Genomic DNA, 207,145 nt, shown 5'->3' with positions numbered 1-207,145 from the left:
GGCAATAGGTTCTATGCTCTTGTGAACTTTGTGGATATCTCACTATTTGTAACAGGTAAGACTGCAAATTCTAGGTGCTCAGAGGAAGCAGAGGGGAGCCACATCTTTTCACCCGTCCCCTTATTCATGCACACTCTTTGCACCTAGATGTGGCATTAGCTGTTTCAAACATAGACTAATTTTATTTATTTATTTTATTTTATTTTATTTTTTTAATTTTTTGTATTTTTCTGAAGCTGGAAACAGGGAGAGACAGTCAGACAGACTCCCACATGCGCCCGACCGGGATCCACCCTGCACGCCCACCAGGGGCAACGCTCTGCCCACCAGGGGGCGATGCTCTGCCCCTCTGGGGCGTAGCTTTGCTGCGACCAGAGCCACTCTAGCGCCTGGGGCAGAGGCCAAGGAGCCATCCCCAGCGCCCGGGCCATCTTTGCTCCAATGGAGCCTTGGCTGCGGGAGGGGAAGAGAGAGACAGAGAGGAAGGGGGGGGGGGTGGAGAAGCAGATGGGCGCTTCTCCTGTGTGCCCTGGTTGGGAATCGAACCCGGGTCCCCCACACACCAGGCCGACGCTCTACCGCTGAGCCAACCGGCCAGGGCCTATTTATTTATTTTTTTACAGAGACAGAGAGAGAGTCAGAGAGAGGGATAGATAGGGACAGACAGACAGGAACGGAGAGAGATGAGAAGCATCAATCATCAGTTTCTCGTTGCAACACCTTAGTTGTTCATTGATTGCTTTCTCATATGTACCTTGACCGCGGGCCTTCAGCAGACCGAGTAACCCCTTGCTCGAGCCAGCGACCTTGGATCCAAGCTGGTGAGCTTTGCTCAAACCAGATGAGCCCGCGCTCAAGCTGGCGACCTAGAGGTCTCAAAGCTGGTTCCTCTGCATCCCAGTCCAACACTCTATCCACTGCGCCACTGCGTTCTTAAATGTGAACCAGACTATAAGATCTGGCCTAGCTCAGAAGACAAGCACGATGAAGATGAAAAAGTGTTCACTCGAGGCCCTGGCCGATTGGCTCAGTGGTAGAGTGTCGGCCTGGCATGCAGGAGTCCCGGGTTCGATTCCTGGCCAGGGCGCACAGGAGAAGCGCCCATCTGCTTCTCCACCCCTCCCCCCCCTTCCTCTCTGTCTCTCTCTTCCCCTCCCGCAGCCAAGGCTCCATTGGAGCAAAGATGGCCCGGGCACTGGGGATGGCTCTGTGGCCTCTGCCTCAGGTGCTAGAGTGGCTCTGGTCGTGACAGAGCCATGCCCCGATGGGCAGAGCATCGTCCCCTGGTGGGCGTGCCAGGTGGATCCTGGTCGGGCGCATGTGGGAGTCTGACTGCCTCCCCGTTTCCAGCTTCAGAAAAATACAAAAAAAAAAATCATACACTGTTATAAAATACTGTAGTATTAGACGTGTCCGTACACATAGTTACCCGTTAAAAAAAAAAAAAGTGTTCACTCAGTCTATCAACAAGGAGGTCACAGGTGGCCTTGGAAGGAACAGTTTCAGAGGAGCAGCAGCTGCCAGATTAGAGTAGAGGTGAGAAAATAGAAAGAACTCTTTTAAGTCATCTGATTGTCAAAGGGAACAGAGGAAGGATGTAGTAGCTGAAAGTGGATGTGGGGTCAAGGGAGAATTTTTAAGGATAGGAGAGATTTAAATGATGATGGGAAGGAGCTGATACAGAGCGAGCAGTTGAAGATGAACAGAAGTGTGATTATCAATTTTATAAAGTCCTCCAAGAAGGTGAAAGGTAGAGTGGTCAACCATCTCACTTTGCCCAGCTGGGAATAAGGGGTTTAACAGAATGTGGGACTTTTAGTTTTAAAACCTGCGACAGTCCTGGGCAAACAAGGATAATAGATGCTGATGAAAGGGCATGGACGCAGAGCACAGTGCCAGGCTGGACCCTGGAAGGCAAAAGAGGAGGAAAGGAGGGGCACAGATGCAGGGAAGTTTGTGTATTTTATGGTGGAAGTTGATGGAATCTCCTCCTTTTAGCTTCTGACTTCTCTAGGATGTAGGAGATATGATCACCCTTTGGACAGTTAGCTTCACACTCCATCTGCTGCTTTTGTTGCTGGGCCAAAACATAATAGGTACTCAATAAAATTGGCTAAAGGAATCAATAAATGCATGAGACTGGGGATAGATGGTGTAGGTTGGGTACTCTTAAGAGCAAACTCTGAAAGAGGGATCAGTGTGCTGGAAGTTTATTGGAGAATGCTCTTAGAATTAATCCCTGTAACAGAAGAGGAAAGGAAGCAGTATTGCCCATAACTTGGAGGTAGGATCTCAGAAGCTGGGAAGATTCTTCAGAGTTGTCTTGAGTTTAAACCCCTATGTTAATCAGTCATTGGGAACAGGCTGCCTGAGAAAAGGGCAGGACCTTGGGCAAGGCAGCTCACATCAGCAGAGGCAATCCCTGGAGGAGGCTGGTAGCTGAGAGCCATCTGCTGGCAGCACTCCCAACAGCTGGAAGACTAGATCCTCAGTCCTGGAAAAGACCTGGGCAGTGTATCACAGCATGCATCACTGGAGGCAGAAGTTTATGGAGAGTGGGAGAAGTCTGAAATAGCTACTATAATAACAGTAGAATGGTTATTATGTAGCAGGCACATGTTAGGTAGAATAAGCCATTGTCCTGCTTGGAGGAAGCTCTCAGTATGGCCTTGGAGACAGGCAGATGGATGACTGCTGGGGGAGTCTAGGAAGGCTTCCTGGAAGAGCAGGCAAAGGACCTGGGCTTTGAATAAATGAGCAGGCATTCTGCAGGCAGCTGAAGTTAGCCCAGGCCTAGCAGACCCATCTCTGGCTCTGGACAGGCAAGGAGAGGTCTGTACTCCTGGCTTAGGCAGTTGTCCTAGTCCAGGCTGGAGCTCCTCACTCAGGGAACAAAGGAGTCTGTGCCCTGGGTACTTGAGAAGGAACCCTTGAACTTGTTCTTCACCACCTGGGAAAAGGCAGAATCCCCACCCCTACACAAGTTTCCCAGGCAGCAGGCCTTGTAGAAAGAGGTGTTTGGTGACTTAGGGGAGGAAAGACTGCTCTGGTTGGGAGGGAATAAAATTCAGCCCTTCCCCTACTCTAGGGAATGGCCAGTCAAGAGGGCTGTTTCCAGAAAGAATAAGCCATGTGATCTTGGATAAGTTAATTCTCTTCTTTGTATCTCAGTTTTCTCATAAAAAATGGGTGTGACAATAGTAATTACTTTGTGGGATCATTGTGAGGTTTAAATGGAATAGTACATGGTACATAAGCTACTGTTATAGCTTGGCTGTTGATACGGAGGTGAGAGCACATGTTGTTCCTCCAGCTCCAGCATTCCGTTGGACAAGAGAACAGAAACGCTCCAGCTGTCAGGGTTCTACCATCCACTGCATCCCCAAAGGGACAGTTTCAGCAACAACATGGGGGGAGCGGAGTTGGAGGAGTGCTCACTCAGGTTTTGAAGGGATATATGCTGGTTGTAAAACCTTTCCAAACATTATAAAAGTAAAAAATGTAAGCTTCCATTTAGTCCAGCTCCCCCAGGAGTAACTCCTCTTAACAGTGTGGGAAGCCTTCTCTGCCCCTCCAATAGCACCATGTCCTGGATGTATCTGTATGATCCCTGCGGGTCTCTTGAAGCTCTGGGTGGTTTCTTATTCATCTCTGGATCTCCACACCAAGCTAGAGCCTAGTGTGCTGGAGGTGTCCAATAGCATTGAAGCGAAGCGGAGCAAGTATAAACGGGAACCAATGGGTGGGCCAGGACCTCGGGAGCATCTCTGTGCTCTCACTCAAATTGGAGGCCACCGGGCAGAAGGGAGGGGAAATCCACATTAGAGACTGGACTCAGGGCACTCCATTCTCAATACTTAGCTCCACACCCTGGGTACCCCACGCCAACCCCTAGTGCCCCACACCCACTTTGGGGTTACCAGGCTGGGTGAACAGCCAGGAGTCTCCATCCTCTTTGATGATCATTATCACCACCATCCCAGGCATTGATGTGCAGCCAAAAGAATTTTAAATCATGGCATTCGGGAGAACCAGGTTGTAATAATGAAAACGCATTCGCGCTTTGCTTCATAACTTACAAACAGGTTCTTACTCACTGCCTCACAGCAGCATTTAAGTAAATATTTTTACTTCCTAGCCCCATTTTATAGATGGGGAAACTGAGGTGCAGATAGTTGAAGTATCTTTTTCTGAAACACTAAGCATGGCCAGGACCTAAGTCCAGTGCTTCTGCCTTTATTTGCTGCATGTCTAGTGGGTCCTGCTACCCTGAACCAACTTGAGAAAATTCGGGCTGCCCTCTGGGTCTCAGTTTTTTCAGCTGTGTAATGGGAGTTGCCCTTCTGTAGCTTTGATTCTCAGTTTTGGTGGCTGGGGCAAATGGGTACAATTGGAAAATATGAGGGGCGGGTAGCCCTCTGGCCTTTTTCCTCCAGCCCTCAGCTGCCACCCCTTTGTAACCTGGCCATCCCTCCCAGTCCCGAACATGTGTAAGCTTTTCACTTTCACTTTATTATCACCTCATTTGTAGGATTTTAAGGTTTGTTACCTGGAAGGGAGTGAGGAGCTGACACTTCCAGCTCCACTTTTGAGATATACCTTCATTGCTTGTGAAAATAACCTTATTAACAGCATCTAACCTGCTACAGCTTATGGGGGTAACCAGATAAATAGATGCAGAAGGAACCAGGGCAGGGAAAACAGCACTGCCGGCTGGGGTCCTGCAGCGTCTGGACCCCTTTGATTTTCTCCCAGCCCTAGGCAATCCTGGAGCTGTTGTCCAGGTCAGTAGAACGTAGGTGAGGCCCAGAGTAGCCTTGAGCAATTGGCCCCTTTCTCTGGGTCCTCGTTTCCTGCCTCCTCCTCCTCTGGTGCCCAGAGATCCTCCTAGAAACAGCTCCCATGCCTTCGCAGCTCCCCTGTCTCCGGACGCTTGTCCAGGATTGATTCTCTGGGCAGCTCCCCCTCTGAGCAGTAAATGAAATATCGGTTACCAGGAGTGAGGCAGGAGGCAATTAACCCCTAGACCTCTCCATGGTAGATGTGTTTGTAGCAAGCTAGAGCAGGGAGAGCTGAGCACACCTGCCTGGCTTTCCTGCAAAGTCATCCAATTAGGGCAGTCCCCAGCAGTGGGCTTCCACACCCTTCTGGTCCCCATGACCCGAGAAACCAGAGCAGTACCAGTCCCTAGGGCTGGCAACTGCCTGGGCACAGGATGGCCTGCCATTCCTTATGTGAATGAGCTCCGGGGGCACCTCCATCCTCACACCTCCTGGCAGGGACATTATTCTTTAACTAATCACACATCTTCCTAAAATGAAGGCAGCCTGGGAAGGCTTCTTCCTTCCCTCTTCCAGAGTGGAACTGCCATTCCGGCCGTCCAACCTCCTTTCGACCCCGCAGCCAACCCTGTGCTCTGGAATGTTTCGGTGCCAGAAAAGCCCCTAACTGAGGAGAGGTGACACATGTCCTGCTTTCAGGGAACTTCTGATCGGAGAGGGAGACACAGCTCCCATGCTCAGAGAGCTCCTAGTTGGTTTAGGAGACAGGGTCTGTCCTTTGAGGAACTCACAGTCCCAGGGTCTGGTCTCAAAAATTCCTAGTTTATAGAAAAAGTGCAATGTCTACCCTTAGAGCCACTGAGAGAGGAGCTACTGTCTCTGCATCCAGGAAGCCCCCTAACCCCCAGTCTCAGTGGAGATACTCACTTTGCCCTCAGCTCACTCTAAACACTGTCTTTAAGGACCCCCAAACCGATGGAGGAGACATGGATCTTGCCTTCAGGAAGCTTTATATTCTGATTGGGGAAACACAGTTCTTGACCTTGGATGTCCCACGTCTGAGGGAAAAAAAAACAACTTTGCCCGTGGGAAGGCCCTGTCTGATGGGGAGGACACTTCCCCAACAGGGTCACTTATAACTGAGATGCTGCCCTACTGACAAGCAGCTGACAACTGGCACTGCTGGACACTCCTGGTACCCCGCAAAGAAAGAGACAGTCCTTGGCTTCAGTCCAGTCCCACTTGTGCCACAAACTTGCAACATGATCATAGGCAGTCATGAATTTTCTTCAGACTATGATTTCCTCATCTGCAAAATGGAGACTTCAGGCCCTTCTCCCAAAATGACATGTGGATCATCCAGTCACAAGAAAGAAAACAAAGTCAGCCAGCCAGCCACTCCCTACAGAAATCCCTACAGAAATGATTAACATGCTTTTTGTTGTAGTGGAGGTCCTAGACCAGTCCCTGTGGACTCTGGGCAGTAGTAGGCTGTCCCCATGTGTGGTAGCTGGATAATTCTGGGTCAAAGTGTCCATTAAAAAAAAATCACAGGGGTCTGTAGGCAGCAATGGGGGTAGGGGGGTAGCACTGTCTAATCTAATCACTCTTCCCTAGGTAGCACTCATTCCAGCCAGATCTGCCAGGGGTTTTATTGGGTTTGTGAGGACCTGCAGATTTCAATCTCCAGACCCCACAGGGAAGGAACAAGTATTAAGCTAATTTTATTAAATGGCCACAGCTGGCAGTAGGGGGAAGCAGGGGAGAGAAGGGAGGATAAAGAAAGTCATTCAAGTCTGCCAGCCATGACAATGGACCATACATGGGGCCTGACTGGAAGGGAGGCCACCCCTCCTTCCTGTCTCTCCAGCTGAGCCAGCAGGATGGGGGGTGGGGGAGGCCAGATGGGACCTTTCCCTCAATGTAGAGCCTTGGGATTCTCCAAAAGGCCTACCCCATGGCTGCTGCTCAGGGCAAATGCTCATAAATAAACCAAGCTTCTGCAGGGCAGGAGTGGAGAAAGTGGCAGGGCTGAACGTGACGGGGAGGGAGGCTGAGCTGTCTTAATGCCATCCTTCCTCAGTTTTGCTCTGGAGATCCCAGATCTTTATGAAATAGGTTGTACCAGGTAAGAGCACGGCCTTTGGTTCAAATACTGGCATTTGACTCTTCCTAGCTTTGCAAACTTGGCAAATTATTTAACTTCTCCAAACCTTAGTTTCCTCATCATTTGAGATAAAATAACAGTATCCATAAAAGGGCATGGGAGCATTTCCTACCAGTCCACCCCACCACTACCAACACACACACACACACTCCATGAGATTTTTATACAGTCCCTCTATGAGTGGGTGCTCCCTAAATATTAGCTGTTATTGTTTATGAATGCCTTAATTGTGTGACTGTCATGGCCCCAGTTACAGGCAGTGGCAGGTCAAAGAGACTTAGTATATTGTCTCCAAGGAACAGGGCTTCTTGGACTCAGGTGCAATCATAGAACTTAGTGATTGTGTCACAATAAGCAGGCTATTTAACCTTGCTGGAAGAACTAAATCTACTCATCCAACTTCCCAGGGCTCTTGGGAAACTTGTGATGACATACCTGAAAGCATTTTTTGCAAACTTTAAAGTGATGTATAAATAATGAAAACTATGTTTATTGAGCACATCCATTATATCTCTAGTTCCCAGTCAAGTGAGGTAGGTCACCTACATTTTTAGATGAGAAAACTGAGGCCCAGAGGTGAAGTGGTTGGGCCAAGGTCAACCAACTTTTAGTGCAAAGGCTGTCCTTAACCCAGAACTGAGTCAGAGAAGAATGACTTGCCCAGGTTAACATATGGTGGCACTGGATGAGAGCTTGCACCTCCAGTTTAAGCTTGCTGTGCCCTGGGAATACTGATGTCATTTTCAAGGATGAAATGGAACTTATCCACCACGGAGGATGATGATATAACTGAGCAGCTCCCCATTCCAGTTGCCCAACCAAGTCCAATTGGGCTATGGTGGGCACTGGGCCCCTTGGCCCACTTCTTCCTGAGCAACTCTAACTCTGGCACCTGGCTTCCCCCAGATCCACCGGCAGCTTCCAGCAGACCCCTTCCTAGTCTGAGGAGGGGCAGGATCATGGTCCCCTTCTGCAACTTCTCCCCAGGGCACAGACCAAAATCCAGAGGGTGGAACTGTTTTTATTAGCTTTGGTCAGACGGGACATGACTGGGGGTCAGGCTTTGGGGGTGCTGTTATGCTATCCAGACCCCATCCCACCCCTTTGCCAGGCGGTGTCACCCTGCAGCCAGGAGCAGGACGGCAATGCATCTGAGCTCGAGAAGCGACTCTTCCAGACTGGGACCCAGGCTTGGGCAGGCAGGCGGGAAGGGTGGGCAATAAACAGTCCTATTGTACAAATATACAGTGCGGGACGGGGTGGGGCGGAGCGGGCGGTCAACATTGTCTGCCTCTCCAGGACTAGGACGGGGCGCGACTGGCCGAGCCCGGGTTGTAGTGAAGACGGGCCGGGGCGTCTTAGCCGGGGAGGGCCGGCAGCGGCAGCAGGCTCGGCAGCGAAGAGGTGGGTGGGGGGACGGGTCATTCTCTGCCCGGCAGGACGGAGAGCCCTGAGGGTGTTCAGGGATGCGGGGAACTCAATCAGAGTAGATGATGAAGCCGGAGAACGTGCTGTATTTGTTGCTGTTGCCGCCATGCGCTTTGCCTCCATCGAGCTTGATGAAGACCTCATCGCCCGCGTCCAGGTGCAGGATCACGCTGTTGCTGGCGTAGTCATAGTTCTGGTCTGCGTCCTGGGCAATGGCGCTGGCCCGCACCTAAGGGAGGTTGGAGGTGGGGGAGTAGGGGTGTGTGCAAGAGGGTAGGGGGGGAGGAGGGAGAGAAGCGGGTCATACACGTAGGGCGGGGAACTGTCAGATGTAAGGCAGTTACAGCCTTAAAAGCCCCGCCTCCAGCCCCATCAGGGCTCTCAGCCTGCTTCTCTCCCATCCTCCCTACCCCCCTTTCCAATCATAATATGTGTTTTAGGTGGGTCTGAATTGGGAGTCAAGGTGGAGTCTGCTTCCTTAACTTGTCCAGGTCTTACCACCTGGCCTGCTGAGAACTTCAACAATGCCCCCAGAATGGCCCAGCCTGGAACTCCCTCCTTGCAGAGAGGACTTCCCTGAACCCTCAAGGACAGAGAGCCACCTCTCTCATCATTTCTTCCTCTCTGCTTTAATTGTAATAATGACTACTTATTTTTCAGTTACATCCACCTGTTCTCATATCAGAAGGACACAGGGTACCCCTGGGCCCCAGAGGTCAGGGAACTAGATCAATGCCAGGTTGCTGGTAAGCAACCACTCCAGTACCAGGACCTGATGTTTGGACTCCTTGTCTGAAGTGTATTCTGAAGTCTGTCATCCCGGAGCGGTGAGATGGAAGGACTGGTAATTATTTCCCCTTCCAAAGCTCAGATTGGACCTGCACACTGGCCTCCAAGGAGCTGTAGCCATACCCGTGACTATTACCTCACTCAGAGAGGATTTCTGACTCTTGTCTTAGCCCACGGTGGCAGAAAGGAAGTGGGTGGGAAGAAGGGAGCCCTTATATCCTTCTGTGATCCTCAGTCTGATCTGATATCCTTGCTGGTCCTTGTTTTGATGGAGGAATAGGTAGGACAACCAGGCAAGAAAATACCAGCATAGTGTTTGAGGGCGGCCCCCGTCACTTTTGCTGACTCTGATTGTAATCATAAGATATTGAGGGTGGGTGGTGGTGGACAAATTCCCTCTAGGCATTCCTCCTCCACAGCCGAGGTGATGGCAAGGCCTGAACCACAGGACCTGGACACCTCCTGGATAACCTGGGTGGTGAATGGGAAGAGAGGAGCCATCTCCAAGGTGCTGGCTTGTGTTGGAGGGAGGCTACAGTGAGTGGGGTTCACGCAGCCAGGCTCCTCAAGAGCCCCACTCCATGCCTCTGCTTTTCTGAAAGCAGCTCCCCCAGGGCTAACGGGGCTGGACCAACCCAAAGCAGAGGAGCCCATCGTTCTGGGCCAGAAACTGGGCTGCAGGTCGGCTGTGCCAAAGCTGGGAGGACCCAACATATTTGCATGCAGACTGCCATTTAAAGCTCAGATCCTTCCAGCCATCTTCTCTCTCCCCAGTCTTTTCTTCCCCAACCTGGGAAGGAACTGTTTGGGGCACTTAGCTGGGAAAACTCATTGTCCACTGAAAGGTTGGAGGAAATCAAATGAGGGGGGAGACTTTGTTTGTTAAGAAGCTGGTTTCTCTGTTTAGAAAATAGATGAGAAGATCCTGCCTCACCACTGCCATCTTTATAAAAGCCTTTTGATGGTGAAGAAAAAAATGTTTAATCTTGTTGGGGCTTTGAGCTAGTAAAAAAGAGCTCAAAGCAAGCAGCCAACTTTTGTATTGTTCCCTGGGCCTTAATCCTGATAGTATTTATTATTACACATGCATTTCATTATCTTTGTTAATAAATTACTACTAATAACAATTATTTTTATTACCCAGATTAATTTAGCCTTAACTCATTTAAACAGTGCTTGTTAATAGCAAAATTCATTAGAATACAGTCATCTGTCATCAGGAATCTCCTGGTGATGTGACAGGCATCAGAACTGTTATGCTTATGTTTATTATTTATTCATCACCATGATTGTTGCTGTGATTATCCTAATTATCCAAGGAGGCAGGGAGATTTTATGCCCTTCCGTGCTTAGATGGCGAGGGATCCAGGAACGGAACCCAGGGGTCCCGATTCTCTGTCCAAGACTAGAAAGAGTTGAGGCATCTAGTTCCTCTTGGGGGCCAAAGGAAAGTCTGGGGAATTGAGGTTACCATAGAATCAGGAAAGCAAGCCTGGGACTTGTCAAGAGGGGGTGCCATAGAATCACCACTTCACAGGTTGCCAGGAAGGGAAACTGAGGCAGTGGTCTGTCCAGCGGCGTGGAAGGAGTGGGGAGAAACCAGAAAATGTGCCCTTGCCCCCAGGTCAATGCTGGGGTCTTGGATGTATAGGTGTGCCTTCCATAGGCAGCTAGCCTCACCTGCAGGGGACATACTTTTACTGGGTCCCTGCTGTGCCAGACACCGTGTTATCTGAAAGCCAGTACAGGCCAGGGAGGATAGCTGGAGGCCCTTCTCTCACCAGTAGGCAAGAGGCATATCTCCAGTTAGGTCTTTATATCACAGTTCTCAATTAATAGCCCAGCACCTCTCACCTCACTCAGACTCCTATGTAAGCCCATGCTCATTTATAATATTCACCTTCCCATAGGCCCCAGCCTGTCCCCGCACAGCCCTCTCTCCTCCTCTCCTCCAGCCCAATTTATCAATTTCATATTCTCCTTGACCCATCTGAAATGTGGATCTTAGAGACAGCTTCAGGGAGCTCATCTCACCCAGGGTACCAGCCACAGCCTAGGGCCCCTTCCTCAGGCTCCTCATGTCCCCGTGTGCTAATGACCAGAGCTTGGTGCCATTACGCTGTGCAGTAGTGACCTGGAGTTAGCCCTGGTGAGAAGGGCCAGTGAGGTTAGGACAAGGAAGACAGGGGGCCTCAGCACCAGGTAGAAAGGTGGTGACTCCCCTCCTCCCCATCTTGCCCAGGGAAGAGCCAGGACTCAGATGCAGCCCTACCTTCCTGAAGAAATTCTGGAAGCCTCTCAGCAGTCAGGAAGCCAGGAAGAAAAGCACAGAGCCCATGGTTGCCCCTGGTCTTGAAGGCAAGGGAAGTGCAAGCTCCCCTCTTCTGTTCCCATCCATCCTAGACCCATCATTTTTTCCTCTGCTCACTTGAATATCCTCTGAGGCAGCTGTTCCCTACACTTGACCTTTTTATTTTCTCTCTAGCCATTTCCCTTCACCTTGGGGTACCAGGTTCACCATCCTCTCTCCCAACCAGGTTGGTCTGAGCCAGGGCAGGTTCTACTGAATCACTCCCTCTAGCCAACACATTTGTGGACAGGGACTGCCAGGTGGGCTCCCAGTGCTCCTCTAATGCCATACCAGTAATTGCCAAGGCATATTATTGTGTGGTTACTACTGTCTCCCCTACACAGACTATGAAGTCCCGGAGGGCTAGCAGGTTGAATCCCTGGAAACAAGTCACAAACCTGGCTCCTCATTGGGGTTCAAAACTCCTATGTGGAATGATTAGTGAGATTAAATGAGTCTCTTGGATAATCTGGAAGGAGAGGTCACCAAGGGTGTCGGGGAAGGGGACATCTGCCCCACTATTTGTCTTGTTTTTTGGAGGGGGAGGAGGGAATGGTCAGGATAACTGTAAAAATGCTGGGTCTTTGAAACTCCTAGTCAAAGCCACTTCCTTTATTCTACTAGCCTGTGATCCCACCTCATTGTCAGGCTCTGCCAATGAGCTGCCCCAGCTGGAGCGGAAAAAAGAGGCTTTTGAGTCGGTTTCAGCTCCCAGTGACTGAAGCAAGTGCACCTACCCCAAGCATACACCATCTTTGGGGCCTCCTCTTGCCTTATCTTGGGGCCCCTGCTGCAATCTCCTGAGGTGGTTCAGGGTCTAGGTCCTACTGGTGGACCTAGGCTCTCCAGGCAAGCTGAGACCCCAGCTCTCTGAAATTTCAGCTTGGGCAGCCCAAACTTTCTTTGGGAAAGGAAGAAATTCCATTGACATGCCCCTGGCCAGTTGGCTCAGTGGTAGAGCGTCGGCCTGGCATGCAGGAGTCCTGAGTTTGATTCCTGGCCAGGGCACACAGGAGAAGCGCCCATCTGCTTCTCCACCCCTCCCCCTCTCCTTCCTCTCTGTCTCTCTCTTCCCCTCCCGCAGCCAAGGCTCCATTGGAGCAAAGTTGGCCAGGGCGCTGAGGATGACTCTGTGGCCTCTGCCTCATGTGCTAGAATGGCTCTGGTTGTGGCAGAGTGACGCCGCGGATGGGCAGAGCATCGCCCCTTGTTGGGCATGCTGGGTAGATCCCAGTTGGGCGCATGCGGGAGTCTGTCTGACTGTCTCCCCATTTCCAACTTCAGAAAAATACAAAAAAATATATAGATTAAAAAAAAAAAAGAAATTCCATTGACAAAGGTGACATTGCTGCATCCCTTATTGGTGATTAATAAAAGGAATCGTGGAGCTGTTTGCAGAATGAGCCCTCAAAGGATACTGGGGCCCCCCTTTAGGTCAGGAACCAAGGACAAAGAGGAGAGACAATGGGAAGCCTAATAAACATAAGTGCAAGAGAGACACCCAAAGAATAGAGAAGATGAGATGGGGTTAAACCTGGAGAAGGACAGAAACCCAGGAAGGGACAGGTAGGTCTGGTAGACACAGAGAGAGGCACAAGAGACAGAGATAGAAGAAAGAGGCAGGGGAGAGGTAGAAACCAGAGAGAGAAGCAGGCAGTGGGTAGAAAGGGTGGGGGTGGGGTAACTACTTATAAGCACTTGGTCGCCAGCTTTTTGCCGACTCCCACTGCCAGCCCAGAGTCTACCTCAGGACAGTGCTCTAGTGGGAGGGGTTCCAACAGAGTCTTAGGCCTCAGTCACAGGAGATTCCTTCCCAACTCCCACTAGCCTAGCTTTAGTTCTGGCCTGAGCAGGTCCACTTCTTCCCCCCAAATGTTTGGCCTGATCATCTCCAAGGACCCCAGGCCACTGGGAAGGGTAGGGGTATCAAAAGGGAAGGGAGTTGGGCAAAACTGTTGCCCTGGGGCAGGGTTAGGTCAAGACTGGTCCTGGGCAGCAGTTCCAAGAAAAGCACCATGCACTGCAGGTGCCTGTACCGAAAACCCTGTGTGCTTGACTCCTGCCTGCTCTGGATGGGGCCAGGGAACGAAGAGGATTCTCCCACGCTCCAGGAGTCAGGAGTTGCAGCTGGGAGACCAAGAAGGAGAGTTTCCACCTCTTTGCCCGTCTCAGGAGGAAAAACTCACCGCCCCCCTCAATACCCTCAGGCTACCTTCTTGCATCGGTAGCTCTAACACAGTGCCAAGCTCGCAGTCCTGGATTTTACAAAGGGTGTCAGATCGGCCCAGTGGTCCCTTCCCAAGGGCAAGAGGATGTACTGCAGCGAAGGCTTTGCGCGTCAGGCTCCCTTCGCTTTAGTGCCCAAAACATCTACAGCTCGCTTTCCCGGCTTGCGCGCGAAGCCGTGCACCTGAGAGCCCGCAGGCGCCGAGGCTGCATTTTCCCACCCTGCCCGCCCTTACTCTCCCATTGGTGTCAACCAGACTCCCAGATCTCAGATGCCGCTTCCCAAGGGCCAAGCCCCCAAGGGCCAGTCCGCGCCCGGGAGCCAGGCACTCTCACTAGTGTGATTTATCTTCCACATTTCCATGCCACGGGTGCCCAGCAGCGTCCGCCTTGGAGTTGGCGCCCAGGAATTGAGGAGTTAGAGGAACCAGCCAGCCCCGACCGTCCCCCGCATGCGAGGTCTTAAGCCCGGCCGCTGTAGGATTTTCACCTGGGCTCGGAGCCGGTAACCAGATGCCCCGGGCGCCTTGTGTCCCCTGCCCCAGGCCAACCCTGTGCCCCCGCCGGGCCCACCTGGCCGTTCTTGCAGAGGTCAGCCCACATACTGGTGCCGTCGCCGCCGCGCATGAGGACGTGGTAGGTGAAAAAGTAGGTGCCGGGAATGTTGCACGTAAACTTGCCGCTGGTCGCGTCGTAGTTGTTGCCTAGGTTGGTGACCACGTCATCGAACTTGAGCACTTCGTAACCCTCGTGAGGGTTCTTGAGGCCAGCGTAGAAGGCCACTCGCGGCACAGTGGTGTATGTGGCGGTGCTGATGGCGCCGCTGCCCCCCGCGCCCGGCAACCCAGGAGGGCCGGTCCTACCCGGCTCACCTTTCTCCCCGGGCGGCCCTACCGGGCCCGGAGGACCTGGGTCCCCCGGAGGACCGGGGGGCCCAGGCTTGCCGGTGCGGCCCGGCTTCCCCTGGGGGCCCTGCACCAGCGTGGAGGGCGGGGGCGCGCCGCTCTGCTCGCTCACGGCGTCGCCGCCGTCGGGCCGCGCGCCGGCGCCGGGGCCCCGCGCGGGGTAGGGGTCGCACACCATGCGGCAGGTGCCCAGCATCTCATAGTGGCCGTCCGGGCCGCCCGAGCTCACCAGCACGGGGATGAGCACCACCAGCACCAGCAGCATCACCACTCCTGCGGCGGCTGCCAGCAGTGTCTTCCGGCCGGCGCGGAGCCTGGGGAGCGCCGGGCCACCCGGCCGCGCCGTCGGGGCAATGGTGCCGGCGGGTGGGGGGCGCGGGCGAGGAGCCCGCGCTCAAGGGCGGTCCCGCGGGGCTGCGGGCATCGGGCAGGACCCGGGGCGCCGCGCTGCGCTGGATGCGCTGCCGAGCCCAGCCGCCGGGTCCTGCCTCGCGCCTCCCTCCCGCTGCGCGGCTGGACTGAACGCCGCGGCCGCAGCCTCCAGCCTCACTCCTCCCGCCTCCTAGCTTTGGGGCCAACGCCCCCTCTGCCCCGCCCCGCTCCACCCGCTCGCTCTACTCAGCGCCCGCGATGGGTGGGGCTGAAGCCGAGACCGTCGCCTAATTGGGCCGGGGGCGGTAAGGCTCCGCCCATCTAGAGGGGCGGGGCAGGAGGACGGTACTGTGGAGGGGAGGATAAGAGCCTGGAGAGTCTGAGGGAGTGAGATGAGGAGAGGGCGAGAGTCTGAGAAGAGGTTCCCGTAGGGAAGGGGAGAGTAAAGACCAAAGAGCGAATGGAAGAGAGGGCCACCGGAAGAATTAGGGAGAGCCAAGGGGGACTGGGACTGGAACTAGGACTGGGACTGGGACTGGGAGAGGAGACGCCTCGAGGGTCGGTTACGAGGAAAACCGAGAGAGACAGAAAGAGACGAGAGGGGCCACGGTCCTCAGAGGGCGTGGGGGGCACCCCGGTCTGCAGGGGGGGGAACTATGAGGGGAGGACGGAGCAGGAAACAGGGACAAGAAAGAGGATTAAAAGAGAAAGGCAAAAGGAGAATGGGGAGAAGGCCATCCCGCATTCAGAACTCGAAGACTATCCATCCGGGAGATCCGAAGAGATTGTACACCTGTCAGGGTACCCAGAAGGATCCTAAGTACTGAGAGCAGCTGCCTCTCCTTTATTCTGGCTCTTGGCTGTTCCAGGACCTGCCTTCCCCTGGGAGAGGCAGAATCTTCTATCTATTTCTCCTCTCTGACCCTTCCTCACCGGGCTCCAGGCCAGACTAGGCTGCTTTATTCTGGGGGGAGGGGCACCTCCATCTTCCTCTGATCATTTTTTCCAACCTCTAAGAGGAAAGGTTGAGCTCACCCAGTCCCTCTGCTCCTCCTCCCTACCCCAGCCTTCTCAGCAGCCCCCTAATTCTTCTCCCCATCAAGTTGTATGAGACAATCCTCATCCTCAAGTGCAGTAAAGTGTTTAGGTTGCATAAACTGAAATGTGTCTGCTTCCATAAAAATATTTGTCACATTATCTGAGGCCCAGCTCTTGCTGCTCCCCCGCACCTCTTCCACCCTCCTCTAGCCCATCATGCAGGGCTCTACCGTTTTGGAGGTCTCTGGCCACTGCTGAAGGATAACCTTTCTGCCTCTCTTTTCTCCTGAGTGATCCTCTCACAGTTCACACTCTTTCCCTACTGACCTGTCACTGGATCCTTACGATGCTCTGGCTTTCTCTACTCAAGGTTGAGATTGCTTAACTCCACCCAGAGGTGTGTGGATAAAAGGAACAGCAGGTATCAAGTGGGGAGCTGTAAGAGAAGACCTACCAAGCACTGATGACTGGTCCCAGAGTGACACCCAGGGCCAAGGAGGGAGCTAAAACAACTCAACAGATAGTGTGTATTCAGGCCTTACTGTGTGTGCCACCCCTGTGTTGACTGCTTTAGATATGTGGTCACACTTGATCCTCACACCAATCCATAGAGGAAAAACCCATCATTATTCTCATTTTACAGAAGCTCTGGCAAGTTAAGGGTTTTTTTTGTTTTTTGGGGGGGTTTTTTGGGTATTTTTCTGAAGTTGGAAACTGGGAGGCAGACAGACTCCCCCATGCGCCTGACTGGGATCTACCTGGCATGCCCACCAGGGGACGATGCTCTGCCCATCTGGGGCGTTGCTCTGTTGCGGCCAGAGCCATTCTAGCGCCTGAGGCAGAGGCCATGGAGCCATCCTCAGTGCCGGGGCCAACTTTGCTCCAATGGAGCCCTGGCTGCAGGAGGGCAAGAGAGAGACAGAGAGGAAGGAGAGGGGAAGGGGTGGAGAAGCAGATGGGCACTTCTCCTGTGTGCCCTGGCCAGGAATCGAACCCGGGACTCCTGCACGCCAGGCCGACGCTCTACCACTGAGCCAACCGGCCAGGGCCAAGTTAAGGGATTTGCCCAAAGTCACACAACTAATAAGCGGCAGAGAGTCGTGATTCAAACCCGCAGCCTGGCTCCACGTCTTCCAACCTCCACGCTATTAGGTCTCAAGGTGCTGTTCACTGCCCAATGGGAGGAAGGTGTCAAGTGCAGGGGGAGGGGCGCTCCAGGCAGCTAGCGCTCCCCAAGGTTAGGAAGAGTAGTCCTCAGCTCTCGGCTGTCAGTCTGGCCTGTTCCCCACCACGGTCTCCCCCAGTATGACTCTCCGAAGGGCGACAGGACTGGTGACCCAAGGGACAAGTGCGCGGTCATTACTGTATGATTTGTATACCCCGCACTCCCTCCCCCTCAGTTCTCCCACAAACGGGTCCCTCCTCCTTGATGCCTTTATTCCCAGAACTCGCCTGGGAAACTGCGGCTGGCCGCGGGAGGCCGAGGAGGGGCGGGAGCACCCACAGCCCACGCTCGGGGGGCGTCCAAGGCGGCCCGCCCCCCGCCCCGAAAGAACGCCTGCTCCCCAGGCGCCGTGTGGCGTCTCTGTCAGCTCAGCCGGATTCTCCCCGCTTCGCTGGAGTGGAAAATAACGGCTTCAAACTTTGCAGAGAGGAGCTAGTGCCAGCACTTTAATTAACAGCCATCTTGGCCTGTAAGCCTGGGCCACCAGCCCGCGTCTCCCCCAAGCTCGCCAGGCCCCGGCCCCGCCCCGCCCGGGTCTGGAAGGAGGTGAACACCTGCCGCGGCGTCAGGAGTCCCTTTCCGAGGGACAAGAGGGCTTGGCTGATGGGGGTGGATGCTGCTTTGGTGGGGAGCCTCTCCTCAGCTTAATACCTGAGGACCCCCAGCACTTGCATCCTACCCATCCATCCAAAATTCTCTAAGCCTGGCAGTTCAAGATTCTGGAATTAAAGATCTGCGTGCCAGTCCAGCCTGGTGATTTTAGGCTAACCTGCAGCGCCTCAAGTGTCCTAGTCGGGCAAAAGGGTTGTGAGGATTAAATGAGATATAACGAATGGAAAGTCTGCGCTCAGTATCTGATCCTTGTAATAATGTACTTAGTAAATGGTGGCTGAGAAAATTATTTCACCTCAAGGCTAAGAAGGCCTTTCCACCAACACAAGCCTTGGCTCTCCTGGTCCCAAGTCTACTGTGCTTGGCACTAGCAGAGGAAGACAATGGCCTACGCTTCCAGGTTCAGAGACAGGGCTAGATGATGAGGAAGGAATCCTGGAGTTCTGGCTCCCAAGCCTTTTTCTCAACCACTTGCCAAGATCAGGAATCCAGGTTTTCAGAAAGGGGAAGAGGCGAGCTGGGGGAGAAGGGAAGGCAGCACTAACTGCAGCTGGGAGGCACCAGTGCTGGAGGCTAAAGCTCCAGCTTCGCTTTACCCCTCCTGAGTGAGAGCTCCCTCACTCCTACAGCCCCATCATTCCAGGGGTAGAGAGAGGTTGCTGGTCATTTCAGTGGTGTGTGGAAGGTGCAAAAAAAGTGGGTAAGGTCTGCATTTATGCATGGCTGACTTTAGGAAACTGGGTGGCTGTTCTGTGGTATTTTGGGGTTCTTTGAATGAATGAGAGTGGGTGTGAATATATTAGAGACTGTATTTGTGTTAGTGTGTGTCTGGGTTTGTGAGTGATGGAAGAGGCTGTTGTACCCTGACTCATCAGCTGGCAAATCTGCATTCATTTGTTCAATTCGTACAAATTTACTGAAAACACCTAGCAAGTCAATGCCAGGTGGTAGTGGTGGTGTGTCCAGAAATAAGTTAGATGTAAACAGTATCCCTGAGGAACTCACTCTTTGGCAGGGACCACAGGAAGAAAGACATCATGAAAGCTATGATAATTATTGCAGCTAATATTTTTTGAGCACTTACTAAGTGCTCAAAGGAACTTGATCTAATCACTTTATGTGAATTATCTCATTTAAATTTAACAAATTATTAGCATGGACTCAAAACTATTACATGGCTTATGTCATTTAATATCAACAACCCTATGAGGGAGGTACTCTTATTTTCTCATATAGCTGAGGAAAATAAGTCTTGGGTAGAGGTTCATACAGGTGTTATGAAGCACATGTGGAAAACTCCCTGCTCAAAGGACTCCAGGAAGATGTCACAGGAGGTGTTATTTTTCCATCAATTTAGCCATTCATTCAACAAACCCATAGTAAGTGACTGTCCACCATACTTCTATCATCACAGGACACAGTAGTGATCATGGAAAATCTTCTGACCTCATGTGGTTTACAGTGTAAGGCGGGGGCCTGGACAATTAAACAAGCTACTGCTATCTAGATTGACAAGTAAGCTGCCTGGAAATGTGTGGGGTGCTGTAGAAGCATGTGCTGTGTTAACTAAATTGGTCTGGAGGCAAGGAATTATGGGAAGCTTCCTGGAAGAGGTGATATTTAATTTAAACCCTGATGAGAGGATGGCCACCAGAGGTGGAGGAGAGAGGGAGGGAGGGAAGATTATTTCAGGCAGAGGGAACAGCATGTGCTAAGGACAAGATTGCAATGCCTTATAGGCTGTGACAAGGAATGTATAATTTATCCTAAAGGCAATTCGAAACTACTGAAGGATGTTGAGTGAGTGATATAATCAGATTTTTCAGATTATAAAGATCACTTTGGCTACTGTGGAGAGCAGGGATTAAAATAGAGTAAGTGTGTCTTAAGGAGATTCGGCACAGGAGGCAGTTGCAGTGGTCTAGGTGAGAGCTGCCAGTGTCTCAATCTGGATGGGATGAGGGTGAGGTGGGGACTTCCGGGTTGCTGGAGAGATCTTGAAATACTTATAAAATGAATTAAAGATGAATGAATGTTGTTGCTCTTACCTGGGTACTGATATGTGTCAGATATTTTATGTACTCTATTATTTTTAATCCCCACTGAAAGTCTGAGGAATAAGCATTATCATCTCCACGTTGAAGATGAGAATTCTGAGGCTCAGAGAAGTTAAGTAACTTGCCCAGATCACACAGATGGTAAGAGGGAGAATCGGGATTAAATATCTGGTCTGTTGAGCCTAAATTGGGGCTCTTTACCACTCAGCCCAGCAGGCACATACCCAATGGGGAAAGCAAAGAAAGACATTCTAGGGAGAAAAGTCAGCTTGGGTCAAGGCCCAGTAGTAAAAAAGCATCTTTGGGGTTTTTGGTTGAAGACACTGGTCTATAACCCTAGCTTGGGCAGGATGGGGAGCTGGACACCAAGAGGCAGAGCCCAGCTCTCGAGACCCAATTAGGTCACCAGCTTACCATGTGTGCTTGGGGAAGTCTTATCACACTTAAGGGATTCTATTTCTTTTTCTGGGCTGGAGAATTGTCCAGGGCAGCTCTGAAAGGCTGTGATTTCATGTAAAGAAAACTCCATTGACATCCTTTAAAATATTTTAAATCCCTCATGACATTTAAACTCAGACACTTTCAGATCCTCCATGGGAAAAGCCTCCACAATTTCAGCCTCTTTTTGGGCAGGGGCATCTGGACAGAGTGGCAGTTGTGTTGTGATTTGGCATGGGGAGGGGCGCCAGGACACACCTCAGTGAGCTGAACCAGGCTGGGACTCAGAACTCCTGAGTCTGGCCATTTCTCAGAGGTTGGTGAGGGCCCTTCTTCAGGAGCCCCTCCCCCAATCTTATATCCTAAGGAGGAGAGTGGGATTAAGGGGACAGAGCAAGTACTCAGGTCATAAGCAGGTTTTTTCATGCTCCCTCCCCAGAGAACCCTGGACCTTTTGCCTGGGAGGGGGGTCCAGTGTGATGCCTACTTCTGGGTCTTTTCCTCCCTACCTCCTCTGACCTGCAGTTGTCTGCCACCCAGCCCACATCCAGCTCCAAGAGGCAGCTCCATAGAGGCCCCTGCTGTGGGAAGGGAGACCTCTTTGAAGGGGCTTTCTCCCCTCAGCTAAGCCTGCGTCTCTCAGCTGCATGTATAAGTAATGAGGCTCTGCAGTCCCAACAGGAACCAATATAATGGCGGGTGCGCGGGGTCAGCCTGTGAGACAGATATCGGGACGCGGGAGTGACAGGCGGTGCAATTATGCTGAGCCTCCTGCAAAGGCGCAAAGAGAAAGTCCCGCCTGGCCAGCACGGTCGCTTGCTCTGCACCCCCCTCCCACAGGCCTTGACTGTTCCAATCTCCGGCTCCCAACCCCAACTCCCAGGTAAGGTGGGGGAGGGCAGGGAGGCAGGAGGAGAAGCCAGGAGAGGGCAGTGGAAGAGGGACTGGGGCTGGTGGGCAGGAGCCACTTTTCCTGGGTCTGGGGGAATGCCATCTTCCCTTCCTGTCTGAGGTCTGAGGATGAGGCAGAAGAGAGAAAGCTCCCCCCCCCCCCATGACTGAGGAAGGCTTTTTTCTTTCTTAGAAGCCCTGTTATTTCCAGGGAAAAAAAAAACTTTCCTTGCATTCCCACCCCAGGAGACCTACAGCTTAGGGTCTGGAAAGGTCCGTCCCTTTTTTGACAAACAGGAAAACTGAGGCTCAGAGAGGTCAAATGGCTTGTCCCAGGTCATAAGCCTATCTTTTCAGGACCCCATTGGGGGTCAGGGGCGAGGGGAGGAGGAGCTGATTGCCTGCCCCTGTGCTGAGTGGTCTCCACAGACTCCCTGAGGTGGTAGTGGAGGGCAGGGCTCAGGCAGGGCTCACAGCCCCGTGTGGGGGTTGGAGCCCTGGCTGCAGCACCATCCTGGGAGAGCTTGACCAGGGTTGTGAGCGGCCCAGCCCCTCCTCCCCAACCCCCCTCTGAGCCCTTTATCTCCATACACTTGAGGACAGGAGTGACCGAGAAACGATCTCTGTGGTGACAGAGCCAGTAGAGCAGTGGTGTTTAGTAAGTGTTCATTAAACCGAACTCCTGAACAGGCCCAGCTTCACGGCTGTGTGACCTGTGCAGTGGCAAATGTCCCACACTCGGAAAGGATCACTTTAATACTCTGCTGTCATGGCCTTGAAATTCTTAACATTTTTTGAACAAAGGACGTTGCACTTTCATTTCCCACTGGACCCTGTAAATAATGAAGCTGCTTTGTTCTTTGAAGGGCTTTCTTGGTCCTTCCCCGCCCCAACCTCATCCCAAGATGCCCCAAGTGGAAGGGAACACAGAGCTAGTGGAAGCTGGTGTTTAATGGGCTTCTTCAGGGTTTCCGTCCTACAATGGCTGACTGTGTATGTATGGGGTTGGGAGAACTTGGCTGCTCCTTCCTGTCAGCCTCGATCTCATCCACAGGCCTGCACTTTGCCTGTCTGTCCGTCTGTGTGCTTATCACTGACCCGGGCCAGGAGTGTGTATGCAGGAGGGTGCCAGGCCACAGGACTCCTGGTCCCAGCTGCAGTGCCCTATCGCTGGGAAGATGTGGCCCCTCTGCGCACTCCCACCCCCTTCCCTGCTGGGGCAGGAGGGGCTGGCGTAGGGGTGGGGTCGAAGGCTTAATTAGCAATCCCAGCCGGGCAGCAGGGGGTGGGCTGACTTTTCCCGCTATAGATCTGGTCTCCGGGAGAGGCACTAGCCGGCTGGCTTAGGCTTTGGCTGGGCTATTTTAGGAATATTCTTAACTCTTCCTGCGCCACCGCATCACCGGACCTCTCTTCCCGAGCACATGCCAGCTTCAGCCTGTCCTTCTCCCAGGCCCTCCTCCCAGCCCCTGCTCTTCCTTTCTGGCCGCTGAGAAGGTCACAGTTTTCTCCGGAATGGGGCCAGATGTCTTTCACCAAGGACCATCTAAGTCCTCTGAGCCACCTTTTCGGTGCTGCCCTGTGCCCCGTCCTGTCAGAGCTCTGGACTAAGGAGATTGGCAGATTTTGAGCATTGACCGAGCCCCTTCTTCTCACCTGATGAAATTGGAATAGTTAGCCCCTACACTTCCCAGTGAAAACAGCTGGTCTGGGCCCCCAGGAGGAGATAGAAAGCCACAGTTCTGGCTGCACCCTCTGGCAGAGCAGCAGCCCCTGCCTGCTTGACTCTGGTGCCCTATTAAGGTGTCCACACAAGCAGCCAGAGCCCCATAATGTCATGGGGTTCCCACTCCCTAATTTTTTCTCCCACTCCAATGTCTGGCAATAGACAATCTAGGTCAAGATAGAGCCGATACCTGGGCAAGGCCACGGGGAGTCCCACTGGGGGCTGGGAGGGTCCAGCACGAACAAATTCGAGATCATGGAAGAGTCTCAGCTCACTTGGTGTCAGGGACTCCTGTGTCTGTTCTTGGCCTCCCTGAGCTGGGAGGTCCAGGACACCCAGCACCTTGGTGCCAGCCCTCAGGCACATGCCTTCTGGAAGCAAGAGCCGGAGCTGCCCCCAAGTGCTACTGGGATACTTGACTTGAAGATCCAGGCATATGGCCAATGACTCCACACAAATGCCCCAATGCTGGTGGTGTGCCTGACACAGAGCTGGACACTAGATACAGAGGATCAATAATCGATAGTTAATCTCTGTCTGAGAAGGTTCACCAGGGTGGCCCTACAGGTCCCACCTAGCTCCCCCTTCTCCTAGGTTCCCACAACCAGCCCAACTTCAGAAGTGACAGAGCTGGCTGGGAGTGGAGGGTGGAGCCAGATGAAAAGGCTTTAGTTTCCCCCAGGGGCTACAGAGGGGGGCTGTAGTGATGTTGTGATGGGGTCACTGAGCAAGGAGTCCTATAGCCTCTACATTGCAAAGACCCAGATGGATTTAGCAAGGTGTCCTGGGAAAGATTCTGAGTTCAGAAAGACAGTACTTTCTAGGGACTCAGGGAGAATTCTTGTGTCTTTTAAAAAGTAAGAAGACCCTCCCTTTACCCCTATTTGAGAGACGTGAACAGGAGGCAGAGGGTTGGCTGTGAAGGGGGCCTCCTCCCCATCAGGTAGAGATGGTGCAGGCTTCCTGACGCAGAGGCACAGATGACGAGATTTCTGGCCTTACAGTTTCTATGAGGACATAAGACAGACTAACCTTTGGCAAAAGTAGGAGCTGAACCCAGGAGTCCTGGCCGCCTGCCTTCCCAGTGCAGCCCCACATCTCCCTCCTCCGTGTTCCCTCCCCATCAGCGTTGAAGCTGGGAGCCCCAGCTGGCAGAGGATGTCTTTCTCTTCGGCAGCTGGGATTTGTAAATATTTATAGGAACATGGAACAGATCAGTGGCTGACAGGCCCAAGGAGCAGGCAGGGCCCTGCCCAACTCAGTAGCTTCACTCTCCCTTCCCTCCACCCTGACCTGATTTGAGGGAGCCCAGGATGACAGAGATGGGGGTAATCAAGCAGGGCACGGGGCTGGCAGCCTCCACATTCAGAAACACAAGCTCAAAGGATGCGTGTGTCCATCTGCTCTGCTTCCACACTGAGCTGCTCACATCCTTCCACCCTCAACCACCTCACCCGCGTGCTCACACCCACTGCCACACTGACCCCGCCCTCACACACATCCTTTCAGCACTCATGTACATTCGCTGTCACACTCACGTGTGTATACACACATTTCTAACTTCCACATCCACAACAATGTTCACTCTCATGCTCACATCTTTGTACACATACCAGCACACTCACAAATCCTTTGGAGTCCCAGATCCCATCCACTCCCCGCAGGCCTTCATCACAGGTCCTGGGAGGGAACCTCTTCCTGTTCTCTGTCTGAGGTGGTGTGTGTGCGTGTGTGCGTGTGCGTGCGTGCGTGTGTGTGTGCGCGTGCGTGTGTGCGTGCGTGTGTGTGTGCGTGCGAGTGTGTGTGCGAGTGTGTGTGTGTGTGTGTGTTAGGGAGAAGGAGGGAGTAAACCTTGAGGTCAGGGGTAAGGAAAAGGAGAGAGGAAGGAGTGGATAGAGGTATGAACCAAGAGCCATTCAGGGCTGATATCAGCCCAGAAAGAAAGCAAGGCAGAGACAAAGGCAAGCCAAGGAAATGGAGAGTGACAAGAGTCAAGGCAGATGGAGCAGGAGCTGGGGACAGAGGCCCCTCCCAATGAGGAACTGTCACATTGCTGCTTCAGTGGCCTGTGAGACCAGCAGCACACATCCCCAGCTGGAGCCTCTCCCCTCTGGATCTTGTCACTGTGGCTTTGCTTTGCTGCTTGGGCAGCCGGGAGTGGTGACAAGCTGGGAAGACAGTGCCCAGGGCAGCTGAGTGGAAGACAGTGCCCAAGGCAGCTGGCTGTGCCACTCTGGCCCGGCTGCTAACTCACCCATCAGTGCCCATCTCGTCACCCAGAGGAGCCCAGATGAGACCAGTGACCAGTCTGTTTGCCCTTACCTCACAGTCACAGCAGGGAGAGAGAGGCAACTGAGCCACCCTCCCTGAAAGGTGGGGAGTGGTAACCAGACCTTGCCCAGACCCCTGGCCTCTGGAGCTGGGCTTGCAAACCATGGGTTAACTCTTTGCTCTCGGACACCCAGGACCCATCAGACATGAAGCAGAACCAGTGCATGAGGCAGGGCTTGAAGAGGGGGTTGGAGAAGAAAGCCACTCTGAAAAACAAAATAGGTTTTGACATAAGCGTTTTATTACATCTGTGTTACTATGCACAAAAACGATGTCCCCACACCCTGTATTTCTGGATGCTGTGTTAAATAATCGTCCTTCTTGCCTGGGATCTGTCTCCGGGTATTCGTTCTGGGCGTCAATCAGTCAGTTTGTGCTCTGCAATTTGGGAACAACCATTTCTGTAAAATCAGAGAGGCAAACAAATAATAATAATAAAAATAAGCAGGGAAAATTGAATTGACTGCTGTATTCCTGGCTTTTTTTTTTAATTGTCGGTGCAGCTTTCCACCCATGTCCAGATTGATTCATGTTTTCACAGGTTCATTCATGTATTTACTCAACAACCATTACTCAGCCAGGTGCCAGGCCCTGTGCTGCATCCCAGGAACCAGTGCAAAAGCCAGACAAGGTTCTTATTGCACAGTGTTTAGACAGAAGAAGACAAACAAATGCACAACAAAGCATGATGCTCCCAGGGGACCAGGAAAGCACTCTCCGGGTCCCTTGCCTGGGGACCTAGATGTCCTGCTCTTCCAGCTGAATACTCCATAATGACACAGAATCCCTCTCTCATCTCAGGATCAACATTTCCTCCCCCACCCCCCCATCGCTGCCCTCCTAGGCAACCAGGCCATCTGAGAATGCAGGAAAGAGTGCGAATGTGTAACTGAAATCTCAGTTTGGACACTCACTGGCTGGTGACCTCAGGCAAATCATTTATTTCTCCAACTTGTAATTTCCTTCTCTGTTAACATGCAGAAACTAATACCCGTCACGGCAAAACCATCGGCATCAGATGAGCTTAAGTATATAAACATGGTGCCAGGCGTGTAGTAGGACCTCAACTCATACTAGCCCTTTCCCTGCCCCTTTGCCAGTGGTACGCACTAAATCTCTGCTCCGCCGCAGCATGAGGAAGCGTGGGGGAAATTTGCAGGTGCACCCAGCATTCTATACATCATGAATCTGTGCTCACGTTGTCCTCCCCAAAAGCCTGGTTTTGCTCTGTGGGGAGTGGTTTATTTGGGGGGAGGAAGGGGGAGAGGTCTGACTTTGTCTCCAGGACCAGCTGAACATTACGGAGAAACATTTTCTTTCTTCACCATTTTTCCTGTGGCTCTCAAGTTTAAAAAATTATTATTGTGTGTGTGGTGGTTGTGAAATAGGTGGTGGTGACAGTGATAATAGTGGTGGCAATGGAGGTGATGGTGGAGGTGGTGATGGAGGTGTGGTGAGATGATGGTGGTGGTGGTGGTTATGGTGGAGGGAGGATGGTATTGGCAGAAATGGAGGTGGCGATGATGGTGGTAGTGATTCATTCCAGCCCCCTATGCTCAGCTTCTCCACTGAGGGCCTACTATATGACGGGCCCTGTGTGCACACTTTATCTCCACAGCAATTCACAAAGATTACTGTTTCCTTTGGCTGATAAGGACAGTGAGGCCAGATATAACAAGTGACCTGGCTGCCGGCTCAAGCTAGTAAGACATGGAGAGGTACTTAAACTCTGAGTCCTTTGACTCCTCACCCCATGTTCCTGCTCCACATCATCATGAGGCCACCGCACTTCAGAGGGGAGATGGAGAACTAGGGAGGTTAATGATGCACTGAAGGTCATGCGGCAGCTGAAGCAGAGCCTGGCTGTTTGCTGGGCACTTCTGGGTCTCAGCAGCCTTCAGTCTCAGCGTGGTGGTCTGGGTGTCACTGAGGAGGATGCCAGTGCGCTACCCCTCACAGCCTGATAGAGACCCAGAGCCTAGACCGCCTCAGGCCCCTGGCAGCCTCTGTATCTGCTGTCCTCCTGACCCTGTACACTGTCAACTCGAGTCTCCTCCTCCAGCCTCAGAGTGAGAGTGACAGACGCCCAGCTGCTGCCTGAACCATTATTCTCGACATCCCCTCCCCCAGATCTGACCGTGAGCCTCATTTGGCCTGTGCCCCCAGCTGCAACTGCTCTGACTGGCACTGAGGAGGAGGGATAGGGGCTGGCACCCTCTGCCCTCATCCCTGTCCTAACTCTGAGGTAGGGAGCATGGGAATCCGCGCATCTTGCTCTCTTCATCCTTTTCTGGTCTTGGACTTGAGTCTCTTCCTCAAAACAATGATTAGCTTCACCTTAACCCCCCACCCCCACCCCAGGAGTTCATGGAAAAGGGAAGAGGAGAAAAAAATTGTGTCCAGGCTGCACATTGTCTACAGACTTCTCCCCCCAGGAAGACTTCTCTACTCATCTCACAGTTCCACTCTCTCTGATCATCCTTTCTTTCTTTTCTCTTTCTTTCTTTCTCTCTCTTTTTCATTTTCTTTTTTTTTGGTATTATTCTGAAGTGAGAAGCAGGGAGGCAGAGAGACACACTCCTGCATGTGCCCGACTGGGATCCACCCAGCATGCCTGCTAGGGGGTGATGCTCTGCCCATCTGAGGCATTGCTCTGTTGCAACCGGATCCATTCTAGCTCTTGAGGTGGAGGCCATGGAGCCATCCTCAGTGCCCAGGCCAACTTTGCTCCAATGGAGCCTTGACTGCAGGAGGGGAAGAGAGAGATAGAAAGAAAAGAGAGGTGGAAGGGTGGAGAAGCAGATGGGTGCTTCTCCCGTGTGCCATGACCGGGAATTGAACCTGGGACTTCCACATGCCAGGCTGACACTCTACCACTGAGCCAACCAGCCAGGGCCTGACCATCCTTTCAATCTTAATACATGTGTCTAAGTCTCAGTCATGGTGATGATGACGGAGAAGGTGGTGAAGGTGGTGAGGTGGTAGTGGTGATGGGGCTGATGGAGGTGATGGAGATGGTGATGGAGGTGATGGAGGTGATGGGGGTGGTGATGGTGGTGATGCTGGTGGTGGAGGTGATGGAGATAGTGGAGGTGGTGGAGCTGGTGATGGAAGGTGGTGATGGTGGCGATGGAGGTGATGGAGGTGGTGATGGTGGTGATGGAGGTGATGGAGGTGATGGAGGTGGTGATGGTGGTGATGGAGGTGATGGAGGTGATGGAGGTGGTAGATGTGGTGGAGGTGGTGATGGAAGTGATGGAGGTGATGGGGGTGGTGATGGTGGTGGTGGAGGTGATGGTTGTGGTGGAGGTGGTAGAGCTGGTGTGGAAGGTGGTGGTGGTGATGGGGTTGATGGAGGTGGTAGAGATGGTGATGGTGGTGAAGGTGGCAATGGTAGTGGTAATAGAAATTGTAGTGATAGTAGCAACAGTGGTGGAGGTGGTCCAGGTAATAGTAACGGTAGTAAAGGTAGAGTCATGGAGGTGGTGGTGACATTGGTGATGGTGGAGATGGTAGTGATGGTGGTGAGAATGGTATTTCTTGGACAGAGTAAGGTAGGGCCTCCTGGAGGGAAGGAGGTTGACTGGTCACAACCTTCTTTTACATCTCCTCCTACCTCTTTAATAATAGCTACTATTTATTGTCACCCATAAAACAAGTGCAGACTCAGTACTTTATATGTAATAATTCATTTAACTCTCCCAACAATCTTATGAGTTGGTACTAATATTTTAGAGATGAGACAGCTGAGGCACAGAGAGGTTCAGTTACTTGCCCAAGGTCACACAGCTAGCAAATAACAGAGGCTAGACTCAAGCACGTTCTCACACCAGAATCTTAACTCCTGCCCTCTACTTCTGCCACTTGAGCAGAGCTCCACACATGGAGGAGAGCTGTCTGGTAAGGTTGTGTGTGTGTGGTTGTGTGTGCACGCATGTGTAAGGTGTCTTTAGGGGACTCCACTATCGTGGGGTTTCCAGGGTCAAGCCATGCTGTTCTGACTACCTTCCTGCCTCCACCTCTCTCAGGAGCTCTGACAAGGGAGATGAGAATCATGGATGTGGGGAAGGGGCTAGATTCCACCAGGTGGCAGTCACAGCATTGAGGGGTGTGGGGGCGCTCTGCTTGACCCATGCAGGGCACGCACCCCAGCTCCTGGCTAGGGCTCCTGCCCTTGGGAGTTCCATACTGCCAGCCTCCCTCCCTCCCAGGATCTCATTATATCCCTAAGAGAAACTGACAGCCTCAATATCTTACTTTGCAAATATAGTTTATTCCTTCAATAAAGCCGCCTGCGCAGGGGAATGTTTAAGCTCCGCTCTCCCCCGAGAGCCTCATTTGAATTTCTAAAGTCTTTAGTTGGCTCCTCCAATGGGGCAGCTGGGTAATGAAAACGCAGCCGCTTAGAGTAGGGGATTCATTTCCTGTCCGGTGTGATGTCCGCTGCCAGTGCCAGGGGGCCGCCCTATGGAAAGAAGAGCCACTGGCTACCTGGATGCTGGGAGGAGGGGGCAGGGAGGTCTCGGCTCGGGCCTGGGCGCCCAGGGGCACCTGGACAGCGTCCCTTAGCCCAGGCGCTCCCTCGGAGACCCAGCCCACAAATCCCTGGGGGGAAGGACTCTTCCCTGGTTGAACCCCTCACTCTAGGGCAGCCCCTATCACGGGCCCCCATGGGAGTCTCTAATTAAAGGACTGGCACGCCCCTCGGGGACTCATTAAGCCCGCTGTGCAGGGAACATTTAATCATTGCTCAGAGCATCGATTGGAAAATCAATTTCTTTGTCTCTCCGCACGCGGCGCTGGAGAAGTAGGGGGGAGCTCTGACCTCCTTCTGCTGCCATGTAAAGTGCTGCACATTTAATCAGGGAACAGAAATCAATTAGCCACTTACGAGGTTGGCTTTAGTTACCGAGTCGGCAGGGCCCGCGCCCCAGCTCAGCTGTTGACAGAAGCGAATCTCTTCACACCCGCCTGGCAGGCCGCTCCCAGGCATCCCACCAGCTCTCCGGGGGTCCCCTGGCCACCATGAGCACCTGTCATCTAGGCAGACCCCCTGAGAACCGCAGTGAAGTCCTGGGAAGGTTCCCCAAACCCCAAGCATCCTTGGATGACCCTCTTCCCCATGAACCCAGACTGAGAAGTCACATGGAAATTCAACCGAGGCCCCTTCAAACTTCAGCTCTGCTTCCTGCTGATTTCTGTGAGTTCTGGGAGGTTTCTTAACCACAAAATGGGAACAATAATAGTACCTGCCTCACCAAAGGGGAGTGAAAATTCAGTGACAACATCTAAAATGAAAGAGTTGAAGCTTAAGGAAAAGAACTTGACACTCACACCAGTGAGGTGACCCTTCCAGGGGCTCTAGCCACTTGCTCCTCCTCCCTTCAGGAAAGGGACCGTGGGCACAGTGCCCTTCTCACTTCTCTGACTTTCCCATCACCTCCTGGGTGCTTGACTCTGAGTCATCTCTACACCCATTCTCCCCCTCCCATCTGTGCACCCCTATGCAGACATGCATTCTGGCTGCTCCCTCACCTGTGAGGATGTGCCCTCTTACCCCACACCCACCCCGCACAGCTCCGGGGGTACAAGCTTTCTGGTGACGTCTCACGCCCAGAGTTATACACACCCAATTACACAGAGTTGTACACAGTCCGCATGCCCCATTACACACAGCTTCGCGGAGTTTCTCCCACGGTCACAGTCGCAGGGCTCCTGGTCCTCCCAAGCACTTGCACACCCTGCCTTCTTATCCACACACAGGCGCCCCCACTGCTGCTGGCACATGCAAACACCCTTGCCTGGTGTCACACGCACAGACTTACCCAGGCTCACCCAAGGCCCCCCACCCTATAGAGTTGCATACTGGTGGCACATGCACTTCCACGCACACACTCGCGCACACACACCCGTTCCATAATAATATTAGACATGCCATTTCTTTTGCGTGACAGTTCCAGTGGAGATGCTCAGAGCTGTCACTTGGATGAAAAATAATGCATAATCCTCATCTTCCTTCCTCCCCTTCCCTTTCTTTCTTCCCTGTTTAATGAGCTCCTAAAAATATTCCTTGCTGTCTCGCCAAGGCTGTGGGCTAAGCGTGAGTCAAGCCTCCCCCCCCCCATCCCGGTTCCTTTCCTCAGCCCCTGAGTTGCCCCAGGAGGAAGGGTCACAGCCAGTCTCAGGGCTTGGCCATGCCAGGTAAGGCAAAAGGCTCTCTCCCAGGCCTTTGAGGATCTCTGCCTCCTGCTCCTCTCCTGTGCTGGCTAGCCCACCTGAGCTGGGGATGACAGAGGTAGGTGAGACACCAGCAGGAGCAGCAGGAAAGGCAGAAGCCCTTCTCAGGTTCCTGACTACCCTCGGCAACCCCCTTCTCATCTCCTGATCAGTTTCACAGGAATCACCCCATCCATCATCCCTCCCGCCTAAAGAGGGAGTTAGTCAAAGTCCCTTCTTCACTTCCTTGCACACCTGCTTCATTCTTTTCTTCTTCTTGTCCTTATTTATTTATTTATTAAGAAGAAGGGAGATAGTGAGACAGACTCCCACATGTGCCCACCAGGAGTTTCCTGGCAGCCCCCTTCTGGAGCTGATGCTCAAATCAACTGAGCTATCCTCAGTACCCGGGCTGATGCTAGGATCAGTCAAGCCATGGCTGCGGGAGGGAAAGAGGGAGAGAAGGGGAAGTGCAGGAGAGAAGCAGATGGTCACTTCTCCTGTGTGCCCTGACTGGGAATTGAATCCAGTCAGGGCACACACCGGGCCAACACTCTATCCACTGAGCAACCGGCCAGGGCCACATCTGCTCCGTTCTGCCTCTCAGAATTCAGAGAAGGAGGAAAGACCTCCCCGAACCTCCCAGCTTTTACTAACACCTCAGCCTGGCTCTGCTGGGAAAACTGCAATGGTCACAGCTTCCTCCAATTCATCCTTCAAGCCCCAGATTAAAGTGACCTCCTCCCTGAAGCCCTCCAAATTCACACAGAAGTAGCTTTTTGTTTGCTGTACATGTTGACACACTTTAATAATATTAAATTTACTGAGGAGAGGCAATCACATGTGCCCAGTGGGACCTTTGTCTCTCTGTGGAACTCTCCAACCTGTGTTTTGTTTTCCTTATTTACAAGTGTCACTTCTACCTATCTGAGCTGTCTCAGTCTGGGAACCCAGCTTGCCTCCTTGAATGAACAGATGGATAGACAGTGATACAGAGGGAAGAGCTCAGGGTCATGAATCAGGGGCCTGAATGTTCACCAGTTTCTGTGATATTCACTGCGACTTTGGGAAAGCTGAAAGCCCTTTCTGGGCTCCAGTTTCCCCCATCTGTAAAATGGGAGAGCTGGGCCAAGTGGTGTCTGAAGTCTGTTGCAGCTCCCTTCCGCAATCTTTTTTCTTCCATTCTCCACAGTGTCAGATAGAATAAACCCATTTCTAGCCTTTGATGGCCCACCCTGCTGTGTGCAAGGGGCTGGAGAACTGTGATGAACATGGCTCAGAGCTCTCAGAGCTCTAACAGCTTTATTTTCTCAACCTTTCCTCTTCCTCCCTTCCTCCCATATCTATTTCTTTGCTCCAGTCTCCTTAACGCCTCTTCCGTGTCTTCCTTTCATTCTCTGTCCCTTCTCTTCATTTTCCTGGCTTACCTCCTACCCGCGTCTTACCCGTTAGTAGCTCAGAGCAAGTGCCCTCCCACCTTTCTTCTTCAATCTTCCCTCCCCCCACCCCATCTGCTTCAGGAGCCCCCCTCCCCATGGGCTTCCCCATCTCCTCCCAGCAGTTCCAGTCCCGAAAGGTTAAGCTAATAGCAGCTCCTTTCCCATCAGCTGCTCATGTTTGCTCTACATAATTGCAGGAAAGGGGGCTGGGAGGGGAGGCCTACTGAATGATAGTGAGTGTAAAGGGAGGAGCCGCGCAGCCTTGTCTCTGGAAGGTGGGCTGGGGGGAGGAGGCACAGAAACGGGATGATAGGCTGTGTGGGATCTGACCATATGGGACAAGAATTGGGCAGAAGGCCCAGATGTGGCAGAGATGCCCAGAGAAGGGGTAATGGGGTCCGAGAAGAGCTGTCAGAGACATTCCTACACCTGGGAAAAAAATAATAATAATAGCCACAAGTAACATTCACCAAGCATGCAGTGTGTGCCCAGCGCTGTACTGCATCCTTTACTGGCTTTATTTCATGACCTTCACAACAGTCCCAGGATACAGGTTTAGCTCTTGTGCACATTTTACAGAAAAGTGAGGCTCCAGGAGGTTAAATTATTGCCTGAGGTCACACATTGTCCAATGGCAGAGCCTCAAACAGAGTCTCCTCTTATTCATGTTTTCTGCTCAGAGACCAGTACTTGCAAAGCCCTGGGAGGCTATTAGGTCCAAATCACACATTGCCCAGAGGGACACAGGGAAAGGGACTTGTCCAAAGTCATAGAGCAAGTTACTGCCACAACTGGGCTGAGGATTCAGGTCTGATGCAGAGGGCTGTGCTCGCTCTCTTAGCCTCAGTCCCCTTGGAGGCTTTCATGGGCTGTTTGAGTGAGGGGTGACAAGGTGGACAAGACAGGACTCCAAGTGGACGCTATGGAGCTGATGGGTATGTGTTCACAGTGCAGGGGAACGCCACTGCTCTGCCAGGGAGTGGCAGCTCTGGCCTCCTGCTGGTGTGAGTGTCTTCAATAATTCATCAGGGACAAAGCGGAGCCTGGGGAAGCAGGAAGGTAGGGTAGGGAATGTCACAGCCAGTGGCAGTGAATTTAGGACAGCACCAAAAAGTTAGAGATAAGAAGTCAGCATGTTTAGGTCCTAAGGCCAAGCCTGTTCAGCTGCAGACTTGGGGCCATGCTGGCCTCCACATTCCTGCCCCCCTCTCAGGTCTGGGGCACTGGATGCCAACTCCAGTCACAATACCCTGCCTCCTCTTTCTCTCCCAAAGGATGGATACTCTTGAGAAAGGCACTGTTTTCCCCTTTAGATGTGGGGGTTCCCCAAGGCAGAGACTGTCATCAGACTGGGGCTCCCAGGCCAGAGACTGAGTCTCTTCCATCAGATTACCTGCCCTCCTGCCTCTGCCCCTGTGATCTCATGGTCACAGCAGCTCTAACATTGGCTCTATCCTGAGCCATCCCTGGCCCCACCTCACAGCAGTGAGTAATACTGTCCCTGGTTTCTGCCTGGTACCCACCAGCCTTTCTTAGCAGTGACCTGCTAGTATGGATGCAGCTCTGCCCTAGTTGGCACTCTCCCTTCTGCCTGGACCCTTAGCAGAGGTCAGTACTATAATCGTTCCCCATTCCCTTCATGGTAAACATCCATGTGTCCCAGGCTGGTTATGGCCATTTCCCACCATTCACAGCACTAATGGGAACCCTGATGGCAATAGAGGGGTTCGTGAGAGGGGTTGACTCAGAGGCCATCTCTCTTGAGAGGGCAGTTTTCAAAATTCTGCTTGGGACACTTCCAATCCAGGGTATTCAGTATCTCTGGAAGTAGGGAAGTTCTCTCTTGTGGGAAATGACCTGCTTTCTGGAGAAACCACCCTCACTGGAAGCCAAAATTCATCTTCTGTGACTGTCTCATGGCAACCTGATGCTCTCTGCACATTTGTCTGCAAGTCTGAAGCGTGCCCAGAGCTAGCGTGCTCCAACCAAGAGCTGTAGCCCACAGCCTATTCTGGGTCCCCCAACACCCACATCTGCAGCTCCCTGAGTGCCCGGGAGCATGCCCTCACCTCTCATCGGCACTGGAAGGGCTGCTTGAAGGGCTAGGTGAGCAGATGATCACATTTGTATTCTGAGTGGCCACACTGGATCATGACTATCTTCGTGAGAACCCCATTCTCTCCCCCAGCTCCATCTTTCACAACTCCGAGCAGCCATCAATAATGGGAATCGATTGATCAATGAGCATCCTGGCCTTGTGGCTCACAGCCTCTGTGGAGCTTTGCTGCATCCCTAAGCACTTCAGCTCCCTGCCCACTCCATGCCCCAGGCCCCATGCATCATTTCTAGGGACCTGGCCCTACCTTCCATCTGCCACCATCTCAAAAGACCAAGTGCCAGCACAGCTTTGCTTTGACTGAGCAAGGAGGGCAGCCTGGGGCTAGAGGAAGTCCTGGGGCAGGGAACCAAAGACTGGTTCTGCGCTCGGAACTGCTGCAGTCTTAGCAGGCACCGAGCAGAATGGGAGAAGGGGTGCTATGCCTCCAGGGTATGGGAACTGATCCGCTTTATTCCAGCCTTCAAACACTGACTACTCAGCATCTTCCTCTTAGCACTTACTAGACAAGTAACCACCGCCAGCAATACTGATTACCCATCAGTCCAGCTCCAACCTCCCAACACTGATGGCCCGTGCCCAACAAACTATCAAAAGTCAACCATCTATCACTGACCAGAAACTCTCATAGCCCAATATCAATATCTTAATACATTTTCTCAATACCGGTCACCATTATTACCAACATCTCTACCTCTGCATAAAGTAATGACCCTCAGTACAGATCTCCCCAAGCTGACCACCCCAAATTAACCACCCCACACCACTCTTCATTGGTCATTTAAAATTCTACCCAACAAAGACCTCTCACCCCCCACTGCTTCAGCTGTCTGCTGGTCACAGCTGGACTGCCCTGACCCTGACTGGGAACTAATCTGAACTTCCGCCAGCTCCTGGGACTTTTCTGGTCAGCCAATGTGAGAGCTATCAGTTCTCCAGTCTCATTTCTGTCCATCTAACCAGGCCCTAGGGACCCTTCCCAGCTGACACTGACCGACTGGATGGAGTTTGGTTGGGGAGGGTCTCCCTCACTGTCCTAAGGTTGTCCTCAGAAAAGTCTGGCTGCTGCTTGCTGGACGCCTCCACCACCTCCAAGCCCACTGCCACGCCAGGTGTTAGCTGCTGGCAGTGACAGTTGTGAAAGGTCATGGCTTTGGGCTGGGCTGATCTCAGAGAAGTCCCAAGATTGCCGCCTTTGATGCGAGCAGTTGGTGTAAAGCGGTGCCTGTCTCTACCCAATCCCCTCCAAGAGCCAGGGTTCCAGGTAAAGGAGTCAAGGAAAGGCTCTGAGACGGGGCAGAGGGTAGGATGGACTGGGTCTAGGGGCTGAATGTCAGGAGATTACTCTGTTCCCGGAAGCTCTGGCCCAGCCCTGGCCTGAAATGCAGGAGGCTGTCTGTCCATTCTCATTCTTTGTGGAGCCCATACAGGGACCTGCTATGCCAACTGTGATCTCTTGCCTGCTGCCAACCTTGGAGCCAGGTCCCAGGAGACCCCATATCCCAGGAGGGAAACTGGCTCCTGGATTTGACTCTTCTACGTGTGTCCATGATTAGTTTTCCCCATAATTCCAATAAAGAGGCTCAGCACCTCTCCCAGGAATGTTGCTGCCCCACAGGGGGATCTCTGGGCTTCTCCCTTCCTCTCCTGGGCACTGCCACAGGCAGCCTGTAACTTGCCCTGAGCTGAAACAAGGCCAAGCTTATTGGCAGTGACTTCTGGTTTCTGGACCCCTTTTCTGCTCTCTAGCCTCTCCTCGGGGATCCAAGGAGAGAATCACCATCTTTGCCAGGTGGTGGAGGGGAGGACCCTCACACCAGGGCATGAAGGGAAGCTGAGCGCAGGAGCTGGGAAACCGCCCAGGGCTCACTGGCTGCGGACAGAAGACAGATTGGGGGGAGCATTAGGGCGTTGGGAGATAACTGGAGATGTAGGAGGCAGACTAGAAGTTGAGGTACCTGTTATCCCTTTGACCTGCCACCTCTAGATGACAGGGTAGAGGCTCTTAGAGTAATGCAAAGATTGCCCTCCATCACTAGAACTTTCTGAGCTGGTGAGAAGGAGACAAGATGCTGCCCTTAGTCTGAGCCTGGCCAGGCAACAACCGTGTACCGTGCTGTCCGCTGTGGACAGGGGGATAATAGGGATGGTTAAGAAGTGACTCCTGAGGGCCGGGCCCTACTGTCTGATGGGAGAGATGGGATTCTCACTCAAGAAACCACAGGACATCTGGAGCATTCACTGAGCCTCCACGTGTAGACACACGTGCACACACGTGCACACACACTCACACATGCACTCAAAGGAGATGGTGAGAGTGAGGTTGCTGTACGGGACAGACCACAGGAGAGGCAGGAGTTAGTCTGAAGCTTCAGAATTTCACAGGATGTGGTTTCATGGAGAGGAAATGGAGAAGGAATTCCAGGCAGAGGGAACAGCCTGTGCAAAGACATGGATGGGGGAATGTGGGGATGTCAAAACATGCGGACTGCAAGGAGTCTAGAGTTCAGGCAGGGTGGAGAAAAAGTGGTAGAGGGGGTTAGGGACCTCCAGAGGGCTCTTTCAAGCATAAAGGTTATGTTCTGATCTCCAAATCTGAGTATATAATGTGATTGGTTGTGCGCTTAAGGGCCTGATGGTGCAGGACGTTTGAAATCTGGGTCACCTTGGAAAAGCAGATATTTTGGGTAGGGGAAACTTCTCCTCTTGTGTTTTTTCCCACCACTACCCCAGTTACAGGTCATATCAGTTAGATTCTGGGGTCATCTTCCAGGAATTTGCATCCCAAGGGGCAGATGGATCGAGGGTACCACTTTCCCAGGACCTCAGTCTAGGCCCCGGTACTCCTGAGGCACAGCAGCCCTGGTGTCCTGCCTTCTGATTTTTGCCCCCTGCCCTAAGCTCTAGTTAAAACCCAACCCCATTCCTACTGGTCCCAAGGCTCCCCCTAACAGGACAGAAATCAATGTGCAATTTACTGCTATTTGTAGATATCTTTTCCCAGCTGGCTCCCCAATACCAGTGGGTCCTGACCAAGTTTGGTCCTGCCTCTGTCCTCAGTCAGACGAACTGGCGCTCTGCCCAGCCACGTGCAGCCTGGTGCTGAGTACCTGGCGGTGGGAAAGGGGGAATATATGTCCCAGCCCAGAAACCCCTGCAAGGGCCGGGGCTGGTCCTCTACCTGGGCAAACTCCTGAGAATCTAGAGGAAAAAAGGACAAAGCAAAGCATTGGCCCAGGAATCTATCATCTATCTATCTATCTATCATCTATCTATCTATCTATCTATCTATCTATCTATCTATCTATCATCTATCATCTATCTATCATCTATCATCTATCTATCATCTATCTATCTATTATCTATCTATCTATCTATCTATCTATCTATCTATCTTATCTGTCATCTATCTATCTATCTATCTATATCATTTTTTAGAGAGAGGAAAATGGAGAAAGGGAGAGAGAGATGAGAACATTGATCTGTTCCTGTATGTGCCCTGACCGGGAGGTGAACTGACAACCTCTGCACTTCCAGGTGATGGTCTGACCAGGGCATCTATATATTTAAGAAAGCTCTCCAAAGGATTCAAAGGGGTCTGGTGCAAATATTGTTTGGAAATTTGCAGCATTAGCTGCTGTCAGCCTTCCTTCCACTTGCTAGCTGTGTGGCCTTATTCTCTTTCTCTGAGCCTTACCACCCTCATCTGTAAAATGAGGGTAATGATAGCTTTGGCCTCCTACGGTTGTCCAGAGGATTAACAGAGAAAATGCAGGTATGGGGCTTAACTCAAAGCCTAGCACTGAATAGGCACTCAATAAATGATTGATGATCACAGTAAGTGAGACTAAGGGTCTGAGCACCAGCACACTGGCCTTCTTTGGGGGTCCCTGGGTGGGCAAGCCTAGTATCTGCTTCAGAGCACAGTGACCATGCCCACTGCTCTCCGGAGGCCCATTACCTGCCTCCTGGCTGGCAGGTGAGAGAGGCTTCTCAGGAGGATGTGCAGGGGTGGGTGGGCTTGACCCCTAGGAGTGGAGGAAAATGAAAGTTTAACTCCCAAGGGTTTCTGACCTCCCAGTCAGGATGCCGCTTGAGGAAGCTGTAAGATGCTTTCCACTAGAGGGGTCTAGGAGGCGCCCCAGCCAGAGCTTAGACACCCCCAGGTGGTCAGTTCCTCCTGTTACCAGGAAAGCCCAGAGAGGCTGGGGTGGTAGGGGTGGGGAGGGGGACAATAAGGCAGAGGACAGCTGGATGCTTCCTTCTGGTGGGGACAGGTAATCAGTTTTAGAATCACAGCCCTATCTCTTCCTCAAAGAGGCTCGAGATTCCCACTGCTCACCTACCACTTGACAGACACAGAGCATAAAAAGTTCCAGGTGTGGATTTCAGCTCAGCTTACCTGGGTTTCTTTTTTTCAACTTTATTTTATTTTATTATTATTATTATTTACAGAGACAGAGAGAGAGAGTCAGAGAGAGGAACAGATAGGGACAGACAGGCGGGAACAAAGAGAGTTGAGAAGCATCAATCATCAGTTTTTCATTGTGACACCTTAGTTGTTCATTGATTGCTTTCTCATATGTACTTTGACCGTGGGGCTCCAGCAGACCGAGTAACCCCTCGTTCAAGCCAGCGACCTTGGGTCCAAGCTGGTGAGCTTTGCTCAAACCAGATGAGCCCGCGCTCAAACTGGCGACCTCGAGGTCTCTAACCTGGGTCCTCCGCATCCCAGTTTGACGCTCTATCCACTGCGCCACCGCCCAGTCAGGCTTTTTCAACTTTATTGAAGTATATTTTCCATACAATAAAATGCACACATTTTAAGTGTTCAGTTTGCTGAGTTCTGACAAATTTATACACACACGTAACTCAGGATACAGAACATTTTCATCATCCCCAAAGCTCCCTTGTGCCCCTTTCCAGTCGATCCCCACCCTTTCCCCAGCCGCAGGCAACCACTGCTCTGCCTTTTGTCACTATAGATTAGATTCGTCTGTTCTAGGGTTTCATATAAATGGAATTATGTAATATGTACTCTTGGTGTCTGGCTGCTCTTCACTTTTCATAAAGTGATTAATCCATATTGTTGTTTTGTCGGTTTACAAATTTATTGCTGAGTAGGATCCCATTGTATGACTGGATGACAGTTTGGCTGCCTGTTGATGGACATTTGTGTTGATTTCCGGTTTGGGCTGTTGTGAATAAAGCTGCTATGAATATGTGTGTACAAGTCTTTGTGTGAACATATGTCTTCATTTTCTTCGGTAAATAGCTAAGAGTAAAATGACTGGATCCTCTGGTAATTATATGTTTAATTGATAAACTATTTTCTAGAGTAATTGTGTCATTGCATACTTCTACTATCAGTACAGGAGCGTTCTAGTTGCTCCCCAGCCTCACCAACACTTAGTGTGGTCAGTCTTTTAATGAGAGTATAGTGGTAGTGGTTGTGGTTTTAATTCGCATTTCCATGATAATGGATAATGCTGAGTACCTTTTGCATGTGTATAATGGCCATTCTTTATCTTCTTTTGACCTTTTTTTTTTTTTTTTTTTTTACAGGGACAGAGAGAGAGTCAGAGAGAGGGATAGATAGGGACAGACAGACAGGAATGGAGAGAGATGAGAAGCATCAATCATTAGTTTTTCGTTGCGACAACTTAGTTGTTCATTGATTGCTTTCTCATATGTGCCTTGACCGCGGGCCTTCAGCAGACCAAGTAGCCCCTTGCTCAAGCCAGCGACCTTGGATCCAAGCTGGTGAGCTTTTTTGCTCAAGCCAGATGAGCCCGCGCTCAAGCTGGCAACCTCGGGGTCTCAAACCTGGGTTCTCTGCATCCCAGTCCGATGCTCTATCCACTGCGCCACCACCTGGTCAGGTTTCTTTTGACCATTTTTTAAAAATTAATTTTAATGGGGTGATATTGTTCTTTTGAGCATTTTAAAGATAGATTGGCTTATCGAGTTTTAAGAGTTCACTGGATACAAGTCCTTTGTCAGATATAGGTACAGCAAATAGTTTCTCCAGGCTGTAACTTGCCTTGCGACGTAGTTTCTTAGCTGTCTAAATCTTGATTCTGCTACTTCCATGTGTGCAATCTTGAGCAAGTTACTTAGCCTTTCTGATTCTTAGTTTCCTCCTCAGTAAAATGGGGATAATAGGAAATACCACACAGAAGTGTCGTGACATTTAACTCAGTTTGTGTAGGTAAAGTGCATGAACCCAGCGGAGGTCCCCAACTCATGGTAGACAGCACTGCTGTTATCCTCAGCAGTCACTGGCCCCTCCTCCACCTCTCCTGGATCCGGCCCTGATGGAATCATCTGGATCCTGAGGTCCGTGGGCAGCCAAGGCAGGGGCATGGGGCAGGGTGACTAGGATCATCATTCCATGTAAAGCTGGGCCTCTATCCATCCTGGCTGTTGGCCAGACACACAGATTCGGGGACTACAGGGATTGGACCCAGGGCTCCACCATCCTGAAGCTTCAGAGGGAAGAAAAGTGTCTCTGGGAAACCACAGCTCCTACCTGTGGACCTATAAGGCCAGTAGCCAGGGCCACCATCACAGCCGCCTGGCCCGTGCAGGTTCTCATTAGATTTGGACAGACGGTAATGAAACAATGGAGCCAAGAACTGGTGGGCCATTAGCTTTAATCCTAGCTTCACCCGGCGGGCAAGAAATACACACACTGGGCTCCAAAACCCACTCATTCAGTGCTCACAAAACTACTGACTTATCCGAGTTTCCTAGCATCAAGGTTTCTACCTCACCAGTCTTATTTAACTCTGTTCCCCATCTCCTTCTCTCTGCACAAACTCTGCACTAACTGGCTTCTCCTTCAGCACTCCACCATCTCGGCTGCCTCTCCTATCCTGGCCTTACTCTGCTCTCCTACAGCTTGGGCTCTTCCTAAAACATAATCACTCTTCTCCCAGAACAACGTGATCTCTCTTCCTTTTAAAACCTTTTGGCGCGGAAGCCCTCCCCAACACATATTTAACATAATCACGCCCATCCCAAGCAATCACCTGGGCAATGGGCTTCTAATTGGGCAGCGCCATCTTTAACAAAGTGAGCATAATATATTTTATCTGCCCAACAGGACCCGTAATTGTTCATTACATCCACAGTCCCTTAGTCTCATAATCTATGCAAGCAAACACATGCAATCCCATCACACTCCTCCTAGCACCTGCACAAACTCAGGCATTATACCAAAAGCAAAACATAGTGATCACCTCCTCCCAACCCCCATTGCCACTGATCAGGAGTGGCAGGCTCACTGGCCAGATCATATATAATTCAGAGATTTGGCCCAAAATAGTTCTATTCAGGCCCAGCCTCCTGGATAGGGGAGGAGGAGGAACAAGAGCGGCACAGGGAGTGGGGACAGTGACCTCAGCCCTGGTAAAGACCCTAGAGTCTGCCTCTTGCTCCAGGTGCCTGGGCAGAGTCTGCAGAGAGGAGGAGCCTGAAGAGCCCCCTTGAAGGGCTCCCTTCCCAAGTTGAGGGGCCCCCTTTTTCCTTTCCCCACTCGCATCCCTACATTCTCCAACCTGGAAAGACAGGGTCCCTGGGGGACAGCTGGGACAGCAATCTGGTAAGCGGCATTGCCCTACTAGGCCACCTACTCCTGCTGGGGCCTGAAACCCCCCTGCATGTCTCTGGCTCCCTGACACTTCCCCAGGGCCCAGGGTCAGAGGGACACCGCTCAGTTCTCAGGCATGTTTGTCCCAGGCCTCCTGTCCTCAACTCACCAATCAATCAGTTAAGTCCACAAATATTTACTGAGCACTCGCCCTGGCAAGGCTGGGTCCTAGGACATCAGAGGGCACCCGGGCTGTGTGGAGAGGCTCACAACTTGCTGAAGAGCCAGGACATTCACAGAAAGGACAAGGACCAGTCCAGGGAGGGATAGGCTGCAGGGGTCAGGGACGGGGGCTACAGGAAGGCTTCCAGCTGAAAACCTGCCTTAATCTGGGCCTGCCTAGATGGAGGGTGTTATTTGGAGAGAGGGCAGGCAGGAGGGAGTGGTGTGAGTTGGGTGAGGGGCTGGAAGGGGCAGGGCCATCTTGGTGTTAATAAGACTGGCTGATGAAAGTGGGGGTCATGTGAGGATGTCACAGGGCTGGCTGGCTGTGTCCTTCACCCTTCCATAGTTAACAAGGACAGGACTGCTCCATATTCAATCCCCTGGGGGTTCCCCCAAGATTCTGTCCCATGGTGTTTACTACTTTGCCTTGGAGTCAGCCTGCTTGGGTTCAAATTCCGACATCGCTACTTCTTGCCCCATGACCTTGGTAAGTGACTTAACTATACCTGTTTCCTCATCTGTTAAGTGGGAGTGATAACAGTCACTACCACATTGCCTTGTTGAAAGACATATAAGAAATGCACACACCCGCCTGCCCTGTGGTGGTGCAGTGGGTAAAGCGTAGACCTGGAATGCTGAGTCACCTGTTCAAAACCCTGGGTTTGCCGGATCAAGGCACATATGGGAGTTGATGCTTCTTGCTCCCCACCTTCTCTTTCTCTTTAGAGAAGATAAAATGAGTAAATAAAGTCTTTAAGAAAAAGAAGAAGAAATGCGCACGGTCCTTAGCCTTGCAGCCATCCTGACGGTCTCATCTCCCATGTTCTCCCCACCTACACACAGAGAGAAGCAGATGTACAGAGTGTATTCAGGACCCCGGTAACTGGTGGGAGAAAATGCTACTGTCCAAGGGTAAAGAGCTGGTGCTATCACATGGAAAACAAGAGGCCTTCACCTGACCGGTGGTGGCGCAGTGGATAGAGTGTCGACCTGGGATGCTGAGGTCTCAAGTTTGAAACCTTAAGGTCGTTGATTTGAGTGCGGGTCGCCAGCTTGAGTGTGGGATCGTTGAAATGATCCATGGTTGCTGGATAGAGCCCAAAGGTCTCTTGAAGCCCAAGGTCACTGACTTGAAACCCAAGGTCTCTGGCTTGAGCAAGGGGTCACTGCCTCAGCTGGAGCCCCCTGGTCAAAGCACATATGAGAAAGCAATCAATGAACAACTGAGGTGTGCTGCAACTGTGAGTTGATGCTCATCTTTCTCTCTTCCTGTCTTTGTCTCTCTCTCTCTCTCTCTCTCTCTCATGTGTGCACGCATGTGCGCATGCTAAAAGAAAGAAAGAAAGAGAGAGAGAGAGAGAGAGGAAGGAGGGAGGGAAGGAAGGAAGGAAGGAAGGAAGGAAGGAAGGAAGGAAGGAAGGAAGGAAGGAAGGAAGGAAGGGAAACAAGAGGGCCTCCTGGCAGAGGAAGCCTTTGAAGTACAATTTGATTTGAGGTACCTGACTCTAGAACACCTAGAAGCAAAGGAGACTAGTTAGTGAGCCCAGTGGTACAGGGGCTGTGTTATGTGGAATACATACTCCCCATGATGCCATGGGGGTCCCAGGGACTTTGATTTTGCTTTGCTGTGTTTTCTCCCTGAACAAGCAGCGGCTGGATTGCGTTGACCCTAAGTTCTGGTGGTTCCCTTCCTCCTTTTTGCCTGAGTCTCCATCCATCTCTTTGGGCCTCTGGCTCAGTCTCGCCATCATTCTGCTTCCACATCTCTCAGTCTCACTCGTTTCGTCTTTCTGTGAGTCTCACCCACCCTCCCTCCCCTCTTCCAAGTCTTTCTCAAGCTCTGATTCCATTTTCCCTATCTCTCCTTCGCTCTCCAAGGACCTCCATAAAACTCCACACTCTCTTCCTGGGACTGGGGGCACCTGGGGAGGGGAAGGGGGACCCCTGCCTCTGCGGGGCCCACACCAGGCAAGCCATATCGATCAGGGCTTTCTTCAGGGGGAAGGAGACATCAATGACTCTGCTACAAGCCTCACCAGCACTGCTAATATTAGCCCAGAAAGGCAGCTCACTGATGGATTAGGCAAAATTAAGAATTCAAATTCTGTAATTTGAATTGGAGGGCCCTGCTTGCTGACAGCTAATATTTCCCCAGAAATTAATGAGTGAAGGAGGGATGGCAGCACTGGTTTTCTTCTTTGACAATATAATTTCCCCATGATCTGTGCCTTTGAAACCCCCATTTGCAAGCAGGCACTTGTCTGAGGGCCGGAGGGTCCAGTTTGTCTCAGATCTCATTCCCAGATCCTCGTAGATCCCAGAAATTCTCAGCCTCTGGTCTCCTGCTGCCCGACAGAGCCCTGGGCTCTTGCCTGCTGGTGTTCCAGCTCAGGGAGAGGCGAGATGAGGCTGGGAAAGACAGGCTGTGCGGCACAGGCAAACAGTGCTTTCTGCCACCCCTGACTGTGTGCGGCCCCTGGCAAGCATCTGACCCTATCATCTCATGACTCTTTTCTCTAAAATGGAGATAATTGGCCCTGGCCAGTTGGCTCAACGGTAGAGCGTCGGCCTGGCGTGCAGGAGTCCCGGGTTCGATTCCTGGCCAGGGCACACAGGAGAAGCGCCCATCTGCTTCTCCCCCTCTCCCCCTCTCCTTCCTCTCTGTCTCTCTCTTCCCCTCCTGCAGCCAAGGCTCCATCGGAGCAAAGTTGGCCTGGGCGCTGAGGATGACTCTGTGGCTTCTGTCTCAGGCGCTAGAATGGCTCTGGTCGCAACAGAGCGATGCCCCGATGGGCAGAGCATCGCCCCCTGGTGGGTGTGCCGGGTGGATCCCGGTCGGGCGCATGCGGGAGTCTGTCTGACTGCCTCCCCATTTCTGGCTTCAGAAAAATACAAAAAAAACCCCAAAACAAACAATAAAATGGAGATAATAATCTACCCCCCTCAGGTGTGTTGTGAGGTGCAAACGGTGGTCACCTTCTTTCTCTCTCCCTCCCCGCCTCTTCTCCCTGTGTACCTCTGCTGTGTGGTCCTTCAGAATGCCTGCAACCTCCCCATGGCCAACCCACGCCCAGACCTCTTTCCTGCAAGAAGTCCGCTGGGGCTTTGTCCTGTTGAGATTGATAGCTCCTGAGTCTCCAGGGCCTCATCTCTTCACCATCTTTTCTGCCAAGTCTCAAAGATCCAGTTTATCCCAGGTAAGGGGTGTCCTGTCTCCCAGACCCAATTGTCAGCTTCCCAAGGCCACACTGGCCCTGTTCCTAGCACCTAGTAGGTGCTCAATAACTAGTGAATAAATTTAATCAACACCTTTTATTTCCTTTGTGCCTACCTCACTGTCCCTCCAACCATGCCCACCAAGAACCCGATAAATGCTCGCTGAAGACTGGCAGCTGGAGTCTGCCAGGGCCTGGCCAGTTCCCTCTGTGGTCCCGGTGCCCGTGTTGGTGGGAAGATGCAGTGGGTACACTTCCTGCTGTGGGTAGGTCCCTAGAGCACATGCTCCAAAATGGCAGCTTTTGAGCAATTTTCTAACAAGTTTTGGCACGGGGTTTGTTAGGATGACAGGGAAGTGTTCAGAGAGAGCCTGGGAAGGCCAGAGGTGGGCCTTTCACTGTCCTTCCTCTTGATCCCTCAGCCTTTGGGACACACCTGCCCTGCCCTCTTGCCTCAGTCCTGGGCTCACCCCCTCTGCCGGGCACCTGGCTGAGCTCTGGCTCATGGATGCGGAGAGACACCCTCAGCTGTCGGGGCAGACAGGCCCCGCAGGGCTCGGAGCCCACAGGTCCCCACAGGACTGGTAGTCGGCGTTGGGCCTCTCCAGCCTCATGAGAGCCAGGGCACACCCAGGGCTCACGGGGAATCAGCAGACACGGCTTCCTTCCTTCAACGCTGGGAGGGGCCGTGGGGGTTACCTAGGACCAGCTCTCTCTCTCTTTTTTTTTTTTTTTTTTTTTTTGTATTTTTGTATTTTTCTGAAGCTGGAAACGGGGAGAGACAGTCAGACAGACTCCCGCATGCGCCCGACTGGGATCCACCCGGCACGCCCACCAGGGGCGACGCTCTGCCCACCAGGGGGCGATGCTCTGCCCCTCCGGGGTGTTGCTCTGCCTCGACCAGAGCCACTCTAGTGCCTGGGGCAGAGGCCAAGGAGCCATCCCCAGCGCCCGGGCCATCTTTGCTCCAATGGAGCCTTGGCTGCGGGAGGGGAAGAGAGAGACAGAGAGGAAGGAGGGGGGCGGGTGGAGAAGCAAATGGGCGCTTCTCCTATGTGCCCTGGCCGGGAATCGAACTCGGGTCCCCCGCACACCAGGCCGACGCTCTACCGCTGAGCCAACCGGCCAGGGCTCTCTTTTTGACAATTGAGGAAACTGAGGCTTTGAAAGATTAGTATGCAGTCAAATCTCAACAATTGTTTCTAAAAGAGAGAGAGCTGGCAAGGTAATTCCCAGAGCAGGTAACACCAAATCCCTCTAGAAGGCTCTGGAGGATTCTGGAAAATCAGATGTTCTTTGCAATTCTGCTTTCTCAGGCTAGTGTTTGAGCAAAGGTTTCCTCCCAGGTGGGCTGGGGCTGGAGGCAGAGAAGGGCGATTGGCAGAAAAACAGTTTTTTAGTGACTGAGAGCTGCTTTGGGCAGGAAACATGGCTACCAGAATGCTGTCCCCGCCATCCCTCTTCCCCACCCTGCTTGCCTGGGAAGCCACCCCAATCAATTTTGCTTCTCCTGCTGAGGCTCCCTCAGATCCAGGCTGAGTACCGGGGAGGGGGCGGGGGGAGCTGCTGGGAAGCATCCACCGCCCTTCAAGGCGCAGGGGCTAGCGGGCTTCTGCCTGACATTCCCATGCTGCTCCCGCAGCCCAAGGGCCTCTGATGCCCAAATCACCATTTCCCAGATTCAATTAAAACGGTGTTTGGAGCAAGGCTGAAATAATCACATAATCATTTTCTCCAGTAAAGTTACTAGCTGGAGCTCGATTTGAAAGCCGGGCTGGAAATTGAATCTGAGGAGCAGTGATAGCAAAGGGGCTGGAATGGTGGGAGCTCTTTGCGGGGATCAGAGGTTCGTGGCTGTGACCGTCCCTCCCACTACAGGCCGTGAGGGTGTCACAGCCCCCACTGCTACTGCCCATCGCCAACTCACACGCGTCCTCGGGTCACAGATGTCTCTTGGGGCTGCTGGGCTCCCAGACCACGGGATACAACAGGTCCAGAGCCCTTGTCATCACTTTCTCAATTCACAGGCTTACCTAGGGAGGCCAGGTACCCGAAGTCACCCAGAGGGGTTAAGCCAAGCTACCACTCCAGCTAGGCCTTAACTCTCCAACCAGAGTCTGACTCCACCCCATGTTTCTCATCTCCTATGTAGGAAGCCCCAGTACCCGCAGCTACACTTCTCCTGTCCTGTGCACCCCCTATCTCCCATGGTTCCATGGGTGGGTCCCCCCACATTCTCTGCAGAGACGAAGGGAAGGGCTTACCTGTTTATTTTCTGGTCCAATGGCCCATGCGTGCATTGGAACCCTATGTCCCCACCACTGAGATGCCCATACTGGGCTGCTTTGTCCTTTGCAGTGTTTTTCCTCCCAGCACTGGACTGGGGATCAGAACATCTGCCGCTTATGGTGGCTCACTCATTTCTTCCCTCTTCCCTTCCTTCAGAAAAATAGTCACCATGTCCTTATTTCATGGGAGGCCCTGAGCAGGGTGTCGGGGGTCGTGGGAACAGACAGAGCAGCAGCTGCCCGCAGGTCCTCGGGACAGATAGGAATAAGGTAGCGACTGTAACACTAGGATAGAAGGCCTTCACCTGCAGCTGAGGTGTCAGAGGCTTCCTGGCTGAAGTGAGCTCCAAGCCGGGGCCTCAGAGCTGAAGGGGAGTGTGTTTTCTCATGATGAACTTGAAGGCGAGGAAGCAAGACACAACCAGGTGTGACCTTGGGTGAGCTGAGGTCTCAGTGTCCTCATCTCTAGAACGAACTCCCTGCTCTGTTTGCCTCATGAATGTATATATTTTGTGAGATGGAAAATTCCATTCAACTGAGTATTGTTGTTAACGAAGGGCATTTGTCCTCTGCCCCAGACAAGGGGACAGAATCTGAGAGAGGGTTGAGTTGATGGTCAGAGTTGGTGGGGGAGGCTGGAGGTGGGAGGAACAGGAATTTGGGGTTTGCTCTGTGAGCCCCCATTGTTCCGTGGGATTGAGAACCAGCCACCTGGGATGGGGAATGCGTGACCACAGGACTGAGAGTTAAGGGGCTGAGAGAAACTATGGGGTTGGCAGCTGCTGGCAGGGCTAAGCCTGGCCCCTATGGTCGATGTCCAGCTTCCACGTGACAGTGCCTCTGGGCCTTGGGCACTCCAGGCCCTGAGGGTCAAGGTGAGATTCTGAGGGGATCTAGTCCCCTCCCTGCACCTTTCAGCCAATCAATACCTGCTCTGCCTCCCTGTCTTCAGCAAGGTTGGTGCTAGATGTGCCATTCTCGAACTGACTGGCTGGCCAAGAGAGCGACCCTCTCTCAACCCTACAGCACTCCCCTCCTCCCAAGAGGGCTCGAGGGGAGACCTAGCCACAGGCAAGCTTTGTGCCTCCTTTACCAGTGGCCCCAACCACGGGGCATCCTGCCCCCTGGGCCCTCCTAAGGCCATGCCTGTGGCCCCAGTGCCCTTCCTGGCACAGCTGGCCTGGTCAGCAGCTGCAGGGGTGAGTCACATCTCTCATTAGAGCTTAATTAATCAATTGAGTTAATCAGACAGCTGGGATGTGCTGTGGTTGCAGATGGGGGCGGGAGAGAGAGAGCCAGAGAAGAAGGGCTGGGTCGACCGGGGCTGCCAGGGCCAAGGTTGGCGGCAGAGGTTGGTGGACGGGCCAAGTCCACACCTGAGGTCTCTGGGAAGGAGGATGAATGAGCTCAGCAGAGGCCCCTGATTGGCCACTGTGAAAGTGCCCTTTGCTGGGTGCCAGAGACAGAGCCCGGGGAAGGAGAAAGCAGAACCTCTCCCACCCTTGGCTTCCTCTCTCATTTCTTATCTGGTCCTGTGTGTCTCTGTAAGCTGTTTGAAGTCTTTATTTAAATGGAGTGGGAAAAAGAAAGAAAAATAAATAAAAGACATACCAAAAAGGTAGGTCCTCACATTCCCAACGAGTCCAGTGATGGAGGAGATCAGATGTCTCCTGGGACTGAAGACAGACATCCACTCAGAGATAGAGAGACACTCATTTCTTTAGCTGAACGGCTCAGGCCCTAGACATCTGGATGGGGTACGGGGAGGGGCCAGAAGGCCCAGAGCCAAGGTTGGGCGGGAGTCCAGCAAGAATATTGGGAGGAGGGGAGCACTGGAGCAGAGTTTATGTTGTGATTTGCAAAATGTTGTTTCATCTGGTTTTTTTCCCTCACATCCAACCTTGGAATTACCTTGGAGGTGGGGGTGGGGGACAAACAGAATAGGAAGTGTGATGGCGGGAAATGGATTCAGAGAGGACTCATGGACACCTCCTACAAGCCCTGCCCCTCAAGGGCTTACAGTTTCCACAGAGTGACAAACTAGATGCAGTCATGGGTGACCCAGGATCTGAGGCTGTGAGTGGTAAGGGTCCAAGGCCTGAAACCTGCAAGGGACTATGGGAGTTGGATTCGAGGAGGGCAGGCATTTCTGATAAGGCTGTGAGAGGCTTCGGAGAAGAGGTGCAGGTGAGCCAGGCCTTGCAGATGGGTGGGATTGTAGTAAGTGGACGTGGGCATGGTGAGGAAGGACGCTGCAGGAGGAGGAAAGTACCTGGGCAGAGGCAGGGAGGGGGGACTGCAAACGGCACGGTTAGTCAGTCCCGCAGGTTGGGCTGGAAACAAGGTTCCCGTTTGTGTCTGGAAGATAGGGCGTTATGGCACAGGGCCCTTTGAATACCAAGCCGAGGAGTCTGACACTGAATTTGGTAGGCACAGGCTGCAAATGTCTAACGGGGAAGAGCGGGCTTAAAGCAGTTTGGAGAGAGGATGGGTGTAGAGGCAGTTCTGTGCAGGATGGAACCAGGATGGAAGAAACCTGAATTAGAGAGAGAGAGAGAGAGAGAGAGAGAGAGAGACATATATATGTGTTATGTGTATATGTATTTGTGAGTATATATGAGTGTGTGCATTTGTGAGTTTGTGTGTGTCTAGAGCAGTGGTTCTTACTCTTTAAGGAGTCAATGATACCACTAATCCTTGACAAAAGCTTAGACACTTAGCTTAGAAAAATGCAAATACTCAATGGGGACGATGCCTTCAACAATGGCGGACAGGAGGCGTGTTCACAGATCTTCCTGAAGCCCATTTGCTGGACCTCCTAGGGCTTAGATCTCCTAAAATCCCAGCTCTCCTCCTTATTTGAAGAGTCTACGAAAGCTATAACTGAGGGCTCACATAGCTCTCAGGACCCAGTAGGTATGCAGAGGGCACGTGGTCCTGGGCATGGCACCCTTTCGCATACCCTTCCCCTGGCAGGACAGTTCTGCAGCCAGAACAGGGAGGAATGGTGGGTAACGAGCTGGGACCACTTGGGCACGGGAGCAGCCAGCCCAGGCGTGAGAGCTCCAGGATACAAGGCCCCTTCCCTGGCTCCCAGTATCAGCAGAAAATGTCAGCCTGGAACCAGGAGGGCTGCCTCCCTGTCAGCACTGAGCACCTTCTGCCTTGCTCAGAAATAGCCCTATTTACTCGTTACCACAAATCCTAGTGCTGAGAGCAGCTGAGGAGCAGGACCTAGGTGTCCTGGCTCCAAACCAGGCAGCTCCATGGAAGCCATTTCTGGGTTTTCTGAGTGGCTCCTGGAGAATCACACCCTTCCTGGCCTGGGACCCTACCTCTCCCTGCAGCTGAAGCCGGCCTCTCCCAGTGGTAGGATGGCTCCTGCAGACCCTGAGAACATGCCCGGCAGTAGCCACCAAGGAAGGGGTGGCGTTAGAAGAAGCTTTCCCGCCCTCCCTCCCTCCTCTCCCTCTTACTCAAACATTCTCACAGATTCCAAAGCACACATTCTTTGTGTAAGAAACCTCTCTGCTGCTGCTGAAGATCACACTGAGGATCATGGCCGGCCGTCCCCTGTTTGATAGACAGTGGAGCTCAGAGAGGGGCCTTGCCTCAGATCCCGCAGCCAGAAAGCAGAGGCATCAGAAATGAAAAGAATTTCCAAGTCCAGCTAATAGGATCTTTGCTCTACTCTAGGCTGCTCTAAGTGCCAGGGGTACCAGAAAGGAAAGCTCAGAGTCCACTCCAGGTCCTGCCCAGGAGAACTAGGGACCTTCAATGGGCCTACTGAAGGAAGACCACTACCCCCAGTCTGCCTCCCTGTGGGGCATTGTGGGCCCCTTCCATCCATAAAATTCACCCCACACACAAAGGGATACCCTGCCTCCCATTCCATAGGGATGCACGTTGCCCTTGACCTTCAAAGGCCCCTCCCTGCTATCAGAGGCAGAAGCCCCTCATCCTGTGGGCTTCTTATTCTAGATCTCTGCTGGTCCAATATGGTAGCCACTCACCACACGTGGCGACTGAGCACTTAGAATGTGGCTAGTGCCACATATTAAAATGATATTTTAAATATGTTGATTAAATTAAAAAATATAATTTAAATTTATTTCCTGCTTTTTAATACTTTTTATTTTAAAAATTTTATGTGTATTCACTTCCATTTCCTTATTCATAACACTTAAAACTTTCAGAGGTACAAAAGTAACATTTAGAAATTATATGCTTGGCCGTGGCCGATTAGCTCAGTGGTAGGGCATCAGCCTGGCATGTGGATGTCCCAGGTTTGATTCCCAGTCAGGGCACACAGGAGAAGCACCCATCTGCTTCTCCACCACCCCCTTCTCTCTCTCCTCCTCTTGCAGCCATGGCTCAATTGAAGCAAGTTGGCCCCGGGGCAGTGAGGATGGCTCCATGGCCTCCACCTCAGGTGCTTAGAAGAGTTCAGTTGCTCAGCAACGGAGCAATGCCTCAGATGGGCAGAGCATTGCCCCCTAGTGGGCTTGCTGGGTGGATCAGGAGTCTGTCTCTCTGACTCCCCTCCTCTCACTGAATAAAAAAAAAAAGAAAGAAAATAAAAATTATATGCTTTATACTTACAAAGGTCCATATTTAAAAATTTGATCTTAGTTTTATATAACTCAGACCTGCCACATGGCCAGTCTCAAATAATTTGCCAAGACTGACCTGCGGTGGTGCAGTGGATAAAGTGTTGATCTGGGAATGCTGAGGTCGCCGGTTCGAAACCCTGGGCTTGCCTGGTCAAGGCACATATGGGAGTTGGTGCTTCCAGCTCCTCCCCCCTTCTCTCTCTCTGTCTCTCTCTCCTCTCTCTCCCTCTCTGTCTCTCTCTCTCCCTCTCTCTCTCCTCTCTAAAAATGAATAAATTAAAAAAATTAAAATTAAAAAATAATAATAATAATTTGACAAGTACAATTTTTGCAATAATCAACATGATAATGGGAATTTAGCAGTAGCATAAATTATAGATTTATCAAATTACATGTTATAAACATATTTAAGAAAGAAATGCTCTACTTTTAGAATGATTTTATTATGTGATGAAAAAGAACTAAAAAGAATGTGAGCCCTGTAATTTCTAGAAGTAAGAAAAGTACACTTTCAGTGAGGTGAAATTTCTGTCAGTGAACTAATAAATTTGATTCATTTTTCTAGACTAACATCTCTAAATAGATCTACACAATAATAAGTCCCTCCTGGCTTATATGCCTGTAGTTCCCCATAGTCATCTGGAATGAGCCTGTAGTGATGGTTTGTGGCTAACATAATTATTATTTTTCTACAACAGGCAAGGCATAGTTCCTCCAGGATTTTTGCATTTTTAAAATGTGGCTACCAGAACACTTAAAAACACATATGTGGTTTGCACTATGTCTCTATTGGACAGTGCTGCTCTATAGATAGCAACAGCCCCTCAACCCTGTACAGTGTTTTATATAATCTTATTAAAAATTCTGTGAGCCTGACTGGTGATAGCACAGTGGATAGACTGTTGACCTGGGATGCTGAAGTTCTAGATTTGAAACCTTGAGTTCGCTGGCTTGAGCATGGGGTCACTGGCTTGACTGAAGCCTCCTGATCAAGGCATGTATGAGAAGCAATCAATGAACAACTAAAAAGTGCCACAACTACAAGTTGATGTTTCTCATCTCTCTCCCTTCTGGTCTGTCTGTCTCTCTCTCTCTTGCTAAACAAACTAACAAAGAAACAAAAAACCTTGTGAGATGATACTGAATGGCAACTGCAATTGAAAAAAGATTTAGCCTGACCAGGCGGTGTCACAGTGGATAAAGTGTCAGACTGGGACACGGAGGACCCAGGTTCGAAACCCTGAGGTTGGCACCTTGAGCGCAGGCTCATCTGGTTTGAGCAAAAGCTCACCAGCTTGAGCCTAACGTTGCTGGCTTGAGCAAGGGGTCATTTGGTGTAATGTAGCCCCCGGTCAAGGCACATATGAGAAAGAAATCAGTAAACAACTAAGGTGCCTGACTGGGTGGTGGCACAGTGGATGGAGTGTTGGACTGGGATGTGGAGGACCCACATCCTTGGGGTTTGAGACCCCAAGGTCACCAGCTTGGGCGTGGGCTCATCTGGTTTGAGCAAAGGCCCACCAGCTTGGACCCAGGGTCGCTGGCTTGAGCAGGGGGTTGCTCGGTCTGCTGAAGGCCCACGGTCAAGGCACATGTGAGAGGGCAGTCAATGAACAAATAAGGTGTTGCAGTGGGAAACTGATGATTGATGCTTCTCATCTCTTTCCATCCCTGTCTGTCCCTCTCTCGGACTCTGTCTCTGTAAAAAAACACACACAAAAAAAAACAAACAAAAAAAACAACTAAGGTGCCACGACGAAGAATTGATGCTTCTCATCTTTCTCCCTTCCTGTCTGACTCTCCCTATCTGTCTCTCTCTCTCTGTGTCACAAAAAAAGAAAAAGAAAAAAGCATTTAAACTCTCCTGACCTGTGGTGGTGCAGTGGGTAAAGCGATGACCTAGAATTCTGAGGTTGCTGGTTCAAGACCCTGGGCTTGCCTGACCAGGCAGTGGTGCAGTGGATAGAGCGTAGGACTGGGATGCGGAGGACCCAGGTTTGAGACCCCAAGGTCTCCAGCTTGAGTGCGGGCTCAGCTGGTTTGAGCAAAAAGTTCACCAGCGTGGCCCCAAGGTCGCTGGCTTGAGCAAGGGGTCACTCAGTCTGCTGTAGCCCCACAGTCAAGGCACATATGAGAAAGCAATCAATGAACAACTAAAGTGCCACAACAAAAAAACTGATGATTGATGCTTCTCATCTCTCCGTTCCTGTCTGTCTGTCTCTATCTATCCCTCTCTCTGACTCTCTCTCTGTCTCTGAAAAAAAAAAAAAAAAGAAAAGAAAAGAAAAAAAAAAGACCCTGGGCTTGCCTAGTCAAGGCACATATGGGAGTTGATGCTTCTTGCCCCTTCCCCTTCTCTCTCTCCTCTCTAAAGTAAATAAACAAAATCTTTAAAAAAATTAATCTCTATGAAATGAGAGGAGTGGGGTTACAAGGTTTCATTTTACAGGTAAAGAAGGTGGGACTCTGTGAAGTCAAATGACTTGGACAAGGTTATATAGCCAGGAAGAGGGTGGAGGCCACGCACAAGGGGTAGAGGCCAGGTTTTCCTGACTGTAGAACTGAGACCACTTTCCAAGACAATCCAGAGATGCCCATTTCTCCACACTGGCGCTGAGCCACTCACTTCCCCTAACCTCTGCTGAAGCACCTTTCCCCTTCCTACCCTCTGGGAACGTCCTGCTAGAAACATCCCCCTGACAGCCCCATTAAGACATGCCTCTTGGCTCTCCACTAAAGCCAGGGTCTAATCAAAGCTGGTGCCTCTGCCCTGTCATTAAAAGCATGCTCCTTTGTACATGCTGCCATTCACATAAGTGCCCCAGGGCAAAAGAAGCAATGGTCGCTGCTCCCTGGGTCACACCCACTTTTCCTCCCATTCTGAGCCTCAGCTGCCCCCTCCACCTGGGTTCCACCCCTTCTGCCTCTTGCGAGGTGGGGAGAATATTCAATGAGGCTAAGGAATTGTTTCTTTAATTTCCCTCCCTGTCCGTTGTCCCTGGAACATGATAAAAATACCCAGCATTGATCTTTTTTTCTTCCCCTTCTGCCAGGGTAATGTTTACCCAGGTGTCAATCAGGAGAAGAATTTGGCTTCCTAATTTCTCTTCTCCTCCCTGGGGGCTGCGTGTTTCCCCGCCTCACATGGACACTGAGCTGGAATCAAGGTTACTAATAATCCCCCAGCACACACAGACACTGAGAGCACATATATTAAAGTCACATATTGATTTATATTTTCGGGTCCCTCTGCCTTTCTGCCCAGCCTCAGCCTTTCTCTCTGCCAAGGAGAAAAAAGAATTACACAGCTATATTTATCACCAAGATGTTTAGTGTAAAGAGCATTGTGTCCGAAGGTAATTCCCACCCCTCCACCCTCTTTGGGGATATTTTTTAAAAGTAGTGTGGCATCGCCTATTCATAAGCATTTATCTTTTGTTGAAGGAAGTGGTGAGAGATTTAAAGTAGACTGTTGGAAGGACTTCCTGACTTGACAAATGGTGCCTGCCATCTCCAAGGAGGCTGGTGGGATTGTCTTGCCAGCAGACATAATCCCACTGCCGGTGGGGATAAGGGTGAGTAGGAGTCTTTGTGTGGAAGGTGGGGCAAAGGACTCAGGAGCTCCTAGAGGTTACCCACCAGTCCAAATAGCACCTCATGCCTGATCAGGCAGTGGTGCAGTGGATAGAGTGTTGGACTGGGATGCAGAGGACCCAGGTTCGAGACCCTGAGATTTCCAGCTTGAGCGTCGGCTCATCTGGTTTGAGCAAAGCTCACCAGCTTGAACACAAGGTCACTGGCTTGAGCAAGGGGTTACTCAGTCTACTGTAGTCCCCCAGTCAAGGCACATATGAGAAAGCAATCAATGAACAACTAAGTTGTCGCAACAAATAGCACCTCATAGTTAATGGCTCACCACCTATAGTCCCATTCCACAATTGGGAAAATCAAGAGGCTGAGAAGTGAATTTACTTCCCTCTGGTGCTCTGAATTTCATGTCAACCTTGGCATCTATCTCATTTAAACTCTAAGCTGAGGGGTGAAGGCGGGGCATAGGTGTCTGGCTAGGGGAGGGTGTGGTGGTGAAGACAGGAGCAGGACAGTATAGAGATTCTTGTTCTTTAAAGTGACATGGGGGAAGGAAGGACAGGCAGCTCTAAGCTCAGACATTTAAAAATGCCAAACTAGCCCTGGCCGGTTGGTTCAATGGTAGAGCGTCGGCCTGGCGTGTAGAAGTCTCGGATTCGATTCCCGGCCAGGGTACACAGGAGAAGCGCCCATTTGCTTCTCCACCCCTCCCCCTCTCCTTCCTCTCTGTCTCTCTCTTCCCCTCCTGCAGCCGAGGCTCCATTGGAGCAAAGATGGCCCCGGGCGCTGGGCATGGCTCCTTGGCCTCTCTGCCCCAGGCGCTAGAGTGGCTCTGGTCTCCGCAGAGCGACGCCCCAGAGGGGCAGAGCATTGCCCCCTGGTGGGCAGAGCATCGCCCTTGGTAGGCGTGCCGGGTGGATCCCGGTTGGGCGCATGCGGGAGTCTGTCTGACTGTCTCTCCCGGTTTCTAGCTTCAGAAAAATACAAAAAAAAAAAAAAAAAAAAAAAAAAAAAGCCAAACTATTTGACTCTAGTTCCGGAGACTCTTGGAATGAAAGCAACATGGAGCATGGGAACTCACATGTGAATGCTACCATCTTGTTACTGCCTGTGGGTGTTTCCTTCCCACTCACATACATCATCCCCTTTATTATTTATAAATGCTCTAGGAGGTAGAGGGTGTCAGCCCCATTTTACACATAGGAAAACTAGGTTCAATAACTTACCCAGCATCATACAGCTGGGACAAGACAGACCTCAACCATCACCCAGCTTCCTAATTCCTCTGTAGGGCTAACCACCTCACCCTGCCGCAGGTGTAACCTGTGGTGACCTGCAGATCCCTCCAGCCTCCTTCCCTGGCCCGGTGTCGGGTCGTGGCTCTCAGCTCACCTCCAGGCCCAGCAATTCCTATTCTGGTTGTGCTCAGCTGCACCTGGGCTGGGGGGTCAAAAGTTTCCCTGCTGGATTCTGACCGCATCCCGCTGCTTGCCCCCTGCTTTCCCTTGGGTATTTTTCAGTAGCTTGATTGAATTGCTTCCAACCAGTGTCCCTCACTTCATTCTGGAGCCTATTTTACCCATGGCAGGACTGAGAACGGATGTCTGTGGAGTGTCACTATGTGCCAGCCCAGTGAAGGGCCCTGTCCTGCTAGTTGTTGACCTCACAACCACCCTGGAAAATAAACGTCGAGTCCCCTATTACAGATGAGGAAACTGAGGCTGGGGAGAGCAAGTCACTTCTCCTAGGTCACCTGGAGGGTTAGAAGTTTTACTGGGATTGGCCCAAGTGCGTGTCACCCAAAGTCCTGGCTTTGGAGCTCACTCTTGAGCTCACTCGTACTGCCAGGCGGTCCCCATCAGACAGTGCTGGTGAGGGCGGCGGGGGCCAGACAGCGCAGGGTGCGGCGGGAATCAGCAACGAGGACCCTCCCGGATAACTTTTCCCATTGAAAATCTGTTCCCCTCGCGGCCACGGGTGATGTATGGCTGGCGCTGATGAGAAACGTGCGGCGGAATGGAGGCAGGCAGCGTGGGCGGCGCCGGCAGCCGGGCCGGGGCCGCGCGGCATTGAGATTCCGCCGGGCGCGGGGAGGAGGAGGGGCGGGGGCGCAGGCCCTGACACCGGCCGGGTAATTGATCTGGAGGTGCCAATTTGCAGCAACTAAATATTTGGTTTCTGCCTCTGCCCGCTCCGCACTCTGCTCAAACAAACTTCAATTAAAAGTGAAAAGCAAGGGGCGGGGGTGGGGGGCGGCGTTCGGCGCTCCCGGGTCCCCGAAGCCCGATCGATGGCGCGGAGCCTGCGGACTGCGGAGCGGGGCGGCGCGCCAGGAGAGGGGGACAGTGGGTCAGGGTGGGAAAGCGGGGTGCAGGGCGGGCGCCCTGTTCTAGATTGCAGAGCACCCGGCACCAGGCCCACGAGAGGCAGCGCTTTAAGCCTGGAGCAGCGGCTTAACCTCAGTGGGCAGAGTGGAGGATACTCGCTATGTGCCAAACGGAGGACACAAATAGGGCTGTCCCGACAACCCCACTCCGGACGTCCAAGCCCGTGTACTTGGACAGGAAGCCGGGGAAGGAGAAGCCCCAGGGCGCTGAACCCCCTCTCCCAATGCACTCACCACAGGAACTTGGATGATGGCCTCGCATTCAACAGCATTCACTGACCATCTTCCCCAAGCGCTGCAGGAGGCCTGGGGCCTGGGTGCTGAGGCCCATCCCCTTGCTTTGTCTGCCCATCGGTCTACACTTGGGTTGGCAGAAGAGGTAAGGGTGAATCCAACCCAGGCCCCAACCCAGGAGGGTCTGGAGGGTTTGGAATTGGGGGAGGGGGCAGTGAGATCCTGTGAATCAGGAGAGGGTCTGAGGAGGTGGCTACAGCCTGGAGCAGGGGAAGGGATCAATGGGTCACACTTGCCTCTTTTAGGGGTTCAAGACAAACATAGCATCAATAGTTATTCACTGGGTAGAGTTAGTCCATAGGGAAGTTTCTGTCCCTTGAGGATCTTCCAGTACTTTGTGGGAGCTAGTCACTGGTGCTGGGCAGCTGGGGCATCCCAGGGTCTGCTGGAGGGGCAGCCTGGGGGTAGTTAAGACTGTTCTGGGAAAGATACAATGAGGGATGGGGGGAGGGGGAGGTGGGGTAGTTAGACTGTTCTGGGAAAGATACAATGAGGGATGGGGGGAGGGGGAAGTGGGGGGAAGGAGTGGGAAAGATACAATGAGGGATGGGGGAGGGGGAGGTGGGGGGGAAGGAGTGGGAAAGATACAGTGAGGGATGGGGGGTAGGGGGAGGTGGGGGGAAGGAGTGGGAAAGATACAGTGAGGGATGGGGAGTAGGGGGAGGTGGGGGGAAGGAGTGGGAAAGATACAATGAGGGATGGGGGCAGGGGGAGGTGGGGGGAAGGAGTGGGAAAGATACAGTGAGGGATGGGGGGTAGGGGGAGGTGGGGGGAAGGAGTGGGAAAGATACAGTGAGGGATGGGGGGTAGGGGGAGGTGGGGTAGTTAAGACTGTTCTGGGAAAGATACAATGAGGGATGGGGGCAGGGGGAGGTGGGGGGAAGGAGTGGGAAAGATACAATGAGGGATGGGGGAGGGGGAGGTGGGGGGAAGGAGTGGGAAAGATACAGTGAGGGATGGGGGGTAGGGGGAGGTGGGGGGAAGGAGTGGGAAAGATACAGTGAGGGATGGGGGGGGGGGAGGTGGGGGAAGGAGAGGCATCCAGGACCAGGGGTAGAGGGCAGATGGAAAGTGGAGAGGATTTGGGGGTCTTTTCATTTCATTGAAAGTTTTTTGAGAACCAGAGTTGGGAAATATGACGGGGGCTAGGAAGGTAAGTGAGGAGGGCATTGTCCCCTCCCATATTTCTGTGCCCACCTTCCGGAGAGTAGAAGGGTTACTTCCACACTTACCTGTTTGCCAAGGGAGGCTACTGCTGGTCCACTGGGCTGTAGGCTGCAAGCCCACTTCCTTCCCTCTTCCCCTTTCAACCCCCTACCTCCTGCCCCCCACAAGGATCCCTTTGGTCCCTGGCTGGGTGTGGAAGCACAGGTCCCACCCAAGTGTGCCCCAGCCTCTAGGTAATGGATGGTCCCTGCAGGGCTCTTGTGGACAAGGGAGGCCTGGGAGCCATCGTCCTTCCCAAACACAGTGCTCTGGGGGAGAGTGGTCTCATCCTCCCCCTCACCCCTTTCTACTCCAAGCAGTTCACACACACACACACACACACACACACACACACAGCCCTCCTCATCAGCCCTCAGCCCCCAGTTCTCTCCCTTTGTTGCTTGGGGCACCAGTCTATCATCACAGGGAGCTGAATCCAGAAGCCTGCCTCCCCATCCACTGCTACTCTCCCTCCCAGCTCCTCCCAAGTGCTGCCGCGTTCTCTGCCTTAAGCCCCTTCCCAGCCTGTGAGCTGGGTGCCTGCTCCCTCCCATCCCTTCCCTCCCTCCCACCCTCTCCCTGGGCGCTGAGCTGTGGAGCAGAATGATTTCCTGTAATTGGCCAGCAATCCGGCTGCCCGACTTGTTCTATCGACATGCTGGTTAGCTGGAAATTGTATTGGAATCTGAGCGACAGGGAGGGGAAGGGAGGGAAAGGGAGAGTGGGGAGCAAAGAGAGAAGGCTCTTCGGGCCCCAGCTGGGTGCAGCCTCAGCTCTGTGGGTGGGACGAAGAGCCACCAGCCACATCTCCCCTTCCTGGGAAGAAGCAGGAATGCAACCCAAAGGACATCACTACCTTCATTTTGCTGCTTCTCTCTCTCTCTCTCCGCTGCCCACTCCTATGTGCCCCCATGACCTCAGGTCACCATTCCCTGGGAATGCTACCCCATTCCCTCTCCTGCTCCTAGGACCGGCTCATCCTGACCTCAAGTGTTAGCAAGAACTAGGTGTGCCCAGCAGACACGAATACCCCTCTCACCCAATTTCTAGCCATGGAGGCTCATCGTGGAGTGTCCCTAACCTTCCCCTGCTTCTCCCCAAGCAAAGAGAGAGGAGTTGACATCAGAAGAGTTGACAGTAACTCCTGGATGAAGAGCCAAGGTGTAATTAATGGAAGCAGTGCAGGCAGTGGGAGAAGCATTGCATTGGAGTCCAGAAGCTTGGCCTGTTGGTTTTGGGACCCCATGGCTCAACCTCTGAGCCTCTGAATTTTTTCTAGCCTGGACTCCTTTACAGAACTGGGAGATGTCAAGGAGATAACCACGTGAACGTGCTTTGTAAACTGTAAAGCTCTGCAAATTACCAGTCAACCAGGGCCAGGGGGATGGGTGTGGCTTTAGGGTCTGTCTGTCCCAGTCATCCTCCGCCAAGAGGCCAGCTGCTGTCTTCACTGTACCGAGCGCAGGGCCCGAGTGCGCCCGCTGGAGAGTCGGAGCCCAGGGTCTCTTACCCTTGGAAGGGAGGGCGGGGGCTAGGTAGGACGGAATAGGGGCACAACCCTCTCTGCCCAGTAGTTCCAGACGAGCGGCAAAGCTACTTAATTAGCGCCCGAGGCCAGGCAGCACACGCCTCTACCACCGGGGCCAGCTCTCTAGCAACAGTTGCTCCGTGGAGGATCCAAAACGGCCTGTGGCCGGGAGGGAAGGCGGGAACACCACTGGATCAAGTAGAGCTTCAGCTTCGCTCACGGCAGAGGTCGGACCCCAACCCAGGCGGGTGCTGCCACCTGCCGGCCAGAGAGTATGCCGCCCGCTGGGGCGCGGGGCTGGGGCTCCCAGTGGCTCCGTGTCCTAACCATGGCATTACGCCCCCGTCCCACACATCTCTCTGAAAAGCAGGCCTTATTCTAAGGCCGCCTGGGGCCACTGGGCCACCAAGTCTGGGGAAAGGAGGTGGTGAGGTCAGGCTTGAGGACGGGGAGCTGGAGGTGTGGTGGGACCAGGCACTAGAGGACTGGGCCGCTACCACACCTTCCTCTGACATTGTTGCATCAAACTTAGCCGACTGGCGCACAGAGGAAAGTAATTTTTGGAATTTTACAGCCTGCAAAGGTTTTTATTGTCCTCCATTCATTGATGTAAGCATCATGATGCCTACCTGTCAGAAGAAACTGGAGCCAGGAGGCCGTGTAAGTGGGAGAAAGAGCCAGGTGGCAAGCCCAGATCTACTCCTCTGGGAGCTCAGAGGTACAGTGAGCAGAACCCTGAGGCCTGACTGTGAGGGAACCAGATCCCTCCATCTCTCTGGGACTGAAATCGGAATAATCAATGTTATGTCACCTCTAGGGAGTTACACATCTAGCAAAGTGTCCAACACAGCAGATATTCATGAAGAGTCATTTTCTCAGTGAGTTGAGTATAGGACATTCTGTTACATCAATGAAGGGTCCTTACCTCTCCTTCTTTTACCCTTCCTGCCAGGTCCCACTAAACGTGGGAAACAGCTGCCTTCTGCCCTTCTCATCCTGCCCTGACCCCACCCCAAAGCTCAGCGCCTCCTGGCCCAGCCTTTGCCCCTGGGGGTTTGTTGTGAGTTAAGGAACTGGTCTCCGAGGTACGAGCGGTTTTGGGAAAGGGGGCACTAAATATGGCCACCACAGCATTTGCATCCGTCACACTCATTTCTGGCCTTAATAGGCTGCTGGCTGCCAGATCACCACATCAGCAGAGCTGCCAGCTCTGGTCGAGGAGAGCTGATGTCTGCACTGGCCTAATTGGGCAGGGGAAGGAAGATGGAGTAAGTGGGTACGATGCTGCCCCAGCACCTCCACCTACCAATCACAAGGAGACGCCTGCACCTGGGAGAAGTCCGAGGGCTACCTACCTTCTGGGGCTCAGGCTCCAGTGTGGGAGGAGGCCAAGTATAACCCAGACGATAGCAGCCAAGTCTGGGAACCTTAATTGGTCCGTGGTGCTAGGGGAATAATGGCAGTACAAGGCATTTCAAATCAAACCACTTTATTAAGCACCAATGGTGAGGCAGGCCCTGCACCAGAAACAGATAAATAAGACAGCCCCCGCCCTCAAGGGGCTTCCAGTCTAGTAGGAGAGACCAACCAGCTTTTGGTTACTACACTGTAGATTCAGATGAAACACGGGATGGTAGTATTCCAGTACCTAACCCAGCCCGGGACTTTGGACAGTGCCTGAGCTGGGAGTCAGCCAGTTATGAAAAAATAAAAAAATAAAAAAAGGTATTTCAGGTCAGGGAACAACACGGTGAAGGCACAGAGGTCAGAAACAGCCAGCACGTGCTCTACCAAGAGTTCAGGGCTAGGAGTACATAGACTGGAAGGTGGTGAGCAGGGTGAAGGGAGTTGCTGCACAAATGCTAAGCTGCGACAGTGGGTCATCCCAGAAGAGGCCCAGCCTCTGTCAACTACTGCACTACCCCACAGGGAAGCCTCACTATAACCTGGCTGAGGGCGTTAACCCCGGGGAGTACTGTTTGAAGGTGGTAGCCTTTGGTCCAAAATGACTTCCCATGGTCCATGACGAAGATTTTGGCCACAGTGGGGCATGTGCTCAGGGAGGACCCAGGCCGGGAGAAGCTCCCAGCTTTAAACACTGCCGAGAACCACAGAGACAGTGGTCCTCACCCCCACCCTCAAGAAATTTACAATGGCCTCCCACGGTTGTTTTTGTGTCCTATTGTGGCCACTATTCTGCAGGTGGTTCCAGAGGGAGGGACCCCGGGAAAGGAAGGAGTAGCTACTGACAGAGGGCTGTTCCTTTGACTTAGACAGAATACATACCAAAAAAAGGGTTGTGGTGCAGGGCTCCAGCCAAGGGAGGGAGGGAAGGAGTGAGGGGGGGAGAAAGAGAGAGAGAGGGAGAGGGAGGGAGAGAGGGGGAGAGGAGCGAGAGAGTTGATGGGGTTGAGAGGAAACAGGATATATTCGTTACCTAGCTTCAGCCTCAGAGGAGATAGAGGCCTGGGGCTTCCTGCCTTGGAGTGCCCAACTAGGGGGAGGGCAGGAGGTAACGGGTGAGCAAGTAGAGGAGGCTGGCGATGCCCGCCAGGCCTGTGAGGACCCCGAGCCTCAGCGGCAGGTACTCCAGGGAGCGCTCCAGCTCAGCATGCAGAAGGATGACCTGGCGTTTGGTGACGCTCCACTCGCCCGAGTTGTCTAGAACGTGGCGGGCCATGCGGGCTTTGTCCTTCAGGGGCAGCTGGGCATTGATCCGAGCCTCTGCGTCCTCACGGTTCAGGTTGTTCCGCCGCATCAGCCGTGCCAGCTGTGTGTCCCGGTCGCTAAGGACAGGATAAACAGGCTGATCAGGCTTTGTAGGTCCCAGCCTCCCTCCCCACCAGCAAGTTATAGAGGTGGGCAGCCCCTGCTCTCAAGTCAGTTTAGGACCCACAGCCACAGAGCAAGGCCCGGAAGCTCACAGGCTCCCCGCACCTCACCCTACTCTGTGAGGACCCTGGTAGCACGGGCTTGATAGAAACAAAAAGGGAAGGTGCAGAAGCTGCTTTCTGCCACCGGGGCCTCTCTGCTTTGCCCCCAGTCCTCAGACTTCCCAGTTATTAGACGGAGGATTTGATCGCCTGGAATCAGCTACATTCTGGATTGCTAGATGGATGACCTTTACTGAAAGGCCTATGCCTGCAAGCTAAATGCCTCCTGCACTGCCCCTGGGGACGCGGGCCTGCTGTATCAAAACAGCTTCCTGGGCCACCACAGGACCCCTCTCCTTGCCTCCCCACTCCCACTCCTGCATATCTAGAGCACAAGGACCAAGCTGAAATGGCAGCTGTTGTACTGGATGCCACTGATGAAGAGAAGCTGGCAAGCCCCAAGATGCTTCTGGTGGAGCAAGGACCTGAGAACTGATCCCCTCAGTCCCTAGGAGAGGACAAGGCGCTGCGCATCAAACCAAACAACCCCTAGTCTCCCATCTCCAAAGGAAATGAAAGGACACCTCTTTGGCCCACTCTGATATTGCCACCTGGGTCCTTCTTCAGGAAAGTCCCTGTCCGGCCTTTGGCTATACAAGAGCTGCCCACTGTGCTCTGGAGTAAGGTCATCTCTAACCCCTCCCTAGCGCTGTGACTAGGTAAGCCCCTCAGCGGGACCCAGGGGAAAGGCTGCAGCAGCTGCTTTCTACTACCGGGGCCTCTCGGCTTTGCCACCAGACCCGAGATTTCCCAGTTATAAGATGGGATGATAGATCACTACAGTTTGGTCCTCTCTTAGGTGTGGCTTACACCAGAGGGCCTCCTGGGATGCGAAGACAGACCTTCTAAGGAGAGACACAGCCCGAACCCTTGCCAGTTCAGTTCCAGTGCCCTTCAGAACAAAGCAGTGCAGAAAACCATTTCTGGCTGGCCGATCAGGGGAGGCCTCTCTGAAGAGAGCATTAGTAATGGGCTTGAAAAGTAAGTAGGACTTCTGATTTCCTTTGTTATGGGGACAGCATACTGGTAAGGTCCTGAGGCCAGTCCCTGCCTGGCTGAAAACAAGGACTATCCAACCTTAATCAAGACTGTATCAGGTCAGGGGCTGGGAAAATTGGGCTGAGAGAATGGAGACGGCTTAGGGCCATCTGAGTGCACATCCTTGGGCAGTGTGGCCTAGACCAGAGGCCTCCTGGAACATGAGGGCAGAACTCACTACCAGCCCTTCCTGAGGCTCAGAAATAGCCCCCTGTGGTTAGTTTAAGGACTGATGCCATTTGTGGGGTTTTTACCAAACACTTATTCCACAAATGGTACATTCCTTGAAAATATGAATTATCAAGTTTTGGTATAATTGTGCTTTGGTGAATGTCCCATATTATTTCAAATACACCAGGGGTAGTGTGGCAGTAAAGGAATCCATGAGGAACCTCATTTTTATAAAGTGTAGATTCCTTTTATGAAAAGCAAATAATCACTCATTCAAATCTCTGATATGGCATTTGTCTTGAATTGTATGGGTACCCACATGTGCCAAAAGTGGGGCATGAATAGCAACCAGGACTTTTGGCATAAGTGCCATGTCTGGTGAGTGGGGCGGAGGGATCTCCTGGAGTACAGGCAGGGTCTACAAAGCCCACTTACCTGCCGGGAGCCAGAACGATTTCTGCTCTTAGCAAACAGACCAACCTTGAAGGAAAGTGCAGGAAGAGAAAGGTGGCAAGGGTTGGCATGGAGTCATCTGGTGATTACATGCGTAACCTGTTTTCTCACCTACACTCAAGATCCTCTTTTTGATCCCTTGGTAGAAAGTTCCAATTGTATTAAGACTCCAAGGCAAAGAGAATTCCAAGTCTTCATGGAGTTTGCTTGGCCTCAGCTAATAATCTTTCAAACAGGGAACAAAGAACCCAGAGAGGTTGCAGGTTTACATGGGGGAACATGGGCCCAAGAGCGAGCTATGAGGAAGCCTGAGTCTCTACACCAGGTTTAGCAAACTTAGACTGGGTTTTAAATAACAGTCTCTGGTGGGGAGCTGGGGGTTGGGGGCAGCAGAATGATGCTAAGGGCATGGAGAACTCTAGGCCCCATCTCCAGTGTGCCAGAAACCTCCCATGCATGAGTCTCCTGAGAGCCACCCAGTGCCCAAAATACCCGCTGGGCCAAGTGCCCACCTCTGTGTCTGTTGTACTCGTGGGTGGCATTCAGGAAGTTTCTGGGAGGCAGAGACACTCATCTACTCTCTTATCCCACGGGGACCGTGACTCATTTTCTCTGACAGTTTGATCCTCTGCTGTTTGTCAAACCTGGATTCTGATTTGCTTCATATCCTGGGGGATTCTGAGTACAGAGTTCCTTCCTTAGCTGGGCTCTGACAGTTCCCTCCAGCACCTTTCTGTCCATTGGTGTTGCCAACGGAAGATCCTGAACAAATTCTGTTACTCCTACCTCAGAAATCCCGCCCCAGGTCTTCTCTTCTATAACTCAGAACTATAGACTGATGACCTAAATACCTCATGTTAAAAGGTAAATTGAGCCTGACCAGGTGGTGGCTCAGTGGATAGAGCATCAGACTGGGATGCGGAGGACCCAGGTTTGAGACCCCGAGGTCGCCAGCTTGAGCGCAGGCTCAGCTGGTTTGAGCAAAAGCTCACCAGCTTGGACCCAAGGTCGCTGGCTCGAGCAAGGGGTTACTCGGTCTGCTGAAGGCCCACGGTCAAGGCACATATGAGAGAGCAATCAATGAACAACTAAGGTGTCGGAACGAAAAACTAATGATTGATGCTTCTCATCTCTCCGTTCCTGTCTGTCTGTCCCTCTCTCTCTCTGTAAAAAAAAACAAAAAAAATATTCAAAGGTAAATTGAGCCTGACCAGTGGTGATGCAGTGGACAGGGCGTTGATCTGGGATGCTAAGGTCCCAGGTTCGAGGCCCCAAGGTCACCAGCTTGAGCACAGAAGCATCCAGCTTGAGGGCGGGTTGGCCGGCTTGAGTGCAGGATCATCAACATGATCCCAAGGTCGCTGGCTTGAGCTTAGGGTTACTGGCTTGGTTTGGGCCCCTGGTCAGGGCCCATGTTAAGAAGCAATCAAGGAACAACCGAAAGTTACACAACTAAGAGTTGATGCTTCTCATCTCTCTCCCTTCCTGTCCCTCGAAAGAAAAGAAAGAAAGAGAGAAAGAGAAAAAGAGAAAAAAAGAAAGAAAGAAAGAAAGAAAGAAAGAAAGAAAGAAAGAAAGAAAGAAAAAGAAAGAAGAAAGAAAGAAAGAAACTGAGTAAAGTCATAAGTGTGGGAGCTGTTTGGAAAGTTGAGAAGTGCTGGAGGAGAGAAAAGCAACCCGGTGAAGAACAACATGGCTGCCCAGAGCAGGGCCTGGCATCTGGACTGAAGTGCCTCCAAGAGCCAGCAGGGGGAGCCCTTCCCAAGCCCTAGAGAAGGCTGGGGGCCATCTCTTCCCACACCTACCTGGGGGCATATCTGGATCAGACACAGAGGTTGGTTTCTGTAGGACCTGGGCACTGCTGCCCCAAACCCCTGTGCTTCCTGGCTTCCCTGTGGGAAAAGGGCACAGTGACGTGGGCAATTTCTCAGGTACATGCCTTACTGGGTGGGGGGTCCTTTCCAGCCTCAGCCAGGCCAGGCGATGTCACACACTCACCAGTATACCACCACTGTGTGCTTCATGTACTTGAGCAGTTTCTTGGTCTCAAACAGCAGGGGGATGTCCAGAATCACGTAGCGGTATCCTGGAGAGAAGCCAGGAAAGCCACAGGTCAAGTCTGCAAGCACACACTGAGGACTATGCGTTAGGCATGGGGACAGAGCTGAAGTCACTGGCTCCTACCATTGAAAGCTCCCCAACAGGGTGGAAGACCTTCCCAGGATAGGCATAACCTGGCAGCTAGCCAGTTCCAAAGCCATTCAGAACAGGGTCCTGAAGAACATCGTTTTTGACTAGATGAGCAGTAAGACCTTGTAGAAGGGACAGCATTTGTACTAGCCTTGCAAAGCAGGTAAGACTTCTGATACTTGAATATGAGTGGGTGGGAGTGAGGGTTCAAGGAATGGGGGGCGGCAAATCACAAGGAACAGCGAAGTCTTACTACTCTGGCTGAGGTGGAGGCCTTGAGCAGTGTGAGGCCAAACTGCAAGGTAGTCAGGGCGGGCACAAAGCACTGAGTTCACCTTGATCTTGAACACGGAGTTGTTCTTTCTGAGCAGGGAAATGACACAGCCAAAATCGTAGGAGACTAGGGAGAGTTTCCAGGAATGACTGGGCCCTTTCTGCCCTACTTCAACCACCTTTGTTTAAAAAAAGAAAAGCTTCTTCCCTAAGAGCCAGGTCCAAGCCTGGCTTCCGGCTGAAGAAGAGTCCTGTATGGCTAGCTCTACCAACTCTCCACAAGAGACTCATATGAGTGGCGGCAGCAACCCCAACAGGAGAGAGGCTGCTTCTTAGGGTCAGAGGCAGACCTCCAGCCTAGGACTGCCGGGACATGTCTGGAGGTGCTGTGGTGGTTATGACTAATACTAAACTAGCTCCCATGGGGTAAAAGCACCAGCTGGCCCTCCCACTACAAGCCAAGGCCGGTCAAGGTCAACACCTTCACCCACTGTGAGTGGACACATCCCTGGGCTGCCTGCCCAGAAACAGAGCGGGCTCCACACTCTTAGTTCCCTTTATGCCAATGGCCCTGTGTAGGTGTAATAAGGTGGGGGATCCAGGAGCGGGAAGAGGAAGGGATGGGCACCGCTTCTGCCTAGAGACCCCTGCCTGGCTTGGATGGTGTCTCACTACGAACACTTCCATCTACAGAACCTGACACACATCATTCCAGTTCCAAGGGCGTCACAGGGAAACTGGCACTCTAGGTGATGCTGGAATAGAGGTGACAGCGCAAGCTGCTGGGTTTCCTGTTCCCCAGGGTCTGTTGCTCAGAACACCTTCAGTAGAATGAGGGGTTAAAAGAACGGGTTTTGGGGCTCTCTCTCTCTTTTTCTCTCTCTCAGTTCCTGAAATTAGCATTGCAGAGGAGAGGCAGCCAAGATGGCGGAGTGTTGAAGGAGAAGGCAGTTTGTGTAGAGAGGAGATGGGGAACAGAGTGAATAAGGCTGGTGAGGTTAGAAACTTTCGATTCTAGGAAACTCAGATGAGTCAGTGGCTTTGGGAGCCCTGAATGGAAAGGGAAGTGTTTTCCCACTGTGTGTACGTCTTGCCTGCCGGGTACGAGCTAGGATTAAAGCTAATGGTCCAGCAAAAAAAAAAAAAAAGGAAAGGAAATAAAAAGAGAATGGGCTCTGAGGACACACCTGTGTATGAAGCCCCCACTTTCTCACCATGTGACTTTGGGCTCCTTAATAAGCCTCATCGGTGTAAATGAATGAAAAGACTACCCAGTTCACAGATGGGAAGGATTAAATGACTGAAGTCATGTAGACCACGCAGCACCCCACCACCCAGACTCTCACTAAGTGCTCCATAAATGATGGCTATTATTACTCCCGTTCCCTGAGGAGGGGGAGCTGGCTCCTCCGCTCCCCTCCCAACTCAGACCAGGAGCCACGGCCAGGCCCTCCCTGGGCCTCTTATCTCTCTTTCCTGCTCTGCTCCTGTCCCTTCCTCTGCCCTCACTGTCCTTTCTCCTCAGCTCCTCTCGGGAGCTCGCGGCCAGCTCTTTGGTTCACCGGCAAAGGGCTATTCAGCTGTCACATCCGTCCTGCTTGATAAGCTCTGCAAACTATCCTGACTCTATTAAGACATCCGTCTGCCTACACAGAGACCTCCCAACAGCTGGTGATCTTATCTGACGTTTGATTATACCAACTCTGACAGTTTTATTTGTTATAGTCATCAGGGAGAAACTGGGACTGTGGAAGCCACAGCTGTCATCCCCATTTTTTACCTTATCGAGCTGAAAAGAGCTTTCTGGCTTTTATTTAAGTGGTGGTGCTCGGGAGGGGGGCTGGGTGGATGACACTGCGGGAGAACTCTGGAGCAGGTGACATTATCCGATGCTTCATTTCATAAGGGAAGCCGCTGCTGCCTCCAAGCCCTGCAGATGCACTCGCAACTGGCCTGGGAGTGAATGCGAAAGGGCAGAAATGAAAGGCAGAGGCTGCGTTCCAGGGCAGGGGCAGAAGGGGACCCTGGCACAGACACATGAGGCAGGACAAAGGAAGACTTTAGAGCCCTGGATAGTTTGGTTGGTTGGAGTGTCGTCCAGAAGCACAACGGTTGCTGGTTTGATCCCTGGATAGGGCTCATACAAGGAACAGCTTGTTCCTGTCTCTCTGTCTCTCTCCCTCATGCTTCTCTCTTAAAAAACAAAACAAAACAACCCCCCCCAAACAAAAACTCTAAAGACACTCCTTGAGGAAGAAGGAAAGAAGGGAGGCCCACAGCCAGGTACTGAGATGCAGAGCAAAAGCTGGTCCTGCAGGGAGGGTGCCTGGCGCCTGCTCCCGCCCTGGCCAGAGCTCAGGGGAGGGGACAGGGGGCAGCATCACAGCTGTCTGTCAAGTCATCCCTTTCCTTCTGGAGGAAGGTTCTGGCCAGAGAGGGGTAGGTTCCCCACTCTGTACATGAGAAGTTGATGCCTGAGAAAATAAAGGGTTTGGCCATGACCACTGCAAAAGCCAGAAGAAAAGCTAGAAGCCACTCTCATGTCTTCCAGGAAGGAAAATCTCAGCACCATGACTGACAGTGGGGTGACAGCAGCCAGACTTTCAACACTAAGACCCAGACCGGAGGCCATATAAGCTGAATCCCAAGCCACTGCTCTCTGCTCCACCACTTCTCCTGGTGACTGGCCCCATTGTGGATAGTAAGCATTAGGTCACCCCTGTCCAACACCGTTCTGAAGGACAGGACTCAAACTGTGGCATGTGGCTTGGGAAATGCTAGCAACGGCAGCAGAAGGTTCTTACCAACTGACCAGACTCCTGCTTTTCAAACACTTTTCCCTTCTTTCAGTCCCTGTAAGGCACCTGACTGTCTCTGCACATGCCAAGCTAACTCTCTCTACTGAGCACTAGCCTCAAAGGACATCCTCCACTTAGAAGCTTCTCCATCACCTGACCCGGCCATCGTAGACCCTCCCCAACTTCCGACCTGCAAACTCACTTTCCCAGGCAGCTCGACCAGCACCAAATCTGACTCTGACTGTGGTTTCTATTTGTGGGGTGATGGACAGTCACTTATGTGGACTCCTAGTCCCCGTAACAACTTTGCAAGGTTGGCATTATTAGCCTCATTATGCAGATGAGGAAACAGGCAGAGGGGTTAGCTCACTGACAGAGTCAAACAGCTAGAAACTGTGAGCGCCAGGATTTAACTCAGGTCTTTTGACCCCATTATTTATCAGCTGTTGTTACTCCCTTCTCTACTAGAAAAAATCAACTTACTTCCTGGGGATCATGGCTCAAAAGCCTCAAGTGTCTCTTCTCATTAAACCGTCAACCTCCTTAAGAGTTGAGGGACATGTGCTTCTTTCCTCTGAGCTGGTATGGGGCTCTGCATGGGGAGAGGGGGTGTGTGTGCCAATAAACAGTGTGAAATCTACAGCCTGGATAACCAGCCAGCCTTTCTGCAGAGAAGGGCCCTGGCCCTGAAGGAGAGGGCTTTGCCCACCCCTGCCCAGGCCCTCGGTCTTACCCCGAAGGAAGTACTTGAAGGTCTCCTTCATCATTTCCTTGCGGATCTCAGGGTGGGTGATGGTGTTGAGCAGATGCCGCCGGTCAGGCTGGTTAAATATCAGGTCCCCCAGGACCTTGCGATTGATGTCACCATTCTCCAACAAGACCTCGGTGCCAAAGACCTCCACGATGCGCTGGTGGGCGGGGTATCCTGGCTGGACAACTGTGGCATGAGGAGGAAGCTGGGTCACTCTTCGGAGCTTCCAGACCAGCCAGAGGACCCCAGGTGACTAGAGGCAAAATGATGGGAGAACCCGGGGGCTGCTTCCTTCAGTTGAAGCAAAAATGAAACGAGGGGAGAGAAAGCAGTTAAGGAAGAGAGCAAAGTGCACAGAGTCCCTCGTGTTGGCCACGGGGTAGACTGAAAGCGGGGAGACATCTAACGAGAGGGAGGAATAAAGAGAAAAGCAAGAGGACAGCATGGTGCGCGGAGCAGAACACCAGAGAGGGTCAAAGGAAAGTCTTCCCCTCCTGAAGCCTTGTGAAAAAGCCAGAAGAAAAAAAGGTGAGAGGGCCTCATCTTTACAGGGAAGGCCTTATAAAAAGGAAGCAAAGGGAGCTGCCATAGATAATCCCACAGCCCAGCCCCTCCAACTCACCATGCCGGGCGATGACATCAACGTCAATCACTGCACACCCCAGCTGCTGGAACACCTGGATCACTGAGCTCTTGCCTGAGGCAATGCCCCCTGTCAGGCCCACCAGGAACATCTTCCCAGGAAAAAGGCAGTCAATGAGACTAGAGCCGGACAAGTCAGATAATCACTGGAGCAGGACAAGCTCAGCCAATCAGGATGGGCCGCCACGGGACTGCCAGAAGGACCTGCCTGTTGGACAAGAGCAGGCCTGATCAGAGCTGGGAGAGGGAGGCAGAGGAAGGGGAGGGAGACCAACTGGCTGGGCAGTCAGGCCCGGAGCCTGGTGAGCTCTGGGTCCATCCTGAAACAGAAAACTCTTTCAGGAAAGGCTGCCAGTATTCTTTTAAAACCACTTGTAAAGAAGGCAAACTAACACAGTCTAAATTTCACGACATGCTGAGGAGGCAGAACAAGGTCAGGTGCTGTTAAGCAAAGTGTGCTTTCTGAGGTGGCAAAAACGGACACAGGCACACTTCCAGTAGGAAGGGGCCACCTGTCCCTCTGTGGTATACCCAAGGTGCTCTCCAGATGCCCACAGAAGCAACTCTGTCCACTTTCCACCCCCGCCCCCACTCAGCCTTCATTTTCTAGTCTGGGAAATAGGCTCATAGGAAAAAATGGCCTGCCTGACATGACTGGTGGTGGCACAGTGGATAGAGTGTCAACTTGGGACATTGAGGTACCGGATTCAAAACCCAAGGTCACTGGCTTGAGCGTGAGCTCATCCAGCTTGATCGCAGACTCACCAGCTGAGTGCAGGGACACCGACTTGAGCGTGGGATCATTAACATAATCCCATGGTTGCTGGCTTGAGCCAAAAGGTAGCTGACTGAAGTCCAAGGTTGCTAGTGTGAGCCTAAGGTTGCTGACTTGAGCAAGGGGTCACTGGCTCAGCTGGAGCCCCCTGGTCCAAGCACATATGAGAAGCAATCAATGAACAACCAAAGTAGGGGTCAGGAACCTATGGCTCACGAGCCAGGTGTGGCTCTTTTAATGGCTGCATCTGGCTCACAGACAAATCTTTAATAAAAAAAATAATAGCCTGACCAGGCGGTGGCACAGTGAGTAGAGCGTCGGACCCAGAGGACCCAGGTTCGAGACCCCGAGGTCGCCAGCTTGAGCGTGGGCTCATCTGGATTGAGCAAAAAGCCTACCAGCTTGAACCCAAGGTCGCTGGGTCCAACAAGGGGTTACTCAGTCTGCTGAAGGCCCGTGGTCAAGGCACATATGAGAAAGCAATCAATGAACAACTAAGGTGTTGCAACGCGCAATGAAAAACTAATAATTGATGCTTCTTATCTCTCTCTGTTCCTGTCTGTCTGTCCCTGTCTATCCCTCTCTCTGACTCACTCTCTGTCTCTGTAAAAAATCAATTAAAAAAATAATAATGTTAAAAATATAAAACATTCTCATGTATTACAATCCATCATTTCCTACCACTCATGTTCATGGTTGCGGGTGGCTGGAGCCAATCACAGCTGTCCTCCAGGACAGCACCAAATTTTTATTGGATAATGTGTAACGTACACGGGTCGTTGTATGGCTCTCATGGAATTACATTTTAAAATATGTGGCGTTCATGGCTCTCTCAGCCAAAAAGGTTCCCGACCCCTGAACTAAAGTGCAGCAACTACGAGTTGATGCTTCTCATCTCTTTCCCTTAAAAAAAAAAAAAAAAGGCCTGCCCCCTCCCCCCCCCCCTGGTTTGAGGACTGTCTGGGTGGCTGGTCTAGGCCAAGATAAGTAATCCTCCTCCTCAACCAAGAGGTGGACCAGATGGGAACCTCAATGGCAAGCAGTGGCTCAGTGGCCACCAAGCTTGAGGTTTAGAGAAGGGTGGGTCTTGCCAACAAGGAATGTGAGGAAAGGATGACAGGCTTGGGTGGCGGATAACTCTGAGCTTATGTGATGTGGCTTTCGGGCTGAGCAGCAGCAGTTCAGCACAAAGGTTAGGACCACAGACCTCTTCAAATCCAGCTCCTCGCTTACATGCTGTGCCACCCCAGACAAGTCACTTGCCTCTCTGAATGTTTTCTCATCCATAAAACGGGGATGACAGAATCTGCCTCATAGGCTGTTGTGCAGACTGAATGAGAAATGCTTATGAAACTGTTGGTATGCTGCCTGATACAGAAAAGGGAGTGAGGATGGTGGTGTGGGGTAGAAGGTGGGGGTTATATACTGCTCAAAAAAATTAGGGGATATTTCAAAATGAATATAAAGTGATAAAAAAGAAGCATTTTTTTTATTAAATAAGAACATCAGAAAAGCAAATGACAAGTCAAAAAAAGTTCAATTATGCAAATGAGATGCAAAACCAACTTTTATTTCATTGGTGAAAATGCACTATACAAAAGGCTGAAAGTACTGGCGTATCTCCCTGTCCCCTGATCCCCTAATTTTTGTGAGCAGTGTAGTCAGATTATAAGAAAAAAGGACTTCCATGAAGTTATGTCCCCATTCCTGCAAACTCAAGACTATCTGACAATAGATTTCTAATTTTTTTAAATTTAATTTTATTCATTTTAGAGAGAAGGGAGGGAGAGGGAGAGAGAGAGAGAGAGAGAGAGCGCGCACGTGAGAGAAGGGGGGATGAGCAGAAAGCATCAACTCCCATATGTGCCTTGACCAGGCAAGACCAGAGTTTCAACCGGCGACCTCAGTGTTCCAGGTCAATGCTTTTTCCACTGCATCACCATAGGTCAGGCCTGACAATAGATTTTTTTAAAAAGTCATATTGTGCTCTGGCCAAATAGCTTAGTTGGTTGGAGCATCACCCTGATGTGCCAAGGTTGTAAATTCAATCCCTCATCAGGGCACATACAGGAATCAACCAGTGAATGTATGGATGGGTGGAATGGCAGATCAATGTTTCTCTCTCTCTGAAATCAATCAATAGGCCCTGGCCAGTGGTGCAGTGGGTAGAGTGTTGTACTGGTGTGCCAATGTCACCAGTTTAATCCTAGGGTTGGTGGCTCGATCCTGAGGGCACCAGCTTGACCCCAAGGGCACCAGCTCAATCCTGATGTCACCAGTCTGAGCCCCATTAGGGCACATATGAGAAGCAATCAATGGGTGCACGTGGAACAAGAAGTTTATTCCTCTCTCCCTCTTACCTTTTTTTTCTTTCTCCCCCCCTCAAAAAATAAATCAATATAATAAATCAATAAATAAAATTTTTAAAAAGTCACATTGCATTATCTAGAATAAACAGGGTTGGTTACCATGTCTTGAACTTTGTTCCCAGACTGAAAGAAATTAAATTGAAGGCCAGGTCTTCCCATCCTTCCTTCAGCATCAAATCAGGTTTCCAGGACCTTAAAAATCTGTCGTAGGGCCTGACCTGTGATGGCGCAATGGATAAAGCGTTGACCTGGAACACTGAGTCACCAGTTCAAAACCCTGGGCTTGCCTAATCAAGGCACATATGGGAGTTGATGCTTCCTGCTCCTCCCCCTTTCTCTCTCTCTCTCTCTCTTGCTCTGCTACAATGAATAAAGTCTTTAAAAAAGTAAAATAAAAATCTGTCATAGGACTTTTGTTGTTAAACAGCAGATTTACTGTACTAATTACACTTTGCTTGAGCTTATACTGAAATGAGTTTGCTCCCCTGGGGACACACCAAATGACAGGTAGAGCCAGCTGCTCAGATGTGGGCTGAGTAGATGGGTGGCTTAGAGCAGCAGGGGAACCACCCAAAGAGTTTAAATCTGCCCAGGCTCATTCTCACCCAGGGAAACTAGAGGTGGAGAGAAGAAAATACCCACAGCTTCATCATCCAAATGGAGAGACCTAGGTTATTAAACCATTTACAGAGCATTTCTCCTCAATATGAGACTGGAGTCATCCCCAGGTGGTCTCCCTCCAGCTTAGAAAGAGGAGTTAAGGATAGGGTTCAGTTATAAAAAAAAAAGTTTCTCTCCTTAGCTGAAGTTTGACATGGAGAACACAGCAACGGCATTTTTAACCGTGTCTTGTTGTTTCTAAAGCAACAAGTCTGCTCCCTTTTTTTTGAAGACCAATAATGGGAGTGAGACTTGAGAATAGGTCCAGGTGGAGCGAAGGGGCAAAGGCCAGTTCTCCACAAGGCTTTGACCTCTCAATGGTAAAAGCAAGCCACTGGCCCTGGCCAGCTGGCTCAGTAGTAGAACGTCAGCCTGGCGTGTGGAAGTCCTGGGTTTGATTTCCGGTCAGGGCACACAGGAGAAGCGACAATCTGCTTCTTCACCCCTACCCCCTCCTATCCTCCTGTAGCCAGGGCTGGAATGAGAAAGTTGGCCCTGGGTGCTGAGGATGGTTCCATGGCCTTGCCTCAGGCACTGAAGAGGCTCGGTTGCCAAGCAATGGAACGGCCCCAGATGGGCAGAGCATCAGCCACAGATGGGGATTGGCAGGTGGATCCCAGTTGAGATGCATGTGGGAGTCTGTCTCTGCCTCCCTGCCTCTCACTTGATTAAAAAGAAAAAAAGAAAAAAAAAAAAGCAAGCCCCTGTCGTGGGTCAGTGGGGCTTTGCCAGAGTTGGCTGAAAGGGTCTGGAATGCCATGTAGCTGACACTTTAACCCCCAACCACCCACAGGACCAGGACCCTCTTGAAACCTACTGAATCAGAATCCCGGGGATGGAGGTGCCTAGGCAGTTCTGCTGTGTAACAGCTTGGGATTGACTCTAACTCTTCACTTCAGCAGAGATGAAGGATCAGGGAGGGGAAGGGACTTGCCCAGACCCACGCTGTTAGTGGAGTCGGGATGGAATTCAAGGCTCCTAACTCTGACTCTAGACTGCCTTTCTGTACTCAGGAAATGAAAGTTAATTTACCTTTAGACTAGGAGAAAAATGACAGTGAATCTATCTGCAGGCAAATCAATGCAAAGTCAAAGAAAAATGATTTCTTGATCATATTGATGTTTTCCCTCAGCAGAATAGGGGCAAGGTCTTATGGAGAGCAAACAGGGCACAGATGTAGGTAGCTCAGTTGGTTAGATACTCCAAGGTTGCCAGTTTGATTCTTGGTCAAGGCACATACAAGAATCAATGAATGAAAAATAAAAAAGAGCCTAACCAGGCAGTGGTGCAGTGGATAGAACGTCAGACTGGAATGTGGAGGACCCAGGTTCGAGACCTCGAGGTCACCAGCTTGAGTGCGGGTTCATCTGGTTTGAGCAAGGCTCACCAGCTTGAGCCCAAGGTCGCTGGCTCGAGCAAGGGGTCACTCGATCTGCTGTAGCCCCCCCCCTTCAAGGCACATATACGAAATTAATCAATGAACAACTAAGGAGCCGCAACGAAGAATTGATGTTTTTCATCTCTCTCCTTTCCTGTCTGTCTATCCCTATCTGTCCCTCTCTCTGACTCTGTCTCTGCAAAAAATTTAAAAAAATAAAATAAAATAGAGCCTGATCAGGCAGTGGCACAGTGAATAGTGTCGACCGGGGATGTTGAGGACCCAGGTTCTAAACCAGGGGTAGTCAACCTTTTTATACCTACCGCCTACTTTTGTATCTCTGTTAGTAGTAAAATTTTCTAACCGCCCACCGGTTCCACAGTAATGGTGATTTATAAAGTAGGGAAGTAACTTTACTTTATAAAATTTATAAAGCAGAGTTACAGCAAGTTAAAGCATATAATAATAATTACTTACCAAGTACTTTATGTTGGATTTTTGCTAAGTTTGGCAGAATAAATCTTTATAAAATAACTTAAATCTATCTTTCTATTTATACTTTGGTTGCTCCGCTACCGCCCACCATGAAAGCTGGAATGCCCACTAGTGGGTGGTAGGGACCAGGTTGACTACCACTGTTCTAAACCCTGGGGTCGCTGGCTTGACTGTGGGCTCATTTGCTTGAGCATGGGCTCAACAACTCGGGCACAGGGTTGCCAGCTTGAGTGTGGGGTCATGTCTATGATGGTCGCTGGCTTGAGCCCAAGGTCTCTGGCTTGAGCAAGGAGTCGCTGGCTTGGCTGGAGTCGTCCCCCCCTCCCCGACAGGGCACATATGAGAAAGCAATCAGTGAATAACTAAGATGCTGCAACTATGAGTTGATGCTTCTCATCTCTCTCCCTTCCTGTGTCCCTCTATCTCTCTCTCTCTCTCTAAAAGAGAAAGAAAGAGAGAGAGAAAGAGAGAAATAAAAAGAAAGAAAAAAAGAAAGAAAGAAAGAAAAGAAAGAAAAAACAGAATCAACCAATGAATGCATAAATAGTAAGTGGAATAAGGAATTGGTTTCTCTGTCTCCCCCTTCTTCTCTTTGAAATCAATAAATAAGATAAAATAAAATAAAACAAAATATATTTTGTTAAAAAAAAAACCAAACAGATGTCAATTCAAGGCTCAGTTCTGTCCCAGGCTGCTGGATTAAGCTAATGAATATCTTCCCTTCTCTGTGCCTTGGATAACCATCTGTGGAAACAGACCAACAGCTGCTTGGCCTCCATTAGGAAAGCCAAGGAGATGGAAGAGCACGGGTCCAGGGGAGGCCCAGGGGCCCTGGTTTAAAGGGCCTGGACAAATAACAGCTGTTCCTGTCCGGCAAGCCTCTCCATAACTCATTCCTTCACTAACCGCTGACTGAGCGCCTCTGGGCTTTGCAGCAAGATGCCAGGGACCTTTCAGATATAACCAAAGGAAAACTGGAAAGACAGACAGTAACAAATGAAACCCGCTGACAGGTGAGCAAGAGTAGTCATGTGGTACCCACCCTGGGCCTGATGTGTGTGCGTGTGGACCCTCTCACACGTTTGCTCACAAATCTGTCTGGAGAGGGAGCTGCAGCCAGCAAGAGTCCACTGTCCCTCAAGACTTATCAAGAAGAAAACGGCTTGACCTGGTGGTGCAGTGGATAAAACATCGACCGGGAATGCTGAGGTCACCAGTTTGAAACCCTGGGCTTGCCCGGTCAAGGCACATTTGGGAGTTGATGCTTCCCGCTTCCCAACCCTTCTCTCTCTCTTTAAAAAATGAATAAAAAAAGAAAGAAAACGAAGACTTATGTTCCAAGCTGCTTCTAAGTCCCACCCAAACCTGTCCCTGCAGCCCCTCCAGAGGCACCCATGAGAAATGACCTCCTTTGATAACCTTTGATGACTCTCTTCCTGCTCTGGCTCAGAAGTCATCCTTCTCCAGAATCTGCTCATTTCTCCTTATTCTGCTGCCATTCGTAAGGAGGAACTCTTAAACCTGGCTCTGCTCTGAATACCCTGGGAAACTTTAGAAAAGGTATAGAAACCCAGGCTTCACCCTAGCCCTAGGGTGGAGTTCGAATCTAGAGTTCGACTTAGCGTCCCAGCAGCCAGGCACTGCTAACATGGAAAGTTGTGGGCTGGAAGTGGCGAGGCCCGGGTCCCAGTCTCTGAACTCTGCCACAAAACTACCTGTGTGACAGCAGGAATCCTTCTCACCAGCTTGGCCCCTGGTGATATGTTTGGGGTAGGTGGAGCCACAAATATCTGCCCTGCTTTGAGCCTTGGTCTCCACACCTGTAAACAAGGGACAGCTAATTAGCCGTGCTAATACCAGCATCAGCTCCTGGGGGAGGCTGTGAGTTACAACAGTGCTTTTTTCTCCAAAAGTGATCTTCCCAGAGCAGTCAAAAAATGCTCGCTGGAGTAACCAAAGAATTATACGACCTTGGTGGCCCAGCAATCTTCTTCCTCAACACCCAAAGCTGGTCACAGAACTGACTTGGCTGAAGGAGGAAGGACAATACTGAGTCCCATAGTAACAAGAAAAGCTCATGCTCAATGCAAGAGAAATGGAAACTGGATTCCAGACCCAACCCCAGGCCTGGGATTCATCAGCCAAGAGGAGCCTCCATCCTTTCTTTTCCCTTATTGTCCACATCTGTGGAGAGGCAGCAGGACGTAAAGAAAAGGTAAGGACTCAAGTCAGAGATGTAGTGCTCCGTAACTCTCAGTGAGCCTCTCTAAACTGCCTTTTGGGTTTTACCTCTTGGGCCCCAGTAGCCCGGAGAAGACAAAGACAGTCCTTTCAGGGGGAAGTCTCTTAGAATCTCCTCTAGCAGTATTTCTAAAAAGCCCACTGCTGCGCTGTCTGTGGAGCTCTAATTGCTAACCCAAGCTATCATCACCTCACACACAGACCTCTGTAGTGTATGACCTGATCCTCCAGTCCCTGTCCTATTTCTCCCAAGGCAGCCACGGTCATGGCTTAAAGGACAGTTGATTATGTCACTTCCCTATTTAAAACCTTCACTGCATCCTCCCCCTTCCTCTTAGCCCCTCACAAAGATCTGAGCCCCGCGTGATCTGCCCATTGTTGGCCTCTCCACCCCTAGTCACTCCTGTGCTCATCACACACTGGCCTTCTGTCCCTGAACACAAAGGCTCTTTCCTCCCGCAGAGCCCCCTGCCCACCACATTCACCATCTGGCTCACTTCTCTTGATTTATTCCTCATTCACTCTTTCAACCAGTTAGGCATCAGGCACTGATTCAAACAAGAGTGCCCGCCCCCACAAAGCTTACACTCTACCACGTGGGGAGGAGTGGATGACATAATAAGTTCATAGTATGTGTGATGGTGCTAAATATGGCAGGGTATCAATACTGGGGGTCAGCGTTTCAGATGAGGGACCAGGGAGGTCTGAGTGAGGACCTAAAAGCAGCAAGTGAGCAAGTCACAACTCCTCTCAGAGCAGCCTCTTCCGCCGCCAACCCCAATCAGGCCCCGACATCTCTCACTGCTCCATTTCCCTTCTTCCTTCTACCCGTCAGGCTTTGTATTTTTGTTTCACTATTTTCAACACATTAGACAAAATAAGCTTCATGAGGCCACTGAGCTATGTCCATTTGCACCCCTTTGTCTCCAGCATCTAGCATAGTGTTCAATGTCTGTCTGTCACTTACCAAGTGAGTGATATTGGTGAAGTTACTTAATCTTTCTTCGGTTCAGTTTCTTCATCTGCAAAATGGAACTAATGGCACCTACTCTCAGTTGCTGTGAAGAATAAACCAGGCCTGACCTGTGGTGGTGCAGTGGATAGAGCATCCTCCTGGAATGCTGAGGTCCCAGGCTCTAAACCCCGAGGTCACCACTTGAGTGCAGGCTTGACAGTTTGAGCAAGGGGTCACTGGCTTGAGCATGAGATCATCAACATGATCCCAAGGTCGCTGGCTTGAGCCCCTCCTTCGTCAATGCACATATGAGAAGCAATCAATGAACAACTAAAGTCAAGCAACTACGAATTGATGCTTCACTCTCTTCTCCCTCTTTCTCTCCCTTCCTTCTTGTCTCTCTCTTTCAAAATGAGTAAAATAAATAAAGTTAAAAAAAATAAACGAGTTAGTTATATATAAAGTGCTTAGAACACTAATAGTACCTGGCACCAATGTTTCCTATTATTTGAGTGTTTGATAACTATTTATTGAACAAATGACTGAATAACCAAAAAAAGGGAGGGGAAATCCTTGGGGTCACAAACTCAGTGTCAAAGAGGAGGCTAGGACCAAACTCCCAGCCTGCTCCTTTTTCTACTAGAACATGCTGCTTGCTGCTAGTAAATCCCTCTAGGAAAAAAAAAAAAGAACAGAAACAAAACACCCAATAGGTTAAACAGAATAAGGAATTGATGTTTTTTATATATATATTTGTCAGGAGCCGATCCACTAATGCTGGCTAACTAGGTCACAGCAGGAGAAGATCCACAACTGCTGATTGACAAAGTCACAGCAAAAGAAGATCGATGGCTACTGGTTGATAGAGTCACCGCAGTGAAGACCAACAGCTGCGGGTTGACAAAGTCACCGCAAAGGAAAGGCACAATGACACTTCCCCCTTTAATCTTTTGAATTAATCTGGCCTTATATCCCCCCTTTTCTGGGTGTGTGCTATTATTTATGGCACAGGAATAATAGTACCGTGCTTTCCCTGTAGATTTGTAGTAATTTCTTTGGAAATGAGACAGAAGGTGTAAGTTCCACAGAAAAGCCTGTAAGCCCCTTGAACTGGGCTCATAAACATAAGAGACTGGCCATGATATCCCTCATAAAGGGTTAAGTTTGTAGGAGAATTTCTTCTTATTAATCATGTTAGAAAAAATAAAGTTAGAACTTAACTCGTGTATGAATATAGTAAATGAATAAAGTTTAACTAGACATTAGAATCTTAGGTAAGGTGTAGTGGAGTGGCCTGTTGCGTGGCCTTGGATAGGAGTGCAACTGGCAAGTAAAGAATGTTTTGTTAAAAGACTTGTTTTGTCACTGAAGGCAGTTGCTGGGCTTTTCTCAGTAAAACATTCTCATGAGATGTTTGTATTTTCCAAGAATTAGGAGAGGAATGTGGTAGGATTCATAGCAGCAATAGCAATTAATGCCTTCTGATATTATGTTGCTACTAGCTATCTTGCAGGTGCACTCTATGTATCTTTAAGTAAAAGTTACTCTTAATGCTATGTTAGTTTCTTAAATAGCAAGCCTTTTGTAGTCTTGTAGAAAAAGAATTAGGACACTACATGAACTCAAGGCTATTTGCCTGAGCAAGTGGTGGTCCTTTGCTAGTCCTTGATTTCGTCTGCTATCTCTTTCTGCGCCCTTGACTCACAACAACAGTAAAATAGAGTTATTAATTAGTACTAATCTTTTAGAAGTTTGTACCAATATTGTTATTACTATTCAAGTTATTGTATAACTGTACTTTGAATAACTTACCACCTGACTTGTAGCTTATAGATATGAATTAACTGTTATCTAGAAATATGTAACCATAGTGAAACTAAAACAATAATGTATTCAAAATACCATGTGATTGTAACTTAGTGTGTGTGCATAAAAAGTAATGTTAGACCAGCCATTGGCAGAGATGCCTGGCAGTAAATGCTAACTAGAGAATAAAGAGAAAGAAAAGAATTCGGCTCTCTCACTCGATTTCGCCGACGCCGTCTCTTCCTGTGGGACCCCTGGATTCCCCCCCGCCCCGGGGCTGGACCCCGGCATATATTTAATTTATTGATTTGAGAGAGAAACATCAATTTGTTGTTCCATCTATTTATGCATTCACTGGTTGATTCCTTTATGTGCCCGACTTCAAGACTGAACCTGCAACCTTTGCGTATCAGGACAATGCTCTAACCAACTGAGCCACCTGGCCAGGGAATTGAAATTTGTGTGTGTGTTTTTTTAATGTTTATTTTTATTGATTTTAGAGAAAGAGGAAGGGGGTAGAGAGAGAGACAGAAACAATCTGTTCCTGTACGTGTCCTGACCGAGGATTGAACCTAGAACCTCTGTGCTTCCAGACAATGCTCTAACCAATTGAGCTATCTGGCCGGGGCAGGAATTGATATTTGAATGGATACTCTTCCTTTACTCCCTTGAGAGAGCTCAGGACTTAAGTTGGAAGCGAGTTCTTTTGCTTTCCATCTCCCAATAAACAGCCCAAAGCTCGTGCAGGGCGGGACCTGGCTCCCTCATTAGCTGGCAGCTCTGTTTCCTCCTCCTTTTGCAGCCTCTCAGGATCTCAACTAGGCATGCCTGACCAGCCAAGCACTTCTCCTTTAAATTGCTCTCCAAAGAGGATGTATCCATTTTGCTCCAATGATCAATATAATCATTCATGAATATGAGTCACTCCCTGTCTTGGGACCCAATTATTTTTTCGTGGAAGCAGTGGTTGCAAAAATATATTTTTCGGTTAACTAGTAAGTGCTATTTTTATCTATGGTTTCCTCACTCCTAATCTTGTGTTATTGGTGAGAGGTTGCTGTTTAAACCTGAGTCTAAGTTCCCTTGTTTGCTAGGTCCCCTAAGTCACCGCTTTCTCCAGGCTGTATCTGAAGGGGCCACAAGAGGCACTGGGCTTTCTCCAGGCTGTATCTGAAGGGGGCCACAAGAGGCGTTGGCAGCAGTCAGTCTTCCTCTCCCCTCTCCCCTGCCTGTGAAGTGGTGACGTGGGGGCACTGGAAAGAAGAGCCTGCCGACAGACAAGCTCCATTGCTGATTTGTCCCCGTACTGGCAGCAGTCAGTCTTCCTCTCCCCTCTCCCCTGCCTGTGAAGTGGTGACGTGGGGGCACTGGAAAGAAGAGCCTGCCGACAGACAAGCTCCATTGCTGATTTGTCCCCGTAAGAGGTGGGGAATTGGGTTGAAATCGATTATTTTTAAACTGTGCCTTTGCCACTTGAAAATTTTAATGCATCCCCAGCCAGGGCTTCTCATTCCTCAGTGGGAAGCCTGCCTGTGAATGCTGTGGTCAAATACCTAACTTCTCTCACCTTCTACTTCTTCACTTTCAGAATGGGAATACATCGAAGAACTGACTTCATTGGGTTGTTATATTGATCAGGTGGGATCAGGGATGTCCCTGACACATGGGGAGCACTCCAAGGGTGGCAGCTCTTTATATTTATAGTTCCTGACTGCTGGGAAATATACCTTCCTAGGCAGTCTGCCAGTTTCCTCATCCGTGAGCTCAAGATACTGTCAGCCCAGGAAAGTGGGGCTGGGAAGTGATGTGAAAAGGTTTTGTGATTCTCACTGTAGGTTTTCTAGACCAGATATATTCTAAATTTAAAATAGCTAATTTGGATTCCTGCTTACCTATGAGCTAAACATTTTGCCGCATGCTTTATGTATTCATTCAGCAAATATCTTTGGAGGGCCTTCTACTTTCAGGCCTTGTTTTAAGCTCCTTGGATACAGCAGAGGCCAGATTCTAGGGAGAGAGGCAGATTACAGTAAATAAACACAGTCAGTACGTTGGGTGGTGATTGATATGTACTGTGAAGAACGTGGAACAAAAGGAGAATAGAGGGTGAAGTGGAAGTGTCATTTTATACATTCAGGACAGTCTCTGAGAGGGTGACAGTGGGGCAGAGTAGGGAGTTAGCCATGCAGTCCTCTGAATGAAGCGCTTTCCATGTGGAGGGAACAGCATGTCCACAGGCCCGAGGTAGGAGTATGCTTAGCATGGTCAAGGAGCAGTCAAGTGGCCAGTGCGTCAGGAAGGGTACGATCAGGAGGGAGAGTGGAAAAAGACGCCCACAGAGGAAATAACCCGCTTCTCTCATCAAGTCGCTGGGACTCTGAGGACTTGGCATGTACTCTGAGATTTCAGCCACTAGAGTGTTTTGAGCATAGTGGTCACATGATCAGACTTGCATTTTTAAAGGGACACACTAGCTTAGGTGCTGTATTATGAACAGACTGTTGGGGAACAAAGGTGGCAGCAAGGAAATCACTCAGAGGCTAATGCAGTAATCCAGGAACAAGATGATGGTGGTAGATGGAACGGGGGCTATCCGTCCCGGTTGTGAAAGTGGGGAGCAGGGCTGGCAGGGGGCACTGATGGGTTGGATGAAGATTGTGAGAAAGAACCCAGGTTTCTGGCCTGAGCAATGGAAAGGATGGAGGTGCCCTTCAGGGAAATGGAGTAGACTTCAGTGATTGACATGGGACACATTGAGTTTGAGGAGGTGAGGTGACCATGACATACATTACTTCCTTTCAACCTGACAAAACCCCTGTGAGTAGCCGTTATTTATCCCATTTTATACACAAGTTACCATATTTCCCCATGTATAAAATGTACACTTTTCCAAAAATTGTGGGGTGTAAGAGCTGGGTGCATCTTATACCGTGGTTGTAGATTTTTTTGCTTGCATTTCCCACTTTTTCATGTTTTTGTGCTCATTGTTGAAGACAGTGATTTGTCATCAGACACAGATGAGGACAAACTAATGGATGGGAGTTTTGACAGTGATGAGGACTTGTATAAATTTTATGATGAATAAAACTTGAGTTCAATAACTTTATATAATACTTACTTTTTCCAAATTTTGGGCCCCCAAATTAAGGTGTGTCTTATACATGGGAGCATCTTATACATGGGGAAATATGGTAACAGAAGTCTACAATGCTGGCATATTGCCCAAAGCCACACAGTTTAAGGAATGGAGCTGAGATGTCAACCGGGGCCCCTGTGACTTTGAAGTTCCTGAGATGGCATTCCTTTTATTTATTTTTTCTGTATAAATGCTAGCACAGTAGTCCAGTCTGAACAACTTCACTGCTCACCCATAAAAGCTCACTGGAATAGCCTGACCTGTGGTGGCACAGTGGATAAAGTGTCAACCTGGGAACGCTGAGGTCGCTGGTTCAAAACCCTGGGCTTGCCTGGCCAAGGCACATATGAGAGTTGATGCTTTCTGCTTCTCTCCCTTCTCTCTTTCTCTCTCTGTCTCTCTAAAAAAAAAAAAAAAAAAAAAAAAAAAAAAAAAAATTTAATAAAGTTAAAAATAAAATATATATTAAAAAAAAAAAAAAGCTCACTGGAATAATGGTTCGTGCTCAGAGAGTGCTCAAAAAGATAGACCTAGGCCCTGGCCGGTTGGCTCAGCGGTAGAGCGTCGGCCTGGCGTGCGGGGAACCCGGGTTCAATTCCCGGCCAGGGCACATAGGAGAAGCGCCCATTTGCTTCTCCACCCCCCCCTCCTTCCTCTCTGTCTCTCTCTTCCCCTCCCACAGCCAAGGCTCCATTGGAGCAAAGATGGCCTGGGAGCTGGGGATGGCTCCTTGGCCTCTGCCCCAGGCGCTAGAGTGGCTCTGGTCGCGGCAGAGAGATGCCCCGGAGGGGCAGAGCATCGCCCCCTGGTGGGTAGAGCGTTGCCCCTGGTGGGCGTGCCGGGTGGATCCCGGTCGGGCGCATGCGGGAGTCTGTCTGACTGTCTCTCCCTGTTTCCAGCTTCAGAAAAATACAAAAAAAAAAAAAAGATAGACCTAGCCCTGGCCAGATGGCTCAGTTAGTTAAAGCATTGTTCCGAAGCACAGGGGTTACCAGTTTGATCCCTGGTCAGGGCACATACAGGAACAGAAGGATGTTCCTGTCACTCTCCATTCCTGTCTCTCTAAAATCGATAAAATTTTTAAAAAGAAGAAGAGAGACCTAGCCCTGGCCAGGTGCCTTAGTGGATAAAGAGTCAGCCCTGCATGCCAGAGGTTGCAGGTTCAACCCCTGGTCAGGGCACCTACCAGACAAGCAATCAGTGAGTACACAATTAAATGGAACAACTAAGTGAAACAAGTTGATGCTTCTCTCTCTCTTTCCCTTCCCCTCTCTTTTTCTCTTAAATAAATGAAAAAAAAAATTTTTTAAATGAGAAGAGGGGAGATAGTGAGACAGACTCCCACATGCGCCCCAACAGGGATCCACACAGCACCTCCTGTATGGGGCTTATGTTCAAATCAACTGAGCTATTTTTAGCACCTGAGGCTGATGCAATGGGACCAACTGAGCTGTCCTCAGCACCCAGGGCGATGCTCAAACCCATGGAGCCACTGGCTGTTGGAAGGGAAGAGGGAGAGAAGGGGGAGAAGGAGGGGAAGAGAAGCAGATAATCCCTTCTATTGAGTGCCCTGACTGAGAACTGAACCCAGGACATTCATACACCAGGCTGATGCTGTATCCACTGAGAAAACCGGCAGGGCAGTGGAAAAAAAAAAATGTGTGTGTGTGTGTCTTAAGAGAGACCTGTTTCTGCCTGACCAGGTGGTGGCACAGTGGACAGAGCATGAGACTCGAATGTGGATGACCCAGAAACCTCGATGTCACCAGCTTGAGTGCAGGCTCATCTGGCTTGATAATGGGCTCACCAGCTTGAGTGTGGGGTTGCTGGCTTAAGCCCAAAGGTTGCTGGCTTGAAGTCCAAGGTGGCTGGCTTGAGCCCAAGGTCACTGGCTTGAGCAAGGGGTCACTCACTCTGCTGTAGCGCCCCGCCCCCCCAGTCAAGGTACATATGAGGAAGCAATCAATGAACAACTAAGGAGCTGCAATGAAGAATTGATGCTTTTCATCTCTCCCCCTTCCTGTCCGTCTGTCCATATCTGTCCCTCTCTCTGACTCTGTCAAATAAATAAATAAATAAATAAATAAATAAATAAATGGCTTTGGCTGTCAGTTTCTAAAAAAAGACAGACCTGTTCCCTCCATTCCTTGACTGTCACCCACCTCCCACATTTCAAAAAAAGGCATTACTACCCACCCATGGCAAATCTTACTAAGGTATAGTCCCATGGTGTAAAATACTCCCAGCACCACAAAGAAGCAATTCAAAATACCATGTAGTAGTAATAGGGAGACTGTGACTGCCTATAGTTACTATATAGCAAATCCTCCTGCTGAGTCAGGTGGTTTCCAAATCTTTGCTTTCAAACTTAAAGGAGGACCTAAAAAAACAGTCAGCTGATGGGTCATTAATAAATGATTTCAATGACAGATCACTGATTTTTGGGCCCATATCTCAGATGTCCAAAGAACTGAGTAACACTGCCAACTTTTTCAATGCTTACAGCCATAGAATAAAAAAGTTGTGCTTATTCTAGCAAATATACATGGATGAATGCATTAACTAAAGCAATAAGTTCCACTCAGCTTATGAAGAGAAGCATTTCAAATAAAACTTTTTATTTAACAATGATCAAAACTAGCTAGCAATGTATTATATTTGTTTTGATCAATTGTGTATTTTTTAGTTATAAAAATTCAATCTCAAGGGAAAATGTTTAATATTATGGCCACAGCACAATTTTCAAATATATTTTAATTTTTGTATGTATTTTTGTTGCAAAGAAGTAGGACAATCAACCAAAGGCTTTCAAGCATGATTATACTAGAAAAAAATTCTGTAGTGGAAATATGAGTTCAAGGATGAAAAAGGAACAATGTAAAATTTCAACTGTTAAATAAAAACTGGTTCGTGTATCTTTCCCCAAGGGATGAGAGAAATCACATCACTACGGCATTTAGATTCCACTTGAGATTTAAATTCCTCACCTAACAGCTTTAACTTTAAAAATCTCAGTATTTACAATTAACAACAAATCATATCCTTTTCAGCTACTGAAACTTTCAGAGAAAAATTTCAGCGACCTAAAAATGTGGAAGTGTATAGTTTTCAAAACAAAGCTAAGCTCACCGCATGCCTGCCTTCAGCTATCAGCCCTAGTCTTGTTTTTATTTTATTTTTAAAAATTTCTTGATTATAGGCCCTGGCCGGTTGGCTCAGCGGTAGAGCGTCGGCCTAGCGTGCGGAGGACCCGGGTTCGATTCCCGGCCAGGGCACACAGGAGAAGCGCCCATTTGCTTCTCCACCCCTCCGCCGCGCTTTCCTCTCTGTCTCTCTCTTTCCCTCCCGCAGCCAAGGCTCCATTGGAGCAAAGATGGCCCGGGCGCTGGGGATGGCTCTGTGGCCTCTGCCCCAGGCGCTACAGTGGCTCTGGTCGCAATATGGCGACGCCCAGGATGGGCAGAGCATCGCCCCCTGGTGGGCAGAGCTCGCCCCTGGTGGGCATGCCGGGTGGATCCCGGTCGGGCGCATGCGGGAGTCTGTCTGACTGTCTCTCCGTTTCCAGCTTAAGAGAAATGCAAAAAAAAAAAAAAAAAAAAAAATTCTTGATTATAGAGAGGACAGGGAATAGATGGAGAGACAGAGAAACACTGATTTTTTTTTTGTTCCACTTATTTATGCATTCATTGGTTGATTAATGTATGTGCCCTGATCGGGGATGGAACACGCAACCTTGGCATATTGGGACAAAGCTCTAAGCAACTGAACTATCTGGCCAGAGAAGCTAGTCTTTTCTCCTTAAGGCACAGGCAAGGAAAGGCTTTTGAACCCTTTAAACATTTTATCCAGAACAGATCCCAACTGCTGAAGATAGAAGAGGACTTGGCGGGAATTTAGGGCCCTGCTAAGAAAAAACCACTCAAACTGGCCTGTCCACTTTCTATGCACCAGCTGTCTAACATTTCAACTGTCTTCCAGACCTATGTTTGCATCCCGCCAAATCAATGAGGGAAAATCAGCTCCATTTCCTCAACTATAAATTAGGATTTAATGTTAAAGGTAACTGCGTAATAATCTTCCCGTAAGAGAGAGAGAAAAATCTTTAAAAACTTCTTAAGCAAACTCAACACCAAAGGTGCCAATGCCTCCATTTGGAGAGCTGGCAATCTGGCCACCTTCTTATTAGCCTCCAAGGCCTGGGATTCTTCACTAAAACTTTACATCATTAATCATTAGAGAAATGCAAATTAAAACCACAATGAGATACCACCTGACACCAGTCAGAATGGCGCTCATTGACAAAACAACACACCATAGGTGCTGGCGAGGATGTGGAGAAAGGGGAACCCTCCACACTGCTGGTGGGAATGCAGACTGGTGCAGCCCCTGTGGAAAACAGTATGGAGATTCCTCAAAAAATTAGAAATAAAACTGCCCTTTGATCCAGCCATCCCACTTTTAGGAATATACCCAAGGACACCATATCACCGACTGAAAAAAAGAAATGCACCCCCATGTTTATGGCAGCATTGTTCACAATAGCAAAGATCTGGAAACAGCCCAAGTGTCCGTCAGTGGACGAGAGGATTAAAAAGCTGTGGTACATAAATACAATGGAATACTATGGGGCTATGAAAAAGAAGGAAATATTACCTTTTGCAACAATATGGAGGGACCTGGAAACTATTATGTTGAGTGAAATAAGCCAGGCAGAGAAAGAAAAATATCATATGACCTCACTCATTTGAGGAATCCAAGGAATAATGAGAACTGAGGAACGGAACTGAGACAGAGGAGGGATCAAAGGGACCAGAGGAAAAGAGGACAGAGGGAAAGGGGATGATAGGATGGGATAAACCTGAAGGGAAGGGGGGAGGGCGCTGTAGGGAGGGGGGCAAGGGAGATGTTGAGGGGAATAGGGGGGAAAGGGGAAGCATTCGGGGTGACCCTAGAATCTATGTAAACACAATTAAATAAAAAAAAAAAGTAAAAAAATAAAAATAAATAAATAAAACTTTACAAACCAGTTTAGCCTTCTGGGGAAGAGAAAAGTGCAGGGGAGCCTGTCTGAAAAGTGATAATCATTCAGCAAAACAGCAGATACCCAGCATAGCATCCACCCTGAGATAGGTATCAGTCTCACTTTTTCAAATGAGCAAACTGAGAGTCGGCCTGGTACCCAAAGTCACAAAACTAGAATCAGCAGGGGCTGGGTTCAAAAATCAATTTGAAATATAGAAAAGAAAGGCTCTTAACATGAATAATTTTTGGCAGAACTTACTTTCTCTAAAACAAAGAGACTTTTAGCAGAACTTACTTTTTCTAAAAGACTCCCTATTCCAGGCCTTGAGGGTGGTTTCCCAGACTGTGGCCTTGGGCTCGCTTTGCAAGGTTGCAGGTGTTCTCAGAATGTTTCTCCCTGAATTAACCCTATAGATAAATATTGTAAGAAAGTTTGTTTCACTGCTGTTTTACTGCTATGGTTTCTCTCCTCCCCATTCCTCAATCAGTATGTAATTCTGCCTTTAAAAGCTAATTCCAGACTGCAGTTGGGGCAGAAGGATTTGAAAGGCTTCGGCCTCCCTGTGGTTCAGGCACGCACAGCTAGCTAACGAAGACTCCCTAATTTCTTATTTTGGCTTCGTGATTGTGTGGCAGGACGTTTGTTTCTCGCTGTTCCATTACAACAAATTTAGGTTTGCGCAGTGGCAGTATGGTACCCAACGAGGTTTATCCAAGGCGCCATTACTGCTAATTGAAAAAGAAAAAAACAAAAATCAAATTTAGGTCTGACCACAAAGTTCTCAAGTGAAGTGGCTTTGGACTGAACCTGGGCTCGAGTCCACATTTTCCGCCGCTTTCTACTTGTAAACCTTTCTCCACACCCGTAAAACTATGAAAATAACCTCTTGCTTAGAAGGGTTGCTGTCAGGGCAGCGAGCCACAGAGGAAAAGCATTTGGTTAGTGGCTGCTACCTAATATGTGCTCAATAACTCTTAACCAAGGCTGGGGGAAAAAAAGGAGCGTACTCTACCCCCCAGCAACGCAGCTCGACCGGTGCGCACCGGCGGTGGTTCTGTGCGTCCAGAGCCCGGCCCATAACGGGACTCAGGCCGGGGTGAATCCTCTCCTCCAGGCCAGGTGGCTCAGACGCTGGAGAAAACCAAGCAACTCCCGGAGCTGCCGGCCAGCGCGCCCCCGCCCCGGGGCCCAGCCACTAGCACCCCGGCCGCACAGCGCGCTACATACCCGGAGGCCTCTGACCCGGCCCGTGCCGCCGCCGCCGCCGCCGCCCGCCCAATCTCAGAGGCGCTTACTGAGTGGCTGCGGGTGGGCAGGTGGGGCTTCGCGAGCGCGCGCTCCCGGGCCGGAAGTGGGTCAACGGAAGCGGCGGGCAGAGAAAGTGAGAGGGGAGAATGCCGCAGCCGGGGAGCGCTGGCCAGGGTGGGATAGTAGGGTCGGTAAGTCCTCCCACGGAGCTAGAGCCTTCCCACGCGACAGAGGGAGGGGTAGACTCGGAGAGTCCTAGCTTCAAATTACAGCCTGGCCTTCACTGGCTGTGCAGCCCCTGGCAAAGCTAATGATAGCCATGGTAGTTAACAGAGCACCCTTTGCCTGACAAGCCCTAAGAGCACTAGTAGGAATCATCTCATTGAATCTTAAGTCCTTTAGGTGGATGCTGTCACCATCCCCATTTTCCACGAGGAAACTGACATTTTAATCAGTTCGTCCCCTCCTACAAAGCCAGTTGGCTGCAAAGGTCAAATTCTGTTCTTTGAAGCCCAGCAAGTCATTTATCCTCTCATCCTGCCTCTACTAAAGTGCAAGTTATCAGTACTGTGTTGCTTGTTGAAAGAATCAGAAGTACATTAGTCCTCTTTTATCCGTGGTTTTGCTTCCATGGTTTCAGTTACCCGTGGTCAACTTCAGTCTGAAAACATTAAAGGGAAAATTCCAGAAATAAGCACTTTTTAAGTTGCGAGCCTTTGAGTAGCATGATGAAATCTCATGTCACCTGCTCTATCCCACCGGCTTGTGAATTACTCCTTTACAGCTTACCCACCTGTAAGTCACTCAATAGCCATCACAGGTACCAGGTCAGCTGTCACAGTATCACAGTGCTTGTGTTCAAGTAACCCTTTTTTTAATTTTTGCAGTGTAGAAGTATTGGCTATTTTATTATAAACATAAGGCACCACCCAAGAGAACAGGAAGCTAATGTTCAAAAGCCCCAACTCCCTGATGGTGTGTACAGGTTACAGATTATATGGGGCACAATCACAAGACATAATGGGCTAAAGGGTTTGGGGGTCTTGCTGGGAGCTAGTTGGTCAGAGGTGAGGTAAGGGTAATAAATTATTTCTTCAGGTCTTTTTTTTTTTTTAAGCGAGAGACAGACAGATAGGGACAGACAGGAAGGGAGAGAGATGAGAAGCATCAGCTCATAGTTGTGTCACTTTAGTTGTTCATTGATTGCTTTCTCATATGTGCCTTGACTGGGGGGCTCCAGCTGAGTGACCTCTTGCTCAAGCCAGTGACCTTGGGCTCAAGCCAGTGACCCAGCGCTCAAGCTGGTGAGCCCATGCTCAAGCCAGCAACCTCAGGGTTTCGAACCTTAGCATCTCAGGTTGACACTTTATCCACTGCGCCACCACTTAGTCAGGCTCATTTCTTCAGATCGTGAGGACACTTCTGAGGTCTGTTCCAGTGTCTCGCTGTCTGATTTCATGGTATAGCTAGGAGTCATTCCACCTTAGGGCTCAGGAGCTGAAACATAACTTAGGTCAAGATGTTATCTGTAGCCTGCCAGGGATCTGGACCTTGTGACTATCAGATCCAGGCTACTGTCTTCTGGTGTCTAAGGGTCTTTATGACATTGATTAAATTTAGCTTTAAATCCTAGCTCTAGAAATCACATCTCGTTCTCTCTCTATATATATCCCTCAGAAACCTAGCCTTTCCCCCCGATAATCAGCAACCCCTTAGGGTTGCGCTGGGTCACTGGCTTGAGCAAGAGGTCACTCAGCTGGAGCCCCCCAGTTAAGGCACGTATGAGAAAGCAATCAGTGAACAACTAAAGTGACACAACTATGAGCTGATGCTTCTCATCTCTCTCCCTTCCTGTCTGTCCCTATCTGTCTGTCTCTCGCTTAAAAAAAAAAAGGGGCCCTGGCCGGTTGGCTCACCGGTGGAGCGTTGGCCTGGCGTGCAGGAGTCCCGGATTCGATTCCCGGCCAGGGCACACAGGAGAAGCGCCCATTTGCTTCTCCACCCCTCCCCCTCTCCGTCTCTCTCTTCCCCTCCCGCAGCCAAGGCTCCATTGGAGCAAAGTTGGCCCGAGCACTGAGGATGGCTCTGTGGCCTCTGCCTCAGGCGCTAGAATGGCTCTGAATGCAGCAGAACAACGCCCCAGAGGGGCAGAACACCGCCCCCTGGTGGGCATGCCGGGTGGATCTCGGTCAGGCGCATGCCAGAGTCTGTCTGACTGCCTCCCCATTTTCCAGCTTCGGAAAAATGAAAAATGAAAAAAAAAAAAAAGACCTGAAGAAATAATTTATTACCCTTACCTCACCTCTGACCAACTAGCTCCCAGTAAGACCCCCAAACCCCTTAACCCATTATGTCTTGTGATTGTGCCCCATATAATCTGTAACCTGTACACACCATCAGGGAGTTGGGGCTTTTGAACATTAGCTTCCTGTTCTCTTGGGTGGTGCCTTCTGTTTATAATAAAATAGCCAATACTTCTACACTGCAAAAATTAAAAAAGGGTTACTTGAACACAAGCACTGTGATACTGTGACAGCTGACCTGGTACCTGTGATGGCTATTGAGTGACTTACAGGTGGGTAAGCTGTAAAGGAGTAATTCACAAGCTGGTGGGATGGAGCAGGTCACATGAGATTTGTCTAATATGAAACCTATCTGATACAGTTACTTGAAATATTTAAAAGATACCACAAGGGTCAAAAGATGAGGAAGCTGAGGTGAAGCCATCAACTAGAATATGTAGATGAGGTGGTCTCGACTGGAATACCTAAAGATCTCGGCTCCTTGTCTGCAGCATTTGTACCACTCAGGTTTCGGTTTGGCTTGCTAGTTTAAATGAAAGCCTTTGATTCCCACCGATGACCTGTGTACCACCCATTGAGCTCATTCTACATTTCTCCTTTGCTCCCAATTTAAGTTGTACTTGTACTTTGTCAGAGAATGTTCTTCAACGCTTATCTCCATATTTGTTTTAGTCTTAGATTTTTTTATTTATTTTTATTTTTTTTACAGAGACAGAGAGTCAGAGAGAGGAATAGACAGTAATGGAGAGAGATGAGAAGCATCAATCATCAGTTTTTTGTTGCGACACCTTAGTTATTCATTGATTGCTTTCTCATATGTGTCTTGACCGTGGGCCTTCAGCAGACCGAGTAACCCCTTGCTTGAGCCAGCGACCTTGAGCTCAAGCTGGTGAGCTTTGCTCAAACCAGATGAGCCCGCGCTCAAGCTGGCGACCTCGGGGTCTCAAACCTGGGTCCTTCCACATCCCAGTCCGACGCTTTATCCACTACGCCACCGCCTGGTCAGGCAGTTTTAGTCTTAGATTTATAATTAAACCAATTTTCATTCTTTTACCAAAATTTTCCAATCATCTCTTAATTAGATGAAACTAGACACCTAGTAGAATCCTCAGCAAGAGTTCTTGAATGTAAATTTCTTGAGTTCTGAAAGTTTAAAACTAAAATTCTCAGCTCACATTTTTTTGAGTTTTAAAGTGTTTCTTCACTCTTACTTTCTATAATTCTCATGTAGTTTGATGACACGATTTTCATTTATTTTAAATAACTTTATTCAATTACTGTTGATGTACCATATTTCATTAGTTTAAGATGTACAATTCATAGAAATTAGACATTTATACAACTTATAAAGTGCTCACCCCAATAAATCTAGTAACCATTTGACAACATACTATTTAATAATAATTATTTAACAATAGCCCCAAAGCCCAAGAATAGTGATGCTGGCAATTTGGATATACCAAAGAGCCTCACTGGTGGTGGTGCAGTAGGTAAAGCGTCGACCTGGGACGCTGAGGTCCAGGTTCAAAACCCCGAGGTTACTGGCTTGAGCACAGGCTTGCTGGCTTAAATGCAGGATCATCAACATGATCCCAAGGTTGCTGGCTTGAAGCCCAAGGTCCCGGGCTTGAGCAAGGGATCACTGACTCAGCTGGAGCCCCCCTCTCCCCAGTCAAGGCACATATGAGAAGCAATCAGTAAACAGAAAGGAGGCAACTATGATGAGTTGATACTTCTCATCTCTCTCCCTTCTGTCTCTGTCTCTCAAAAAAATCAAAAGTGGATAAACCAAAGAGAAGCTGTAAAGTGTTTCCTTTAAGTGAAAACGTATGTCTGTACAGGAAAAAACAGGTATTCACAGGGTTTGGTACTATCTGTGGTTTCAGGCATCCATTGGGGTCTTGGAAAGTATCCCCCATGAATAAGGGGGGATTACTGTACACAAAAGCATCTAATGGTGCTTCACATATAGTAGACAGTCCTTAATTAACTCCTACCTTGACTCCTCTCCCTGAAGTGTACTTCTGCACTCTACTTCCTTCAAGGTAGGAATGCAGTTTTGAGAGGATGCCACGGGGCTTTTCAACTCAAACGCATATCTTCCAGGGTTCAGGAGAGCAGTCATGACCTTTGAGCTGGCTCTAGCTGCTTGCACAATCTCACTTCATCTTGACAATGACCTGCATCTTGGTCACCTCTGTGTCCTTAGCATCTCACCTGATGCTTGGAATACAGTGCTGCTCCAAGCTGTGTGATGACCAACCCTCTGAGTCCTGTAGAGAATGACTTCTTTGACTCCTGGGTCTTTGACTCTCTGTTTTAAAATTAAACTTACTTTCCTTATGTTTATTTTAAATAAATATTAATGTGCAATTAAACTTATACCGTACCTCACAAATACCATTAATATTTATCCTTTATTAAACAACTTAAAAAAAAAACTGCGAAGGTTGTCACCATCTAGAAGTCCAAATGCCTTAGCCTGAAACTTAAAGCCCATTGTGACTTGGCCCCTGATCACCCTCCAGACAGGCCTCACCTTTCCCCCTCTGGAAAGGCCAGAAGAATGGTAATTTAATTATTGCATGAAACGCTGTGTTAAAATGCCAGGTTCAAGTTTCAAATCATATGATGAAGTGGCAGTGAAACATTGGACAAATCATAAAACTCTTCTCATTGTAAAACAGGACTAACCCTTGCCCTGCTCATTGCATAGGGCAGTTGATGGTAGGGACCAAACAAGATTGTGTGTTAGTGCATTTTGTGGGCAATAAAGCACTGTACAAACCTAAGGGGTAACTATACTGTGTTCCTGCCTCCACCCTTTGCTTGTATCATTTCTACACCCTGAATGCTTTGGCCTTTCTTTCTCACCATTTACTTATTTACTTACTCCCACATTAATTCCAACAAATATTGAGGGCCTACTGGGTGCTGACCCAAAGGATACATAGGTGAGGAAAATCCAATCTGCTCTCTGCCCTTACAGGACATAGGGTCTGGGGTGGGGGGAGAAATGGTTAAAAACTGTGTAATCACACAAACACTGCAGCTGTAACTTAAGCTCAGGAGTGGGTCCACAGGGACCGCCCTCAGAAACTACAATAGGAGGGCTAGGACTTAAGCTGCCTCCAAGGCCAGGTTCAAAGTCTGCTTTCTCCAGGAAGCCTTTTCTAACAGTGCTGTCCCAGAGAGATGCACACCCTGCCCTGCCCCCAGTTTCAGTTAACTTATCTATCAAGCTCATTTTATTATACCCAGTCAGGCCTTGTTATTTTGTTTTCAAGTGACCCTGGTGTTCTGGATTTCACTGAAAGTACCTATGGGCAGGGAACGCCTGGCACGCTCTTACATACTACAGTACCAAGCAGAAGGCTGGGCCCACTGTGCTGCAGGCTCAGGAGTCAGGGGATGTCACAGGAAGGAAAGATATTCTTCCTGAAAGTGAGCTCCGGGGGAGACAGGAAACTGCCAAAGACTGAGGGAGGAGAAACATGAAGAATGTAGAGGAAGCTCTGGCCAGTTGGCTCAGTGGTAGAGCGTCAGCCTGGCGTGCAGGAGTCCCAGGTTCAATTCCCAGCCAGGGCACACAGGAGAAGCGCCCATCTGCTTCTCCACCCCTCCCCCTCTCCTTCCTCTCTGTCTCTCTCTTCCCCTCCCACAGCCAAGGCTCCACTGGAGCAAAGTTGGCCTGGGCGCTGAGGATGGCTCTATGGCCTCTGCCTCAGGCGCTAGAATGGCTCTGGTTGCAACAGAGCATCGCCCCCTAGTGGGCAGAGCATAGCCCCCTGGTGGGCAGAGCGTCGCCCCCTGGTGGGCGTGCCGGGTGGATCCCGGTCGGGAGCATGCGGGAGTCTGTCTGACTGCCTCCACGTTTCCAACTTCAGAAAAATACAAAAAAAAAAAAAAAAAAAAAGAATGCAGAGAGGGGGCCTGCAATGTCTAGGGTCTTACGCTCTAGCCTGTGACCTCAGTCAGTTCCTGAGGGAACAAGGGCAGATAGGAAAGTTTGAAAAAAATAACAAACCACCAGTGTGAACCTTGCTTGTTATCAGTTCCTTGAAATGAACTCGCAGCTCCAGCAAGAAGAATAAGTAATAAGATGATCAAGGACAGACCCTCCCGCTTCCTCTCCCCTTCCCCTCCCTAAGACACGAAAGTCATGTAGCCCTGCAAACAAAGAAGTCATAGAAATCAGGCATTTGTCACATGAAAACTAAAGCTGTAACAGTATATAAGATATGAGAAATCTAACTTTGGGGAGCTTATGTTTTGTTGACTCTGTTAGGGTCACGCAGTTCCTCTGGCTGAATAAATCCTACTTCCTTCATCAAGTTGTCTGGGCGTTTTTGTCCTCCTTTGATTCCTGCAATAAGACCATCTCCCCTTCCCTTATTTCATGATTGAGCCACCAGCCCTGTTCTTCAGAGGAGAAAAACTCTTCCCTACGACATCCAGTAGGCTCCCTAGAGTACCACCTTTCTCCAACAAAAATCTGATCACTCTCTCTCCAGCTAACAATCTTCGGTGGCTCCTGAGTCTTCAGGACAAAGCCCAGCTCCTCGGGGCGTCCACATCCCTTCACGGTCTCACACCTGACTAGCTCTCCCGCCTCAACTTCCAAAATGCTCCTCACACTCTAACCTCAGGCACATCGTTCCTGTAGAACCACAGAAGCACTTCCTTGGCAGCTGGGCTGTCACACCTTCAGCCCCCACTACCCAGCCATCTGTCTATGAAAACTGAGCTTAGCTGTCTTTTCCTCTAAGACCCTTTTCCCCATGTTAAGAGTCCCTCTTCTAGGCGCCTGCTACATCCTTTTTCCCTGCTCTCTCTCTCTCTCTCCTTTTTAAATCCTCACACATTTATCTTTTTTTTTTTTAATTGATTTGAGGGAGAGAGGCAGAAACATCGACCTGTTCCTGACAGGATTGAACCTGCAACCTTTGCATACTGGGCCAATGGCTCAGTCCAACCAACTGAGAGTGGCTCCTCACTCTTATACACTATTCTGTAACTCTCTTACACACTATTCCTATACATTACTCTGTACTAACCAACTCAGGGGATGCACCCAGGGTGGGGCCTGTGTTGTTCTGTCCCTGATTCTCTAGTTCCTGCCATAGAGCCTGACAAGTCATGAGTGCTCCACGGTGTTGAATATATGAACCTGGCTCATATCTTCCTAGGCCCATTAGAAGAAAGGATATCTGATATGTTGGGAGTACAGTAAGGGCCTTGATCTGTGACAGACATGAGAAAGTTTTTCTTTGATTATCACAGCACTGATGCTGACTTCCAGGGAAGGGAAATAATTAGGTATTGACTGTCCCAGACACCTTACTGATCACTTTGCGTATACTGTCTTATTTTACAGATGAGGATATTCAAGCTCAGAGAGGTTAAATGACTTGCATAAGGTCACAAAGGCAAAGGCAGGGCCAGGATTTAGAACCCAGGGGAGCCTGTCCCCAGTAACAACCATGAAGAGGTAATGGAGGTAGCTACACTGGGAGCAAATTCCAGAATCTGCGGAACTTCACAGGCACATCCCTCAGTCACCTTCTGGGCTCTGCTGAATCCCACTTCCTTTCTGTAATGCTCCTGCCAGAGTGGCTGGGTAGGAAGGGCCAACAGAGTTAGACGGGAGAATCCTGGTATTCTAGTGTAATGAGGTGCTCAGAAAGCCGGGGATGTTTACTTTGAAACAGGTAAGAACTTTAGGGAACTAGCTATTAATTGTAGAATATGTAACAACTCTTAGAAGGACATGGGATTATATGTTTTAGTATAACTCCATAAGGAAGAACTTGGCTAACTTTCAACCAATGAGAGCTTTCTGAAAGAGGAAGACTGTTTCTTATGAGGGAGTGGGAAGGGACAAATATGAGAATTCTTAGAACCCCCAAGAAAGCATTTATAGACCTAGTTTAGGAAACTCTACATGGTACTGTGACTGTAAACTCAAAAGTAAACTTCAACACAAAAATCACACGAGGTAATATTCAATTATCAAGTGGTCCTTTAAAAAAAGTCACACCCTGGCCAGATAGCTCGGTTGGTTAGTGTCATCCCGAAATGCAGAGGTTATGAGTTCTATCCCTGGTCAGGGCACATACAAGAACAGCTGGGTGTTCCTGTCTCTCTCTCTTCCTTCCTCTCTCGCTAAAATCAATAAATAAAATTTTGAAATAGAAAAATGAAAAATAGCCGGTGGTGGTGCAATAGATAGAGCATCGACCTGGCATGCTAAAGTCCCAGGTTCAAAACCCCGAGGTCACCGGCTTACATGTGGGGTCACTGGCTTGAGTGTGGGATCATCGACATGATCCCATGGTCGCTGGCTTGAGCAAGGGGTCACTGGCTTGACTGGAGCCCCCTCATCGAGGCACATATAAGAAGAATCAATGAACTAAAGTGCCACAACTACGAGTTGATGTTTCTCATCTCTCTCCCTTCCTGTCTCCCTCTCTCTCTCCCGCTAAAAAAAATAAAAAATAAATTAAAAAGTCACAGTCTCAATTTCTTTTTAAAAACAAAATTTCAATTTTATTATAGAGAAATCATGGTTCCTACAAAATCTGAGTGAGGATTTTAACCTGAAAAATTTAAGAGAGAGGAAATAACAGCCTCTCTCAGGTCCCCTCTAATTCTGAAATTCTTAGAGGTGCTGGATTCCAGAACTTTGGACTTGTTTTTGCATTCTGAACTCAGTTATGTTCACACTGCCCGCCTACCTCCCAGCAAACTCTCCACTGAGCAAAAACTGCTTAGTTTGCAGTAAAATGCAAAGCAGAATGTCTTACTTAAGCTTTGAACTGCAGGAATGGCAGGGTCCACAGAAACCAGCACCTTCATTGCCTATAACCTCTCTTCCTCAGTCATGTTTCATTAGCCTTCACTTAACCTCTGCGTATCTGTGAGAAAAAACGAGGGTTGGAAATTAGAATACCAGATGAGGTTTCTGGTTCTGCAACTAGGTATCATTGTGATTTTCTTTTTTTTTCAACCACAATTTTCTTTAAGTCCCCTTCCCTATCTACAGCTATTTCACAAGGTCACATGAACTACAACAGGTGAAACTAACACATGTAAAGCTTTATTATTATTATCTGTAATCTCTACTCCCTGGGCAGGAGCTCCTAAGTTGGTGTGTTGACAACATTCTTTTTTTTTTTTTTACAGAGACAGAGAGAGTCAGAGAGAGGGATAGACAGGAACGGAGAGATGAGAAGCATCAATCATTAGTTTTTCGTTGCGCGTTGCAACACCTTAATTGTTCATTGATTGCTTTCTCATACGTGCCTTGACCACAGGCCTTCAGCAGACTGAGTAACCCCTTGCTCGAGCCAGCGACCTTGGGCTCAAGTTGGTGAGCTTTTGCTCAAACCAGATGAGCCCTCGCTCAAGCTGGAGACCTTGGGTTCTCGAACCTGGGTCTTACGCATCCCAGTCCGACACTCTATCCACTGCGCCACTGCCCGGTCAGGCTAACATTCTTGACCCTAGAGAGATGAGTGTAGATGATAGCTCTTAGTCTGAGCAGGTTGGTGTCCTTGATGGCCTTCCAAAGTCAAATATCAATGATTGAAGATGACCTAATTTGGATCATTTTTACTTCTGCTCTTTTGCCACTGATATAAAAACTAAGAGCTGACAATATTTAGCTCTGTTTTGTTGGTTTCTCTGAGTCAGATGAGAACTGTTTCTTTCTATGCTGAGAGTTTACCAAAAGCAAAGATCATTCCCCTTTTTGGCCACGGAGCTCTCTGATGTTAAGAAGTTGTCCTTCTCTGCCTGAGCAGGCGGTGGCGCAGTGGATGGAGCGTAGGACTGGGATGCAGAGGACCCAGGTTCGAGACCCCGAGGTCGCCAGCTTGAGTCTGGGCTCATCTGGCTTGAGCAAAAAGCTCACCAGCTTCAGCCCTGGCCTATTGGCTCAGTGGTGGAGCGTCGGCCTGGCGTGCAGGGGTCCTGGGTTCGATTAGGGGTCCCAGGTTCGATTCCCGGCCAGGGCACACAGGAGAGGCGCCCATCTGCTTCTCCACCCCTCCCCCTCTCCGTCTCTCTCTTCCCCTCCCGCAGCCGAGACTCCATTGGAGCAGGGTTGGGCCGGGCGCTGAAGATGGCTCCATGGCCTCTGCCTCGGGCGCTGGAATGGCTCTGGCTGCGGCAGAGCGGCGCTCCCTGGTGGGCGTGCCTGGTGGGTTCCAGTCGGGCGCATGTGGGGGTCTGTCTGACTGCCTCCCCGTTTCCGGCTTCAGAGGGATGCAGAAAAAAAAAACACAAAACCTCACCAGCTTGGACCCAAGGTCGCTGGCTCGAGCAAGGGGTTACTCGGTCTGCTGAAGGCCCGAGGTCAAGGCACATATGAGAAAGCAATCAATGAGCAACTAAGGTGTCACAACGAAAAACTGATGATTGATGCTTCTCATCTCTCTGTGTTCCTGTCTGTCTGTCTCTTTCTATCCCTCTCTTTGACTCTCTCTCTGTCCCTGTAAAAAAAAAAAAAAAAAGAAGTCCTCTCACCATCTACCACAACCCAATCTGAATGGGAAACCTCTCCCAATGAGAACCATGTATTTGGGTTCTCTCTTCAAAACTCAGATGTATCAGAGCACACTTTCAATTTCCACCAGAAGCTGCATTTCCCTGGTTTGCAAACTATTCATCTGAATAGTGTCTAAAAAACAAAACAAAATTCAGGTGTGATTACTTAATCACAGGGTGAGACCAAGGGATTAAAGCATTTGGTCAAGGTTAAAAATAGATGAAGATGTTGCAATTACCTTCTAATAACTGATTTCCTTGAGTAGATGTATCAGACAATGGGATTTATGTAGTGGTAAGGAATTGAGAGGGCCTAACGGCAGATACATTGAATTGAGATTTGTATACTGATTTTGCCACTTATTAGCTATGTAACTGCAATTTACCAACCAATCTGGGCCATATTTCTTCGTCTGTAAGAAAACGGGAACAGAGCCCACATTCTAGGCTTCTTGAAAGGATTAAGTGAGAAGTTGCAAATCTTTACCACAGAGTCTGGTACATAAGTGCTCAATAAAGAGTGATTGTGGAGGGCTGCCATGGAGAAGGAAAGGGACAGACACTGCATGCAGAAGAGCTTCGCGGAGACCGGTCCCTGGAGGTCCAGAAGCGGCAAGGCCTGACCGGGCAGTCAAATCTCCTAGCTCAGAATCAATGCTCTGCACACCACGATCCACCGGCTCTCGAGAGACCTTGATTTACCAACCACCAGAGGCCGCCCAGAGTCCCGAATAAGAAATTCGGCCGGGAGTCAACCTGGCTTCTTGCAGAAAAGCCCCTCTAAGAAGGCCTGATGCATTGGGGCTCCTAATGGGTCACACCCGCGGGCCTCAAGCCCTCTTACTTACCTAGGAATGGTAACGGTCCTTAACGGCAGTCAATAACGGTTCCCCTACGACCCGGGCACTAGCAAGAGCAGGCTGAGGTCGAACCTTGGATTTTGGAGCCTCCACACCCGAAACCCTAAACTTGCAATCGAACTACAATTTCCAACATGCCAAGCGACCCGCACAGGGTCGCACACCGTCATCCCTCAAACGCGACGGAATGCCCCAGGCTCCTGGTAGTGCTGACCTCCGACCTAGGACAGCCTCCCCTTATGACTTATGGGTATTGTAGTCCACCTTATTCCGGTTTCCCTAGAATGAGCCGCTCCCAGTTACGGCTTCCTTCTCCACAAAAACTACAAAACCCAGAAAATAGCGCCTGTTCCCCTCGTCCAATAGGAACCCCCTATGTAGCGAGGCGCGGAGGCCGGCTCTTGGAACTCAAGATGGCGGACGAGAGTGATACAGCAGTGAAGTCGCCGGCCCCTCCGCTGCCGCAGATGATGGAAGGGAACGGAAATGGCCATGAGCACTGCAGCGATTGCGAGAACGAGGAGGACAATAGCTACAACCGGGGGTAACGATATCCTCGGAGTCCAATTTCTGTCCAGTCTCCCACAACCTAGGTTCTGGGGTGCGGAGAAGTCACCGGGAGCTTAGTGTAACCCCACCCCCATGTTCTTATTGGCTGAGACATTGAGATTCTGCCTGAGGATTGGTTGCAATCTTTGTCATTTACCAGGGGTGGGTATCCGTATATTAAGGGCCAGAGACAATTCAATACTTTCGTTATATATAGAAGTTCTGTGTGTGCTTCAGGCGCGGCCTGGGAAAACAGCCTTTAGGATAATGGTTTTCGATGGCACAACGCAGCTCAATATAACAGTACAGTTCAAAGGGAATGCTACTTAGAGAGGTGTTGTGTGAACAACGTGATTAGCAATAAATGAGTAATAAAACATTTCGCTGCACCTCATGTTCAATGAGGAAATTCACCAGGCTATACAAACCATAATTATGTTGTAAAATGTCACTACCAGAGAATCTCAAAATATAAACTCATCTTATAAGCCGTACATAATTACTGTATAATAATGTTTTGATGTATACGTTGTCTGTAGCTCCAAATAATCCCTAAGTCTGCTGAACAATGTATAATTAGGCCTTCCAGCATATTGATTCTGTTAAATTTGCGAAGTAGCCTCAAGCTTCAAGAAATTAAGTGATGATGCTTCTTGGATAGTGTTTAGAAGTAGGTTTGATACTGCATCTCCTGTACTATAGGGTCTTGCCTACTATATAGTAACTATTTGTTAGTTTCAGGCAGAAGAAAAATGTATCAGGTGTTTGAGTGTTGAGTTCTATTTCAAAGTTACTTTAAGGTTGAGGTCTTTGGATCAACTATGTTCTTTTGCTATAACTCACCACAGACCGAATGTAGTAAAAGCCTTATTTTGAAGTTTGAGATTCCTAAGAATGGAAGAACTGAGAAAGAGGAAATAGAAGGAACAGGAAGAAAAGAAAATGCAGCCCTACTGAATAGAGGTCCCACTCATAGGTGAGAGTTATTGAATTAGAAAGTAATTTCAGAAGTACAAGTACAGTTTCTTCTGTGTGTAGTTGCTTTTATTTTTTTCTGCTAACCTGTTGCTCTGACCAGTGTCTATAGCTCTAGAATGGGTTTTGTTCCCTATAATCTATGAATCATTTTGCAAAACTGCTTGGCAGAAAGTTCTCAGTTTTATTAAAGTACCACAAAATGGTAACTAAAAAACTTTAAAGGTGTTTCTTTTTTTGGTGGTTATTGTTCTGTGTTTATGGTCTAAGTGGAACAAATTAAGTTTATTACTATCTCAAATCTAGAGGTCTTTTATAATAAGTTTGTAGGTGGCAGGTGAGAAACAGAGACCCAGCCTGGATGAGAGAGTCTGGTTCTGTCATTTAGATTTTGAGATAGAATCAACATTTTTTTCCATTAACTGTCAGAGTAAATGGTTTGGGGAAGAAGCTGTATGGCATGATGGGAAAAGCATAGACTTTAGAGTCATTCAAAGCCTGATTCTGGCATTTAATAGTTTTATAACCTTGGGACAGTTATTTAACCTTTAGTTGTAGAGATTAAATAAGGTAACATCTGGATTGCAGTCATCCCCTTGCCTCCCAGTCTTTCTTCAAATATTCCCTGTCCTCCCAGCTTGCCTCCTTGCCCTTATCAATACTGTACTCTTTGTAGTTTTTATTATAACACTAGTTAAATAACGTGTCCAGTCTCTGCCTCACCTGGCTGTAAGGTGCAAGAACAGGGTTCACGTCTGAGATGCCTGACACTTAGTGTTCACGAAAGAGTATTTGCTGGATGAATGAATGGCAAATGTTAAAGTTCTTAGCGCAGTGTTAGTGGAGTTTCATTTCTCCTCACTGAGGGGAAGGATGTCAGATTTTCCTTAGGTATACACTTTCTTTCCCCAAATAAGTCTCATTATAAACCTTACTACAGATTATGTGAAATACTTATAAAAATCAAGTATCCTCTAACTTACTGTGGAAGTTTCCCACCACTTTTTGGTTTCTTGAAAATTGTCTTATGTTATTTAAAATGTTTTCAAAAGTGATATCAGAGTTGAAGGGGAATATCTGCTTTGGATGCTAATGATTCTCGCAAGTATAATGTGCAATTAGTTAATGATATAGTTCAAATTAATCCTTAATCTCTTAGGGCCTAAGATTTAGGCCTTTCTTTCAGGATGGGCTGACAGTGCTTTACACTAATGACATGAGCTACATTCATGCACTGGAATAGTAGGAAATACAGTTGTGCTAGTTTCTTATGTTCCTTTGGGTGTATGTTTAGTTCTGACTTGCCCTGTGTTTCTTCTCTAATTAAACTTTGATGAGTATAAATTTCATGGACATATATGTACACGTGCATACATACATTGTGTGTGTGTGTGTGTGTGTGTGTGTGTGTATCTGCAGTTTTTCTGTCAGCTATTTTTAATTTTTTTAATTCACTCAGCAGAGGAAAGGAGGGCAGCATTTGTACCTCGGCTGCTTGCCTGACGTAAGTTAATTTCCCTGAACAATTGAAAGAAGAGTCAGACTTAAGATCGTCTTTAGGCCACATCCCCCTGCAGTTCATGACTCACCTATATGGTTTAACTTGCATATTTGTTTTTAGTGAAAGGCTTTCCAAGAAGTATCGCTAAAGAAGAAACTTCATCAGCTGGCCGATTTTTTAATTTTGGAGTACCAAATAAGTCAAGTTGATCTAGGTGTTTTGGAGCAGGAAAGAACTCTAAAACTATTTTGTCCCTAGGATTATTTTGGAACTTGTTTTGCAGTGTCACTGGTACCATTGAGATGCTGGTAAGCCATTGGTCAAGAACCCTTTGATAAGGATGTATCTTTTCTGTCCTGTTCTTACTCCATGGGGACAGGTTAAGATGGGTTCTTAAAAGTTCTCATTTCCTAATTATGAATTATTATCCTTTATGAAGAAACTTAAGAGAAAAGAAAGGTCTTTATTTATTTATTTATTTATTTTTAGAGAGGAGAGGGAGAGACAGAGAGAAGAGACAGAGAGAGAGAAGGGGGGGAGGAGCTGAAAGCATCAACTCCCATATGTGCCTTGACCAGGCAAGCCCAGGGTATCGAACCAGCGAACTCAGCATTTCCAGGTCGACGCTTTATCCACTGCGCCACCACAGGCCAGGCAAGAAAGGTCTTTTTGAAAGTAATTCCATTAGCTCTCCTTACTTGCTTTTTTTATTGTTCAGATTCTTGAAGAGCGGTTCTTTCTGTCTTTACCTGACGGTTATAGCTGCATCTAGCTCTTAGAAAGAAGAAATCTTTTTAGTTTCTTTTTCTTAATCTCTCCCTTCAGCTTTTGGTTTTTCAAAACTAGATAAAGCAGAGATGAAAAGAGAAATCTCATCACTGATATCAAATAAGTGTTCTAATTTTATTTTTCAATTAAATAGCAATTAAAAAGAAACTAATCAAGAGCTGCTTCAAAGAGAAGAGACTGGAAAGCAGAAGAAATGAATAAATGAGAGCCTATTTCAGGGAGCCTGCTGCTCATGGCAAACCAGTTTTGCTGATTTTTCACATTGTTTAACTAATGTGCTCACTCCAGAATTGCCCAGCTTTATTAAGTCTGCAATTAACCCTTTCCCTGTGGAGTCAATAGATTTGGGGACCATAGATTTAGTAACTGTAGGAGGATGCTTCTTTAACCCTTCCTCTTTAACTGTTTATTTGAATTCTCTACCCTGTTAGCTTCTCACCTAATTCCTCAAGGAAGGTGCTTTTGTGATTGTTGTGTTTAAGGCACACAAAATAAGGTGTTTTCTCTTGAGAATACACACCCAAAAGAAACTAAAATTTTTCAACAGGGTTAGTTTTTGCTTCAAAGTTATTTTTCATGTCTGCTGACTTTGAGAGGGAGCTGAGGAGTATTCACTGTTAAGTGTTCAGTAAATGTTATCTTTTGCTATAATTACTACGTGCTGCCCATTTGGGCCCTATGCTAAGCCCTTTGCATGAGTTATCTCAGCTAGACTTTACTTATAACTGATTAGCTTTTGTAGTGAGGCTTGGGATCTGCATCCCCCCTCTCCCTTTGATACCCTGAAGGACCCATTCTGAACTTACAGGTTTCTTTTGCCTACTGCATTGACTTCTGCATTTTGACTCTGGAGCGTGAGTCCTGTCTTTGGATCCATTCGGTAACCCATGGACTTACCTGACTGGGAAGCCAGTTGGTGAAGCAGGTGACTGGCTTCTTTAAATTCTCCTTGAGATGGGCCAATATCTTTTTCAGAAGTCATTCTAGTGTGTGAAATTGCTCACACTATTGAGTCATTGCTCAGAAAACTACTGAAAACGGTTTCTGAATAGCATTTGATTTGACCTTGGAGTTGCCAGGTTACATTCTAGCTCACCAAACCAACCCAGAGAGTGTGGAATTTACATTTCTGTCTCATTCCCATTTTAAACTATTGAGTATATCAGAGCTTTTGTGAGCCTTAAAAAAAAAGTTTTCCTCCACAACAAGAATTGGTTTGTTCACCCTCAAAACTGGCTGACTATCCCAGGGAGGACAGAGGGTGGCAGTAAAAGCAATCTTTTGTAATCCCTTCCCACAACCTGCTGTTCTTTTCACAGGCCTCCTAGGTTACCTTGATGGCGGTGCCTAAGTGTCTTTATTTTTCCTCCCTTGTAGAATTCACAGTCAGTGTTTTATATAAAGAACTGATTGGTGGAAATTTGCAGAGTTTGCATTAAGTGATCCTCTAATCATAGCAGTAGAGAGAATAGGCAGTTGATAGTGATTCGTATCATGTGGTTTCTACCTGGGCACCCTTGTAAGTGCCCCTTCACTCACCTCTCTTTGGGCCTGCTGAGTGCTAATAGGATTGCTGGGGAAAGTATTACAGCTCATAAGTAAATTGACCTGCAGAAGGATTTCCTGATGTCTAAAAGTGGAATCGAAAGGATATTAGAGAGAGGATTTTTTTTTTAATTTTTTAAATTTATTCATTTTAGAGAGGGAGGGAGAAAGAGAGAGAGAAGGGGGAAGGAGCAGGAAGCATCAACTCCCATATGTGCCTTGACCAGGCAAGCCCAGGGTTTTGAATTGGTGATCTCAGCATTCCAGGTTGATGCTTTATCCACTGCACCACCGCAGGTCAGAGCGAGATAGGATTTATTTAGTAAATTTCTCTGGAAATTTTGAATTTTAGCCCAAAGAATTAATTTCCAGTTTTTAGGAGTAGAAAACAAGTGACTGAAAATTGTGAATTTTGTTTTCTGAACTTTTCTTTTAAAGATTTGATTTATTGCCCTGGCCAGTTGGCTCAGTGGTAGAGCATCGGCCTGGCAAGTCCCAGGTTCAATTCCCAGTCAGGGCACACAGGAGAAGCAGCCATCTGCTTTTCTACCCCTCTGCCTTCCTTTCTCTCTCTTCTTCTCTCTCTCTTCCCCTCCTTCCCACAGCCATGGCTCAAATGGTTTGAGCAGGCTGGCCCCGCTGAGGACGGCTCCATGGCCTCCCCTCAGGTGCTGAAATGGTTTGAGCAGGCTGGCCCTGCTGAGGACGGCTCCGTGGCCTCCCCTCAGGTGCTGAAATGGTTTGAGCAGGCTGGCCCCGCTGAGGACGGCTCCGTGGCCTCCCCTCAGGTGCTGAAATGGTGTGAGCAGGCTGGCCCCGCTGAGGACGGCTCCGTGGCCTCCCTGGAGGTGCTGAAATGGTTTGAGCAGGCTGGCCCCGCTGAGGACGGCTCCGTGGCCTCCCCTCAGGTGCTGAAATGGTTTGAGCAGGCTGGCCCCGCTGAGGACGGCTCCGTGGCCTCCCCTCAGGTGCTGAAATGGTTTGAGCAGGCTGGCCCCGCTGAGGACGGCTCCATGGCCTCCCCTCAGGTGCTGAAATGGTTTGAGCAGGCTGGCCCTGCTGAGGACGGCTCCGTGGCCTCCCCTCAGGTGCTGAAACAGCTTGGTTGCTGAGCAAGGGAGCAGCGGCCGGAGATGGCAGAGCATCGCCCTGTAGCGGGGGGCTTTCCAGGTGGATCCCGGTCAGGGCACATGCTGTCTGTCTCTCTGCCTCCCGCCTCTCACTGAATAAAAAAATAAAAATAAAAGATTTTATTTATTGATTTTAGAGAAAGACAGAAAGGAGGAGGATGGGTGGGAAGTATCCACTTCTAGCTGCTTGGTGTTTGCTTCTCATATGTGCCTTGACCAGGCAAGCCCAGGGCTTCGAACACTATCCACTGAGCCAGCCAGCCAGGGCCTTGAGTTTGTTATGTCTGGAAAGCATCAGTCAGCCACATATTTGTTAAACTCTTTTTAAAAAAATTTTTATTGATTTAGAGAGAGAGAGAGGAAAGGAGAAAGAGAAAGATATCAATTTGTTGTTTCACGTATGCATTGTTTGGTTGATTCATGTATGTGCCCTTACCAGGGATTGAACCCATGACACTGCTGTATTGGGGTGATGCTGTCACCAACTAAACTACTTGACCAGGGCCTGTTGAACTCTTAACTGTTTGCCCAGCACAAATAGAATTGCTGTGGGAGCCGGCTGTATGTAAGATGTGGTCCCTATACTTAGGAAAATTTTAATCTCATGGGAAGCCAGGAAGGAGCACATTATTAAACTGTTTGGGAGATCATAATCTTTTTTTTTTTTTAAGCGCCTGCGCATGTGAGACAGAGCAAAAGTGAAACAGAAAGGGAGAGAGATGAGAAGCATCAACTTGTAGTTGCGGCACTTTAGTTGTTCACTGATTGCTTCTCATATGTGCCTTGACGGGGGGTTCCAGCTGAGCCAGTGACCCTGCACTCAAGCTGGATGAGCCCACACTCAAGCAGGTGACCTCAGGGTTTTGAACCTGTGACCTCTGCCTCCCAGGTCAATACTCTGTCCAGTGCGCCACCACTGGTCAGGCTGAGAGATCATAATCTTAAGTTAAGACACCAGGGAGAGCTATAGTAGGCAGAGGAGGGGTGCTTTCTGTATAAAACATGGCTCACTCTCATTTCCTTTAGTACCTGCTCTTCTGATACACAAAACTTTGTTTTAGGGCCCTGTGTGATGGAACAGTGTCTTTGGCTTTGGAGATTCTCAGGTACACTCTCACAGGGAAAGAGACTATAGTGTTGGGGGAAGGAATAGGCCAAGTCTTTAGAGATTGGTGGCTTTTGCCTGGGTACTGGTTGGTTAGTTGGTGACTAATCTGCCTTGGTTTCTTTTTCTATAAACAATAAGGTAAGCCAGATAGCCCTGAGATTCCTTCCAGCTCTGGTGGTTTAGCTCCCACAATGAGAACTTTTTGTTCCTCAGCCACGCACCTTTGAGTGGATTTTGTCATCCAGTGGGATTGCGAGGAGGCCCACCTTACGACCCTCACTGCTCATGCTGTCTGTAAGTTTGCTGCTTCTGTTGCTCATCTGTCCGCTTGTCCTTCCCTCCTGCCCACTCACAAACCCTGGCACTGCATGCTCTTTCTAGAAATAAGTCCTGAGGTTCGTTTTCCATCTCCTCCCCCAGCCCTGACTTTCTACCAGAGCATCCAGAGGATGTTTGAACTTAAAATATTTTGGCCTTCATCAAAAAATGACATTTCTTGATTACTTTTCTTCTGTTTCTGAGTCTCTCATTCTGCTAATTCATCCTATGTTTGCTAGGTTGTTCGATAATGAGTTGGGTTGGTCAACTTTACTTTAGAAAGTAAATTTCAAAATTTTTGTGTGAACTCCCACCTCCTTTTCCATTGCAGGCACACATTACTCTTCCCCCCACCCAAAAAAAGAAAGCAAATTTCACTTATTCTTTGCCTATTATTTTCGAACCAAATAAACCAAAGTTAAGTTCTGATTCACTGTATTTCAAGGACTGGTCAATCTCTTTTGGAGTATGTTAAGGTGGGTATGTTAAGTCTGAGAACTCAGACTTCTGTGTCAATTTGCAGAATCCCAGCATGCTCTGGGACACCTACCCAGTGGGTGTGGACTTCAGGTCCCTTTATAAATGATAACCAAATTCTTAGAGGAGGGTTCTTCTGGCTTCTATGGGGTCCTCTGGTTTGGTTCTCCCCAAATCCAAATTGAGGCCATTCTTCTGTGAAATGATATTGGCTCCTATTGCTCTTTTCTTTCCTTTTCTTTTTTAAAGAGCATCGACCTCAAGCGCTGAGTTGCCAGTCCGAAACCCTGGGCTTGCCCAGTCAAGGCAAATATGACAAGCAATCAGTTAATGAACAACTGAAGTGATTTTTAAATATTTTATTTATTGATTTTTACAGAGAGGAGAGAGAGGGATGGGGAGCAAGAAGTATCAACTCATAGTTGCTTCACTTTAGCTGTTTATTGATTGCTTGTTGTATGTGCCTTGACCAGGCAAGCCCAGGGTTTCAAACTGGCAACCACAGCGTTCCAGGTTGATGTTCTATCCACTATGCCGTCATAGGCCAGGCAACTTCCTATTGCTTCTTGAAGACCTAGTCTTAAGGTCTCTGAGCTTGGTTTCTTGTGAATAATTATAATACCTTAAAACTTAATCCGAATGAACTCCTTGGAAGTCTCTTTTCTGAGTCTCTCTTTGAGGTGTTAACTATCAGACCCTGGTGAGCTGGCCTGACCAGGCGGTGGTGCAGTGGATAGAGTGTTGGACTGGGATGTGGAGGACCCAGGTTCGAGACCCCAAGGTCGCCAGCTTGAGCGCGAGCTCATCTGGTTTGAGCAAAGCTCACCAGCTTGAGCCCAAGGTCGCTGGCTCGAGCAAGGGGTTACTCGGTCTGCTGCAGCCCCCCCCCCCTCCCCGTCAAGACACATATGAGAAATCAGTCAAGGAACAACTAAGGAACCACAACAAAGAATTGATGTTTCTCATCTCTCTTCCTTCCTGTCTGTCTGTCCCTATCTGTCCCTCTCTCTGATTCTCTCTGTCCCACAAAAAAAAAAAAAAAAAAAAGAAAGAAAAGACCATGGTGAGCTTATAATGTGTCTCATGGATGTGACTCAGTACCTGGTAGCTCATTAAAAACGACATTTTAGCCTGACCTGTGGTGGCGCAGTAGATAAAGCATCGACCTGGAATGCTGCAGTGCTGGTTCAAAACTAGACACTTGCCCAGTCAAGGCACATTTGGGAGTTGATGCTTCCTGCTCCTCCCTCCTTCTTTCTCTCTCTCTTTTTCTCTCCTCCCTCTAAAAATGAATAAATAAGTTCTAAAAAAAAGAAAGACTTTTAATAAAAAAACTTCCCTTTGTTCTTCTGCTGTTTCTGTGCGCTTGATGTACAAGTTGAAACAGGATTGTTGCTCAGTAGCTGCATGTGCAAAGTCAGGCCAGTACAAGGAAATGGTTTTAGTTTGGGTCTTGGAGTTTGTCAGGCACTTGTATGAATAAAGCATAAAACAAAACAAGGGTTCAGCGCAAGATCCTGACACAAAAATGGGGTTGAGGGGATGGCTACAGAGAAGCGTCTCTGCTGAAAGCAAGGGCAGTGGCAGGAAGGTAGATAGGTTAGTGATTTTGCACACTTGTAAAGATGTCTAAAGTTGGAAGAAGTAATGTCTTCTCTTTTCCTTATGTCAAATTATAATTATGTTTAGTAAGCACCCAGTTGATTAATATGTAAGTTATTTACCTTGACCTTTTTGATTCTTTTTTTCCATAGAATTATAAAAAAACGATTCTTACAGTAATACATATACAGGGACCAGAGAGTTCATTCCATAAGCTGAAATGAATAAGGATCTATAAATTGTATCAACAGTGGGATGCTGGTTTATGTCCTAACATCATCCAGTTTTTAAACCTTCTAATGCTCCATATAATACTGAGATAGAAGCGAGGACACCTCCGGAATAAGAAAACCACATCGAGTTATCAAAGGCTGCAAGTGGACCTGTGTGTGATAACAAAATTGAGTTATTAAAAGAAAAATATCTTCAGGGCATAAATGACGGTATGGTTTCTGTGCTTAGCCACAGCCTTAGGAGTTTTGCTGAACATCTGGTTTAAGGAGTTCACCTTATTCCCCCCTGTGAATGTTGGTCTTTCTTCCTTCTCTGTTAGACCTGTGTCTCATTAAGGTACCATGTGGAAGGGTGCACCTGCATGTGGACTTCATGACCTTAATGTTTGGACTGAAGTAACCTCCAGCCTTCACTGGGTGTCCCTGACTTACAGTCTTTGCATAAAGGACCTGATGGGTGCAAATGGGTGCAGACACAGTTGTTGCAGAGCAGGGGGAAGTAAGGGTGGATGAGCTAGATTGGAACTGAATGTCATGGGCCTAAGGAAAAGTTGGGCTTGATACGTTCCAGGCTAAGAAGCTGCTGTTACTGTTGGCCTTCAAACATGAGATGGACACATGGAAAGCCATTTTCATAGAGGTGACTTCCACAGTTCCACAGCTGTATGGAGTTTAGGATGATGCAGAAAGGTTGTGAAGTCGGGGAGATCCAGTAAAGACTGGAGGTAACTTTAGGCCGTGGGTAAGTTCCTAAAGTCTGGACATGAGGGCTCCTATCAGGACTAGGAAGAGATTAGTGTGAAAACAGTCCACAACAGGAAATGGCAGCACGTGGCTACCAGTTTCCTTCTCCCTACACAGTATGAAAGTATAATTAATATTCATAATGACTCCAAGCATTGTAAGACCATGAAGGCTTTCTAAATGATAAATTAAAGCTTAAATGGTATTTACCGTAATGTATGGAAATATATTTTATACTGTTTGAATTCTTTTGAAAGTAGGTTATTTAGAATATACAGCCAAAACAATACGCTGAGCTTAGCTGATTCTGCAGATTAATTTTAGGTTTACTGTACTCTCAGATTGGACTCTTAACTTTGATTTTTTTTTTTTTTTTTGCTTTCAAATTGTTTTATTGCCCACCAAATTGTAAATATTTGTTCAAGAATCTTTTTTTTTAATCTTTTTTTAAATTTTTTATTTATTCATTTTAGAGAGGAGAGGGAGAGACAGAGGGAGAGAGAGAAAGGAGAGACAGAGAGAGAGAAGGGGGTAGGAGCTGGAAGCATCAACTCCCATATGTGCCTTGACCAGGCAAGCCCAGGGTTTCGAACCGGCGACCTCAGCATTTCCAAGTCGATGCTTTATCCACTGCGCCACCACAGGTCAGGCCTGTTCAAGAATCTTGATCAGGCCCTGGCCAGTTGGCTCAGTGGTAGAGCATTGGCCTGGCTTGTGGAAGTCCCGGTCAGGGCACACAAGAGAAGCTACCATCTGCTTCTCCATCCCTTCCCCATCTCTTTCTCTCTCATCCTCCCGCAGCCATGGCTCCAGTGGTTCCAGTGAAGTTGGCCCCAGGCACTGAGGATGGCTATATGGCCTCACCTCAGGCTAAAATATCCCGGTTGCTGGTTGCTCGCAGCTGCAGCCCAGCTGGGCAGAGCTTTGCCTGGTAGGGGACTTGACAGGTGGATCCTGATTGGGCACATGCAGGAGTCTGTCTCTGCCTCCCCGCCTCTCACTTAATCAAAAAAAGGAAAAAAAAGAATCTTGATCAGATATTTATGGGAAGTTATAAAATATACAGGATATAATTATGGTCCATAAAGTTTCTTGTCAATAACAGGGTGTATCTGAACTTTAAGGGAAAGCTAAAGTTTTTCGCATCTAAAGTTCAGCCTTACTTTGAAGTGTTTAAGGGTAAAGTGTAATGTCTGCAACTTACTATGAAGAAAATTAAATAAGATGGATAAATGAATGACTAGAGCAATAGATAGACTGACATGATAAAATGAATACAGCAAAATTAAAGAATTTAAGTTAATTGCAGACTCTAAATGGTGGACATAAATGTTTATCATAAAATTCTTTCAACTCTTGAATCTTTGAAAATTTTTATAATAAAATGTTGGGGAGCAGCTCTGCTTATTTGTTCTCCTCTAATCCTATGAAGGTGACATTAGCCCCATTTTACAAGTAGAAAAACTAAGGTACAACAAGATTGAATATATGCTTAAGGCCACCCAGCTAGTGGAGACTAAGCTGAACCAGGAATCCAGGTCTACTAATTAAAGAGAGGCTACGTGGTGAAGTAAAAACAACATGCAGTTCCCGTTAATAATCATCTTTGGAACCCAAGGGTTCGGAGAAGCCATCTTTTGTGCAAAGAGGTATTTGAGACTCCCACTGCCGCTCCTGGCGCATCCTCGAGTGCTTAGTCCTCCCCACCTGCTTGCCTATTCCTTCAGTAGTTTCTTGTTCTAAAGTAGGACTAGCATATCCAAATGGCTCAGAAAGACCTCCTAATTGTTGACACATTACAGAAAAAAACTAGACTGAAGATACCATGCCTTGATTTCAACTCTAATTACAAGTAATTTACTCTTAAAAAAGAATCCCTAGCATTAGATATTTCCAGCTGTTGTGGCCCAAGAATACATCTTTATTCTAAAGATGTAAAATCCAGGGAACATGCAGATATCTGAAGAAGAAAAAAACATTGCAATCACTAATTCATAAAAGTTTTGGGGGAAATTTAAATTTTTTAAGCTTAATACTTTTGCACATTGTATGCAGAGTGAGCGTGGGACAGGAGAGTTCCCTACCTGAAGCCCTTTTCCTCTCTCTGGCCACCTCTATGTCTTTAAGACCAAAAAGTGCCAACAATGGCTTGATACCAGATGTGTCTCCTCGTCAGATATTTTACTTGCATTGACTGAAATAGGCAGAATCCTGGGATGAGCCTCCCCTAGGGGGGAGAATCCCAAAGTGTGCCCTCTATTCCAGGGGATCTCAGAGTGGGTACCAGCTCCTTTAATAGGTTTTCAGGTCTACAGACTCCATCCCTGAGTAACAGGAGAGATACAGACCAGAATGCTCTAAGGGAGAGAACAATCCATAAAGAAAAACCAGTTAGGTGAAATGTTTGGAGTGAAGTAACCTCAAGTGGAACTTGGAAGTTAGAGCAGGAACCTCAGAAAATGGGTTCAACCCTCAGAGGGTCATTCAGATTCAAGCCTCCTTCTACAGGACCTAGGTGCCCCCTTACCTCTGCTCATTTCTGAACATAGAGCTTTGTTTTCCTTAAATGCCCATTTCCTTAGCCTTAACTCCCCCTTCTCCCTGCCCCCCCCCCCAAGCACAGAAACCTTGCCTCTTCCTTTCCAGAGAAAACACGGATCATCTCATGTGAGCCCTTTCACCCACATAATTGAAATAAATGTATTTGGAAAGTACCGGAAATGAACTAGGGGACCCTGGCCACCTAAATGGGTTGGCTCTGAAAGACCCAGTGCAGGCTGCTGCCATTTGGGGCTCCTGCCAGAGGCAGTGGATCCACTGATGGGCTTCCAGGGCATACCTGCTCTTGACACCTTTCCAAACTTGGCTCAGGAAGGGCCAGCTGTTGTGCCAGTAGTTGAGGAAAGTAGGTAAAGCAGAGGCCACAGTTAGCGGCAGGGTTGGGCTTCTCGCTTGTGTGTGTGCCTGTGGATAGCCAGCAGAAAAGTTTAGGTAAATGAGTCTTCAGTTGAAACAGCCTGAGTGCTCTCACCTGTGTGCTTGTGCTGGTGGATGGCCAGCTTGTAGGAGTCAGTGAGGTGACTTGCCGTCTGGGAATGGATAGAGCTTCTCCTCATTGTGAGCCCTTCCGTGGATGGCCAGGGAAGCCCTCTGGGCAGAGGGTCACCCACAATTAGCAGGAGTAGGACTTTTCACCTGTGGGGATGAATTATGCTGGAGCAGGTGTTTATGCAGGGAGAAATGGGCTTGACACTGGTCACAGGGGAAGGGCTGCTCCCTGGAGTGGACCCATTTGTGATTGGCCAAGAGGGAGGGATAATTGAAGCTGGCAGCCACTGTGAGCAACAGTATAGAGTGGTCTACTGGTTTGGAGTGTCCTTGAGCCAAGGCTTAAAGAAGCCCCACCTAGAGTTCCAGTAGAGCTCTGGGCAGGCAGCTTTGTAATTGGGGCCAGGTGGGATGCTAGATGGCAGCCACTCTGTTCTCCTCACTCCCATCCTTGGGGCCTATGGCCTTTCTCTCACCTCTACTGACAATTGCTAGGCTCTCACCCTCTGGATTCTGGGCCTTCCAGTGCCATGCCTCCACTTCTCCTTACATCCAAGGGATAAAGGCGGTTTTAGGGTCTGAAAACCCAAGGGGGAACCCAGACAAGAGGTTGGACCCTAAGAATAAGAAACTGGTAGATGATTAATTTTGGCTCCCGCCCCCCTATTTTTTTCCAAGTGAGGGGAAGGAAGATAGAGACAGACTCCTGCATGCGCCCTGACCAGGATCTACCCAGCAACCCCATCTGGGGCCATGCTCACAACTGAGCTTTAGTGACTAAGGCAGAGGCTCCATGGAGCCATCCTTGGCACATAGGGCCAGTGTGCTCAAATTAATCGAGCTATGGCAGCAGGAGGAGAAGAGAGAAAGAAAGAAGAAGGAGGGGGAAGGATGAAGAAGTAGATGGTCGATTCTCCAGTATGCCTTGACCAGGAATTGAACCCGGGACTTCCACATGCTAGGCTGATGCTCTCTCTACCACTGAGCCACTGCCTAGTCAGGCAGTTTTGGCTTTTTAATGGAAGAATTCCAAGGAAGGTGGCAGAGTGATATCAGGCGTTACTCCCAGACTGACAGTGCCAACCTCAATTTAGATACAGTAGAAACCAATGACAACAATAATGAGGTTAAGCACGCTGCAGGATTGCCTGACCAGTGGTGGCACAGTGGATAGAGCACTGACCTGGGACACAGAGGTCCTAGGTTTGAAACCCCAAGGTTGCCAGCTTGAGCATGGGCTCGCCAGCTTGAGTGCAGGATCACTGGCTTGAGCGTGGGATCATTGAAATGATCTTATGGTCGCTGGCTTGAACAAGGGATCACTGGCTTGGCTGGGCCCCTCTGCCCCGCCCCAGCCCTGGTCAAGGCATTTATAAGAAGAAATCAATGAATAACTAAAGGGACATAACTACAAGTTGATACTTCTCTTTCTCTTTCTGTCTCTCACTTAAAAAAAAAAAGCAGGCTGCAAGGTGAACCTTAAAATTCATTAATAAAATGAAGAAAACCCTGAATTGAAAATGTCAAAGAAACAGTATAATGTAGGATTTGTATCTCAAAGATATTGAGAGACAATACAGAAAATGATGAGAGATGGTAGGAAACTTAAATATGGCTAAGAAACTGGTTTTTGTTGCATTCACTGGGTGTGTCACAAAGAAGGACACTGGCATGAGGAAATCCCATTACCACGTTCACACTCACACCTTTCATGTCATCTCTTTGTGACAGGAATGGCTAGATCAGGGTTAGTCAACCTTTTAATACCTCCTCCCACTTTTGTATCTCTGTTAGTAGTACAATTTTCTAACCGCCCACTGGTTCCACAGTAATGGTGGTTTATAAAGTAGGGAAGTAACTTTACTTTATAAAATTTATAAAGCAGAGTTACAGCAAGTTAAAGCATATAATGATTACTTACCAAGTACTTTATGTCGGATTTTTGCTAAGTTTGGCAGAATAAATCTTTATAAAACAACTTACTATAGTTAAATCTCTTTTTTTTTCTTTCCTCTTTTTTTTTTTGTATTTTTCTGAAGTTGGAAACGGGGAGGCAGTCAGACAGACTCCCACATGCGCCCGACCGGGATCCACCCGGCATACCCACCAGGAGGCGATGCTCTGTCCATCTGGGGCATTGCTCTGTTGCAACCAGAGCCATTCTAGCGCCTGAGGCAGAGGCCATAGAGCCATCCTCAGCGCCCAGGCCAACTTTGATCCAATGGAGCCTTGGCTGCGGGAGGGGAAGAGAGAGACAGAGAGGAAGGAGAGGGGGAGGGGTGGAGAAGCAGATGGATGCTTCTCCTGTGTGCCCTGGCCGGGAAATGAACCCAGGACTCCTGCACGCCAGGCCGACGTTCTACCACTGAGCCAACCTGCCAGGGCCAAATCTATCTTTTTATTTATATGATACTTTGGTTGCTCCACTACTGCCCACCGTGAAAGCTGAAACGCCCACTAGTGGGCGGTAGCACCAGGTTGACTACCACTGGGCTAGATGCTTCACTTTTCCCAAGATTCCTAGTATTGGGTGTTGTTGCCTGTGGTGATCATCCAGTCTTAACCAGCTGACGGTTGTCCTCAATCCTGCAGGCTTGATTTAGGCATTTTTCATGATTGCTATTTTGAACACAGTACTGTATAGCAACACAAAATTGCCTTTTTTCTTTGTTGCTTCCTCCCTTTCTGATACTGCCTTGTGCTTTAGATCCAGCTGGGGAAACTCATTAAAACTAATGCATTGGGAGGGTGGGCGGGAGGGGGAGGGAGGGTTTCCACATACACCACTTCTGGCTGTCATCCTTTTAAATTTAAAGATGTATTGGTGGTATGAGTGCCCTGTTAACAATTATCATTTGCCTTTGGTGCCAGCAATAAACATATAAAAACAAGAATAGAAACGATCCTTTCAAACAAATAGGACATTCCTTGCAGAGCTCTCCCTCCCTCGGAGCAGATGGGAGTAGGGAAGAGAGCTATGTTTTCTGGTGTCCTCCAAATGCCCCTTCTGGGAACCTGGGTCCTCTAGTCTGCTTCTGAAGCCAACAGGCTTGGTTAAGGAAGGCCTGGCTCCACAGAAGGCTCTTTGTCAGTGTAGCCCAAAACAGATGATTTTTTAAAAACCCTGCATCAGTATTTACTTGTTTTACAGTGGTTTGAGTCCAGCCAATGACACTGGAGCCAAAAAGAAGAAAAAGAAACAAAAAAAGAAGAAAGAGAAAGGCAGCGAGACAGATTCAGCCCAAGATCAGCCTATGAAGGTAACAAGGAGGCTCTGTTTTCTTATAACTGAGTCAATTTTAGATGAGAGTTTGGGGTAAATGTATAGGAACAATTTAGATTGATAATTCCCACTGATAATACTTCAAGATGGGGGAGTTGGATCCCTCTGCTGCCCTAGATCTAGGTGATACATTTGCTCTTATACCTTAAGACACGGAAGATTAGACACTCCCAAGCATGGTGTCCCCTGAGAATGAATGGTACATAACTGCACGTGGTGCTGTGCAAGATGCCAGTCCGAGAGTAATTACGTGTGCCAGCCTCTCTTGCTTATAGCAGTGGTTCTCAGTCTTTTCCCTCTGAAGCCCCACCTCTGTGGGAGTACAAGGCCTGTGCTTTTTTTTTTTTTTTTTTGTATTTTTTTTTATTTTATATTTTTCTGAAGTTGGAAACGGGAAGGCAGTCAGACAGACTCTCGCATGTGCCCGACCGGGATCCACCCAGCATGCCCACCAGGGGGCGATGCTCTGTCCATCTGGGGCGTTGCTCTGTAGCAATCAGAGCCATTCTAGCACCTGAGGCAGAGGCCATAGAGCCATCCTCAGTGCCCGGGCCAACTTTGCTCCAGTGGAGCCTTGGCTGTGGGAAGGGAAGAGAGAGATGGAGAGGAAGGAGAGGGGGAGGGGTGGAGAAGCGGATGGGCGCTTCTCCTGTGTGCCCTGGCCGGTAATCGAACCCGGGACTCCTGCACACCAGGCCGACGCTCTACCACTGAGCCAACCAGCCAGGGCCAAGGCCTGTGCTTTTTAAGGCAGATCTTTATATATTGCAAGCATTCTCTTAGTGCTGTAGTCATTGTAATGAAAACCATGAGTCCCACATCAATTTCTGAGTTTCACTAGCTGAGAGCCTCTGGCCTAGAGTTTACCACCTAAGGCTGGTTTACATACCTGAGTCCCAGAAGTATGGGCAAGGGTTGTTTTGTTTTGTAAATAAAACAATATTTTAAAAAGAAAACCTTTTATTTCAGGTAAGTACCATCGTCTTTAAAGTAGGCCCTGGGAGAAGTTCAAAACATTCATAATTCCTCTTTTAGAATTGCCTCCCAGTTTATAAGCCTTGCAAGAAATTTGGTCTCATTCTGATCTGTCTGTACTTTGCTTCATGCCTCAAATGGTATGCTCCAACTTCAGTTTTCTACCCTATTTTGATATGGCCTTAAGTAATTTTTTACTATTATCGATATCAAACCTGTATGAAAAAAAAAAAAGACCACCATTATTAACTACATTGTTGGCGAGGCTCTTGCCAGGCATTTCAGCATCCCTACAAGGTAGGTGAGGTCTTCCCATTTTAAAGATGAGAGAGGTAACTTACCCATGTCTTTCAGTCAGGAATTGTAACCCAAGCCCATGCTTTGTTTAAGGATTTTGTTTTTTTGTTTGTCTGGGGGTGGGTATTTGGGTAACTCCAGGGAGTTGAAGCTTGAGCCTATATCAAAATGGTTCCCTTCAGGGAGACACTAGAATCTATGTAAACACAATAAATTAAATAAAAAAAAATAAAAATAAATGGTTCCCTTGAAATTAGAAAATTTTAACAAAGTACCATTTACATAGCTCTTTCATTTTCCTTTTTACAATAGTGATGCAGTTCATTGTAGAGAATTTAGTGGAAACAACACAGTGAGAAGAAAACTAAAATCACTTATAGTCCTGTGGATGAAAAAGGGCCACATACTAACCCTGACAAGCTCGGGAGACCAGCAGGGCGGCCTTACAAACTCAGAGACCTAAAGTAACCACATGGAATGGTCTGAAATTAAACCTGTCTAACTAAAAGTGAGTCATGGCAGATAGTGATATCTAGGTTGCTATCTTCCTTGACAAAAAAAGTCAGTCTTTTCCTGGCCAGTTTGCTCAATTGGTTAGAGCATCATCCTGATACGTAGAGTTTGCTAGTTTGATCCCACGGTCAGGGCACATACAGAAACAGATCGATGTTTTTGTCTTTCTCTAAAATCAATAAATTTAGCCTGACCAGGTGGTGGCACAGTGGATAGAGCGTCCGTCTGGGACACGGAGGTCCCAGGTTCAAAACCCCGAGGTCACCAGCTTGAGCGTGGGCTCATCTGGCTTAAGCAAGGGATCACTCTGCTGTAGCCTCCTGGTCAAGGCACATATGAGAAAGCAATCAGTGAACAACTAAGGGGCTGCAACAAAGAATTGATGCTTCTCATCTCTCTCCCCTCTGTCTGTTCTATTCCAGTGGTTCTCAACCTGTGGGTCGCGACCCCGGCGGGGGGGGGGGGGTCGTTCGACCCACAGGTTGAGAACCACTGGTCTATTCCTATCTGTCCTTCTCTCTATCCCTGTCACCAAATAAATAAATAAATTAAATTAATTAAATTTTTTTTTCTTTTTTTCCAGAGACAGAGAGAGGGATAGACAGGGACAGACAGACAGGAACGGAGAGATAAGAAGCACCAATCATTAGTTTTTCATTGCGCGTTGCAACACCTTAGTTGTTCATTGATTGCTTTCTCATATGTGCCTTGACCGTGGGCCTTCAGCAGACTGAGTAACTCCTTGCTTGAGCCAGCGACCTTGGGCTCAAGCTGGTGAGCTTTTGCTCAAACCAGATGAGCCCTCGCTCAAGCTGGCGACCTCAGGGTCTCGAACCTGGGTCTTCCGCATCCCAGTCCAACGCTCTATCCACTGCGCCACCGCCTGGTCAGGCATTTTTCTTTTTTTAAATTATGTAAGAGGCAGGGAGGCAGAGACAGACTCCCACGTGTACCCCGACCAGGATGTACCCAGCAAGCCCCCTACCAGGCGATGCTCTGCCTGTCTGGGCTACTGCTCCATTGCTTGGCAACTGAGCTACTTGAGCTCCTGAGGCAAGGCCATGGTGCCATCCTCAGTGCCTGGGCCAGCCGGCTCGAACCATTGGAACCCTGGCTGGGAGGGTGGGGTGGAGAGAAGCAGATGGTTTCTTCTGTGTGCCCTGATCGGGAACGGAACCTGGGATTTCTACTCTGAGGGCCAACGTTTCACCACTGAGCCTACTGGCCAGGGCCAAAAAGATTTTTTTCTTAAATAAAAGTCAATCTTTATCTTAACTGAACCCGTCTATTGTCTTTTTGCTTCTACGATAACCAACCTTTGGAAGGTTAAGGTAATTTCCTTCCTCCCCTCACTGTACCAGAGCAGAAACCACAAAACCCCTCATCGTTATTGTTTATCCTGTTCATTTCTAACTGTTGACCATTGTATACCTACAAATGTAAAAGAAGCATATTTGTTTTACTTTTTTGTTATTTTGTTTTGTTTTTTATTCAATCCCAGAGATTTTTCCCTGCTTTGCTTTCTCCTGCCTCCCTAATCACCAGTGGATTTCATGTAACCCCCTTACGCTTCCTCCTTTGATTGTAATGTATAAGGTGAAAATAAGGTACAAAACTGCCATTCTCTGGAGCATTTTCTCAATCCATTGAGATTTTGCTCCGGCAGTAGTCATACGTTTAGCTCAAATAAACTCATAAAAATTTTCTACAGGTTTAAATGTGTCTTATGTTGACAATCCTTCCTCCTAGGAATAAGCAATGTAAACATGTTGTTTTATAGTGTTCCTTTTTTCACAATCTAAATAAAAAGAAAAGTTAATAAAGTATTACAAATAATTATGCACATTTTTATAATCATAAGCCTGACACATAAGACCCAGAAGACACAAAGAAATACTGACAAATTTAGCCTGACCAGGCGGTGGCGCAGTGGATAGGGCATCAGACTGGGACACGGAGGACCCAGGTTTGAAACCCCGAGGTCGCCAGCTTGAGTGCCAGCTCATCTGGTTTTAGTAGGGCTCACCAGCTTGAGCCCAAGGTCTCTGGCTTGGCTGAAGCCCCCTGGTCAAGGGACATAGGAGAAAGCAATCAATGAACAACTACGGTGCCGCAACAAAGAATTGATGCTCTTATTTCTCTCCCTTCCTGCCTGTCTGTCCCTATCTGTCTCTTTCTGTCTCTGTCACACACAAAAAAAGAAAAGAAATATTGACAAATTTAAACTCTGTAAAAGTCAAAAGATAAACAACAAACAGGGAAATATTTGTAATACATGGATCAGTCAACTTAAAATAATGAAATGAGTAGGTAGTTCACAAAAACTAAATGTTCAGCCATTGTATGAAAAGATAATTATGCCCTGGCCGGATAGCTCAGTTGGTTAGAGCATCGTTGCAAAATGCAGGGGTTGCCAGTTCAGATCCTTGGTCAAGGCACATACAGGAACAGATCGATGTTCTCTCTCTCCCTCCCCTCTCCTCTCTCTCCCTCCCCTCTCTCCCTCCCCTCTTTCTCCCTCCCCTCTCTCCCTCCGCTGTCCTGTGTCCCCCTTCTCCCTCCCCCTCCCTGTTCTCCCTCTCCCCTTCCCTCTCTTCCCCTTTCTTTCTCCTCCTCCCCCTCCCTCTCCTCTTGCTAAAATCAATCAAAATTATTTTTTAACTAAGAAAAAGAAAAGATGCTTAAACTCACAATGAAAGAAATGAAAATGCATACTTGCCTGGTAGGGGAGACAGATCGTGAAGGCGGTTTTCCAAGGGCAGGCCTTACCCATGCCCTCCAGGTGTGCTGACCGTCGCACCTTCCCCACCTGTGGGAAGCTCCACTGCATGCTTTGTGGTCGAGGAGGACTGTTTGTGCTTTCCCCTGACGTCAAAGGAAGAAGTGAAAAATAGTATTTTTTTCTTTTAGATAGGCAGAGATTAAGATTTGTTAAGTCTAATGATGAGTCTGGAGAAACACTCATAATATAGTACTATTCATTGGTTATTAATTTCTACTTAGCAAATTACAATACAGTCATTTCAAATGTGCATATTTGTTGACCCAGCAGACCTCCTTTCTTAGACTTTATCCTGCAGGAATACATATCCAAGTGAGCAAAAATAGATGTACATGGAAGTTCACTACAGTATATTTGTAACACTGAAGAACAAAACCAACAAAATGCCCATTGGTAGGGGGTTGGCTAAATATACAGTGGTACATGCACAGTAGTCAGAATGGGCAAGCCTGTGTGTAGCCACATGGAAAGGTCTCTTAGACATACTGTTTTAAAAAGAGCAATTTATAGAATAATATATGATCCAATTTTAGTTTTTGAAATTGTGTGTTTGGAACTTGCATGCAAAAAAGTCTGAAATTTGCCTCTTCTGAACCTCCCAAATTAAGACTGTTGATGACAAGGATTATATTTGAGGAGTGGGATTGTCTTTGTTTTGACTGATTTTAGAGAGGGGAAAGGCGAGAGAGAAACATTGATTTGTTGTTCCACTCAGGTATGCATTCATTAGTTGATTCCTGTATGTGTGCAGACTAGAGATTGAATCCACAACCTTGGCATATGGGATGATGCTCCAACCAGCTGAGCTACTCATCCAGGGTGGGATTGTTGGGTTTTTACTTTCTGTATGTATTATACATTTCTGCAGTGTTTGGAATTTTACACTGAGCATGTATTACTTCTGCCATCAAACATCACAAGAAGGGGAGAAACCCTGTAGGAAGCACCCATCCATCAAATTACTCGTCAGCAACTTCCTCCACTTGTACAATATGTGACCTCTGGGATTAGGAAAGAGGAACCAAATCCCTCCAAGTTGTACCCCTTAACTGTTGAACCTGTAATTACTCAAAAGTGCTTTTTAACATAATGGGCCTTTTCTCTCCCCAACTTTTTCTTGTCCAGATGAACTCTTTGCCAGCAGAGAGGATCCAGGAAATACAGAAGGCCATTGAACTGTTTTCAGTGGGTCAGGGACCTGCCAAAACAATGGAGGAGGCTACCAAGAGAAGCTACCAGTTCTGGGACACGCAGCCCGTCCCCAAACTGGGTATGTACATGCTTTCTTACCCAGTCGAGGGCAGGGGTCAGGGACATGCTGAGGGTTCCACACAATTTGTGGGGAGGGAGTGCCTTATGGTTACTTTTAGAGGTTAGTCTTGAAGTGCAGTATAGAAAAGGCTTTTGTTCAGGGGCCGTATCGCTGCACAGTAGAACACACTGAGAACAAATTAGTCCATCATCCTCCGATATAAATCTGCAGTGAAAAACAGTGCACTGGCACATGATGAGTAGGCATGTCTTCCCATGGCTGTATCTTCCCATATAGATTTTGTAGAGAAACTGTCTTGTTTATCTTGACAAATGTTTAATCCGGATCAGCCACATCGCCAGTCTCTTGCCAGTGCATGCTTATAACTGCAGAGTAATTTGACATTTTGCTTAATGGCGATGGCTCAACACCTGGAGTACCATATGCAGGTTTGGTTGGCACCCCTTAAGAAAGCTATAATGAACTCTTAAATGGTGGGACAGGCAGAAAATCAAAAAAGATTCCAGAAGAGACTGGACATAGAGTTAGAGATGCCTTCTGAGACCAAGCCACAGCTAACCTTGGTGGCTAACTGCAGAGGGTTGCTATTGACAAAAAGTTTCTGGAGAGGCTGCATCATGATTCTTTGGCTTGAGCCTCCCCCCCCCACCCCCCGTCAAGGCACATATGAGAAGCAATCAATGAACAACTAAATTGATGCAACTATGAGTTGATGTTTCTCATCTCTCTCTCCCTATCTCTCTCTCTCTCTCTCTCAAAATAAAGGAGAAAAGATTATCTTCCACTAAAGAGACATAGAATTTTTTAGAAGTTTAGAATCATCCTAAATTCCTCATTTAAAGGCTTTCTAAACAGCAAGTGTATTAGACTATGTAACAGTTCTCTGTGCTCCGTAATAAATTTTTTACCCCCTATTTCAGATTATGTCATTTTACTTTTTAGAAGTCACCTTATCCATTTCATTTACCAGCTCTTGCCATGGAACTGGTGCATTCTAAGATTCTGTGAACAAGTGGTGAGGGAGGAATGGAAATGCTTGTTGCATGCAGGACCTTAGTAATCAGCCTAAGTGAAAAAATTTGGCTTTGGGGTTATTGTAATACAGTCATGTGCTGCATAATAACATTTAGATCAACAACAGACCACATATACAGTGGTGGTCCCATAAGACAGTAATGGAGCTAAAACATTCTTTTCCCCTAGGGACATCATAGCGTAATAATGCAAAGCTCCTGTGTTTGTAGTAATGCAGGTGTAACAAACCTGGACTGCAAGTTGTATAAAAGTATAACACATGTAATCATATACAGTATGTAGTAGTTGATAATGATAATAAATGACAATGTTACTGATTTGTGTATTTACTATACTATATTGTTCATTGTTATTTTGGGGTATACCTTTTCTACTTATAAAAATAGTTTATGGCCCAGGCCAATAGGCTCAGTGGTAGATTGTTGGCCTGGCATGTGGATGTCCCAGGTTTGATTTTCGGTCAGGGCACACAGGAGAAGCACCCATCTGCTTCTCCACACCCTCTTCCATCTCTCTCTCTTTTTCTCTTTTTCTCTCTCTCTTGCCCTCCTGCAGCCATGGCTCAATTGTTTCAAGCTAATTGGCCTCAGGCACTGAGGATGGCTCCATGGCTTCCAACTAAGGCACTAAAAAAATGGCTCCATTGCTGAACAACGGAGCAACGGCCCCAGATGGTCAGAGTATCACCCGCTAGTGGGCTTGCCAGGAGGATCCCGGTCCGGGCACATGCGGGAGTCTGTCTCTCTGCCTCCCCAACTCACTAAAAAATTAAAAAAAAATTTTTTTTTGCTGTAAAGCAGTATGCAGTGTTAGGGCAGCAGCAGCAGCCTTATACGTCTTGTGTTTTATCATATCTCTTGACTCTGTCATTTTCTCATGTGCTTGATTTAGTCTCGTGTTGTTTTGTGTAGTAATGTGCTATCTGTGATATTTGCACAATGATGAAATCACCTGATGACGTGTTTCTCAGAACATATCCCCATCAAGTGGTACATGATACAGCAGAGAAGACCATGGACATCATTTAGGAAAATAATAATAATAAAAAGATTCTGAAGTAAAATGTATTTTGGATAAGGTGTAAGTTCAGTATAAGACAAGGAAAATAGACTAGCACCTAGATAAGATGAAAGGAGAAATCCTTGGTACTTTGACCCTTGGCTTTGTAGGCTCAAAAATTTTTACATGGCAGTGAATTGGAAGTGGAGTGACTTACATTAAATTAATTCATAAGGACTGCTTTATGAAAAAATCAAAAGGTCAGTTTTTTTCAAAAGGAAGGAAAATATCACCTCTACCCAAGCAAACCAGTTAGGGAGACAGATTGTAAATAGGTGGCCGGCTGCTTCCCTGCTGTGTATCCCATTGTTACCTGTAGTTTCCAGTTTGTGTCCCTTAGCATGTTGGTAATGTCTCATTTCTTAACTATTTCCCCAGAAGATGGTATGTCTTGTGGAGATGGGATTTTGTCTTTTCCCAGCTCTATCCTAGTGTACAATGTCTGCACGCTGGTGTTCAGTAAATGTCTTGAGTGAAACCAAGTTTGATGGTTAGTGCTGATGGTGTTTTCCTTAGCTCATAGACACAGGTGGTTATTTCTACTTCGTCTGCCCCACAGATCTGTTACCAGGGGGGTCTAGATCTGCCTGTCACACATTAGGATGATATATTTCGACCAGGAGTCTGAAAATCAGTAAAAGTATGAACTGAATGTCTAATATACAGTGTCCTGTGCTAGGAGCAAACTGTATAGTTTTCAAAATGTACTAAACAGTGCATTCTTCCAAGTGTGAACACACACAAGCTCTGAATTGTGAAACTAACTCCAGTGGCCAAAATTAAGTGGTTGATTTGTCCAACATTTATCAAGTGAGTCTGATCTGTCTGTAGGTGGAATTGGGGCTGTATCTTCTGAGCAACCCCAAGCGCTCCCCACATACTCCCCAGAGGAGCAGTTCTGTCCAGGGTGGGGATGTTGTGTCAGAGCCTAACTTCCCGGCAGCATTGTGTGGACTTAGTGATTCAATCCAACAGCGCTCTCAGGACTCTGTAAACACCGAGGGCCTGAGTTGGCAGCAGCAGTTTCTGGCCCACATTGCTAAAAGCTAAGGCTGGCAGGGCCAAGATCCAGCCTGGCGCCTAGATGCCATCATCTGGTTTAGGAATGAGCCCAGTACATTGTTGTTGCTGTTGGCACAAAAGCAGCTTTGTTGCAACTCCTTATAAATCCATCTAGGTTGATGGGCCAGGGTCATGACAGCACTCTGCACCAACCAGGAGGCAGGAAGCCAATTTAGTCAAGATAAATGTTTGTCATTCAGTAACCAGAGGGAGATGTAAAAGGATTTCCAAAAAACCAACCATCTTGGATCACAGTGATTGTTCTGAAGTTTTTCGTGAACTGACCATCAGTTAGGGGCCAAGGGTGATGGAGAAATGGCCTGCAGTTCTCAAACACAGAGTGTTCTTCAGATGGGGCCTCCTGGGGACAGGAGGAATTTGTTCTGGTCCATTTTTGAGCTGAGCTCCTTCCCTCTCCTAGGAGACAGCAGATAAGGCTCATGGCTGTGCTCTTCTTCTAGGAGAAGTGGTAAACACCCATGGGCCCGTGGAGCCTGACAAAGACAACATCCGCCAGGAGCCCTACACCCTGCCCCAGGGCTTCACTTGGGATGCCTTGGACCTGGGGGACCGTGGTGTGGTGAGTAGGCCCAGGCAGGCCACAGGTGTGGATTGGGCACCAGCTTCACAGGTAGCCCTGCAGTCTTAGGGAGACAGCTTCTACTCAAGCCTTCTTCAAAGGCTCTCTTAGGAGCTGAGCCAGACAGGTCTGAGCAGATCCCCCACGTGCCCTGCCTCTGGGGCCTGCCCGGATCCTGCAGACGAAGCACTGGACTCCTGGCAGGCTGAGCGGTGGTAACCTCTAGCTCCTCAAGGCAGATGCCCTTTAGTTGTGCTTTCATTTTTCTTATTCGTCCATTCAGTCATGCCCTTGTCTTAACAAGGGAGTGGTTGGTTAGTTGGATGACATTCTTGGTCGTCTGCCAGTCTACCCCTTTGTGACTTAGTTTTCTATTACAACTAGGCTGCTTTTTCCAAATGAGTCCATGCCACGCCCGGGATGGAAAGAATTTGTGAGATTAAACATAGCTTTTGGTAGTTTGCCTTGTTCTTCAGAAAAGCTTGGAGCCCCAGGGTATTCCCGTTGACCCCCATCTGGCAGAACACTTCTAAGGCAGCACCTGTTTCTCTGCAGCTAAAAGAATTGTACACCCTCTTGAATGAGAATTATGTGGAAGATGATGACAACATGTTCCGATTTGATTATTCCCCGGAATTTCTTTTATGGTGAGTTGTAAGGGCTTTATTATGGTTCTGGGCCAAGGCAAAGAGCAGAACCTCCACAGGACATCGGCTTTTTCATCCCCTCTGAGCCAATCTTTGAATGGCTGTTAGTATGTAGTTTCTGAGTTCCTGCATCTGAAGGAGACTTGCTTCCTGTGGAGCTTAGACTTGAAGCCTTATTTAAAGCAGAATGACTGGGTGAGGGAGACTTTGTGGAATTGTTACTCAGAAGAAAAGATCATCTGTTGTATGGGAACTTCATGTAAGAAAGGAAGGCGTGATGAAAGCTACTAAGATTTTAAAATAAAAATTTTAAAAAGTGGTCATTTTCTATCCAGTTCCTGAGTACACTCGGTTGTGTGACAATGGCCTTGCCTGGCTGAGCCATCCACCATCCTGATCACATTTAATATCCAGAAGGTACAGACATGAAGCTGAATGTAGAGGGGCTGCCTGGTGGAGGAAGGAGAGGAAGAAGAGGAAGAATGGGCAAGCAGGAAGAGGGGAGTGATGAGGCGGAGGGCAGATAGACACCAGTCCTCCAGGGGCTCCACAATCAGCGCCCAACCACAGGACCCACTGGACTCAGAGCCAAGGAGGCCAGGCCTCTGGCTTAAACTGTCAAAGTGAGCACAAAGAAATTGGATGAGGTGTAAAACCTCAGTATGACAGCCTTGGCTTAGGTAGGTAAGTAGGCCAAGAGGGCCGAGCAGCAAGAAGGGGCTATGGCTCAATTCCATTTGTGTCCAGGAGAGCTTGGCCCTAAAGAGAAATTAGATGCTAATCCCCCAGGAAGGTGGTAGCAGGAAGTTAGACCCAAACTCAGCTGTGGAGCCCAAACGGCCCTCCCCGTCCCCTGGCAAGCAGCGCTGCAGCGCTCCCCTGTCTCTTCTAGGGCGCTCCGGCCGCCTGGCTGGCTCCCCCAGTGGCACTGTGGGGTTCGAGTGGTCTCAAGTCGGAAACTGGTTGGGTTCATCAGCGCCATCCCAGCAAACATCCACATCTATGACACGTAAGCACCAGCACCACCCCCAGCTCCCACGTCCCGCGGTCCTGCCCGGTCTGGGAGGGGTGGAAGGAAAACACGTACAGATATCTTCCACCGAAGACAGAGGGAAGGTCCCATGAAGGGAGGGAACTCAGGCCCTCAGAGTAGAAATTTATAGTAAGAACCACCTGTTTTACTCTGAATTGTTGCTGGTTCTCTGTTCTGGGACCTGGGCTAAAGGAGGGCCACCCTGAAGGCCAGTGCATGACCCGAACAGGAGCTCAGTGTCTGCACCTGCACCAGTCACATGCTGATACACTTGGACAGCTTCAGCAATGGGCCAGAGCCAGCGTGACTCACTCAGTCACGTGGCCTTCGAGCTCTGCTCTTCGCTCTCCCGGGAAACGGCAGAACCCCCGCCACAGTCTAATGGGCTGATAGGCCATGGATTCTTGTTGGTGTCAAAACCCTTGCAATCCTAGAGTAACCCTTGACTGACTGTGATTTCCCTGTCTGCTGAAGGTGGGACTTCCCCAGCCTGCCACCGCAGATTCATCAGGGAGATGTTGGCAGTACCTTCAAATAAAGCAGTTTGCTTGAGTCCCACTGAACCTTTGGAAGTAGAGCCTGTGTTGAGAGAGCGGCTCCTTGCCTGGTGGAGCAGAGCAGCGGGAAGGAGTCCAGGACTGACTGCTGGTGCAGGCGGTGGCAGAGCACTGTCTGCTGAAGGCCTCAGTCCCTGCAGGAGTGGCTGCGTGCGCCTGAAGGGACTGCCTTGCCTGTTAAAGTCTTGTCACTTTTTTTCTCTCTCTTTAGGGAGAAGAAGATGGTAGAGATCAACTTCCTGTGTGTCCACAAGAAGCTGCGCTCCAAGAGGGTGGCTCCAGTCCTGATCCGTGAGATAACCCGGCGGGTTCATCTGGAGGGCATTTTCCAAGCTGTTTACACGGCCGGGGTGGTATTACCAAAGCCTGTCGGCACCTGCAGGTAACAGTCCCTTCCTGCAAGGCCCAAGGAGTACTGAGACGTTTGCTCTAGTTGAGCTGTGTCACTGTCAGTCACAGCTCTGCCTCTCAGCCCAGTGTTTGCCTGAGAGCACCTTGCTTCTCTTAGTGTCTGATAAGAGGGGCTTGTGGGTGCCCACAGGAGCCAGGTGAGGAGCATGGAGGATTGAAAGGAGATTGTAAGAACGGCAGACTGTCCAAAAGGGATAGCCTTTCTCAGCTCCTGTTCATTCCTGCCATTTGGAAATAAGAGGTCAGTCAGCTAGGATTTTGTTTCAGTTTTTAAGGACAAGCCTACATCTGGATTTTTATGGTAAATGTCTGAAAGTTTTAAGTGGTTGGCTCAGTTTTGTTTTTAATATTGTGTTTAAGAGAGCATGTTTGCCTGACCAGGTGGTGGCGCAGTGGATAGAGCGTCGGACTGGGATGCGGAGGACCCAGGTTCGAAACCCCGAGGTCGCCAGCTTGAGCGCGGGCTCATCTGGCTTGAGCAAAACTCACCAGCTTGGACCCAAGGTCGCTGGCTTAAGCAAGGGGTTACTCAGTCTGCTGAAGGCCCACGGTCAAGGCACATATGAGAAAGCAATCAGTGAACAACTAAGGTGTCACAACAAAAAACTGATGATTGATGTTTCTCATCTTTCTCCGTTCCTGTCTGTCTGTCCCCATCTGTCCCTCTCTCTGACTCTCTCTCTGTCTCTGTAAAAAAAAACCACACAAAAAAACAAAACAAATAAAATCTGTTACTTTAAAAAAAAAGAGAGAGAGAGAGAGAGCATGTTTGATCCCCGTGTAATCCAAGGAGAACCTGTCTCAGAGACAGTTGTTTGAAACAATTACACAGTCTGTGCCTCAAGAACTTTTAAAGTAAAACCACCGGGCAGATGCAGTAGAGGCGGGAGAAGGAGGGTGACCCCTTATAAAGCACTGTAACTCTTTTCCATTGACTTGGATCCAGGAGTAGGGAGTGCTCTTCCCAGGCAACTACTGTAACAGGGCTTGCTTTTGAAATTGAGGAAGAAAAATAGGGAGAAAGAAAATCTAGGAAGAGCTCTGGCAGCTCTGCATTCACTGCCGGGTGGCGAGCGATGCCACTGGCTCAAGTGATGTGTGTCTCATGCCACCTGCTGGCCATCTGGGGGTCTCCTTGCCATCTATTGTCCTCTTAATGGGGCTTGCCAGAATCTTCTGAGGGCAGGACATTTGTGTCCCCACAGGTACTGGCATCGGTCTCTAAACCCACGGAAGCTGATTGAAGTGAAGTTCTCCCACCTGAGCAGAAATATGACCATGCAGCGTACCATGAAGCTCTACCGACTGCCAGAGGCCAGTGGCGCTCCAGGACGATGGGCAGGGGCAGGGGGCAGGAGATGCCGGGGAGAGCCTGGTCCCAGCAAGAAAGGAACAGGGCTTTGGGCGGGCGGAGGATTCAGAAAACTGGCTTAACCCATAGCCTCCAGATTCCTAGATTACCTCTTTCCACTGTCTATTTCCTATAGCAAGAGTTTTATTTTAGTCGGACTTTCTCAGCTCTCCTGGGCTAGTTTCTCTGTCATCCTTTGATAGGTTCAGAGAACACATATTTTCTGCAGTCTTAGCTTAACTGAGCCTAGATAGAAAGGTGAATTGGCCTGGCCTGTTGTGGCACAGTGGATAGATCGTTGACCTGGAACGCTGAGGTTGCTGGTTCAAAACCCTGGGCTTGCCTGGTCAAGGCACATATGATAAACAACCAGTGAACAACTAAAGTAAAGCAACGAGTTGATACTTCTTGCACAACCCCTCCTCTCTTTGTAAAATCAATGAATCTAAAAAGAAAAAACGATAAATTAACTCACTGAACTGCAGTACACTGAGCCCCTTGTAAATAAGCCAGAGAGTGTCTGTGGCTCCCTCTGCCACGTCAGGTAAAGGACAGATGACGGGCTTATGAGGGAAGTCCAGATTTCTGACTCCAATGCCCCTTCCCAAACTTTGTCATTCAAGGACTGGAGTGAGCTGCTTTTTCGTTCTGGGCCTCAGTTTGCCTAGTTCCCCAACAAAACAAATGTTCCATGCTTCGGGATCCGGCGGATCTTCCGGTGGCTCCTCCCTCGGCTCTTCCAGGCCTTGTCACGCAGTTGCTGGGTCTGCTACCAGAGGGCTGCCCGCCAAGGCTCATCAGCCACCCAGCTGGGTTAATCACCCCGGGATTAGGCTAATTCACCCTTGGATTGGGGTCATTCGTGTCCCATTCGCTGCAGCAGTTAGACACTGCCCAACAAAAACTGATTCGGAGGGCCACGTTGGCTGCCTTCTCCTTTCCGTTATGACAGATTTGCCCCCGTTTCTAGGCAGGCGGAGAGCATTTTTAAGGTGTAGCAACCAAAGACTCTCTGGACCTCCCCACCTGTCAGTGAAGAACCCCAGCATGGCTGCTTTTTCGGGCCAGGAGTTGAGGTGTCATTGTGGGAGCTGCTGTGTAGGAACAAGTCAGTAAGTGTTCCCTGGAGACATCAGGATCAGCAAGGAATTTTGGCAGCGAGAGGTCCTGAAACTGCTCTTTTAACCCTCTCAGTAGTACAAACATGCATGTATGTCCTCGTGCCTCCTGACCATCCAGAGTACGATCGTAACAAATTTTATTTTAAAAATGGGTAAAGCAACATTAAAAATGCAAATGTATGTTCTTCTTGTTTTCATAAATTGGTTATCAAACAATGATGATTTTAAGTTAATGAAACTGGAACTGGCCTGGCCTGTGGTGGCGCAGTGGATAAAACTTCAACCTGGAATGCAGAGGTCACTGGTTCAAAACTCTGGGCTTGCCTGGTCAAGGCACATGTGGGAGTTGATGCTTCCTGCTTCTCCCCTCCCCCTTCTCTCTGTCTCCCCCCTCTCTAAAGTGAATAAATGAAAAAAATATATATATATATTTTTAAAAAGCCAAACAAACCTGGACCTGGATCTAATTTCATTTTTTGAAAACAAAACACTCCCAGGGTCAGCAAGCATGAAAAGAACTCAGTACTCAAAGGGTTAAAGGCAGTCCTACACTGGAAAGCAGTTAATCAGGCAGTGGCTGGGGTGTTTAAGCGGTAACTGCGCCCTGTTTGCAGATTTGGCTGGCCCCACCTTTGCAGATTGAGTCTTTGGGGACACTCTCAGCCCCCGTGTTTACTGCAGAGCATCACATGGCTTCATTCCCCTGGAGCTTTTTTTTTTTTAAGAAAAAGCAGCTGTGCGTTGGGATTCTGATTTGAGATTAAATTCCAGGAGCTCGGTGCTTTTCTTCTGAATTTAACTGGTGTGAGTGTCCTACTGGGGGGACTGCTGGAGCAGTGGTGTCCAGGTGGACAAAGCCAGCACCCAGTGTTTATCTGTGGGGCCGGGGTCTCACAGGGCCGCAGCTGGGAGTCTGTGAGGTGCTCTGAGTGTCGGACGAGATCAGCTACAGTTCAGGGGCAGAAGGTTGTGAGGGCGCAGAGGAGAGGAGCCAAGGAAGGCTTCCTGAAGCCCAGGAGTAGCACTGGGCAGGGCCTGCCCAGCACATCCACGGGGTGGTCAGGGTTTCTCTCCAACGGGGCACCATTCACATTTTGGGTCAGGTAGTTCTTTGTCGTTGGGACTGTTCTGGCCGTGTAGGATGTTTTAGCAACATCCCTGGCTTCTACCTGCTAGATGCCCATAGCACTCCTCCCCCTAGGCCTGGCAACCAAAAATGGCTTCCAGTACTGTCAAGTGTTAGGGGTGAGGGTGAGGGCAGAATTGCCCTTGGTGAGGACATCACTGGGCTAGAGGGACAGAGGCAGTCGGAACAGCCTGCTGGTCCCAGGGTGGAAGGTCTTGTGCTCTGTGTTGAGGAGTTTGGAACACGGCTGGGGGAGGGGTGTGGTGGGCTGTGTTTCTTAGGAAGACGGGGTCAGGCCGTGTTGATGAGAGGTTGAAGCAACAGCTTAAACATGGAGGGGAAGGGCCAAGACACACTGGAGCAGCAGGCTGGGCCGGAGTGGCTGTGGACAGTGGGGGAGAGGGAGTTGCCAGGGGTGACCAAGGTTTGTGTCTCGGCCTGGGCGGGTAGATCCGGGGTTGGGGAAGAAGGGAGACAGTGGAAGGTTTTGGTTCCTATAGGACCTGAGAGGAGCCAAGATGCTCTCAGTCAGCACATCTGATGCTGTCTTGTCTGTTTTCCTTCCAGGCTCCCAAGACAGCTGGGCTGCGACCAATGGAAAAAAAGGACATTCCAGTAGTGCACCAGCTCCTTACCAGGTACCTGAAGCAGTTCCACCTCACGCCAGTCATGAGCCAGGAGGAGGTGGAGCACTGGTTCTACCCCCAGGAGAACATCATTGACACTTTTGTGGTGGAGGTGAGTGGGGAGGGGTGTTCGGGTCTTTGACCATTCATAGATGACTTCCTCCTTATGTGGCTAGGTGTCCCAGGCTCAGTAACTGGAGAATCAATAGTTGGGGGTGTTGGCACCCTAGACTTCCTTGACCCGTTCGTGCTTGGTCCTCCCTAAAGACAGGAAGTTGTTTGCATTTGCTGAAATGATACCCTCTGGACTTGGTGGGAGCTCTTGTCCCCCCTCCCACCCCAGTCCCCGTTGTTGGCAGAACCGAGCCCCTCTTATCAGGGAAACCTGTTATCCCTGCCTGTCCTGGCCGGAGGTGGTGCTGGCCAGCCACTGGGGACACAGTTTGGGGGAATGTGAGCCACACTCAGTCCCTGGTGATGTGCAGACCAGGAAAGAGCCGACAGATCCAGCCCCCATGGTCTGGCCTGGATTTTCCTCCTGGCTCTGTCCTCCAGGGCCCTGGCCAGTGCATTTTCTCCTCCTGCATATCCTGTTTCAGTTTCTGCCCATTCTTCCAGAGGGGCAGAGCTGCCTGAGGGTGGTGTGAGAGCAAGAGGAAACAGTCTGATCCCAGACTGCAGGAGCCCCATGCATGTGTGACATTGCCTCCTTTTATTGTCTTCCCTTCAGAATGCAAACGGTGAGGTGACAGACTTTCTGAGCTTTTACACACTTCCCTCCACCATCATGAACCATCCAACCCACAAGAGTCTAAAGGCTGCTTATTCTTTCTACAACGTTCACACCCAGACTCCTCTTCTAGACCTCATGGGCGACGCCCTTGTTCTTGCCAAAATGGTGAGGAACAGACGAGAGGGGCAGGAGGTCTCTGGGGCAGGGGCAGGGGCTCAGGGGAGGTAGCTGCCCGCGAGCTGGGGGCTTTAAGCCTTCCTTGCCCTTCTGCTCTGCTCAGGGAGGAAGGAGCCCAGCAGTTTTCAGCCAGCACCTAGAAACAGGGAGCAGGGAGCATCCACATGAAGTGCAGGCATTGAACTCCTCCTGATTTATTTCAGTGAGTTTTGTTCTCACGGGAGGCGCTGCCAAGGAGCCTGAATAGCCAGGCCTGCTCGGGGAGGAAAGGGGTTCTCCTTACGACTTCCCCAGCGTGGGGCTGGGGAGATTGGTCTCTTTTGTGGTGAGTCATTGGAGCGGCTGACTGTAGAGCATGGGGGGAGGGGCTCAGGCTTCTTTTATACCCAAGAGGTCAGCCTCAGTCCATTATGGGTCTGCCTGTAGTGAGCCCAGCACACTGGACTGGCTAGACAATGGACAGTCCGGCCCCTGCCCTGGGAGAGCTTCTGATCCAGGTGCTGAGATGTAGGAAGCATCTCTGGTATAGTCTCAAAGCAGCATGTAAGGTGCCATGAAATCACAGGGTGTACACTGAAGGCCTAAGGCGTGGGGCGTCCAGGGAGCAAGGGAGCAGTGCACGTGCTGATAGGAGCCACCTCTTCTGAGAAAAGGGTGCAGGGCTTGGTCTCCAGAGAGGACTGTGGGAGTTATGAGAGTGTTTCAGGGAGGTGCGACAAGGAACACCAGGAGCAGTGGCCTGGACACCAAGTGCACAGTGTGCTCAGAAGGACACTGAGGAGAGGCCAGGTAGGATGGCCTCAGAGTGTCCTGAGAGCTGCCACTAGCAAGTGGGTGCTGGATGGAGTTGGGATTTCACGGAAGCAGCCAGAGCTTCGGAAGAAGATTGCTCTCGCGGCTGCCTCTGGGGTGGTTCTGATAGGACAGAAAAGGGCGGGAAGGGGAGGCGGCCTCGACTTCTCTTCACCTGCTGTGTTTGCTCCCTGCCGCTGTGCAGAAAGGGTTTGACGTGTTCAATGCACTGGATCTCATGGAGAACAAAACCTTCTTGGAGAAGCTCAAGTTTGGCATAGGGGATGGCAATCTTCAGTATTATCTTTACAATTGGAAGTGCCCCAGCATGGGGGCAGAGAAGGTATGTAAGCTGCTGGGCCTGCCCAGGTCAGGAAGTTGGTGGAGCAAAGACGAGGCCATGAGTCTGGGATCCAGCACCAGTCTGGGCCCTTGTTAGCTGGTGTTTGGTCCCCTGTAAAGTCCCCGCCCTCTGATGGCCAGACTAGCAGGGTCAGTGTTCCCCTTTCAGCAGCTGGTATGAGGGTGGCAGAGGGACTGAGCCCCAGGGCCACACTGAAGCAAGAAGGTTGTCTGCAGCTTCTCTTCCCACCAGCTGAGTTGCCTCAGCTGGCTGGAGCGGGGCATTTGGGACTCTCAGGTCGTACAAGTCGAGTTGCTGGTGGTTTGCAAGGAAGATGAGAGTCTGGGGGTTGAGGATTTTTCCTCTGCTGGGCTGCTGCCCTCATCCCAGTGTGACCCTCCTGGGCCCTTCCTCCACCAGCCGCTAAGGGCAGCCCAGGACCGTGGGTGTGGTCAGCAGTTACAAAATAACAGACTGCTGGAGGGAGGGCTGGTGACCATTACTCCTTAAGATGTTGGCAGTTGCTCTCTTTAAAGGATGTGATCAATTATAAAGCCTCAAGCAGAGGTTGAGCGTGAACCCCGGCCGTGTCGTGTGTCTCCTCAGCCAGGTGTTCTCTGTGGGCTCTGTCATTTGGTACTTGAGGTCTGAGTGGGGAAGCGGGATTCGACCAGCTGTCAACTCAACTTTGCCTCTCCCTGTTGGCTCACCTAGGTTGGGTTGGTGTTACAGTAACCAGTTGCCAGTGAGATTCTGGATGAAGCCACTGAGAAGTCAAACCAGGAAATGGAACCCCACCACTTGTTGGTCCAGTTTTCACCAACATGAGAATCCCTGGCACAGGGAACAGAAGTGAACCGGCTTTACCAAACCGCCACTGAACTTGACAATTGTATTGCAATGGCGTAGGCTGCGTGATGTCACCTCTGGCCGTGTCTCTGGTCTCCCTGTTTGCCAGTTAACAACATCCTTATGCAGCCGTGATTAAGGGAATATAACTGCTGAAAACTAGCTCGTGATTGGCATATTATGGAGTTAACGGGTGAATAATAAAAGTATATATATATATTATATATATAAATATTTTAAATATCTTTCATGTTCCAGATGTACAAGGATGTTCGGTCTCTAATGAAAAGCTGAATCCAGATCGTTTCTCAAAATTAGAATCTAGGACAGTGTCAGACATACACATTGGTGCAGTGAAATGTTTCCTTCTGAAAGCAGGCATTGACTTTTTTTAGGGGAGCAGGAGAAGGGGAAATTTATCCAGTTCCCCTTCTGAATCAGCTGGAATGATTGGCTTCAAGGCAGGATAAGGCCGAGGGACTGTGCCAAGCCCTGGGGAGGGCTCAGATCGCACAGACCGCGGGTGGAGTCCTCGACGGGGCCAGCCCTGCTCAGAGGCTTCCCGGCAGGCCCTGGGCCTTCTCTGCATTCAGAAACTGGGCAGTGGTGGCGATCTGTGGAAGCAGATTTCATTAATTGAGTCCCTTCTTCCATGCCTTTGGCCTGCTCCCTATTGGAAGTCATCCTGCCAACTCTGGCCAGCTGTTGCCAATCTTATAGGTATGAGTCCCCTGTGAGACTGTTTTTCCACTCCCATAGGTGACTGGCAGTTTGAAGGGGACCATTGATCTCCTTGTAGCATTTGGGACCTTGTGGAGACCATGTCAGTGCAAGCGCTTTTTAGCTCATCTTAGAGCAAAGAGCCAGCACCCTGATGCCCCAGAGTGGCCGGGCAAGGATGGTGTAGGGCCGATTCCCAGGCCCCTTCAGCCGCCGGCCCCTGGCCTGTGCCTTCCAACCCATTGGCCGTCTCTTGTGCTCCTTTCCAAGACACACAGCCTGCAAGGAATGGCTAAGAGTGGTGGTTAGATGCCCATCTGGACTTGACAACAGAAATGATTTCAGGTTGCCATCATCTGAGTGGTTTTCACTGATGTTTGGTGGATTTTGGTGGTGGTGATGGTTATGGATGCTGTCAGTTTCCCCACAGGTAATGGCACCTCCAGTCACATGGCTGTCTGTGTGGGCATTCCTCATTTGTGCTCAGCCAAGTGGATTAGGGAGAATTGGGCTGTGGAATTGTCAGCTAACCCATATCCAGGCTTGTATGTAACTTTTGCTCTCGGAGAAAGTAAACGGGTGGATAGCGTGGTGTGGGGGTTTCCTGGCTTCTTTCACCTCGGCTACTTGTAGGGGCAGGAAGTCTTAGCCAGGAGGCCAGGCGCAGTCTAATCTTACTAACCGAAGCCATACTCTGCGGGCCAGCAGCGCTGTGTTTCATGCTGTGGGTTTGGTGAGGTTTGCCAGGGACTAACTCTGCAGTCCCCAAAGCTGGAGGAAATTTGTGCTTGGGATAGGGGCTGTGCCACCTGCTGGAATGTTGCCTGCTCTTTGCAGACTGGATTGGATTTTCATCAGAGGCCTCCAGGGGCCTCCCTTTTATTATTTTCTTGTGCTGCAACCTGCAGGCACCAATGATCATGGCTGACCTTTGACTCCTTAACTCCAAGATACCCAGACCAAAGAAGCTGCTGTTCTTAGCAAGATGCTCACTGCATTCCGCAGACATAAGGAGTCGGAGAGGCAGGGACTTGCCTTACAGCCTCCCGACATCAGATACAACGTCCTGAGTCCAGAGCAGCTCGCCCTGTGCAGGCTTCTAAGGATATCAAAGGACAACGTGCCCAATTCTTTCCTACCTTGAGCAGTACCTGGAACTTGGAAAGGCTCCCTGTCAGGGGCTTGGTCAGCTCTGGGCTAAGTCCCAGCCTAAACTGCCTCTGTAATGTGGGGTGCACAAAAGCCCCTGGAGTGAGCTTTGCCTTGGTTGACCCAGGTTGTGGAATGGAAACTGTGAGGCCCGTGGCTGCTCTGGAAGAAACAGATCTCCTGGAAAGGCCCCAGTGTCTCCCTCCAAAACCACGTGGCCCGCTCCTTGGACTCTGCTGTTCGTAGTGTGGACCCTGCCCCAACCGCCCACGTCTTCAGGAGTCGGCTCAGAGGCTGCTGTTAGTCGTCTTTTTATCCAAACAGTCCTTGGGTTCTTCACTCAACCCCTTCTAGGACTTCAGATCAGAAAGAACCATTATTTGGGGTTCAAGCCCTCCCTACAAGGAGCCCTGCAGGATGGTGGAGCCATGGCTGGCTAGAACCAAGCAAGGGAAGGACCTGGGGCCTCATCTGGGACCTGCCCCAGGCAGCTGCTGTTAATCTCCCGGCCCTTACTCTGTCACAGGGCTAGAAACCCGTTTCTAGATGTTTATCTCCTGCCTTTGGATTGACTGCATTTGACCCCTGACCCCATGGCAAATTCCCATGGTCTCCCAACTGTGTAGGGAGAGAGCTGGGTAGAAAGGGGGCTTCAGGTCTGGACTGAGGTCTGTATAGGGCTTGTTATGCCACACTGGCCTACTTTCCAAGATGCTGACTTAGTCTGGTTTGAAGGCTGACCCACACCAAAGTTAATGGAAAATTTCAGGCCGACTGCACCTCCCTTCTAACTGCCACCCCCGTCCCCCATCCTTACTTGCTGGCTCACTGAAGCTCAAGAGTGGGTGTCCCCATGGTCTTTGAATTCCTTGCTCAATGATAATCAGCACTCAACCAACCCAAGGGATGGCCCAAAGGCTCAGATAGCTTCCGAGGTCAGGCTGGGAGAGGGTGAGGAGCTGTCAGACCAGGGGAAAGGCGCAGAAGTATGTCTGGCCAGTGCCTGCTTATCTGCCCAGGGGTCAGCCTTCTTGTGGTCTGGGCCACCTGCCCCACACTGGAGACCCCAGGCTTCGGTTTTGTCCTACAGCAAAGTGAAAGCAGGCCTGCAGACTGTCCCTAGGGAGGCTCTGTAAAACAATTTCATTCAATTAAAAAAATACTACAGGCAAGGTGCTGCGTCTGGGAGCAGGGGAGAGGGGAACTTCACCTTTCTGTCTTGGCTTTTCTCGGGCCGTGGGAGGGCATCCATTTCCAGGGTGGGGAAGAAATACCAAATGCATTGTTCCGCTTGATACATCTCTTGTTTCTAATAAAGGAAGCAGCTGAATACACCCTCCTGCCTTCCTGGTTTTCCTCTGGGCAGCAGGTGGCAGTGGAAGGATGGAGGCCCTCTCCCTGGGAGTGACTGTCCTGCAGGGAAGGCTCTGTGACCATAGCGCGGGGCAACTTTTTAAGCCTCTTGGCAAGGCTGCCCTTTCAAGGCAAACTTGGCTTTTCCCCAAACGTCTCACCTCCAGGAGGAGCCAGCAGTGACCCAGCTTCACTCCATAATAAGCAAGAGCAGCTTGCTTATGCGGAGCAGCTGGGCTCTGCGCCAGCACCGGGCACCTTGGCAGCCCTGGGCTTCCACAGCTGGGAGGTCGGCCCCCTCGGGCCAGGTAAGCGGTGGCTCGCCTGGTGGAGGGCACAGGCTGACCCTGCATATTTTTCCAGACGCCACATCTTTCCTTCTGGGCCAGGGGCTGGAGGCTCTGGTGAAACACCGGTACACTGCGAGTCCCAAGCCTCACAGCCCACCCCTGCGCCAACTTCTGGGGAAGAGCCTGAGGAACTGCTTTAGACCTCCCATTCGCCGTTCCCTTCCTCTTCACTTCTCGTCCATTCCTGGACCCCATGCTCCTCGGGCCCCATGGCTGGTGCCTCTGAGCCCCTTTCAGGGAACCTAGACCCCAAGCCACAGCCAGGAGGACACAGCCTGCCTGCAGGAGCTGCTCTGTGGCTCCCCTTGTTCCGTGTTCATGCTGTTGGCTGATGGAACCCAAAGTTGCAGGGTCCACATTGAACCCTAAAAAGCCACCTCTCTGACAGGTTTTCTCTGGGTTCTGGCCTCCGGCCTCCGCATACTCGCCTAGCTTCTCTAGAGGCGGCGCAGAGCAGCTGTGGCGTCTCCAGCACCCCGGGAGCCTCAGGTTCGAGCCCTGCTGGGGGAACAGGCCCACGGGACTCTCCTCCATCCCTCACGTGCCTGTTTGTGGCCTCAGAGGTGCTTGGGGTAGCAGTGGTAAAGAAAACTTGCTGCTTTATTTTTTTAAAAAATAGTCCCACTGACCTCCAGGGCTTTTTCTATGACATGAGCTGAAAACCTACTTCTCAGTGTCCCCAGGGGTCCCAACCTGAGCCCCCCCCCCCCCTGCTCTTGCTTTAACAAGGGAAGGGAGCTCAAGTCCAGAAGCTGGAGGGAGGAGCTCAGGAGAACCGGAGGAGGTGATCTTTAGGGGCAGCAATGCCCGGGCGCTTGATAAGGGTGTGCTGGCCTCCTTTCAGGGGGAGGAGGGGCTGAGGACGCGTGCCCTCTCCCAAGTCGGGCAGCAACAAGCCCGGTTCTTCATAAGCCACGATGCACGGTGTGCTGAGGACTCGGAGCTGGGTTCGTCTCAGGGTTCCCCAAACTGGTCTTTCTTCAGGAGGGGCAGAGGCAGCTCTAAGCACCAGGCCGAACCAGAGCCTGGCAAGCAGGCAGAGTGGGCAGCGTGGACGGGCTGGAACTCCTACTGCCCCTCCACTCGGGAGGAGAACGCCTCTGCCACGGCGTGCAGACTGGTGCCCGCTGAACCCCAGGGGTCAGCCAGGCCCTCAGGAGCGCTGGATTTGGACATGGACAAAGAGCGTGGCTGGTGACAGTGAGGCCCCATCCTTGGAAAGCAGGTGGATGTGACGATACCCTGTGGAGAGGGTAGCCAGGCTTCAGGTTTGCTGCCCACCACCCTGCAGGGCTGTGCAGGGTGCAGCCCACATCCCACCCCTGGGGCCTGGGCCCCAGCCCGGGCTTGACTCAGGAAAGGCTCCCACAGAAAATCGGCCCAGGTGAACAGGGTCTAGGTGCCTGGGTCCCTATCCCTTCCCATCCCCACCAACCCCACCAACCTTGCTTCAGGCTGTTGAGAGGCAGCGTAAACTGGCCCACAAAGTCATTGGGGGATGTGGTGTCATAATCTTCTACCACAAACCGGACCAGCACCAGCTCTGGAGCCCGTAACTGGAACTGTAGGGTCTGCCCCCAGCGGGGGTTGAATCCTAGGGAACGGGCATGGCGATCAGAGCCAGTGGGCCCTTGCTGGGCAATTCCCTGCATCCTCTGCCCCACTCCACTCCCACCAGCAGGCCCACCCACCGTTGTTGAGCACATAGTTGGTCTCCTTTTGAGCACAGTCTATAGGCACCCCATGGATCTCAACGCGCACCAGGGGGTCCACAATGGAGCTTGGCTTCTCAGCATTCAGCTTCGGCAGCTGCTGTGCAGTCAGCACCTGTGAGGGATGAAGAGAAGCTTCAGCCTGGCCCCCACTGGGGTCCTCTGGCAGGGCAGGAAACCCTTGCCCTCAGCATGCACCCTCCCCACACAGGACTCAGACTGCCCTCCCACCAAGCAGTCCCCTGGCCCCCACCGGGGTCCTCTGGCAGGGCAGGAAACCCTTGCCCTCAGCATGCACCCTCCCCACGCAGGACTCAGACTGCCCTCCCACCAAGCAGTCCCCTGGCCCCCACCGGGGTCCTCTGGCAGGGCAGGAAACCCTTGCCCTCAGCATGCACCCTCCCCACGCAGGACCCCAACTGCCCTCCCACCAAGCAGTCCCCTGGCCCCCACCGGGGTCCTCTGGTAGGGCAGGAAACCCTTGCCCTCAGCACGCACCCTCCCCACGCAGGACCCCAACTGCCCTCCCACCAAGCAGTCCCCTGGCCCCCACCGGGGTCCTCTGGCAGGGCAGGAAACCCTTGCCCTCAGCACACACCCTCCCCACGCAGGACTCAGACTGCCCTCCCACCAAGCAGTCCCCTGGCCTCCACTGGCTTCCTCCATTTCAGGCTGGCGCCCCGAGGACTAGGACTTCCAGAGCCAGCTCTGGGCTGCTAACCTGGATGGTGAGAGTCGTTCTGGGGGGTCCGGGACACTCAGGGTCAAAGTTGGTGCCAGGCTGCCGCAGGCAGGCAGGTTTCAGGACGTAGCCGCACTGCCCGTTGACGAGGAAGCGCCCGGCATTGAGGTCCATCTCATAGCCTGGCGTCTGGAAGTTCAGGGCCACTGTGGACACAGCGGGGTCAAAACAGGGACTCTTAAGTGGCCCTCTCCTCACTGCTCAGTTTTAGGGGCCTCACTGTCCTCTCCCCCACACAGACCTGTAGGCACAGGTCTTAGTTCCTCTTTCTGAAGAGGGCCCAGGGTCCTACTGTCTGGGTAGTGCTGCCCTACCCTCACCATGGCTTGGGGCTTGGCCTTCTGTCATGGCCAGTAGGGAATCCAGACTCCACTGTCACCTGGTATCTCCTGAGTGTGGGGCCGAGTGGGGCAGGTTGGAGAAGCCCCCACCTTCAGGGCCAGGCCGGGCCAGAGCCGAGGCCTGAGCTTTCTATACCTACCCGAAGGGGACCACATGCCCTGCCCTTGGAGGGCTGAGCACAGGACTGCCAGGATATGTGTGTGTGTATGTCAAGGGGACACAGTGGGGATTTTTAACTTCTACCTTCATAAAATATATGTGAGACTTTTACACTGTCAAGAACAAACAAGCCTGATGTGTGTTTCCCCACATATCCTGCTCACAATTTTTTAATAACTGTTATTATCAACAAAACCCTTTTGCCACCTGGAAAGCTGTGTGGCCCTATCACTGCTGGGGCCGCCCACACAGCAGCACTCTGGCCACTTGCCGCCCTGCAGCCCCACGCACCCAGCTGACAGCCCACGTTCCACATCTCCTGGGGGCTGTAGTTGGCCGAGTTCATCCGAAGTCCCAACGGGTAGACACGGGTCAGCTGACGGGCATTGTGCCTGACGAAGCTGTTCCCTGGGGGGGAATTGGGGAGGGGTTGTGACAGGCTCCTGGAGCATCCCTCACCTGGTGTCAGGGCCTGTAACCCCTCCCCCAACTCCAGGGACAAGCTGGGAGCAGAGGCTGAATTCCTGTCCCCAGCTTCGCTCGCCCCTCTCTGACCCAGGGGTGTGGGGAACCTCATGGGGAGGTTGCTGAAATCCAGCGAAGGGCAGAGACCCCTCCCACAGCCTGGCACTGCACCCCAGCCCCAAATCCCCCCGTGGCTGACAGCACATGGAACACCGGCCCCAGGCTGACAACCCCTGGCTCTCATCACTAGTCCCAACGCATCCCACACACATTCTGCAGCCAGTGGCTTCCTGGAACCCCGCCTGTATGCCATGCCTCCAGGCCTCTGTGCAACCAGCGCCTCCTGTCTGGCAACCCCTTCTCCCTGGTCACCTGGCTGCCTCCTCCTCATCCTTCCCTCAGCTGTCTTCTCAGGCATCACTTGTTACAGAATCCTTCCCTGTTAGCCCCTATTCCCTATCATGGCCCAACTGGTCACCCCACGTCATAATTACCCAGCTATGTCTGGCCCCACCTCTAGGCTGTGCGCCCCAGTGATGGCGGACAGCAGCCTCCCTCCTCCCTGGGCCCTCTCCCATCCAGGCAGACTGCGCCCGGTGCTGCGCATGTGCTGGGCACTCGTGCCCTGGGCCCCTCTCTGGGGTCCTCCTGATCTCTTTACTGCCCCTAAAGCCCTCTCATCTCCTTTGGGTACCCCCCAGCCAGGAGCCTACAGGCCCCCACTGGCCTCCTGTCCCCAGATGCCTGATAGGCTCCTACCTGCCTCTCGGATGAGCTTCTTGGCCTTGCGCTCGCTGAGGGAGCTGACCTGGCAGGGCAGGGGTGGGACAGGGGCAGGGCGCAGGGTCCGAAGGCGAGTGGCACAGCAGTACACGGCCAGGGCCGACAGTTCCGGGGAGATCTGCTTGGCCTAGGCGACGAGTTCGGAGGGGTTCCTCCAGCTCCAGCCCTTCCCTCCTTCCCTCCTCCCCTCCCTCCCTTCGCCACCGTCCCGTGCCCTGCTCTGCCGTAGTACAGACGCTGCCCGCCCACCCCACCCCACTCACTCACCCGCCGCTTCTGCTCTGCAGCCTCCATCACTTCTTCTTCCTCCTCCTCTTCCTCGTCCTCCTCTCGATCTGACAGAGCTCGACCATCCTCGCTCCGAGCAGCTGGCAGCTTCTTCCCCTTCACCAGGACCCGGCCCTTCAGCTGCTGCAGAGGCCAATGTGGAAGGGTAAGCCCTCTTGCCCTGTGGCAGCCGGGCAGGCATTCAACCACCCCTGTGTGGGAGGCTGGCCAGGGCTGAGGAGTAGGGAACGAGGCACAGAGAGAAGTGGTTTCTAAAAGAAAGAAATGGGAAAAACCTAGGGGGCCACCAACAGGGACAGGGTCTGCCCCCCGCCCCCCCAGACATTGGAATACTACACAGCAGCCATTAAAATGATCGAGGCCACTCGAGACTCAAAGAGAAGTCGTCCTCTTCAAAAAAGATCTCACACGAAAGAAGTGTGTAACACTTATAAGAGAAGATAGCTATGAACGGGCATGTACACATGGGAAAATTCTGGAAGGACACACAAGAAACTGCTGAAGATGGTTACTTCATGTGAACTAGGACAGGGGTGAGTCCGAGAGGGAGAAAACTATTTTCCACTGTGTGTGTAAGTGTATACAGCTTGATTTTTTTCAACCATATGTATTTTTTTTCATGCTAATACAAATATCAAATTACACACACACAAAGGTGAGTGAACATTTTTTGCCTATTTGGGATTGCGAGTAGGAGGGGTTTTCTCAAGGAGCCAAAAAAGATACATATCCTGAGGGGACCGATAAAATCCTTTGGGGTTCGGGAGAAAAGGAGGCAGGCCCACCTCTGGCCAGAATGCTGGGGAAGTTTCTAAGGCCACAGGAAGGGGCAGTTTAAGCTGCGCTAGAATTCTAAGCAGGTGGCTCTTGGCAAGCCAGATGGCTAGGCAGTGAGCTCCAGGTGGAGACGGCCGGCCAGGGCCTTCAGGGCGAGAATGGCTGAGCTTGTAGGGCCTCTGTGGGCAGCGAGGCAGAGCACGGAGGTCGCGGCTGGGTCACGGGAGGCCCTGAATGCCAGGTGAGGGTGGGGTGAGCCCAGTCAAAGAGGTAAGGCAGGAGACTGATAAGACCATGAGGTGGCAGCTGTCAGATGAAGGTGAAGGCAGGAAGAGGGGAAGGGTCCTCAGCCAGGGAGGTGGCATGAGTGGGGGTGGATGGCGGACCATGGACACACCCTTCCCCACATAAGCTGGGGCTCTGGGAGCATCACCTCTGGGGATGGCAGCTCTTCAGGGTTCTGGGAGTCCAGTGCCTGTGTCACCAACATGTCCCCCAAGATGGTGCGGAGGTGGCGGGCCATGACAGCCTGCTGCTCCAGCCCACAGTGGTTTTCAAGGGATAGGATGACAGGGTAGGGGGACAGCTGTGGTGGGGGAGAAGCAGCAGCTCAGTCACTCACCCCTTCTCTCCCCCTCCCATCCCAAGCCCCCAGCCCCTTCAGGAGAGGCAGGCAAAGGCAGGGCCCTGGAGAACCCACTGCAGCGGAGTGGGGCTGGGGGGGACTGAGTCAGAGGGATGTGGGACACACGCTGGGGCTAGAGGGGCAGAGGTCAGATACGGGTCCTCGGGGAAGGCTGGACTCTCTGGGAGGCAGAGGGCTGCTGCAGAATGGTTTTCTTTTATAAATGCTCTTTATATGTTAATGACATTGACCAAGTCATTAGGATGCAAACTCTCCCCCTCTGTTCATCATTTGTTGGCAGTAAGATTTGTGTAGCGTGACTGAAATGGCCATTTTATGTAGACACCATGTTAAGCTTCTGTCGGTGCTTCTTGGCCTTTTGGCTAAGATCAAGTGTTAAGCTTGTCTTTTATGGCTTACCCTTCAGGAGTAATGATTAAAATGTCCGTCCCTACCCCAAGGCTCTCTTCGGGAAATTTTGTGATTTTAACACATTTACTAAACATGAGGGTGGGAGAAGGAAGCCTCTCGCTCAGCATTATCCCACCCCAGCGGCCAGCGGCACCTGGGGATGAGTGACCCTCTGGGCAGGGGTTTCTTTTGAAAGGACCGAGGGTGGCTGGGCTCACCGTGAAAGCATGGTCACGCACGGCCTGGACCACATCTCGGAAGAGGATCTTGGAGGTGAGCGTGTGGCCATGGTAGATAATGGGCTCCCCGCCTGGCCCCTCCCAGCAGTCCAGCTCCACACAGCGGCATCCCTGGGCAAAGGCCCTGAAGACAGACAGACGGACAGGCAAGGTGTCACGTGGGCAGCACCGAGCAGAGAAACAGACAAGCTGAGCCAAGTGGGCTCCAGGAAACCTACTGTGGGAGTGGAGCCCCATTTCCCCACCAAACTGGGCTCCCAGAAGTCTTTACTGCCTCCATCTGTCCACTGGTACCTAATGTAGGCCTCGGTGCTGCTGGGCCCCCCAATCTGCGAGTCGGTCAGATAGGTATTGTGGGAGGAGGAGATGAAGTAGCGGGAGAGGGGCTGGTCCATGTCCTGGAACACGCACGTGTGGGCTGGGTCCAGGGCAGCCCCCTCGGGCGACAGCAGGTACATCATGAAGCCGTCCAGCGTCATTAGCTCGTGCTGCTTGGCTGCAGGGACGGGCAGAAGACAGCATCAGGCCACAGAGGGGACCCCCGTGTCTGGCCCCAAATGCCCCCAAAGTTTGCTCCACTTAGTAATGATGAGCACCTGTCTCCTGACTGGGCTCTACGAAGCTATGCCATTTAATCTTCAGCCCAACCCTGTGAGGAAGGTATTACTGTGTCATTCGTTTCACAGATGTGGCAGCTGCGCCTGGAAGAGGTGAGATAACCTACCCGAGATGGCGCCACAGCTGGGAACCCAGACCTATCAGACACCGAGACCTGGGCTGTGTTGACCGCAGCCCACCTGTCAGACCCTCACCTGTCTCGTTGAGCTCATAGGTCTGGATGAGCTGCTGGGCACGGGCCAGTGTGGCGCCGTCCTCGCCCTGGTCCTCCAGGAACTCCAGCAGCTCAGGGGCACTCAGCACGCGGTCCTCGCCCGAGTACTGATGGAAGATCTCCTCCAACTCGGGGCGTTTCAGCAGCTGCAGCAGAAACTCCTCGATCTCGGTCCCCTCCAGCCGCTCGTTGTTGGAGTGGTCACACTCCTAGAAAGCAGAGGGAAAAATTCAGAGGAGGGGACACCCTGGAAAAGCTGGTCTACACTGTTTTCCTGACATCTACTATGACCGGGAAGGCAGAGGTCCCCCACTTTACAGATAGAGAAACTGAGAGCTAGTGAGTCCGGGCCCACTCAAGCTCACACAGTTGGTAACCTGCAGGGCTGAGATGCTAAGGAAGACCTCTCAGGTTCAGTGCCTGTCCTTCTGTACCATGACCTGCCCAAATAATCAAAATGTGGGAGGAAAAACAGTGACCCTGGGCAGGACTCAGCCCCTGTGCCACAATTACCCCTCCGTGTGTACACATTACCATCCTTACAGTCCCACGTTCGCACCCAGGTTCAGTGAGCAGCCAAGAACTTAGGATCCACAGGGAGCTGCTGGACCGGGGTACAAGTGCCATGGCCCTCCTGTGACTGTCGCAGGCTGGTCACACAGTCAACACCCACACAGGGGTCGGCCACGTGCTCGGATTGGGCCAGGGATGCAGAGGCTCCCACAGGTGTGGAGGTGCCACGTCCCCCAGGGGAGGAGCGTGTGCACATGTGCCTGTGAGCTGATTCCTCCCTTTGCTCCCGTGTGCAAATCACATATGGTCACCTGTGCAAAGGGTGCCCTGTGAGCTGCTCTGCTCACTTGGGAGGGCTGGCGAGGCTCAAGGTCCTCTCTGCCTTTGGGGTTGGCCTGAGGGAGAGAAGAATAGCGCTTCTCCCATCCTGATCCCGTAGCCTCAGGTAAAAGAGTAAGTAGGCACAGATGTGCCTTTCTGGTGAGAGAGGCCCCTATCTCCACAAAAGCTAGATGAGAGGAAAGCTGATGACTCAGTGGGGGCGCGGGGCGGGGCAGAGAGCAGAGCTCAGGGGTCAGAGGCCAGAGTGGCGGCAGGTGCCCACCTTGAAGAGACAGTAGGCGTACATGTCGTTCATGTCTACGTTGACCATTCTGAGTAGGCTCTTGATCTCCTTGAAGCTCATCTTACTGTCCTGGTTGGAGTCTGCCCGGTGCAGATAGGAGTGGATCCAGGTGTGGGTGCTCAGGAAATACCAGCAACAGACTGGGCACTGCCCCCAGTTGACATGGCTTTGGGGGCTCCCTGAGCACAGTAGCATGCTGTCCTCCATGGAACTGGGCCTCCCCAGAACTAAGAGGCTGTGTCTCCACCCTCAGATTTTGAAGAGAAGGAGCTAGACACTCTGGCTCAAACTGAGGTGTTCCCCAAAGGACAGGACCATACCCCCCCTCGTCCTGGGGCCTTGCAGGGACGGGGAGAGCTTCCTCCACACCCACCCCCTCACCCCCTGCACAGATATCCTCCCCGACAGGATATTGATCGAGGCGCTCGCGCTGGCTCATGGCGTCCAGGCGCGCGCGGAGCTTGGCCAAGCCGCGCACCCAGCGCTGCGCCTCCTCGGCCGTGGGCGCTACCAGGTCCAGGTTCTTGCGGCGGCCCTTGAAGGCGATGGTGAGGCAGCGCGCCGGGGCAAAGGCTCCCCCGAAGCGCCGGAGGCCCTCGGACTGGTGGCCCTCGCGGACAGCCTCAATGTGCTGCAGGAAGACTGCGGGGAGGGATGGCCATGCGCGGCCGGGTCAGGCGGCGGCCGGCCGGGCACTGTCCCTAGTCCACCCCGGCACCAGCCCGCCCAGCTCACAAATGTGCTGCGACCGCGCGCGAGGGATGCGCCGCTGGAACCACACACTCAGGCCGTCCTCCTGCAGACGGTACAGCCGCTCCTTCTGCCACGTCAGCGAGCGGATCTTGCAGAGCCGGGAGCCTCGCAGCATGGCGCGCACGTCCTCATCTTCCGTCAGGCCTGGGGGGTGGGAGGCCGGGGTGCATTACAGCAGGGGTCCCCAAACTTTTTACACAGGGGGCCAGTTCTCTGTCCCTCAGACCGTTGGAGGGCCGGAGTATAAAAAAAACTATGAACAAATCCCTATGCACACTGCACATATCTTATTTTTAAGTAAAAAAACAAAACGGGAACAAATACAATATTTAAAATAAAGAACAAGTAAATTTAAAACAACAAACTGACCAGTATTTCAATGGGAACTATGCTCCTCTCAATGACCACCAATGAAACAGGTGCCCCTTCCAGAAGTGCAGTGGGGGCCGGATAAATGGCCTCAGGGGGCCGCATGTGGCCCGAGGGCCGTAGTTTGGGGACCCCTGCATTACAGCCTGGTGCTACCAGGACCTCCCTCCACCCTTCTCCCAGCGGGAGCTGTGGCCTCCTCCCTGAGCCTCTTTAAACCCACACAGGCCTCTCCCTCCTTAGTGGAACATGCCCCCAATACTGGGTGTGACTTAAAGCTTGCTGTGCCCCACCCAGGCTCCCCCGGGAGGTGTGCCAGTAACAGGCCCTTCCTCCCTGCCGAGCAGTGGTCTCCAGAGGCCCTAGAGCAGAACTACTCCTCAGGCAGAGCGTGGGACCCAGGCCTCACTGTCATCCTTTCTGCCACCCTCCTCCATCACAGCCTCCATCCTTCAAGCCCAGAAGCTGTCACCTACAGCTTTTCCCTTAATTGAAACCCTGACCATCAAGAAAGTGGTCTCACTATCTAACCTAAATCTCTCTTGCTGCAACCCAAGCTCCTCATCTCTGCTTTCCCAAAGACAAGGGAAGACTACAGAGGCCCTTCTGGCTCCAGGATCACACATCAATGCCTCTGGGACCTGCCTTGGCTAACCACAGGCTGACCTCCACGTGCCCTCTTTGTGCTCTGGTTGGGCCCAGCTGGAAACAAGGTCTTCTGTGACATTTGGCATTTACCCAGCCACCGTCACAACCTGTGTAACTCCTCAGCCCACATATGCTCTCCAGTCATAGTGTCCACCTTCCTGAATAAGGCAAAATGCTTACAAAGCACGTACTGCCCCCACTCCAGCCCCTGCTCATGTATTAACACACGAGGAAACAGGCAGAGAAGCTGCAGTCGCCTGCTGGAATTCTAAGCTAGGAACCGGTGGAAGCACGCTGCAAACCCTGGAGGTCGGGCCCCGGAACATTTGCCCTCGGCCACGACATTGAACCCCTCTCTGTTCCTAGTGTCCTTCTTCACCCCCATCCCCAGCCCCCTCACCACCCTAGGAAGGGGAGTTAGGAAAGAGCAGAATTTAATTATTTGTTTATTTTCTATTCAATTTATTTAACAAACAAAAAAAAAATCCACCCATTTCTCCTACAACCTCTCCTCCCAGCCCCTGCTTCTGGCAACTACCAAACAGCTCTTTGTGCCGGTGAGCTTGGTTATTTATTTATTTTTAGATTGCATATATATAAGAGAGAGATCATATGGTCTTTGTCTTTTTCTGTCTGACTTATCTCATGTATCATAATGCCCTCAAGGTCCTTCCATGTTGTTGTGAATAGTAAGATTTCATTCCTTTTTTATGGCTGAGTAATATTCCATGGGTGTGTACCACAATTTCTTTATCAATTCATCCATCAATGGGTGCTTAGTTTGTTTCCATATCTTGGCTATTGTAAATAATGCTGCAATGAATATGGGGGTGCATATATCTTTTTGAGTTAGTGTTTCATTTCCTTTGGATAAACACCCAGAAATGTAAATGCTGAATCATATGATAGTTCCATTTTAAATTTGGGGGGAACCTCCATACTGTTTTCCACAGAGGCTGCACCAGTCTGCATTCCCACCAGCAGTGCACAAGGTTCCCTTTTCTCTACATCAGGGGTCTCAAACTCGCGGCCCGCGGGCCACATGCGGCCCGCCCACCAATTTTGTGCGGCCTGCAGACTAATCAAACTTCGTGGATTAGTCTGCGGGCCAGTCTGCGGGCCGCACAAAATTGGTGGGCGGGCTGCGAGTTTGAGACCCCTGCTCTACATCCTCACCAACATTTGTTGTTTCTAGTCTTTTGATGATGGCCATTCTAACAGGTGTGAGATGATATCTCATTATGGTTTTAATTTGCATTTCCCTAATGACTAAGGATGTAGAACATCTTTTTATGTACCTGTTGGCCACCTGTATGTCTTCTTTGGAAAAATGTCTATTCAGATCTTCTGCCCATTTATTAACTGGATTTTTTTTCTTCTTTTCCAAGTGAGAGGAAGGGAGATAGACACAGACTCCTGCATGCGCCCCTACCAGGATCCACCCAGCAACCCTCATCTGGGGCCGATGCTCTGCCCATTTGAGGCCGTGCTTGCAACCAAACAATCTTTAGTGCCTGAGGTGGAGGCTCTCCGGAGCCATCCTCAGAGCCCAGGTGATGTGCTTGAACCAGTCATGGCTGCGGGAAGAGAAGAGAGAGCAAGAGACAGAAAGAGAGAGAGAGAGAAAGAGAGAAGAAGGAGGGGGGGAGCAGATGGTCACTTCTCCTGTGTGCCCTGACCTAGAATTGAACCCAGGACATCCACACACCAGGCTGATGCTCCACCACTGAGCCAACTGGCCAGGGCCAGATTGTTTATTTTCATGTGCGCTACTGAGTTGTATGAGCTTTTAAAATATATTTTGGATATTAGCTCCTTATCAGATATATGATTTGCAAATATTTTTGGAAGGAACAGAATTTAAATTAAGGGTTCTAGGAAGCCAAGTCCTAACTCTGTCACTTTCTAGTTATACAGCCTTGGTGGCACTCACCTGTGACTGCTTTAAGCATGTTCTCCATTCATAAAATGGAGTACCTGGTACAAAATCCAAAATTCAGTGAAGATACTGCTTATCCTGATGGTGCCACACCCTGCTTAGATTTGCCTCAGCAGGGTCAAAAACAAAAGGTTTATGAGCCAGGACAATAGAAGGGCTGGGAGCCAAGCAAACTGAGGGCCCACGCCCTGTGGAAAGAGGGGGCAGCCAGGAGATCATGAGGGCCCAGAGCTCCCAGAGAACTGGCATCTGGATTTGTATGTGAAGTCTCCGGATTTTTCAATGTTGGCAACTAAATCAAATTGAAATAAACAAACAAAAAAACCAAAACACCAATGTATGGGCCAAAGGAAACAACAGGCCTGTGGGCTTCGCTACTTCTCTTTATTTTAACAAACACCCAAACTAGGTTTGGCTTTAAGCTTTGTGACCACAAGGCCCCTGCTTGTCCAACTGCTCATTCTGACCTAAGGAATTGAGTCTAAATCTCTGGGCTGTCCTCTCTCACTCTCTCTTAGAGCCTTTGTAGTCTCCTTCTCCCTTCTATTCCTCATACCAGTGTCCTTCCAGGTCTAGCTCAGACATGACCTCCTCTAGGAAGTCTTCCATGATTTGTTCTCAGGAGGAAATTCACCCTCCTGACCACCAACAGCACTTTTTACTTTAATTAAAATAAACAAATATCCCTCCCTCCTAAATTATAAGTTCAGTGGACTTGAATAAACCCAAGAGCAGGGGTGAGATCTAGTATCCTCACCTCAGTGCTTGTCCTAGAGCCAGGCTTGCAGCCAGTTTTTGAAAAGGGAGGCAGATGGACAGACAGCCGGGGGACTAAGTGCACTGTACCCCCAGCCCTGACCCTCTGTCCCGAGTTCAGAGCAGAGGCCTTGCGGGTCTGGGCTTCTCAACCCTGGCTGTGCATCAGTATCACCTGTGCAAGAGGTTCCAAAACCCACGGCCTAGAGATTCTTACCAAGCAGGTGTAGACTGGGGCCCAGGCATCTGTGTATTTAAAAACCCACCCTGTGACCTTGAGGGCAGCTGTGATTGAGAACCAGGGTAGCAGGGGCAGGAAGAGAAGTCTGCCATCCTTAGGGGGCTACGGTCCTCCTTGAGGCCAGCCAGTGCCCTAAGGGCTCCAAGGGGTTTCTCAGGGTTCAGACTGTGGCCCTCTGTAAGGGTCAATGCCCACTTGGTGCCCTCTGGACAGGAAGGGGAGGTGGAAGGTAGCATACACCAGTCCAAGAGACTCGCCAGACCTTCAGACGCCTATCCCTACCTCTGGGCAACCTCTGAAGTCTCTCATTCTGAGAAACAGTGGGATGGGGGCAGGGCTGTCAAGGAACCCTGCAGGGCCACCGCAACTGAGACCATCCCTCCTCCACCTCCTCAGCTGTGGGGAAAGGGCCCTTCGTTCCCACGACTACCAGACTTTGCCGCTGCTGCAGCCAGCCACCTCCCCTGGCCTGGCAAGCTCTCTGATTCCAAGCCCACAGCTGGGGGGGGGGGGTGCTAGTGAATGACTAAGGCCGGAAATGGAGGTGAGTCACTGAGGGCCTGCTTTGCCCAGTCTTCTGCAAATAGAACATGGAGACAGGAAGCCTGAACTCTTGAACCTTCCACTGGGACAGGTTCCCATATTGAAGGAATCCCTGCTCCTGACCCTCACCCCAAGCTCCCCATAAACCTGTTGGGGGAAGGGGTGACATTTTAGTCTGTCCACCCAACTAGCACTGGCCCCTGGGTCACACTGTCCCCCCAACCACACCCCCAATGGAAAAGCCAAACAGAATGAGGGTGCAGGGCCAGGCTGGGCCAAGTGCTGAGTCCCTGGGTGGCTGTCTCTATTTCCCCACTGCTTGAGCTCCTGAACTCTGGGGTAGTAAGGGGTCTGAGGTGTCAAGCAGGAGGGCAGGACCAACAGGAGTAAGGGGTGCAGTCGGAGGAGAGCCAGGTCCTGGTTCTGAGCCCTGCTACCCAGTAAACATTACAGCCCCTGCCCAGCCCAAGCCCACAGCTGTTTCCTCCCCCTCACTGCTACCGTCCCAGAGCAGGTGCACAAGCTGCCTGCCTCCTGGAATTCCTGTGGTTTCTCTATCTACCCATCACTGCCTTGAACTAGGCTGGGCAGAGTCATGGCTACCTCCACTGAACAGGTGGGAGAATAATTGTAAAATAACAGCCAGTAAAACTGAGGACAAACAATAGCCAGAAGGTAGAAACAACTCAGGTATCCATTGACAGATAAATAGAAAAGCAAAATGGGGTATCATCCATTCAGTGGAATATTATTTAGCCATAAAAGGAGCAAAATCTGATCTATGCTACAACTTGGATGAACCTTGAAAACATGTGCTAAGTGAAATAAGCCAGACCCAAAGTGACAAATATTGTGTGAGTCCATTTACATGAGGGTACCTGAAATAGTCATAGAGACAGATTATATGTCACTTATACTTCAATTAAAAAAAATTTTTTTTTTAATCAGAGAAAGAAAGTAGATTAGAGGGTCAGAGGCTGAAGGATGAGAGGAATAGGGAATTACTGTTTATTTTATTTTTATTTAAAAAAAAATTTTTTTTTAATTATTTTCCTGAAGTTGGAAACTGGAGGCAGTCAGACAGACTCCCGCATGCGCCCGACCAGGATCCACCCGGCACGCCCACCAGGGGCGATGCTTTGCCCATCTGGGGCGTTGCTCTGTTGCAACCAGAGCCATTCTAGCGCCTGAGGCAGAGGCCATAGAGCCATCCTCAGCACCCGGGCCAACTTTGCTCCAATGGAGCCTCGGCTGCGGGAGGGGAAGAGAGAGACAGAGAGGAAGGACAGGGGGAAGGGTGGAGAAGCAGATGGGCGCTTCTCCTGTGTGCCCTGGCCGGGAATCGAACCCGGGACTCCTGCACGCCAGGCCGACGCTCTACCACTGAGCCAACCAGCCAAGGCTGGGAATTACTGTTTAATGATTACAGGCTCTCTGTTTAGGGCGATGGAAAGTTTTAGAATAAATTGCACAACATTGTGAATGTAAATAATGCCACCAATTAACCACTTAAAAGTGGGTAAACTGACCAATTTTGTTGTGTATATATTTTAACACAATTTTTAAAAATTAATAATGTAGTATGCCAGAAACCATTGCACACTTTAAATGAGTAAATTATGCCGTACGTGAATTCTCAATAAAGGTGTGGAAGAGGCACAGAGCGGCTAACATGTCCAGGGTCGCGGGGTGGATCAGGGGTGGAGCTGGAACGCACGAGAGTCAGGGAGGCCCAAGCCAGAGCTCGCTGTGGCTCCAATGAGCTGCAGCACATACCGCACCCCACTTAGGGCCTGACCCACAGCAAGCACTCGATAAATGATAATAAAGAAGGAAACTGTGGTTGTGGCCCAATAGGGACAAGGGACTCAGGTACTCCACATCTGTTCTCAGTCCCACGGCCTCCAGCTGGACCATTGTCCCTCCCAGTTCTGTGCTGGCAGCTGGGGCTCAGACACCCTCCCTGAGCTGATGCCTTTCAGCCCCCGGGAGGGGCCGGGAGGTGGTGAGGCATGGGCAGGCCCAGTTTCCCAGCTACCTGCCACCCTCCAACTGGGCGGTTTGCACTGTGTGGGGTGTGAGGCCTGAGAAGTTCTGGCTTGAAGGTCAAAGCCAGGGGCAGAAACCTGCCTCAGTGGTGGAGCTAGAAGGAGGGGTTTGTGGGGAAGGATACCGCTGACCCCAGATCGCACCCTTCTCATGATGGGCCACTGAAGCTCGGGGAAGGCAAGCTTTCAGCAGAGGCTGAAAACAGTGTGGCCACCCAGGGAAGGGATGGACGCAGGGACTGTGTAAGGGACAAACAGGGGCCAGAGCAGGCTGGTGGTGGGGGTGGGAGGAGCTGCTGCGTGGTCATGGGGTGTGCAGACAGTGGGACAAGGTGCAGAGAGCAGGGTGTGAAAGAGTGGTAGGTCTCCAGTGAGAATGTGTGCGGGGTGCTGTGTACATACAGGGTGTGTGCACTGGTGGGTGTGTGCACTGGTGGGTGTGTGTGTGTGTGTGTGTGTGTGTAAGGAAGGTGGGGCAGCCTGGGGAGGAAAACAGGCAGTATGTGTGTGTGCGCGCGCACACGCACACGCACGCACCAATACACACTCAGGAAGGGCACATGGGCTCCAGCAGGAATGTGAGACAGGCAGGGAACAGTGATAGCTGACAGCTTCATGCCAACGGGGGAGGGGAGGAAGAGCAGCTTTTCCCGGTGGCTGGGGCCATGAGGCTCTCGGAGGGGACACAGCGGCGAGTTGTGAATCCTCTAGCCAGCAGGCAGCCCCAGCACCTCAGGGACCAAGCATGCCCCCCTTGTCCCAGCTGGTTGCCACACCCAGAGCTAGAGCCCAGCAGGGCTCAGAGCCACCGTCCATAACATTCCTTGGAAAATCAACAAAGTTATGAAAGGCAGGTGGTGCTTCCCCTGCCCCTGGGCCGGACACAGTGAGATGAGGCCGGCAGTGCCCTTCCTGGCAGGGCCAGAACAGGCATAAAGCCTGCTTGGGGACAGAGGTTGTGGGAGGGGGCTCCCCAGAGCTGAAGAAGAAGCCAGTGAAGGGGCTGCAAGGCATGACAGAGCCAGCCCCCCAGTCCTGCCTGGTACGTTCCTGCTTTGCCAGGAGGGCTGGCCTGCCCTCCCCACCACCAGGCCAGGCACCTGCCAGCACTGGGGGCCGCTCTGCTCTGAAGACCCCCAGCAGCCAGCCCCACCCTGCGCAGCCCCACTCACCCCACAGGAGACATCCTGGGCAGGCCATCGGGAGAGCCCTCTTGCCCTGTGGCACCTGGTGGCGTGCGCACTCTGGGGAGGGCAGGGAGCGGAATTCTGCCCACTCAGTGCTCTGCTCACTGGGCGGATTAGGGACAGGGTGGAGCATAAGGGGCACAGCGGCAGTGGGGGACTCGAGGGAGGCAGGACTGTCAGATAAAACTCAGGATGCCCAGTTAAATTTGAATTTCAAATAAACAACAAATGACATTTTAGTGTAAGTTGTCCCAAATTATTTGTTAACTGGGCACCCTGTATTTTATTTGACAAGCCTATGACGGTACCCCTGGAGGCTGGCAGGGCCACTGAGGGGGAGAAGCCTTCCCTAGGCAAAAATCATTCATTCATTCATTCTCTGTGTTCTGAGTTTGGACTCTGGGTCAGACTGCCTGGGCTCAAATATCTCAGCTAACTCTCAGCTTTGAACCTCTTTAACCTCAGTTTCCTCAGCTGTAAGATGAGGCTGATAGGCCCTGGCCGGTTGGCTCGGTGGTGGAGCGTCGGCCTGGCGTGCAGAGATCCTGGGTTCGGTTCCGGCCAGGGCACACGGGGGAGGCGCCCATCTGCTTCTCCACCCCTTCCCCTCTCCTTCCTCTCTGTCTCTCTCTTCCCCTCCCGCAGCCGAGGCTCCACTGGAGCGGAGATGGCCCGGGTGCTGGGGATGGCTCCTTGGCCTCTGCCCCAGGCGCTAGAGTGGCTCTGGTCAGGGCAGAGCGACGCCCGGAGGGGCAGAGCATCGCCCCCTGGTGGGCATGCCGGGTGGATCCCGGTGGGGCGCATGCGGGAGTCAGTCTGTCTATCTTTCCCGTTTCCAGCTTCGGAAAAAAAAAAAAAAAAAGATGAGGCTGATAGTACCACTTACTTCACATGATTGTGAGCATTAAATGAGATAATATGTGCCCTGGCTGGATAGCTCAGTTGGTTGGAGCTTCATCCTGAAGCACAGAGGTTGCCAGTTCGATTCCTAGTCAGGGCACATACAGAAATTGATGCCATGTTCTTCTCTTTCTCCCTTCCCTCCTGTCTAAAAATCAATAAACTAGCCCTGGCCGGTTGGCTCAGCGGTAGAGCGTCGGCCTAGCGTGCGGAGGACCCGGGTTCAATTCCTGGCCAGGGCACACAGGAGAAGCGCCCATTTGCTTTTCCACCCCTCTGCCGCGCCTTCCTCTCTGTCTCTCTCTTCCCCTCCCGCAGCCAAGGCTCCATTGGAGCAAAGATGGCCCGGGCGCTGGGGATGGCTCTGTGGCCTCTGCCTCAGGCACTAGAGTGGCTCTGGTCGCAACATGGAGACGCCCAGGATGGGCAGAGCATCGCCCCCTGGTGGGCAGAGCATCGCCCCATGGTGGGCGTGCCGGGTAGATCCCGGTCGGGCGCATGCGGGAGTCTATCTGACTGTCTCTCCCTGTTTCCAGCTTCAGAAAAATGCAAAAAAAAAAAAAAAAAAAAAAAAAAAAATAAATAAACTAAAAAAAAAAAAAAAAAGAGCTAATATGTTTAATGTCTAGGCATAGTGTTATAAAGGTGTTGATTAGTATTCATTCATTTTGGCAGTAAAAAGCCATTATTACCCTGGCCAGGTAGCTTAGTTGGTCAGAGCATCATCTCAATATGCCAGGGTTGCAGGCTCGATCCCTGCTCAGGACACATACAAGAATCAACCAATAAATGTATAGTACGTGGAACAACAAATACATATCCCTCTCTCTTTCTCAAATCTATCAATAGATACAATTAAAAAAAATAGAGCCATCATTGAAAACTAGGTTTGCCTGATCAGGCAGTAGTGCAGTGGATAGAGCATTGGCCTGGGATGCTGAGGACCCAGGTTCAAAACCCCAAGGTCGCTGGCTTGAGCGCAGGCTCACCAGGTTGAGCGCAGGGTCACCAGCTTGAGTGTGGGATCATAGACATGACCCCTTGGTCGCTGGCTTGAAGCCCAAGGTCACTGGCTTGAGCAAGGGGTCACTGACTCAGCTGGAGCCCCACTCTCACCCTATCAAGGCACATATGAGAAAGCAATCAATGAATAACTGAGGTGCCACAACTATGAGTTGATGCTTCTCATCTCTCTCCCTTCCTGTCTTTCTCTCTCTCTCTCTTTCTTTCTAAAAAAGAGAGAGAGAGAGAAAGAAAGAGAGAGAGAAAGAAAGAAAAAGAAAGAAAGAAAGAAGAAAAAAGAAAGGAAGGAAGGAAGGAAGGAAGGAAGGAAGGAAGGAAGGAAGGAAGGAAGGAAAGAAAGAATGAAAGAAAGAAAGAAAGAAAGAAAGAAAGAAAGAAAAGAAAGAAAAGAAAAGAAAGAAAGAAAGAAAGAGAAAGAAAGAAAGAAAGAAAACAAAACGAAACTAAACTGGGCTTTGGCAGCAGGCAGGCAAATGCTATGTGGCCTTAGGCCAGTGACTTCACCCCCTTCACCTCTTTCTCATCTGTAATATGAGGATGGCAACAGCACCTTCCCCTCAGACTCCCCAAGCCAGCAGCCATTCAGGGTGGGGACAGGAGAGGGACCTCAGGCTCCACAAGTGACTCCCACTCAATGTGGGAAGCCAGTCCTTCCCAACCCCCTCCTTCTGGTTCCCCCAGTATAGTCCTAAAGGCCCTTTCTTTTCTTTGGTCCCCCTGAGCTTTTGACCTCTGAGCCACTCCCTGCCCCAGTCTCTCTCTGGACTTACTCTGAAATAAAATCTGTCTCTGTTAGCCTAAGGGGTGTGGCCGTGACTGTGAGGGTCAACTCGGGAGAAGCTGCAGCTGCAATGGTGTGGAAGCTACCCTGGTGGTGAGTCTAGGTGTTGGCGATGGTAGCCTGAGGGGCTGGGCCCCAGGACACCTGGGTTTCCTCTCCACCCTGTCCCTGGATTCAGTGAGGCCTGGGGAAGGGACATTCTTCTCTCAGCAGTCACTCAGCAGGACAAGGCAGTGGTGAGGAGGGCGGGCAGCCAGATGACATTCTGACATCCACATAGTTCCTAATCATGTCACTGTGACAGAGTGCCCAGAGCTCCCACCAGCCTTACTCAGCCTGGGGTCAACTGCAATGATTTGTCTTCAAGTGTCTCCTGCCACTAAACTGTGCACTCCCTGAGGGCCAGACAGTGTGTTATTCATCTCCATAGCCGCAGCCCTGGCACAGTACCCTGGCCCACGAGGGGCCTGAGCAAACGTGTGAGGAATGAAGAGGCAGACAGGTAAGCAGGGCATCACCTCTGCCCTCCCACGGCATCAGGAACCCATGAGTGGCTGACTCCACTGGCCTCTCAGTGGCACCTCCGCTCCCCATGGCTTTCCTCCTGTCCCCAAACCACCTCTGCTCTTCAGCCTAGACGGCACTGCTCCTCCATCAGAGACCTTTCCAAATCCCACCAACTGCACACAGAGTCCAGCCCAGTCTACATCCTAGGTAGTTCTGGAATCCTTCTCAGCTACATCAGCCCAAGTCCATCTGACCCTCAGCCTCCCTCCTATGGGCCTCCCTGTTTCACCCTTGCCTTTGTCCAACCCAACCCTACTCTGCACAACTCCTGCCCTCAAGAGACAGTTCCTAATTCTATAAGGAGGGGCCTCGAAGATCTGGCCCCACCTGCCTCTCCCCTTTTGCCTCACTCCAGTCTCTGGCTCGGGGGTGCAGCAGGGCCCTCGCTGGTTCCCCAGCATCTCATTTGGCCACCTCCCTTCCTACTCTTATTTCTTTGCTTCACTTTCTGACCTCCTTCCTGATGCTCGACTCTCTAAAGGCCAGGATTGTACCTGTCCTATTCATTGCTGAATAAATGACAAAGCATACTATAGGCACTCAATGAATGTTTGTTGAATGCATGCATGATTGAGGGAGGGAGGGCAAACATCATGTCTATGTCTCCATAAAGGAGAACGCCGTGCATGTTGCTCGGAACACAGTGCTCAGTACATTCAGGTTGAACCTGAACGAGTAAGAGGAAACAATTCAGAACAAGGCAGTAGAGAGCAGCGGCAAAGAGAAGGCGAGACTGGAAATCAGGACTCCTGAATTCTACCCCAAGATTCACACAGGTCTCCTGGGACAGCCCTATCCTTTTGTTTCCTCAACTCCACATCCAATCTCTCTGCCATGAACTTTCTACTAACAGCAGTTCTGATACATCGGTTCCACAAAATACACATTTGTCCCTATCTTTCAAGCCACTCAACCACCCAGTCAGTCTGACTTTGCCCAGACTGTGAGGGTACCAGTGACAGTGTGGTGGAACACTGCCTGCATGCCAACTTCTGCCTTTTACTAGCTGTGTGGTCATAGCCAACTTCCTTGACCTGTCTGAGTCAGTCTCCTCATTTGTGAAATGGGGATTGTAGCACCTACCTGTCAGGAAGGTGAAGAAGCCTGAATTACAGACACCACATACGTAACTACCCAGCGCCGCCTGTTTCTGGGAGATGTTTAATAAGCCACAGTTACATTCCCTTCCCCAGGGATTTCCCCCAAATCTGAGGTGGGAACTCCAGCTTTCTCAAACTAAGGACAGTGTTCTCATCAGTTAGACCAGTCCTACCAGTATTGTGTTGCTGCTGCAAACCCTGTAGGGGCTGCTAGGATGGAGGGATGACTTGGAAGGTCAGTGTCTTCCACAACTCTCATGCCCTCCTAAGGGTGGCCTAGAACCCGGGAAGCCCTGGGACACTCGCAGACCCTAGAAGGCACGGGCTGTTGGAAAGGTGGGTGAAGAACGCCCCAAGCCTGTCTCTCCTATTTCATTCTCCGGGACCTCAGGGCCCCCTAATCCGCACCCCTGCCCAAACTCCCACTCCCGCACGCCAGGCGGGCGCCTCCTGGTGGGAAACAAAGGCTATCCCAGGCGACAACTTTGGGCCCAAGGACTTCGGGTGACCTCAGGTGCGACCCCCAGCTGGAATAGTGCCGGCATTCTATACATCGCCATACTCTCCACAACCCCATGCCCACTAGCATGCTCGCCGGAACACCCCAGCCCTGGAAAGCCCACTAGCGGGTCGCCGGAACATCCCAGCCCTCCCACACTGCGCCGTGGGGACAGTCGGTGCCCACCCGAACCGCCCTCGCCGGTCACTGACCCATCTTCTTTAGCGCCCGCAGGCCAGACCTCTTGGTGCTGCCGTTCTGGGATGCGGGCGGGCGCGGGAGTGCGACCGACGCTGCGACCTGGGCCGGCACCGGGGGCTCCTGGCGCCGGCGGCTCCGCCAGCGGCCGCACAGCATGCCTCGGCGGGGCGGGGGCCGGGGCCGGGCCCAGGGTCTGCACGCGGGGATAGGGCAGCGGGGCGTCGCTCCGGCCCGGCCCCGGCTCTGCGCGCGGTCGCAAAAGAAGAAACTTAGCGGCGCCGGGACCGAGTCGGGAGGAGTAGGTGTCGGGAGAAGGAGGTGTCGGGAGAAGGAGGTGTCGGGAGAAGGAGGTGTCGGGAGGAGGGGTTCAGGGAGAGAGGGGGCGGGGCCGAGGACCGTGCGGGGCGGGGCGAGGAGCCCACGGACAGGGGGCGGTGATTCCAGGCGAAGAACTGGGCCTTCCCCGAAGTATGGGGAAGGGGCCGATCCAAGCCTCCCCTTCCCCGAGTCTCTGCCTTCGCCCCCTGCTTATGAGTCCCCATTCGCCAAGCGATCCTCGGATCCCAGACTCATCCATGATTTGAACCTTCATTAGGAGCATAGGAAGAGGCGAGGGCTGCCTTCCGACCCAGACATCTTTCCCTGCACCTCAGGACCCCTCTCCACCCTCTCCTTCTCCAGTCCCACCGGGAGGCCTTAGAAAGGAACCACACAGGGGGCGGCTCGCCCCGGGTCATAGTACGGGGTCCCGGAAAGCCGATAGGGCCCTAGGAGCTGAGCTGGGTGGCAGGGCAGCCGGCACCTAAGAATGGGGGAGCAGGGTAGTGTGGCCTCATGGGATTAACCCTCTTTTGCGCCAGGCCCTTTGCCGACCCCTCAGTTGTAGAAGGCTGGAAGCTGACTGGTCTGGTGAGGATGAGGTGGCTCTAAATCTACAGTCGCCAGCAGAACTGGGTTCAGGGGTTCAAGGCTGGGACAGGTTGACACCCTCACCAGGCGCTTGATCGGGACAGCCGTTGTACCCTGAGTAGATGTCCATGACATCAACCCGTGGGTGGGCGTCGAGTGTGGGTTCTGGTGACAGTGTCATGTGTACATTTACTGTGTATAAAACCACCTGCATATTTGTATAAGAAGGGTAGGATGGACAGGTGACTGTGCGTGCGCGCACTTCTGCGTTGTCGGCCACAAGTGCCCTGAGTCCGGAACAAAGATCTGGTCCCACACCACTTCTCGGCAGCGGCCAAGAGTGTGGCATCAGGACCTAGATTTGCCAACTACCTGCCCCAGGCTTTACCCCATTCTCACATATTCTCGATCCAGAGATGCTGCATACTGGTTTGGATTCCCACTTTCTGAATGTCGTCTTCCTCTCTGCACTTTTTTTTTTTTTTTTGTATTTTTGAAAATTTTTCCGAAGTTAGAAGTGGGAGGCAGTCAGGCAGATTCCCGCATGTGCCGGTCCGGGATCCACCCGGCATGCCCACCAGGGGGCGATGCTCTGTCCATCTGGGGCATCGCTTAGTTGTGGCTGGAGCCATTACAGCGCCTGAGGCGGAGGCCACAGAGCCATCCTCAGTGCCCCAGCCAACTTTGCTCCAATGGAGCCTTTGACTGCGAGAGGGGAAGAGAAACACAGAAAGGAAGAAGAGGGGGAAGGGTGGAGAAGCAGATGGGCGCTTCTCCTGTGTGCCTTTACTGAGAATCCTACCAGAACTTCCATACGCGGGGCAACGCTGTACCGTTGAGCCAGACGACCAGGGTTTTTTTTGTTTTTGTTTTTGTTGTTGTTGTTGTTTTTTGTTTGTTTGTTTTTACTAGAGAGGTAGAGGGACAGATAGGGACAGACAGGGAGAGAGATAAGATGAGAAGTTCATTGATTGCTTTCTCATATTTGCCTTGACAGGGCTACAGCAGAGCCAGTGACCCCTTGCTCAAGCCAGTGATGGTGGGCTTCAAGTCAGCAACCATGGACGGGGTCATGTCTATGATCCCACGCTCAAGCCACCGACCCTGCGCTCAAGCTGGTGAGCCCGTGCTCAAGCTGGCGACCTCAGGGTTTCCAAACTGGGTCCTCTGCGTCCCAGGCCGAGGCTCTATCCACTGCGCCACTGCCTGGTCAGGCGTCTCTGCCCGTTTTTAAAAAAAGTTTGATTTTAGGCCCTGGCTGGTTGGCTCAGTGGTAGAGCGTCGGCCTGGTGTGCAGAGGTCCCGGGTTCGATTCCCGGCCAGGGCACACAGGAGAGGCGCCCATCTGCTTCTCCATCCCTCCCCCTCTCCTTCCTCTCTGTCTCTCTCCTCCCCTCCCGCAGCCGAGGCTCCATTGGAGCAAAGATGACCCGGGCGCTGGGGATGGCTCCCTGGCCTCTGCCCCAGGCGCTAGAGTGGCTCTGGTGGCGACAGAGCGACGCCCCGGAGGGGCAGAGCATCGCCCCCTGGTGGGCAGAGCGTCGCCCCTGGTGGGCATGCCGGGTGGATCCCCGTGGGGCTCATGCGGGAGTCTGTCTGACTGTCTCTCCCCGTTTCCAGCTTCAGAAAAATAAAAAATAAAAAATAAAATAAAAAGTTTGATTTTAGCCTGACCAGGCAGTGGCGCAGTGGATAGAGCCTCGGCCTGGGACGCGGAGGACCCAGGTTGGAAACCCTGAGGTTCAGAGGCGGATTAAGGTTGGTTGAGGTCCACAGCACAGCGGAAAATATTGGGCCCCTTAAAAAAGAGAGAGAGACAGGGAAAATAAAAATACATGTTAACCATATTTTTAAATAAAAAATATTATGTACTATTAATATTAAAATTGCACATATGAAAGCAAACTTGGTGTCATTAGAAAAAAGTGTTGGCCCTGGCCGGTTGGCTCAGTGGTAGAGTGTCGGCCTGGCGTGCAGAAGTCCCTGGTTCAATTCCCGGCCAGGGCACACAGGAGAAGCGCCCATCTGCTTCTCCATCCCTCCCCCTCTCCTTCCTCTCTGTTTCTCTCTTCCCCTCCCGCAGCCGAGGCTCCATTGGAGCAAAGATGGCCCAGGCGCTGGGTATGGCTCCTTGGCCTCTGCCCCAGGCGCTAGAGTGGCTCTGGTCGCAACAGAACGACGCCCTGGAGGGGCAGAGCGTCGCCCCCTGGTGGGCGTGCCGGGCGGATCCCGGTCAGGCGCATGCAGGAGTCTGACTGTCTCCCCGTTTCCAGCTTCAGAAAAATACAAAAAAAAAGTTTCAAGTTGGGGTTTTGTGGGGCCCTTCAGAAATCAGGGCCCAGGGAGCCGGTCGGTGTGCACTGTTAAATCTGCCTCTGCTGAAGTCGCAGGCTTGAGTTCAGGCTCATTCTGCTTGAGTGGGCTCACCAGCTTGAACACCAGGTCACTTTTAGCGTAATATCATAGACATGACTCCAAAGTTTCTTGTCTTGAGTCCAAAAGTCTCTGGCTTGAAGCTTAAGGTCGCTGGCTCAGCTGGAGCCCTTCAGTCATGGCACATATGAGAAAGCAATCAATGAACAACTAAAAGTGCCCCAACAAAAAATTGATGCTTCTAATCTCTCTCCCTTTCTGTCAGTCCCCCCCTTCTGAACTTCACTAAAATAAGTAAATAAATAAATATTGATTTTAGAGAAAATGAAAGGGGGAAAGAGAGAGAGAGAGAGGGAGGGCAGGGGAAGGGGGAGAGGAGAGAAACATCCATTTGTTCCACTTATTTATGCATTCATTGGTTGATTCATGTATGTGCCCTTACCCAGGATCAGACCTGCAACCTTAGCATATATGGGCGATGCTTTCACCAACTGAGCAACGCGGACAGGGCATCTCTGCACTTTAGATCCTGCAATTCCTTTCGCATTTTTCTGGCTTACTCTTAAACATTCCAAACTCCACTCGGATGGCCCTCCTCCAGAACTCCTGGTGTCTGAAGAGACTTGGGTTCAGCTAACATACCCGATTTCCACCAGGGGGCGCCAGTACTCCATGTTATTTCACTGTGTCCACCCAGGGAGGCGCTTCCGCTCGCCTATGGCAGCCCAGGGTAGGGCAGCGAATCCACTGATTCAACCCTCCTGATTGGGAGAGGCAAAACTAATTATTTGCATAATCTTGAAAGGGCCTCGCTGAGTGGCTGGGGTGTAAAAGGCGAATCTGAAAGGGGCTCTCTTATTGGCTTAAATTTCCCCTCGCTCCGCGTTCCCATCCCTGCCAGACTGGGCCGGGAGGTCAGTAGGAAGCCTCCGGCTAGTGGCGAGGGACATCCCTGGTGTCCGGGCCGGGGGCTCTGCGAGGTGAGTGCTGGGCTGCCGGGCTGCCGGGCCGGGGTGCGGCGACCAGGGTGAGTGGACTGTTCGCCCGCCTGACTCCTGGCTTGCACATTCGTCTGTCTTAGGAGTTGGAAATGCGATTCTAAAGGGTCCCTGCGACCCCTTACCACCTGCTTCTTCACCCACCCACCGAGGTTCTTTACATCCACCCAGCTGCACCTACGCTGCCTTGGGGTACGAAAAGGAGACTCTTCGGCCACAGCTTCTGACCTCCCCAGGTATCTCACTCAGGCCTCTAAAGACCTTAGTTTGCTCCGTTGGAAAGTGGACCAGTGGCTTTCCCAGTGCCCGGGTGGACCCCAGAGGCCTGCTCACACGGATGCTTACTTATTCTTTCAGAGTTTCTGAAAAGTAGGGCCTCGGGGCTCGGAGCAGCTGGGCATGGGTACCGAGAATGAGATCCCAGAACCGGACTGCCAGGAACAGTTCCAGGCTGCAGTCAGAGTCATTCAGAACCTGCCTAAGAACAGTGATGGTGAGTGCAGGGGGACCTGCATTTGGGGGTCAAGATGGCTGAGGTCTGCCTGACAGGAGGCTCTGATCCCTTCGGTTTTTGCAGATAAGTCTCTGCCTGGGCCGCCCAGTGGTTCCCCTCTGCCTCCTGCCCCGGTAGACCCCTCACCATCTCTGCCGTCTCCTAGGGTGGTTCTCCCCCAACCTCCATCCTCTTGGAGCTGGGGGTGATGCTCTGGCTTCCATTTCCCAACTTCCTGCCCAGGATATTACCGCCCCTCCTACGAAGAAATGCTACGATTCTACAGCTACTACAAGCAGGCTACCATGGGACCCTGCCGGGTTCCCCGGCCTGGGTTCTGGGACCCCATTGGACGATATAAGTGGTGAGCTCCCCACTGGCTGGGCAAACAAGCCTCAGCTGTCAACCAGCCTCTCACAGCTCTCTGCCCCCAGGGATGCCTGGAACAGCCTGGGCAAGATGAGCAGGGAGGAGGCCATGTCTGCCTACATCACTGAGATGAAGGTGGTGGCACAGAAGGTAGGGATAGGCTGTGGGATCCTCTCTTATCCCCAAGTTCCCAGCCAGGTGGTTGGCCCCCCACCCTTCTAGTGCTGGCCCCCATTATGTTTCCTGCATGTTAAATGTGGGAATTACCATGTTCATGCTGTCTCCCCAACCCTGTCTCTGGTCCATGACTGGGCACAAGGTGGAGGGTATGATGGCAGGAGCAGGGGGGAGGGGGCCCAGCTCAAAGGGATACAAGGGTAGGGATGGAAGGAGTCAGCTACTCCTCAATAAATGTTATCCCCTACAGGTGATCGATACAGTGCCACTAGGTGAGGTGGCAGACGACATGTTTAGTTACTTTGAGCCCCTGTACCAGCTGATCCCTGACATGCCGAGGCCCCCGGAAACCTTCCTAAGAAGGGTCTCAGGTCAGGCCCCCAGGATGGGAGCTCTGCAAGTGCTGAGTGAACTGTCTTAGGTTCAGGCTGAGGGGGCTGCTCAGTTGGAAGGGGATCTGGGGGCAAAGGGCTCTGGTGATGTCCCTGTTAGGACCCCGCCCACTGCCCTTGATGGGGTGGATCTCAGGCAGAGTACATGGCTAATAGGGAGCAGAGGTCTGATCTCACTGGGAGGTGACAGCCTCTTCCCAGCCCCACCCTGAGTGCTATGTCTCTGCAGGTTGTAAAGAGCAGGTACTGAATGGAAATGCTGGGGCTGCAGAGTCTCCCTGCCCCCCCAAGGAACCAGCACCCCCAAACCCAGGTCAGTGGCTGGGCAGGAGGGGCAGAGGGCCAAACACAGGCCAGGGTTGGGGGATATCTCCAGGTAGGGTGGAGGGGAGAAGGCTGGATGCCACACTGTGCCCATCGTACCTAATGCCCACAGACAGAGATGTCCTTTGCTCCAGGGGAAGCCAGGAGGAAGGTTCTGGGATTCCTGTTCCAGGTCCTCACTTCTGGGACCCATCTGTGCCTCTTGTGGCAGTATCTATATTGTTCCCCGAACAGGTGCTTCTGCCCGTTTTATACTCTTCCTCTCCCTCTATAGATTCCTTCTTGTCACTAACCTACTTTCCCCCTCCCCAGAGTCTCAGCCTCCCAGGGACCTCGACTCTGAGGTTTTCTGTGATTCCCTGGAGCAGCTGGAGCCCGAGCTGGTGAGATAACCCCTTGTAGCCCTCTTTCCAATCCCACGATGCTCTGGCTGCTCCCACTGCTCCCTTTAGACCTTGCGACTCATCTCAGCAGGTTTGGGCAGAGCAAAAGGATGCCCCTGGAGGAGAGCCTGACTCCAGAAACAGCCCTGTACCCCCAACAGGGAAAGGTGAGCCACTGCTTGACCCTTAACCCCATTCTGCCCTTCCCCATGGTTCTAGTGCCCGGGGCCTTCCCCTTGCTGCCCTCTTAGGGCAGAGATGAAAGTCCAGCTCTGGGCACTGGAGAGAGCAGCCTCTGCCCAGGAAAGGTTGCCAAACAGCCAGATGCCAGCCTGGATGGGCAAAGTCCCTGCCTGGCCTCCTTTTCCTGAGGGCAATCAGGAGCCATCAGACACTGAGTAAGGGCGCCTGGGACAAGAAGAGCTAGCCCCCACATACCTACAGCTATAGCTATATGGCTTTGGGAGTCATTCTTTCTCTCTGGGCTTCCCATTTTGGACTCTCAAAGGACAACAGTGAGTTTTGCCTTGTCCCCTTCTATAACTTCCAGTGTGCATATCTCATAAAGGGCATTTTTATAAATATTATCTCCTTTATTCCTTTGAGCCAGAAGCTGTGAGGGAGATGCCATCTTCTAATTTTCAGATGACAAACTGAGGCTCAGAGATATTACTGTCTTGCCCAAAGTCACCCCTGGTAGTCTTACTCAGCCATGTGGATGGACTTTACAAAAGTCACCCTTGCTGCAAGGGATTGTGCCCTACTCTTACTCTTTCCTGGACCTGCCTTAGCCTGCCACCACCCTGCCCCTAGCTGAGTTGCCTCCTGAGTCCTCTTCCCTATGTGTCTGTTCTCTGCAGAAGGGTTGAAAGGCAGCCTGCCAGGGCCCCAGGGATTAGACACGTGGCTGGTGGGGACAGTTCGAGCACTGCAGGAGAGCATGCGGGATGTCCAGGGGAGACTGCAGAGCCTGGAGAGCATGCCTGCCTCCCACAAGCAGGTGAGTCCCCCCAAGGCCTAGAGCAAGAATGGGGCAGAGCTCTGAAGGTCTCTATTCTGGGCTCTTCATCCAGCCACTTCTTTTTTTCTTTTTTTTTTAATTTTTTTTGGCAGAGACAGAGAGGGACAGACAGACAGACAGGAAGGGAGAGAGATGAGAAACATCAATTCTTCGTTGCAGTTCCTTAGTTGTTCATTGATTGATCTCTCATATGTGCCTTGACCACCGGGGCTACAGCAGACTGAGTGACCCCTTGCTCGAGCCAGCGACCCTGGGCTCAAGCTGGTGAGCCCTGCTCAAACCAGATGAGCCCGCACTCAAGCTGGCAACCTTGGGGTCTTGAACCTGGGTCCTTCCGCATCCCAGTTCAACGATCTATCCACTGCGCCACCGCCTGGTCAGGCCAGCCACTTCTTTATCCTCGCATTTCTACCTGCCCACAACTTTGCCTCCTCTAGAGAATGGTGTGACTCATGTCACAAGCAGGGAATTCAGGGAATCTGAAGTGCTTGCTCCTGGAAGAGAGTGGAAAGGACCCTCTTTTCCTGCTATTACCTCTCTCTGCCTGAAGAAACACTGAGCAGGAGTACTAAGACTTAACAGTTGGAAGGGCCAGGATGTGTGTGCTGTTTGCATTGGGGCTGGGGGTCCCTATTGTCCCTCAGTTAGGACTTCCGTTCCCAGATTTAGGGTTTACCCTCAAACAGTTCAGCCCTTGCATCCCTCACTACCTCCCCTTGATGCCAAAAACTTTTTGCCCTTCACACCTCAGCATCTGCCATTTCTGGAGTCCCAGCTGTGTACCAAATACCATTAGTTGCATTATCTCACTTAACCCATACAACAACCCCATGAGTTAGGTTTTTGTTTCCCTATTACAGATGAGGAAATTAAGGTTCTGAGAGGTTGAAAAACCTACCTGAGGGCAAACAGCCTGGAAGAACCTTACCTGTAGGTACTTTCCAGTGCCCAGCACAAAGACCTCCTGTAATGGAGTCCACTGTTAGTATTAATGTTAGTATTAGTAAGTGATGGAGGTGGGAGTGGCCATGGCTCTGTCTCCCTCCACAGCTGGCACCCACCATTAATTCTGTGTAGGTCGGTTCTTGAGGAGCCTGGGGTGGTGGGGACAGGTGAGGGCTGAGTTGCTACATGTGGGGGGTACCTTGGGTGACCCCTAACCCTCTTGCCACAGTATCAGCCAGGGTGACAGGAATTTCCTCACATCCACAGTGGCCAACATTTCAACACACAACATGCCCTCACCTCTCTGGCTTTTAAAAAATTTGTTTACCTTTTACTAATTTTAAATGCTGAAGATTTTAAAGATTCCCACCCTGAAATACTTGGGATTTCATCTCTAAAAATAAGAATATTCTACCACCTAGTTTTTTTTTTGTTTTCTTTTGTTGTTGTTTTGTTTTTTACAGAGACAGAGAGAGAGTCAAAGAGAGGGATAGATAGGGACAGACAGGAACGCAGAGAGATGAGAAGCATCAATCATTAGTTTTTCGTTGCGACACCTTAGTTGTTCATTGATTGCTTTCTCATATGTGCCTTGACTGTGGGCCTTCAGCAGACCAAGTAACCCCTTGCTCGAGCCAGCAACCTTGGGTCCAAACTGGTGAGCTTTGCTCAAACTAGATGAGCCCGCGCTCAAGCTGGCGACCTCGAGGTCTCGAACCTGGGTCCTCCGCATCCCAGTCTGACCTCTACCCACTGCGCCCGCCTGGTCAGGCTCTACCACCCAGTTTTATCGCATGCAGTAATTCCTTCATATCATCAAATAGCCAATCCAAATTCAAAACTCTCCAGTTGTCCCCAACTGCCTTTTCCAGCTGCTCTGTCTGTTCAGCCCAGGAGCACATGCTGCATCTGGTTCCTTTGTCCTTTTAAGACTCTTTTCATCCAGACCAGTCCCTTTTCCTTGATACTGACTTGCTAATGAGACTCAGCCAGTGGTGCTATAGAGATGTTCCTAGTTTACATGAACATGTTTCATCAGAGGTGATGTCCTTCACATCAGGGGAAACATATCTAGCTGTCCTGCCATTAATGATTCTTTTTTGTTTGTTTTTTTAACTTTTTAAAAAAGATCCTACTCACTGATTTTTTTTCTTTTTTAGAGAGAGGAGAGAAAACGAGCTAAGCGGGTGGGGAGGGGGTGTGGAGCAGGAAGCATTAACGTGTTATAGTAGTTGCTCTTTGTATGTGTCTTGACCCGGCAAGCCCAGGGTTTCAAACCTGCAACCTTAGCATTCCAGGTCAACGCTTTACTGCTCCACCACAGGTCAGGCAGCAATTAATGATTCTAACATGGATCACTACAGTGTGTCCGTAAAGTCATGGTGCACTTTTTGACTGGTCACAGGAAAGCAACAAAAGACGATAGAAATGTGAAATCTGCACCAAATAAAAGGAAAACCCTCCCAGTTTTATACCTATGTAGTGCAGTTCGATGTGGGCTCCATTTGTTGCCCTACACACATCCAAACGATAGTGAAGTTCTTGCCACACATGGGTAAGGACGTCTGGTGTAACAGTGAATAACATCTGTGACCCTCTGTTTAAGTGATTAATGTCATGGCGCTTCGTTATAAACGCGCCGATATTCACGTTGCACTTTGGTCACGGATTCTAATTTAGCGAGCCACAGAACACACTGAACTTTCCTCTGTACTGTCCACATCTCGACTGGCATGGCCGTGGGCTGCTCCGCTGTATACATGGTGTTACATCATCATCTGCACATGCGCACATGCTGCCACATCATCCTACAGAAACTAGGAGGGTTTTCCTTTTATTTGGTGCAGATTTCACATTTCTATTGTCTTTGGTTGCTTTCCTGTGACCGGTCAAAAGTGCACCATGACTTTACGGACACACTGTAGTGTGGATAAAGGTGTGACAGTCTGGTCTTACCATTGTAAAGTCATGGTTTTCTCCTGCAGCCAGGGAAGGTCCAGTTCCCTGTCCATCCATGAGTCACACAGGTTTGACAAAAATTGATAGATAATCCTTGCCTGAATCAATTTATTTAGTGGTTTAAAAAAAAAGTATACTTTTAAGTTCTATTCCTTTAAAATTTATTAGCTGTTATTTTTCTGTAGTTTCCTTGATCATTTCGGATTTCCCTGGAATACAGTGCCTTAGGGAAATGCAGAGTAAGGGCTTAATTCTCTTTAATCATACGTTTTTAAAGTAAAGAGTTGATTTAACAATCACCTCAATGGTGACAAATTTCCAGCTTTATCAGTGTGAATTCATGAATTTTAAAGATTCAGTATTTCAATCAACTACACTCACCATTCTTTTTGATGCCTAGATTGTCACAACTTTGGTGATTGCAGACCCTTTCAAGTTGGGTCCTATTATGACCTCATTAACCTTTAAAAGCTTCCTTGCTTTCTGGCATAAGGTGCCCCATATCCACCTCTACCTTTCTTGTTCCAGATCTGGAATCAGTCACTTCTCTAAGGAGCCCTGGCTCCTTTTAGCAAAGAATAGGCTGAGTCTAAATTCTGAGCACTCAGGGGCTCCTCTTTTGAAATATGTGGCACATCCTTTACAATATGGGATCTTAAGGCCACACCAACAGAGTCATTGCTTTGTGGCCCAGAGGAAACAGCCTACAAGCCAGTCCCTCCACCTGGCAGCCCCTCCTGCCTCCAGCCCTCTTGGTACCTGGGATTGCCCTGGGGGGAGGGTGTGGGAATGAGTTGGAGTTCATCTGTCAGAGACACAATAGAGGCTCAGGATCTCTTCCCTTCCAGTGATGCTGATATGGGGGTAGAGATTTCTCTACCCCAGTCCTCACAGTCTGGAGGAAGTAGAAGCATCCACTGAGTTCTGGGAAGGAGGTTCGTAAGGAGGGTCCAGTCTGCTGAGGCTGGGCTACCCCTGACTCCCTCCCACCCTCTTGGCAGCAGAGGCCCCCGTCCAGTGCTCGGCCTTGGCCCCTCAGGCTCTCAGGTCCTACGCTGCTCTTCTTCTTCCTGTGGCCCTTCATTGTCCAGTGGCTCATCAGACAGTTTCGGACCCAAAAGAGGTGACTCAGTGGAGGAGTCTCTGCAGCCAACGGAGGAAGCCATGAGCCCCTGTCCCTGTTGTGCCCAGAGTCTTACGACGACGGTGGAAAACGGCATTAATTACAGCCCCCGCCCCAACGACCACTACCAATCAGTGTTTGCCTGGCACCCCTCCCCTAATGGTGGGGGATAATAAGACCCCACCCTTCTCTGCAGCTTCACAAGGTTGCTTCTCCCAACCCCCTCCCCCGCTGAAATCATCCCTGGTTTCCTTGGAAGGTTGCAGTTGCTGGGCTCGTCCTGGATCTTGGGTTGGCTAGTGACTCAGGGGCGGGGCTGCCGTGTTTTGCCTCTGCCCTCCCCACCCCCTGGGTCACCTGACTCTTCTCCCACCAGCCTCTTCCCTAGGTGGTTCAGCTCTTGGGCAAGTTGGGACTTGGGCCGGGACCTGGGATTGGTTGGCTGGGAGGCTTTGGGAGGGAGGCCAGGAGGCCCCGCCAAGTTGGGAGAAGGCAGAGAGCAGGGCCGGGGGAGGGGCGTGAGCTCCATCTGTGGCCTTCTCCCCCCACACACACTCAGGATGTCTTCACTGAAGATTCACTTACAAATGAATGTTTCGCTAAAGAAAATAAAACCTTAATCTTTTACCGTCTACCAAACGAGGCGGAAATCGAGTCCGGAGCGCGCGAGGCACAGCCCCTTCCTTGCTCACCCCACCCATGTCCCTTGGACAGCCGCAGCCAGTGGGTGGTGTTTCTGAGGGAGGAAGGTTGTCCCTCCTTCGTGGACACGTGAAGGGAACACAGAACCCGGAGTCTTGAAGGAAGGCGGAGAGGAAGGGGGTGTCCCAGGAGAGGTGGAGCTGGGGCGCGGGCTACACCTACCGCGGGGTAGGGGCTTTGGGCTCAGCCCTACTCGCCTGTCCCTGTTGGGGGCCCACCGGGCCCAGGGGCATCTCCGTCACCACTGTAGGTCGTGGATGGCTGCTCCCTGCGCTGGGCGTAGTGTTGGGGGTCACCCCGATCCGGAAGTGCCCACTCCCTGCTTAACCCTCAGTTGCTCGCTCCCGATGCCCGCTTTTCTTGACACCCACTTTCGGGCTTCTCTAGGGAACTTTCTGGAAGGCCAAGACCAAGTGGTAGCCTTGCCCCCCCCCCTACCCCGCCCTTAGGCTTGGGGGCGGGCCCTGCTCAGGGAGCCTCCGCTGGGGGTGGGCAGAGCGCCTGCGTGGGCACAGACCTCTGGGTGATGCTGAGTACTGCTGGCTGCTTAGGCACCGAATTAATGTTTCTCACCGCCTGGCAACCTTGGCCTTCCTCTGGTCAGCATCAATCCTGTCATTCAGGCCGTGTTGGCCACTAGCCAGGGTGCCCATCTGTGGAGGGCTGAAGACTTGAACCTCCTGTAGTTGCCACCACTTGGACCTCAGTACCTTCCTGCTGGAGTGAGGAAGAGGCAGTTCAGAAGGCCCCTCCTTGGAGACCCTTAAACTCCTGAGTTATCTGTGTCAAGCCCTCGCCTTGCCCACTCTCCCGGCCTTGCCCATCACCAGTTCACTGGAAGCCACGGTCACTCTTTGATGCTTCTCTCTTTTCTCAAGGCGGTATCCCTCAGAACAGTTGTGGAGCCCTGTCCCTGCTGCTCCCCATTTGGCTCGGGGTTACAAGTGGAGAGGCAGTGGGAGAGGGACCAAATTGGCGGTGGGGACACAGGTGTAGAGCGGAAACCAGCTCCCCCACTTGAGCACCCTAGTTGTGTGATTTAGGCAAGACTTAACTGCTGAGCCTGGGTTGTCTTGTTTACAAAATAAGGATGATGATCTCTTTATAAGGCAGCTTTGGGGTTTAAATGACCAGGATGTATAAAATTCCTGGCAAAGGGTTAAAACTCAGCTAACAGTAAGGTGCCTGGCCTCCTGTTTGATAGAATTCTAGAATTCTACAACCTATTAGTCTGGGCACCACTTCCCCAATATGACAAAATGAGCCCATACAGCTGAGCCCTGTCCGTGAACAGGCTGGGTTCAGCTATCCCTTCCACATTTCCCTGATGGAGGGTACCCACGAGTCCTCTGCAGGCTGAACATGGAACAAATTGAAGGTCTCTGGCTCCCAGTGTGAGGGGCAGCTTTTGCTTCTGAGGAGCCTCCTGCTAGATAGATGAAGAAGCACAGAAGGCAGGCTTTTCGGATGGATGGACCTGAGTTCTTGGAAGCCCAGGGAAGACAGGCTAGCATGGTCATTTCTGAAATATCTGGCTGTGCCCCAGAGGCACTCTTGCTTGCCTCTCTTCCTTTGGACATGCCATCACTACTTTCTCACAGAACCACTCTTGAATTCCCAGAGAAGTCCTTTTTTTTTTTTTTTACAGAGACAGAGAGTCAGAGAGAGGGATAGATAGGGACAGACAGGAATGGAGAGAGATGAGAAGCATCAATCATCAGTTTTTCTTTGCAACGCCTTAGTTCATTGATTGCTTTCTCATATGTGCCTTGACCACGGGCCTTTAGCACACCGAGGAACCCCTTGCTCAAACCAGCAACCTTGGGTCCAAGCTGGTGAGCTTTTTGCTCAAGCCAGATGAGCCCCCGCTCAAGCTGGCGAGCTCAGGGTCTTGAACCTGGGTCCTTGGCATCCCAGTTCGAAGCTCTATCCACTGTGCCACCACCTGGTCAGGCACAAGTCCTTTCTTTGGACATGCTTACGATTCATAGAATGCCCTTCTTCATGCCACTTTGCCTGAAAACGATTCATCCTTCAAAGACAGTTTCCCCCTGAAACCTGTACACAACTCCCAGTTCCTAAGCAGCTTGGCTCACAAACTCCTACAAGGTTCTCATCACCTGCCATTTTGGCTCACTGTGGTTTGGTGGCCTCTCTATACCGTCCATGAGTAGCAGAGATGTTATTCATCAGCCTGCCCTCCTGACAAATCTTTCCTAAATGAAGATATAAGGGCCTGAAATAGGCTGAAGCTGTTACGAATGAAAAGGAACTATATAGAGTTCTTGAGAAAAGAATTTTGTGTTTGTGAAAAATGGCACAGGAGTCACAAAGACCTCCACACTAACCAGACTTGTCACTTAGCTGTCATGTGACCTTGGACAAGTCACTTAATTTCTGACTCTTAAGAGATTTCTTATCTCTAGAATGGAGACAGTAATTCCCATCCTTACTCACTGGGGTTTGATGGGGTCTAATGGTTCTGTGGTAAAAGCACATTACATGGAAAGCGGTTGGAATGTCTGCCATTGCCACTAAGGAAGAAGCAATAAGAATGGGTCACTTGGTGTGTGGCAAGAGGGAGAAGTTAAGATTAAACCGGATTTTAGGCCTAAGTGATCACAGTTTGGGCTATTCCCAGACCCTGTCATTCAGATAGGTACTTGGAATCTGGAGAATTTTCTCAAGAACAAGTCGTCATTGTCAACCCCCCATCCCCACCCCGTGTCTACCCCAACAGTCCTGGATCAAAATCCCCCTGCCCCCGTTTTTGGGCAAGTCTTTCTACTTGGAGGTAGCCTTTAGCTCTGTCTGCTTCCCTCTCAGTGTTGCCCAGAGCCCACTGTGATGAGAGAAGAGAGCCTAGCCTCTGTGGGTAATACCCCCTTTTCTCTCGGTTAGCCAGGGTTGATAATTTAAACTTATCAGCAACAAGATTCATCAGCTGGCCTGTCCCTGTCAGGAAATGCTCCTGGTGGGCTTGGAAGTGAAAAGACCAAGTCAGCCCCAAGAGGCCATTTTCTTCCATAGAAGCTGAGGCCCCGCGAGGTGAGGCCTTCCTGCCCCGGGGTTTCCAGGGAGCCCCAGGAGCACACCCGGTGCTTCAAGAATCCTGGCCCAGGCCAGTGGCTGTGTTGGCCCACCGTTTTGCACCGGTTCCTGCGGCTGCGGCGGAGGCCCTGGAAGGCTACAATTGGGGCTGGGGCTCGGTCACTTCGCCCATAGGTATCAAGGCCAATACGAGGGAGGGCGGACGTCACTCGGGACTCGAACCTGCCTTCTCATCTTCTGAGGCCTACACCAGGTTGCTGTGCTAACGCAGTCACACTGTCCCTTTAAGGCGGCACTTTTTATTCTTCATTTGTTTACTTCTTCGTGCGCTTTTTATTTTTTTACAAAAATGTTCACAATATCCGTCCGCAAACGTCAGTCCCAGGCACTAGCCACACACTTTGAAACCATTTCTATAATCTTAAAGATCAAGACTTACAGCGGTGAGCCAGCATCTCTCTTTATAATATTTAATTTTCTTTTACACTTTAGGGACTACTTTTTAGGAATAAACCATTTTTTTTTTTGCTACAGCTAACACATGTTTATGATCTTCAAAACCCTTCCGCTGAGGACAGAATACGATAACAGGCTTTAAGACGCACCTTTTCATTAAAGTATTCTGTGTAGGTCGTCACAGAACATCGAATCTTCTCATATTCTGGAAACAGAATGGTATGGTCCAGAGCCCGCCCCATCTTCTCTGCAACTGGTCTTCCTTTCTCCACCATATATATGACTCTTAACCAATGGCCGCTCACGTTTCTTCAGCGAGGGCTAAGCAGTGGAGGGAGGTGGCCTGGAGGACGCCCCCTACGCGCCCTAGGGTTGGCTACGTCGCACGACGCGTGAGGACGGTGGGCCCAAAAGATAGAAACTACGAGTCCCAGCTTCCCGCAAAAGGGACTCCGTTACGCATGCGGGTGGGAGGGGCGGACAAGCTTCTATATAAAAGCGGAGCAGAGGGCTAGGACGCAGCAGTTGGAAGTTGGCAGGTGGTGAGGCAGGTTGGGAGGGGAAGTTGAGGGAGGAGGCGGAAGAGGAGCTGTCGGAAGGGGGAGGAGGGAGGGAGGGAGGGAGAGAGGAAAAGAGGAGGAGGCGGAGGAGAACTGAGCTGAGCAGAGCATCGAGCCAAAGGGGAGATGAGTTTGTATGTCCTCGGATGAGGCTCCGGGCCGGCCTAAGGAACTGGGAGCTCGGGTTGGAGCGACACCCGTGGAAGTGGGCGTAGGTGGCTCTGGGACCTTAACCCCTTGTGGATTCTGCGGCAGGGGATTTAACCCTTTGTGGATCAGCTCCTCAGAGAAAGCGTCATCGGATAGTTTTAACCCCTTCGGGGCTGGGTTTAACCCATTGGACTTATCCTCATCTCCCAGTCCACAAATTTCTCCATCGTGGGGGCGTTCTGCGGGGAGACTCGAGGCTGACCCCCTCTGCACATTACGTACTGTTCCTGCTGCTGCTGCTGCACACCCCTGGACCTGCTAGCTGGTCGCGCTGTGACGTTTAACCCTTTATTGACTTGAGCTCCCCCGAGTTGCAATTGGAGTTTGCTGACCGGACGCCAAAGGCATCGCTGCAGAAATTACCGAAGTGGACTCTTGGACATTTTTTTAAAAGAAAAGAAAAACCTTTTTTTCCTCACGGACTTAAAAGCCAAAATTTTTCAAACTTTGAGAAGAGGACTCTGTTAGCCATGGCCGAGCCACTCTTGGAATATCAGCACCGGCCTAAAACTAGCAACTGTACAGGTGCTGATGCTGTCCAGGAAGAGCGGAACCCCGATCGCCCCCCAGGCGCAGAGGAGCGGGTGCCCGAGGAGGACAGTAGGTGGCAATCGAGAGCGTTCCCCCAGTCGGGTGGCTGTCCAGGGCAGGAGGGGGAAGGGAGCCTGGAACCCCAGCCACCTCCTCTGCCGATCCAGGTCTGTCCAGAACCTAGCTGCACGGAAGCAGACGAGAAGGGCCAGAATGGAGACGACTTGTCTGCTGGCGGAGCACCCCCGCCGGCGGCGGAAGGGGAACAGAGGCCTGAGGCTGAACCGCTCGCCCAGCCGTGCCATGACTCCGAGGCCAACAAGTTGAGGGCTCCTGCCGCTGGGAGCGAGGAGTCGTGGAGACAGCAGCAGAGACAGCTGGGCAAGAAAAAACATAGGAGACGCCCCTCAAAGAAGAAGCGGCATTGGAAACCATACTACAAGCTGACCTGGGAGGAGAAGAGAAAGTTCGACGAGAAACAGAGTCTGCGAGCTTCGAGGATTCGAGCCGAGATGTTCGCCAAGGGCCAGCCAGTCGCGCCCTATAACACCACGCAGTTCCTAATGGATGATCACGACCAGGAGGAACCGGATCTCAAAACCGGCTTCTACCCCAAGCGGGCCGCCACCAAATCCGACGACACCAGCGATGAAGAGTTTCTGGAAGAGGCGGGCGAGGAGGATGGGGGGAGCGACGGGATGGGAGGAGACGGCAGTGAGTTCCTGCAGCGGGACTTCTCCGAGACTTACGAGCGGTACCACGCGGAGAGCTTGCAGAATATGAGCAAGCAGGAGCTCATCAAAGAGTACCTGGAGCTGGAGAAGTGCCTCTCGCGCATGGAGGACGAGAATAACCAGCTGCGGCTGGAAAGTAAGAGGCTGGGCGGCGACGACGCGCGTGTGCGGGAGCTGGAGCTGGAGCTGGACCGGCTGCGCGCCGAGAACCTCCAGCTGCTGACGGAGAACGAACTACACCGGCAGCAGGAGCGAGCACCGCTGTCCAAGTTTGGAGACTAGACTGAAACTTTTGGGGGGGTGGGGGGGAAAGGGGACTTTTTACAGTGATGGAATGTAACATTATATACATGTGTATATAAGACAGTGTACCTTTTTATGACACATAATCAGAAGAGAAAATCCCCCAGGCTTTGGTTGGTTTGGTAAATTTAGCTATGATGTAGCTTGTGTGCTTTCTCCCGTTCTTTAATTATGTGAAAGTGAGGGGCGCTTTACTTTTCCTTTTAGAAAAATTTTTATGTGTAATTTGACCAAGTTATAATGCATTTTCTGTTAAAAATCCTCTCCTTAAACGGAGCTATAAGGTGGCCAAATCTGAGAACTATTCAGTTCATTCTAGTTAATAAATTTAATATTTGTAAATGTAACATAGTTTGTGATTTCTAGAACTAATTAAAAATAGTATTGATTTATGCGATTGCATCTTTGGAGGGTAAAGAAACCATTAAATTTGTTAATTTGAAAAAATCTTTAATGAAGGATTTTCAATTAGCCGATCTTCCCCTTGAATGGGTTTTAATGTGCTACAATATCCAGTTCAGGCAAAATATAAAGATTTAAATAGCTTCAAACTTAAGTGTGCTTGCTTTCTAGTGCCTTGGTTTTCTTTCCTGATGTTGGGAGAAATAAACCAGCGTTGGATGTTTGGGGAGTAGAAAGTGGCTACAATCATAAGATTAAAATTTAATTCTGCTTCTCTAGAGCCATTCTAAAGTCTATTAACAAAAATGTAAATCTGATTTGGCTGCTTGTTAAAACAACTGACAACCTCATTTCATCCCTACAAGTAGGTTTTTAGTAATTCTCCACCCCCCACCCCCTTTGAGGCTGGAACAAATTCCTGGATGCCTGGAAGAGGCTCTTGGTAAACCTATTGCTTAGCGCTAGCAATGGTTGGATAACCTTGTGGGGCAGCCCTTTATGTCATTTAGAGATAGGGGATATTGGATTTACAGAGAAAATGACTATTTGGGGCATTCCAAAGACTTAACCTTATGTTCAACACTTAGGTGCTCCCTATACCAAAAAACAAACAAAAACGGAATAGGAGCTGTCCACCTTTCCAAGAGGGTCAAACTAAAATTAGAAATGCCCCACCCACTGCAAATCAAATGTAAAACCTCTGGCTGAAGAGCAAAACTCCTTGGGGCCTGAGTGGGAACCCCTCACATATTCCCTGCTCAACCATTATTCTCAGTCTCCTAAACTGCGCTGATAGCAGCAGTTCTTGGATAGTTCTGCTCGTAAATGCAGGGAGGCCCTGGTAATTTCTGCCCCAAAGTCAAAATAGTAAATTATAAAATTGTTCCCTCCTGTCACTATGGATAACCCAGCCCATCTTCACCTGCCCTGTGTAGTTCCTTAAGGCAACTGCACTACACAAATCACTAGCACAGGGTTTCCTTAACTTGGGGCCTTAGAAACCATAAGGGGCCTTGGGGTCTACAAACCCCATAAAATTATATGTAGACTTATGTTATATGTGCATTTTTCCAGGGAAAAGGTACAAGAGAATCATAAGATTGTCAAATTTGTTGAAGGTTTAAATGCCCCTGCAGGGAAAGAGGAAAAAGCCTCCCATTGCAAAGCTTCCTTTTGCATCTAAATGAAATAATGGAGGTGGCTGGTATTGCAAAGGTGAAATGCATCTTAGGATGGATGCATAAGGAGCGTACACAAATCAATGAATCAAAGGAATTATGCTGGTGGACTGACTCAGAGCCTTCAAAGCTGGACTGAGCTGGCTGTATTCTGGAAGATAGTCCACTGTAGAAAATGTATGATCAGTTTTTCCTTTTGCCTAAAAATTACATTAAATGTCTAACTTGAAATAGTTTTCTTCGTGTTTTTAATACTCCCTCTGCTATGACATCATGCAGTAGTCCCAGAAACCTAGCTGCTTGGTGGAAAGGCAGCAACACTGCCCTCTGGCTTTACGGGACAGAGCAGAAGCCTCATTTTGATTGCACTAGGATGCAGCAGTGATAACCTCTTTAATTTCAGAACCTCTTCTTCATAAGATTGGGATTTATGTATTAGAATCTTGTTTCCCCTACTGTCTTGGAGACTTTATATAAATATAAAATTTATCATCAGAAAAAACAATACATTTTACTCTTGAGAAATACAGTCCAATTTTTAAAAATATACAAATACTTAGTTTTAAGTAACTCATACATTACCTCGGGCTATACAACTTTCTTAATTCTGCTTTCAGGGGCATTGGCATTTTACTATATTTATTGCATTTATATTCTTAGAATGATGAGGTTTGTGTGAAATATGAGTTTCAACACTTTCTACAGTGAAACATTTGACTCTAGCATATTGGTCTTAGGACAGAAGACTCTGAATTACCTATATTTACAGGAATGTGCTGGATGACCCTCAAGTCCACTCTAGCCACTCACTAAAGTCCTCCCTGCCAAACATTTCAAATGTGCAACACAAAAGAGGATGTCTACCACTAGCAATTTCAGTTTGTTCCCTTTATGGAGCCTGGGTATCCAGCCAGGGCAAAGGACTTCCCAAACTTTGAGACAGGTGGATGGACAGCTTAATTCTCCTGAGAGTAAGAAAAACTTTTCTTGGGCTAGCTTATAACATGAAAGAGGATTTTAAGAGATGGGTCCCTTTAGATTTCAGTTTGGAGAAAAAACCAGGGACTTCTAGACTTGTTTAGTTGTGACTAGGTATCTCCAGAGAGGAAACAAAGTCAAAGAACGAGGGTCTCAGTCATACATTTAACATATACCAGCAATGAAATCCTGGATAATCCTTCAAACTCACTGAGCCTCATTCTTCATCAGCAAAATGGGGCTATATTACTTTACATAACTGATATAAGGATTAAAAGAGATAGTACAAAAATGTGCTATACATACAGCAGTTGCCCATTGGATTGGTATTTTAATTTTCACTTCATCCAGTATTTATAAAAATATAAATTTTATATAAATATAAAAATCTTTTGCTTGGGGAAATTAACTAAATATACTTTATCCTATTGACTTCAAAAGTTAGAGAAACAAGAGTGAATCCAGGAAATTTAAAAAGAAAATCCACAACCCAATAGTTTACCTTCAAAGAATCAAGAACTTGCTATATTTAGTCAAACATTAGGTAATACACTACAGGTGTCCCCCTGGTCACTTATACCCAGAATAGCTGGTTACAAATATTTACAACAGTGAGATGGGAAAGTTGGCTGCAATGTTTTTCAACAGCCAGTCTGCCAGAAATTCTAAGCCAGTCCCCAAAAGAGTTAACCACCTTGATGTTTAAGATTATAGACCCAATGATCTTAGTTGAATTGTCTTATGCTCAGGGTGATTTTTGCCTTAGTGGTCCCCAAAATAATTCTATTTCCACCGGTCCCCAGTTGTAAAAGGGTTGAAAACCACTGGGCTAGAGCAAAGATAGTACTTAGGTAAACTTGCATGTGTGGGTTTTAGATTTGACAGGATCATTGGAATAAAATTCCACTTTACTTCTTTCTCACATAAAGTGTCATTGATGCTAGGATGAAAAGTACTTTTTTATTTTTCCGAAGTGAGAAATGGGGGGCAACAGACAGATTCCAGTATATGCCCGACAGGGATCCAACCGGCATGCCCACCAGGAGGCGATGCTCAGCCCCTCTGGGGTGTTGCTCTGCTGCAATCAGAGCCATTCTAGCGCCTGAGGCAGAGGCCACAGAGCCATCCTCAGCGCCCCGGCCATCTTTGCTCCAATGGAAAGCAGCCTTGGCTGTGGGAGGGGCAGAGGGGGGGGGGAAGGGTGGAGAAGCAGATGGGCGTTTCTCCGTGTGCCCTGGCCAGGAATCGAACCCGGGACTTCCACACACCTGGCTGACGCTCTACCGCTGAGCCAACCGGCCAGGGCGAGAAGTAATTTTTAAAAGAAAGAAAATGTCAAATTCAGGACCTGAACACAGTGGGGTCTGCTGGCCAAAGTGTAACCATCATACTTTGCAAATGGAACAAAAATCTATGATCTAGGAGGGAAAGATTCAATCTTTGGCTAATTTTTGCCATTTGTCTTTGAATATTTGGAAAGCTTACTGTATTCCATCTCTTGTTGAAAAAACAAAGGCCGGGTTTAGACAGATCAATGCTGTAGCTCTCACAAATCCTCCTGAATAAACTTTTTGATTTTTTAGAGGCAGTTCAATTATCTAAATTCTTTCAAATGACTGAGAGGCTCTAGCAAACTGTTGGTAAGTCTTCTCAAATAGTGTGATCTTTCAGTACTGCACCAAGAGCAGTTACACTGTTTTACACATTTTTTTTCAGTAAGAGCAAACATTCAGAAGGGAATTGTCAAGACTAATCTGAAGTCATATTCTATTTGACACATTCACTGACTTTGTGTGAAGTGTTAAAAAGCCCTGGGTCTGTAGTGAGCAAAAAGAATATTCCTGAAGGAATATGTGGGAGCTTTAGAGTGCTTCACGCAAAAGAATTTGAGAAAATGATAGCATTGCTACTCTTGTTAGCTACTCAACACAACTTGTCCTAACCTCCAGAGTCAGCGGAGGTTAATTTGAAGTTCGGAAGCCTGCTGTAAACATAGATTTCTGAGTATCTGGATAACTCCAGTGCAACTTTCAGGCAAAGGCAGAAGACCAAACTAGAAAGTGGAAGAGAATGTATAAGATGTTAGTTCTACCTTCTTCTCTAGTTATTACTAAAAGTGTACTTAATAAAACAGCAAACATTTAAACAGCTTAGAGAGAATCATGAGAGCTAACCACAAACAATAAAAAATTGATTAACTGTGGAAATAGTTCAGAGGCAAGCATTCTCACCCTGAAGAGGACTGCTGCCAAGAATCAATAAATCCTGCTCACACAGAGCCACCAGTCCCCAAGAGTTGGTCATCAGGCAAATGTAAAATGCCTGGGGTTTCATGGTAACAACTACTTGGTACCCTGAGACTGACCCTCGGTCAACCTATTCCTATGGGCACCTTTTGTATTGCCATGGCCACATTTCAGTAAGACGGCCTCCCAACTACTCCAAATAACTTGTGAAACAGAAGTTCTAAAGTTCCCAAATTACAAAGTTATAGCAAGTAAATGTTTAGACAGCTACTAAAAAAGTTACTCCTCAAAGTATTTATGAGGAGGCAGCATTGATATAATTTTCAAATTAGGAAACTTAGGCATAACCAATAAATAAAAAATAAAAAAAAGGAAACTGAGGCATATACAGTATAATCTATTGTAGAATGTCAAACTACAAAGCAACTCATCAGAAGGGGGAGAGCTGAAGAGGAAGGTCTGGTTGAACATTAAGCTGAACAACAGACTCAGCAACAAAGCAGCGTGGCCTCATCTTCAGGATTTGGCCTCTACCCAAACCGCTAACCAAGTCAATGGTAGCACACACAGAAATAGAACTTGGAGTTCCTAGCTTCCAGCCGCATGTTTTGTTTAGTAGATAACCAAACTGGTTTTATTCCTAACTTCTCTTATCAAGGAATGGAAAAGCTTATGGGTCAACCTTAGAAAAGGATAAGCTTTCATTTTTATAAATAAGTAACAAATTTCTGCACCTAGTGTTCTCCACTTAGTAAGATCCTAAGAGTTTGGGATCCTCTCCATTAGTCTTGACAGAACTAAAAAGATAATCTTCACAGCCTTCAGTTCCTTTGACTACACTGTTCATAAAATTAGGGGCTATTTTATAGCTTCATATTCATTTTGAAATATCCCAATTTTTGTGAGCAGTATATTTAACTTAACTCCTACCAAGCAGTGTCAGTTTCTCCTAACTTGAAGCTTCCTTTTGATCTAAAGAACAGTGTAAAACAAACATTAACAGAAGCCAAGTCAACCTACAGTATGAAGCAAGGGTACTGAAGCTTCATTTAGGATTAAGTGGTTCAAATTTTGGATTAAGAACTGGAGTCGATGGTGACCGTATCTTTGCAATCCAGTTCTAGACTTTCTCTGAGAATACCTGGCGGGGTGGGGGTGGGGGTGGGGGGAGAACAGTTAAAGCTATTGAACTACCACTCTCGCAACTTTTTAAAAAAAATGTACTTTATTAATAGGAGAAGCAGGGATTCAGTTCTGAAAAACCATTCAAGGTTCTTGATATTAATGCCAAAGGCTTAGAAATTATTTGACCACTTGGAATTACCAATGAGACTTATCACAAGGTACCCTCAAAGAGAAAGCTCACTGCCCAGTCACTTCCCTACTTCAGAATATATCTAGGCATAATTTTAACTTGACTTTTTAGCAAAACAATTATTAAGATAGCCCTGAGCTATAAATCTCCTTGAATTTAGATTTCCAGCAGTAGGAAACAAGATCGCTTAATCTGTGATTACAAAAAAGAATTTCATATCAAACTTCAATCATTAAGAAGCTACTACAGCTGTTAATGTTAACGCTGATTAATTTTTTCACAGCAGGTCTCCCCTACCTCCAAACTCTATCTATGTGAAGTAGCTCCAAACTGCAATTTCTATTTTGGTAACATCTAGGATCTACAGAAGAGATTTCAATTACTTGGAATTTCAAAATAGAAGTTCCCTAGTAACAATGCACCAGTGGCAAATTATTCCATTTGGTTTAGTTTGTGAGAGAAAAGTTCTTTAAACTGGAAAGAATTTGTAGTCTTATAAAGATTACATTGGAATTCGTTCGTTTTTTTCCTCTAGGAGGGCAGACATTTCTCCAAAAGTTTTGGTAGAAGTTATGGCTCGGATTTCAAAATGCAAACAGATGTTCCAGAAGCATCGGAAACGGGCTACTCCCCTTTTATTCCTAGAGCCGTGGCGACTGTAAATTATTTTGTGTCCTAACTCTTTACAGGGCAAAAACCCATATCCCTTTAGTGTCAACTTTCAAGAGAAGTAGCACAGCACACTTTCTGGAGTTTCCCAAAGTGGCTGGCGACGGGCGAGGTCAGGTGGTTCGAGAATGGGCGCTGGATAGGATAAACCTTGAGGACAAGAGCATTCAGATTTCCAAGCATTGGGCTCATGAAGGTTTCTACACACCCGTACCTATCTGGTCCAGGGAAAATTAGTGGTCATTACAATTCGCAGCCCCGGCTGGGAGATGGCCTTGGAATACTGCGAGTAGGGGTGCGGGAGATGGTGGGTACAGCGGGCTCTCCGACTTCGGAGCCTCCAGCTGACAGCCCAGAGAGGGACGCGCGGACAGTGCTGCGACCTCCACCCTCCCCGCGGCGCCAGTCTTTGGAATCTGGCGTCTTCCCCACCTCGCCCGTCGAAGTGAGGGAGGGGCGGGGTCCCGCCACGCTGGGCCTCGCCAACATACCCAGGCCGAATGGGGCTGGGAAAAGAACTTGGCGGAGCTCGGCCGCTCGATCTGCGCCCCCGTGGACCGACAGCAGAAGGGAGTCGTTTCACCTGGTCTCTCCACAACTGGAGTTTCGGGAAACACGCGGTAATTACCCAAGAACCCCACCCTCTATAAGGGGACAAGCTGCGGGACTGCCAGGACGATTTGAGGACCAGGCCCGGCCGGGGACACTCCAACCTTCGCCCTCCCAGACCCCACTTCCCGCCGACTCCCGGCGTCGCCACTTCAGGCAGCCCACTCGGCCCGGCCTCTCCCCACGCCCGGGACCACCCCCCACGGGGTGCTCTCACTGTGCAGCGAGTCCCTCCGCTGCCTCCTCCCAGCCCAAAATGGCGGCGGCGGCGGCGGCCACCGATCCTTCTCGTCGCCTTCCTCTAGGGCGAGGATCCCTCCGCGCCCACAGGCCCTCCCCTTTCAGCCGGATCTATTTTCTGCCTAGTAAAGATTAACGCCATCAATGAACTCTTTAATTGATCATGGAAGGCGGACCCAGTTTCGCTTTCGCAAAACAACGTTGACAAAAAGCGGAATTATTGGCAGACGAGTTGACCAATCAGAGAAGGTAGAGTTGAGCGCGGGACGACTCCCGCGCTAGGGTAGATGGGGTTTGGAGTTCTCAGTGTGTCTGTTGACGTGACAGGATTTTGGTCGCCTCCCCAGGCTAGAAGAACTACAATCCCCAGCAGGCACCGCGCTCTTTGGCTATTCCCCTCCTCCCAACCTTAGTGCCTGAGCAGCTAGACCAGAGAGAGCTGCTGCAACTGCAGCAAGAGGTAGGGCTGAGGCGTTGGGAATTGCACAGACAGGCGATTGCACAGAAAGACACACAGATGTAATCGTGTGCATAGACCTTGACAGCAAATAGGTCAGTTCTGCCTTTGCAAAACCTCTTTACCGAACCATTTCCTATCTTCCAAGAAAACCATCCTTATCAGTTGGATTTTCCTCCCAGCTGCACGTAATGTAAAGATTTCTACCCCTTTCCTCTGTTCCCTGCCCTGAAAGGAACGAGGGAGGCAGCCCAGGGCCCTGTAGATGAAAAGTCCTCAGTCCCAGGCTTAGCTCAGGCCCAGACGTGTTTCTTGAGGCATTGACTAATGACGCCTCGCCTGGGTAGGAGTTGGGGGACTGCAGATAAGACTGAGGCCTCTGGAAAGGATCCCCTCTTGTTGGAGCCACTGACCTAACTAACCCCCTCCGAGTCCCCCAGGTCATTGCTGTATTTATAGTGGCCTCCCCAGGCACTCGCCTTTCCCACCTTAGTTGTTAGGGGAACAAAGCTTAGTCCTCCATTCCTGGTTGCCAGCCTGGGCCTCAGTGACTTCCAGGAGAACAGTCTAGGATAAAGCCTGGCCCTGGGGCCTGAGAAACAGGACTGGGAAGATGGCTTCTGAATCCCATTTGGCCCCTTGCTGGCTGGAGGTGTGAAAAGCAGGGTGTGGAGGCAGCCTTCAGGGCCTTCATTTGGAAACGAGGGTGTGCAGGTCTGGTGCTACAAAATGGCTGCTGCTGCCTTGGTGAAAAACCCCTGGGCAGCCAGTCTTCCTGAGAATTCTCCTTCAGGACTTGGGTTTCTGTTGTTATTTAAAGCAGGTGTCACTAGTTAAAGGCATCTGCTGAGAAAGTTGGAGCAGAAGAAGGTGGCCACTTTGAACCAGACCAACTGTAATACAGAGTCACCAGCAGCCCTGGAGGAGGCCAAGGTAAGCCTCACCCTCCCACCCCCTGAGTGCCCTGAACATGGAGCCTGCTCTCTGTGATCCTGGCTTCTTGTCTCACATGTGTTGGCAGATTTGGAAAACCAGTATTTTTTTTTTAAGAGTTTATTTGTTGATTTTAGAGAGAGGGGAGAGAGACAGACAGAGAAGCTGGAAGCATCAACTCATAGTAGTTGCTTCTCTTATGTGCCTTGACCAGACAAGCCTGGGGTTTCGAACCAGCAACCTCAGCATTCCAGATCAGCTTCAGCATTCTAGGTCGATGCTTTATCCACTGTGCCACCACAGGTCAGGCGGAAAACCAGTATTTTTAAGTGAGTCCCTACAGATGTTAAATCTGTGCTATCTCATGACATCCTAGTACCCCTTCAAGGCAGGACTTAGTATTCCCGTTTCACAGAAGCTAAGGTTCTGAGAGCTGAAATACCTTTTCTAGATTCATGCAGCCAGCAGCAGTCAGGGATTAAACTTAGGCCCTCTGACAACAGAACCCTGACTTGCATGTTGTCCAGGCTGAGAGCCAAGACTAAGCAGGGAAACAAGTTTAAACAATTGGTTCATATTTGAGATGGGGTCAGGGGTAGGATAACACCCAGGAAAGATGGACAGATTGTATCAGGCCATCAGAATGTCACCTTCTGATCTGGCAGCAGGTGCCCAAACCCTCCCAGCCCATGCTGTTTCTCACTGTCCCCATCTTGCTCATTCTTCACCCTAGCCCACAGCTCCCTATTGGTGAAGAGCGAACTCAGCTCCTGTGACTCACCCTACCTAGCCACTTCCAGTGTTTCCTGGGTTTATTTAATTTGGACTTCATGGCATGCCAGGGCTAGAAGGTTCAGAGAAGGCAACTGACTCACCTAGGTCATATCACTTACCTATAATACGTAGTGGTAACAGTGGGAGAAAGACAAGCCTTGAGGCGGAGGCAGCATGTGGGGCTGAGGGGCAGAGCTGGCTTGGGTGCAGGGAAAGATCATGAGGGAGCAGTTGCTGAGGGTTGGGAGCAGGTGAATTGTTGAGCACACAGAAACAAGCCACCCTGCCTCCGAGTTCCAGCAGCCTGTCTCTTCCCAGGTGGGGCAGAGCTGTCTCATTTGGCCTAAGACTGATGGAGGCACGGCTTATCACTCTTAATGGATCTCCCTGCAGGTGAACCAACAATACAACATAACACATTCATGCACACACACACTCCAACATACCGTCAGTCTCCAAAAATGCATGTAACATACCTCCAGCTCTTACAGGGCTGCATACATCCCCCAGTACCTACCCTGTGCTTGTGTGGACCCTGGCCAGATAGCTTGGTCGGTTAGAGCATTGTTCTGAGGTACAGAGTTTGCTGGTTTGACCCCCGATCAGACCACATATAGGAACAGATAGATGTTTCTCTCCCCCTCCTCCTCCCTCTCCTTCTCCCTCCCCTCCTTCCTCCCCCTCTTTTCCTTTCTCCCTCTCCCCTTCCCTCTTTCCCTCTTCCTCTCTCTTTTTAAAATCAATAAATTTTAAACAAATTAATAATAATAAATAAAACAACATATCAGTGGTAGTAGTTATTATTAGAATTCCCCAAACCACAAACTTAGAGCAACTCATTCCCCATTCCCCACTCAGTACTTCCACCCTCACCATGACCGATAACCAGATGCCCTGAACATACACTCTCTGGACAGAATTCTCTGCACCTTTTGGATAAGCTCTAGAATTCTCCTAGCTGCACACTGTAGGTTGCTGACCTTTCCTGCTCCTCACATAGACAAACAATACCAAGTTTTGCCTGAAATAAATGCACTCCATCTTCCTCGCTCTAGAATGACAGAAAGGAGAGTCTTGTGTTCTAATTATCTTCTGGATCCTCCACTCTTATGGGCTTATGTCATGTTACATATATTTATTAAGCACTCACCTTGGACCATGTATAGGGACATGGTGAACTGAACAGACAAGACAGGAAGACAGATGGCAAATGGAAAATGCAATGTGGGATGTTAAGTGTGTCACGTGATAGGGAATCAGTGGGAAGGGGGAAGGGGGGACTACTTTAGATAAGGTGGTCATGGAGGGCCTTTTTGAAGAAGTGACATTGGAACAAAGCCCTAGGGATGAGAAAGAGTCAGTTACCCAAATAGCTGGAAGCAGGATCAGCTACATAACTTGTGGGGTTCAGTGCAAAGGGCTCTTTATTTACAAATTTTTAAGAAGTTCAAGATAACCTGGCCTGTGGTTGTGCAGGAGATAGAACATCGATGTGGAACACTGAGGTTGCCAGTTTGAAAACCTGGGCCTGCCTGTTCAAGGCACATACAACAGTCAATCAGTGAACAACTAAAGTGAAGCAACTATGAGTTGGTACTTCTTACTCCCCATCCCTCCCTTGCCTCTCTCTGTAAAATCAATAAATAAGGTGACAGAAGACAATTGATGAGTATGCAACATAATTAAATGTCAAAATAACCTGGAGATATTTTCTCTGAACATATATACCCTGATTTATTAATGTCACCCCCCCAAATCAATAAATAAAATAAAATCTTATTTTTTTAGAGAGAGGAAGGGAATGAGATGAGAAGCATCAACTCGTAGTTGTGGCACCTTAGTTGTTCATTGATTGCTTTCTCATATGTGCCTTGACCGAGGATTCTAGCTAAGCCAGTGACCCCTTGCTCCGGCCAGCAACCTTGGGCTTCAAGCCAGCGACCTTTGGGCTCCAGCCAGCGACCATGGGGTCATGTCTAGGACCCCATACTCAAGCCAGTGACCCCACGCTTAGCTGGTGAGCCCATGCTCAGGCCGGCGACCTCAGGGTTTCAAATCCAGGACCTCAGTGTGCCAAGTCGACGCTCTATCTACTGTGCCACCACCAGTCAGGCTCAATAAATAAAATCTTTAAAAAGAAATTGAAGAAGTTCAAGACAATGACAACAGAGTATTAAGCAAAGCATGGGACCTTTCTGATGGGGAGGGGCATTGAAATTACCGCGTGAAAAGCACAGGTGAAATTTCTGCTCTGGCTGTGAGTTTGCTTGGGGCCGTCGGGGGCAGACAGTAGACAGGTAAGCCATAAACAAACATGGTTGCAGAAGGGTGAGAGCTAGAGAGGGGACCAGGTTAGCTGGGTGTGGGAAGGTCAGCTTCGGGTAGGGGCAGCGGAGGGGACGGACAGGCTGGCTGTGATCCATCCATTCTCATGTTCTCTCTTCAGATCTCTGGCTCTTCTGAGAGCCCAGAAACACCCCCTGAGCCTCATGACCCTGGCGGTTCCCTGCCCCTGACACCCGGGAGAGAAAGCTACTCAGAGGAGGACGATCCTTCCGGGGCTGGTGGTGGCCTGGGCAGGAATAGCAGGGGTCCCAGGACCCAGAGCCCAAGGGGCTACTCCGTGGAGGCAGTGCTGGGCCGGAAGAAGCACCGCCGGCGGCCTTCAAAGCGCAAGCGGCACTGGCGACCCTATCTGGAGCTGAGCTGGGCCGAGAAGCAGCAGCGGGATGAGAGGCAGAGCCAGAGGGCCTCCCGGGTGCGAGAGGAGATGTTCGCCAAGGGCCAGCCTCTGGCCCCCTACAACACCACCCAGTTCCTGATGAATGACCGAGACCCTGAGGAGCCTGACCTGGACGTGCCCCTTGGGCCCTCGCACCCAGACTCCAGCGGGGGCAGTGAGGCAGGGGACAGCGACGGGCGGCGCCAGGCTCACGGGGAGTTCCAGCAGAGGGATTTCTCAGAGGCCTATGAGCGCTACCACACTGAGAGACTGCAGGGCCGCAGCAAGCAGGAGTTGGTGCAGGACTACCTGGACCTGGAGCGGAGGCTGTCGCAGGCCGAGGAGGAGACCCGGAGGCTGCAGCAGCTGCGGGGGTGCGCCGGCCGACAGTCCTGTCGCCAGGTTGAGGAGCTGGCTGCCGAGGTCGAGAGGCTCCGCACGGAGAACCAGCGGCTTCGGCAGGAAAATGAGATGTGGAACCGCGAGGGCAGCCTTGGCGGTGGGACACCAGGCACCTAGGGGTGCCCCATTCGGGGTAGCCCAAGCAGACAGTTCCATTTCAGGCGCACTCAGGCCAGCTGGGTCTCAAGGTGGCAGGTGGCAGATGACAACCCCTTTCAGCACTCCTGTGCCCCCTGAGAACAGCTTAAGTTCCCCTCTGTTGTTTCCATAATTTGTTCTTTGATGTCATATTATTTTTCACAAAGAAAATAAATGGTTTTGGTGCAGTTAAAAGCAAGTGGCTAGGATTGATTTCACTAGGGCTCTGAGATTCAAAGCACATTCTAGGACCTGGCCAGGTAGCTCAGTTGGTTAGAGCGTTGTCCTGATACACCAAGGTTGCTGGTTTGATCCCCGGTCAGGGCACATACAAGAATCAACCAATGAATGCATAAATGAGTGGAACAACAAATCAATGGTTCTCTCGCTCTCCTTTCCTCTCTCTCTAAAACCAGTAAAAACATTTTTTTTAAAAAAGCACATTCATACCAGAGAGGTTTGGGACTTGGGGTTCCAGTGCTCCTTGCCCCAAGCTCAGGAGGACAGCAGACCTCTGCACTGGGGACCTGTCAGGATCTCCGGGATGCCTGCATTCTGCTCCATGTGTTGGGGGCGGTCAGACTGCCCTGAAGGTTTTATAGAGGGGGATACAGAGTTCAGTTGGAGCCAGATTTAAGATAATCAGGTTGCTGAGAGGAGCCGGGAGCTTCCCCAGGGGAGAGAGGGCTGGGACGTTAGAAGGCCCAAGTCTGGCCCTGGCCGGTTGGCTCAGCGGTAGAGCGTCGGCCTAGCGTGCGGAGGACCCGGGTTCGATTCCCGGCCAGGGCACATAGGAGAAGCGCCCATTTGCTTCTCCACCCCTCTGCCGTGCCTTCCTCTCTGTCTCTCTCTTCCCCTCCCGCAGCCAAGGCTCCATTGGAGCAAAGATGGCCCGGGCGCTAAGGATGGCTCTGTGGCCTCTGCCCCAGGCGCTAGAGTGGCTCTGGTCGCAACATGGTGACGCCCAGGATGGGCAGAGCATCGTCCCATGGTGGGCGTGCCGGGTGGATCCCGGTCCAGCGCATGCGGGAGTCTGTCTGACTGTCTCTCCCTGTTTCCAGCTTCAGAAAAATGCAAAAAAAAAAAAAAAAAAAAAGAAGGCCCAAGTCCAGGAGCTCCCTCAGGGTTTGTTCCCAGGCTCCCTGTATTCTCCTGGTCTGCCCCACAGTGCACAGGGCCGGGCTAGGGGAGGTCTGGGTGCTGCATGTCTCCTTGTCCTTGATAGTCTCTCATCCGCTATCTCCCAGCTAAGGGCTGAACAGAACGTTAGTCATTCCTTTGCCCTCTTCCCTTCTGAAAGGATACTTAGAAGTAAGGATTCAAGGGAAGTTTTCTCCTGATGGCAAATCAGCCCGAGAGGCAGAGGGGACAGTGAATCCTTAGTAGAGCTGGTGGCCTGGCTTTCCTGGTGCCCTCCGTGTATCTGTGCATCCTGTTCCTCTTAGCCTAATTACTTACACATAGTTAATTCCCTCGGAGGTGAGCCCCTCACCTGCCTGCACATAATCGAGCTGAGTCAGCCTGGATGATGCAGATCCCACCAACACGCCAGCAGTATTGGGCTCCGACACGAGCTGACCCCCCTCGGTCAGACCCACACTTCCCCAGACACCAGGCTCTCTTCCATCACCCTCCCAGCGTCCTTGTTGGCCCGCAGAGTCTCAGGCTGTGGTGCTGGAAGGGAAGTTGGTCAAATCACCAGTGAGCCTGTGTTGGCTCTACCACCGTGCGCAAGGAGGGGTGGAGATCTGGCTTAGCTTCCATTCCAGGAAGGCTCACTGGGCAAGAGAAGGGCTCAGCCCTGGGACCTGCTTGATGGAAATGTTGATGAACCCTGTGTGTTGCCAGGACAAATTTCATTCCTGCCTGCCACACCCAGGCCTCACTAGCATCTTCTGTGATGAAGCAAGGCAAGAAAGGATTCTAGGAAGGGTTGAGTTTTAAGAGAAAACAAAATCTCCCATTCCTATGGGCTCTGTCCCTGGAACCCTGGACCATGACTTCAGCCCCCTTCCATTTATCTGGGACAGCTTTATCAGGAAGGGCCAGAGGAATGACTGTCCCTACTTCACAGATGAGAAACCCAAGGCTCAGAGAGGCAGTGGCTTTTGGGACTTAAGGAATGCTGATCCAGGCCTACCTACCCCTGTCGGGTGCTAGCCAGGGACCCACAGGCCCCTGGACAGGCTGGGCAGCCTCCCTGATGCTGCACTCCTCAGCATGGGGCAGGGGAAGGGAACGGCCTTGCACCAGGACCAGGCTGTCCATCTGGAGGGGCGTGAGTGTGTGTTGTGAGTGTTAGTCACTACTACAGAAGGGAAGAGAAGATTCCAGAGGGCTGCTGGAGTGTGGGGGGATGGGAATGGGTGCTGGGGGATAGGTGTGGGGGTGTGTCTGGAGGTGCTACACACGGGAGGGCATAGGTGAGAAGTTCAGTCCTGCTTGGCCCAGAAGCTGAGGAGTCAGGAGACCGGAAAGCCACCAGCTGGTCCTCTCTACCCTCAACACACACTCACACACACACATACACACACACACACATACACACACACACACACTCAATGGCTGAGGGCTCTTGGTCAGGGCTGTACGAAAGTGGGTTAATATTCCCAAGGCTGGTGGGGGGCAGGATGGCGCAAGAAGAAAACAGGAGAAGGGTGTGAGCTGGATAAGTGTCAGGAGGGGCCAAAAGGGCTTAGTGAAGAAGAGTCTATGTCACCCCTTTCCCCAGATGGTTCCCCGACCTCAGTGCCCACCCTCACCCCACCCCAGTGGAACTGGAGACTCTCCAGGCTCAGTTCTGGGGAGAGGCGGCTCAGCTGCAGGTGGTGGCCGGCCCAGGGTCATTGTGCCTCCCCCCTTTCCCTCCCCACTGCCTGGTTCTTAGGCCCGTGCTTCTCATCCTCCACAGCGATGTACGCTCCAATTTCCAGCCCCCACCTCCAACGCACATCTCCTCTTCAGCTGGGAAGGTGGGCTTGGGCACAATCCCCTCCGTTCCCCAGGCCATTCCAGAGCAAATGCCCGTGCCTTACTTCTCTTGTGCCCAGTAGCTTTCCAGCACTTGCCTAGTCACCTGGGCCAGGGGTGGAATGCCCAGAGAGGCAGATATATCACGGGAGTGATTTCAGAAGCTTCCCACCACCCCTGCGTACCCTGGCCTGGGGCCCTCCTTTCTTCCTCATCCATGACTCCCCCACCTCATGTGGAAACTCCTGTGTCCAGTGGACAGACCCTCCCTGCAACGGGGTCAGGGAATGAGGAGAGGTAGTCGGGGTGGGCGGAGGGGGCAGGAAGAAGCTGCCAGGGAGTGGGGCAGGGGGTCTGAAGTGAAGTAATTCAGTATGAGGAAAGAGGGTGGCTAGGTCCCATTGCCTCTGTTGGGTGCAGGCAAGGATGGCACTGTCCCTTTAAGTGGGGGTGCCAGTCAATGTCCTCCCCCAGCCAACCCAATTCATGGGTACACTGAGCATGTGCAGGAGCTGTGCAAGCGGAGGGGAGGGAAGTAGGGGGATAGATTCCGGAGGGAACTCCTCACCCCCCTACTTCCTGTAGCTGCCCCACTCTCCTTCCTGGGTGTGACAAAGGAGCCATGGTGCTCCCCTAATCCCTTCCCCCACCCCAGACCCTGGGGGGGGGCTGCCCTCTAGGGGTGCTGGGGCCTGCAAGGGGTGATGGGCAAGCCCCCTCTGCCCTGGGGATTCTCAGGCAGCCCCTGCTGCCCAGAGGTGGCACACATATAGCCCAGTGGCATCCTCACTTCCTTGGTGTAGGCAGTGGGTAATCTTCCCACCACTTAACATGGTCGATTTCATTCCTTTGGTGCCAGAGTTTTTAAAAGATCTATATACCCGTGATGACACTGTGCTCTGAAAATTAAAAACAGCTAAAAGGATGAGGTCCCTGCCCCCACCCCCAGGAGCTTCCAGTCTAAAGTCTGAGAGGAAACAAACAGCTCCGAGGCTGGATGGAGCTGCCAAATCCTCCCCGCCTCACACTGCAGCCCTCTTCCCCCTTCCCTCCCCCACCTGGCACTTGCCCACTCTTCTTGTTTCTTCAAAATCTTAGCCACAGGTACCCTTTTTTAAAATTGAGGTGAAATTCACCTAACGTGGAATTAACTATTTTAAAGCGAACAATTCCGTGGCATTTAGAACACTGGCAGTGTGTGCAGATGCCACCTCTATCTCGTTTCAGCAATATCATCCTGAAAGGAAACCTCATCCCTATTAAGCAGTAAATCCCCACTCTTGCCTTTCTCCAGTACAGGGAACCACTGATCTGCCTCTTGTCTCTATGGATTCACTTACATAGTCTGGTGGTAGAGCCAAGAAGGAGAGAATGGTCTCTTGGGGTCTGTATCAGAAAAACACAGGTTCCCTGAGGGCCTGTGGGGAGGGGGCATTAGACCAGTAAGTAGTCTCTAGACCAGGAGTCCCCAAACTACAGCCCGCGGGCCACATGCGGCCCCCTGAGGCCATTTATCCGGCCCCCACCGCACTTCGGAAGGGGCACCTCTTTCATTGGTGGTCAGTGAGAGGAGCATAGTTCCCATTGAAATACTGGTCAGTTTGTTGATTTAAATTTACTTGTTCTTTATTTTAAATATTGTATTTGTTCCTGTTTTGTTTTTTTACTTTAAAATAAGATATGTGCAGTGTGCATAGGGATTTGTTCATAGTTTTTTTATAGTCCGGCCCTCCAACGGTCTGAGGGACAGTGAACTGGCCCCCTGTGTAAAAAGTTTGGGGACCCCTGCTCTAGACCTGTGATCTACCCCTGTTCTGGTCAGGATCCTGGGCCCTCCAGCCCTATCCCTGGCCAGAGGGCTGCTATCTGGGATTGTGTTACCTGGCCTGAAAAATATAACACTTCTTTGGTCCTCTTGGCTCCTCCCTGCCAGGTCCAGGCAGTCAAGGTGACCTAGGGGACATACTGTGGGGTTTGGGTCAGAGGCATGAGATGAAGAAACGTCAGCTTAGAGAGGTTGAGAAACTTGCCGAAGGTCACACAATGCCTTTAGCAACTGGTTCTGAGGTTCTGATTGTATTTGAGCTCTTGAGGCTCTTCTGTCTTCGAAGAGATAAATAAGGTAAGGATTTAGCAGAGTCAGCCGCGTAGGAGGTGCTCTCAAAAGGAAGCAGTCATAAGTTTACTAGTCCCAGGGCACTGCATGGTCGTGAAGTGAAACTAGCTCCATCCCAGGGTGCTTTGTGGGAGTTCCTCTGACCTTCCCTTCCTTATCTTTTGGAGCGGGTTTCTGTCTTGCCCTCTCTACTGGCCTCCCTAGAAGAACAGCTTTTGTGGGGGTAGAAGGGGCTGCCTGGACCCGAACCCTTAGGGGAGGTGGGCCTGGAAAGTGTGGCTCCTCCTCCCCCAAAGAAGGAGATGTTATTTGTTGCCTTCACGTGGGGCTCAGTTCTCCCGTTTCTCCATGGCTGAACGTTCACCCCTGCCCTCCACACAGAAAGGCCTTTGTGGACCCCGGGCCTGGAGAGGACGGAACAGGCTTTGCCTGGCAGGGGGACAGGCTTCGCAGCTGTTCCCAGTTGGCCGCTGTGAACTGGCTGCCTGTGGGCAAGAACATTCCAGAAACCACCTGTCCCAGAGATCCTCCCTGGACTCCATCCAAGCTGGGACACCCGGATCAGTCCTCAAGGCATCTGCTCGTCCTGCCTCAGGACAACCAGATGGGCCCCCTCTCCTGCTTCATCCTCACCCCAGTGTCTGTGAGCAGAAGTTCCCAAGGAGACTAAGTTGTGAGGGGGACATTATGAGCCACATGGACGTCCAGAGCCCACCTCTGCCGCAGCCCATCATTCCACAAAGAAGGAAGGGCAAGGGCTCTCCTGGGGCCCATAATCTCCTGGGGCTCTTATTCTTTCTAGCTCCCTCCCTGGGGTTCTCTTCAGTCACACGCAGTCAGCCATAGCCATTCGGATTCCTTTCCCACAGGCTGAGGACGGGGAGCTGCAGGCGCCCTCACAAGAGCACAGGAGACCAGCCCTGTGGCTAGCCGGCTCCCTCTCTTACAGTGGGTCCTCAGGTCCACCGTCCTTTCCAGCTAGACCTTCCTTTCTTTGCTTCCCAGTCGCAGACTCTTGGGCCTTTAAAATAGAGGATCTTCTTCCTTTGGGCCCCTGGACCAACTGTCCTTACTTATAATTCACATCAGCTATGCCTGTAGCCAGAGGCACTGCCCCTCCTTGGACGCACCCCACTCCCAGGATCCCCCCTGAACAACTTATGCTTCCCTGGCCTCCCTGGGCAGCACTCCTCAGCTACCCTCTCTCCTCCCTCCTTCCCTGGGCTCCAGATGCTTCAGGGCTTTTGTTTTAATCCCTCAAATGGCTACACGAGTGTGGTCTTGACGCTATATTTTGAAATTCCATGTTTATGATAAACTACCTTCACATATGCATTTGTGAGTTTTCTATTCCATCAGTTGTCTATCTCATTTATTCATAAACCAATCACATTAAAAGTGATTAGAGTTGCATATATATGCTTTAATATCTGACAGCTCTATTCTCTCTCATAACCCTTCTTTTACTAAAGATTACTGAATATTCTTAGATTTAAATTTTTTCTTTTCTGTTTCTAAACGTTTATTTATTTATTTATTTATTTATTTATATTTTTTTGTGACAGAGACAGAGAGAGTCAGAGAGAGGGACAGATAGGGATAGACAGACAGGAAGGGAGACAGATGAGAAGCATCAATTCTTTGTCGCGGCACCTTAGTTGTTCATTGATTGCTTTCTCATATGTGCCTTGACCAGGGGCTACAGCAGATCAAGTGACCCCTTGCTCAAGCCAGCAATCTTGGGGTCAAGCTGGTGAGTTTTGCTCAAACCAGATGAGCCCACGCTCAAGCTGGCGACCTCGGGGTCTCGAACCTGGGTCTTCTGTGTCCCAGTCTGATGCTCTATTCACTGCGCCACTGCCTGGTCAGGCTCATTTATTATTTTTAATGAGAGAAGAAGGGGTTCACACACACACGAACATTGATCGACTCCTGTATGTGCCGTGACCGGGGATCGAACCAGCAACCTCTGTGCTTCAGGATGATGCTCTAACCAACCGAGCCATCTGGCCAGGGCTAAACATTTTTCTAGAGTACATTCAAAAGCAGCTTGTTCGGATTTCTTCCCCAAAGCATATCTTTACATCTTTTAAAAAGCTATTTATTTATTTATGGTTTTTAGAGAGAGAGAAGAAGGGAGAGAGAGAAACATTGATTTGTTGTTTCACTTATTCGTGCATTCATTGATTGATTCTTGTATGTGCCCTGACCGGGGATAGAATCTGCAACCGTGGCATATGGGGCAGATGCCCTAACCAACTGAGCTACCCAGCCAGGGCTATCTTTATATCTTCATGTGTGTGTTATGAGCTGTTGAGTCAGCTCCAGCTCCTGGCGCCCCTGTGAATGTGGGATGTCTCCAATGTCCTGTCCTCAACAATCCCGCTCAGCTCCTGTAGACTCATACCTATGGCTTCTTTTATGGAGTCAATCTATCTCATTTTCCTGCTGCCTTCTATTTTCCCCAGTATTATTGTCTAAAGAACCCTGCCTTCTCATGTTGTGCCCTAAGTAGGACAGCTTCGGTTTTGTCATTTTGGCCTCCAGCAATGTTTCAGGCTTCATTTGCTCTAAGACCTACTTGTCCATTTTTGCGGCGGTCCAGGGTATCTGTAGAACTCTCCTATAATACTATATTAAATGAATATTCTTTTTCCTATAAGCCTTCTTCACTGTCCAACTTTTACATCCATACATAGTGATTGGGAATAGAAGGATGTGGATGATCTGAGCCTGGTCTCTAATGACACATATTTCTTTACTTTTTATCTACATGTAAAGATACAGATAATTAGATCTGCGGATATAGACAGAGTATTTTGAAAGGGAACATGTGAGAGATTTCTAGATGCTACCTATCTTTAGGCTGGATTAAAGAGCTTCGTAAATCTGTGACTCTGCCTCATATTCTTTCACCATGTTTAGGTGTACAGTGAATGGCATTAAGTGCACTGACGTTGTTGTGCAACTATTGCCACAATCCATCTTTGGAACCTGTTCCTTTTCATCTTCCTAAACTGAGACTGTACTCATTAAACAGTAATTCACCATCCCCTCCCCCTCAGTCCTGGACAGAGACCATTCTTCTTTTCTAGAAGCTATTGATATGATTGTGTCCCTGCCTGCTTGCCATCCAGCTGGAATCCAGGTTCCCTCTCTTTGCAGAAATCCTTTGTTCAGTAAATTATTGCTTCTCAACTTGATTGCCTATTGAAATCACCCAGGAATGATTTTTAAAGTTCTGGTGTCTGGGTGTCGCCTTCAGAAATCCTGATTTAAGTCTGGGGTGCAGCCTTGGGCATCGGAGCTGTTAAGGTTCCCTAGGGGATGCTTCTGTACAGCAGAGTTGAGAACCAGAGTTCTAAGAGCTGCAAACATTCTCTGCCCAGCATGTGTGGCCCGGAGGCCCCTGTGTGGGCGCCTCTCCTCTGCCACATCTATCTGAGGACTCTCAGGTAAAATGACCACTAGTGTGCCGATGGCAGACAGGGGGTCTGGGTGTTCGGGGAGCCTTGATGGCCAGATCAGGGGACGGGCAGAGCTCAAGTAAAAGAGGAAGGAAGAATTTTTAAACCAATCAGCTGGGGGTCAAACTACCTCTGGAAAC

The 207,145-nt window shown here is 50.1% G+C and overlaps 7 protein-coding genes and 1 pseudogene across 21 annotated transcripts; 5 read left to right on the top strand and 3 right to left on the bottom strand.

The window, feature by feature from the left end:
- Window positions 1-7,951: 7,951 nt before the first annotated feature.
- C1QL1 (complement C1q like 1) lies at window positions 7,952-15,152 on the bottom strand. Its single transcript, XM_066366304.1, has 2 exons — window positions 14,315-15,152; window positions 7,952-8,605 (listed from the first exon to the last, which is right to left on the bottom strand). The coding sequence occupies exons 1-2, from the start codon at window positions 14,909-14,911 to the stop codon at window positions 8,426-8,428; spliced, it is 777 nt and encodes a 258-aa protein (XP_066222401.1). The 5' UTR covers window positions 14,912-15,152; the 3' UTR covers window positions 7,952-8,425.
- A 48,364-nt stretch (window positions 15,153-63,516) lies between these two features.
- On the bottom strand, window positions 63,517-105,300 carry DCAKD (dephospho-CoA kinase domain containing). 3 transcript variants are annotated; one of them, XM_066363928.1, is made up of 5 exons: window positions 105,081-105,300; window positions 73,274-73,501; window positions 72,634-72,837; window positions 68,638-68,725; window positions 63,517-64,830 (listed from the first exon to the last, which is right to left on the bottom strand). In XM_066363928.1, the coding sequence occupies exons 2-5, from the start codon at window positions 73,383-73,385 to the stop codon at window positions 64,539-64,541; spliced, it is 696 nt and encodes a 231-aa protein (XP_066220025.1). In that variant the 5' UTR covers window positions 73,386-73,501; window positions 105,081-105,300; the 3' UTR covers window positions 63,517-64,538. The 3 variants fall into 3 exon arrangements, with proteins under 3 accessions (XP_066220025.1, XP_066220026.1, XP_066220027.1); XM_066363929.1 differs by lacking the exon at window positions 105,081-105,300 and adding an exon at window positions 93,359-93,403; XM_066363930.1 differs by lacking the exon at window positions 105,081-105,300 and adding an exon at window positions 85,865-85,885.
- On the top strand, window positions 92,803-92,911 carry LOC136396386 (U4 spliceosomal RNA; annotated as a pseudogene).
- Window positions 105,301-105,478: 178 nt separating the features above from the next.
- On the top strand, window positions 105,479-141,958 carry NMT1 (N-myristoyltransferase 1). Of its 2 annotated transcripts, XM_066363927.1 has the most exons (13): window positions 105,486-105,636; window positions 112,903-112,983; window positions 122,263-122,371; window positions 128,087-128,231; window positions 131,852-131,970; window positions 132,526-132,617; window positions 133,510-133,626; window positions 134,419-134,589; window positions 135,824-135,932; window positions 138,784-138,954; window positions 139,573-139,740; window positions 140,750-140,887; window positions 141,602-141,958. In XM_066363927.1, the coding sequence occupies exons 1-13, from the start codon at window positions 105,506-105,508 to the stop codon at window positions 141,620-141,622; spliced, it is 1,572 nt and encodes a 523-aa protein (XP_066220024.1). In that variant the 5' UTR covers window positions 105,486-105,505; the 3' UTR covers window positions 141,623-141,958. The 2 variants fall into 2 exon arrangements, with proteins under 2 accessions (XP_066220023.1, XP_066220024.1); XM_066363926.1 differs by lacking the exon at window positions 112,903-112,983 and having other exon boundaries at window positions 105,479-105,636.
- Window positions 141,959-142,137: 179 nt separating this feature from the next.
- Window positions 142,138-167,726, bottom strand: PLCD3 (phospholipase C delta 3). 3 transcript variants are annotated; one of them, XM_066363923.1, is made up of 15 exons: window positions 167,388-167,726; window positions 154,557-154,718; window positions 154,235-154,463; window positions 153,801-153,930; window positions 152,664-152,892; window positions 152,146-152,347; window positions 151,831-151,975; window positions 151,010-151,162; window positions 149,779-149,922; window positions 149,488-149,638; window positions 148,555-148,671; window positions 147,742-147,908; window positions 147,000-147,135; window positions 146,753-146,902; window positions 142,138-146,550 (listed from the first exon to the last, which is right to left on the bottom strand). In XM_066363923.1, exons 1-15 carry the CDS (start codon window positions 167,530-167,532, stop codon window positions 146,462-146,464), a joined length of 2,349 nt encoding a protein of 782 aa, XP_066220020.1. In that variant the 5' UTR covers window positions 167,533-167,726; the 3' UTR covers window positions 142,138-146,461. The 3 variants fall into 3 exon arrangements, with proteins under 3 accessions (XP_066220020.1, XP_066220021.1, XP_066220022.1); XM_066363924.1 differs by having other exon boundaries at window positions 149,779-149,919; XM_066363925.1 differs by lacking the exon at window positions 151,010-151,162.
- Window positions 167,727-171,554: 3,828 nt separating this feature from the next.
- ACBD4 (acyl-CoA binding domain containing 4) lies at window positions 171,555-179,467 on the top strand. Of its 5 annotated transcripts, none has more exons than XM_066363918.1 (11): window positions 171,555-171,638; window positions 171,740-171,848; window positions 172,014-172,149; window positions 172,393-172,513; window positions 172,584-172,668; window positions 172,946-173,066; window positions 173,317-173,400; window positions 173,724-173,794; window positions 173,883-173,961; window positions 174,655-174,794; window positions 178,721-179,467. In XM_066363918.1, exons 3-11 carry the CDS (start codon window positions 172,056-172,058, stop codon window positions 178,844-178,846), a joined length of 921 nt encoding a protein of 306 aa, XP_066220015.1. In that variant the 5' UTR covers window positions 171,555-171,638; window positions 171,740-171,848; window positions 172,014-172,055; the 3' UTR covers window positions 178,847-179,467. The 5 variants fall into 5 exon arrangements, with proteins under 5 accessions (XP_066220015.1, XP_066220018.1, XP_066220016.1 ...); XM_066363921.1 differs by having other exon boundaries at window positions 171,740-171,892; window positions 173,886-173,961; window positions 178,724-179,467; XM_066363919.1 differs by having other exon boundaries at window positions 171,740-171,892; window positions 173,886-173,961.
- Window positions 179,468-183,646: 4,179 nt separating this feature from the next.
- HEXIM1 (HEXIM P-TEFb complex subunit 1) lies at window positions 183,647-187,200 on the top strand. Its single transcript, XM_066363916.1, has one exon. It carries the CDS (start codon window positions 184,292-184,294, stop codon window positions 185,366-185,368), a length of 1,077 nt encoding a protein of 358 aa, XP_066220013.1. The 5' UTR covers window positions 183,647-184,291; the 3' UTR covers window positions 185,369-187,200.
- A 4,187-nt stretch (window positions 187,201-191,387) lies between these two features.
- HEXIM2 (HEXIM P-TEFb complex subunit 2) lies at window positions 191,388-198,635 on the top strand. 6 transcript variants are annotated; one of them, XM_066363915.1, is made up of 4 exons: window positions 193,451-193,578; window positions 194,307-194,416; window positions 195,509-195,583; window positions 197,637-198,635. In XM_066363915.1, the coding sequence occupies exon 4, from the start codon at window positions 197,961-197,963 to the stop codon at window positions 198,429-198,431; it is 471 nt and encodes a 156-aa protein (XP_066220012.1). In that variant the 5' UTR covers window positions 193,451-193,578; window positions 194,307-194,416; window positions 195,509-195,583; window positions 197,637-197,960; the 3' UTR covers window positions 198,432-198,635. The 6 variants fall into 6 exon arrangements, with proteins under 6 accessions (XP_066220008.1, XP_066220009.1, XP_066220012.1 ...); XM_066363911.1 differs by lacking the exons at window positions 193,451-193,578; window positions 195,509-195,583 and adding an exon at window positions 191,388-192,797; XM_066363912.1 differs by lacking the exons at window positions 193,451-193,578; window positions 195,509-195,583 and adding an exon at window positions 191,388-192,797 and having other exon boundaries at window positions 194,304-194,416.
- Window positions 198,636-207,145: the final 8,510 nt, after the last annotated feature.

This window comes from Saccopteryx leptura, chromosome 2 (genome assembly GCF_036850995.1).
Source record: "Saccopteryx leptura isolate mSacLep1 chromosome 2, mSacLep1_pri_phased_curated, whole genome shotgun sequence".
NCBI lineage: Eukaryota > Metazoa > Chordata > Mammalia > Chiroptera > Emballonuridae > Saccopteryx > Saccopteryx leptura.
This window is presented reverse-complemented; position numbering and strand designations above follow the sequence as displayed.

What these genes read in the sequence shown, in the direction of transcription:
- C1QL1 (XM_066366304.1), bottom strand. Translation starts at nt 14,911, where the DNA reads ATGCTGCTGGTGCTGGTGGTGCTCATCCCCGTGCTGGTGAGCTCGGGC. An exon ending in ACCTCTGCAAGAACGGCCAG is followed by an intron (nt 8,606 to 14,314) that starts GTGGGCCCGGCG and finishes AACCTCCCTTAG; the next exon opens with GTGCGGGCCAGCGCCATTGC.
- DCAKD (XM_066363928.1), bottom strand. Translation starts at nt 73,385, where the DNA reads ATGTTCCTGGTGGGCCTGACAGGGGGCATTGCCTCAGGCAAGAGCTCA. An exon ending in CTTCAAGTACTTCCTTCGGG is followed by an intron (nt 68,726 to 72,633) that starts GTAAGACCGAGG and finishes GCTTCTCTCCAG; the next exon opens with GATACCGCTACGTGATTCTG. An exon ending in CACACAGTGGTGGTATACTG is followed by an intron (nt 64,831 to 68,637) that starts GTGAGTGTGTGA and finishes TCCTGTCCTTAG; the next exon opens with CGACCGGGACACACAGCTGG.
- NMT1 (XM_066363927.1), top strand. Translation starts at nt 105,506, where the DNA reads ATGGCGGACGAGAGTGATACAGCAGTGAAGTCGCCGGCCCCTCCGCTG. An exon ending in GACAATAGCTACAACCGGGG is followed by an intron (nt 105,637 to 112,902) that starts GTAACGATATCC and finishes TTTGTTCCTCAG; the next exon opens with CCACGCACCTTTGAGTGGAT. An exon ending in AAGCCTGTCGGCACCTGCAG is followed by an intron (nt 134,590 to 135,823) that starts GTAACAGTCCCT and finishes GTGTCCCCACAG; the next exon opens with GTACTGGCATCGGTCTCTAA.
- PLCD3 (XM_066363923.1), bottom strand. Translation starts at nt 167,532, where the DNA reads ATGCTGTGCGGCCGCTGGCGGAGCCGCCGGCGCCAGGAGCCCCCGGTG. An exon ending in TGCGTGACCATGCTTTCACG is followed by an intron (nt 151,163 to 151,830) that starts GTGAGCCCAGCC and finishes CCCCCACCACAG; the next exon opens with CTGTCCCCCTACCCTGTCAT. An exon ending in TCTCAACAGCCTGAAGCAAG is followed by an intron (nt 146,551 to 146,752) that starts GTTGGTGGGGTT and finishes CCCTCTCCACAG; the next exon opens with GGTATCGTCACATCCACCTG.
- ACBD4 (XM_066363918.1), top strand. Translation starts at nt 172,056, where the DNA reads ATGGGTACCGAGAATGAGATCCCAGAACCGGACTGCCAGGAACAGTTC. An exon ending in CCTGCCTAAGAACAGTGATG is followed by an intron (nt 172,150 to 172,392) that starts GTGAGTGCAGGG and finishes CTTCCTGCCCAG; the next exon opens with GATATTACCGCCCCTCCTAC. An exon ending in AGCAGCTGGAGCCCGAGCTG is followed by an intron (nt 173,795 to 173,882) that starts GTGAGATAACCC and finishes GACTCATCTCAG; the next exon opens with CAGGTTTGGGCAGAGCAAAA.
- HEXIM1 (XM_066363916.1), top strand. Translation starts at nt 184,292, where the DNA reads ATGGCCGAGCCACTCTTGGAATATCAGCACCGGCCTAAAACTAGCAAC.
- HEXIM2 (XM_066363911.1), top strand. Translation starts at nt 197,961, where the DNA reads ATGTTCGCCAAGGGCCAGCCTCTGGCCCCCTACAACACCACCCAGTTC.